This window comes from Netta rufina, assembly GCF_964035555.1.
Source record: "Netta rufina genome assembly, chromosome: 6".
In the NCBI taxonomy this organism is placed as follows: Eukaryota; Metazoa; Chordata; class Aves; order Anseriformes; family Anatidae; genus Netta; species Netta rufina.
This window is the reverse complement of record NC_140129.1, coordinates 2,561,620-2,794,740: the sequence shown is the minus strand read 5'-3', so window position 1 is coordinate 2,794,740 and position 233,121 is coordinate 2,561,620. Positions and strand designations below refer to the sequence as shown.

Genomic DNA, 233,121 nt, shown 5'->3' with positions numbered 1-233,121 from the left:
TGGGCCTCTCCAACATCTTGACTGTAGTCTGCTTCTTTGTTGAATTTATATGATAGCCTTTGTTTCAAATGTTCTTGTTCAAATTCTGTTGCATATGGTTGGAGAATCCTTACTGTTTCTGCTATAAATGATGAGTCGTAACACACCAGACTCCTTGGGCCACCAGAAGTCCCTTAGAAAAGGTGATGTAAGAAAGACTATCCTGTGGTTTCTCCACAAGTCTTAAACTGATGCAAAGGACACAAAATGACACAGAAGTGAAAGGCACTCATTTAAACACTGTTAAGACGTAGTCAGAGGCACAATAAAATAATTGATTTCTAAAGTGGATTTTGTAAGAAGATTTATTTTAATTAAGTGATTTCATGATGAAACATGGTCTTAAACAAAATAGAGATCAGTACGAAAATAAAATTATACACAGAAAAATCTTTTCCCCAATTGTTTTTGAATAACAGGAAATACAACACAGCAGTCCTGTATTCAACTGAGTAGATAATTATGTGAATGTGTGAGCAGTCAAACATTACAGTACAATCCTTGAAGCCAGGCACAACAAAATGCCTGTCAAACACTCAACACATTTCATATCTGCTCCCTCTGCCTCAAAGAAAAAAAGTGAAATGTGATGCAATGTAAACGGAGAAAAGGACATACACCATCTTAATGCTTGAAGCACATTTTCCCCATTTAGTGTTTTGTGAAAGACATATACCAAATTCAGATGAAACAAATCAGCTTGTAGAAAGATAGAAAAACTTGGTATTGTATTTGATATATAGTCTTGTGAACACTTAACTGAAACATATGGAAAGGATTAAAAAATACACCACGTGTTCTACTTAAAGCTTAGAAATAAATATGCACTCTATATTCTCAGTGCCTGAAATTCTTTAAAAACAAATAACTTGGTATAAAATTATATCAAGTAATTGTCAAAAATGAGGGAGATGCACCTATATACCTGTTAGATTCTGGATGCCTGCATCCCCACTACAAAAACTTGTAAAACTATATGCGCTTTCAAACATGCTCAATAACCCAAACCATAGCCTAGCAAGGGCAAGAATACTGACTGACCTGGGGGAGCCAGTACTCTACACCACATCCCTCAAGACCTTCTTTTCTACAAAGTATTCCCCTTCCATACTGTACCAAGCCTTACGAGTGTAAATGTTCAATCACTTATACAAAAAGCAGCCTTGCTGATCAGGATTTGTGGATGCCCTCAAGGCTATTTCATTCCAAGGAAAAACAGAGTACAAAGAAAAAGCATCCTCCTAAGATGATATACGTACTTCATATTATTATAATTTGTCTTCCTCCCTGCAATGCTGATAATAAACAGCAGTCTCCTGAGTGTTGCAGACTCATTGCAGGAAAATGTCCTGCTCTATGGAACTATTGAACCATTGTGGTCCAACACACTAAATGTCTTCTAGTTTAGGACTTAAGTTTACATGAAACTCTTCCACCTCAGTTACCACGCTGAAGAAGAAAACTTGCAAGGAATTCTTCTTTTGACTTTTATACCAGACTCGGATATCCAGTTGTCTTGGCTTTTAGGTAAAGAACCAGGTCAGCTTTTAGGTAGAGGACCAGGTCTTGAAAGTCTTCCTGTCCTCTTACTTGATACTTTTTCTGACAATGTCACTAGAGTGTGAATGAACTCAAGACTTGCATCGGCTTGGCCAAAGCTAACAAGATAATTGAGAATAGTTTTATTATCTTAAATAACCTTTAGAAACTTCACATCAATCCCAGAATGACAAAAAACTCTTTGTGGAAATTCATAGTTCATACACAACCTTAACACAAAACTCAAACATAAAAAACAAACAAACAAACAAACAAACAAACAAACAAACAAAAACCACTACGTTTTCACACAGCTAAATGTTGGGGGTTTGGCCCATCACATTTAAAATGAAAGTCCTCTTAAGTAGTGATGATTTAACTTTTTAACAGATACTATTTCTCTTGCCAAATGCAGCTGGTAGTAAACACAATAATTATTTGTAAAACCAGTTAAAAAGGACTTCCAGACACAACCCTTATTTAGAAGCTTTCATTTTCCTGCGAGCAGTCAAATTAAAAAAAAAATAATAAAAAGTAAAACAAGAAATAAACAAAAACAGAAAATGGTTTTCAGATTGTGTGCTTTAGATTTTCAAAACCTGAAATAATCAGCCAAAACATGCCTTCCAGTGGTAGTAACAGTAATCTATTTCAGGATAAATAGTCATTTTTCCTTGGTACATTATCATAGCCTAATTTTCAAGCTAAAAGTATCTCCTTTTGTACATCCAGTGGTCAGCACAGCTCACTGCCCCACTAGCTATTTCCAAGCCCAGTCCTTTTCCTGTCCCTACTCTTTCAGTCTTGTCGCCACTCTAGCACTGTTCCACGGCTCCATTTCACATGTTGTAGAAGTGCTGTATCTTATCATTACAGCACCTACAATTACATTCCTTCCTTAGCACTATTTATGAGGCGTCAGAGATTTATTTGCTTATTCATACAGTAATTTCAGCTCCAATGTGACTACAGTCAGCATTACCATCAAATATGATGTCTCAGCAAAGTATTTTTTCATTGGCCAGATTTCCATTGTTAGATGAATATTTTTAACTATGAAAAAATTGTAATTCTCCTGATTTAACACAAGAGCTTTTGAATAGTCAACAGAATATGTGAGGAGCTGCTTGGACTGCAACTAACAGGCAATGGAGGTGTGAAAATACCCTTTGGAAGAAACCAGTTGAAGGGCTGTATGACAAACCCTCCATCCGTGAAAGGCACGGACTTCACTACAAAAACAATTCCCCCTCTGCCATGACCTCTGGATCCACGCTCACCTGCGTCCCTGTGAGGGCTTGTGCTGCCAGCCAACAGCCTGAAGCAGCTTACGAGAACTGGACGATTCTGTCAACAGAAGATATCACAGGAAAAATCCCCTGCCTTGCTATGAACTTGGCAAAACTGAAGTCAAAGCACATTTGACCCTTGGATACCTAATCACATGCCCGGTTTCCAGAAAACATCTAGCACTATTGGGTTAAGACATATTTTTTCTTCAGCTGTTCACAGTGTGAGAGGAACTACAATCCCATCGACTCTTTGTACTGAAGGCTCTTATTGCAAAGGAGACCAGTTTAATTCTTGATGGAAAAAATAAATACCACCACAATCTCACTCCGATACTATAGTTACAGTCAATATAGGCCATCAGCATTTGTCTCCAGGTGATTGCAGGATTATGTGCAATTAAAAAGGAGAGGACAGCCAGCCTTTGGAAGGCAGCCCAGCATAAGGGAGACCAGAGTCCTATGGAGTTTTGTAGGTCTCTATGTTTAAAAACTGATTATATGGATGTCAGCACAAAACTATGTTAAACTAGTGGAACAATATACTCCTGAGTGCTTAGTAAAAACCCTCTAAGGCAGACAGAGCCTTTTCTAGTAGGGGCCAAAGGAGAACTTCCTGGAAGTTAGAAACAAACAAACACAAACTGGAAAAACAACAAAAAATACCAAAATTTTCATTACTCGGAAGTGTTTTAAAGGAATCTAGGATTGGAAGAAACAGCTTGGCTTCCTTTCACATTCACCATGAGTTTAGGAGAATCATCAGAAGGCATCTACAATTATATTTGTTTTGTACAGGTTACATTTGCAATGTAATCTGACTGCACTTGGTACATAAAGGAATCAAGTTCAAAATTCCAATTATCAATTTAGAAGGGGGTGATTAATGAGCGCAGTAATTCTTTCACAATAGCCCTCAGGAAATACTGTAATTGCATTCTGAATACATACAGATACTACCATGGGTTGTAGCCATTCAGAGGAGTCCCTGACTGTCATCCTTTTACCTACAGTCAGTAGTCTTTCTAAGCAGTGACAAAAATGTCAGTATGTCACTGATTTTAATCAGAACTCTAAAATTAATCATGAGTTTATCTTACAATACCTATGGCATAAGGTCACTGAGCAAAATCTGTAAAGTAGAGCCCTAAATGAAGTTTCAGCCTGAACAATACTTTTCTTTCCAGTAAAACTATTTTAGAAAATACTAGAAATGCTTTAATAAAAACCTTTTCATAGCACTGAATGTTTAAAATATTAGATGTCTGCTGCATTTGCACCAGTCTGAAGCCAAACAGGAGCACTGTGAAGCTAATGGCCTACATGCAACGAGTAAACCAACACACACACACCGTGAAAACTGTGTGTTTATATGGCCAGCTTTATAATTTTGCATATTAGTAGCAAAAATGGGTCATAAAAAGGCTTTTAACCTTAATGGATTTACGATAAAGTTCTCTCCCCCTACTACTTACTTAAGATATATTTATTTTCCCTGAAAGCAAGGAATTTCAAATTCAATGCTTTATGCTTTTTTCATTGTAAAATATTTAAGTAAAACATTAGACTAGCCCAACAGCAGCCACTGTGACTATGCTAATAAAGTTGTAAAGTTTTTTTTTTTACTTGCAATTGGTGAGCTAATCAGCCCCTAATACTTCAGCAGTTCTGTTTCAGACTGCATAGTAAAGCCAAAATGCTACTGTTTGAGAAGCTATGTCTGAGTAATTATTCTGAAATTTTGCTTAGAGTTCAATTTGCTTGCCCAGGGAGGAAGGGATGAGAAGGGAAAATAGCAGTGATGGTCGAGCATTAATACTGCAAGGTTAACATTAACACTCTTACAGTTAAGTTTGTAACTATGACTGGAGACCATCCTTATTGCCCAGTTCCCATTAGTGCTAACAGGAATAGATTCATCCTCCGCTTAAAATCAGTGGCAAGAAAATGTAACTGCTAGTATAATTTAATACAAGTAAGTTTCAATCACTAAAAAGAATTAACTTGCTTTATGCCATGGGAAATGAACTTACACAGGCGATTCAAACACAGCTGCCAGAGATTCCCCTTCTGTGCACAGGAATTCCTTCACTCCAGAGACAGGGTGCTTGCACACATCTCCAGAAACCTCTGCAGATAGCACTGGAGTAACTTTACATCTGCAATTAATACTGCTGAGATTAGAGTCAGCAACCAGATGATACCAGTGCTTCAGAAGGAAGCCTTTTTTTTTTTTTTTTTTTTTGACTTTTAAAAAAGATTAAAAATACATAGGAAACCACAAAACTGCTTTCTTTCCTATAATTTGAAACTGAGCAAACTGCCAGTCCACTGCCAGTTTATCTCATGCCAGAAACTTCATCTGATGTCCTGCCAGAATGCTGCTGCCTCGATTTTCAGTTTCCCTAAAGATTACATATATTCAGTAAGGTTAACAGCTTTAATGCGGAGTTCATGGTGTGCCCAGCACACCTGCATACGCAGACAGATTTCATCCTAGATGCTCTCTAAGCATTATTAACACCTTTTTATGGTAGGTTCACAACATGGACAACAAAAACTATTTTTAAAAGCAAGGAAAGGGGCAAATGTTTGATGAATACCAAGGAAAACAGCAGGTAGAGAGTGGGGGAAAAGGTTTGCTCTTGATTAGAATTGTGTTAAATAGGATTTTATTTTGGATTGAAAGACTACTTTCACAAGATAACCTGCGATGTGCTGCTGAAGGTGTTACAAAGGTAACAGGCAGCCATCTCTCACCTGCTGTGGGTGAAAACACTGCTAACAGTAAGCATGCTGGCTTGCAGCTTTTGGATGGGTAACTGCTTGCTACAGTAGGCACCACATTGGATAAAGTCAATGTTGACAAGCTTTCCCGGTGTATTTAGGAGTGTTGTGGCTGCTTTTTGGCTAGCAGTGCATGGCTCAGCCTCCTGGCAGAGCAGGAAACATGGGCACCTCACTTCAACGCTGCGGGTGCTTTGTCTGGTGGAGATGCTGTAGGTAAAGTTAGTACAAGTTGTCATCACATGGTAGCCGAAGGAAATCTTTTGTCTACTTCACTTGAAGACTAGCTTTTTTCCTTCCTAAGTGGAAAGCTGCTTAGCACTGTCTGGAAAATCTCTGAGGAAGTACAGAGATTTTGGAAATGCTTCTTCATCTTTCTCTACTCTGGCCCCTTGTGCCTGCCACAGCGTGACATAAGCTAAAGCACTCTGGTTGCTGATTGCAACTGCAGGACACAAAAGTTGTCTATCACCTGGGACATGTTCAATGGGAAAGGCTTCCCACACTGAGGAGAGAATATTCCACCCCATAGCCAGGAGACATACTGGTCTGACAAAGGTCAGGCTTCCTTTTCTACCTTTTCTATACACCCTCCCTGCTTATATCTTCAGAGCAACTGCACTGAGATCCAGCCACGTGCTCGGGGCAGAACAGGTAGCTGGATCTGGGCAGCTAACTCTTCATCACTTTCAAACAGGATTTCTTGAGAGTCTTCCAGGTGATGTTGGCTGCAAAGGAGCAAGAAGCAGCTTCTCAGTCTCTCTGGATCTTAATGCTACATGGATTCCCCATTTCTTTTGACAGCTGATCCGCTGTTGATCCTATCACATCTTTACAGAATACTGGATCATCGTGACTGATTTCAATTATTTATGTATGCATAAACACAGAACAAATAGGTGCGGTAAATATATTTAAATAAAAACTGACAAATTCATTTATTCTTCTTGATTTGTACAAAAGCATAACTTAAAGGCAGACTAGTATAAACTTACTTTGTGCCAAATATTTAAACTTTTCATTCCAAAGAGTTTCTGGTTCAAAAATTGTAGATACAGTTTCCACCTGGGAAATCTCCTTTTTAGACCACAGATAACACAGGAGTGTAAAATCAAAATTCTGCAGTCCTTCAACCGAGCAAAAGTTGCACTCTGATTTGAGTGCCTGAGTTTTAGCTACTCAGTGAATGGATCATAGGAAACATGAGCCATGCTGGAGTGACCTGATGAAAAGTCAGTTTGCCTACTGCTCGCTCATCCTTGTTCTGAAAAAAGGTGTGCATTAGCATCTGTTACGTGCAATTTTAGCAAAGACTGATAAATATATCTGTAAAAATAGGGAGATGTTTGGATTTTTCTTTGCTACTTCATGCCAGCCAGAAGTAGAGCAGGAAAACCTACATTACTTAGGTAACAAAGTCCCAGATGTCATGCAGAAGCTCAATTATTCCTGAAATCAAAGGATGCTTTCACTCTGATTTTGCAAGTGGGGTTTCCTTTGCACAGGTAACACTTTCCCAGGAAGCCTGGAGGGTTTCCTCAGTTTTGCAGCCACCACCACAGCTGCACCTGCCTTCCAACTTGGAGGGTGGAACGGCAGTCTCTGCTGACAACACCTCCGCTGACGTTCACCACCACAGGAAAAACACTCCCGCAGGAACGAGCAGGATACCTCCCTGAGATGCCCTTTCAAGAGTCCCCAAAGTGAGAACGCTAAGTTTACTTCAGAGGCTACTGTTCCCACGAAACAGGGCATGCTGTGCTTCAGTGCTACCAAGAAGACTAGCGCAAAGCTAGATTGATGTTCTTGTCATCCAATATCCACGTGCAACTTCCTGGAATTTAAAACATGTGGACGCACTGCGTTGCAGCAGCTGCACAAGAACGAGTGCTCAGCCGCATTCGCGTTCCACAAGACCATCTAGAGGAAAGTACCAAAAATAGATGCAAGCAAGCCTTGTATATTTCAGCAAAATTAAGCATGAGGAAATCTGTCCATGCAATGTTTGATATGCCATAAAAATTCTTTCAAATAACATTTTATAAGAAAACTATTTATCAGTGAAAAGGCAAGACACAATGAACACTTTACATATTGCAGTTCATTGATATGAACAGCGGCATTATGGCCAGTGACTCACCTTAGAGTAGGTTACTCATAGATTTCCAAATGAGCTAGTGTTTCATGGTGCTGTACAAATAAAAAGTTGTGGGGAGCATATGAAATATCTGTATTAAACTCCACTGCATTAAGTTATCCAATGCATGAAAAATGATCCAGATGCATTTAAAATAAATGCATATTATGATACCACATATAGTATTATAAAATTATTACTTATGTGCACAGTCCTGATATCTATAGACATGGCACTGTGAAGAAAGCCTGGTTCCTAAGCGTTTTTATAGATACTTGATAGTGATACAGTTTGCTGTCAGTCAGATCGTAATGTCCCATCAACTTTGGTACATTCAGTGCAAAATATTTTTGGGAGTTTTTTACTCTTATAAAAATAAAAAGGCTTTATTTTTTCCTTTGATAGTGCTCAAAGAATAAACACTAGCAGAATGTCTGTTCAAGCATGGAAAGTGACAAAAACAGAAAGAGCATTTTAGTTTGTTTCCTGTGTACACTCTAAGAAATGTAATACAATGAGCCTATAAAAATAAACAGAAGTCACTGTGTTAGGATTTTTTTTTCCTGATATGCTGCGATAAATTGCTAGTTTCTTCTTAAAATAGTTTCCATGCAGTACAAACCATAAAATCAGTCTGATTTTATGAAGTTATTAAGTTCATTTAACAGCTCATCTTTTGTCATATACAGCACTGGCAAACACATTTCCACAAACCTCCTTAATGCAAGCCATTATTGTTGCATCCTTTCTTACTGACTTTCCTTCCAATTCACTTCTGTCACAGGAACTTGAATTCTGTGGTGCACACCATGCAGGCATTTGTAGTCTTAGGTATAGCAAGTACTGAATATGCTGTTATAACATATGGCATAAAGTAATGTACCTTCATGAATAGTCTTAAAGAAAAAAAAAAAAAAAGTATATTGTGTGATTTTTTGCTAATTTACTGAGTAGGTGGGGGCCTGAATGATTTCACATTTTGACTTGAATTTTCTATTCATCAACTCTGGTGAAATCCAGTTTTCAGGTACATGTCAGTTTTGCAGTAGTCAGGTTGATCACAACACGGGATCACACATTTCTTGTTTGCTCAGAAAATAAAATGTAACAAGTTTGGCCGACCTGAAAAAGTGTGGATTGCAAGACTTGTTTTTCCCTGCACTTCAGGCACACTCTAGATTCACTGCAGAGAATTCTGCCACTACCATAACGCTTTATAATTGCTTCATAAATTCTTTCATGGAACCTCATTATTTGAATTGCACCATAAAACAATTTTCCTCTAGGAAATCCAATACAAACGTTCATTCGTTCTTTGAGAAGGCAGATCCACAAAAGTCCAAAGAGCTGGGCACTGTGGTTTGCGCATCACTCAAGTCCAAAAGTACTTGTCTCTTCAACTGCTGTCAACAGTTTTTCATATAGCATAGAGAATGATGGATAAGGGGGAAGGTCCAGACGATTGAAACAAGTGTGAGCCCTGAGGGGAAATAGAGAGGAGGTAGAAAAGTACATTATTTAAAAAGTTCAAAAGAAAATATGCAGAGTGATACGTGCATGCATATAGATGGCCAGGTAGTATTCGTTCGGAAGACTGTCCTGTCAAATGATGCTTTCCAGCAGAACAAGTAGTAAGGTTTAATGTACTTTTTTCTAATTAAAATAACCAGTAAGGAGCATTTATGAAGGCCTTTGACACAATGACAGCGCAGGAGGCATGGGATAAATTTTATCCATTAAATGTGCAGGAGAAGAGAATGATATAACATGGTACAAATCAAGCATTCTGTTCTGAAACCTTGGCTTTAAATGGATCTTAGGAAATGTAATTTATTTTTCTGTATTGATGATATTTGAATACTGTATTTGTAATCACAAACGGCCCATTTCAGTATGATGAATATGCATAAGTTATTAGATTTGATGAAAGATTAAGAAATATGCAAGATATACAAGTAGTAATAAAGAACAGACAAATTGGATGCTCTTCCTCATACATTTCCTCAGCACACAGACCATGTTGCTCGGAAGTTACTGCTTGTGCTGATTTACACTATCTGTGTATCTGGCCCTGCAAGTCAATGACCTTTAGAATACTGCTTTTTGTAATTACACAAAACTATGTAAGTAGCTATAACATACCATCCTGTTTTCTGAAAAGTAAAACCACGTGGTTTATTTCTCAGTTTCCAAAGTCCATCTGCCTCAGTTTTCTGAGGCTTTGAACTGACTCTTGAAACCTCTTCCAGGGAGTAAAAAGGGAGATGACAAAAGTTTCGTCTTTTAGTAGAATGAGTGTCCCTGCCTGGCTTCAGTGTAGGCTAAGGAAAATACTTTCTAAAGCACCACGGTGGATGAGCCCGCTCTACTGAAATAGACAGAGCTTTTAATGTGGTATGTTTCTGAGGAAGAAATGATGGCAAGGAAAGCTGGAGGAAGTATCTTTCCCACTTTAAAGATTTATACTAAAAACTGAATTTTGCACCCCTAAATACAGTATGCTTGAAAGTACACTTGTAGCGGATGCTGTATAGTGGAGAGAGCATTTCCCCAGCCTGTACTCCAGGAGCCTGATAAAAATTCTTCCACTCTGCCACCCCACTAAGGCTCTTGAAGGAAAGCTTTCTCTGTACTTTTGTTTTGCCTTTCCAAAATTCTTACAAAGTAACAGAGTAAACTATTATTGCCTTCATTATTATGATGATGATTTAAATAGAAATTTCCACTTAGGAGAAAGAGGCTGATTTAGACCCAGCAGCAAATGGGTAACAGGAGCACAGTGTCTGGAAGGGCTCAGTGACTGCTTAGGTTCAGCGAAGATTGTGGAAGAGTCTTAGGCAATTCACAGCCTAACCACATGCTTCTGCTGCTTGGGGCTGACAACCACTCATTAGAAGTATGGATCATGCTGTGTGGGCTGTAAAACCACAACTTATAAAAGACACTGTATATAATTAGTGAGGGATTCATTACAAGCTGGTTTAATAGTAATTTGGCATATTATTTACATTTATTAAGAGAATTGAGTTTTATCTTAATTTTGAGGGCGATTTTAAAAACATAATCACCTGCTTTGGAAAACCAAGTCATTAAAAAAGACAAAAACTTAAGATCTTGGCCTACTGAGGGAATGTATGCCTTTCTCACCCTCACAAAAAAATTTTAAGCCTCCAGGAAGAAAGGTTTTTCTTCTCTGGACAGCATTTTTCCATTCCAACATACCAAATCATGTGGACATTAATTGTTCATTTTCTTGGACTCACATTTGATAACATAAGGAAAAGTACCTTGGTTCCTGAAGTCTAAATTTCCAGTCAATCTCCACTTCATTACATTTTGAACAGTATTACAGCAGTAAAATAAAGTGACTTAGAGTAAAGTCCAGCAGCAAGATGCATGCTACTTGCATGTGAATCATTGCATGTGTTACCATTAGCTCCTATCTGTACAGCAATGAAAACTACCTGGAGCACAACCAACTTCTCAGCAAGGAAGTGAACTGAAAGAATAACAGTCCCCCTGTTGATTTAGTCTGATATACAACACAATGTGAAAGAAAGGAACAGAAGTGGCATCAGGGATAGCAATAGTTAAGCCAAACTCATAAAAATCAACCTTTTCAGGGCCTTTCACGTGCTACTGACTTACTACTGTAAAAGACAGTGATATCAGCTAAGCAACCTGATGTGTCTCACAGAAATCTCAGTAATTTGATTCCGCACAATTGATTACACAGCAATCAGAACACTGTGAACTCCATACATATCAAATTAACATGTTTGTGTTTATATTCAGAGACATTTAAACCACAATCACAAACCTACGTAACTGCATTAGTTGCATTCTGTGCCTCAAAATTAGGAAGAAGAAATAGGGACAGGTGTTTTTGTGTGTTTTTAAGCTGTGCAGTAGTTATTTTAGAAACAGGGGAAAAAAAAAAGTAAAATCCACTGACTTGTTGAATCCTAGCTTTTGCCACACTCATGCCAAGCATAACCAGACTTTACAAGCACTCCCACTGAAACTAAAAGAGCAATTTACAAACAGTAACACTGCCACAAGTGAGTGATGGTGCCTGAACACAAATGCTTTAGTTATCTGAGAATCAGCAAGAGTCCCAGGGCAGCATTCTCATCAGATCCAGCAGTGTGTTTACACACAAGACTTGTTCGGAAAACTGAAAGTTTGCTATTCAGGATCACTATTAACAACATCTTACTTGCCAGCCAGTACTACTTGGTGTTAGCACAGTAAGTCTTTGAAGCTGGTAAGACTTGGGCTGAAGCTAGACTGTACGCAGGAACTAGATATTTAAAAATGCAAATACAGCTTTCTGCTTAGGACTTAGTCCATTTAAGTGCAAACGTGGAAGATCAGTTATTTTTTATGAGGTCAAAGTTCCACATATGAATGCCAGGAATTGCCAGCTCACAACAACTGTAGATGTTTGTCATACACAGTTGTTTATTTTAACAAGCACTGTAGCATTGGGTTACTTGAGCTTTCACATTTGTGAAAGTATGTTAAAAGCTCTCTACAGAGACAGAAATCAAATGTTTCCTAAAAAAGGGAATCATAAATTAAAACTGAAGTGCATGATTCTCCTAAATGCGAAGAGCTGGCATTTCCCCCTTACTTGCTGAACTGTATGGTAGTTTATATTCTCTACACATTTCTCCACGTTGCTCTACAAGAAGTAGTTTTATTCTGCAGTTTATGACAATCAGGGCTCTGCACAATCTTTTAAGAGGAAATCGTGAGCATCCTGTTCAGACATGTCCTGACCTTTTCCACACTGCAAGCTGTGCTTGTTAGCACCAGGAATTTCAGTATTAGAGAACATTCAGATAGTCTCCCACAATCCACTTTCTCACTTCAACTTAAAACAAATGATTAGATTTTGGTCAGAAATAATTGAAAAAGAAAATCAAAGCTTTTTCTTTTTGAAACAGAATCAAAACTAGCCCACAGGTCATCCATAACAAAGTAGGCTTATCTTACTACAAGGTATCATTAAGCCTCTGAAAGGTATTAGAGTATTTAGTTTGAAATACCCATTTCCAGAATTTGCTTGTCTTGTACCATAAGGTGGCAAATTGGCTTTGTGTAAAGGCTACCTGCCATGTCTGTGGACTTCACACTGTTGTTTCTGTTTCTTTGACTGTCTCACTGTGGTTCAAATGGCAGCCTGCAGGCCAGAGAGAACCTAAGAGATATCCCTGCCTCTGACATTAAGCTGGAGAAAGCAGCTAAGGGTTGCTGGTCAGAGAAGCTCTCCATGTGTTGGACAACCATTTTGTGCCTAAAACTAGACTCTGAATGCAAGCTATTCCTAAGGAATCTGTTTAGGAGGAATGGGCTTAGAGTTAGGTTGAATTTCCTCCATGGATCAGTCCAGTCCAAAGCCACTACCACAAGTTACAAGAAGCAGACTAAACGCTGAGATGTGGCTAATCAGTTAGTTCACCTACATTTTACATGTTAACTGTACTTCTAACAGCTGTTAACTCATTCTAGAGACTGCAGAATTCCAGAACTGGATGAAAGGGAAACTTCCAGAAATATATCAGCTTCTTCACAATATGGAAAAGGGTAGAAACTGCAATTTTATTTATTTATTTATTGTCAATGTGTTCATGCTCGAAGCGGTTTCTTACATCACTCAAATGTCATTATTCTAGTCCTGGTATAGTTACCATTAAGCTTTGAAAACAACTCTCTTTTTCTGTTTTTACAAAATCAAATGATTAAAAAAGCAACTTTTTTTTTCTCATCCTACTCCTCCAAACATGTCACCACCCAATTTAAATGCTGCTTCTTGTCTTCAAGACCTTGCACAACTCAAATCCTGCTTGCATCTTGGACTCTCATACTCTTAAGTCAAACAACCCTTTACTCAAAATGCACCTTTTCTGTAATCCGCAGTTTGTTTCTTCCAGACTTGCACACAGTTTTGGTATCAAATTATAAAAATTACACAACTAAACTCTACTTTAATGGCTATGTGCATCCCATTCTAGAAGTTTGGCATTGGCTTTCACTCAGACATTGTCACAGGTGCTATTTTATTTTAATTTGTATTAACCTTGCTCCTAAATGATGAACAGCACCTTCAGGAAGTAAATACTTGCAGATGTAATCAAAATGTAACAAAACCAAGTTTAGATGTCATTAATCATTCTAATAACATTTTCCATTAAAGTAAGCATTGAAATATAGATGTCAGCCTCAGCTACACTGCCGTGTCCATCTTATGAGAAAAAAAAAAAAAAAGAGTTCAAAGAAAAATGCATGCATCAGACAGTAGAACAGTGAGGATGTAAATTTCCAAGCAAGGCAAAATATATTTGCATATTCACTTAAAACTTGATAATGTTTCTCAAATGGCTTATCTGTTCTAGTAACTAATGAATATTAGTTGTACCTCTAGTATTAACATCACTAATGCAAGTTTAACACACAGTTGTACCTTGGAAGAGCAGTGATCTTCCCCCACTTCTCCACGCAAAACCTTCTTGGACCATTGCTCCCTCTTAGAGAGGCAAATCCTTCGTAAGGTATGCTGGATGTGCCTGTAACAAACTGCCAGCACAAACAAAGCATCAAGGGTACTGGATGCAGATGGTGTAGGTTAGGAATTTATTTATATCAGCATACTCACTGCAGTTCAAATGCATACGTGAAAATATTTGCAAAATAAGGAAATTTGTGAGACACAAGTAATAGATGCTACTTTAAACGTACGATAAAGGCAAACACGCCATTTCCTGATAGGGCTCTAGAACAGACAGGTTCCCAGAATAATTTCCTTCAAAGCATTCTCTTTGAAAGCCATAATAAGAGTAATTATGCTACCCAAGTACTGTAGAATAAAACACCATTAATATCAAGTTATTTCAGCTTAGGCCTAAGTCATTTTTTTCCTACTGTGTTTTTTTTCTGTATGAAGAGTAACTAAGAAAATGGTAATCATGTAGGATAATGGCTTTGTGTAAGGCCTTTTTGGTCACGTGAATTTCAATACTGTTATAAACAGCAATGAATACTGTAAGAAAAGGACTTAATTCTGAAGCAAAGTACTTAAATAGATAAAGAAAATCCTTCATCCTACTCATGGGTAATTCAACGATCAGATGTAAATTCTGATTCAATAAGAGCTCAAACACATGTTATGGTTTGGGGTGTGGGGTTGTTTCTTTACAGTTACAATGGAGATAACCTGTATTTCATAAAAATTAACTCCCTAGTAAGCCCACATGTATTCCTCTGTTGAAAGGAGTTTGTCCTTCATTAGCAAAATTAATTCTGCAGGCTGACTTAGTGAAAATGGAATTGGACTGATTTTCGGGTTTTCATCATCATCTTCTAATTTAAAGTACTTTATCTTCCATCTAAGCGTTCTCTTTCATAAGCTATACAAATATTATAATTTCTACCTAATAGCAAAACCAATTACAGTTTTTTAGCTTTACCAGTCTCTATGCTTTACTATCTTCACTAGTCTAAAACACCAGTAAGGGATTATTGACATCACATGCTTTATCTTAAACTTATTTTTTACATTAGAAAACTATAAAAATATAGAGTGTGTGCTTTAGTCACTTAACATTTTTATGAGTCTCTTGAGGTTATTCAGGTTACTCCCATTAGCCATCATCATTGTTTTTGGCTATCATACACCTAGGCAGAACTATTTTAGCATCTAATTTTAGTGATGCAAACTATTTCTACACACAACAGTTGATTTCCTACCTGCAAAAGTCTTAGTCGTTGTTCATTGTTGAACCTTTCCACAGCAGCCCAAAACCACCGAATTACAATGTGATTGTCGTGATAACCTGTTAAAACAAGAAGAGCCTTTATACCTTTAGTATTATAAAAGTGATTGGGAGAACAGTTAATAAATCTTTCCTAATTTGGCACTAGCCACTGTAATGCCACATTCCTTATCAAATTGCAGCAAAAGGCAGGAGCCAAGAGAGAACTTCTGAAATAATTACAAATCTTAGAGAATTAATTTATTATGACAAAAAAAATCTCTTTTGCAAGCATGTCTTGCACTATTCCATCACTAATAGGAAAGCCAATTCTTGAAATATTCCAGTGCTGTGCTCTTTATGTATTTAAAACTCTGTTTTCTCTTGAGGGAATTCCCAAATCTCCCATCGTTTTTAACAGTTCTTAACCAGCAGCCTGCAGCCACTGGGATTACTTCTGATTTCCTATCTTCTTTGAGAGTGGAAATGAGGTAATGAATGGTTACCATTTCCATTTATCCCCAGTGTCTTAGTGGTACTCTACTAGTGTGCTAGTGAGTACAGTACCTTCTGCAGAGAGGAGTGCTTTTTGATGCTGTCCAGACAAAAAGAGGTAGGGGAGAATTGCAATGTAGCAAACTAAGATGGACAAAATACTTTCTCCTAAAGCAAACTTAACCAGAGAAGTGCAGAATATACTAAATATCTCACAGGATGATACATTAGAAACTTAGAAACTGGGTAATTTCAAGTCCCCCAACACTGTCAATGAACAAATAAAAACAGAACTTACCCCCTCTATATTCTGTATTATTTCTCCAGTCACTCAAGTCAATTTCTGCTGTTCCAGCTATAACCAGTTCCAGTTCTCTTGCATCAAATACAGACACAAGCCTTGCATCAACCACCTGTGAAAGGAAAGAAAAAAGGGTCGTCTCTTACTAAGATACTTATCTTTATAAGACATCTGTCTCACAAATAGAAAGAATTAAAAGCTTTCTTTTTAAAGGCAAATACATGGACCTAATTTCTTAAGCTGCAGTTCCATTCAGTTGCATTGGAGGACCACAGAGTTTGGGACAGAAATTTATTGGCAAATATTGAAGTATTTCAGGACAAATTAAATTCAATACATCCAATTTCATTGTTCATGATAAGACAGGTAAGCGAGAAACACCTTGAAATACACTCACATGTGCAATGCTGAGTATGGCATGCACACAGAACCTCAAAGGCCCAAAGCAGAGACAAACTGGTCACTTTAGCAAGCATTTACTGCTAATTATATGAATAATGATCAAAAGTACTATAACCACAGCATTTAAGCCAATGACTAACTGATTTTTGCGAACACGTATCTGTAAGGACACTTCTATTTGTATACGATGCTTTTTGTGATCGTGTATTTGGGAAATAGGAGAGAAATATTTTGGGGAGATAATGGAAGAAATGAAATTTCTGCTGGGATTTTTTGTTTTTACCTCATAAAACCCACGAACTAGGCTTTCCGTTTGTTGTACAACTCCTCTCTCAATTCTCCATTTTACCATTCTTTCTATATATTCTTTCTTGTTCTTTTCAGTGACTGGGATGTTGGCACCTCCTGGCTTTAATTCCCGTTCTGTGATCTTAGAAGAAAATGACCAAGTGACAATATAGTATTATAAAGACAAAAGAAATAATTGCAATGATTTAAACTTCTAACTTGAAGTAATTCCTCAAAAGCACTAGCCAAGATTGACTTTAGCAAATTGGAATATGTGAAACAAGAAAACATAAAACACATCTTTTTGGATTAAGCTATATTTAGTCCAAAGTAAGAGGAATAAACTGAAAAGAAAAAAATACCTTAAAAAGATTAAATTTTTTTTTACTACTTTACTACTATTGAAGTTTTTTATTACTAGTAACAACAAAGGCGTTGTGATACCTCTGAATGCTAACTCTACTGCAAATAAATTTAGGGAAACCACCTCCAACAAAACAATCCGAAATTTTTATGTTTCAGATGGTTTCCAGAAAATCTCCTTAACCAGAAATTCATGTTTGACAGGTTACAAATGATAATTACTCCTGAGAGTTCAACGTTGTTTTCATCAGGTAGAATTTTACAAAACCAAGTTCAAATCAGCATGGAATGACAACCATTTTTCTGTCCAAGTGAATGTTTATCTAGCAGTAGAATACACAGAGGAAAGGAAAGGAAATTAAGAAAATTGCACACCTGCCCAAAGACTTCTTCATTTACAGTAAATGTGAGGTCTAGGATATCATGTATATCATTGTCTTTCATCCACTGCAAACTCTGGTGAAACTCCTCATCAAGATATTCCAGGTCACTCAGGTCACAGAGTCTAACATAAACACGAAAAAGATACATAAATACAGATGACAGCAGCAGTGTGTGTTCAGTAACCAAACTCAGAACGGTACTGCAAAATAGACTAAGATTAATGAGAGCTAAGAGAAAAATCAACAGAATAAAGAAGATACCATTTCAAATCTCTCTTTATTTGCTCAACAATAGCAATTAATGTATAAGTAAAACAGGTTTTGTTAATGTGCAAAAATCCAAAATTTATTAACTTGCTTTTCAGGCTTACGGCGAGTGTGTCCCATGTTTTCTGAAAATACATAGATTGAAGAGAGAAAAAATTCATATCGTAAAAGAAATGGTAAGTTTTTAACAACAGAAAACTACTGTCCCTTTTGCTTATGGACCTACACTGCCCCCTCTCTTACCTCTCCACTGTGCAAAGAAGTCTTTTCACATAGCCTGCTTATCATAGGAATATCTTTTTTTTCCTTTAAAAAAAAAAATAAATCCATATTTCTCCATACCTGGTCCTTCTTTTGCAAATTTGGTCTGTAAGCCAATTGCCCATTGTCAATTTTTAAGTTTCTTCTCCAAGATTCGATCACATGAGCTGCTAAAAATGTTTAATACTGGGTTGGTAGTTTCTGCCATTCTCCATAACTCTGGCTAATGTCATGTTATGTGAAACAGGACACTGGGACTAATCACTAATCAAGCTGCTTTTCAGCCGCAGGGTTCCCTGCCTGCTCCCATTCTCGGGCATGTATAAAGTCAGCAAGTAGCCCTGTACTTCTGTTGGATACTCTAAGTGTAGTTGAAGTGGCATCCTGCAGTAACAGTCCATACATCAAGGATTTGGCACAATGCCCCATCTGCAGAGATAGTCCGGATGGCTCAAAAGCAAAGATCACAAGCTGAGATGGAGAAACTGCATGTATTACACTACATAGAAAGGCAGCCACACCATCCTCCATTGTCATCTTTAACTTAACTGTTCAGAGAAACACCAACTTAAACCATTGATTTAACATGGCAGCCACCCAATATTAGTATTAAAGTCAATCTAGGGCAAGTCCTCACCCTTACTAGGTCTTAGCACTTAGGTACTTGAAAAACATACATGCAACAGGAATGGATGAATGACTCCTTACTATTAGAATGCATGTTTTAAAGAAAAAAAAAATCCTTCCAGACTTCTCAATAACAGCTTTCAAATTGAGGACAAAAATGAAGCACCTTAAATTCATTAGGTCTTAACTTCCAGACATGCTGAGCAAGTGCAGCTCTCACTGTTTCAGCCAGAACAGCAGCAGTAGTTCTGAAAATCAAGTCTGCAGTATATCAAAGTAAAACTCCTCAAAATGGAGATTGCCAGCAATCAGAGAATGCGGGTCTTGCAGTCTAGGTTATGAAGTGATTCATATCCTACCCTATGAGTCATTACAAGACAAATTAATAACATCTCCACTAGTATCTGAAATAAAACCACAGCTCTTCATTCAACTAGCTCAAATGTAAGAGTTTGTAGAAGAAAGCTGATAACATTGCTAAAAAAATCATGAGGTTTCCATACAGATCTGCACGAAATCAGTAAGAAGAACATCCCAAGTTTTTAGGTAACTGGCTAACACCATAAGCAGCAACAAGTAAGGTTTTAAAAAATGATGGATTGAAACGATATGACTGCATTATAAGTAACGTCCCGTCTTTGAGGATAAGAACATCATAATTTATTGGTACACAAAATGGCATCATCTGTGGGGAAGGAACCAAACAGAAAAGGAGACAGAACAATTCCACTCACATTCGGAGGAGGGCTTTATAAAAGGGTCGTGTAAAGAAGGCATCCAGCAAATATTGATGTATCAGAGCAAGACCAAGGATTCGACCACTAAACCTGAACCTAGAAGAGAAAGAGTTACAATCACTGTACTGAGACTGTGTTTTGTACACTGCTCTGTCATCAAAACCTACTTATACTTCCAAACAGCATTTTAAAATCAGACTGCTATATCTAAATTGTGGTGTGTTTTTGTTTTGTTTTGGTTTTGGTTTTGTTTTTGTTTTAGTTGTTTTTTAATTCTTTTATTTTCATCTTTCTTTTACATTCTCACTAGGGCACAGAAAAAATGCAAGTCTGCTGAGTATGGAAAATCCCTAGATACCTAAGTTGCAACTTCTCAGAAATGTCAAATCTGTATTTAACCCATTCAACCTTTGCAATGCTATGCTCTTTTTAAAAGCACATATTCCAAAACGATAGCCACTATTTATTTTCTTCAGACATTCCATACAGAATTAACTTGGTTTTTTGTCACTGCAAAGCTGAAGGGCTTCCCCTCCTACCATTTCTCCCAGCCTGGCACTTGTTGCTGTGTTCTTTTTCGGTTAACTTACAGTGGCTCATTGCTCTTTTTAAAAACAAAACAAAACAACAACAAAACAAAACAAACAAACAAAAAAAACAACACATGTATATTAGTGCTCTCCAGCTCCACGTCAAAGCAATCTAAATGATCTTCAATCCCCTGGTGGCATAGTGGAGAGGAGTTTGATAGATTTCAGATCAGATGGCAGCAACTTTGTAACATTTAGGGTCTTTGCAAATATGCCCTTGAGAATAAAGATCCATTGTGAAAAACCCTGTACATTTCTGGAACTAGATTTTAATGCTCCTAATGTTTAAGAAATCATTTTTCTTAATCTTTCTGTTTATGCATCCTCAGCCACATTTCACCTGGAAAGATTAGGGCTTTACTGTACCTGCCTGTACACAGGCTTCACAAGATGAGGATGCAACACACAGAGCCTCCTCCTTCCATGCATAACTGCTTGTCACAGATACTTTTTCTGAATTCCCCTTGAGGCTTTACAAGAGCAATGATGTCACTGGCACCAGCACTGCCCAAAAGAGAGGGCTAATGCATCCCTCACCCCAGACAAGGTCTCTGGTCCCACACTGTGGAAGCCAGGGATGAATACAAAGTGCTGGCAGAAGCTTCACAGCACCAAAGGTTCTTTCTCCCCTTTTTGCCATATTGTTCTGCTTTTCTGGGACAGCACAAACCATTTTTTGCTGCAGTGTTGGAATTCAACATGTAGGTTGCTTCAACTAACTGAACATTTAATTTTCAACATTTATTTTTCTATTCATTTTTAAAACTAGTAATGAGATATCCCTCAGATATTCACTCTTCACAACTGGTTTCCAGTAAATAAGAGACGAGTTCATATCTGTTGTACACAGATGAGCAGATGCCATCCTACTGTTACTGTAAGCTAACTACTTACACGGCACAATTCTCCATTAATATTCACAGAAAACCTTTACCAGCTTTTGGAGATGCCATGAGAAAATGATGATGAGAAAACTATTTAAATTGGCTAATCATTGTGAAAATGGCATTAAAACAATCCTTGCCAACTATTTTAGAACTATGTGTGTATGTACAGACTTTTGCTTAAGAGCTATGCAACCACCAGTCTTTTTTCTCCCCTGTAATTAAGATAACCTCCATAGATCTGCTTCCAGTAGATACGTGTTGGTGTTGGTGTGTGTGTATGTGTCTCTCCACCCACTAAGGAGACCTCATGCTTTTTAGGAAGTCCCAAACAAATTATATACAGTAACACCTATTTGAAAACTCCCTTAATCTACTTAGTTGACAAAAAGCCAATGTTTCATGCACTTTTTTCAATGCACAAGGAGTTAATATTGCTTTCATGAAATGACTGTCTGCTAACGTACAAGAAATATAGAGTTGCACTGTGAGATAATCCCATGACACACGTTCCAAATCACACTTTTGCTGACCTTGTGAGAAATAAGATCATTTAAAACCACCACAAGAGAAAACAAAATGAGGAAATGCTGAAGAAATGCAATTATTTTGCTGCTGGATAAAAAGATAAAATTATGTTTTATATGTCTGAGCAAACATGAAATGTTCCCTGCAAGTGAGAACAGCAGAAAACAATCTGAAAACAAAGAAAGAGAAATAATTCTTACCACTCATGGTGATTGTCTACAAAAGCAGACATGGGACTTATTTGTACTGTATAGGTATCGTTAGCTGAATATTCAAACAAACCATAATATGGATTGAAGAGCTCTCTAGATACCAGGAAAAAAAACTCTCTTGAAGGTCCACTGTAGTCCAACCTTTAAAGAGAAATTTGACATTACTACATATTGTTTATTGTGTGCAAAGGAACACTTTCTCAAGTTTACATTCCTTACACTACATTTTCCATTAAAATTTCCTAAGATTTTAACCAGAACCCTTATCCTGCAGATTGCTTAATGCCAAGGGATGTGAAGTCCTTGTGGGGATCTTCTGAAATGGAATGGCTTGGAGGACTGGAATGAAATGCTCTATGCAGACTGCCTTCATCAAAATTTTTGGCTCCAGCTGTAATGGTCTTTTGCCATGGGAATATAACCAAATAAATGGAGGAGGGGAGGGGAGGCGAGGAAAGTGTCTGAGAGGAGAGGGAAGAAACATGAAAAGATCCAGCAGTAGACCAGTCTGCATTGGACAAGTTAAGAATGAAAATGAAAAATAGTCATATTTTGTCCATGCAGACGTACAACAATAGGACAGTTTGAAGGGCAATATTTCTGTTTTTCCTAGCAATATAACCTGAGATTACTTAAGTGATTTATCTTTCTTGGTCTAAATTTTCTTGTCTGTCTTCCAAAGTTGAGTGCATTTAAATGTCTTTTGGAGAGTGTATTTCCTTTGGTTTTTTGCTATTTCAAGATTCCAGTACTAATGAACAAGGAATCTAAATAACCCCTTCTTCCTGAATCATAAACAAACTCATTGCTGACAAAGCACTAACACCGAGTTTTGACATTATGCTGCAGGTCACCAGTGAAATGAGTTGAGTACAAAGTTAATGCTTTGGTAGAGGTAGAAAACTAGAGATTATCCTGTGTGGAGCAGAGTTTACTATAATCTTAACAAATATATATTGAAATGCTTCTTCTATAGCTTGAAGATTTCATGCTTAACTTTTACAAAGGTCTTGCTTTAGTACTACAATGGACAGCCAAAAGTATCACAGAGAAGGTCAGCTTTTACATAGGACTCCTGCAACTAAGGTTTTGGCTCATGAACTTTTCAAGAAGACAGACACGGATGAGAGTGGTTTGTAAGGATGAAGTTGTCAGGCAAGTAGAAGTTAGGTACAATTATCAAGTTGAGGACAAAGCCTCTTTCTTCTGTTGAAGGAAAAATATTTTCCCTTCAGTCATTTGGAAGCACTTAGCTTCTGCTAAGTTTCAGAAGTGAAGTACTGAAACAGATTCTTACCCTGGCAAGAAGGACAGATTCCATCCTCAAACTGCAGGAAAAAATAACAGTTTGATATCATGGACAACTGTTAGATCTTAATCTTGGCACAAATACCAGATCAAGAAAAGGGTCATCTGGAAGACTCTTGCAAACTTCTGGGATAATTAGATTCACTATGAAATCTGAAGATGGAATAGAAACTGTGTGCTTGACTATCAGCCATTGCACACAGCTCCTTTTGTACACAGTGTTATTGTGAGTCATGTTAAATAAATCAATCATGAGAGTCCTGCACTGTCAGTCAGATTTATCCCACAATTAAAGGCTTGGCACAAGGGTGAGAAAACTTCATACAAGAGGTATGCAACCACACAACAGCTGCAACTGTGGGGCATTTGGGTATTCAGGAGCAGAGCAATATGTTGTTGGCAACATGACTCACGTCTCCCGGGAAGCACCATTAATACTTCAGCTTTACCACTCTAAAATGCAAAACAGCTTCTGCTAATATTTAATGGAATTTAGGGAAAGTAACTTTAAAGAATCATATTCTTTGCATCAAAATTTTCTTCACTTTCACCACGTGAAACATGAATGCAAAAACCACTAAACTAGCATCACCGTCACGACTGTAGAAATTGAAGAGACTGACATTGTGAGACTTACAATAAAAGCTGTATGAATGGCAATAAACATGTCTGAATTACCCCACATACTAATATACAAACATACAATGTATACATATTAGTAAGTACATATAAAAAAAAAAAAAGTTACTCAGAGTTTCACTCTGTGAGGATTCAATTTCCCTTACTTTAAGTCTTACATCAAGACTTTACGAAGAGGCAAAGCAATGCGACAGTGAAATTCCAATGAACTGTCTTAAAAAAGAAGCAAGTAGGAAACAATTCGCCTCCAGTATTCCTCCTCTCCTCCACCCTGACCTGTCTTTCTACACCTAGCCAAATGAATAGTTTGATGTGATACGTATCCTTGCACCATCTCTGATGAAACAATACTGTTTGCACATATCCTTTCTTCATTCAAAACAGATTTGTAAACAGAGAATTGACGTCATTTTAATTTGACTTTGCTCTTAATTAACTCATTCTTTCCCATTAGGAGAGAGTCTTGTGTAAAGCTGGATATAATGACAACAGTATGTGTCACCTCCATTTCCAGGTCACTCTTCATCTTTCTGTACTGAGTGATGAAATGCAAAAGTCTGATGTCTGATGAAAGGAGACAGTCTATCTGGATCAATCTCTATCTCATGTATGATTTTCAAATTTTCCCTTTCATTTTTAAATCTGAGTCGAGGTTGTAGCTGTGAAAGTAAAGTCTGGTAGGGCTGTGTAAGACAGGCCTTGTTCCTGCATCCCCACCCTGCTCCGTCAATATAGTGTAATCTCATCCTGCACCAGCCTTGTCATTCCAGTTCTGAGCTTTTCCTCAGACAGCATAGTGATATTATTTATATGAACATGTCCATACTTGGCTCTCAGCTGTCAACCTTTTTTATTTTAAGACTTCAGTAGATCCGTATTAAGACTAAGCACTTCAGGGTAAACTTTAAACAAACAACAGTATTTAGGGTTTTCAAAGACAGATTAACTTTATCTCATCTCGTATGAGATGTTTCTATTACAATATAGGTGTTTTAAAAACTCACACATCACACGGCAGTAACACACGCTACAGGATTCCAAGAGCTGTGTGCTGCAGTTTCCTAAATATCAAGGAATAAAGTTTTGAATGTATTTACAAATACATTCATGAAATGTATCCATAACAATATCTGTACCTAATGAAAAAGGCTTTAAGATCTGACAAAGGGGACACAAAACAAGAGAGACAAAATAGGCCGATAGTGCGTTGTTCCAGTTTCACTTGCAAAGAAAATCTAACCACATCTTGCCTTGTATGGCACATCTGACAATCTATAAGACGTCAGACTTTCCTGAGACACAGACTGAGCATTCTCTGAAATGACTTTGAAATATCAGCAGTATCTGTGTCTATCTGACAACTGGCAACAGCCTAATTGCTTTTATTTGTGATGCAGGCCCTGGCCTAGAGAGACAGTGGGTACCTCCTGCAGCTCTGAGGGCCTTCCGCTCCCATTGCCTTATACACGAGCTAGGGATTAAACATCTAGTTTATTCTGGAAGCATCCCCCATCCAACAAATGGCAGATGTCTTTTAACAAGCACTAGAGATATAATGTCAGCACTGACAGAAAAGAAATATGAATAACATGAGAAAGCCGTTTGTTTTTCTCTTTGCTTTCCCAGCAACACTCTGAAACACACACTGACTATTGTGAAAATTCACATAAACACATGTACTACTTCTGCAAAGGCAGGATGCATTACATTTCACAAGGCCTAAAAAAAATAATCTTGAACAGCTGTATGTTCTAGGCTTATATATGTGGCATTTCCTGACCACAATCCTTCCTCTTTTCACTCTAGACCACAAAAAGTTTGGTGAAACAGCACAGCTGCAAGACAGAGTTTTGAGATCACATTTACTTCCCTGTTCTACTCACCCTTCTTCCCCAACAAATGTGACATAGAGCTTATTTCTCTGCAGGTCTTTTCTTGAGTAACCCATAATCTGGTTGAAGGCATCTTCTAGCAAGTGATCTCGCCTGATGATTAATCTGAAGAGCAAAATAATTTCGAAACAGCAATTCATGAACATGAACCACGCTTGGACACATTTATTTACACTACAAAGTAAGAGGGTGACTTACTAGAGCACTGATACCTATTTTTGCTGGATAATTTGATCCAGATCAGGCAGCTTCTGTCTGTTAGATCCCTGAAGCATCTGACTTTACATTTCAGTAAAATGTCTCTTGTACAGAGATGTATCATTTTAATTTTTTCTACTCAATTTCCTCCTTATATTACAGCCACAATGGGAAAGATCCTGAAGTAAGCATTTTCAAGTCTAAAATCCTTCTGTAAGGCTGGGCCTTTAAATCTGTCTTGTTGTAAGCAAGAATATAACCTTTTATGTAGAAATCAATCTCTTAACAAGGCAAAAGATGGAGTTGTGTGAAAGTCACTGAATGATAACTCCAGAAACGAACATCCCTACATTATCCCCAGCATAGGTGTGATGGGACAAGTTTAGAAGCAATTTCAATTATTCCTCCAAAATCAGACTGAGGCATCACCTGTAAAAACATACCATACCTTTTAACAGAAAAATGGTGGGAGTAAGGAAACATCATAAAGATCTGAAATAAGAGGTGGAAGAATCCTACTTACTTAAACATTTCATCTTTTGTCAAAAAAAAAAAAAAAAAAAAGTGTTTAATTAGTTTCCTGAAACTTGGCTTGCCTTATATTCAAATAGTGCCTTACGCATGTGTTTGATCACTCATCAGACTGAAGGTGGGAGCTGTGCCCCACACAGAGGCAGCTTGCCCCTCCACACATCATCTTGCAAAGCCCTTACTGGCCTTACTGCCTGTGCAGTGATCAGTCCGTGGTTGCAGGGTTCTACCCTGCAGAGGAGGTAGAAGTGGAGAGGAAGAAGCCAGGAACTTGCATGGTACCTGTGCAATAAGAAGACCCAGACAGCAGGCAAAATGTGCTGGGGTCCTTGTTTGAAAAAAAGGAGCAGGTCAGTGTATGCCTGGGAAAGGAACTCAGGGAAAACTTCTGTTTGAAGCCAGGCTGTCTTTTGACTTAAAAATCCACAGTGTGAAGGCAAATAGGTCAGATAAAAAAGGGTGCAAGAAATGTAATACATGTAGATCTTACAGGTAGCATCTTTACCAGCTATTTGCCCATGTATTCATGACAAAATCTTTATAGATTAAGCTTTAACTGCTTATGATTTACTTACATTACGGGATAATAAAGTTCAGTCCCTGGCCTCTTAGGATTGTCTGAACAACATGATTTGAACCCTGTTTCAGTTGTGGAAAATTTTTAAACAAGGTCTTACAAACCAAGTCTGAGCTCTGCACAAATTCCTGCAAAACATGAGGAGCGACTGGCTGGGGAAAAATCATCCCTTATTCTAACAGAAAAAAATGTTTAAAAGGGTTCTAGTGCCTCATGGTTAAGGGAGACAAGTAGAGCAATGATTTGCATGGGAGGAATTGTACTTTTTCATTACAGTTGATTTTGATTTGCCTAAACTATGCAAGTTTTTACCTGGCACAAGACTTACAGAATTATGAAGGTATCTTTGATGAAGATCCTTAACATAACAGTATGTAATCACATGATTGCCAAATAAATGAAGCAGGAAAGACTTCATTCTAAGCACTCCAGCAGTCAGAGTGCTGAACTTAAAAATATTAACAGTTTTGCAAGGTGATCCTTCAAATTTAACATTTAATTTTATGAGCCCTCTTTAATAAGAGCTCATAAAAGAGAACCTCTTTATTAAAGAGGACCACAATATCAACACAGGCAAGGATATGCAAAAGATAAGAACTGCTTTTTTTCAACAGAAGAAGGCAGAAGAAAATATAATTATTTATAACATAGCAACTGCTAAAATAGAAGAGTTCAGATGCCTCCTGTTCTGCATGCCTTTTCAAAAAGCACTTTTTGCCGCTGTTTTAGTAGTATTGTTCATATGAAAATACAATTGTTGGAAATATGGAAAAGAAGAGCTTAGAACTCACTGTATCCTCTGCTGTTAATCACATGCTGGCACTAAGTTTTTTATGACAGGCTTTATATTTCCAGAAGTGCAAAGGTAACCATAACATCTACATTCCTTCTAAAGGGAAGAAGCTTGTAGACATGCAAGACAAGGCAAACTGCCTGAGAAATTAATCCATTTTCATGAGATTCTTCAACATACTTCAATTTCCCTGGGCCTTGTCCATATCCTTTAGTCTCCAACTTCCTGTAAAAGTTCCTCAGCTTGGCTTCAAAATCTCTTTTGTAAGGAGCAGGAGCTCGGGCATTGGCACGCTGAGTACCTGCAGGAATAAACAAAGAATGAGCTGTAGTGACATGGATTGATTAATATCCCATGCTCTACCAAAAAGACTAACAGCATGGGATGTGTTTGGTTTAGTCACCTTTATAAATGAGTAAATGCAGTGTATCCTCAAATACGCTCTGCATCCAAGAATTTCCAGTTGCTCATTTCCAGTAGTATCATGTTCCTAAAGCATGCCATAAAAGTGCAAATCCAGGTGAATGCAAAAGATTGATTTTAAAAAACGGCACGATCAACTGGAAAGACTTAATTTTGTTTGTCACAGACACTTTACACCTAACCTTTAAAACAGTTCATAATCATGAACTTGCTCATAAATGTTCTGCTCTGTTCTGTTTTTAATATTCTCGGGAAAAACAAGATCTCAGAAATAAAGTATAAATACTGTCCTCTGCTGTTCCCCAGTTGAATATATCACGCTGAAAAAGGAAGATTTCTGGAAATTCCCCAGTGGAAGTTTTCTCTTGGGAAAGTACAAGGAAGAATGGAAAAGGTACCAGTTTTAAGCTTGTGGAACTTTTAGTTTGTATCTGCAAGAACACATGTGAAGATCTAAGTGAATTTCTCTTTGAGAATGTGTTTTTGAGGGTCAGTTTCTTAAAACTTTTTTGAGGGTCAGTTTCTTAAAACTAGAAAGATCTGTATGCCCAAAAATTACATACCCACCACATCTGTGCATGCAAGTCCAGTATATGCAAATCAAGCGTTCAGTCTGATCTGTTCTGAATATTACAACTATTAGAACTAAAATTCCACTGGATAAAAACTTCCTGGATAAATTACTTCAATTGATTCAATTGCAAGAAAGTGTGCCAAAGAGGCAGTTAACCCTAGCCCTGTGACTTTCATCTTCTCAACCCTACTTTTACATTAAGAAATTATTTCCCTTTGTGAGTGTGAAGGCATCTCCCCCTCAAAAACTCAGAGGATATTAAAAAATTTCTTATGTCTTACATTAAACATAGGTTTCTAACTACTTATCTGTAACTGGGGATCATCTAACAGGTCCATAATACACAGGAAATACAGTTTAGAAGAACGCATTTTAAATGTGTTTTAAATTGTATGAGTTCTTACATGAGTTTTCTTTTGTCTCCCGGTATGAAACTAAGCCAATACAGAAACATTTCTTGCTCTTAAGGGTGATGGCATGATAAGGTAAAATTTCAGGTTAGAAGAGAGAGAGAACATGCACCCTCACATGGGCACAAGAACAGGGGAAAATCCAGCAGCTTGCTGAGCCACAGCCTACGTGGGTCTGAGAAAAAGGCAACGAGCACATCCTGCGGAAGTGGCTGCTGGAAGAAGCTGCAGTTAGTCTCGTTGCAGAGACCAGAGAGGGAGGAGTGAGATCAGTATTAACACTGAGTGCCATTCACTGGTGTTTAAAAGACCTATCTGACAAGAAAGACACTTGGCACTTGTTCGAAGCTCATGGTGACGTGTAGGAGGACTAGCAAGTGTCAGGGAATCCTCAGAGCTCCAATGGGAACATGCAGAACCCCTCTGGAGAAACAAATCACGGTCTTTGATTAATCTACAGTGGTTATCCTATTTTACTGAGAGCAATGAAGGTTTTGAATCGTATGCTTTCTCAGCTGAATTCTCTAGAAAACTTACATAAATTTGAAACTGTAAACAGCCTTTTAATTATTGGCTTTTTCCCCCTACTTTGTTTATTCCGCGTTGGGTCAAAGTAGGTACAAAATGTAGTCACCAAAAAATGCAGCCGAAGCTTACTTTCATCTTAACCCTTGAGGGAAGTTTTTGCTAAGAAATACCACAGAATGTAAATCTGGTAACGCATTACTTCATGGCTCAGAAATCAGCAGTATATTATTCTGTCAGCACATGACAAGTTCTCATTGCAAATCAGATGCATATGCCAAGAAATTCCTGGGCAATTATAGTGATTACTTCCGCCTTGGGAACAAAAGATGTTGGTGGAAGAGCTAAAAAAATGCAGGTGATGTGATGATAATCACATTTGATTTTCAAAGAGATTATATTCTAAAAAGAGCAGCTTCATGACTATTCATCTTTCCCAAAAGAGAAAGTACAACTGATTGTGCCTGATCTAAACAATGGATCCTTAACATGAAACCTCTTGCAGTGCAGCAAAGCCAGTTTAGCTGATGAAAAAACAGAGCCTCCATAGAAGTCATGGGCCATTTATAATTTCTGATCAAAAAAAAAAAAAAAAAAAGATATAGAACTTTGTTTGAAAACCAACACAAACATGCGGACTCCCAGGCAAACAGGGAGATTCAATGGTCACTGTATCTTTTTCTCTGCAATAGCATAGAGACTAGAATTTTGAGAAGAATGGGACTAAAGCCATCACTGTTCATTCTTTACAGTGTGCTACTTCTTTGAGGAATAGACAAGAGTATCACATGTTATAGATTAAACACATTTTGAAATACTCTGTTGGACTGAAGCCCTGCCCAGCATGCTTTGGTGTATGTACTAATAACAAAGAAATTACAACTCTGAAAGCCAAAAATGTTTTTACTCATAAGAGACTGCCAGGTTTGTAGTTAGAAGTAAGATGCATACATGCAGATTCTTCCTTTCTTTGCAATGAAGAAACAGAACTGGGAAACAGTTCTAGCTAAACCTTTTATGTACCTAAAGCATCAGTTTTGCACTGCAGAATGCCATAAGATCATTAGTATCTTAGGATACTTTCTCTGAATAGGTCCTACGGAAGTCCTATGCCCAGTAGAAGGACGAACTGCCACTCAGGACATACTTACGAATGTTTTTAGTCTGGCCGCCTGAAAAGGCATAGCTTTTTGTCCTGATGATTGTAGACCAGGAAATGCCCATGAAAATCACAATACCTCTTCTGATAAAACGTTCTAACTGTCTGGAACTACCCAGCATTGGTTGCAACCCAAAGGTTCTCATTTATCTACGTTTTTGTTCTCTAATTTGTAGAAATCACCCTAGGACACATCTGACATACCTTCTTGAGAACACGAAGAATAGTGACATTCGTGAACTTCATTATTGTACTTAGCCTTCAAATGTCAGATGAAACTTGCCACATTTGATATAATTTAGTTCTGATCAGAAACATAATTAGTTAATACATGAAAAATCAACTTCCTTCCACTCTGATGTATTTTCAACCTCAAGATGTTCTCATTCGAACTCACATTGAGACACAACAATCTGGCTTTACGTAAATTCATTATCACTTACTGCCCCACAAACAGCAACATTCTAAAGTAAACTTAATAGATCTTGTATTTTTAATTCATCAAGATTGTCAAGATTTGAAGGCATCAAGATCCTGGCATTAGCAGTCACTTGGTTGTTTCACATCAGGGAAAAACAAGTTTGCATGTTTTTACAAGTCAGAACAAAATAATACACTCTGGAGTTGGAATACACCAGTCTTTTCTACTCACAAAACACCTTGTGAGCCCAAGGCAAAGGTTCACGTTTGATAGTCAAATTCAATCACACTGGCTGGCTTTGCTCAAAAATAGGACTACATCTTTTTTGTTCCTGGAGCAACAAGAGCTTGGATCTTCTTAAAGGTTGGAAGTCATTTCATGCAGCATAACGTAAATGAAATTACAGGACTGGCTGTACTGCAATATTTTATAGATACCATCATAATGAAAGTACTGCAATGGAGAAAGACATCAATTGCAAGCTCACTGACCACTCAGAAGGTGCTTCAGCTCTTCTAACATTGCCCATGTAAAAGCTGGGAACTGCAGATAGCAAAAGGTTAGGTTATAGTTTCCAAATGATGGGCTCAGATTCAGGCTGCCATGAAATTCAATTTGGAAAGCAAACAAAAAAAAAATTATCGTCAGACAAGTTTTCTATTGTCTTTGTTCTCTGACTTCTGGGAAGGCAGCAGGATTGTACCACTTGCTTTACTGACTTGGAACTTGTCTTTATTGTGTATGAGAGGTGGCTTCTTACAGCCCCTGCAGAAACTTGTACCTGAGCAACTTACCTGGAGAGTTCTGAGGCGAGGACACTGGTGAGCCTCTTGGGGACTGGCAATAACTAGGATGAAGTAAGGCATGTGGCGGCACATATGACATGATCTCCTCTTCGAACAAGCTGGTAAAAAGATGCAAATAAAAAATAACACATTAATTTGAAAGAATGAATGACATTTTTTGCTTTCTAAGAAAAATCTCTAGTAACTAACCTGCTTTCTTTCATAGTCACTTGCCTATTTCCACTATGCACACTTAGTGTCTTACAGTATAATTGCCATTCCCTTAATAGGATCTTGAAAGTTACAGGAAAGCAGTAGTTACTGCTTTTGGGGGACATTAATATACAAAATGTGATGTTTGTTTTCAAGACTAAAATATACTTAATTAACCTTTTAATATTTTTTCTCTCACTTGGATTGTTATAAACAAAGGGGTAAAAAAACCCTTAGTTACTCATTCCTGGAAAAAGGTCTGTCATACTGCACAAAGACCATGAACAAAGGCAAATATTCTAAGCCTCCAGGGTTAAGATTCACATCTGAACTTGTTGAGTGTATTGAATTGTAACCTTGTTGGCAGAACAAGTCATTTCCTTATTTTATCTTTAGGGATAACACTGTTGCTGAAACTGGTATGGCATCTAGTCTGTTCAGGTTGAGTTATTTCATGCCTCATCTAGTATTGCTACACAATATTTAATGGAAAAAAACAATAAACATTTTGCAGCCTAATCATTGCATCTGTGTACAGCCTGTATATATTAACATATCAGGTTTTTTTTTTGCACTGCTGATACAAGCAAAGCCAAAAACGCCAGAATAACTAGAATCAGAACCAATCTGATACCAAAGCCTATGTCGGATGTTAAACACAACACCGGTAAGATTAAACTGCTGAGACCATATGTTAAATCTATTTTCAAAAATTGAGCTCAAGAAAAAAAAATCACAAGCCAATCTTTTACTATACAGCTTAAAAGCAATATTCAAATAAATGATGTTTCTTACTGCATCTGTTCAAGGAACAAATACCTAGAAAAATTTTTGCATGAGATTTTTTTCTAATTGATATTTTCTGGCACTTCTTTTTACATTCACTACCATGTGTTGTTCTCCTTAAAACCTGTGTGAATAATGAGCACAGTGCTCTTGCCCTCACCATTCCTCAGACAGAGTATCGTGTTCTGTCTCTGCTAGGAAAAAAATGTGAATTCCAAGCTAACAACTACCATCTAAAAGCTGAACCCCACAAAAATCAAAAACCTGGCCCTTAGGCTTTAGCTACCCCAGCTGCAAGTCCAGGTTCTGAGGGGGAAACAATTAGTCACTAAATCAGTACACTCTGCTCACTGAAAGACTCCTCAGGAGCTGCCACAGCATATTCCACACATGCATCAAAAGCAGCAGTGCCTACCTGAGCAACATGACAAGGTCTGCATCACTGGATAAACGCACCAACCCAGGTGTTCCTTCTGTCCGGATGAACTGGATCTTCTCCCTGAGTAAGCCAAAAAAGAGTTCTAAAATATCTTTTGCAAATAAGGCACCAACGTACACCCCAGCTAAAAGAAAAAGTACAGGGTATATCATAAAAATCTCTGGGTTATGCCTCTGTATTTCAGAAACCATTTTTTTCCCCTTCTCACACCACATCCATGTGAGCAGTAACATATTACAACCAAAAAGCTAGTTTGTTCTCAGGAATGAGTCTCCCGTTGTCTTCATCGATTTGATGCTCAGGCTGCTTCAGGTAGTACAGCCATGCACCCAATAAAAATCAATCCTTCAAGTTCACGCTGGCTGTGGACCTGAATTCAAAGCAGCAAGCGGAGCCCTGCAGGAGGAAATTAGTATTCGGAAAGTGAACTGCTTAAAGAGGCACTGTCATTTTTGAACCTTTGTACAAATGTAAGGCATATATAACAATGCTTGCTTGTGATTTTAAAGTGGGGTTTTCAAAACACACTGTATTTAACACATCTTCTAGAAAACCTTTGCACTATTTCTTCCTCTCTGCCTCACCCAAGCACACACCCCTCCTCCCAAACCCAATCTGCTCACTACTGTGGAATCCACGCATCCTAAACACTGCACATGGTAACGTACTGTGGATTTTTAGAACCTCATTATGGATTTTTAGGATCTATATTGAATGTAATTCTTTGGATGATTTCTTTTCTTTCTCTCTGTAGAGTTTTTTCCTACATTCTAAAATGAAAGCACATCCTATTTATTTTCAGTATTATCAGTACAAGATAGAATTTCTCTCTATTGTCATCATCATATGATTTGGCCTTGCTCTTAATGAGGAAAAGAGAACCAAATACAAACCCCTGTAGTTAACAACTATCCCAGTTCCAAAGAGGTAAACAAAACAAAACAGAAAAAAGCTCCACATAAGAACAGTAATATCGGCTCAGATCAGAGGTCCATCCATCCCACTGTCTTACCAGCAACAGTGACAAAGATGACAAAAACAATCCCTGCAATCAGCATTGTAACAAGGGTGAAGACGAGTGCTGGCAGCACCATGCAATTTAAACTGCAGTATGCATTTCTGGAGCACATCATTTCATGCACAGCAGTTTCATCCAAAAGGTCAAACCAAATTTCTTGTCATCTGTCTCTAAAACACTGTGCACAAAGACTTTCTCAAACAATGGGCCTAGTGTAAATTCCCTGATAACTTTCAGTACGTTTACAGCATATTCGAGGGTTAAAAAGGGGCATGTTCAGGCTGTCCACAGCTCCTCAGTTCCTCCTTGCCAGAGTGGCAGTTGTGGCTGTAGCAGAAGTGTGTAATTCAGTGTTTCCCTGTGAAGACAGGTACTGAAGGTCAAGCAACCACTTTGTCAACCCTGCGGTCCCAACACACCAAGACCCAAGTTCAGTCTGGAAGCCCCATTGCTTCTCTAGCACAGTGCTGAGCCAAAACTAATAAACGCTGCCCACCCATGAGCATGGCCCCAAAGTGCCCATGTCAGAGACATCTGCACACTTTCAGAGTGTTAACTCTGCTGGGTTAATGTATGTAGCCCTCCAAATAAATGCAATCTATGACTTCTCAGGGATTACCACTGAGAGCTGTGATTTTTACAACAGTTTTTAAATATATGCCTTTTATCTTCTGTTAGGACAAAAATTATGTTTAAGGTATGATAGATGCCTTTGCCTGAAGCCCTTTCATATAATTTAACAGCCTCTCAGCCTCTCTTATCTGTGGTGGTTTGCAATGAGATTTGATCTTGACTACGTGCTTAATAATAGTGTAAGTACAATGTTCTCACTCAACCATAAAACCTCTGAACAACGGTCTGCTCCTACCTGTAGTACCCTTTTATTGTACATTTTTATTAGACCCTCAACTTCTTACTACATCTCTTCAACCATTTTACAAATGATAAATCAGGCAGAAAATGTAAGACTTTTTTCAAATGATCTCTATCCTCTTCCACTTGCCAAATACCGATTTTCCTCCTCACCTATGTAATAATAATAGCAATAGCAATATTTAATATCATTGTCAAACAATCTTGGTTATACTGAGGACATCAAAGAAATAGTTTACAGGAAGTTGTACTAACCGTTTTTCAAAAAAAAAAAAAAAGACAACTCACAATTCAGGATTTCACTTAGGTCCTATTTCATTAAGTATTTAAGCAACGACGTTGACATAACTTAGTCTCACAATGCATCAGATATGGATACCAAAATTCGCTAAATCAGGGTCTTAAAAGACTAACTGGTAGGATCTTTATAAAAATGTAAGTGATATTACTGAAGCATCAGCTCTGTAAGAATATAGGAGAGGTATAACAGGAGACGCTTTGATAAAATATACTAACTTCAAAGAGAAAGACCAGAATAACCATTTAGCTTATCAGAATGGTTTCTTAGACCGATAATATTTAATATAAAATGAAACCATGTGCATTAAAATCCTTGATCATTTTGCTAAAGCAGATACATTAGACATATTAAGCAATAGTCTTCAGTCTATTTACTAAGTAAATATACCAAAGAATATACAGTCTCCAGTAACTGAGGAGTTGCAGAAGCCAGCGTATTTTATCCTTTGATCTCCCTTTTTTAATCCACAAATCATCTTTTCTTGAGAAGGGCTCAGCTTGTGGCAATCAAGATTTTGCAATCAGGAAGCAAGGCTATACAAGAGGCAGAATCTGATAATACCAACAAGTCTTTTGAACAGTCTGAATTCTAAATCATCAAAACCAACACAAAACATGTGAAGAAAACAGTATTTTGATTGCTATCAGAGTAAAGAAAGCCAAGCACCATGGGGAAAGGAAAACAGAATAATAAAACTACCAATAATTGGATTTTTTTTTTCTTTTTTTATATTATTTCCCAGCAGATAAGTTTGCTCACATCGCAAATCAACCCTGGTTGGATAATTTGCCTGCAGTGATATGCAACATAGGAACTGTTTTGACAGGATGAGAATTGTAGGATTTTTATTATCTTCCTTTTCATTGATTTCTAGCGAACATGAATTCTACTAGTACTTCATTTCAGGGCTGTTAACCAGGATTTATTCAGAGGACAGATCAAATTTTTAACACAGAAACCTCATCACAAAGCTTGTTAGAATGCAATGCTTTGAGAAACTGCAAAACAGTGCAGCTTGTTGAATTTTGGGCACTTGTAGGATGTGGACAAAAAAGGATCAGTACGTAACACAACATAAATGTGAAAATCATTACTGGCTGCTGTGTCATCCAATATGAACAGGCATTTGGAACCCTGCACCACACTGCCAGCTCTGTACAGGACAGACCCAAACCAACATGATTATTACTACACAACCAGCAAACCAAGGATTTTTAATGTTAGTGTTCAAGTAAGAAAGATACAGTGGTTTGTGCACTCAACACTAATCTCCAGGTAGACAATTATTCCATCTTTTACACCCAAGAGAGTAAACTGAAGTGTCGTTGTGTAGGATACACTTTAAAAGGGATCTCATCACTTTTGGAATTTCACTTTTTCGCATTTCTATTCTAACCATACTGGGAAATCACACCCACAGTGTAACAATCCAAGATCATCCTTCATCAGATCTCATTGGGCTATACAAAAACTTTTATACATACATTTTTGAAATTTTGGAGCAACACTAAAAATTCTGATTGCTCTAAGAATAGTAAGGCCATTAGGTCAGGGCAGCCTTTCTGTAGGCGTGCACTGAGAAGATGAGAACAAAATGAAATGCCATCCTGCCTCACACTCCCAGCTGTACACATACTCAAATGAATGGGCACATTTGCCTTGCCATCCAGCTGTCCTGGCATGTTTTGAAGACATCAGCAAATCTGTTACATAAGTTGTTCTATACATTTTGTTTGTTTGTTTGTTTGTTTGTTTTACCTTCATTTTGTAATACCACATTTCAGTTGTTTCTCTAAACCTTATTTCAGGGAATTACAAAAAAGTACAACAAAGAAATACTGCCCACAGCTTTATGGATATGTTTCTCTCTCACAGGCCAAAATTCTACAACCTGTTATGTGCCACTACTAATTTTAAAGAAAAACTATTCTGAATTCCCATTTTGTATTAGATTGGAACAGCAGATTCCATGAATTTTATTACCTGAGTGAATGATTCCTGGTAAGATCTGGTTGACGCTCTTGTAGAATTTCAAAGATATTGGGCTGCCGCAAAAATGCAACAATCTTGTCATTGTAAGCTGAAAATACCAACAAAAATATTGTGTTGAAACAACGATATACTAAAAGACAGGATGACATTTCTTTTGGGTTTTGAACAACAATGACAGCAAACTTTATCTTCACAGTTCTACCACCACTTTAGTGGGACCGTGTCAATGTATTTATCACGTGAGGCTACTGATACTGCTATCGTAGGGAACATGCTTCCTCTGACAATGAACCAGACCTAATTACTCCATACACTTCCCACTGCTAGCAGTGCTAACCTTGTTAGAAATTTGTATTGCATTTTATCAGTCACACTGGTAGCTGAAGCCAAACTAGAGAATTCATTGCTAGAATAAAACTGTAAGGACCTTAGTTTTCACTGCACCGAACCATATTCAGTCCTACAAGGGCAATATGAAGTGACACAGAGCATGAAGGACATTGCTTACTGTGTTATAAATATACCAGTTAGGGTAATGAAGAATCCAATACCTTGTTTTCTAGTGGTGTATTTAATAGTGATGTCAACAAGGTTCTTTATTAACTACCTTTAGCTTCTCCTCCCTAGCTGTTCAGCATCACTGTAATCTCCAGAGGCTCTTGGAGAAGAGTGAGTAGTGTAGGAGGGATGAACTGCCCTCTGGAGGTGTCTGATTGCACTACTAAGAGACCAGATTAAGTACCTACATATAAATTGATAGACAATTTAAAATGTCATTATTCTCATCATTTGTGTGGTAACTTAGACCTACAATGCTATGTAAGAATACAAGACGACTACACCCTTACACATTACAAAGTTCTTACATGCTGCATGTAGGAAAATGCTGCATGTAGCTGAATATTTTTCACCTCTTCCTCTGAGAAGTAACATGTAATGCTATCCATATTAAGGGCCTGATTAAGTTTCAGAAATGCAATGTAATCAAACAGATGTCTGTACATCCAGGCTCCTCCCCAAACCTTAACCCATACTTCTTTGTGTGCTTACTGTAACTTTATCTGATACTGAGATGCAGCTTTTCAAGACTTTGACCAGACATATAATCAGGCCAGTTATGTCATTTTAGTAGTAACAGATTTTATTTATCAATTCAAATTATTCAAAGATTAATGTTACTCATTTTCTTCTTTGTAACTTTGCAAAAAGACAGAAATAAAATTATTAAATAACTTATACTTCAATAACACCTATACTTTCTTGCTATCATTCTTAGAATTGTAAGATCATATATCAAAATATGATAGTAAACTCATTTTCAGCACTTAACAAACATTATCTAAAGCTAAACATACTTCTGATGGTATAAGCATTTCCAGTGTTGACTTACAGCCAAGTCATATTTGGCCATGTTTCTCAACTACCAACAGACAGCATGTATAAGGAAGTAGGCTGCAGTCATTCAACCTTCCAAGATGAGCTGATAAATGCTATAGGCAGACTTAGAGAAAAGCTATTGAAATGTAATGGAATGGGGAAAAAAAGGCAAAAAGTAGGTACTCTATGTCTTTTCTTATATATGTATTCATTGTTCTAAAGAGATTCCAGGACTCACTCAGTGTTGGTGTCCAATCCATTCTCAAACATTAAACAACCATTGGAAACATCCACATTCAAATCCTCACTAATAGCTGAGCCCACATTGAATGCACACCATATCCGTGGCAAGGGGAGGGATTTAAATTAGCAGAGATTTCCAAGTAAACATACCACATTACAAAAAGCCAGTTATAGTCAATCGGATTAATTTATCTTGATTTAGCACAATATGACAGCTTTTAGATTCAGGAAGCTAAATTCTGTTCTTGGTGGCACAGAAATCAGTAATTTTGAGTGTATGTAACTGAGAACAGAAGTTAAGCTAATGACTAATTCCAAGCTGATTAACTCTTTCTGGACTCCTGCCAAAACAGATGCCCAGAAGTTCTGTAATATCACTTGGAAATACATGGTGTCCAATTAGGACCCAACTTAACTCACTGTCTTCAACTCGCTGACACCACTTCGAGTAGGGGGGATTAGGAAGCTCAGCACAGGTAGAATTTTTGCATCAGTTGTTCAATTCTGTGTAGACACTTTTTAGTGCTATTCCTGAAGGTTGCAACTGAATGATTGCTCGTAACATACAAATCATAACTTCTACCCACCCCAACCAAATAAAAAAACCTTCAGTGCAGACGGACGTGACACGTTCAGTCACAGAGTATTTCTCTGAAAAGAGACCATATGTTGACGTACCCACTGGAACCACATCCTGGTACTGAGCTCTGCTGACTGTATTAAATGTGCTAGATGGTCTCGGTAGAACTGGTGGTCCTGAATGACGGGAGTCCTCTCCAACCTGAAAATGTACACGTAAGCACGATCACTGCAATTCATGTACATCTTTATCCACATTAAAGATCAAATTCAGTTCTTTCATTAGCACCATAACCTCTATTACCTCTGTGCATGAGGGGAACTTCCCTAAACTTAAACTGGAAAGAATTTTGTGGCTGAAACAGCAGGATAAAGAAGTGAGTTCACATTCAGCATGGCAAATGAGTCCCAAACTGGTAAAAATATGCTTCTTATAATCATTCAGGAGAACTGTTATGAATTTTTTGTGTTCTGTTTCTGGAAGTGAACCATTGCATATGAACATTTTTTTTTTTTAATGTAAAATTGTTCCTGGTAGCATCTGTGATGTCAAAGCAACTTCCACAATTTTCTGTATGCTGAGGCTTCCGTTATTCCTACAGTGTATTTTCTATTTTATCTATATAAGGCATTTTGTTCAACCACTTTTTCATCCTCTTGGCCCTTTATGTTTAATTCTCAGTCCCTCAGCCTATACATAATTGTTATCATGTGAACTACACTTCCAAAGAACTCCAAAAAATCCAACTGCAAAAGATCAAGTAATTATAATGGTTTTGTTAAATCAAATCTCTGTCATCACAAAGCAGCAGAAGTACTGAAACATCTTCCAAGATCTCTGTGCACTCTGATAATACTCTTTCAGAAGAAAAAAAAAATTCCTGTAGGCACTGTGCTGGAAAATGAATAACATTATTATTAGCTCCAGCTTCATGCTGCAGTTCAGCTTTAGCTGAAAAGGCATTCCTTACATTAATTATTGTTTGCTTTAGAGCACCTCCCTATAAAAACTGGATCAATGGCTTGAAAACATTAAAGTTCATGACAAGGCAAATAAAGTATTTTGAGATTTTTTTTTCATTAAGTATTCATCTTTCTGCAATAACATACAGAAATCAATGGGTTGATTGATCAATGGGTTAAATAGCTACAAATATGCAATCCTTAAGTCATAAGGGCAGAAGAAAAAATGGTTTTCTGATTCAAACATATGCATATAAATGAACATCATAACATCATCAGTCCCAGAATGGGAATACCGTATTGTATTGCTCTGTTTCAGATTTCTATCTTGAACTATACTTATATTCAAAATAAAGCTACAACTGTAATTGTATCAAATAAATATTTCTATAATACCATGCAGAAACTAGGATTTAGGAATTTCACATATCTTGATGGAATAGGAAATTCATGCAGGAAATCAACACTGTATATGCAATATAATGTGATGACTTCCTGCAGGTTATGTTGCAGTATTGACAACTTCAAGCAGCACAGCTGACATTTATCTTTTTGATGCAGAGCTTCTGCACTCTGAAGTGCAAAAGAAAGACAATCGGTGTGTATATTTGGTAAAGTGAAGAAAAAAAAGGTCTGCTCTCTTATAAATCAAACAAATACTTGTTTTACCCTGTGGAAGACTGAAACAGCTATAGGAAGACACTTCCAGCTGTCTTGCTTGCTGCAAGACATGAGTGCCTATGAAACACAACCACATTGACAGAAAATACTATTTAAAACCATTTGTAAAATGTACCTGGGGAGGGAGTGGGTGAGTGGTGAGGAGGAAGGTAGGCTCTGGAAAGTACCCCTTGCAACTAAACCATATTCATACAGGATATGACAAGACATGCAACCAATGGTGAAACACTCGCTGCAGCTCAGCGGAAGCTCTGTTAGAGAAGTGGCAGAGAAGATTCATGCCTGCTCTGAAACAGCTATCTGGCAGAACTTCATGTGCCACAACTCCGAGCTAAAAATAGGATAAACCAGAGCATCTCACTAGCTATTCTAATGCATATTCCTCTTTGTGTCAGGGGATAGCCTTCCTCACAGCAAACAGTACGGATGTTAAATAACAACTACAACTGAAGTTTGAGTCACTGTAAATACACATTTGCTCACAAGTGAAAAGAATTTACAACAATATGGGGACTGCTGGTGAAAATGGTCCACAGTGACACCAGCAATAATAGACACCAGCAGAATAGTCTTTTCCATGTATTTCTGTTTAGAAAGCAGAGATAAAATACATACCTAAGTACATATAACAGTCTGACAAACCCATGTGGTAAGATTTTTTTTTTACACTTACTCAGGTAGTTGCACATCTGGATGTATATACATGTGCATTTCCTTTTTTTTCTCTTATTTGCAGAGCTGTTACAACATAACTGGCAGACAACAAGCTAGACGGCAATTAAGTATTGACTGTAAAAGACAGGATATCGATACTCGTAATCTGTAATCAGATGCTTTCCTGTTGTTAAATGGGGTTACTGAGAATTAAAAAATCATGCCTGATTTTTTTTTCCTGAAGCCATATATTTATATATTTCCAAAGAAACAATGAGGTTTCTGGTTGACAAATAAAATAATAAACGTTTATAGCTGAGTACCATCCAGCTACAGGACAATCATGCCCGTTGCGACAGAATGGAGTTGTGAATGTAATGATGTGAAAGAGTGAATGGGAATGACCCTAAACACTTGATGGCTCCTGACAAGGAGGAGCAAATCAAACTTACCTCACCGGCACTGTGGCTGCGTTGCCTGGTTAAGTGCTGCCGATGGACTAAAGCACTAGTGGGCCTGCTGCTCTGCAAGGGAAGCCGAGGGTCAATGAATGTGGTCGTGCGGGAATTGTGGTCAACAAAGAAAGCCTAGAGAAAGAAAAAGGAACGTTTAGTCAACTCTGTGATGCAAGACTACCCAACCACCAAAGAGTTAAATGGCTAAGGTTAATGTGTATTCAGGCTCTGATGTTAAGCTTTGGAAAATCTTTTTCATGTTGCTGTGGCTCATGAAAAAGATTCCCTTCAGCAGATGAAGCATAACAGTTTTTCAACTCACTGGAGGGATGAATTCTTTAATACCTTACTTCACTCATGTCTATAAAGCCCTTTGAAATCTTCAGCTGACAAGCATCAGAAATTTTATTATGATCATTAAGAAGAGACTCAAATGTTTAATAAAAGTCATCCTTGTGTGTGTTTTTTCTCTTTCATTTCTTTATAAACATCTAAAAAGATGTCATTAAGTGGCAAAACTATTCCCCTTTGTGATCTATTTACCATATAATTATGAATACAATTGGGCGTGTATTTATTAAGTGCATGATTGCATCTTATGCTGCACCGTGATTACAGGTCAAAAGGCATTTTTGCCATCCTCCTGTTGCAATGTTTGTTAACCTAAAAAAACATCAGTCAGGGACAGAAAGAAGGTGGCAACAAAAACATTGAAACCAGGTAACTGGTGAGAACAACCACATACTGACTGGACAGCCATTTGCCGAAAGCAAGGTCACAGGAGCACATATCCTGGATAATGAAAACCTCCTGCACTTCATTCCAATTTGAACCAAAAAAGAAGTTTCTAAGCCCTGAGATTTAAACTTTTTCCAGAGCTAGTGTTGCACTTGGAAACCAGCAGTCCTATTTCAACACACTTTAGGTTTTTTTGGTCACAATGCTGGAAACATGTGGAAATAGCGAAAAAAAATAAAATAAAAAAGCCAGGTTTTGAGTAGAAGAGTAACAGGAAAGTGACATCTGGTTTGAGGAATTGAAGAGTCTGGAGCAGCAGAGAGGTGGTTAGGGACTGCTGGAACCATTTCTATTTGTGATACCAGTGAGGTACTTTGACCACAGTTTCAAAACAATTCGGTCCTGCAGTGTCAGCAAAATAAACATTCCCATCTTCCCCTACCCTGACCACTTGTTTCATCCCTTGTGCACCCCTCCTGACTTGTGCTGGCACAAGTGTTTGTGTGGCCAAGCAGTGAACCCAGCTGGGGAACTGGTCCAGGCTAAAATTACTCTCCTTTGTCTGTTTCCCTGCTTCTTCCTCTAACCTCAGTCAGCCCACCAGGGACAAGAAGAGCTAAATCTTTCAGCAGCCTAGAGCATACACGAAATCATTATTTCAGGCTGCTTGGTATACACAGAAGAGAGAAAATGGAATTCTTCTGACTGCTGCGAAAGTAGGCAGACAAACCAGTGTGCCATGCTATATAGCAACTAAGTATTGTTATGGACAGTGGTGAGAGAAAATGTTATTATTTCCAATTCCCAAGGAAGGGTAGGTATATGGAGCTGCTAACTGAGGCTGACACCTGGCTGTGCAGGAGGCAGGAGGGACACCAAACCTGCAGAACCTCAGAAACACTCCAGAAGAGGGCAGCAAGCCTCCTACAGCTTTAACAGCAATGCCTGAACTTGCGACCTGAATCACATCACCTGAACACTAATCAAAGGAAGTTTAGAAGCTCTAAACTAAAGAAGAAGCTTTAAGAAGCTGTTCTCACCAGCTGAAATAGTTACAGATATTTAAGTGAAACAATGCTCCACAGTTCACAAACTATACGGTGTTATCAAACAATTGCAATTTTAATTGCAGTGTTTGAGCCTGATGCAGGACTTGTTCACCTTGACAAACGATGATGTCAGCAGCAGCACAAGCTTACCTACTAGAGAACATAAAAGCAGTGGGAAAGCACTGTGAAAGCATTTCTAAAATTTCAGTCTGGGGCCTGGGAAATGACCAAAAGGGACTGTTGGAATGTATCTAAGCTTTTTGAATTTTTTGCTCCTGATTGATAGGTCTACTTCACTTACTAACAGTTAATTTGTTTGTTTTGAAACACTTTATCTACTACTTTATCTAGTCTGGCCTATGCATATTTATAAGCTGTGAAGCACTTTCAATCAAACCAAAGGTCAGTTTCATTAAATCAACATTATTCTGTAAAATCACATAGGAAAAACAACAACAAAAAAAAGTACCAATTCAACAGTGGAAAAAGTACTACCTACAGCTGCACTACACAGTTCTTTGACTCAATGCAGCAGTCTAATACTGTATGTAGTGCTCTTTGGCATTAAATTTAAATAAACAACTAACCTTAAACAGTAAGTTTAAAACAATCGCGTCTTATTAAGTATGAATGCTTGCAGGCCAGCTAGTAGCAGCATACTTTCAAATATAGCATAAATTACTACTTTAAAGCTTCATTGAAGAAAATAATTTGAGCTTCAAACCTTTAGGCTAATCTGGACATTGGCACACAGCTCAAAATACAGTGCATCTCACAGTCTCTTTTCCAAAAATCCCTTTCATATCTCTTGTTAGCTGTGATTCATAAATCTATAAAGCTTGAAGAAAATGACGTAAGATTGGTGTGCCAAAACTGCATTTAATCCATTAAACATGGATAGATGCCTAAATTATTTCTTCCTATTCAGGACATTAATAACCAATCACAATTTGACCACAGAAAGAAAGAAAAAACCAACCCTACTATAAACTTACTATTTATTTTAACATCTAGTGGAGATCTATTTAAAAAGCACACACATTTACAGGTGTCTTTAAAATATTGCCAGGTGCCTACACATATTGCACAAATGCACTGGGGTGCTTACGTATACATGCACATGGCAGCACACAATTTCAGAATAGTTGCTCAGACTGGGTTCAGCCCAGGGTCTTCTCTGGCCTAGATGATGCTTCCTGTTGCTGCCTTCCCCAGCAGCCCTCTGCCTCCCTGTGTCCAGTGACTGATGACTGATCCATAATGCTGATCTGAGATACAGCAGACCCTTTCAGAAGAACTGTATGCCAAACAGGTTTTATCCTCTGAAGGGGATAGGCAGAGGAGTCAAAGAAGAGTGGGCAGTTGGGCTTAGCTGTGCAGCTTTGAAGGGAGTTCAGAGGTAGGAGGTCCCTGTCTGCGCATAGAAGAGAGCCTGCAAAGAGGACAAGCCACCAGAACTGCAGTGACATCGGGGTGTGTAAACTCTGCTGTATTAGGGTCAGAACAATCACTGTGCCTCGCGAGCAAGAGCACCAAGCCTCTTACTACAATATACTTGCAAAAATAAAGGAAAACCACATCTCAGCAAGAAAGAATAGGCAGGGAAAAGAGACATAATTATATATTGTGGCATGGCTAATTTCTATTTGCTTCTCTATAGCTTATACTTTAATAAAAGTAGATTGAGTTTCGGTTTTGTTTCATAAAGCACTGGTCTCCATGTACTGGCCATCATCTCTCTCAACTGCTGAATAAGCTTTCTTACTGGCCACAAGTGCTGCCTGTGACAAAGACAATCCAACATAATGAGAATGAACAATACTGAGCATAATTCAAAGTGAAGAAATCCCAGCGGGGATTTATTCAGTGCTTCCTCTTGCTGATTAATGTTTGTCATAGTATTATTGTTACCAAACACCACACCAGAAACCCAGAGGCCTAATTCTCTCTATGGAACACCTACTGCAGTAAATTGAAATGGCCGTATTCTTCAGAAGAAAACTGGCCTCTGAAGGACTGAACAGAAAAGGATGACATAGAACAGAAAAGACAGAGAGGTGCAAATGAGAAGGTTAATATAATTGCACATCCCTATCTAATGGGAAAACACAGTATTTTCTCAAGTCAATAAATCCAGGAAGAAAACAACCCTCAAGCACTTTTTCTAGCCTTCAATTTAGGAGCTGTCTGCAATCTTTTCAAGCATCAAGACTATTATTTGTATGGACAGTCACAGCTAAGCCTACGAAGACTGATAAAGTTATAAACTGATAAGCTTAGTGAGCCTGTAGTCCTAATTAGGACATCTCATACAAAATGCTAAGCCTTATCACTTTCTCACATGCTAATCAGTCTATTTTTAACCTTAATATCTTTTGCAAAGGAAATCATATTCTAGATAGCAAGAATGCACTAGTTTAAATTTACATTAAAATTACATTACTATTGTAAAAATTTGTCTGTTTTTCTTTGATTTTAAAATATTTTGTTAGAACTTCATAAGCAACATCTGTTTTGAAAAGCAGTAGAATTTGCAACCATTCAAGATCCCTGTTACTTAATGGAACTCATTAAACACGGTTTCTACCCAGTTAACACAGCCAACAGAATGAGCATCCCGAGGGCTTTTGAGAGTACATTGATATCTCAGAAGCTGATGAACACTGGAGCTACTTAGCATTTGGATGGAGGATTCACCAAAGAAAATTGTTAACTATTAAAGAAAATAAGACCAAATAATAAATGCTAATAAATTCCACTTGAGATGCTGAAGCTGACAGTTAGAGAAAAAAGCTCATATAAATACCTCAACAATAACTAAATCAAAATCAGTTGATAAAAATTAAGTAAGCTTACATTTAAATTTTCTTCTGAGTACACAGGCAAAACTCACTGTTCTTTTTTTTTCAACGTTCACAGAGCTGCACACTAGATAATTATTTTCAAAAGAAATTTTTAATATCCAACTTATTTCACAGTAAAAATACTATACCATTTTCTACCACTTTTCCTTGTAGCAGTTAATACACGCTTACCAGTCTCCTTCTTTCATATAATGTTTTGTCAGCACAGATAAGAAGTTACAATCTACTTTTTACAAAAGAAGAAAAAAAGGATGTGCACCTTTTACATTTGGAGAATTATGTATATTTATGGTCTTGTTAAGAGCAACCAAGTAAGTCTTAACACTAAAACCTCCAAAAATCAAACATTCAGCAGAGCCACATATACATTACAATTACCTTGCCCTGATGGTCATGTTTCATTTCCCAACCTCTTGGCAGCTCCAGCTGTTTGTTAGCAAACATGTTTAGGAAGCCAACCAAATCACGATTATGCTGGTAGCGCTCAAAATGGTGGGTGTCCCGCCGGACTTTGGTGATCATGTGCTTCAAACACGTGTTATTTGTAAACATGCGGTAGGCACTCTGAAAAACACATTAACAAAAGTACATAATTTTGAAAGATAAAATTTCTTTTTACTACAAAAAGACATTTCCACCATAAATAAATCATCTTAACCCTTAAAAATAATTTCCAACTAAGCCACAACAATAAAAAAATGATCATCTTTCTCCGGTTTTGGAATAAGTGTTCAATATTTCTTTTTTTACTTTATATGTATGAACTTCTGTTATTGACTGATTTCAGCAAAGTGTGAAATACTCTATTTCGGATTCCTTTTACCACACTCTTGTCCCTGGAATGGTGAAGAATCTTAATTGCTAAAAATTGGAGATTTCATAGATATTCTCTGATTTCTGGAGTAAGAGTCAAATGCAGCCACAGAACACTGTCATAAAGCTGGTAAGATTTTCTGCAAGATAGACACATATATCCTTGTAGAAATTTTCACAACTTTATATAAATATTGTTTCTACCTACACATTTTAAAAATATAAAAAGATGGGGGGAAGAACCCATTAATTGCATGCCCATGTGTAATGTATCTAATAAAATTAAAATAGAAGAGTAAAATGAGAGCACTAAGGTATAAAACTTCAAATAAAAAGGGAAAATAAACAGTTAATACCCTTTTCTCCAAAACAAGATCCCAGACAACCAGAAATCAAGTCTTTGTTTCAGGATTAGCAATAGACAGAAGCTAAAACATAGGTTCTCCAATTGCACTGTGCTGTTGCCTAAATCACTCTGTGCTCCTACCTCTACTCCCTGGTCAAATGTCTTATTCACTTCTGCCCTATTTCAAATATTGAAGGTAAAGCAGTGCAGAACAAGCAGAATTATTCAGCCACATTCAGGCATGCATACATGTCAAAATTAAATTAACATCAACCAGTAATTAAAAAAAAAAACACGACACTGGATTACTAACAAGTGTGCTGGCAGACAATAAGTTATTCATCCCATTACTTCTGTTTACACTATACACCCCATTATGCAAAGAAAGAAAAATACTGAAACAACTATATAGGAAGAATTACTGAAGAACAGTTAAAATAGAAAACATAAATTAAGATGTCTTTTTGTTCAGCATGATCTCTAATACATTTTGATGTAAACCTGGCAATCTGGGGAGTATACACAATCCCACGAGCAGCAAAAAAAAACTTAAAACAGAAGCTGCACTTTTCATTCTGAGAATTGTCTGTCACCCTCTGCAAAGCACAATAAGAAAGCTATTGTTTCAAATAAACAAGTGAGCTTGGTATCCTAAAAAAGATGAAGAGTTGAGTCAAAAATAAAAATTGTAGTAGGTCTAATACCAACTATAGCCATGTCTGATAGCTCACCATTTGCAAGGAATGATATGAGCATTTGAATGTATCCCACCTCCCTAAATACTGTCAGTACCTTAGTGTCAAACACTGAGTAGTCTCTTTGCATGCAAGACATCCATGTATATAAACGCGTATTTATGGAAGGTTTTTTTACCTGTACAAACTATACTCACAGGGTTAGAATGCAGCACTGTAAAGAACTCTGGGCTGATAAGAAATTTCACAGGGGGAGACTGGAGCAATAAAGTAAGTCTGGATCTGGAGGTAGAGTGAGGCAGCACATTCTCTCTTCGAAAATCTAAAAGCAAAGTGAATGACATCCACTAATAATCATTACCAAAACACTACTGCAAACAACTACATTAAATGGATTCACACAAGAAAGAAAAGCACTGGGTATACAATTATTTCAGACTTATTACATGTTACAATTGCACCTGAAATGTTTTTAATATAGCACTGATTATCTTGAAAATATCAGAACTTGAGTTTACAATCATTTAAAATAAATAAATTCCAATCACTCGGGTTCCCAAGCACGTCCTTAAATATAAATTGCAACGAGGTCCCCATGGCAAACCTATGAATGTTAAGAGGCCTTTAACACTATTTACTTGATACTCTCAGAATCATGAGAATCATGTTGGGGGAGAAAAATCAGGGGTATAGAGCAGTTTCAACAATGTACTGAAGAATAGTTACCATTTAAGTAAAAAAAAAAAAAAAAAAATTACACCAAATGAAGTTCCATTGAGATCTGTATGGATCTGGTCCGATTCATTACTTCTATTAATGACTCAATAAGGAGGACAGAACTTACTCCCACTAGGAGTATGCTGCAATAGCTGGACAGTGGGATGGAGAAGATTGAGAAACCATAGTGATACATTAGAAAAGTGAAAAGATCTATATGCAGATATGGATAATCAACTGCACAAACACAGGATAAATAATCAGTCTTCCATGCTGAAGATCTGCACACAAAGGTCCAGGTGTGATTTTTGCAGATCAAAGACTGAACATTGGTGGTTAGTGTCATTCAGGAATAAAAAAAAAAAAAAGGAATAATTATGTGTAAGAAGTTTTGTCTGTAAGACATGGGAAGTTTCCAGTCTTTTCAGTACAACAGCCACAGACACATTTAGTTTTCTGAAATATCCCTAAGGAGCTGCAGACTAACTGAAGACAGTCCTGAGTGCACCAACAAAATAATTAAGAGATATAACAAGGATAGGAATAGTCTATTTCACAATGTTACAGAATATCCACTGATTGCATACAGTAAGGACACATTAGTTGGAATTTGCCAAGGATGGGTTAGGTGTAGCCCATCCTATCTACCTTCACCAAGGAAATGAAACAGGTGACTGCTCAAAGTCCTTTCTAGTCCTATATTTTATGCTCTTTCTCTGCAAATGTCTTGCCTATATTTTAACCCAGTCAGGCACTGACAGAAAAAGGCTCTGAATCTCACATTCATCTCTTCAGCACATCAAACAGGGTGAGCCATAATCTTCAAAAGTAGACAACAATGAAAACAAATGGCAACCCAGATTTTCAGGGGCAAAAATTATGTTCTGCCTTATGTCACTAAATAAATCATCTACAGGATGAATGCTCCATTTAGCAAGAAATAAATCCTTTTTTTTTTTTTTTTTTTTTTTTTACCTGCATTAGAATGGTGAAAGTCAGTTTCCTCTCCAGCTCCATCCACTGCATTTGTATGCTCTTCAGGCCTGTCATTAGTCATTGTTCTGCGGATGCTCTGGTACCTACAGTTAGAAAACTATACTTTATATATAGAATATGATAACTGTGATCCACCTCTGGTTCCGAGGGACTCTAATAATGAAGTCGGGCTTGCCCTTCTTTTCTGCCTTGTAGGTTGACATGCACTAATCTCTCTAATTTCAGCATCAGGAACCTTTTGAATTTCTGAAAACCATTAGCAGGTAATTTTTTTTTATCCACATAGCTGTTGAACACAGGTGGGATACAAAAGCCTTAGAAGTCCACATGCAACATAAAAAGAACAGTCACATACAAATAAATACATACGGCCAGCTGCAATAGCAACTGTTCATTGTTCAGTCTTACCATAGTGAATGCAGTTTTGTAAGCACACAATTCACAAGCAACGATGGTAATTCTTACCGGCGATTCAGCTGTTCCATTTGCTGTATGGAATTTGACCGCTGCAGAATCTGTGGGGCCGGGGGGGCTGTGGGTCGCTGCCACGTTGTTGTCCTGTTCACATGGTCCACATAAAAAATTCGTCCATGGCTGTCAATTCGAGCTTCCCAGTCTAAGTAGCAATAAAATACTGTGAACTATGGAGGTGTTCAGTTTTATTTCTGTATTTATTTTAGCTCTTTGTAACTGAATCTAATGTTCCAAGTTTCCATTCCTCTATTACAGGATGACTTCAGCACAGAACTTTCTCACTGAAAGGCTAAGAGATACGGCTTTTCCCTGACTGTATTGCATAAGTCAAACTCCCTGTAGTAGTTTAGGTTCTATGGAATCCATATGTAACTAAAAGCACAAAAAGATGAGATGAAAACTACTTCAGTAATCCAAGGCCTAAATAACAAAAACCTTGCAAACCTGCCATTGCTTTTACCCATGTGGTAGTAACAGTAATACTGTCAACTTCTTGTGCAAGCAGTAACTATAATGCTGTCCCAGTTTTGGTTTTGCTACAGAAACTATGGAAAACATTAGAAGTCCAGCACTAATCATTATGGTCTGTTGAATCTCTGCAACCAGTGTTACAAAAGACCAGAATATGACATCCCTAACTATTAAAAAATAGGAATCATTTCATTTATTAATAGTACCTAACATCCAGTCAGGTTGAAAGAAAGAAGATAGCAGCATGAGATCACCTGAATATAGTATTTCTTCTCTGTCCATATTATACACGTGATTTTGCATAAAATGTGCAAATCATTTAGCATGTCATCAGCTGAAAAACAATCTTTAAGAGCTCAGAAGGTTTCTAGGAGAGACTTTCTATATTTCAAGTCGAGGTGGAAACATCAGTCCCTGCAGTAACATTCAAAAAAGCATTGGCAGGCAACCAATTCTAAATGACCGTTGCTCCACGAGGAAAGAGGGGATAGAAAAATCGTGACAGCAGAGAAGGAAAACTAAATTCTACTGTAAACTGTTTAGTACTGACAGCCTTAAAACCTCAGGCTTTGTTACTACATGTGTATTATGACTTCTGTCAACAACTGAAGGCAGCTAAGCAGCTCACTGCGCTACACTGTAGGGTGTGAGTTGACTCACAAAGAGGTTAAAAAAAAGTTCTGAGATAAACTGAATGTATCATCTCTGCAAGACTGAGTATTTTAGCTGGCCACAATGCAAATTGTTCTTCTGTCTTTACAGTTCGTAATCAGAACAGCCTACTAGTGATTAGAGTATTATTACTGTAAGTAAGAGCTATGTAGGAAAGTAAACTTGGAGTCAGAAAATAATAAGAAACACCATAGTATAAGAATAAAGAGAACTGTTTAACCTTTTTTTCTTTTTTTTTTTTTTTCTTTTTTTTTTTTTTACAATTCCAGGAGAAAATAAGTATGTTGATGTCATCTTTCTCCAAATCCATAAGCAAAATCCAGAATTTTGTATTATATTGCAAATTAAAAGTTCAAAATAAACAAAATTGCAACAATGCAAAGGTTGTGGATTCATCACTGTACTTGCTATACAAAATATAATGCATTTCAAAGTTACTCCACAAAAAGAAAAAATAATTTCTATGTCAAAAAAGAAAACAAACATTTCAGCATGCTCTGAAAAAGATTCTCTCCCCTAAAGAAAAAAAAAAGAAGAAAGAGATGAAAGAGATGATTCTGTGAAAAGTTCAAATTAATAAGCAGTATCTTTCTGATGAAATAAAAATACACGTTTCACCATTCCACCTAGATTTCAAACCCTTAAATGCTGTATAACAGCTGAGATTTTTCTTGTAGTGATGTCTAATTCCAACACAGTCACCGTTTCTGTAATGTGGTCTTGAGACAGAAAGAGCAGCTTTGCCTGCGTTCGTCATAAATAAGCAAGTCTGAATGCTTGTGCAATGTGTTCTAAAGTAAAGGACTTCTATCAGTGCTGTGATGGACAAAAAAATCTTCCTTTAGTCAAACTGTTGTTGGTTAAACATGTTACAAAGGACTTAGCTTGCTAAATTGTGAAATTTTAATTGATCAAGGTTGTGCCTTCAAGCTGATATTTGTTGATTTTTCCCCAGGAATTTGGAGTTCTAAATGTTACATGTTCTAGGCAGACATACTAGGCATATTCTGTTCTAGAGACCTGTTCTGGGCAGAGCTTTGGCGAAGAAAATTAATCTAGGCAACAATTAGTATTTAGGATTTCATTCATATTAGCAGACAAATGATTAACATAAACGTGGCATTGAGCCTTGATTTTAAAGGACTGGTGTGTATATATATGCCCATGTACAACAATGTAAAATCCCGGCAAATGTCAGAAATCTTAGAATTCCACACAACCAAGCCTTTTCCATGAACATTCTAATAGTTTTTTCCAAGTACTTATTGTATCGTTTGCTTCTGAAACACAAAAAGCAATGTATGTATAAACCACGGTGCTATAAAAGCTGTATCTATGCATTTCTAAGTTATTACACCTATCTCCCATAATGTTCTCTGTCTTCTTCAGCATGAAAAATGATAAAAATGCAAATGAAGTATATGTCTCCCAGGCACAATTTTGTGAAAAATAATTCTGTTTTATTGAGGTGGCAGTTAATTAACTTTGGGATCTGTGCATAGGACTAATTTGTTATATGCACTGCTTATAACAAAATCCTCAGGGAGCAAAATCTTCTCATCACCTGGCATTCCAATACATGAGTCTATCCATGTTCTGCTATCTGGCTCTTTACAGCCACCCTATCCAATTACAGAGCAAGTGCAATCCCATTTCACACAGCGGAATGGAATCTATTAATTGCACATTAAATACCTGAATTCCTGGCTTCTTCAAAGTCATAGAGCTTTGCCACTGAGTTCACTGTGTCTGATTATTTTCTTTTCTAAAGCAATGTTTCCCCATTAGCCATGTAGCTTTTTCCATCCCTCCTTTCTCCTTTCTTTAAGCATCTAAGACTAAATAGATCACCACTGCCCACGTTTAAAAAAAGAGCATCAGTCCAAAAACTGTGAGCAATGTGTTTTCTGTATGTATTAAAGAAACGACAATTTCTCATTCAATTTAGCTCATCCAACAATTGCTCAATATCCAGATTTATTTTAATTCAGATGCCTTGACACAGCCTCAGAAAATGCAAGGAAAACACAGACACCTTTCATGTAATCTATGAGCAGAGAAAGATGTTAGACATTTCTTTGCAAATCATCACCATATATGACATATTCATAGATTTCACTGTGCTTTCTATCTTTCCCTCAGAGCGTGTCACATAGCATATCACCTTACCTCCCTACTCACGTGCGCTGCCTGCTGAAAAGGCAGCATCATGCCTTCCTAATTTCTCTGCAAATTTCACTTAGCAAGTCTGTATACATCAGGTATAATTATCATAACACATCCTCATAGTTTGCAGACTGAGCACAATGCCTTTCTCGAAACAGCACTAGACTTAATCATCATCCTTCCTCATTAAGAACTTCTCAGTTGTTCGTTCTCAGTTCTCACATTTAAAAATGAAACATAATGAGATCTCAGTAATGAGATCTTGGCAGCCTAACCCCCAATTAAAGTATGAAGAACCTCACTTGGCGGCAGAGCTTCATCCACTCTCTGGTACCGGCTAACATCCTGACGTACCGAAGGCAGCGACCTCAAGGGCTGATGGCCATTGGCTTGAGCACCTAGAAACAAAATGCCCACAAATTACTTTTCAGTCAATGTGGGGAAACCCTAAAGTTGCCTCTCAAGAGAACAAGACACACTAAAACTTCTGCAGGACTACGACATTTTAGGATATATCTATTAATCACCTGGCCTTTCTGGCAAAATAAGTCATGTCTACAGATCAGGGTGATTTCTCTAGCACACTCTGCAGTCCTGGTCCTGAAAATGTTACCTCTTGTGACACGATGCATCCACTTGTGACCAATGAAAGCCAGGGCTCTAACAGTTGCATGTGCCTGAGTTATATCCCACCAAGGGACACGGGCAAAGCTACACCCACCTGGCCACCACAGAAACCTGCTCTAACTGTCCACCGACTTTCCTTGCTGCAGCAATATTGATTAGCAAAGTATGGTGCGATCTGACACCTAGCAGAGAGTCTTAAATGTCTAGAAAATTATGTAAAATAATGTATTGACAGTATTTGAAAAAATACCAAGACTATATTTTACCAGGGCTATACCAAGGCTATACCAGGGCTATACCAAGACTGTATTTTACCCTATTTATAAATAGGGTAGATATGATTAACCACAAACATATGCAGAACATCATGGACTTCAAAGATAGGGAAATGAGCTCTGAACTTTTGAAATGTTACAAAAAAAAAGATGCATCCAGAAATCCAATTTGATTGCACCCACTTAATTAGATCCACTTCAATCTCTGTAGAAAGAGAATGAATGATCCATTGTGAAATGTGCTTGAAAAAAATCTGCAATGTACACATTTCTATTTTCCATGATTTTAGTGAGATATGAAATCCTGAACTGCTAAAATAACTTTATATATGGGAAAAGTTTTACAGTCTTGAGTAATGCATTCCTCTTTTCCCATGCTTCCAACTGTGCTAGGATGTGTCCATGCACATAAGTAACTGCAAAAGGTAAGATATCAGCCTAAAATGTGACTAAAAAATTATCTAGCAAGCAGGGTAATATTGTGAAATTCTTTTCTTCACACTCCTTCTCAATACTCTCTCAAGAATTAGAATATATCCTATTTCAAAATAAACATGTTTTGTATATTTCTTTCTTTCTTTTTTTTTTTTTTTTGTTGAATCAAAAACCCCAAGTGTCTCTTAAACAAAGAATTAAGTCTCACAAGAAGAAAACCTTTGAAAGATAATGACATTGATAATTGAAGATCTTTACTTTCAGATGTTCATTTTTAATTAATTTCTACTGGCTGCAGAAAGGTCACTTATCAGAGTGCCTCCTGCAGTTGTTACCTCCAGTAGCTCCTTCAACCTGTGCTGTGGCACCCTCACAGGCTGCTTGGGCTCCTTCTGTTTCTTCATCCTGAGACTGGCTATTGGCAGCTGCCGCCTGCAGGCTTCTTCTTTGCCAGATTTCTTCTGCTTCCTCTTGGTCTTGTAATTCACCTGCTTCAGCCTCCTGCACTTCCTCCTGAGGTAACTGTACTGCAGGCAAAGAGCCCGAAGTACTTGCAGCGTCTTGTGTTTCAGCAGCTGGCTGAGTTCTAGCCACATCAGTGGCACAAGCTCCCTCTTCCTCTTCCTGAGGAGAAAAGGTGGGAGTCTCAGGAAACCTAGCACTTTCAAAAGAACACCGCATTTCAACTGAGGAACGGCGCACAGTTGCATTTTCGTTGCAAGAGCTGTCTGCCCCTTCCACATCGCTCTCCCCTTCCTGTCGGGTACTAGCCTCACTGACACTTTCCGTGCGAGCAGGGTCACTCTGCTCGGTTTCTGATGACAGCTGGGAAGGTTCAGACCCTTGATCAATGGATTCTGTTTCACTAACACCCCTTCTGCTCCCAGCAGCGGCATCTGCAGCTCCTGCATCTGTACTGCTAGGAGGCTGCTCTGCCTCCTGAGCGGCATACAACTCACTGCCAGCCTGCTCTGCTGGTGTTTCACTTTGAGAACCTTGGGGACTTTCCCCTTCTGCTAACTGTGATGGTGGAAGCTCTGGGAGACTCTCTGGCTGGTCATCATTTGAAGGCAAAGGAGCTTCAGAGGCTGAAACATTTTCATTCTCTGCAGGTCCCTGTGTTACCTGATCTGATGAGCAACTTAAACCATCTCTTTCAACACTTCTTGCAGCACCATTAAGCATTACCAAACCACCATCATCTTCCAAGGAAGATGGAAAACCCAGGTCTTGATGTAGCTCATGTTCCTCTTCATCCGAGTCAATGTGAAGCATCGCATTAAGTCTTGTGTCAGTAGGGAAGCTACTCCTCAGTTTTGGGGAGGCTCCACGTGGACGTTCACCAGAGGCAGACGTCCCAGGTCTGGGATGAGCGTTGTGTTCTATTGCATCCAGATAGTCATTTAGTGAGTCCTGGCGACCTCTTGTAGGCGATGATCTTGAAGCACCAGAGGTTATCTCATCCTGGTCTGTTTCCAGAGTTGTACTAGTCCTTAAAATATGTCTCTGGATTGTTTCTCCAGAAGATTCCTCAAGGACTGGACCATTGGAACACACTGTGGATGTATCGTGATGTCCTGTTGGCATGTCCTCATCATCAGAGGGGCTCCCCAGGTCTCCATTTACAGAGTTCACTCCTAGCAAAGTGCCGACTGTTTCTGGTGATGCATCTGCAGAGACACAACAACTGAATGTGAAACGTGTAATGCACAGACAGTTCATTATATTTTCCCATCATCACAGAAGTGATACATCACATCTTTCAAGATGTTGGCTTATTTCAATCAGGCAAGTAAGTGAAGAAAATGCAATTAAAAAAATACAGGCATCTACATCATTATAACAGCAATCATAGAATTTTCTCTATATAAGTCTATCCTATTTTATAGGTCATAGAAAATTTCACAAGCATGGAATATTACTTTAAAGGACTCCTATTTTGCTTTCAAAAGACAAAGCATTGCCAAGCATCTTGACAAACTGTCTGCAAAACCAGCCTCACAAATAAGGAACTGGTTTTCTACAGCATCTCTCTTATATCCAGAAGCAGGATTTATACAAAACCAGTCACTGATGCCAGCTGTCCTAAACAGCATGTAAACCCACACCTGAGATCACATGAGCAATCACAAACTGTGCACTGATACACAATTCTATACACAACAGTTAGTTTGAATAGATTTAACAAACTTTTCCACTGTAAAGAATGGGAATCTACCTAAGCAAAGTTCACAAAATATTAAATACGTTTTGGTATGAAAAAAATGCCTAATGGACACATGTATCTGTATAACCGTAACAGGTAATTCTCAGTCCTGTAAAAGGGGGATAGGACATAGTGATCAACATGGACACAGAGGCAGAACCTTACTTGCAACTGCTCATCTCAGCCAAAGGTAGCCAAGGCACACGTCAAAGTGCGAAGAAAGAATTAGATTCCCTTATCAATCCCATAAAATGAAAATCATAAGCACATTCATTTAAAATGTATCTAATAAAATGGGAAAACGATAGGATGAAAAGAAACATAATAGGATAAACGTAGGTGTTTTGGAATTACTATCTCCAAAGCCTTATCTGAAATACCTAAAATATGAATCCCACTAGGAAAACCTACAGTAGAGGGGAGCTAATGGGGGAGTTAATTTTCACAGAAAATGTTAGAAACATAAGTACATAGAAATTCTCTCTATACAACTATCTGGAGATTCAGATCAGTGACAAAGTCTCACCTTCATGAACTGAAGATGTGATTTCCACTTTGAACTGGAGATAGCCACTTACATGATCAGCTGGGAGCCTTCTGCCAAGATTATAACTGAGAATCTGGTCTCTGCAAAAACAAAAATAGACTGTTGGCTTTAGTGTTTTTGTGTGTATGTGTGTTTTTTGTTGGTTTGTTTTGTTTTGTGCATGCACGCTTTTTTTTCCCCAAAAATTTTGACTGGTTTTATTTTTCCAATATTTTGTATCATAAGTTCTTATCAGGTAGAGTCAGTGTGAGAGATGGTAACTTCTATTACACTTTTAAGATTAGCCACATAGAATGGCTTGTATGAGAAAGCACTAATACCAACGATAGTGTAAGATACTGATTACTGATGCACAAAACAGCCTAACAAACTACTATTTATCATTTTCAAATTCAGATTGTGCCCTATGAACTCTCACATACCCCTAAATCTGTTTTTAATTCCAAAAGAAACCAAACTGAAAGCTTTCCCTTAGCTTCTCATTTCTCCATCAGAAAATATGTTTTATTATTAACAAAAACCTTTCATTTCTGAAGACCTTCTGCCCCCTTGTGGTTTTTACTGTAAAAAAAAAAAATCCTAATAGTTTCTTCACATTTTATTTCTCATTCAGTAAAGCACTTCTGCATCTGCCTAAACACATTATTACTTAGAAAAGCTTTTAATGCTAAGATTAAACCTGAAATACTTCCTTAAGTGTTTCTGACTTCAATAGGACTCAGACTTGATTAAGTACTTGTGTCAGCTTGAGACAGGATAAGATCATAGGCTACCCGTTATTACAAACAGCCGGAATTCACAGCCCCAGTCACTTTCAGCACATCTGACGCAGCTGAAGGGAGAGGAGGGGCTGCTGAAGACCTTAATGGGAAATTGCTGCTACTTATGCAATTAGATTTGTACTGGTATAATAAACATTTCTCCCTCTACAGGGAGCATTCTTACTACACTAAGTGACAGACTAAACAGAATATAAGGCAATTATTGAGATAAACTGCAGCAGTTCGCATCCAAGCATCAGCTTTGAGCAAAAAAAAGCCCCGAGTGGACAACTTAAGGCAAAGCAACCTCTCCACAGTGTATAAGGGCCACAGAACATCAAGTCATCACAATATTGCGTCCTGAATCTGTGTCACAGATTCACTGCTCAGTACTCCAATTGCAATTCTTCAGTTAGACCTGGGGGCATCCTCAGAAGATTGCCAGCTGTGAATTCCACACTTTTTACATACGGTTTACAATGCTCTAGGCACTACAAGATTAGAGAAAGCAACAACATTAACAACGTCTGCTTTGGATTCAGATGAATCAATAGCGTCAAATACTAGCACAAAAAGCACAAACGAGCAACAAAGTACAGATAAATTGGTAAAAAGAACTGCAAGATTGATTTAATTCAGTTCTAACTGAAACATGGCAAAACAAAACTGAATACTTACCTATGTTTTTGCTACATATTTATTATACAGCCTTCCATATCCCAAAAAGCTTTGGTATATCAAATACACAGAACTGAAGTACAGAGAAGAAAACAGAAAATGTCTTCGAGAGAAGTCAGGTTTCACTTTTCACACCAATAGAAATCCCAGAGCAGTTTTGGAATATAGCATGGAAATGAACATCGTAATCTAGGTTTTGAAGCCAGTCTGTATCACTGTGCTATTTCTGAGTATCTCTAGCTGTGTGCAAATTTATTAGAAAAAGCTGCTTGCTCCAAGATATCACAATTTGTTGAGATGAAGCAATTCTTAGTAAAGTTAGGTTGTATGCTCTTGGGCAGGCTTTTTTTTTCCTACTTTTTTATTTATTTTTTTTTAATACAATTCTTTATCAGAAGAAATTTTAAGCTACTCTTACAACTTTGTTCTTACATTACTTACCAGTGTAACCACCACTTTGGAAACTTAAAGCTGAAAACTCCTTTCAATTTGAGTTTGCTTTTCTCCATTTATGCAACATGTTACTTTGATGAGAGTATCTGTGAAAAAGGAGGCCAGCTGTTTATGTCCTGCTTTTTGTGTGAAAGATTGATGATACTGCCATGCCCTTAAACTTTCAGGCAAGAATATACAGATTTTCTTTCACCATCATTCTTCATAGGCCTCATCCAATGCCTCTTAAGTTAATGGAAAGTCATTATCTTTGAGTTAGATTCTATACAAAACACATTTGAATAATTCAGTTCCTCCCGTTGTCTTTTGAGGAATTACTTTTTCTAATTTGTCAAATAAAATATACAAATGTCAAAATATTTAGACATAATAGCATACCCTACAACGACTGCTTCCTCTTACAGGTAAAATTACAATTTTTCATTCACAGTTACATCTCTTGCAGACCTCCAGACATTTGTTTTATACTTGCACTGTATCACAGTGCCTAAGTACCAAGTATCAGGCTTTTCTGAGTGCATATGGCTGTCTGATGGCCTAATTTGATCATCCATTTGACTATACTACAATATGCAATCCAGTAATCATCTTGAAGTACAAAACATCTTAAAAATTTATGTTACTTGCTTCTTTAAACCATAACAGGTTGCCACAAAAAATGAACAGAACATCTAAAAATAACACAATAGATTAATTTTGAGTTCCATTAGTTCTCTATTCATAGCATAAGGCCATTTTAATCTGGTAGTACACCAGCACTCTGAAAAAATAAGGAGTCATAGCCTTGCAGTTAAGGTCAATTACCTGAACAGATATTAAATCTCTCTTTGAAACTGACAAATAAAAATAAAAGAGATGTAAAAGTGATAAAATAGAATTTGCTTGTTCTAAAAAATTTGCACACGATCATACAGCATTGTGATAACAGTTTGCTTCTTGATTAGCTAGCCATAGGGTAACATTTTTTAGGAGGGTGATGATTTTTTGCATAAAGACACTAAGTTGGAAACAAATTACAAACATATATAAGAAGATGTATGTGTATTCAGAATGGGGTTAGAAACACCACCATATTCCAATTGGGCAATAAGGCTATTCAAATTCAACTTTAATTTCTTGCTACAGTTACAGTACAAATTGTGCCTGTGCCACTAAGCCAGAAAAGCTGCTCTGTGCTGGTATCCTAGATGTTGGATCTCCCTGATAAATGAAAGTTAGCATTAAGAATGTATTAATTACCCAATTGCATGTCTCTCCAACAGTCTCTGGACTGGTATGGTTAGCTTCCCAAGAAAGCGCTTGATGATTGGACGACTCTTGGCAAATTTGTCTTTAACCTCAATTTCCAAGACATCTGTTAGAAGCGCAACAAAAGAATATTTCTGGAAGGAAAGAACATATTTGACACTATATCAATATATCTTCATTCAGAAGGCATGTGCATAATTACTACTAGCTGGCAGTGAACTCTAAAAGCAATGATTGATGACTACAGCAGTTTTCGTATTGCAAAACAATGTCAGTATCATTATTAAGTACTGAGTTTGGCCTCTCAGAAAACCCCTATCTTTTTACCATTCCTTGAAAATACTTGTTTGGTAAGAAGCTGCACTAGATGAAAGCACTTTCATGGTCCACATCAGAAAGGAGAAAGCAATGTATACTTCTGCTTGCTTCAATTTGGATACTAGAAAGCACAAAGAGAAGGAATCCTCACTTTACTCAGTCATGCTACAGGAGAGTAGCAGAATCAATGTAGAAGAAAGGAAGAGTGCCTCTGTCTAGACTGTGCTTAGTGAACTTCCCTTCCAACACCACGTTTTGTTGTAATTTTTTGTATGCATGACATACAGGCAGTATTTTCATGAGCACTGAAACTAAAGGAGGAGAATTTTCCATAGATTTTTGCACCAAAGTTCATAAATCTTCCCAGTAAGTTCCAACAGAAGCCTTTCCTGCATTTGAGGCCTTCATACAAAATGACGCTAATTTATAAAAGGTTTTGTGATGCCTTGTAAGATCATCCTTCCACCTTCCCGGGTGGAAACAGCGTCACAGTCCCTCTCTTCAGCCTAGCATCAATTTTCATGAATTTATGAATACTTCATATTTGGCATCTGTGCTGCTCTGCTAAGTCTGGCTGAAGATGGCCAAAAGATTCAACAGAGGTACAGGGCACATATTTGAGCAGGCATGTCGGCAGGGAAGCACACTTACACACAATGTGATGACAAATTCCCTTAGGAAAACAGACTTAGAAACCAAAGATATTTTTTCCTCTAGATTCTAAGATATCAAACAAACAAAAAAGTATGGGTAAAATCTACAGAAAAGCCAAAGTCATCTGGTTACACTTTTACTGTCTGCCATCTTTAAGACCTCTGAGAAAACTGGCTAATGTGCATCTAGCTAAAAAGATGACAAGGTACTGAACAAGGAACAAAAGAAGGAACAACTCAGCTCAGCTATAGATATTGGCTAAAAGTATTCAAAACCAGCAATTAAATTGAGCCAGGAATTAAAAAAAACTCCCTCATGCTGGGTAGAGCTGGGTTCCTGGGATAAAAATAACTTAAAATTTGTTTCTCAGTATAATAGAAAATCGCAAATTATTTTTCAGATGCAAAACAGGATCCATTCTGCACCACTAGGACAGCATAGATAATGGGATCATAAGCTGGTATCATCAGAGCATTGCTAGAGGGCAGATGCAGCAGTTAAAGCAAGCCAATACAATGTGTGCACCAGTGAACATTATCACTTTTCTAATAAGCTTCAGAAAACAAGGAGAACTGGAGGTGAAAAAAAAAAGGAAAAATCATAATAGGTTTTCTTCCCATCTACTGAATAAAGAAATGGACAGATAGAAAGATGAAGAATCAGTTTAGAGATTAAAACTCATATACTTCTAAGATTTTAAGTCTTCCACAAATCTACAGTATTTCCCACAACCAAGCACCCCTGGGCAGTGCTAATGTTCACACCGCTCTCTTCTGCGTTACTGCTTGTTTGACTGTAACTTGTGGAAACATTTTCCAAAGCCCACTCAATCTTCTGATCTTCCTAAAGAACATATTAACATTCAAAAAGAGCGTAGGCATTTGCTCAATAGAAAACAGGCACAGATTAAGAATGCTGCTACGTGGTCCCAAAGGGTTATGAATAATGTTCACAGTTTCCCATGTAAATATTAATCTTCAAAGACACTGCCTTGCTCTTCTGTGCTCAAAGACAGTCGTGGGACTGAGCAGTTCAAGTTCCTTCTTTAAGACCTGCATAACTTACCTGGTATAAACCAATCTAGAAAACCGGCTTCTAACAAACTGCACTTGTTTTCCTTTGCTACGTGGTGCTGTAATGCCTCCCTCCACGGGGTTTCCCTTCCACAGCAGCACATAGAAAGGATATACTGAAGAGCATCCACTCTGCCTGGCAAAAATGAACGCTTGCCACCTGCTGTGCACAATGGGGATATCATTTCCAAATGAGCAGGCATCGCCATCACTAAGCATAAACGCTCTCTTATTGTACCTTTTCTTAAAGGGTTTTCCCACAACATATAATCCATTTTAATTAATTTATTTTTTGCAATTTCAAGGGATCTACAGGGCTGTTGAGTGATTCCAACTCTTTCAGCAGAGAAGCAAATGAAAACCTCCCAGCACTGCAGCTTAAACACATGGCACAAATATGCAGATGATAGCTGTTTCTTTCCAACAACAGGGTTCCTAAAATTACTACAATTTTGGTGTCAGTTTAAATAGCTAGCTACTGAATAAGCTCCCAGTCTTCACAGAGTAAGGACTAATGCATAAAGAGAAAATACAAGCCTAGTATACTGCATCAGCTTGCAAAGAGCTCTCAAAAGGCATACGTTACCTCTCTGTGCCAAACAGGGTTAGTTGTGTTACTGATGATGGTCGACCTTCTTTCCTGACCATGATGAGCAAATGTAGGAAATGTACTTTTCTTGCCTGGCTGAATGGACATCTTTAGGTAAGGATCAGGGTTGAAGAACATGCCTTTTTTAAGCCCAACTGCTCTAATATCTTTAAAACAAAACAAGAAAGGAACAAGGAACAGAGTAAATTAAAGTTAGTTCACAAAGTAGTGCATTCCTAAAATATTACCCAGGAAATCAAGTCACCATAAACCACTAAAGCAACTTAAAGTTGCTACTAGAGTAACTGGGTCCAATGTACAGAAGATAGCTGAAGCAGCAAGTCAAGTGTTTTCCTAAGAGAACACAGGGAGGAAAAGTAGTGATGTGTAATACAAAATTACCGCATGAACATTAAAAAGAGCAACAAATGTTTTTCTCAGCAAGGTATTTTCCACCCTGAAACAAACAAACAAAAAACCCCACCATACAGTACTTGCGCTTTTGCTGCTTGAGGAGAAATAGCTAAGATTATGAGAGGTAATGTAGTGAACTCAAGCTCTCCCAAAGCTGAGACTTTGAGAAATATGACTTTAAATATTCATCACCGAGGTTGCTCTGGCCTATGATGCACACTTTATCCCAACTTAGGAGAAGATAAGCCATCCCATTTAAAAGGATGCAAGGTTTTCTGGAAATGCTTTTTTGCTAGGGAAGTCTCAGTATCGCAGCCCGTGCCAACTTTCAACAATAAACAAGAATTTCTTCAGATGCACATCTTATACCTATGCACTTCAACAACAGTATAAGCTTCATCGAGAACATAAAGAGGGCATTTGTGATACAATATTAGATTTTAAACTTAACTGTAAAATATTTGTCTGTTTAGGTTTGCTGAAGCATAAGATTTTAGTGCCTCTGTCCATTAGGTTCTGCAATATGCTGCACACAGTCTTCATGACCCTAATGCAATTGGCACATACATACTTAGATGAGCAATTTATACATGCTGGCAAAATTCACTGCACTGAAACTAAATACTACATCTTCAGAGTCAGTTAAAAAAAAAAAAAAAAAAAAAAAAAAAAAAAAAAAAAAGGCCTGCCTAGAGTTCAAAATTAAGCTGTATAGTAAAATACTATGAAATATAGGGTAACAGCCTTTAAAAGCAACAACTTTGTATATGCAACTACAGCAAGCATATATATTGCTCTCACAATCTTTGCACTAAAGCTGTTTGGAAACTCCCTCTACAGGAGAGACCACAACCAAATTTCTAAGAAAGATCCTCTGCGTGCAATGGCATATGGTATTCCACCAGCTACAAAAGGGAGGAAAAGCCTAAGACACGTTAACAATGCAAATGCAAAGCAATCCCTCTACAGCCTTAAAAAAAAAATAAAAAAATAGAAGCATATCCACATAATTTTTATCTGTATCAGTCTGCACAAGCACAGACTACAAACCTGTAAGAACTTCAGGCATGTGGCAGAAGATTCTTCTACTCCATTAATAATATTTTTTCACATTGATTTACTAGTATAATATGGTAATAAATCGTACAATGCCACTAATGATGCATAGGAGATAGAATCACGATTTATTAACGATACCCAGTGAGGAGGATATAGCCAAGTGGTTCTCTTAAGTATTCTTTATTCATTTTAGAGATCACTAGAAAACATCTCTTCCCATCGTGAGATATTCGACAATCTGAAATGCATTTATCTGAATGCAAAGAATCAACTGACTGTTTTCAGACAGGGAGCCCATAATCCAGACAATTTATTAGTGATGGCAAGAGTTTATGCAACAGATTTGGTATTATGGTTGTGAGAGTCGATCGTTTCATGTCATTTCTTTTTTCAGGAAGTAAAAAAAAAAACAAAACATTATTTTTTCCCACTGCTCGAAACTTATTGCTAGGTAGTATCTAGAAACCTGTCAACAAAAAAGAAGGTTATCGCCCGCAAACATTTTGAGAACTCCTTGAAAAAGTGAATTTCTAAGTCTAAAATAACACAGAGAAATTCTCAAAAATAGAATTATTTTTCTGCACAAGGAGTAATTCACAAACATATTTCAAAGAAAACAACGCTGTCCTCCAAAGGAGTACAGCATGAAACGTAGGAAATAATGCCATCACTGGATCATGGCTCAGCTTTGATTTGCCACAATTTCAGTTTAAGGTTTAACATAATCTTACATTTAGAGTACATAACAGACATATTTGTCTGTTAACACAGTCACATGAGAAGCCAGGACCAGGTAGTTCATCTTGGCTTCAAACATACAGTTCTCTAGCATCTTAATGGAAAGATGCCAGTCAATTATCTGTCACTACACCGTGCAAAACCCAGGATATTTGAACATTCTCTGATAAGCACACTAAAAATCCATTAAAGATACAATAAAGTTAAAGAGGCACATTCAAATGACAACAAAATGCAGGATCACCACATTCTACATGAGCAACCAAAAATGTTCTGGAAAGTACATGACAGACCTGTCAGTCAGTATACCTTTCAAACAAATTTAGGAAACTCCTCAAGCCAAGTTGTAACATTCCATTAAACACAACAGGTTTTTCAGATTTCACAAAACACAATTATCTTTCTAGTTCTCTATGTGACTCTACGATGTATTAGTGCAATACTGATAAACTACTGCAAGACCAGATCAAAGCATATTGCCTTCTGCTCTACTCCTACAGCCTTTAAATGTTTTCATTGTCAGCTCCTCAGTATTCAGAAACACTTTTTTCTGTCTTCACTGAAGTTGAATATGCTCTAGTCTCACACGACTTCCTGTGGAATAAAGTGCTAATCAAAACAAGTGAAGCTGGTAGACTGTATCCCTCAGCTATTTCACTGTAGTGACAGCTTAGTCTGTTACAAAAAAAAGATTTTTTTTTTCTTTTTAAACCACTACTTGCAGCCAGTGCTTTGTTACTACTTTCTTAAAAGTGACAGAACCAGCTTGCATTTTATTTAGAGGCTAATTTTTTTTTTTGTTGTTCATTGCACAAACTAGAAATTTTTGCAAATTTCTCATGCTGAGATTCATCAAACCCATTTCTTTCATTCCTGGAGATTTGTCAATCTGGCTTGTTTTCAAACAGAAGTTCTAAAGAAATTATATCTTTCAAGCCACTAGAGTGTGCTCCTAGGGAAGGTAAGGAAGAAACGTGCTCTATTTTTAAAGATTTTTAGAACATCTATTTTTTTTTATAAAAATAATTTGTAAAAATCACATTTGTGTTGTCTTTTTTACCTGATAGGGTAAAGCTGACTAACTTCCGAGAGTGCTGGGCTCCAGAAGCACCTTCATCCGTGCCTTCTACTCCCATCTGAAGAGGAGAAAGAAATAACATGCCATAGAAGTTTTCATCTGCTTTATACATAATTGAAGATGATTATGCAACTGCATAGAGGCATGCATGGGAAGAATCAGAACAATTACTGCCTGTTACCAGGGACAAAGCTACAGCATCCGTTTCTAGGAAAACATTATATATGCCACACGGTGTTAATACACTAGTCCTTGGAATCTTCCAAAGAGAAAATAAATCACTGAAAGGGAAACACTATTTTCTTGTGGGTTTCATTTTTATAAAATAAAATCAACAGTATGGACTGGTAATATATATAGGAAAGCATGAGCTAGCTGGTGACATAACTTTTGTCACTTTTCACAAGTGGGCCACGCAATAAAAAAGGCAATGGGATCAATGAGACCAAAAACCTTCAGATTTATGAATGAATTTTTGTAAATGGAAAAATACATCAATGATATAAATACAAGTGTCCTCTAAAAGCTATGCTTATACTACACATGTATTCAGGTTTGGTTTCTACAGAAATCTCTGACTAGGTAAAAAAATTACCTCAAAATAAAAGGCTTCTCATGTATTAACGTCTAAATTGCTATATCCACAGAATAGTTCCTTCAGCTGACAGACAAATTTCTCTCCAGACAGAGATGTGCATCCAGCTGAATAATCTAACATAAAAACATCAATGGAGCTATACTGAAAGTCAAACGGTTCTCCACGTAGGCAATGCACTCACTCCCAGAGATTACACACGGTGTGCTAAAAAAGCCTCATCCAAAAAACTTTATATTAGTGATAAAATAGGAAGTCATCAGATCTGTTAAACAAAATAAGCTGATAACAAACTTGTACACCTGTGGGCAGATGAAATATGTAAAGCAGCTTTTAGCACCGGAACAGTTGTCTGCAAGCAGAACTAGAAGCTATGGGACTGAAAATATTTCTGAGGCTGCAGTGGCCAGACTAGAATGTGCAGTCCATGAGGAAACCACTAAACAAGTCAAAAGTCCTTCTGCTATTGCTTTAAGCATTATCACGAGCTTTCAAATACTTCCCATGATGATCAGCAAACAAAAGCACAATCAGAACAAACGCTGGGTGCAATTGATACTGAAGGACTTACTCTGTTGCAAAATTCCCATGCCTAGCATATAAAAGCAGTCAAGCCAATAAAGCCATACAGAAACCATGGTGACGTTGACATTTGGCATCCCCATGGGCCTCAGCAGCCTCGTGAGGGAACAGACTGTGTCAGGAAGTTGCACTGCTCCCCGCCCGGCCCGTTTCCCGTCCTCATCGCCGCAGTCGTGATTCACCATCGATTTCAGGGACAAGCTTTTCTCACCAGAAAGCTCTCAGCTCTCTCACCTCCCCACCAAGCACGGTATCATTACTCCCACAGCTTCGTAAGGATACACAAGCAGTGACAGCTGGTAGTAAAATTATGAGGGCATTGAAGACACACTGGGTTAACTCCAGCCCAACCTGCATCCTCCTGCTTTAGGAGGGTTGCTCTGGAAGCAAGAAGGGGCCAGTCCTGGTGGGAAGGAGAAGCCAAGCAGGCACGGTTGCAGGAACTCTGCACGTATCACTGTGCTCTACTTGACTCCTAACAGGCATTGGTTTCTTGTTAAGAACACTACTTACCAACAAAAAGGTCTTCCTCTTCCTGTATGTATCTTTCCACTACATCATGGACTACAGATAACATTGTTTATATTGCTAATCACTGTTTTAGTATGTTTTACAGAAAATATGATTTGCCCACAATTCAGCTATCATAAAACTAATTGTAACAGTGTTCTGTAGCACTTCCACAGTTTCATTTGTTTTATGCCATTTTCCAGCTCCATTATGATCTGAACAGCAGGTTCAGTTTTTCTGCACCAATTGCAAGACTTGACCCCACCAGACACACATTCTTGCACTACACAGGCTATCTCACCTGGTGTAAGGAAGTGTTTCTGAGTACTAAATCAGACCTTGCTTTTTTACCTCTAGCTGAAATGAACACAATATTAACTGCTTAACCAAAAATAAGATGAGCTGAAATTCCCGGTGTAATATTCCATTACCATGAGGAAAACCAGAAATGGATCTCCCACCAAACCATGCAATGCAGAAGTTCAGCATGATCCAAGTAAGCAGGTAACTTATCACAGCTTTAAAAAAAAAAAAAAAAAAAAAAAAAAAAGAAGGAATGGGCATGCCTCGACTTTTACCACTCTCAGGACCAACGTATCTGTCACAAAGGACATGACACACACAGTGCTTAAGTTTAACACCAAAAACAGGAAAATGGTATGAGGTACTAATGCTTAATAATAGGTATACTTATGTATAACTAACCCACTATGATATTTTATAGGAGGCATCATCTGAGCTATCATGACATTCTCATCAATGAAACTGTCAGCTCACTATTACTGGAAGTCTGTGTTGTTAGAGCAAACAAAAGGTTTACATAAAATTACACCTTCCATCAGGAGTACAAATTCTGTAGCATACCCAGGATCCTGTGCTACCTTTCAAAGGAAAAAAAACAAACAAACAACTTCCATAGTGACAGCAGGTTAACCCCACAACATGGACCAATGACTCTGACAGATGGGTTTTCAGGTAACTCCCAAGTAAATAAATGCATATTCAGAGAGAGGAGTTCAGATGTCTTTTTGCATAACTAGTCTTGAAAAAATACCACTAAGTGGCTTGTATGACAAGACCAAGAAAATATACAGGCTTAAATGGTTTCTTCATTACTTTGAGATGCCTATTTTTTATTTAAAAACAAAACACAAAACAATCAGGCTAGCTTTCATTCTGTAGTTTATAAATTTATATTAAACACAGTTGTTGTCAAGCTCACTAACTGTAGCACATTTTCTTCTATAAAGTATCAAAAGCTCCTATGCCTGCTGTGAACATGTATTGTTCATAGGTCTAACTATTAAACGATGCTGTCATTTAGGTCAGGAATTCTAAGAGAAAGAAAAAACATTTGGTATAACAAGACCTAGTCCATGACAGCACATACAGTATCTGATTGCCATAACATTCACTTGTATATAAATTGACAATGCTGAAGAACTGCAAGATCAGATTAAAAGCAAGCAGCTTAAATAAATTGTGCTCTACAGTATCCTCAACGCTGTAGTTGTCAAGACATCATCCTGACAGATATAATCTTAAATACTTGGCAGGTAATATCAATGAATCAAATGTACTGTGAGACTTTACGTCAACTGAAGATCTAGCCTATTTGATGAATTATGTCCATCAAATGTACTTGGATATAAGTGTGAAAGATTCTTCTTATTCTTAATGGTATTTATTTAAACAACTAAAAAATTCCTTTAAAACTTCAAGGTTTCAAAAGTGCAAGTAATGAAATTGTAATAAGGCAAAAATAAATCATGAAAGTCGGAGAATTATCTAAATTTCAATGGTATATGAACACTCCTAAAAAATCAATAATTTCCGCAACAGCAGAGTTCTGTATGGTCTTTTTTTATATATACTAGTAACTGCTATCTCAGCAACAGTTTCATTTTTAATAATAACAAATAAGTGGAGACTTCCGATAAGAATTCTGTTTGAATTAGATAACCAGTGTGAAAAATTTCTAACATGGTGTTAAATTACATCAAACTGGAAGCATTAATATCGAAAGCAAGTAAAATGAAATTGTTATCATAAAAGATTTCATTTCAACTTGGTGAATTTTACCGTCATTTTATCATGAAAAAATACTGAGCCATGAAAAGCATTTCCTAATTTAGGTGACTGTTGTCATACAATCTCTCTCTCTCTTTTTTTCCAGAAGTTGCAGTTAATAGTAAAACTAGGAGACTTATACTGATAGGTTTGTCTGGCAGTTAATATCGTATACAAATACAATGAACAAATAGGTTAAACTTACCATCACAGCAGGGTTTTTCACAGTGATACATGGAGTAGTAGCTCGGAGGGCTCCACTAACACCATGGTAGTATTTAAAACAGATCTTTATTTCAGCTAGAAAACAAAACGAAAATCACATTAAATCCTTTGTGATAGACAGTAGGCAAAAGACAGTCAACTAAAGGAACGTGTGTATGGGAAGTTGCAGCTCAATTCTGTTCATTGCGCATTGTTTAGGCTGATTAACCAGTACAGTTCACTGGTACATCTTTGCTGTAGAAGCACACAATAACTGTAAGTGAAATACATTTTATTTTGACCTGTAGAACAGGACTGCGGACGATCAGGACACAGATTCAGGATACATTTCCCTGGATTGTAATACAACCCTATTTGCTGTAAGTAAACTGTGCTTTTTAGTCTGAGTTGACTCTTAGGAGCTGTAGGAGAAATCATTAGATCATCTACTGTGATCATTATTGTGCTCTCTGCTGCTCTTTCTCCACTTCTCAACATTAATATTGACACATGGACTCCAAAACTATATATACACAGCACCTAGCATCAGCCTCACCAAAACTGAATGAGAGGGATCCTTCCCAGGTCCTACCAGATGCTCCTCTCTCTATATATATCCAAGAAATGCAGTAGAGCTCTTAGTCACAGGTTACACAGCAAGTTGATGTAAAGGTGTGGCTGGCATACACTCACTGACTCTGCAGGCATGGCCGGAATGTCTTTCATTCTGAAGCCAGCAGTATCAAAAAGCACTGCATTTCTTTCAGTAACTCCTGCAGAGCCCCACTAGTAAGATTTCCCTTTTGGTGTTTTCTGTCAAACCTTTTACTATCATTTAGCATGCCTATCCAAAAATACCCCTGATCCTTGTAAAATAAGAGGGTAGTAATAAGAGATAAAACTTGAGCATGAGATAAAATATTAAAAATTCAGGCTCTTATCACTTGGATTCTGCATTAGCCCTACAGATATCCTGACATTGTGGTGGGAATGGAGATCCAAGTACAGTTGTTCATGGTGGAAAGCTATTAACATGCAGAGTGCTCTTTAAAGCTCATTCTGTATGAGTACAATCCATCACTCAGCGATCTGCCTGTAGAAATACTTTAGCAGGAAATTAAGAACAGAGCAGCTGGTTATCTACTCTTTGTGTATTCTGCAGGTTGTATTTCTGCTACTATTTCAATATAATCATTATGAAAAGGACTCACTGAACTATTTGCTACTAGCCTGATCCCTGTCAGACTCTGGAAGAAGTTGCATGATACGTATCTGAAGGAAGCTTGAAGCACTTTATACTGGAACACAGGAAGGGTGAACGTTTCACCACACTTCTGGTCCCACTGAATAAAGTTTTGTTTGCTAAACTGCATTTGCTGCAGACAAAAGAGTATTATGTTTCAGTGAAGCCCGACCTCTACTGTTGTTCCTCTGCATTCTTCTAACATAGCAGTGCAGCTATAATTATAGCTGTCCTTGATACTGTGGGATTTTCCCTGTCTGGAACAATCTCCCTGTTTTCCTTCCCCACTGGAACATCTCTTCTGTAGGAGGTTGATGAGGGTTTACCTCTGGGTACAGAAGTGACCACAGCCAGACAAAAATGGCCACAGGCAGGCACAAATTACAGCAACCGGTTTGGACAGAACCAGAGGGTGTGCATAAAAGTATTGGCAATTCAACTCCTTCCACTTGGTTTAACAGTACGTTGGAAGCCCAAAAATACAAAACCGCATGTACTGAATATGGTTGTGGGACACAGCCTTGGGGGCTGAGGTACTTCATCACTGCGAGATAAAATGCCCACTTATCCCTACTCAGAAGGATGAAGAATCCATTCTGCAAGTCTGCTCAGCCAAGAAGGATTTTTTTTTATTTTTTTTTTAATTGCTACAGTAAGTCAACATTCATTTAAGAGAGAGGATGCACCTCAGAACTGACCTTCAAAGCTGGGCTCACAGGGAGGGAGGAGGTGGAAGAACTTCTGATCCCTCTTCCTCCTACTCTCATCTTGTCACTTCAGAAAAAGAAGCTAGCACTGGAAGAGCTATCAGCTGCTGCTCTTATTTGCAGACAGCCCGTAATGCAGACAGAAGTTTGTTGTACATTCTCACTACACTGGCACTTAAATTCTCCTGCAGGCAGAAATGCAATACCACAAGCTTTGGATCCTTGGATTTCTCCCTCTCAGTGACTTCTACAAGCATGCAGTACTCTCCAACACCTGTATGTGGCTGGTGGTAGAAGACAACATCTGATTCAAGAAATAGATCCGACAATCCATTTCATACAAACTGAATTTAGAAAGAAAAAAAAAAAAAGCTTAGAAAAACTATTAGAAAAAGAGAAGTTAAGACATGGCATCTGGAGACAACTACTCTCACCAAGAGAAGTAGCATTGATTCGGTTTGGGCTTTATACAGCTCTACACACAGGAACCTTGGAGGTGCCATTAGCATTGTGGCACTGGGATTAACAGGGGAGAAGCTGCACTTGAAATTCAGCGTGAAATTGAAAATTGGGCTATCTGGCATGCTTATGCCAGATATTGCTGATGTGAATATAGGTTTGCAAAATCTGATCTTGTGCACAGCAAGAATACAGTGCCCTCACAGAACCAGAGACAGCTAATTTTTTATATACATACATATATTTATTTAGATATATGTAACAGTGCTAAAAGCTACAATTAGTACTTAACAGTGAAAGAAATCTCAGAGGAATCCTGTCAATTCAAAAACGCTGAGGATGTAGCTCTTTGACATTGCTTCTTCTGTGTTATCAGAAAAACTGTGATTTGAATGTTTGTTCTTCATGTCTGATGGATTTCTGTGCCCCAGATATGTTGACAATAGGTGTCTGTGCCTGCTCCTGATAGAACACCTCTCTACTTACATATAAACAAGGCCCTCAAAATACAAACAAATCTTCAGAAACAGTAAGCTCCTGCAAACAGGACTTGAATATTTAGAAAGCTGAGGTCAATACCATATTAATATACAGGCCTCCTCTCAGCTGTTCCATAGTATAGACTGCTAAATAGCATGCATCACCTAAAGTTTTCCTAGCTTCTTTTATTCCTCCTGCCACCTCATTTTCAGGTGTTTCCTTTCAGCGTAAACTTGCCCTTCTCTTGTTTCTCTTTCCTACTACTGCTTCCCCCAACGAGTTAATCAAATTGTTTTGTATGTGATCTGCACTGAAAAATTTAACAGCAATAAATCCAACAAGGGGAAGACACTTGTACCTGACCACAGGACTATATGCTGTCTGCTTGATTAAAGAAAAAATGTGACCTTGCACAACAAAAACTATTTTCATTCATGGGAAAAAGTGACTGTACCTAGCTCTCTGTTCTTGCTGCCACACGTCCCATTGTCCCTGACGTTCCTCCAGACATCACACAGACCGCGAGGAATTCCTACAGCGACCAGACATTTCCTCTTCGTTTAAAAATAGGACAAAATGAAATCGGGGTATCTACGATTCTTTGAAAGATACCACAGAGCCATATAAAAAGGGATACATGTTAATTAATCTGGATAAGACCATAATCCCCTTCTTTAAAAGCTAATAGCTGTTAACATTTTATAACCATAGTTTTATAGCTCAAGTCCATTACATAAAAATGTTGGAATTAAGAAAGGTGTCACTTAAGAAAGGTTTCTGGGACTCAAGCAGTGGTATCTGAATTTCAAGAACTCCTGCCTGAAAAGCAGCATAATGCTGTACTTCCCTCTATGGACCATGCACTCTTGCCTCTTCAATAACAGAGAGAGATCTGCTTATAATAATAGTCACCTCCAGAAAATAAGTCAAACCCTTGCTGGGTTGCAGCGGCCTGTGGAGATGACCGGTGCTCCCTGCTAGCTGCACAGAAAATGCACAGCAGCTCAGAGCTCCTGGACTCTGCAGCAAGATGCCGGGAGTCACTTAAGCTGAATCCATGGCTCTCTGCAGATAGAAACGTATGTCCCCACACTGAGAAAAAGCTGACACCACAGAAGCTCATAAAAAAAGTATGAGAGCATGTTTTGCAAATCATTTAAGAAAACTCTGGTACAAATTAACAAATTAAACACAAATTAGATCACTCACATTCAGATTTTACAAATGTATAAAGGGAGAAGTAATACAGGGAAAAAACACCAGGTTAAACCCTATTTTTTCCCAGCTGAACACAAACAGCCAATAGACAACTGCAAGAATTTAAAAGTGCTCTGCACATCCTGTCAGGTGAATTTATTTTCTTAGCGTGACTGTTCATTAAACACAACCTTTTTGTTCAAGTATTTAGCGCTCTTTCCCCTGCATCATTCTAACCAACCATCTCTTGGATTACTTCCTACTCATAACAGCGCAGCGCAGCAAACAGCAGAGCAAGTGCCAAAGCAGGCTGCCTTCTGGCACTCTCCCCCTCCCTCAGCAGGTATATCACAAAGTTTATTTTACAGAAGGAAGGATTAAAAAAAGGAAAGTGATTTAAGCAGAATTTCAGAGAGCTTTTTAGCTAAATTAGTATCAGTAACAGATGAATTCTGTCCCCTCCCGTGGTCTCTCTGCACCTAACCTGCCTCAAAGGAAGCCGCTAAGCAACAGTTGCTCAAACAACAGCTTACCTGGCCCTGCCGCCCGCCCGCACTTTGCTGCAACTCTGAGGCATTTCTACTTACGGTCATGAGCCCTGCCTGTTCCATTCCAGTTTGGCAAAAAGGTTAACCTAACCTTTAAAACAAAACACTGGGCTATTACATGCTTAAGGAAGTCAACAAGGCTTGCCACAAATCGTAAAAAAACAAAACCAAAAAAAAACACAAGACAAAACCCTATTTCAGTTATTTGTGATACACAAAAATAGCTAGTAAGAGACAACAGATATAAATAGCAGAAGTATAATAAAAGTATTTCTTACTCAGTGAACAAGTTTATAAATAGGGTTGGGACAATAACCACGAGAAGCACAGAGCCCTGGTAGAGTGCTGGAAGGGCACTGGTTACACAGGACCACGCAGGCAAGCATCCCAGGCTCAGAACAATTCAGTGTGAGGAAAATATGATTTTCACAATTTCATTTAAATGGTCAAAATATAAACACTGGGTACAAGTAACAAGTTACGTTGATAAAGCATTTATTAGCACTGACCATTGACCAATGCTTTGGGCAGAGCACTAAACTGTGCTCCTATCCCTACTAGACAATAGCAACAACTCTGCAGGAGAGCAGCCTTTTAAAGCTAAAAGCACATCAAGTTCAATTATGAAACCAATTTGTTTTTCTTCAATCTATATTAGGTTGTTGGTGTTGTTTTGTGTTTTTTTTTTTTAAAGAAAAAATGGGGCTAGGAGTGCACTCTTCTAACTGCAATGTGCAGCAAATTTCAGTCTTGGTATGCTATTTTTACAAACTTTGTAATTTCGTTGTAATGGGCACTGAATAGAGAGAACGCTATATAAAACCTCATTTGTAACATGATATTGTATAATGCAAACACATGGATCATCACCACGCTTTCTGAATTTATCTCAGAGTCATGCCACAAAAGTGAGAGTTTAAGGATAAAATAGCAACAGTCTGTGCAGTCACCCATCCGAGCACTGCAGTGAGGCACCAGCAGTGATTTAACCACAAACATCCCAAGAGTGATTTGGAAGTGATTCGTGTGACAAGACTGGCAGCATCTGGATGAATCCCAACAGTTGGCACTATGGATTAGTTTTAACTCAGTCTCAAAGGAAGCTCTTGGCCTGCACCTGTATCAATAAACCAAGCACGTACAGACTCGAGTACAAACACACGACCATCAGGACCGCTGATCAGTCACTGAGCAACCCCGACACTTCTGTCCCATGTGCTGGGGAAGGGAGGACGGGCTGGCTATACGGACACAAGCGCCATGCTGTGCCACTTGCTCCAGGCAGCAGGAAACACACCACGGTCTGTTTTAACTACTAGGAAGTTTGCAGGTTTAAAGACTTTGTGCCCACGGAAGTACATAAGCACTGCAGTTATGTGTTGCCTGACAGTGACCACACTATACCGCTTCTCCCCCGTGGCACATCCAACATAACCTGTCCCTGCCCACACTGCAGACATCAAAGCTGCAGTTTGTCTGTGAGAGGCAGCTCTCATCAACTGGTCGTCAGAACACCTCAAGCTGTCTATGGTACGCTTTTGCCATCACACCAAGATTTCTGTGGATCATTTCAACTCTGTCTTTCTGCTACCTCTGTTCTCCACAAGGAATGCCATCACCTCTGCTCCAACACCCCCGAAAGGGAGCCCTTGCCATCCTGAGCTCCCAGACTGTGGTGCCCCAAGAAGCTCTCTGCCACATTGACTCTGCTCCTGGAGCAGACGCTAAAAGTCCTGACATACTTAAAGAACTTAACAGCCTGATGTCGTGATAAACACCGCAACATGAGCATAAACATAACCATAAACACAAAGGCACTGAGCTGTGTTGCACTTTCACACCATTGCCATCAATTCAGAGTGACACACCTTGAACTCGTCCTTTCATTTCACAGCAGAAGGAAGAAAACTGTTTGTAGAGCTGCGGTCATGTCTAGCAATCCTTCTGTAGTCCGTAGAGCAAACAACCTGAGGGAGCCGGCTAGTGAGTCATTGTTTGCCTTTCCCCACATTTTAGCAAACTTCAAAGCAGAAAGTTTTAGTCACATCTGTTATGGAAGGAAACACCATCTTGGGCACACTGATGCTCACATTCACCTTGTTGAATCTCTGAAGTGACAAAGATCCCTGCCGTGCTCACAGCGCATTTCTGCTCCTTTCCCAGGTAAAACAAAGGAGCTCCTGCCTCTGCCGGCTTTGGCTCTGCAGTTCAGAGCCAGTCACTTCATCTGGAGGTGACAGCTTCAGGATACCAGCTGCTTGTGGTGGTGAGCTGGGCTTTGAACTTATTTTCCTTCCAAACTCCTTTCCTCCCCCTCCTCCTCAGCCACTCCCCCCAGAGGCTGCTTGCACTTCTGGAATGTATTAAGTTCACCTCTCATTATTTCACCACTGACTCCTTTGATTCTCTCCTCTCTGCATACAGTTTACGGATTTTTTGTGTCGATTTTTTTTTTAAAGCATATGAGAATTATCTTTCATCATCCTAATTTAGCTAATTTGGGTGCTTGGGGGAATTAATGCCTGTTTTTAGTATGAAGATAGTGAGATTCTCCCCACCCTGTTTTCTGAGGGTTGCCTGATCTGAAGAGAGGAGACGGCCTTCAGCTCTGCCTTTGCTTGGGAAATAGGAGGTGGTGGATCTATAGGGAGGGATTTTAAAAGGAATAAACTGAATGACCAGAAAACTGAGTTAGAAGATTGCAGATACAGAGTAATGTAAAATTCAGACAAAAAGTTTAACCAAGGCTTAACTTTAAACACAAGTATAAATTCCACAGACTTCAGTGAAACTATTAATGAGTTTATAATTATCCTCATGGAAAAATTGGTTCCCAAACTAAGGCATAAGATGCTTTTTTTTTTTTTTTTTTTTTTTTTTTACAAGGTACAAATCTGAGGATTTCAGAAGGAGCTTGAGGCCCAAACCAGCTGACTCCCACTGATTAACATTAATGCAATTAAAATGGAAATCCTCCTTCTGCATAAGATTAATTTGCATATGGCTTGTTAGCGATGCTATCATCCTCTGCACTCTGCCCTGGAGAGATCTTACATTACGGGTGAAAAGATGTGCCATGTCCCTGAGCTCTGACACTGCTGGGAAAAAATGCAACCAAACCCTTTGGGATCATATGCACGCTGACTGATCTCAACTCATCATTCAACATTAGGAACTTCAGTGTAATCACTTTTCTTGCCAAAAAGACAAACAGCTTCAGGCCAGATTCATTTATCCTGGGCTGAGGATGGACATCATGTTGAGTATGAGCCAGCAACTGACCTCACCACGGGCACAGCAAACCACCTCACAGGTTACGTTGGGAGGTGCATGGCCAGCAGAGAGGTAGAATTTGTTATCCCCCTGACTCAGTGCTGGTATGGACACACCTGGAATACCTCACCTAGTTTTGGGTCCCTCGAGTTCAAGAACATGGAGCAGGGACAGCAGAAGGCTACGAAGATGGTTGGATTGAGAACACATGACCTGTGAGAAGAGGCTGAAGGAGCTGGCCTTCTTTAGTCTGCTGAAGAGGAGGTTAAGGCAACATCTAACTGCAGCAGGGGTAGTTTGAAAGATGTAGTTACAAAGATTACGAATTAAAACTATTTTCAGTTCTATCAGAAGATTTTAAACCTTGCGACAGCCCCAAATTTAAGCTTCTGAGGTTCAGACAAGATGCCAAGAAAAATCTTCCTTAACTGTAGAAAAGCTGCAGTACTGGAAACATCCTAAAGCATGTGCAAAATCTGTCCCTAAAGGTTTTCAGACTGAGCTTTAAAAGCCACATCTGACCAGGTAAAGTGTTGGTAATAGTCCCACCCTGAGCAGGAGGTTGGATCAAAGACCTTCAGAGGTCCTTTCCAACCAGCATTTCAACACTGTGATTAATCTCCAGCTGAGTTTAGATCGATCCATTTACACAGTTTGTCCATCCTTTTCCCACAGACGTTGTCGTCTTCTATTGGATCTGCTGCTTCAAAAAATCAAAGATACTGCTGCTGATTGTACTCCCAGCTCTTCCTTTCACTCCTAGCAAAGCACTGCTGAGTTGGTAACGGTCTGCTGCACGTCATACCGAGAGGAGTAAATATGACAAACCCCCAACACCGTGACATGTATCTGACACATTCTGCCTCTTGGCAAAGAGGCTCCTAAGCACAAGAAATCTAAAACTGTAGAATTCTTTCCAAAATTTGGAAACTAATGGCAGATCAATGCATCAGAGATACCTTAACTTCAATAATTGGGCACATATTGAGACATGAGCCCTTCCATTTGCCTCTCCCTCTTGCTCTGACAGTGCTACACGGAGTACAAATTATATCAGCACCAGGGCAGGAGAAAGAGCCTAAAGGTGAGCTAAGTTCATCTCCATGGCTGGCCCAGGCTGGGCAGCGTCACTGCCTGCAGACCACAGCGAGAACCCAGGCTGCGTTCTCTTCCCCCAGCCCCCTGGTGCTGCGCAGCAAGAGGCAACCCCACTGAGGTCATACCTGAACCGTGTGGCCACCTGTGCATTCACCAGGGCTGTGATGTAGTGATACATCGCAGGGAAATAACCTAACATCACGTAACATAAAGGAGAAGCCGCCTATAACTGCATCAGAAATGCTCCCCCACTAAAAGCAAAAATGAAAAGCCTTGCTGAGCAAACTTTGTCATGTATTTGGGAAGTCTCCCAGTTTAAAAAGTGCAATTAGAAATGCAGTTAAGCACGTCAGTGCAATTTTTGGCCTCTCACTAGAAGCACAAGTGTCACTGGTGACATATTTATCTGTCACACTATGTGCTATAGCAGCATATGCCCATAAACATTCCTTTTTACAGTTCTCAGCTGCTGTGTAATTGCTTCTCTTTTGTTCATAGTATGGCAGTAAAACTGTTAATTAGTAAAGCTAGCCACAAGCAAGGAACACGTATCCTTCTGTCTTTATATATATCAGTTGCTTGCAAAGTCCCAAGTCTGTTGAAACTGATTTTAAGTCAAAACTGCTAATTCTTGAAGCATTAACCTAGGTTATTCATTCACGTGAACTAAAAGCCTCATCTCCACACATGACACAGCAATGCTAAAGGATACAAACAAATATCCTTGAAGGCAAACTGCCAGTACAGGCAACAATATTGATATAAGTATATGTATGAGAAATTAAAGGCAAGGAACCTTTCTAACATAGACTTTAATCTGCTTCAGTGACACTGTCTTTGGCACCAGGAAAGTTATTTTTTTTTTTAAATCCTTATTATTTTCTTGACCTTCATCTTCAGTTCAACCATTTTTCTCTGTAGTAAGTTTCTGAAATTGATTGTGATTTTATCCCATTAAACCTTTGTTTTTTTCCTTGTCAAAAAAATGTGGTGTGTAATGCATAGATTCACTTGGCAATGTTCAACGACAACTTCTAGAAAGAAGAATTTTTAATAATAATCTACAGGATAGGGGTTCCAACACCTCTTAAAATGCATATACTGATGTTATATCTGTTAATTGGAAGAAAAATTTCTGCCAAAACCTACAGTTAGCAGCACTGCAGTATACAATGAGGAAATGGAGTGGGAGTGTATATATATATATATTTTATTTTTTTTTTAATTTATGGAGATTCATTACTGTGAGGCTAAACAGGTGGTAGAGCAGCTCACAGCTCTTTTGGGACTGATTGCCACTTTGATGATACTCATATCAGAGTTTCCAACAAGCTCATATACAATGTTCTAGAATTAAAACACCCAATTTCTGCAGGGGATCACATACTTCAGACAGTAAAAATACTCCTTTTCATTAAAAAGCAAACAACAAAGCAAAAATATCTCACAGCAGAGTGGCTTGCTTCCTACAAATCCTGGTCACCTAACAAAGTGGTGAATGGCTATGATGTGAAGGTTGGCTACCAATACACTTCCTGCAGAGTTCAGCTGAGGAGTGTTGCTTCCAGTCACACCAAGATTCAATCTTTCAAAACCATCCAGTGGTTGGTTTCCCAGTGTAATGAAATGTCAGTTGAGAAATCTTGACGCAACGGGACAAGAGGCTGGCACTTCCCAGAGGCAAATCTACCCTTAATACTAACACATACCAGCAAGAACTATGGCTTTTTTTATCTTTTCCTTCATGTGTATTTACCATTAATGCTTTCTCCAGCTGAAATTTTAAACTTCTAGGAAGGTACTTCATCTTTCAATGCATATACACTACACAACATTTAACAAGGCAATTTTTTGTTCCCTTAAACTGAAGTACATTGTCCAAGAACATCCCTAGAACACAAATGCAGTTCTAAGCTCAACTTTTTCCTTTTTCTTTTTTGTAAACTCTATAATTATTTTTTTTTTGGTCACTGTATTTTTTGTAATGTCTGGCAAACACATTGAAAAATATGCTGCTGCTTAGAAATATATAATCAATTTATTTGTTATATCAGTGTTTGACAAAGTGTGTACCAAGCACTATCTGGATGGTTTCCCTTGACACAATGGCATGCTTGCCTTACACTGGGTAAATATGTACTCACATTCCATAAAATAAGGGCCAGGTTCAATTCGCCACACAATTTGTCCTTTCTGTGTGCCAGTCACTCCACGATTTTTGGAATCCCAGAAATTGGCTGGAGAGTTCTCATCTGTAAGAGGAAAGAAAAAAAATTGTCACATAGTATTTAACATTTATAATAGCAGGGTTGCTTTTTTTGTTTGTTTGTTTGTTCAAGAGGCCCAGACACAAAACACAAATTCTGTTAAAATAAATAACTAAATATAAAAGCAAACTGGCAAAAGGTAAACGGCTTCTCTTTTACAGTTGATAGATCAATTTATGCAGAGTGAGCAGACATACATACAACCAAAGTAAATATATGGTTTCCTGTAAGAGGTGGCCTGCCAAGGTAAAGCATTAAATCCAAAACTTCCCTGCCTCAATAGACAGGCTATTGGGAATGTATAGCTGCCTGCAACGTCATCACAGAGTTGCCACAACATATTATACAGTGGTCTCGCTCTGTGCTGTGGAAATCTAGCATTCACTCCTTAGCTATGATGTATGGAATTGGTGTTAGAGGTATTAGGACTTGATTTATTTTTTAGAGGATTCCTGCAGTTTAGAAACTGGTGAGAATATACATACACCAAAAAATCTGACACATTCGATTTCCTGGCATGTACCGTATATTACCACCTATCAGTAAACTAGAGTTAGAGGTCCAAAGAATTGTCACTTAGTAAGCCAGAAATACAAATGAGCAATTCAGTGAAATACATTCAGAAGAGGAGAACTGAGAAGTAAACATGAAGTCTCTGAAGATCAGCTTAGTACTATCAGTATTTTTCCCTCCCTAAGAAACCTTTTAGTCCGAACAGGAACAAAACCAGGTCTTGGGGTTTGTTTCCTACTTACCAGCCTGGGTTCAGACACCCAGCATCCTATTTGACTGAAACAAAAACAGAGGGAGAAGCTGTTTGAAGGGGCACGAAGACAGTTACCATGACCCAGAGGAAGCTGACATAAATCCAGCTTCTTTTGTACAGAAAGTTCTTTGGAAGTATGCATCGTGAAATGTTACAAGTGTATTTACGCAGCTGTTAGACAAACATACCTGCTGCCTCCAATATAAAGCCCTAATTCCTTCCGGTAGTACTTGAAAACTTCACTCTCTAAATAAATAAATAAATAAAATTCCTTTTTTATTACCCAACTCTGAGTGCATTCTGCAACACTAGATAAAGAGGAACTCAAAAAGCACAGCCTGTAAAAGGCAGTCCATGCGCCTCAAAAATCTCTGTAGCTTGCAATGACACTAACTGAAACAATACTGTGGATTTTTGTTTATTTATTTGCTTATTCAGTGTACTTTCCCTATCCAGGGTCCCACTTCTTTCAGGGAGATATCTCATGGATTCCCAGAGCACTAATTTAACTTCTAGCGTATCTACAGGACTGCCTACTCCATGACACAATCTTGGTTATCCAAACCACTGCTACCAAAAGCATGCAGATTTTTGAGAAATTCAATGGATATTTGAAACACAAATACTTTTACACTATTCACTGTTCTAATTATGTCTAGGTAAATAAAGAGATAAATGGAGGAAAAAAGTTCCTTTCACATGCTCTGGTTCTTCTCAATAGCTGTATTTAACCAACTGGACAAAAATCTGTTCATAATTCTAAGCAGAAGGAGAGATAATCAGTATACTATGACCATAAACATGAATTGTTTGAGTATTTTCTTTTTCAGCAAATCAAGGAAGTTTGAAGGAGTGAAATTAGCCCTTAACAGTGAGATTTCCAATGCTTCAGATACAAGCAATTGTTCTTTGTTTTTTAAATCTGTAACTAAATAAAGCCAACAGAAATCTTTACCAGGACATCAGTGAGGTTAGGAAAGGTCCCGCATGAACAACATGCAAGGTAAGCATGAAATCCTGAGCTGATAGTTACAAAAAAAAAAAAAAAAAAAGCAGCACATTTTCTAACACCTTAATTAATAAAATTCAACAACAAATAAGATTTTCAGCCATTTCACCCTGGAATAGCCCATTTTGAAGTAACAAAGACCGAAGAAGAATCCCTGATACTCTGCCCATAGGCACATTGCCATTGCAACAGAAGGTGGTGGAGACGGATGGATGGAAAATGCTGACAGGCCACTGCCTGACAGCAATCCACTCAAATTACAGAATTTATTTTGGGCAGATATCATTTTCTCCTGAAACAGCTGATTTCTTCTACTTGTGTGAAGTTTTTTACATAGGGGATAAAACAACATTACTGATTTATATGGAAAATACAAACCCTAGTTCACGGATTTAGAAAAAGAAAGGAACCAAAAAGCAAAAGAAATCAAATAGCATGAAAATACTGAAGTATACATAATACTGCAGAAATTTAACTATCAAAATTGTAACCAAAAGTTTAACTGTGATAGTCTCAGCGATATTCAGCTGGGTAAAACAAAGAAGCGCTTGACAGCATGAAAAGCATCACGTCAGAAGTCAAAATTACCACTACCTCATCTCTCCTCTTCTCCAAAACCTTTACATAGTACCCCTAGGGAAATTCAACTGTAAGAAGCTCTGCTCCCCTTTTAGCTGGTAATTGTTGCTGTTTGTGAAACTGGCTGCTGTTCTAGAATCTGGGCCAAAGAAAAGATATAAATATCCATTCCCAGAACATAAAATATGCAACTAAATATCATCCTTCTGCACTGGTATCTCGTCAAGTCAGTCTACACTGCTGAAACAAACAGAACAGTGGAAGATCCACAGTATAATCTTATCTTCTAAAAGCATGAAATATTACAGAAAGTAACTTGATTCTCGCTGTGCTGCAAGCCCCACACATCTCAGGGCATGTGAGAATGTATGTCGCTCTGCAATAAAAGGCAGGTTGTAATAAATATCCCTGTACGGACTCTACACTGCCTAGTGCTCTTTGAAATCGCTGCGAAGCAAACCTGTTCAGAGTAGTGTTTTCTCTTTCAGGCTTTGCCATCATTACAAAACCCTTCAAGGTGAATCAGGCACATGCAACGTCTCCAGCTTGTGCCCTCCATGTCAGCAGTTCGTCTGTCCCCGTGTCCCCAGCCCTACCATGGCTGTGCAGGGGAGGCAGCTCCCCCTGCCAGCTGTCAGCCCGGCACAGCTATCTCACGTGCAAGGCAATACGCAAGTACTGAGTAAATGTATGGGCAGCTGCATGAAAGATGGCAGCAGCATTTTTACCAAGTTTGCACAATAAAACAGCACTTGTACAAGAGTAAGAGCCACCAGAAGCTCCAGTGCATCCATGCACCCTCTGTACTGCAGCCCAGTGCACTGGGATGCGGTCTTACCAGTGCAGAGCGGAGGGGAAGGACCAGCTCACAACTGATCACAATACATCAAAGGCAGCAGTTCAGCCAGGTTTCAACCCACCAAAAAAAAAAAACAAAAAAAAAAAAAAAAACAGATACAGTCTTAGACAACAAAACAAGTTAAAAGCAAGAACTGCTACTGGTTGTTACCAAAGGCAGCCTGATATTCCCAGTGCACAGACTGCTCACGTGCAAACCAATGCTCATCTTCTGGTCCCACCTTCTGTGGTCTCTAGTGTTAGGCTGTGTGAGAACAGGCTCGTCTCCAGGAACACAACGGATTTTTACTCTTAAAAACCAAAAGCATTAAAGAAGTTACAAACTCCTCGTAACGAAATATCGTGGATTTATTGCACAGGAAAAAAATGCTGAAGTTCCCTACTGCAATCAAATAACTTATTTATAGATGCTTGAACACAGAGCTCAGAGAGAAGGTGCTGCTAAAGAGATTCAGAATGTCACTGAATGGATTTAATTACATACGATTTTATAATTTTCATCTTTCACTACCGTATATGGATTTTTCTAATTCACAGCTCTTGAAAATCCATGCAGCTGAGCTCAGAAAAGATCAATCATGTTGGTAACAGCATTGTATCCCCACGTAATTCTGTCATCCTCATTTGGGATTTACCTCCTAATCTCTGTTTTTTCATCCCTTCCTGGAAGAAGTTCTATGCAAAATCTTTTTAAGAGCGTGTATTGTTTATTCTTAATTTTAAAACTTAAATTAAGTTCAGATTGTCAGAACGCTGACCCCGTAGCACTTTGGGTTAACTTTAATAAATTCCTGGGCACTGAAGATGATGTGTTACCAAGGGGTGTGTGTATTCCCAGCCCAGGGACACTCATAAAGCATTGTTCTAAACATTATTTCTTTCATCAGGTGTTCTCTTACAGTGCGCATCAGAGGAGCTGGAAGGCTGGTAGATGGCAAGGCTAAGTATAGGTTTGCCTCAAACTGAGATTCTCTGATTTGATACCAGTTTTTCTCATAAGCATACTGTTTAGTATCATCCTCTGTCCATTTTGTTATCGTTTATCTTAGTCTTTAAGACTTACAGAGTTGTAAATTAACAGCTGCATTGGAAGATAATCCTGAACTTAATTTTGAGTCAAGCATCAGGACGTTTTTAGGATGGCATTTGCAGTGTAGAACACAAGTCTGCTGTACAGGCATTCTACTGCATGGCTTCCAAAATCCCAGCCCTGCTGCCAGTAAGTGCCCCCCGCTTGATGTTGTGAGGAAAGGGTTCCAAGCAATAAAAGAGACCGTCACCAAAAATGTAAAATTAGCAAGAACATGACTGAGAGTACCAACTGTGCATTTTGAGCAACTGATGACACAAGTTTCTAACACTAGATTTTGTGCAGTATTTTGTCTTTGTACCCTCATTTTAATCCTACAAATACAAAAAATTAGCGATAATAACCTGTGGGTAATCATTGCAGAAGTAGCACAGTGTTCAATGAAAAAAAATGAAATAGTTTAATTTCCTCCTTTTCTCCAAAATATGCTTAAAAGCAATACAAAACTGCGTCAGGACACATTTAATGGAGAAGACAACTTTAATTCCCTGAGGCCTCATTCCTCTTCTGGAAAGCCGGTAAGCAAATTAGCACTTGCAGGCAGAGTGTTCATTGAAAACAAGTATTAGAATAAATCGCATTATAGCAACCCATTTAAAATACACCATGTATCACCTACTGCTCTGCAACCAACTGTTAACTCACTGCATGCAGCATACAGCCTGGGATATTCACATAATTCCCAATATCAGTCTAGAAACAGTTTGGGGGCTTTCTAGTAGAACCGGAGTATTTTTCCCAGAAGGTAGCACCAGTGTGGGCAGCACAACGCTGAAATGAGAGCAATACTTTGTGGCACCATCGAGCCTTACCTGGCCGTTCCAAAGGGTATCTGTGGATCCTAAACTGCATGCCTCCATTTGAGTCCAATTAACAAACTGGAGAATTAAGAAAAAAAATCAGTGTTTACAGGATGGATCCTGAAAGTAGCATCCCTGCTCCCAGCCACAAACAATATTTTCTGCAGAAGTTGCCTTCCAGAGCCAGGCTGTGTAGCTCAACTTTGGAAGCTTTAGCTCTGCATTAACACTGCTGCAGAGTCACTGCTTCTCGAGCTGCTTCTCCGTTCTCTCTTCCTCCTGTCATTTTAAGGAAAGGATTTCAGAAGGATGTCCTCGAACTCCCAGACAGTTTCTAGCAGCAACACACAACTGTCTGCCTCTTCTCCTTCACCCAAGGTTTTTATCTGTGTCCAAACAGCCCATGTTAAAACATATGAAGTATTATGTCCTTCAAACTAATCTGTTTGTGGCCACTCCCCTCTGAAGGGTACAGGATGCAAAAGCCCCATCCTCCCTGCACTTCCTTCCTTGCCTGTTCCATGGGAGGATACCAAAACACAGCCCACGGCCCACGCAACGGGGAGCAGGCTGGTGTACACAGGAGGATTTTAAACCCTAGAAACAACCGCAAGGCCGACACAGTGACAAGTGCAGCGAGAGCCCATGGGAAGTGCTGGCCTTTGTTCACCCCATATTTCACCCGCCCACAGCACTCCCCTACAAATCCAGGTGTTTCAGAGTAGAGCAGACTGCTCTGTGACGTTTAGCTGGCATGAAGCTGCCGTTAGCCCAGGGTAAGTGCCCACAGTGCACGCCTCAGCAGGAGGAGAAGCACGGGGCCGAGTGCTGCCATCCCTGCCCCTCCTCGTGTAGGTCAGTAGATGCTCTGAGCTTCCTGGCGGACACCAGAAACGGACTTAAAAACCCTTCAAATCATGGCAAGGACCCAAACCATGCTAAAGCAGTCCCAGTACCACGCAGACAAGCGGGGTGCTTGGAGGCTGGTTTGCAAGTAGGGTTCAAGTATTGCAGCAGATGCCCAGACCTGGTCCGCAGCCTGCAGCCCATGTCCTTCCCAGCACACAATGAGGAACTGCGTGCTTGTGGAGTATGGTGTGAAACCTCTCAAGGCAAATTTTACTTTTTCCTAGTGAAAACCGGAGGGAAAAAATAAAAAAAAGAAAAAAAAAGGAAGAAAAACAACACTTACAGGACTACTTATTCCTCCTCAGCTTGACAAATTTCCAACAAATACTTCCAGTCACAGAAAGTATGATGGACTTTTTGCTAACAAGGAACTGAAAGCTGCTGTAACATTTTGTTTCCATAAGCACCTCTAGGAATTGTACTTTCCAGGGGCACGAGGGGAAAGAACATCAGAATTTGACTGCTGCAAGAGAAATTCAAACCGTTGCTGGAAACATAAGATGAGGCCCTAAAAATGTGAGAGGAACAAAGTTCCCAGACTGTCGTGTATCTTCTAGCCTCGCACATGAAAAAAAAGCAGCCCTCTGGGCTCTTCTTTCCAGGCAAGGGCATGACCTCAGAACAGACTGGAGTTTGGGGCCGGCTCTGGCCTCAGTCCAGGAAGGGAATGCTGGGTGGCATTTCTGAACTCCAGCCTATGTACAGGTACCATCACTACACTTGTAGACAGGTATTTAATATCGGGACTCCGAGTCAAACAAGCTGGGAGGTGGCTGTTCCTCAGGGTGCCATAGCAATTTGTTCCCTTGCACACCGGGAGGAAGATTCATATCCATCCCCTTGCTGCTCTGCTCTGTGGGCAAAAAGGGGAAAGCCTCTACTTGCACCCTCTTGAGTGGCACGCTCCGTGACTGCCTGCAAAGCAAACGCATTGCATTATTGACATTTATTGCACTGTACTACTTTACACAGCACAAGCAATTATTCACTTTCTGACCCATGGCTGGCAGGATGGTGAGGAATATGCTGTATTTCTCTAACACTTGCCTTCTTCGGCTGCAGAAGCTGAGCAAAGGGAGAAGCCATAACATACACCCCCACCCAAATAGGAAACAAGCAATACTTCTTGCCTTTGAAGTTTAAATTAGCAGAGCAGTAAGCAAGGATCCTTGCTCTCATTTTTCACAGACAGCCTTTATTCTGACACAGGCCATAAAATAGACCGTTTCCTACTTTTTCAAGAATTGTATGTCTTGTTTCCTTGTATACACCCACTAGCACTTCATGTTGGGGATCAGAGCATCTCCACGGACCCCCACACAACATGGTATTTGGAGGCATAGTAGCAGCTCGAAGGATTAATTAACCAGAATACCTGACATAAAGATAACGAAAAACACCACAATTTCTCAGACAAATCACAGAGCATAATGGCAGGAATGAAGTGCAATTCCACTTCTCTGTATTCAAAGTAAAGACATCATTTACATTCAAAGCATTCCAAGACAAAAATAAATCCTTTCACTCATCTCCTTGGCGAAAATTCAAAAGCGTAACAATAGGAAGGAAATGACCTCAAGTTTAACCTCTTTCCTGAAAATCTTATTAATCCCCTTCCACGAAGTGATGCGCGTTTCATTCTCACCGCACTCCGGTTGTTGCTTCACACATGTGCAAACCCCACGGTGCAGATGCTGCTCCCACGGGGTCCCTGAGCAGCCCACCAGCCACACCTGGAAGCAGATCCCACACAAGGCTCGTACGCAGTGCTCGTCTCTCCTGCAACGTGTAGCCACAACGACACGGAGCTTCAGGGAAGTCGGAGTGTCCCAACACCTTCTAAAACGCCTCTACATTCCCTGCAAAGTGCAACACCTAATTCCCACTGGTGAAGCTGTGTATTTGGGCTCATTCAGCTGGACAACAGAGCTCCTGCCTTCCCTTGCCTGTCTGTGGCAATAGTCAGGAGAGGGAGGAGGGACAGACGACAACGCTGATTTGAGAAACCCATCTCCAGCATTCAACATCAAAGTAAATGCTAAAGAACTTAAGACTTCTAATTAAAATTAAAAAGACATGCTCAAAAGACATATGGAGCATTCTCAGGATGTAGGAAAAATGCACATTTGTTGGCAGAAACAACTCAAGAACCTACAACTATCCACACAGGACTATTATCCAATTTTCAGAAAGCCCCTTCGAAAAAAAAAAACACAAACATACATAATCTTTTACACATAGTTTCTTTTGTGTGGATTTTGTTGTTGGTGGTAGTCGGCTGGTGGTTTTTTTGCCAGTTTGTTTGTTCTTGGGGGGCGGGGCATTTTGTTTAATTTCTCTACAGCTTTATGTCCGTATTTAACTGGTGTGCTTTTTTTTCCCTAGAAATATGGGTATATAATTTTCTGAAGTTATTTTTCTCTGGCTGCAAAATTTAAATCACAAAATATAAACGTAGTTTTTCTGATTTCTGTTAAGGTTGGTACATTTCCTGCAGCAAGTCTCCAGTAGTACTGGTACACTGCTGCCCTATCCACCATTAAGAAGAGGAGTGCTCCTTGTGTAGAAGAGTCACTGCAATTGTTTTGATCTACTCAGCTATGTGGCCTTCTATTTTCACTGCTTACTTTCTGATGATTTCCAATGCATGACCTCAGCAACTTCAGCTTCCACATAGATAACATGTTGATATCAAACTTTTATCATTTTTTCCCCGTTTTTTTCTCCTTCCTCCTTGCCCCTGTGCTCTTCCATAGGCACCCTGGCAGAGGCTCTGCCCTGCACCATCCCAAGGCTCCTTGGATGCCATCTCCTAACTTTCCTCTTTCCCATCTCCATGCTGCATCTCACTGCAGATACAACATATCTCCTCTCCTTGCCTTCCTTCCTGCATCTGCCTACAGCACCCAAAGACTCCTTTTCCTCCATGCAGATGAAGGAATTCCCTGTTCTTCCCTAATTCTTCTCCCTCCAACTGTTCACAGCCTTTAGTGTATGTGAGCTTTCCTGAGAAGTTGTTCTGTGCAGGTAGCTATATCTTGAGAAGATGAAATGCAGGATAAAAGGGCTAGTTGGCCAACAAAAAATAACATAAAAATAAATCTTTTTTTTTCTTTTTTTTTTTCTTTTTTTTTTTTTTTGTGTGTGTGTGTGAGGGAAACCATAAATACAAGCTAGCTGAAGCCTGAAGGAACATGCAATAGTGAGAAAATGGAAAGTACAAGTTAACACTTAAAGGATGAATTTCAGGAATGCTGAGGGTGTCAGCATTGCGAGGATCAGGTAAGGAAACACACTGTTCTGCCAACCAAAAAAAAAAAATCAACAGTTTTCTCTGGCCTCCTGAAGACTTACGTCTTATATCCCCAGTAAACCCACCCTCGCAACCACCTTAACTCCTTCTCAATATGCTCGTCTCTGTGATACCCATATCACCACCGCCATATCCCAAACACATCCCTTTGGTCCCACAACCTTGCAGCCCGACAAGAAGCAATGTTTAGTGTTATATGTACAAGTATATATATACACACATACTTTGTATATATATACAAATACATATATATACAAAGTTTCTTGCTTAAGGGTGTTCTACTGCAACCTTTTCTTTCTAATCTTAGATGAAAAAATTTAGGTCCTTAGTTTGTCCTGGTTTGCTAATCAACTCCTCTTGTGCTGAAGCAATGTGAATTACATCAAATGTGCAAAGTAAAGGTGATTATCACCTGCTTTCAGTGGTAGCAAATCCAACAGAAAAGAAAACTCAGTCTATGCAAGTATCCTAAGAGCCTGTTAGCCTGGGATGTATGTAGCAAACCTAGAAACAAACCAATTTTTCTAAATAACTGTAAAAGGTCACTATTGGGCTAGATACTGTAAAAGCATCTAAGCTTTTCTGTGTCATGTTTAATTTGCAAATCTAGTTTTATTGTGGGATGTTTTTCATCGTTCTCCCTCTCAACTGCAACTGTACATGGCCTGAGATAAGCACTCGTTTACTGACAGTGCACGAACTGCTGAGCCTGCAGAAGAGGACTGCAGCTTCCCAGGAATACAGGGCATGCACTTTCATGTGCAACCATGTTCACATCACAAGTCTTTACCAGAAAAACTAGAAATTATAACAAAGTATTCCTAGTGCTGAAGACATGATAGCAGCAAAGCTTTGCTTTTGTCAGCATTACCTATCCTGCCCCCGGATAAATTCTGTTGGTAAATAAACATTATCAACAAAAGCACAATTTTGCTGGCACAGCTGCACTTACAGAGAGGGCCTTTTCTGGTGTGACCGTGTGGGTACAGATTGTATGTTATCTCACAGCCAGAAGAAGAAGTGAGAGCTCATTTATCTCATAGCCTTCATGCTGGCTTTTTTTATGGACCAGCAGCATTTACTCATGAATGCAAATACCCAATGCAGAAAAGTACCAGAGAAAAGTTTGGTTTTTTGGTTTGTTTGTTTTTCTTTCCTGGTTAAATGCTTCTGAGGTGGAAACAGCAAAAATCCCTTCAGGAAAGGCCAGATATTTGTGGCAGCTCTGTCGGGACTGCCACTCAGGTCAGCAGCCCTGATATTCTCCCTCCTTCACACACCCTAAACGTGCTCAGAAAAATTCCTACTCTGCAATAGGAACATTGTTAACATTCAGCCTCACGCTTCCATTCCTCAGTCAATTACTTGCAGAGATGCTGAATGCCATTTCACTCCTCATCCCCCTCGCTCCTTCCGCAGCGCACTCGAATACCATGGCTGTCCCCTCAGAAGCAGCAGACATCGGGTACAGGTGGCAATGTGGACCTCAACAGGACGACCACTTCTGAGGGAGCACATGTAGCCCGGGAGACCACAACAGTATGTCCTGCTCCTGTGACCACCAGATCTCACACAGGGAAGGGATCTTCCCTCTAATAAGACTAGGAGCACCCTCCAGGCCACCCCACGGCCTACAAAATGGAGAAGCATCACCGCCGGGCGCAGTCCTGGCCCTGTGAGGAGAACCCAGCCATCTGTGTCTCCATACCGCCACCAGCCAGCCTGCTGCTGGTCTCTCAGCGTGGTCTCTCAGCAGTTTTCTGAGAATTGTAATACTCAGGCTAGTTAAAACTTTGGGCTGGTCTCTCAGTGTGGTCCAGTTTTCTGAGAATTGCGATACTCAGGCTAGTTAAAAGTTTGGGCACCACTGAGGGGCCTGTAATACAGGGGAAATCAGACTGAGTCTGACTGCATGATGTATTTGTCTCTTCTGTGTTTAATTCTGGTAAAATCTAGGCTCACTTGGGAAGCTGGTAAGCTAACCTTAAATGTACTTCATTCCACACGTAGTTCTCCTATAACTAACTCACCCTTCAAAAACAGGTTTTTCTTGTGGGACCATCAAGCAGCCACAATTGCTGTAACTGAGAGGCCTGAAATAGAGCCAAAATGACCATGTGCCCTTTTTACTTTTATTTTGTTTGCAAATCTAAAAATAAAACACAATTTTGAAGCATTGTGAAATATACATCTGCCCATCAGGAGTCATACACATCACTGAAATGCACATGTGGAAAAAGCACAAGAGACTGGTGGCGATCTTTAACACATGTTAGTTTAAATCTGTATTGTCAAACTGTTCCAAGTTTCCTTTGTTCTGGTTATATTTACGAAATTTTCAAATCAGATAACCAGTCATCGATTATTTGGCAACTGTCCACCAAAACACACCAGAACATTCAGCTTTAGTACAAACCTTTTTTCTCCATCATATTTTGCAATATGCCTCATGCTACATAGATAGCCATGAAGTGGAGTTAAATTTATTACCAGCATGGTTGTTACTACCAATCTGCAGGGTCACACAGAATATTTTCTAGTTTCCTTCTTTCCTATTTGTCCATCCTTCTGCTTCCATTTCCCTTCTCCTCCAGCCCCTCATACAGTAGAAGCAACTACCCCACCTTGTAAGGGATTTACAATAGCACTGGTGCATTAGTAACAGAAACCGTCTCACTGCTAATATGGGTACCTTAAGATATATCTAAGGAAAATATCAAGACTGTTACTGCCTGCGTAACAAACTATAAAACTTCCTACCCTAATTAGCAGGAGCCATCCCAGCCCTGATTAACAGGAGCCATCTCAATTCCCATGCCCTACAGCTCAATAATGTTATGTGATTATTTTAAAAATTCACCTCAGTTTTGCAAACATTTTTGACAAGCATTGTGCTTGTTTCTATTTCATCCTCTGATTATAAAACTGATGTTATGAGTTATTGTAAGAAACTATATTTTACTAACGAAGTGTTCAGGTTAATAAATGTACCCAAGTCAAAAAAAAATAAATCACCTGACAAAAAAAATCACCTCAACATTGCTAGAAAGCAAGAACTGGTTATTGATCACCATAATCAACAATAATTTTAAATGTCTCATTGCACCTTACTCAAGTGTTACTAATTCTGCAATTATCTTCTACAAAAACTGACTCGAATTCAATGGTGCATTATCTACAGATGCACTCTTTTTTCCCATACATATTCCAAGACACATTTCTCACAGAAATATTTACATTTTAGCAAGTGAGAGAGAATAATCATACAGCTCAAAGGATAAGCTCAACCACGGCACGTCAGGAACCATTACACACACTGTGTGCAACACCTTGACCAGCAGACCCTACATGCACTGTTGAGATACAAACTGCTAAGCTTGCAGGCCCAAATAATTCATTAGATACATATAGTAACAACTCTGAATAAATTCTAGTGAAAAATCTTTAATTGTGTGCATACAAACAAACTAAAAGGCTAGGTTTAGTAAACATATTTATTTTCTAGAACAACACACAACTCAGAAAAAAAGTACAAGAGGATGAAAGGTTGTATTTCTTAAATCCCCCTGAGGGCAAAAAGCATCCTAATGAGCTGAAATCTTGCTCATGGGGAGCTCTCAGGCATGCAATGGGAAGGAGGCCTTGCCAGATGGCAGATTCTGCTGATGGCCACCAAGGAAAACGAAGGTAACCACAAAAAAGACTCAGCTGATTGAACTGCCCACGTATGCACACCCTCCACTAGTTATGCTTTTTGTGCATGTAAAATTTTCAACCAGAATCATCAAAAGATTTCAATAAGATTTTTATTTAGAAAGAATAAAGATGAATTCTTCATGAGCAAGGGTGTAAAATTCAGGGCACAAAACATTCTGAGCTACAGAGCCAGCATCACCCAAAGAGCTGACACAGGCTCTGCACATGATGATCCATCAGCAGATCTTATGGCCAGCTAGTTGGGTGGTTTTATTTTGCTTTTGATAACGTCTCCTCTTCAGGTTTCCCAAAGCTAAATTTTCTTTCCTGGAACGAATCAGCAAGGAGGAAAGTCAGTGCCAGACAGTCCTTAAGGGTCTTGAAGAAGTTAATTGAACCTCTCCATCGTGTGTGTAAGTTTTATTTATTGTTACAGGGAAAGGACTAAAACAAGCCCTAGATGTGGTATACCCACAGATAAAATGCACAGAAAAAAAGAAAGGAGTTGTGCCACATACAGTAACTGACAACTATGGATCCAGGAAATTTGGTTTTTGCCTTTTCAGATTGTTGATGGTTTGAACCCTGGAACTATTATAATGGTACAAGTAACTTTGGAATTCCAGCATTGTGGCATCCTTCAGCACTGTGTGGAGACAATTGATTCATCACTGAAAGGAAAGTAAAAAGACTGCCTCCTGCATCCTCGGGTTCACTTTTGATCGCACTGGATTACTGCTTGCCATTTCAGATGTTATCTGATCAATAGTCTTCTTGATCTTTTCCAGCCTCCTGACGCGGTATCCGCTAGCATTTCTCTCTCAGCGTTCAAGTCTATTCCCATGTCTAATACAGAAATATTTCTTAAAATGTTTTTTTCCTTGCCAGCTCCAAGTAATTTCTCACTGCCTTTTACAAATCCTCCTAGTTTCTAAAGTTGTCAATAACATGCCTCTGCAGCACACAACCCCAAAGGATCTTGTGGGATTTAATATTCTCTTAGCAGCTGGGTTTTGTGGTTTTTATCTTCAAAATTATGAGCTGCTTAAGCAGGAATGCAAACTATTCTATTGTTGTCTTTGACAGTAATAGGTTTCTCAGGGAATTTATTAGAAAGTCAAGAGAGCTTGTTGCTTTGAAATAGAGAAAAATATTTATGCTTAAACAACATACTTTAATCATACATCAACTTTCCAGTAATTGAAAACAAAGTAAAACCTTCTAAAAATCGGGAAAAGACCAAGAGCATGGATTCAAACCCAAGGTAGAAACAGGCATCAATGCTTCCCCCTTTTCCCTCTAATAAAGGGTGAATCCCCTAGCTATGATACTGGGGACACCTCTTCGTAAGCAACTTCTCCTTTCGTTTTTTACAAACCACAAAATCTCTAGCTTAAGTAAACAGTAACGTCCTGCTGTATTATTTATATGTGTGTGCTCTCTCAGGCATCCAAATGGCTGATAAGCAATGCTGTGGAAAACCCACAGACAGAGAGGAATAATAGGTCAGCATAAAGAGAACACATCCATGCAAACAGAGCGCTAAGGAAGGCTACTAAAGGAATATGCCAAATCACTCTTCTTCACTACTTTGTCACCATTACCAGCTGTTCTCCTGCTCTGCTACACTTTCTACCTCCTCCTCATTGCCTTGCAATGGCAAGATTTAATCAAAATATCTCCATCTTGTAGGTTCTCCATCAAGTTTATTCTAAAAAAAACTTTGTTGTGAAATGGCATAAAAGCAGACCTAAACATTATATTTTCAAACTTACCGAGGTCATAGCTATTATTTGCCTTCAGATGTGCTGAAATGCTTTACAGTTTTCAGTATTTCATCTTTCCAGTTCTGACCACATTCCTCCTTTCAACTGCCTCCTGCTTTTAATGTAAAGATTTAGTTTAGATTTGATATAGATACTAATATTTAGCAGAATTAATACATTATATGGGATGATATAAATTCATTATGAAGCCCAGCAAAGCTATCAAAAGTGAAATGTCATCTTCAAGCATTTACTACTGATGTTGCACCTGAAATACAGTATTTCAAATGTTCTCACAGCCATTCAAGTACACGTTATTGCATTACTGACAGATGACAACAGCCAGTACTATTCAATATGGTAGAAAATATCCAAGCAACATACAAGGAAACAATGCACAATTCCACACAGTGAGCCCCAACTCTGAAAACTTTGCTAACACTATTTGTGAAATGAGGCCCTGTGAGAAATGTCAGCTGACCTGTGGTTTCTGGGTGTCCGTATATATTGTGTGTACCTGACTACTTACAAATACAGACTAGCTCATTTGATTTGCCCCATTTTTGGGTCTGGCGTTAGCATACTGGCACAGCAGAATTTAACAGCACAACTAAGGAAACTCTGCAGGCACCAGAAGAAGGTTTTTTTGGGTGAGCATATGACTGAAGCCTGACCTAGTTCACTTTACAAAAGTACGTGTTTTTTTCACTCATTTCTACCAAACAATATAGTGTGGTTATACATTGTTTTAAGATTCAAACAGACATGGGATAACCCAAAAACAGTTCAGGGGAGCAGCACATTCTAAATTTGCCAATACACTTTCAAAGATGTTATTTTTGCAAGGTATACAAGCACAGAAAATCCAATCTGTTCGCTTCTGTCTCAGTGCCTACAGATCTGTACTGTCTCTGACCTGGTTCAGGTCCTTTGGACTGGAGCCTATGGCTTGTTTACTCAGCAGAAATCCACATGTTTTTGTTGTTTCTTTGCTGATGAGACCAACCATATTTTGTCACAATGCGCCTGACAGTTTTCCAGAAAGGTCAGTACTCACACTTGCTGGTATTTCACTCATAGGGTCGCACTAAAAAGCTTATAAACCTAAAGTTTCACTTTCCAGCAGCTGACACTCATGCTCCAATGACAGCACTGCAGCGCATCTATTCAGAGACTGCAAGTCTCTGAACAAACGTTGATGACAACTGGGAAACCAGAGGAAGAAGCCTGCATCGTCTTCCAGCTCACTCCCTTTTTAGTCTGGGATCAGGGGTAGACCTTCTCCACAGAGCATCGCAGCTCAATTTTGATTTTGGACCTGCATTTATCCAGCTCTCGTTATTTTGAGATGCTTTACACACTATTTTGAACTGATTAACATGTCATTACTGTACTACCTCCTCCTTTCTTTTGTGCTTGAGAAAAATAAATACTTCACATATAGTTTCTACTTTTCTCATTACACTTGTGTACATGGGCCAACCATTTATGCATATACATGACTGCAGCAAAGGTTGTGCGAACAGCCTTTTTTCATCACATTGTTCCAAATCCCCTGTAACGAAAAACATCGTCTGTTCAGCAAATCCCTTGTACTGTCCCACCACTCCACAATGAAAAAGATAAAGCTCTCATTGCGCTGAAAACAACATCTGAAGCCAAATATGACCTCTGGAGAGGATCAACCCCTATGCAGGTGCTCTATGCTTTCTTCCTTCTATTGTGATCTGGATGAATTTGGGTTTTTCCAGATTGCCTAAAAAGCTGACAGTATGTGTCATCTGTTCAGAGATGCAGTATTTATTGCTTGCATCAGAGACCTTCTGTGTAACACACTGAAGCGGGGCAAGCTGGCTAATTGGTGTGGGATCCAAATTTGCAGTTCAGATTGGATGCAGATGTCTAACTTCTTAGAAGTTCAGGGTCATTTGGTTTTACTTTTAGTTTGGCTCCTTAGAGAGAAAATCCCAGATAAAGAGGTTTGATACTTACTTCCTCATTTCTGTCCTTAAATTGCTACTTAATTCTTGGGAAGCAAAGAAAATACCAAAGGCTTGTCTACCTATAGTATAAGGCATATATGTTACTAAAACAGCGTCCTCTTGATTTTTTTAAAACCATTTAGGATTCCCATGAGCTGCAGAGAAGTGACTCAGCAGCCCCCACGCAGAGAAACTCCCTCCCAGGACTCTGGCACCCCGCACGGATGCTGGGCTGCACACTTTGTCTCACAGAGCAGCCCCCTGCTTTGGGCTGCTGCCGGACACCATCAACATCATCACAAAGGGCTCCCAAAAGTCAGGATGCAATTTTCTGGGGAGTGATGACTAGCGAGAGAAGCACATTGCCTATGCAGCACTCAGCACTTAGGATGCTGCTTTACAGGAGCTCAGTAGTACTCATCTCCACCTCTTACACTACCCTCAAACTGAGTGACATCCTTGGTTTTCCATTAGAAATTCTGACCGGCGGTTCCTGATCTGCCCCTCTCACACTCTGGTACCAGGGAGTCTGGAAATACCACTACTACATTTCTAACAGGCAAGCTCAGATGCTCTTTCGGGATATTTTTTTCCCAAATCCTTTTGGAACACAGAGAATATCAAATATATTTTAGAGAATATCTATAAATTAATATCCATAAAACTATCAAGGGTGCATATGATTTCAAACACAGCATCCTCTATTCAGCCAGCAATTTATTTCAGGAGGTTGACTCATTTCCTTAAAGCTTTTTCAGCTATCTGTTGTGACTGGAAAAAAAAATCAGAAAATTTAGAAGTCCTCAAGGAAATGAGCCAACACATCCTGGAAGAAACGCATCCAATACACACACAATAAGATAAGGCAGTCTCAGATTTGTAAAGAAACGAGCAGGAGGAAGCTCCAAGAGAACCATAAATATTTTCTGCGAAACACAATGTTTATTTCCCATCATGGCAACTCTCTTCATGCACACTTTAAAAGCCACTATGGCTAATCAGGAAGTTGTTTGCTGTTTTGTTTCTTTTTTATTTTTTATTTTTTCGGTTGGTAGGGTTTTGTCTTTTTTTAATTTCCCTAGAGAAAAACATATCAGATGAAAGAAAGCTGATATACCTTAGTCAATCCACTCAATATTTAAATTAAAAAAATAAAATTTAATTTAAAAAAAATGTGATTATGCTTCATGAGAACTTGATTTCAGATCACTAGTGCTTACCCTCAGGGGTATAGGGTACACGGTCAAAGTATACATCCCAGGATGAGGTTTTTCAGTGCCACACAACACACCACAGAACCACCTCACCACGGAGCTCTGGGGACGCCGGCTACCTGGTGGTCATCAGCCAGAGACAAGGACTCGAGCAGGCCCTACCTCGAAGGGTCTCCAGCAACATAACCAAGTGCATTCTCTTGGAAACGTTCACCTCACTGAAACCAAAAATGAACCAGAAACTTTTTAACAATCTTTCCAAGAACCACTCATATGCCCACGGCTTCATGTCTTTGGATGTCTGAAATCATGACAGGAACAAATGAAAAATCCATTTGCCACGCAATAAAGCTTTCATGAAATAGTAGCTATGACAAAAATAGCCTTTGCCTCTCTCTGGATGTTTACATACTTGTGAAGCATGAAGTCTGTGATTCAAGCGTTTTGAGTATTCTCAGTCTTTATGTGGGGAAAAAAAAGAAGTTTTCATTAACGTTTTTCTATGCTATTGTCTGTGAGACATCAATTTAGCAGTGGGACAATCCTGCATAAATGCTTTTGGCTGGACACGTACCAAGTGACAAAGCACACCCAGGTGCTCAGCTGGAAGAGGTGCTAAGCCTTTTTTCACTCGCAAGGCCTACTCTTTTCACTTGGGAGGCTCAGCCGGTCCTCACGAACACCTCTTGGGGCAAGGCAGCCTGGTCGCGGCGTGGCACCGACTGCCCCCAATATCCAGCAATATTTCATTGTTTCAAAGCTCTTATCTCATAGAGGCAAATCTAGATACAATCGCCGTTCTCGTGAGGTAATTTCCCATTAGGGCTGATAGTTACAGTCGTGGATCTGCAGCCTCACACTGCCTCCTGCCACACTCTGTCAAAGCTGCCGCTTAGTTGCACAGTCAGTCAGGTCGGCAACTTTCCAAAGGCAATCTATAGCCAAATTAGATACAACACAACTACTCCAAAACTGGTGTTTTTGTTTGCTTGCCCCTCCCCCCCCCTTTTTTTATTTATTTATTATTTTTTTAAAAAAAAAAGGAGAACATGTTAGTTTTTTTCTAGGGCAAGGCAGATTCAGCTTGGTGATCGCCTTCATGTATTCTCCTGTTCAGCCTTCCCCTAACCTTACCACAGTATGATACAAAAAAAAAAAAAGAAAAAGAAGAAATACAAAGGCAGAAGGAGAGACAGAGGAATAAGGTGTATGTAGACTCTATAATCCAACAGGAGCAGAAATAAAACATGTATGGAGCTGGAAGAAACAAAATCATTTCCCACTCCAAATTAACTCATTGGTTTGTTCGCTTACAGAATCCACAATGTCATAAACCTAAAATCTGACAGAATTCCACAGATTCTTCCAAGAAAAGAAAGTGTGTGGAAAGAGCAGGACTTGGATCTGGAGAAACAAAACAAACTAAATAAAAGCCAGCGTATCCTTAAATAAATATATAAATAGGAATTTTCTCTGCCCACCTCCCCCAAAACTCTACGCATTCAAAAATTTGACACAGAAGGTTCCAGCCTTCTTTTATGCACTAACAAAAGTCAAAAATCCAGCACTTTTTTCCAGGTTATGTAGCATATTACTAGGAAGATAATTTTCAAAATGAAATTTCTCAACCTTTGTCTGAGCAAAACATTAACCGGCCTAGTGTTAAACAGTGATTCAGATTTCCGAAAAGTGAAATCTGTCCTTCTCCACTATTTTGAAACAAAATACTTCAGAGTCTTCTCATCTTTAAAACAAATCACAAAACTCAAGTTTTAGTCAAATGTCATTTTTAGATGAGTGCCCTTCATATCCAAATACCCCAAAAAAATCTTTCAATTGTTCACAGTGTTTGGAGTTTTCAACAAATAATCTACCTCAAAGTAACCAGTGATTCACTCCAGCTAAACAGAAGACTGTTTTCTATTTGAAATTAAAATGGTATTTTATGATGAGGTTTGGATTAACTATGTCTAACTGCACAGCAGTCCTAAGTAAAAAGGCATTACCCAGGCAATAGCATCTTGATAATCTATTCTTCATTATCTCTCACGCAGCAGATGCAGAAGATTGAAAAAGGAGCTTGGAAGATTGCCCAGGATCTTTTCAATCCACTTTACCAAGAGAGAATTTAGAATTTCCAGGATAAATTAACTCCAGAGTAACGCATGGACAGTATAAACAGTAACATACTTGATAACAATGAGAAAAACTACTACTCTGTCTTCAGCACTGTCATGTCATTTTATAAGTAATAGGAATGACTTTTTCCCCCCATATATTCCCCAGATCTTTCTCTTGACATGTATGCTTTAGCAGGTTTGTAACATGATGGATTACTTCTGTAGGGTAAGGTTTACCTCCTAAACAGAAAGGATGCCAACATAGTTCTTTCTAGTCTCAAATCCTTAATCTCATCTCACAGATGAGCAGAAGAAGCCAAACTCTACTCGTAGCAAGTTACTAAATGGCTGTGCCGATTAATTTGGATAAGCTCAAAGCTAAAAGAAACACAAAGGTCTTGTTGCAATTCTTTAGAAGCGGTATCATTTTACCAGTGTGCCAGAAATCAGTCAATTATATTACAATTATCACTGGCTAAAAATAAAGGAGATAAATATCTCCAAAGTAAAAAGCTTCCTCTCTCCCAGTGTTAACATGCAATAGCCAGAAGGTCCGCAAAATTGTGTAGGTCAATGATGGTAGAGATTCATTAGTTTAAGCATCTTGAAAGCACCTACAGATAAAAATATTTCCACTATTATTTTAAAATTCTTATCAGAGTATTTTTAAGAACAGCAATTTCCCAGGGACTCCACAAGCAAACCACAGAACCTCAAATTTAAATGCAACTGGAAACAAAGGCTCACCAGCTCAGCTACTCTCAGAAATATAAGTAAACCCAGAGCATAAATAAGTAATTACAAAAAGCACAGTCAGACTTGTACTCCTATTATAGCAGCCTACAGACCGCATCCCATCACACCCTCTCTGCTGGAGTCGCTGCTGAATGTCGCAGCCAAGCAGGTCTAGCAGTGACTTACAGCCCACAGGGACAGCTGCTCTCCTGGTTATAAGCCACTTGAACTACCTCTGCTGCTCTCCCTCATCCAACTGAAAAAGCTAAATCAGCAGAGAGAGGCCGTGCTCTTTGGAGAGTAAATTCCCTGACGGTTTACCTCCCAGCTCTACTGACTGGAAGAGCCGTACCAGTCCAAGGAAGGGAGCAGAAGAACAAGACTGTGAGAGAAGGAAAAGGAGAAAGCAAGACCAAGGAGAAATCACATCTTCAGTCACTACTGCTGATGATGTGAGTTGTACTTCTCGATTATTTCATGAACAGTAAAAGGGGTTCCTGTAAATCACATTTATGTTGCTCTTATGTAAATCTCTACATTTTCCCGTCATAACCTGTACTTCCACTCAGTCTAAGGGGCAGTAAAGAGTAGCACTGAAGACAGTAATCCACACTAATCTCAAAAGTGGTAATTTCTATTGAACTGCTTGAGCAGAAGAGCAGTACATGCAATTAAGTGTGCTGTAATTAAGACTGGTTTCTAAAATCAAAATCTTATGTGATAATGATTCAAAATGTCTAGCCAAACGAACAACAAAAGCCATAGCTTGGTAAAATCCAACTAATGTCCAGAGGGTTGTGTTTGATTTTACTTGCAGGAAACAGATTGTTTTGTTTTGTTTAAAAAAAAAAAAAAAAAAAAAAAGAAAGAAAGAAAAAGAAAAATGGAAAATACACTTTACATCCAATCACTCAAATATTTTAGAAGAACACATGAAAGAAATAGTGTTGTTGGCTTTATGATTAAGTACTACCCCCATCAAAGATTAACAACACTGAAAATCTTACCCATTACTGACTTTGATGGCTTGTCGCATACCTATTCAGTACCTTGCAAACAACTGCCTGACTGCAAGTCTGATAAAATTCAGAGATGCATCTATGTTGAAAAAATGGTCAACTGAATTTTCTCTCTCCCTGCAGGCTGCCATCTGCTGAACTATGTCATGCATGAAACTCTATACACAAATTAGACTACAATGAACATAGAAAGATGTTCCTTTTTTTAAGAGGCCATTATTGAATATTTATCTTAGTGACACTGGTACGTGCCTGGTATTGTGCTACAGCTTTCCACTACGTGTATTTCATCTTATAAAGTCAAACCCATTTAGACTTAATTGGCTTCATATGCAAGAAAGCTTCCATGCTTGACAGTAAAGACGAAACATGGATTAAGGTCCTGATCCTGCAAGGCAAGGAATGCCTTCAATTCTTAGTTCTCTTCATGAGCAACATCTGATAGGTCCAAGCTTTCAGTTAGAATCTAAAGTTATCCTGGTGTACAACTCCTCTCATGTAAAGCATATTTATAACCACCAGAATGCTTAAATCCTCCATGCAGAAAGAATTCATGGACCACTAGTGTTGATACAGTATTTGCTGATGAATATTTCTAGTGGCAACTGAATAACAATGATCAGAGAATTATTGCCAGTGAAAAGCAGGAACTCAATTTCTAATCATACTTTCTGTAAGGAAATTAGGAACTGGTAACCTATATTCATCAAGCCTCCTTCTGCACAGCGTTAAAGAGGGCTTGATGTTAACAGTGATGTGCAACAACAGATCAAGCTCAAACTGAATTCCTAGATACGTACTTTATGAATAAATAACACTTGTCCATTCCCTTTAAGACCTGATTATATGCAAGTTATTTTGAATATATTCTATAAAATTTCAGAATAACCTCCTTTACCTTCTCTGAATCCTTTATATTACAAATCTTGCTTCTTCCATGCAAAGTAATGAATTTCTGCAGCATTTTTTCCTCTTCTCCTTAGCACAATACATGGGAAACTACAATTACTTTTGTGGAAATTGTATGCTTTTTTGTTTTGCATTACTGCAGAATATAAAGGAATATAAAGGATTCATAAAGTCCAAGGCCAGCCCAGGAATGACAAAGGCAATGAACCTACCTTTTTTTTTATATTAAAAAAAAAAAAAAACTGTCAAGGACTGCCGACATATTAGCGATGCAATGAATGATTAGTGGTTTGAAATACCCCAGAAGACTGAACAGTTGGACATTAACTTCAAATGACTGCTAGACAAAGGAGGCAGATCTTGTGAAGAGAGTCCGAGCAGATCTTGGAACAAAGCTCTAAGCATGGGATTTGCTAGCCAGAGAATTGGCTGCCCACCAGAGCGAGAGCGCTGGAGGCCAGGATGCTGCCAGGCGGAGAGACAGGAAACACTGCCAATGCAGGCATTTGGAAGCTTTGCTTGTCCCAAGGAGTAGACGCCAGCTAAGCACAGCCAGCCTGTGTTCTTACAGCACCTTCACCCCACACCAATGCTTCTCTGATGCCAGACACGTCTTGATGGGCTTTGCTAGGAAAGGAGGCCTACCAGGATCAATACTTGAGTAACTTTCTCCAGTTATAATTTAAAATTTTGCTTATCAGCATATATTAAGTGGTTTTATTAAACACATCTACATATAAGCTGCTAGTTTCAGTGTCCTACTATGCATGTGTTTCACCTTTTCAAGGGATACCAGTTTTAATTACAGTGCTCACGTCCTTAACATACGTATAAAACACTCAGCTTGTAACACTTCCCCATTAATTTAGATTCTTGGAGTCATTGATAAATCTGTGCAGATAAAGGAGCCAAGAACTTCATCAAAAATTTAAAGCAGGAATTCTAACACTGTGCATAATGCAAAACTAATCCATAATCTATTACTTACATGAAACAGATCCATAAATGAATTAATGCAACTACTTTCTCAGCACAGTTGTCAGTGACTTTGAATACATTTTCAAAATTGTTTTGAAAATACTCTGTGGCATGTTGATTTGATGATAGAAAACAGCTCAGGAAGTGTCTTTAAACAGCAAAAACAAAACCTAGAATATTGTAGTGTGATATTTATGTCTGGAAGAAGTTCAAGCTGTGACAAAGTGTTGCCAGAACATCTAAACCTTACAGTTAATTGTGTTTTTAATTTTGAGATACCCCTGACCTCAAAACTAGACAAAAGTAGCTTCAGGGATGACTCTTTCAGCTGTGTTGTCAGCTTTCCACTGCAAAAGGTTTTGGCATGACAGCATTTATAATCCTTTGGATAGAAAGCAGTGTGCTTCCCACCCTGCCTTTTTGATGGCAAGTGGCTGTTCCAGCAGATGGGAAGACAGCAAATATAAACGTTGGATAATGTAAAACGATATACATTTCTGAATTCATAATATTCCATTTTACCATAATGTTGCCTTGTGTTAGGGTGTCTTTTTATTTGTTTGGAAAAGGTGGGCTTTCATTTTGTTTTATTTTTTTTTAAATCAGGGAATTATTTTCCTTTCTCCTTAAAATAAATATTGTGTATTTTAATGCATATATGTGTATTTTTGTTTTATGAGTGTGTCTTAAAAAGGTATCTGCTGCATGCAAGAAAAACACAGAGAAAGCACCTTTTATGCATTTCTTCTAACTTTTGCAGTAAAGAGCGTAACGCACTGTTCACACAAAGAGCACAAAGCCAGGCTCCTGGAAGTCTAAGCCAAAGCCTCTACCAAGGACCAAGCTGGGTAGGGACTGACTTCTACACAGAAAGTCATGCCCACGTTTTACAGATTTCAGCAACAGCCAACACTAGGAGTAATTGCAAAATATTACTGCTATGCAGAGTAAATAGCCACAAGAAATTAATAGTACTGCTCAGATTTTCAGATAAAGTAATCATATTGCTAAAAACAGGAAGGAAAAAAAAAAGCAAGTAAGTAATCAGGTTTTTGCAGAAGATAATGAAGTTATTATTTTGTATGTATTCTATGATGGAAACCAGAGAAATCTTTTGAGGATAAAGTATCTTAAAATTTTATAATCGCTCTGTCTAATTTAAGCCACTACTGTAGATGTACTAAAGGCAGTTTACGTGAAAGCTTTTTTCTTTTTAATCTTGTCTGACATGTAATGGAAAGGCTCCAAACTTCACTACCCTAGGAGGCTTAGTATAAACCTAGATTTCATCTAAATTGCCCTATATAGCTCTGCATCAGGTTGTTTTTGTTTTGTTTTGTTTTGTTTTGTTTGTTTGTGTGTGTGTGTGTGTGTGTGGTGTTTTTTTTGGTGTGGATCCATGCTGTAGGTAAAACAAAAAGTCAAGCAGCCTGTGAGAAGAAGATGAGGGGAATAAATATAATGACCTTTGGTAGCTAGCATTTTAAATGTGCTAAGGCTCTCTAGAATAAGGGCATGCATCTCATAATTAGAACTCCATAAATTAGGACAAAAATAGGCCAACCCAGGCAATTTGGCCATGGGAGTTAATCTATTTAAACCAAATGTAGGGTTTGTTTCTCTCTCCTGAGTTTTTATTCTTTATTCTGTACTTTCAGAATTCTTTATGGGACTTGTAGGCAACCCATAAAACTCATCAAGATTTGGCTTCACTCAGCATCCTGTGAGCCATGGCCGCTCCACCCTGGTACCTGCTTGGGCTGCAAACCCAGGTAGCTCTTGTTCTGCTCACCTTCTTTAAGAGGACTCACTTCCCAAGGAAGTCCTGGTACACTGCTGCTACAATAACACGCAATGACAAGAAAACCTGGACAGGTTGCATTGGCTTATTGGAACTGAGCTACCATTTCTCCTTTTTGATTCTATCTAGGTCCAAGATTTTGCACAATCTTTCTCACTGAAAGGCCAATATTGGAAAAAAAAAATAAATCACTGAAATTAATGTAAAAATTTAGACAGAGTCCTAGCATATCTACAATGAACATTTACACTGGCTGATCACTGTAGGGCACCTGTAAAACTCCAATAGCTTATATATTGTGTGGAACAAGTATTTGTAACGAACAAGCACAGAGCGAAAGCTGGGCCAGTACTGCACAAGGGAAACTTCACAGGGCTAGGAGGATGCAAGAGGTGTTTGCTAACTAGTGTAGTCTTCTACTGTTTCAAAAGGTGAAGTAAGTTTTCAGTCTAAATCCAACTGTGTTTAAAAAAAAAAATAAAAATAGAATTGGCCTCTTCTCATTAAGACAAACACTAGAAATTTACCTTTACTCTTCAGATTATTCACAGGTACAGTACCTCCGCTGAAAAGCTCCCCTCTGAATCTCATCCTGCCCTGTCACCTTCAATTGATAATCTTCACAACCAGTCCTCAGGAAGAAAGAAACCCATTCCAAGCAAACTTAAAACTGAATTCAAAATGATAAACCTGTATTTTACATTCAACAATTTCAAGTTTCATGCAACCCTGCTTGATTTACCCCAAGAGAAGCCAATACTCAGAAATAACACTTCTCCGCTTTCACGTAGTCTCAGTGGGACGCCTTTTTGTGCTCCTACAGCTGCACTATCTACATTCTCCACAGATCACGCCTGTGGAGCTAAAAAGCTGCTTTAACAAAACTTCAAGGACAAGACTGTTCAAGAAGTGTTACTGACACTTTAAAGAGTTGAGGCAGTACAAAACCAGAAATAGTCAAGGAAAAAAAAAAGAGACCTTCCTCCACAGAATACACTGTGTCCCTTGCATACACTTTTCTTCTGGTAATCCTTAGGAACATGCTTGGAAAAGAGACCCTCTGTACACAACAGTCCCTCAACAAGATAACAGATCACATTTCTGCTATGCAAGGTGATAAAATGGGGGAAAATACACATACGGTACTAAAGCAGAAACCATCAAATTCACACTTGGATCTAAAAGCATTCCTTAAAATATAGAATTGTAGAGAAACTGAGCATGAGTTTGGCTATATAAAATTTTTCATGGTTAAGTTCAACTTCTTGTATTTAACTAAAGATCAAAAGTTACCGTGGAGGAGTATCCTGATGATACTATAGTGAACGAATTCCTAATAAAACTTGCATTATTTTCTACAAAATAGAATCTTTTAGGTTGGAAAAGACCTTTATGATCCCGTCCAATGATCCACCTAATGCTGCAAGTCCACCACTAAACCACATCCCTAAGCGCCATGTCCACATGTCTCTCAAACACCTCCAGGAATGGGGACTCCACCACGCACCTCCTTGGACAGCCCATTCCAAGGCCCAACCACCCTTTCTGGGAAGAAATTCTTCCTCACAACCAATCTAAACCTCCCCCGGTGCAACCCAAGACCATTTCCTCATGTGCTATCACCCGAGAAAAGAGGCCAGCACACCCCTCGATGCAGCCTCCTCTCAGGCAGTTGTAGAAGACAATGAGGCCTCCCCTCAGCCTCCTCTTCTCCAGACGACACAACCCTATTTCCCTCAGATTCTCCTCAGGTGTCTTGTTTTCTAGTCCCTTCCCCAGTGTCATTGCTCTTCACTGTGCATGCTCAAGCACCTCGATGTCCTTCTTCTAGTGAGGGGCCTAAAACTGAACACAGTACTCGAGGTGCAGCCTCACCAGAGCCGAATAATGGGAGACAACCACTTCCCGTCTCTATTTCCCTACTATTTCTGATACATGCCAGGATGAAATTGGCCTTCCTAGCCACCTGGGCATACAAGCAATCATATTTTTATTTCTCTCATACCTCCCCACCTTTTTCTTCACTTCCAATATGTATGGAAAAAAAGGCACTGAAAAAGAATGTCAGTTCTTGAGGATAAAATGAGTCTGCCTTAGCCACCTTAGGCTTTCCTGTTTCTAAAAATAAAATAATAATAAAAGAAAACTATTTTCATAAACATTTAATGGACCAACATTTTGCCGGAGCTGTATCACACTTTTTCTAAGCTCCATCTACTATTCCCCAGTGTAAGCTAATTAGCCATAAACCTCTACATATCACGTAGTAGGAAAAACAGTGAGTGGTTACTGACTTTCTTATGATCAACTGTACCAACTGATGTACCTGAAAGAGTGATTTGTACAGTCTCTTAAAAAGAAAGGGATATAATAAGTTTGGTGAAATTCCTCATAAACCACTGCAATTTTAACCATGCGGTAAAACTTAGAACAGAAATAACTGCTTTCTTATGATAGAAAATGAAAGTTAATTGAAGAGCAAATAATGAGAGAATTAATTGAATACATTCATGAATGAAAAGTGAAGACAGCTTCCCAGTGTGTCATTTTCAATTCTGTTTGTAATAGATGTACTCCACAAAATTAATTTGAAGTGAAAATTTACCTGGATTGCTCCAGACCTTTGACAGATCTCTCTGTACTAAAACCTCAGCTCAGAAACGATGATTCATTTTTAGAATTTCTCCATCTGTTCATTTACAGAATTAACAACCACTCGCCCTTCCCAGTGATCCAGCTTTCATTATGAAAGCTAATTGTACAATCAACATAAAAGAAAAAGCCACTGGACTGGGCTTTTGGTTATGCAACGTGCTTTTTTTGTTTTGTTTTGTTTTGTTTTTGTTTTGCTTTTGTTTGTGTGTGTGTGTGTGTGTGTGTGTGTGTGCACGCACTTTAGCTGTTGTGGGTTTTGTTTTGTTTGTTTTTAGTGAGGGCAAAATATTTGCCTTTTTCTATTCCTAGCTCCCTGAAAAAACAGTGCTTTACTAGAAGATGTGCAGGGACACTGGAGGTACAGCTGGCACACACCTGGAGCTGTCTTGTGTTAGTGACCGCACAAAATCTGTGCTGCTTTCAGCAGGCAGTGCCACAGCAGAGGAACTGCGTAAAGGAAATTGTTTCCATTTTAAAGAAAGACCAGAATGGATAACCTCAACCAAATACTTCAAAATTTTATTAATGCGTTTGGGAACAGAGCTTTTATTTTTAAATATATTCACCCACAAACATCTTTCTCCTAGGAAAATAAGTAGTGTCCCCACTTTCCAAAGTGTTAAATGGGAACTGGGGGTACAGCAATCATTACAAGGGACTGCAAATCCTGGATTATACCCTGCAGTATTTCTGACCAATTGATTTCTCCCTAAACTCCATGTGAAAGCTTGCAAAGCTGGTAAACTCTCAGAACCAAAGTCCACAGGAACAACTTCTAAAATACATGCACACTGCCTTACAACAAATAGCCTGTATCTTAGCTCCATATTTAGCTCCACAGCTTAGCAAGGTATATAAAAATATGCAAATGAAAGGCTTCTCACTATTTACATGTTTATTTACTTTTAAAGATGTTAGATAGTTCAAAAAGTTTACTGAAAAAAAAAAAACAAAAACAAATCAAAGATAGATAAGAATGCCTATCAGACTGAACACGCCTTTATCTCTCCGTTGTGCAAAATGTGCAATTCCATCGCTCAGAATGAGGAAACCACAAGTCTTAAAGAAATCTGCTCAGATCTATTTTACACTGAGTAACGAAACTCTCACCTATGCTGATAGACTTCAAGTGGCAGAGGAGAAGAAAGCTACATGCTGAAGGAGTTCTGAGACCTTTCGTTACTTAAAAAGAAAACAGGAAACCAGACACACATATCATACTCTGATATTACACAGTAGCATGATGGGGTTTCTAGACATAAGGACATTATTTGGCTATTCCTTATAGGATTATAAGAAGCTGTAGTAACTTAACTTTGTTTTGTGCTTTAGGGGCTTGAAAAACAGAAGGTAGAAACATTTTTAATCATGATAAAGTAGGATAAAATCACCAAAAAAATATTAGAATTTTATAGAAGTACGCTCTACTCCAGTATCTTGAATACCAATCTTGAAGTGCTATGAAGCTGATTAACCTAAAAATACGTGAAAAATTTCAGCTTTTTCAGAGGAAACTCTCAGTGTAATTAAACTAGAATTTTTAAGCTTCATTTTAATGGTTTGTGTATTTTACAGCACAGACCACACTTCAAGCTGCTAATGCTACTGGAAAGATCTGTGCCTTTTGATTATGGAGATGATTGATTTAGGTGGCTTAAACATTAGGACATATCCATAGTTTATTCCAGAAGCTTATGAAGCTTTTCCAGTAGAGTTTTTACAACTAGTTATGCACTGAACAGCAGAAGTCCTACTGTCTATTTTGTGGATCTTCAGTAAAGTTGGGGGAAAAAAAAAAAAAGCAAGAAAAAGAATAAGACCGGGAAATAGCAGCTCCACACCATGCAACATTAAGTGATGCAGCAACAGGATGTCTTGGAAAAAGCTGGCACAACAATTCTCTGTCCAAAAGCCTATTGACTGATTTCACTGCAGTTAGCTCGGTCCCAGCACGGACACAATTCCAGTAGTCAGACCTGTTTCCACCAGTTTCTGCTCCACCTGCTTCTGGCAGGTTACACCAACAGTCTTTCTACATTAGCAATTAGATTCAGAAAAGCAGTGCTATTTTGAAACAGATCACCCAAACATCACAGTTACTGAGCAAAGGTTTAATTCAGAGAGCAATTTTAATGCACGTGAACTGGATTCCTTGAAAAGGAGACCAAACCCCATGTGCCTGTACAGCTACCTACTAAATACGCTCCAGTTCCTAGTGGCATCATAAAGATTGTCCTTTGGACAGCTCCAAGCCACATGCACAGCAGGAATGTTTGGATCGCGGGACCTGATTAAACATAATACGGTGTAAAAACCTGAACCAAATATATTGCTGATGTCAGGGTTTTGGCACAAACTGCTTTGACCTACTGATCCACTCCTTTTAAGCCACACTCCTTACTAATGCACAAACTGCCCACAGGCCCTTGCCTGCTAGCTTAGAGCTCTTTTCAGCTCCCTCCTATGAAATATATGCTTCTATGTTCCTCTTGAACAGCACAAAAAAAGTAGAAAAAAATTATTCAGAGGATTTCCATCTATAAGAATACTTCATAAACAGAAATTCTCACTCATTCAGAACGGATACAATTTCATTTCCACAAAATCAAAGAATTACACAAAATACCCTTTCACGGACATTAAGAATTTACTTGTCCAAAAAGCTGTATAAATATTGGACAGTAAGTATGCCAAGTTACATGATGAATATGGTACTCTACATTTTCCACTCTAAACCAATCACCCACAAAAGTGAACACAGAAATCATATGCACATTAGTTGTTTAAGGGGAATGTCCTCTAGTAAGTCACTATGGAACCAGACCTACATTAATAATGTCTTCTCATAGCTCACTGCATTAAGAAAAGCGAAGTGCAATCCAAGGTAATTCTCTGCAATCTTTCCCCGATTTTATCTTTAGATTAATGATGTAGTATGCCAGAATGCATATCTGAAAAGGAAAGACGAAGTAACAAAAAAAGCAAGAAACACACCGAATTATTACAACATGGTTCTGGCTTACCTATGTGATAAAGTCCAATCCAGTCAGTCGGATCAACTTCTTCTTTAATATCCCAGAAAATAATGAGGTTCTGAGACTGCCCCAAGGTGTATTCATACATGCTGGCTGTCAAACTAGATCTGCTATCTGAGGTCACTAAATCAGTGTCACTGTTGGCACGCTGCAAGTTCATGTTCTCAGCCATGGTGCCCTGAGATGCCAAACTCTGCAGATTCTCTGGGCTCAGAGTATACCGGAGCTGTGGGTTGCGACGTCGCACAAAAAGCAGATGTTCTCGCGCTGAACTGGCCATCTCTTCTGCACTTTTGTCAATTTATGTGAAAAAGTTGTTGTTCAGAGATCTACCATGAAGAACAAAAAAAGAAACTGTTGAAGTGCAACAGCAGGTTATTCAGTCAAACGTTAAACACAGAGGTCTTAGTGCAAAAATATTTTAATTTAGGACAGTTCCTACAGAAACCTAGAATGGATTAGATCTTTTACTTCATTACTTTACCGCTACAGCCACTTAAACTTCTATAAATAAAAAAGCATGAATCATTAGCAACAACATCCAGAGTTAACTACATACCGTGAAATAACATTTATAGGCCAGAATGCAACAGAAAGCGAAGCATCCAAGATAGAATCTATACATTGAATATTTAGAGTCAGAGAAGTGTTAAAGATATTAATAATGTTGGGCATATCACTTCAGTAGCAATACGGTATCACAGACCTATGCTACTATAAAATTATTTTGTAAGGATTTTATTATTGTTATTTTTAAGATACAAACATAGGTTCTGGGATTCTCTACATCAAACAAAAAACATCACGTCACTGTCTGAGGTGCGTTAGAATACAGGTACATGTTTAATTAGTCCAAGTCAGTTTATCTGTGAAGTTAGATTTTGTTATTTTGTTCTTTTTTTTTCCCCACACATGATAAAGCACAGGCCTTATAAATTCAACATCTTTCTTCTAACCCTGAGTAGATACTACGTGGTCTTCGCTGGAACATCAAGCTAATATCATACCATGCCTTCACGTGCAAAACCTGCAGCTTATTATCTGTAATGAGCGAATAAACGTACTACTATTTGAAAATAAGCCCTCACATTACTCACAACTTGAAATAAATCATCAGAAAGGAAGATAGAAACAGGAAAATATTAAAACAGAGGGAACAGCTTGCAGCAGGATAGAACCAGAGACGGGGAACCTCTTGGCATAGAAGGGGATATGGAAATTTCTGTCACTAAGTTACGTGTCTATGACCAAAGCCGTTTGCCTTTTTCAAAATATGTCTAAATATATAAACAACCATATATAAGAAAGATGTGTGTGTGTACACATACTAAAAAAAAAAAAAGTAAATGTGATATCTGTGTATTATTCTCAGGCTTTCTTTTTGGTGTCACAGCCTTCAGCTATCACACGCAGATACCTTTGTTGTCTTAAAATAACCTGAGCATTGTCAGACAGCACTGAATGTCAGCTGCTATAACAATCCTGGTTTCCAGCAAGTAAGCTTCTAATTTAGAATTAGGTAGAGCCCATAAGAAATAAATGGATTGCCTGGCCACTTCCAGAGCCTTCGAATTGTAATTAGACCTAGAATAAACTACTGCTATCAATCACACATCTGACAACTGGTTTATTAAAGACACCATTGCCTGCAGAGGTCAAAAGACATTTAGTAAGTAAAAATAAAAAACCACCTAGAGCACTCAGAGATCCCAAGACTGTGATCAACAGAATTAAAAAAAAAAAAAAAAAAAAAAAAGTCAACAGTTTTCTTTTCCTATTCATTCTTCTTTCTGCACATGACCCTTCAAAAACTGTTTCTTCCCTTCAGTCCATTTCCCACCACTCATCTTGAATTTTCTTTTTAACATTTCAGTGTATGCACTCTTTCAATGTATCATAGAATCTTTTCCTTTTTTGCAAATTTTCTTTGATTTTTTTTGAAATATTAAAAAGAAATTCAAAAAATAAAGTTCAACTCAGCCAGTTGTATGCAATTCATCATGCATTGCACATAGTTCAGCATCAAACATTGCAGAAAAGGAAATAAACAAAAATTGAGGTAATAACTTTCTGCATCCAGAAGCGACATGGAGATTACCATACTTACATCTTAAAATACGCAGGACAGTCTTTCCTGACATGAGCATGCGTACACAAATGTTTTGGCTGCATACACAAAACATTTTATTTTTGGTGCTGGACGTCAGCAGGGTTCACTAATTCATTCTCTGTTGTGTTCCTGGGTACTTTGCCTTTGACACCAACGTCAATGATGAACTTTGCATAACAAGCTCTCTTAAATGAAAGTCTGGAAAATCAGCTTCTTGTTTCTCTGTGCAGCGTCCTATTCTAGATTTGAAAATACTGGGAGACTTTGAGACCAGAAGTATAAATAAGGAATGTTCCCCAGTTGCCTTATGGCAATAACCCATGGAAGCCTACTGAGATCAGATCAGCCCTTGCTTTCCAAACTCTGCAGGGAGGTGAGTCCCAGAGGACACCAACTTCCAAACAACATTATGTGATTCTCCTTTTATTTCTTCCTTTTTAGTTTCTTTCTTTCAGCATGTGCTGTTGCCCAGATCCTGTTAACAGCCACACACAGTGAAAAAGAGAGACCATTTGAGGTTAATTAACAGACTGACTGATAACACACTAACAAGTTCATTTTCTTCTGTCCCCTATCACGAGTTTTACATTGTTTTGAACCCTTGCGTACAGTTGTTTTACAACAGTCAGGAAGAGTGCAAGTTAAAGACAAAGTTTTAAATAGGAGGGATGTAAAAACATCTTTGAGCTGCAGAGCAGTACATTGTACCCGTGGCAACGCTGACATTTGTTGGAACATATTGAAAATTTATATCCAGCAGATGGACAAACTCATCCATGTATAAGCACACATGGGAATTAACTTGTAGTAGCTATAACTATCCTGCACTTGGAGAGGCAAGAACAGCCTGAGAAAATTGTTAGCTCCTTTCCGAGAGTCGATTTTCTTAAGTCTTAATTGTTATCATTTTGGTGAATCATGGGCACAATTACAATTTCTAAAGGTAAAGCAAAGCAGAACTCTACATGCTGAATAGCTGCTCCAATTCTACTTACAAATCTGGGAGTCTAAACAAGTCATGCTTAAACAATGATTCCAATAAATACTCTGTCTTAAAGCCATCGATGTCAATTTGCAAAGAACCAACTAAACTCCCATGTAAATGAGTTCCTATTACAGAAAAAAAAAAAAAAAACATTCAAAAAATTCAGGACTCATAGGCTTTCAGATTATTTTTTATATTCAGTGAAACAGGTTGCAAAGGGAACCCAGTACCACATAAAACTGCTACTTAGCAGCTCACAGTAAGCTGAGAGGTTCATTAAGGTGATCTGTAAAGAAATAAATATGACATTTGTGTTGTAAGAGAGGAAAAGATGATAGCTATAAAATCCAAGTCATGAGGAGTGATGGAAGAGAGAAAGAGCACCATTCATTTAATTATTTGCAGTCTGCAACTGCGATGAATGCCTTACACAGCGCTTTGCTGTCTGCAAAAGGACTTGCTTATCTACCATTTGGTTAAGCCTGCTGTTAATAACAAAACTAATAGCACACTAACAGATACATCCTACCAGAGGCTGAAAGTAGGCATTATCCTCCCACCTTCACCTCCCGCTAAGCGCCAGTGAAACAGCATTTGCATGCGGAGCACGCCGTGCTGACAGCATGCCTAATGGGCTCCCTGCACCTTCCCAGACACGGCAGTGCGGGCACTCAGGCTGAGTGGGATCGGAGCAGGAGTTTCACTCCATGCTGGATCAAGTGTGCAAAGAATATTGCTCAACGCAAGCCAAAAAATTGAAATGGAATCTAAAGCCTAGGAAAAATATAGGCACGTGAGAATTACTGGATAGCAACTTCAGCAAAGTATTTCAGTTGTAAAGTAAAACCGGTACCAAAGCAGCTTATCCATATCACAGGGTTTTTTTTCTTCAGCACTTCACAAGAAGCTTAGAGAAAAATAGGACTGATTTTATTTTCATTTCTGACTGGCGCAAAATCAGGATTACTTTTTATCTAAATATACCTCTTAATTACTATTCACAGACAGACCAGAACTAGAGTTATAAAGGTTCCATATGATACACAAAATACAAGTAGAATAAATCCCTTTGACTTTAGTCTTCTTCACTAAAGGAGGTTCCAAAGCAATGTCAAACCATTTTTGACACAAACACTCTACAGTTTAAAAAAAAAATACATGAATGAAAGTCTGGGAAATCCAGCACAGGAATAGCCGAAAAAAGCATCCCGCCATACAAAGCAACACGGAGCTCACATGCTGCCCTGTTTATCTTACTCATAACCGTGATTCACTTCGTGTTTATGCAGCGATCTCTCATGTGCCTTACGGGTCTCGCTTGCTGCCTCTTCCCGCAGCATCTGCTGCAAACAGACTGCAGGGGCTGGCCCTGAGTGCCACAGCCGCCTGCTGCACCGCGGGACAAGGCTGGAGCTGCGAGCAGTGACCCAGGGTGCTGCTGAGGAAGCACCGATAAATGCATTTCGTCTGGGGCCTGGCTGCATGCCTCAGCCCTGCAACACCACCCATCAGCAAGGATGGCTGATGGGGAAGAGGAGCGAGTGCTCCATGCACCAGCACCCCATGGGCAGGACACGTCCAGCCTAACCTGCCCCAAACAGTGCTTGGTGGCCCTCCCTGATGCCACTCACTTGCAGGGATGAGCAACCCACATAATCATGCCGGCAAGCAGAATGCACTGAGAACACGGAGAGCAGCAAACACGCTCGTTTCCCAGTCACACGGTGTGTGGCATTGCCTTATGCCATACAAAGATTTCCAATTGCCACAACAGATGTTTGTAAAGTAAAGCAAAGGCCTCAAACTGACCAGCTTTGAGCTCATAGGGGCTGAAATATAACTTTTATCTTGAATAAATTCAGAACTTCAGAGGCCTTCCTCCCAACAGAATTCAAAGCCAGCCTGTTTCGTGGCTGTAGCTCTTTCCAGCTGATATTTCCATTTGAAATATGCAGTACGTCCCAAAACATCTATGCACAAATTTCCTTCTGATATTGGCTTTGACACCACCCTCCCACCCCCCAAATTCTGCACCGAGCACTTCAAACACCTGCCAGCAAGTTAAAATTCTTCATTTCAGATTTCTGAGAGTCTCATATCAGAGAAGGACACACACACACACTTCTTGCACAATAGCTTTTACAACATGTTTGGTGCTAATGTACTGAAGTATATTTAAAATGCTTATTTAAAATTTATGTTTAAATCAATTACTTCAAATTAATACACTTTAACTAAACATCTTTCGTTTAGCAATTAGTGACGCGCATCCACCTCCAAAGCAAAGAGCAGGCGCCTTCTTTCTGCTGGCTTGTAGTGAGATGCAGCTGCTGAACTTCCTCTCACTAGTGCTAACTTGTCAGTTCTTTAGTACTTTTTGTTTCCCTTTATATTGAAGCATTACTATTAGTACAAATTTTTGGTGATTTTTAACATGGCAGATGTGGACGGATGGACCCCTACTGGTGACATTTACCTGCTATTTATTCGGAAAAATCATGGGTAGCTGATCTTGCCTGAGATAAAGGGAGGAGCTTAGTAGCTCTTTAAGTTTCCTTCCAGACCTGTTTTCTGGTACTTCTATGACTATCTGGAGACACAGATTTGGTCTGGGGAAAAAAAAAAAAAAAACAAAAACGAACAAACAAACAAACAACAAAAAAAAAACAAACAAACAAGCAAAGATGACACGAAGCATCTTTTTCTATACTGACAGAAATAAGAGAAAAGCTTCAGCTTTCTGCCCAGAGGCCCATCTTCTTTCAGGATTTGTCATTCCTCCTGGAATATTTCCAAGAATTTCTGCTCGTCACATTTCCTGTGATCCACACCATGGAATTTCTCTCCGAAGGTATTTTTTCACTGTCTGATCATTAGGACTTTTCCTTGCTAGCTACTGTTTTATCAGATTCAAGGAAAGCTAACCCATTTGGATGCTCCCTATTCAGCCATTCCAAATAACAGCAAATGTAAAAATTGTCACAACATTCAAGTGCCAAGAAAGATCAGCCAGTCATGATCTCTGTTTTTTTCCACTGTTTAGCAAGCAGAGGATAATACAGCCTTTTTACTTCCATGACCATGGCTATATTCTAAGTCTTCAAGATGATTTAGCATGTAAATTAATCAACCCGCATCCTGTAATAGAATTTTAGTATTTTTCCAGCAGATCACGAAGTTTGATATTTCAAAAATATAGCCACCATAATATTACACAATTACAGTCCTAGCATATGAAGCAGAAAACTTATGAGAGCCTGCAGCTAAAATGTAATTAAACCTGTTCAATATTGCTGCATGGAATGCTGAATACACATTAGATCTGCATATTTTAAATAATAATAAATTATCCAGGTAAGCAATGTGAACAAGTCCAGTGACTGGTACATTAGAGGAATAAAAGAGCACTGTAAACCTACAGAATTTGTGATTGAAGAAAAAGAAAAAGAGATACGCTATAAACTTGAAAAATCACATTGTTATAACTCTGACATCACTGTTTCGTTTTAATTACAAGGCCGTTAAATATACCTCGGAGAGATGAGAAGGGAAAGATGCTTCTCTCTTTTCCCCAAGTTCTTCTAAACTTGGGCACACTGATAGTAAATTTGTATTCAATGATTTTCTTGAGTAGCCAGTTTGGGATATTTCTTTAATTTCTGGTGTTCTTTTTACAAAACAGAATATGTTCAAAATGATAGGAAACTATCATCATAACCCTTAAAAACTGACACATAACTTAAATCCAATTTAAATGACCTTTAATTGCCTTTTTAAATGGAGTTAACTTCAAATTTAATTCAATTTTATGTTAATTGGACAGTAACCATCCAGAAATTGTTGTATCCAGAAGATCAAACAGATTAAGTTAAATTCAGAAACATGTTATTTTTCTGCTGATCTGCTTATTTTTTCCTCTAACAAAGCCCCTAGCCTTCCATAATATGACAATTACTGGATACTTTTAAAAGCAGCTTATAGCCCAAAGCAATGATGATGAAAGAACTGACTTCTGGAAACTGTATTCAGGTATTTTAAGGTAATAGTAAAAATTAATGTGCTGAAATTTGACAGCGATTGATATTTCCATACAGGAGAAAGGGGTAAGGGAGGTGGGGTGGAAGAGAGGGAAGGGGGAAGAAAAGGGGAAGCAAAGTGCACATGCACACTCTTGTCTCCTTTGGACTCAGATCTGGTGACTCAGCTCAGATGTTAAACATCAGCTCTGATTACAAAACCACCACATAATATAGACTGGCTGAAAATCTTCCCTAAGGTAAAAAGCATATAGTTCAGCATAAATATGCATTTTTAAAAACAGTCTATGCAGAGCGTTATACAGCCAGAGAATAGCTCAGTTAATTCAGAATGTAACAGAGTATCTGAGACCTTTTCAATGCATTTCCACACAGTTTGTTTGGAAAGCTGCTCCTATATACTTGTGTATCTAGCAGGAAACAACTATTTGGCACTCTCATTACCTTAGCTGCTTGAGTAAGGCTTACACCTTCCACCCACCCGCTGTGAGCTCCTTCCATCAGTGAGTTCTTCCTCGAGCACATTACGGAGATCCAGCTGTTGGAAGGCTTCGGTGCATGGTGTCTGACGGGTGGACACAGCGTGCCCAGGAGCCCAGGAGGCACTGCTGTGCTCTCGGTCTGACTGGGGGTATCGGCTCTCACACAAACGTCAGCATGGAGCTGGCTGGTACACAGATCTGGCCACTGCTCAGATCAGTAAAAGGTCATGAATCGGCATCCAGAGACTAGCATTCAGATGTGATATAGCTTGCTGGAGGCTTTTCTAATTTTCTGGGTTTAAAGGCTAAATTCGTTGTGGCCACTACTTGAGCCTTGCCCTTATTCAAGCAAACCCAATACATTACAGCATGAGATCCAAGACAAGACTTGAATCTTAGTACCAGAGAAGTACTCCCAAACAGCAATGACGGTGATACCTGTAAAATGGTCATTGTTCAAAAAAGAACACAACAGTTTTCAACAATTTCTTAAATTAAGTCCTTCTCCAAGTAAAAAGCCGCAATCTTAGCTCTTGGCAGCATACGTGCAGTTACACTGGTTTTGGGGTGTGCTCACTGACACACTCGCTGTGCTGCTGTCCCCACAGCTAAAGGGACCCTAAAGCATTTCAAGTTAACTCAGCCTGGCCAAGCACAGTGTTCAGTAAAGAAGGCTCAGAAAACCTGTCTGAATTTACACTGAGGAGATTATGGAGAATTCATACAATCCTTTCTGCTGTGGCTGCCAGGCTATGACCTCCAGCTGGTCTGCAGATGTATCTTTGTCTTGCTCTGCGGATACACAAGAGGATATCCAGGGCCTAAAAGTCATCCCTGCCTTTCACCTGAGGTAGCAATACAAAAGCTGCACACAGATTTAAGTAAAAAGTACCTGATATACTCCTTTCCTCTAGACTATTTACATAAAAAACAACAAAATGTGACTGGAAATGTCAGTAAGTCACACAGCCAAGAGGCTATGTTCAGAAGGCATTACGCAGCCCCTCAGCCTCCTCCTGCAGTGGAAGCCATTCTAACCAACTTTATTTCTTTCACTAATCTTGTCTGGAGCACAACCCCTTAAAGAGTTGCCAGTCAAAAATTAGGCGAGATTGGAGGCACAGATGTGTAGCTATCAAACCCAGCATATTACCAAGCTATGTCCTTGGGTAATTCGCCCTACAATATTACTCTAGGGAAATTTAAACTCAGAATCCCCACTGCCACAGATTTGATCTTCAGTGTTCATGACACTGATCTATCCATTGCTAGCTGCTGTTGATCGGTTGTCCTGAACAATTTCCTTTCAAGTACTGATGCAGTTGCTCTCAGTTTAGCTGTCTGACATCAGGTCACACAATCCACCCCAAATACAGTCCCCTTTAAAAGTCTACAGCAGAAAGACTTCATAGTCTCTGTGAGAAGGTACTTTGCCACAGGATGAGGAAATGTGAACAAAATTATCCTCTGAATAAAATACTTATTCTTACATATGTGAAAGCTTGTGAGAACATAACTTCATGAAAAACTGGGCACCTATTTAACTTCCTGCTGTCCTGAGGACTTCTGGAGCACTATCAGTACCAGCCCAGAGTTCCCAATCCATACTCGTTCTCCCCAGGCTATTTTTTCCACCACAAGGCATAGTAAAGCCCAAAACACTAAACTTTTACAGAAAAGAACAAGTCAGCATGTGTCTGCCCAGAAGAAAGTATAAAATGCCAAAAGGCCTGACAAGCAGCAAAGAAAAACTGTGTTGCTTTGAAAAGGAAAGGAAAATTGCCAGACAATTCAAAAAGCCATTTATAAAGCAATGTGCTTGACAGAAAGAGAAGTAGCACAATTATTTACTACTGAGTATGGGAGTAGTTCTGCAGCTTCATTCCAAGTGTCACACCCATAAAGGGCAGCCGTATTTTATCTATGCTTCCAAGAGCCTGATTCAAGTACTTGCTTGGCAGTTATTAAAATATAGGATACATACTATGCAAAATGTGTTTTTAGATAAATGTCTTAATTCACTTTTAAGCTTGAAAACCATTCTAAACTGATGGGAATCCCTGAAATGTAAAACAAATTTGAATTAATATTGTTGGTTCCACCCATGCAAATCCAAAACAATCCTTCCCCTTGTCATGCCCATATAAGCTCAGCTGTCTGCCACATAAAGTAGATTTCATTCACTGAAATGGTACCAAGCAAAACAGGTTGACTTTTCACACTCAGAGATTCCCATGTTATCAGGAAACACAGGAATGCTTTGTCCTTTTTGAAGTGGCACACCCCTTCAGTTCATCATGTCATTTATTCATTTTTGCTACAATGGGGATATTGTCAGCTTGAAAAATGGCATTTCTGTGTGTAAAACATGTTCACTGACTTCAAATTGAAGAATTCCATTACTGAAACATGCTAGCAGACTGAAAATAGAATACAGAAAGACTGTCTGTGGAAAAATTATATCCCTGGTTCGCCGTGTCCGAGAAGTTCCAGCCTGGCACCCTGATCAGCGGGTGGAGCGGGAGACATCTGAAAGAGACTCAGTTGGTCCCCTTAAAGAGGAAAGAAAAATTAAAACCAAACAAACGCTTCATGTACCTGAGTCCTGCAGATGAACTATCAACACAATCAGCAGAGCAAGAAAAGAGGAAACAATTGTTTCAAGGAAACTGACAAATGTTGCTGCAATGAATTTAAACTGCCCATCAACATACATCTAAATTTCTCTTCTCCTGCCCCTTCTACCCTTCTGGTATTTCAATGAAAAGCATTTTCCCACTTTCACTCTCCCCAAGAAGGGCTACATTTCATAAAGATTTTAGGACACTCTTTGGCTGAAACACAGTTCAAACACTTCTGTTTGCCTACAGTTTCATGGAACTTTCTGCCTGACAACACAGGCATCAACTACTGAAGATCTCCTGAGACTCGCAGTAGGAGAACTGTTAGCCAAGCCACACAAAGGCAGCGTCCTTTGCTTGCTGACTGTGCAGCCGTGTGTCCTTAAGGAGCAGGTGCCAATAGCAAAACCTTTTCGATCTTATTGTCTTTTGCGTAACAGTACTCCTAGACTCAATGGAATTTCTTTTAATCAGCTTTTTTGATTACCTGTTTTCATAGCACTTCAAGACGCATAGAAACTTGTAGCTCAAAGCGAACAATCCCACCACATACGTGTTCTTTTTACAGATTACAGAGCACTACCACAGTAACCAATGCTGCTGAAGTGCAATACTGACTATGCTCAGTGTATCAAGTTACAAATCCTGCAGAGAACTGAACAGCTGTGAACGTAATCTTTGCGGATGGAAAGCCCTAAAGATTTTCTCCTCCAGTCAACTTACCAGTCCTACACTCCTTTAAACTGTTTCCTTGTGACCTGTGGAAAAGAGCCTCCAGTAACGAAGGTGTCTGTCTGCAGCCTGTTTGTCCGTGTTATGCACTGATGCTCATCTGCTGCTGCAACAAGAAAGTCCGTGGGGAGGTTCACCAAGGTGCTGATGATCTTGCCCTCTTATCCTTACAGGATGCATCGCTTTTAATATTCAAAAGATGCTGAGTTTATAAAACAAACCAGTCCTATAAATAAGAAAACAACCTAACAGCAATTTTCAGGTTGTCTTTTACAAAGCAGAAAATAGTGGCATGCAAACATTTCCCGATCTAACAAATCGTCTTATAGAAAGACAAATTGCAGTTTCATACCCTACTCGAAAAATATATTCTCCCCAGGAACATATTAGCTCAGAATTTCATGCTTGAACGCTACAACAGAATTATTATGCACCAACTGCTTTACTATCTTACTGAAAGCACTACTTAACCAGCTGAAATGTTTGCTTAAAACTGTTTAATTCAATACGTATAATACTTCAGTTTTACTAAAAAATAAGTCAGATTGGTCTAGTTACTCTGAATTGGACTAACACTATTCCACAACTGTGCAAGTCAGATAGATTAATTTCCAGTGAAATGTTATTAACTGAAGGTGCCTGCATTTATTACGCTGTAGCATGGACAACAGTAGGACATTCAGTCATTCTCTGTGCCATACTGAGCCTCTGTCTGCTTAATGCTGAACAACTGCAGAGCAATTGCTGATGCTGATTGCTGATGTTGGCAGAGGTGGGGACCACAGTTCCACAGAGCAGCTGAAAGCACAGTCTTCAAAGAGAGGACTGGAAGGGAAAAGTGATGTGGATAGGAAAAAAGTTTTCACTATTTAACAGTTTACTGACTTACAGTTCGCAGTTCATAATCACACACCAGAGAAGCAAAAAATAGTTCAGAGTCCTAAGGCATTCCACAATGCCAAAATGATACTCCTGTAGTAACCCCATAGACCACCATCACCTGCAGGTGTAACCCAGTACACATTTGTCCAGGTCTGGTCTGTGCTCAGCTCAAAAAAATTACTTGAGCTAGAACACGGACCATTAGGAAGATGGAAATACAAATACTATCACGCTTTCTCCCCCTGTGAATACACATTACAATACATTATTTAGTTCAGTAGTTTCTGTTCTTGGAGGATTAGTGATGCTTTGCTCACTTTCTGCACTAAATGAAACAGAAAACCTTCCAAATCTAAATGAACAAGTAATGAAAAGACAATAATACAAAGCGTGCTATATAAAGATGAGGCCTATTATGAATTAATACTTTTATTATTAAATATGCACAAGGTTTTAATAAGTAGAGCTAAAAATAGTGACATGCATCAGAGGATTTCTACAGGCTCTACAATTTTCATTCATCTCCATTCTGCAAAGAATTGGGCCACTGCTAAGAGCACTCTCGCTGCACGTTTTTACACTGTTGTCATCGGCTCTAACGCATCGTTGCGGAAAAAAGCCTCTGGGACCCAGGCATAAAGGAAGCTCACAGAGTGTGGGTCTTCAGCTAAGTTTTGAAGCAATCAGCAGCAAACTGGGTGGGATTTCAGTCTGCTCAGCCCTCCTACTGACAGGCACACCTCTCTCAGCAGCCCAGTCCCCATCCCCAGTTTGTGTGGTTATTAGAGAGAACCCATCTGAGAGAAGCCTCCTGCACCAGACAGCACACAGCAGCCGATTTAACCACTAGAGATGAAACGAAAAAAAGAAATATTCAAATCTTTAGGTTTTATTTTATTTTTTTAATACACACATGCTCCTCATCCTTTCTTCATACTACCATGGAAAAAACTCTAAAATGAAACCAAATGCAACAAATTGGAAAATACTGTTTGTATTTCAACACTAATGTCTAACGCCAAGTCGCATTACAGGCCTAAGTGAACAAAAGATTTTACTAAAGGCTGCGCTAATTCTGGCTCGGTAGAGGCCCGTTGTGGAATGCAGCGCGATTCTATATAAATCCACCCCAGGGCGTAGGTGCTACAGCACCAGGAAACGGAAGAAGATTGAAATCAGTGTTTATAAATACAGGCAAGAAATCCCAGTGCACATGGCACCAAAACTATAAACAGAAGTTAAGACAATCTCATCGGGAGGCCTAAATTTGCTACACTTCATGGCGGGGAACTTTTAAGGCATTTTAAGGCATTTTGTTCTGTGCGCTGTTTTCAAAATGACCTTGGAGGATTTAAATCAGAAGATGCATCTTCAGTCAGCAATTGATTATGCTAAGAGACAAAAGGCAACAGAACCAAAGAAATCATAGTGCACTGCATCCAAGTATCACTGTAAATTACTGTGAGAAAATAATTTAAACTTAAAAATAATTCTGGTCGGGTTTTGAATTTTCTCTGTTTCTCAACGTATAACAAAAATGTAATTTAATCCATACTAGATATATATGTTTGAACAAAAACAAACCGTACAGCAGAGCTATGTTTCAACTTCTCATGTCTCAGCTTCTACATATATGTAGCTTTAAATCACAGTCCATCCCAACAAAGGTACGTATATTGTCTATTACCATTTTCATCTTTTTTCTAGGGTACAATACAAGAAGTGTGATAACTGACTCCTTGGCTTACTCTTTGTGAAGACAATTTAGAAGTTGAGCACTTTATAGACATATCATTACTTACAATTAATGCAGAGTAAAATTCATATGACTTACTGTATGCTGAAAATATTACGGGCAGAAAACACGCACACACCCCCGAGCATCATCCTAGTAAACACTCAAGCTGTAGGTGGCACATGATTTTTGAACTGATCAGATGCACACTTTTCCTATCTTTCAGAAAAGTAAGCCTTTTCTGGTTCTATTTCTACTAATGTAATAAAAAATTAAAAAAAAAAAAAAGAAAAAAAAAGACACTTTTCATTATTTTGTACTATCTGTGGATGCATTTTGGGCTTCAGAAAAACCTCTCTCCCTTGAGCATCCAGGATCCAGTTTTACTTGGTTGTTTTTGTTTATTTTTTCCCCGATTACATATTTATGATTTTTCATCTGCTACAATATAAGGCCCATCTGTTGTTTTTTCTGTCCTTCTCCAGAATATACCATCTCTCAGCATCTGATTTTTCTACAATGACAAGAAGAGGTTGTTTCATAGCCTCCTACCACCCAAAGCCCTTCCGAGTGCCTTGAAGGCAGTGACCCACCACCAACCTGTTTCCTCCAGACATCCCAAGTAAAGTCTGTAGTCTGACATACATTTCCTAAAGGTGAAAGGTAGCAAAATCTCTACCTTGACTCCTCAATTTGTTACAGCACTTTTCTGCATTATTTCTTGAATCCGGTACAATCTCCTTTTTCTTGCCCCAAGCAAGTATCCAACACTTTGGGATGTATTCAGAGAAAACACAGAAATGCACATGAGCAAGTAATGTAGTCAGATCAGAAGTGTGCTAGCTATTCAAAACTTGCATGTAGGTACACTTGAAAATGCTATTAACTTGAATGAATGTTATTTTTCATTAGAGGATGAACAATTACACAACGAGAAGAGTATCTATTTCTTTTAATGCTACAGAGTATTTGTTTGTGCTCCGTAAAGCTTCCATTTCCAAGGAAGGGGCAGAGTCAAGCGCTCACCCTGAAGTACGAGGCTGGAAAAGGCACGCTACAGAACAGGACGTGGAGTGCCATATATCCCCATTAAAACATTTAGCTTTAGACTTCAGCTGACCATTAGGTAATTATAAAAACTACAGCACAGAGTCAAAAGAAGCATTTTGCAGAAGCATCTCACAGAACTTGGCCCCAGAGAAAGGTAAAATCAGATTCACCTATGAGGTGCTGCATTACACTTTTAATTTATGTTTTTATTTTTTGTATGAAGAGGAATTTGAAGAAAGAGGGTCTGTCGTGTCTGTCCATGTGCCACCCCTCTACCCCACTCCACAAAACAAAACTCTGACAGCCAGGTGCTCAACTCAGAGAGCAGCTTAATCTTGTTCATCATTGCCTGTACACACCTCCTGCTTCTTAATGTCCCAAGAACAGTACAAAAAACTTAGGTTTAACCTAGTAAATAATCTGATGGGAAATAGGTACATACAGCCTGAGTGAAAAGCAGTGACATAAAAGAAAACTAAACACAAAACACCCATACTGGTTGGTGGTTGTGGGGTTTGTTTTCTGTTAATGGAAACACCCCTCCAATGTGGAGGTACCTTCACAGGGTGACCTTCCCCAGAAGCAGGATGCAATGCAGCTTTCTGGTTAGAAAATTCCACTGCCTCCGTGTCAGGCCTCCACTCGTGCCAAATTCCCTGTCAGTCAGCCTCTGCTGCAGGTTATTGCTAAGCACAGTTACGAGGGAAATCACTAGAAGCAAATACCTGCATACCAATTGGACTTCACAGCCTGCCAAAACTGCAATGTCCTTATTTTAGAACCCAGGAACGAAGTCTCCTACTGACGTTACAGGTAGGCTGTTTCCTACGAAGTTTCAGGCCACTTTGATTTTTTTTTTTAATCTTTTATCTAATAAGTGACATGACCACATGATTACAGTCAGACTAATGACTACTACCACTCATTTGCTTTGTCCCTATGATGTCATTACAGTAGCTCAACATTTTTAAAAAAATAAAAATAAAAAAAAGTCAGACGTATGTAAGCAACTGCCCTTCCATCAGGTTCTCGAGCAATGAGCTTTAGCTGTGTTTCCTAAATAGCAGCAGCAGCCCGAGCAAGCAGAGGATGTTGTCATACCTCCTCTAACACTCCTACCCGCAGTGTAATGTATACACAAACCTCTGATTAAAATACAAACAAGTCTCACAGCTGCCAACATCAAAAACTCAGGAAGGATGCTGGAACTGCTAAAGAATACCCAGGCATTAGACAATGCGGCAATATTATTGAAAAACATTTTATAAAATAATGCTTCTAGAACCCTGAAGCTGAACTTTTATCATGAAAGCCAAGTTCCACCCAGCCCAACATTTTTAAGTGGCTTAATGTAGTCCTATTATTACAAATTAACCCAAGTGATTTATTTTTTTCCACTTTTCTGTACTATATTTAACAAACACCTGCACAAACCAGGAAGCATTTCCAGAAGTCCCAAACACCACCAGAAGTACCAGTAGCTGTTGTAGCCACCACAACCAGCCCAGTGACACCACCACCCTGCTGCTGAGGTGCACCGTCAGACTGGCTGAGGAACTGGTTTGCTCCTTCAAGGAAAACAGCCTGCAAGATGCCAATATGCATCAACAATGCCAACTGCCGTTGAGAAAGCAAAAATCATTTGAAACAAACCTCCTGTGCTACTACAATGCAGACTGCACCAGTTAACTGCAAATTAGCATCCCTATCGGACATGGCCAAGGTTTTGAACTCAGCTGTCACAACAGTGAGTCACTGGTTTGTGATCAGCAGTACAAACTCACTAGAAACTCAAAGGTTTCCACTTGTACTCACTGTAGGAAACAGAAAGTGGGCTATTTTTGAAGATACCAACACAAATATAATTATTTTAAAACTGCTTCTCCTTGGTCACAAACCAACATAGATAACCAGGTAGCTGACATCTCATCAGATATTGTATCTTGTCTAGAACAAAAATAAACCTTCAATTATAAAATATGCTACTCTCAAACACACTTATGTATCTTCTAATATTTCTTCCTATCAGCAAAGAAAACAATTGCTTTACCGCAGGAAGCATTAGCTTTGTAATTGTGCATCCAGCCTAACACTGAGCTGGAAGTGGCTATGTGCTGGAGTTGACCAGGTGTCACCATCAACTCCGGACACAGGGACACATGGCATTCACTCGAGCCAACAGCTTTCCATCAAAATGACTTTATGAAACATATTACTTACCTTCCTAGCATTTTCTATAAAATGAGCACCCAAAGTGCTGGCTTAGCAAAGCCAATCCATACTGCAGTGGATCGGCACTGTAAATTTGGATCATCACTGCAACTATCCACCTTCCGTAATAACTTATCTTTGAGATACAGTTCCTGAAGGAAATGCTAATAAAAGACCTTGCAGAGGGCACTAAGAGTGCAGGAGCATACATGTGGTATTTGAGTGTTAGGACATGCAAGTGGATCCTTCTGATGCAAGGGGGAAAAAAAATAAATAAATAACACACCAGCCTTCAAAGCAAACCATCAAATACATACTCTGCAATAAATACGGAGGAAGGTTTTGCACATGTAAGGGCAAGCAGTTTCAAACCTGAAGTGATGTATGACCACAGAAGATGAAGTTTTAATATTTGCTTTATTTGCTGTGAATTTCAGAGCTGCTTTTAGGACGTAGCTTATCTCAGGTCCTGAAGAAAATCCAAGGGCAGCCAGAGGCTGCGTACGTGCACGTATCTATGTCAAGAGACGTGCTCAGCCTGGCATTGTCCTTGTGATTCGCAGAGTGCTGGACATTAACACCAGGGAAGCTGGTGCTGATCTACCCGCATTCAGCTCTGACCAGCAGATGTGCAGGGAGCACAAGTTGCACAAAAGCAAATCAATAGGCTGTTAAAAATATGTTAATAGCACATTTAGTAGATGGATAGATCATTCTGCAGAGGGAAAGGCATAGGAATTAAAAGATCATAGCCATAGATCCATCAAGGAACTTTGAGGAACAAGGGTCAGAAAATTAAATCCTTACCATCCAATCTCATGTCATCAGCCTTTCAAAGTTCACCAGAACCTGAGATTCTATTTCTCTTGAAAGAGTCCCTCCCACTTGTCCTCTTGGGCATGCCAGACAGCACAGAAGGTCTCCTGCTCCCAGCAGGTGCCAGACACTGGGTTTCACACTCAAACAGCACCCTCAGAAAAGCTTACAAAGACTTACAGAGCACATTGGCCAAGTCATATATGATGCATGTGCCTGCTGACCCCACATTTTAAGCAAGATCCAGCTATGAACATGCTAAGAAATGTGTGTGTGTGTGTTTTATTATTATTTTGTTTTTGTATAGTTGTTTGTGTTTTGTTTTCTTTCAGACCAGACAAGACTACTGGAAATTCTTGTCAGTCCCCAGGGCAGTACGTGCTGCTACCTACAGGCAACTGGCACGATTTAATTTGGAAGGCATGACACAATAGGCAACTAAATTCCTGGGGATCAGATTGCTGCAGATGGTGTTAAAAGCTGTCATAAGGTGTCATAAGACCAGGCAACAGAAATAATGTGATCTAGGCATATGAGACCAGAAAAACAATTCCTGAAAAATAAACAACTCCTCAATGCTAAAAAGCGTAACACTGCACAGTATCTACATTTAGTGGGCAGTAACTAAGCACAGAATCACAGAGTCGTCTAGGTTGGAAGAGACCTCAAGATCATCGAGTCCAACCTCTGACCTAATACTAACAAGTCCTCCACTAAACCATATCACTGAGCTCTACATCTAAACATCTTTTAAAGACCTCCAGGGATGGTGACTCCACCACTTATCTGGGCAGCCCATCCCAATCCCTAACAACCCTCTTGGTAAAGAAGTTCTTTCTAATATCCAAACTAAAACTCCTCTGGTGCAACTTTAGCCCATTCCCCCTCGTCCTGTCACCAGGCACGTGGGAGAACAGGCCAACCCCCACCTCTCTACAGACTCCTTTAAGGTACCTGTAGAGTGTGATAAGGTCACCCCTGAGCCTCCTTTTCTCCAGGCTGAACAAGCCCAGCTCTCTCAGCCGCTCCTCGTAGGACTTGTTCTCCAGGCCCCTCACCAGCTTCGTTGCCCTTCTCTGGACTCTCTCAAGCACCTCAATGTCCTTCTTGCAGCGAGGGGCCCAAAACTGAACACAGTACTCAAGGTGCAGCCTCACCAGAGCAGAGTATGGGGGGACAATCACTTCCCTAGCCCTGCTGGCCACACTGCTTCTGATACAAGCCAGGATGCTGTTGGCCTTCTTGGCCACCTGAGCACACTGCTGGCTCATATTCAGCCGACTATCCACCATCACTCCCAGGTCCTTCTCCACCAGGCAGCTCTCCAACCACTTCTCTCCCAGCCTGTAGCTCTGCTTGGGGTTGTTGCGCCCCAGGTGCAGGACCCGGCACTTGGCCTTGTTGAGCTTCATGCAGTTGACCTCAGCCCATCGGTGCAGCCTATCCAGATCCTCCTGCAGAGCTTTCCTACCCTCAAGCAGATCAACACACGCACCTAACTTGGTGTCATCTGCAAAATTGGGTGCACTCGATCCCCTCATCTAGATCATCGATAAAGATATTAAAGAGGACCAGCCCCAGTACTGAGCCCTGGGGGACGCCACTAGTGACTGGCCTCCAACTGGACTTGACTCCATTCACCACAACTCTTTGGGCCCGGCTATCCAGCCAGTTTCTAACCCAACGAAGCGTGCGCCAGTCCAAGCCATGAGCAGCCAGTTTCTTGAGGAGAATACTGTGGGGAATGGTGTCAAAAGCCTTACTGAAGTCAAGGTAGACCACATCCACAGCCTTCCCCTCATCCACCAAGCGCATCATTTTGTCATAGAAGGAGATCGGGCTCGTCAAGCCTTTCATAAACCCATGCTGACTGGGCCTGATCGCCTGCTTGCCCTGCAAGTGCCGCGTGATGACACTCAAGATAATCTGCTCCATGAGCTTCCCTGGCACTGAGGTCAAACTGACAGGCCTATAAGTTAGGTCCACCCTTACAGCTTGTAAGGGTGGAGCTGAAGCACACACACAAACACGTGCTGCCTGTGTAAAGACTCACTCAATTCCTGCTGACACTAATGGGATCCTCCCTGTTGCATTGGAGTGCTTTGGATCAGGACCTTATCGAATGGCTCATTTCAGCACAAGGCTAAAGCAGAAAATGCCATGTGCCTTAGGTTTTTCAAATAAGAAAACATTCTTGTGACAAAAAGATGTAAAAAATAAATAAAATGATATCTCATTTTTCCTAATCACAGATCAAAACAAGCTCAGAAATACATCTAATGCACTAGATGTTATTTTACTCGCTTCAAATTTCCGATTTGAAGATACAATTTCCTATAAGCATCACTAAGCCTACCCTTAGGCTTAAAAAGCCACAGCTCAGACAGCCATTTCGCCTTACCTATAATTCATAAGGAGCTCATTGTTAGTCCACAAGCATGGTTCAGATACGACCGAACTCTTGTATTATTAATAGATCTACAGGAGAACGTTCAGCTTCACATCATCAGCTACCTCCGGGGCATTCAATAGTTTCTCTGTATTTGTGGGTGGGTAGGGTTTTGGTGGTGTTGCTAGTGGCAGCGGGGTTTTTGTTTGTTTTGATTAATAAAGGAAGCATTACTATTTCCAATCAGTCAACACAATGGATTAGACGCCCTATATTTCATAACAGGCAATTATTTTTGTTCAAGATGAAAACAGAATTAGGTAATATACTGGAAATACAACATCCATTTTATATCAAATGCCAAGCCACAAAAGAGTAATAGATACAAAAAAGGCAGGAACCAGTCAAAAGCAATCTGTCTGTGCATTACAACATTTCTGAAGTAATCAGAGTAAGAGTTGAGATTTATTCTTGGAAATGCTATTGTGCTAAATAAATACAAAAACCATAGAATAACTGTTTACTTTTAAAACAGATTTTTGTGACTTTCTGGGAGTAAGTACACATTCTTCCTCTGCTATTTACTTCAAATTTCCTTTCAGAAGGCGTCAACATTACCTTAACTCCCTGCAACACCTTTCAAAGTACCATATAATAAGAAAAGGATTTAAATCCTCCCAATACATTCACTTGAGAACTGCTATATAAACTTCTCCTTGCTTCTCCTTCACAGCATCCATAATGACAGCTTCTCTAATATGTACCTGATAGGTGTTAGCATTGGATTGCCCTTAAGCATGTGCATTTTTAAAACAACTTTCAAAATATACGTATGAAAAAACTGAGGAGTATTGTCAGAGTTCCCAACACATCATTATGACAGCAGATTTGTAAAACTCTATGACAGAGCAATGGACAAGCCACCCTGCCAGGAATACTCTTATCCAAAGCCATGCTTTATTTAAAAGAATTGTCACCCTCTAATAAACAGAGGGTCTTATTAGCAAGTTGTTTGCTAATTTGTACAATTGAAATGCAGTCAAGGAAATAAAGTAATAAAATTTCCTTGAAATGCATGATTAGGTATTTGGAGAAGCAGAGTACACCTAAACACAGTACATTTACAAAAGCAGACATTAAAGTTAAAAATTAAAATAAGCTATTAATAGGATGAGACAGCTTGTGACTCATTGTCTAACAAAGGAAGCACGTCAGGGAACAAAAAAAAAAATCAGAAGACTGCAAGTATGACATTTTAAAGCTATATGCACAAGCCATTTAGTTATTAAACACAACTGGGTGATGCATTTTCCAAGGGGACACAGTCAATGAAGAGAAGAGAATATGCCAACCAGGAAAACATGGTCAATGTTCAGACAGAAGAATCCATGCCCAAAGATACATCACATCCAAAAAAAAAAGAAAAAGGAGCTCTCTTGCACCTGATAAGTAGAGAGATCTCTGATAGAACTTTTTCATTAGGCTTTTTGTCACCATTCTTTGTGTTTTCCCAAAATATTTTTCCTTGTAAATATTTGCAGATTTCACTCAGACTGGTCCCATGACTACAAATCAGGAAGTGAAAAAGAAGAACATGTCCAATGATGTACTTTTGAAAAAAAAGAAAAAAAAACACAAACAAACAAACAACAAACCACCACAGTCTCGCAGTCTGCCCTTAATTACAACATTCTCTTTTACCTAGCAAAAAACTAATCTGCGCAGGATGTGGCAGTACAACAGCTTGACAATAAGCATTTGAATAGACAGAGTAAAGTTAATTTCACCAAAGACTCTCTAAGATACCAATGAAATTTTTTTCTTTAAATTAAATACTTAAACTTTAAACTTCACTGCTTTCAAATATTTTGGCATCTTGATAAAGCTCAATTTACTTATTAGGAGAACCACTCCCCCCCCCCCTTTTTTTTTTTTTTTTTTTTTTTTTTACAACAGTTTCTTATCTATCAACAGCAATTCTTCCCCAGCCCTTTTCAGAAGAAAAGCTAAAAGTGCACACAGTAAGGGGCTGATGCTCCAGCCTCTGCAGGCCAAGGCTATGGGCGGACCACACCAGTACTTCACCCAAAGTCTCATTCTCATATTGTCTGTTGAAGTTGAGATTATACAGCTACAGTTACTAAACACATACAGAGTTTGATACAATTTGGGCAATCCCTTTATTGCTACTTTTCCTAAAGACAACAATCAACTTTTTTCACCAAATTTATAGGAACTGTATTTTTCCATGCCTCTAGTAACAGAGGTTATTGCAGTGCTCCTTAGGGCCTTTTATGCCACAGAACAAGATCTTGCAAGTTTAAAGCTCATCAGCCCTTCCCACAGTACTTAAAGGTGTATCTCACAGCAGTGAGGCAAGTAACAGGAAGATTTGTTCGCATCTTAGGTCGCTCACTTACGTGTACAATCTTTCCACATACAAAGAATAGCAGTAAAGTATGCTGCCTTATTTCTCCCAAAGATTTCACTTCGATAAAATTATCTGCAATGTTCTCATGGACCAGCAAAGCTAGCCAAAAATAATGTAAAACTAATCCAAAATGCCTAATTTGGAAAGACTGCCAAACCCTCTGTAGTAAGTGGCTGACACACTCTATTTTTGTCTCAAAACATTCAACATCTTTCCCCAACAATAACTACATTTATTTTTAAAGTTATAGTAAACATTTGTAAATGCATTGATTCCTATACAATGCATCTTTCATTCTAAGTAGATGCTTACTTTTTGAAGAACAGAAACAATGAAGGGTAGTAAAAGGCAGATATATATGAACAAAAACCGAGTCCTGAACAGAATCCCAAAGTTCTCTGCCCCCTGCCCTCCCACCCAACCCATCTCCAAGTTCCTTTCCTCTGCTCCACCTTTGGGCAGACTGTTTTCCATCAGCTTGGACTGGATGGAGAACCTCTTCTCATTGCCGCTTTCTCAGCGCTGTGGCTCCAGCTTTCTCGTACTACGTATGTCAAATGGCAGAGTAAAATTACATCTGTCTGTCAAGAGGAAGCAGTTTTAAACAGCAAGCATTTTTATATGAAGTTTCAACTTCATATATACTTGATTACTTACAATTTAATTTTTTGTGCTTGTAACTTTTCTTCATCTCACAGCCCATCTCTGTCCCACTCATCTACCACTCTTACTCAGAATAACTGAAGGACATTTCCATGGCTCTCTCAATAAAGCCTGCTAACACAACCCAGCTTGGCGTACTAACATTAAAAATAAGCCAAACACAACTGGCACCTCAAAATGCAATTGTTAAAAAATAAAAATAAAAAAAAAACTATATAAGCCAGGGCACAAAATAAATGCAATAAATGAAATGGTCATGTACTAAATGTCTAATGACTTAGGGCTATGAATTTTTGAGATTTCATATTTATGGGAAGGCTCAGCAAAGCCCATTGATATTCTTTCAGTGTAATTTTGGAGTAATATGAAGAAACAGAATCTAAACTATGAATTTTAACTACACAGTAATGCACATCACCACGCCTCTTCAACATCACTGGGAAAATAAAAGCTTTGCTTCTTCCAGGCTGATGCTGAGATTGCAAAGATGGACTGTGGTTAAATGTATACAGCCAGATCCAATGATTTTTACTGCTGTTTTTTATTAGTGGTGAAACAATTTCCCAGCAATCTTCTTCCTTTCAGAATTAAAACCACAACACATGAGGGTTTTCCCCTCCCAAAATCTCCAGCGATAATTCATAATTAGTGTTCCCTCAGTAAAATGGGAAAGTGGTTAAAAACAAATCTGCAGACGGAGAGCGTCAGAGCTTCCTGTCTAGAGGAACACAGGTAATTCTACACCTCTTAAAGGCATTACCACTCTGGCAATTACATGTCAGCACTCCTGAGTGAAGCAGAATATATACCTTAGTTACTTGAATTTCTCTGTTTAAAAGACTAGAGTGCCTAAATGCCTTCAATTCTGTCTACTCCTATATTTTCTCACTTCATGATAACTGTTCTGTTTTGGCTTTCTACAAATGGGGGAAAAAATAAACTTTCACATGGCTTCAGGACTCTAAGTCGCAAATCTGTAACTATGGAAAAAATCCGAGAAATCAAATTCCCAATTAATGCAAAAGAAAAACGGATTATAATGTTGTTCTCCTAATTTCTCAGGAACAGATCTTTTCAATGTAGTTAAAACCCTGCTATATTGTAGCTGCGATTTAAGAGGACTCCTTTCTACTTTGGGGTAAGTACATAATGCAGTGCGCTCAGTCTCTCTAATTTAATGGAAGAATTGAACATAATCGTCAAGAAGAAATCAACAGTAATTTAATTTTATACTGCACCAGTGTATCTACAGGTAGTAGGAGAGAGAAGCATTACATGCTGCAGTCACTTCCCTCTTATCTCAAGTCTCTTTGTCCTCTTTCAGGAATGAATGGGACTTTATAGAAACACTAGTTTCCTAAAAGTATTTAAGAAGGCAGGAGAGAGAGGAAAGCATTAGAAAACTTATTAATTCATTAATTCATCACTGCTTAGAACTGGAAATCAGTATTTCCATCAAGCGTATCGGAAGAGTTCACTCTTTCCTTTCTTGGTGTCCCTTACAGCATCATCTGTTACTGGGTTAGAACATAAACCCGAGTTTCGGCAAGGAACACACCAAGTTTCAGGAAGAAATTAAACGTCGATATATCATGCCATATTAAGATCCCAAGATAATAGTTACATTATGAAATTTGTTTTCACGATATGTTAGTAGAACAAATGATGAAATAAGGCTACAGACTGCATTTCTGAAAAAAACTCATACAGATTTCCAGCACAAGCTTATCAACGAATCTCTAAGTAAAGTAGCAAGCCAACCAAAGAATGAAAGATTTAAGCTGCTTTCATAAAGCTGCTGATTCCAAAGGGGTTCATATCGGATGCAGTATGGATAATAAAAGCCAGTTGTGCTTAAATTCTCTAAGAATTATATATTCCCATTTTCTATCCAGAGACTTTCCTCATATTTCGCTCATCTCTTTCAGGGCCTGAAAGACTTGACTGTGTGAGCTCCCACTTCTCCTCTTCCCTGCAGCTTCTTGTGCTCTGTAACTGCTGCAGGCTGCCAGCACAGACCAGCACCAGCCCCAGCCATTGAGCGATGCAGCACCTGGCGTGCTCAGGAGACAGTGCTCAACTCGACATCCTTCACTCTCTGCTATTTATATTCCATCTTCTAAGAGGTATTTCCTGACCACAGAATAAAGAATCAGAGTGACCTTAAAGCTGTTTTGTGTATAGATGTCTGCTGCAACCAGCAGAAAGCCATCCTTACTCAATGCTGTTCCGAAATTATGCAGCTTTTCCTGCTGTGGGTAGTAAATCATTCATAAGTTTAGCATCACTGACTTGGAAATGAATTATTAGCTGCAGTGAGCTTGGAGACACCATAACAATGCGTGAACAAAACCGTTCTGAAGATATTCATACATTTTTCTCTTTAAATAAAATGCATCTAGTGAACAGTCCCCCAGTAACCAAGGCAACCCGAGCTGGTACGCACCTGACTCCTGCTACGTTTCAGTTCTGGATTTCCAGGTTTTCTGGCATAAAATGGAAAGGACGCCTGTGTGGTGCACACGCACCCTTACACATTGTATAGATTTATAAAAATGGCATGTATACATATACATGTATTTATATGCACAAACCCACTAAGTATATGAAAGAAAATTACCAGAGTTGAAGTTCTTTATATCGCAAATTCAAAGGTGTAACTAATTCAAACATTAAAATGTACTGGAACTGTACGCAGCCAATGCATCTCACCGTTAGTTTTCCATATTTCACATCTTCCCTCTAAGGGTTCCACGTCACCACAAAAACACTGTACTGCCTCAGCATAACCCTGGTGCTTCAAAGAGATGTGCAAGTACAAAGCCTTGCTCCAGTTAAGCTTCAAACCAAGAAGACACGGATCCATGGTTACTAACCTATTTGTGATGTTAAATTACACAATTTTTACACAGCACTTAGACAAAATTCAGTGGTACACAGGTACAGACTCCTGGATATTTTATATAAATAGCAATCACTAATGCAGAGTGTGAAGAAAGGAGCTCATAACAGCAATTTGTTAGAGTTGAACCTCCAAAAATATTGGATAGCGTTTAGGCAAATCTTTTTTAAACAGTATGTCATTTTTCCCACATGAGTATTATTTTTTGAGGTGCATAAAAATATTTGTGGAGAGCAAAACATTTGTTTCTTTTTAAGAGGGATACATCTTTACCCTAAGTTACTCACACATTTATCATAATCGATATATCATACCTACTTGTTTGAGAATTAAGTGGAAAACCATTCAGAGCAAGTGACTAATAGATAAATACCTTTGATGCGTGCTTCATCACCTTCCCAATTTTACTTTTTCTAAAAAAAGCATTACTTGCCCTCTGGGAATTACATGAAAAAAACTCCTTATCATTCTTCATTTCTGTGGAGCAGGCACTTCAACTTATACCACATGCTAGTAATTATTTTATGGAAGACATCCACAAGATGATGTTGCAATATCTATCTATATAAATACAAAGCTTGCAGTGCTAAAATATTTTGGTGACACTTACAGATTAGACATTTACCACTGGCAAATCATTGGAATATCTGCATTCAGTGGTATTTATAACAAACATCGACAACACACAAGAAACAGAAATGAAAACAGATGTGTAAAATGGATAAACCATCATTATGGAAGAAAAATAAGATCCTCAAAATAAAGACATCCCTTGAACATGCAGTACTGGAGCAAACTATCACAGTACAAAAATAATCTGTTTCCACACAAGTCACAAAAATATGTGGGAATAAAACGTCCAAATAAAATGAATTTGATTCAAAATGTTCAAAAATAAAAAAGTGAAACGGAGAAACTCTGCTGACAAGCAAGAAAAAACACAAACAATAGTTACAGGCTAATACTTCTGCAATATAGTAACAATCCTCCACCTCTGCATTATGTTATTTTGCTTAATACATTATGTACTATTATTCCTCTTTCCCCTCTCTATTTTTTTTTCTTTGTATTTCTTTGCTCGTCCCCTAACAACATGAAACACCATGGAACTATGAAGTTATTAGTATGTTTATACAGTGTTAGGTTTTTGTTTTCCTTCATACATTAAAAATCCAAGTATTACACTCATTGACATCATCAGAGCAGGTTGCTCAGAGAAGCTGTGGAATTAGGAGATTCTCCCTCCTTAGACGTCTTAGCTGTCTGGACATGGTCCTGGGATGTTTCTCCAGGTGGCCCTTCTAGAGAACTAGAAGCTTTAAGGATTAATCTAGGTAGATTAAATACATACAATAAACTTCCCATTCACCTTGAAAATGTTTTATGTATATGATCTGTAAGAACAGGTTTTAGCCATATTCTAAGAATATGTAGACTGGCATAAACCAAGGTTAGCTTAGCTGATTCGCCATGGAGCTATGCCACATACAATTTCAAAGTGGCACGCTCATCAGAGAGCTGTGGGATCACACATGAGCATGGAGCCAGATACACCGGGAAAAACATTCCCTTTCCAGACTCTTAGGGTGGAAGAAGTATGACGGCAGTGGTCTGAACAGTGGGAGTCAACTTGGAAAAAATAAAAATAATAATAATTGGGGGAAAAAAACACACACACATTTTAACAGGTGAAAGTCAAAATCTGGGTGCCTGGGATGCCTTGGACACTTTGGAAGAGACAGTCTGCACTACAAAAAAATCTAACAAGGAAAATTGTTATTAACTAGAACATGAATAAGCATCTACTTTGTGAGCCCTCCTATTTAGATTTTCTCATGGAAGGCTACAACCAGTTCAGACTGGCTTATCCAACTCTAATGAACTTGGAAAAAAAAATCATTCTGACATTTCAGGAACAAACGAAGCTCCTGGTACCATACCCTCCAAGCAACTTCTTAGGGTTGCTTTATTCGTGTGTTAAGGTGATGAGCAAGGTGCTGTGCCTAGACAGAATAAGAAATAATTCCTGCCCTGAAGAATGTAAACAAAAGAGAATTTTAAAAAAATGAAAAAAAAAAAAAAAAGAAGCAGCTCGCAGGTCAACAGCACAGCAAAAATCTCACAACAATGACAGATTTGCTAGAGCCTGCATTTTGGAAAGCACTGGGCTCTAAAGAAGTCAGTGAGAACTTATGTGTATTGATCCAAGGATGGAATTTGTATGTTTTGTTTTCTCTGCAAGACTGCCAGGACTCTGTATGCCAGATGAACAGCCCTGACCATCCTATCAACCAACAGTGTTCAGTCAACATGGAGATGAAAGGCCAACCTTTTCCTCTTACCACTGCAGAAACCCTACCACTTTACTAGCACTTTTTCCAGTCTTCAGCAGCTTCCTAATGTTCAGTAAGCTCATGAAAGGCCAAGAGCACCTTATAATCTGACAATGTTTCTGGTTTTGTTGTGTGGTGTTTTTTGTTGTTGTTGTTTTGTTTGTTTGTTTGTTTTACTTTACAATTACCTTACAGGAGGTTGTAGCAAGGTGGGGTTCAGGCTCTTCTCCCAAGCACCAAGTGATAAGGTGAGGGAAAATGGTCTCAAGTTGCACCAGGGGAGGTTTAGATTGGACATTAGGAGAAATTTCTTTTCTGCAAGGGCTGGGGGGCATTGGAATGGGCTGCCCAAGGAAGTGGTTGAGTCACCATCCCTGGAGGTCTTCCAGAAACGTGTAGACATAGAATGTAGTAGCACGGTTTAGTGGTTGACTTGTCAGCACTAGATTAAAGGCTGGACTAGATGGTCTTAAAGGTCTTTTCCAACCTGAAGGATTCTGACAACCTACACTCCCTAAATTAAATGCTTTCTTTTATCCTAGAAAACAATTAAGCTAGTTTTTTGCTGATTGCAAGGGGGTCCCACCAATCTCAGTGGTGCAGGATCTGTGCAGCACAGCGAAGTGTTTACACCAGCAGTGAGAGATGGTGTGGACTTCCAGAAGGTAAGTCTTGAGACTTAAAATTTGACTGCTTGGAATGGGGAACAAAACTGTAATAGGAAATAATCCAGGAAGCACCTAAGTATAGAAACAAAAGCAGATCGATGAATGAACAGTGGGTACCCAAATTAAGATGTACACCATTGAAACTTGAATTGGAATTGATAAACGGTAGGCAAGAGTCAGACAGAAAATCTGGGTGCAGAATAGAGTATTCTCACCTCTCCAAACCAACATGCAAGTCCTCTCCTTGGGATGAAGGGCACTGTTTCAGGTCAAGCTCTTACTCAGTGTATGCTGTATAGGCTCTGCAAGACTATACTTGCCTATACTTGCAAGACTGCCACTAGCCGTTAGCCTCACCAGGTGCTGAAATAGAAAGCTGAGAAACTAGAGCAATGCTGCAGAATGGCAAACATTTACAAAATAAAATAAAAATCAAGTAAATATTAGCATAACATGAAGTGAGAGTTAATATTTTTGTTCACTGAAAGGAATCAGAGAGAAAATGAAGACAGATCCTGACAGAAACAATTTTGCACTGAATGCATTTCTGAAGGATTAGGAGCCACATCATTGACAGCAGGAAAAGCTGAACCCAGTGCAAGAATGACTTTGATTGTTTCACTGTCTGTTCTTGTTAGTCAGAAACTCTTGTGAATTTACTACAGACTATGATCAGGAGCACATAGTTACATATGATTCCTACCTGAGGAAAAAAAAAGGAACAAACACAGGTCCGCAGGTCTCAAGCACTTTCCCCATCCCCAAATAAATCCAAGACCCCAACACTGAGAAGAGCCACGTCAGTGACTCTTAATCCCAGATTCAGTGTCTTTAATCCTCCTGTAGAGCCAGGTATGGAGCATAAAACAGTCTTAGTGGGAGTTTTCAAAGAGAAGATTGGCCACCTCCTCTCCTTTCATGCAAGTTCAGTTCAGTATACTTTCATACACGAAAGTTCAAAGCTAATTATTGTTTTAGTTTATCTTTACACTGATACTGAATATATTCATTACTCTGATATCTTCCAACACAGTCATTTCAAAAAGAATCAAAATGAATTGCCAGTTCCTGCAGCAAGCCCTTTTTTATCAGACTAATGAATTATCCAAAGCTTTTGTTAATCCTTAGACAGCAGTCCTGAATTTCTTCATACAAGAAAAGACACTTGACCAACCATGAGGAATGATGCCAGAAGAAGAAAGCAAAGGAAACTTTGATACCTTGATTATATAGCTCATTAATTTAAAGCTATACACGTTTTCATTTAACCTTTAGAATTACTGCATTTTTAAGCCCAGTTAAATATTTCTACAGCTTAACCCTGCATTAAATCTCACATTTATCTGCATTTCATCGTCATGTTTTTCTAAAGTATAATTCAAAATTCCTTCTTGACCAAAGTTTTATTTAATAATACACACCCGTATTCTTAATTACATATATCCTATTCGCAAAATATTTACGGTATTCTATTCAACCTCAAAGCCAGTTTGTGTTTCACTGAAAATAAAGCAGTAAGGGACAAAGATGACTACCTCTGCACTGAATTAGCTGGTACAGTACCTTGTTTCTGAAGGGTGCCCATTTTCCCTACTGATACTCAGTGTGTAAAAAAAAAAAAAAAAAAATACAAAATTCACAAGACTTAAAAACCTACCATTGAGGCTACTAGTTGCTTAAATGTAACCCTTCAGATGCAGACTACAGGCAACTACACAAATTCTGAGGGTCCACTGCTTGTGAACCCCTGATGGTGAGGGGTCCTCCCATTCAAAAAAAATAAAATAAAAAATCCATTGCTTTCAGCAGTTTCCTTCAGCTACACACACATCAGATTTCTGGATTATCTCTGGAGTTTCCTAAACTCATGGAGCATCTTATTTTGCATAGTAGATACAAATGCAATACCAGAATAAAATACAGAGCTAATATTATTAACAGTATCTGCTTGTCATGCTCCATTACTGACTCCAAGGCAAACATCTCCAAGGAACAGCCTGCCCCCACCTCGGGACGCAGTGCATCTTGGAGCAAGGAAAAGCTTGCCAGTAACCAGGGCCTGTCTTCCCAGTGCCCTCACTTTCCGCTCATTAACCAGCTCTACACCAAACATATTCATCTTTGGTGGCATGAACTACAAGGAGCCTAGGGTCTATTTAAGTAATCAGCAAAGAACTCTGATTTCAGCAGTGCTGCGTTGCCGTGCTCTTTATACAACAAAGCCACGCAGAAAAAAAAAAAAAAAAAAAAAAAAGGAAAGCTTTTTTCTTTCCTTCAGTGTTGTGTGACTTATCTCCTTAGGGTGATGCAGTGTTTGTGAAGACTGTGTGAGCGCATTTAAACGCTGAGGCTCTAGCCACAGGGTAGCAGCATCAACCTACTGTGCCAGTAATCAGCTATGCCAAGGAAGAGGAGGTAACCAAGAGGCTTGTGGTTGTGTGGACACCATCACCAAGATCACCTTGCAGTCAAAATCCAGATACCACCACACAAAACTGATGATATCAAAGTCAGGCAGTTTCATCTAAAATGGGAAAACTTGGGTAGACTTAGTTTCCATTTGTTTTTTTGGCTGCTACTGTCTTGCTCCCAGATAACATCAGCCAAGTTGCATTTTCTCTCAAATAAAAAAAATTTAAAAATTTAAAAAATTAAACCAACAGGATGAGAGCTAATCACTGGCAAAAGCAAGCAAAAGGACACAGAAAGAAAGCTTGTACAATGAACGACAAAGAAAAGAGAGGAAAGCAGTCGAGAAATTTGGAAAACTGTGGGGAAAAAACAAATGACAACACTTGTACAAAGGCCACATACAGGTCTTGATCATAAACAACGCAGCAATTGCTACAGAGTTCAATTCTGAAGACAGAATTAAGTCCACCTAATGTGCCTTCCTGCACGGCACAGACCAGGGAACTTATCTGTCAAATCCTGCATCTCAGCTCACCAGAAGCTGTGTATGAATTCACCCCAAAAGACTCCGAGAAGTTTTGTCCTGTACTCTGCAGGAGAACACAGTGTATGCCGTCGCTCCTGGCCAGGAAGACATTTGAGATTCTTTTGGTGTCAACTGAAGACCAAATACTGCACCTCCTCTCTGTCCCTTGAACTTCCGTGTGCGCACTAATCTGTTCACACGTGGTGCTGCGGTGTATGCCCTCTTCCAACACTTGGAAAGGGTATTTTGCCAGACATCCTGAGGTGTTTTGAAGTTAAGCCCAGAAACTGGGAACAGACCACAACTGCCCAGATTATTCATGCAGAGCATTTTTTGGCACAGCTGCAGAACACACAGAGCATGCTGCAGGCTCGATGAATGGTTCTGGGAGCAGCAACCTCCAATTACCATGCTCCTAGAAATATTCTTAGCCCTTTCCCTGTTACCTTACAAGTCCTTAAACTTAGCAGATTACAACACTGCAGCTCTTTTTGTGTAAGCAGACCCTGCACATCCCTAATGAATGTAATGGAAATTTGCACAAAAGTAGTCCCAAAATTAGAGCTTAAATCAATACTTGATACAGATGTAAATGGAAAGTTGGTAATTTGGTGGGGAAAGGTGTTTAAACATTTTCATATGAACTTTCATTTTTTCTGTTGTTGGTGGTGTTGTTTTTGTTTTTATGAAACAAATTTTCTCCAAGTTTTCCCATCCCAGAAGTGGAAGATACAGGCAGAAGATCCCAGAAGCTCCTTATAGTATTAGGTAGAGCACCTTGATGGTTCTGTGGGGTCTATCCAGGTAGCAGGCATACAATTCTGCCTTCCTGTGATGTTTATAATTACACCATCCAGCAAAGATATAGTTGACTTAATTTTTTTGAGTTTTGGTTTGTGTTTTTTTTTTGTTGGTTTTTTTTTTTGTTTGTTTGTTTGTTTTTAAGTGTATTTGTTCCTAGTATGTTTCATAAATGCCATCCTATTTGCTCTGCCTCCTATACTCTCACCATCATTCACCATTTACTTTCCTGTATCTTTTTTTTTTTTTTTTTTTTTCCATTTCTGAAGTCTTAGGGATCCCTGTCTACATTAGCTAACTGAAGAGAAGACTGAGAGGTCATCCGATTACCAGACATAAGCACTTTCTCACTGAAAAGGAGATTTGGTAGCAAGACCTTTTCAACCTTGCTGATTACAATGCAATAGGATCCAGTGGCTAACAGTTCAAGCTAGATCGATGCAACCTTGAAACATTCTGCAATTTCCTAGCAGTGATTGTAGCTGAACCTTGAAACAGTTTACTGAGAAAGACTGAAGGCAAAAATGCAAGGCTTACCATCAGGCAGAATCTTTTTTACACGATTCTGCAACACGCTCATAAAGTGAAGGCTCTCATTTACCTCTGGAAGAATTTATATAAAGGTTGTGAAAGGAGTGAAATGAAGAGCATTTCTTTCTGGGGTCTGCATCATCAGTACTACAAGTACTGCCTTTGACTGGTTCTTTGTGAGCCACAGGAAAAAGAACGTACCAGTGTTACCCCAGTCATGTTCCTTAGACAAATGTTACAAGGTGACACACGGCGTGTTTTAAACAAACATATAGCTAAGCACAGATCACTTGACCAAAGTAAAGCAGATCACCACCTGGTGTAGGAATAGACTATTTCCCCCAATCAGACCATCAGATCTTTGTTTTGTTTTTTTGTGTGTGCTTTGGCTAGGGTGCAGGGAGCTGAATAGACGATTATTTTGCTTTTCTTTGGTACACCATCATCTGAAGATAGCACACTCGGAGAGGCCTTCAGATAGAGGCCCTGAGCTTTACTGAACACTGTCTCCTGGTTTCTGTGAGTCACACAAAATTCAGTCTAATGCCACTGAAGTCGCTACAGTGCCTTCCTGAAACTGAACAGACACAGGCTCACTGATTTGCAGCAGAGGAGGCAAGAAAGGCCCACCGATCTCAGCAGATTCAGCTGTGTTTCATTTATCTTCACAGATTTGTGTCTAAGCCAAGAGTCTAACAAAAAATGCACATGTAATATGAATAAAATTTAACCTGAACAAAATATTAGTGTTTAAACACACAAATAACCAACTATGAAAGTAACAGGCAGAAGAATGATATTCTGAGCAATAACATACTCAACTTATCTGAGTTTGTCTTCAAAAGCAATTACAAAGATGGGAAGCTCTGGTGTTCAATCTGTCTATAAACCCAGATTTTGCCATTCCCACAGGAACTCCTCCATCTTTTTTGGACCTGAAAGCCTCCTCTCTAAAGGAAAAAAGATCCCTATAGGCACCTGCATTTAAAAGACAACCTAGGGATTTATTTCATAAAAATAAGGCTGATTTTCTAAAGAGGAAGGAGTTTGACTTCCATTTTTCAACATCTGCAATTACGGTTTTCCTCCAGTCACCCAATTAAGCATCTGTGCTAACTGAGCAGGCACTTCAGTATTCTGCCAACCTGGACTGAACAATGTGCTTCACCACTTGGATGATTTGGGATTTCAGCTTCAAAACAGTTCAATTCTTAAACATACTCCACTACAAAACTGTCAGGTTTCTTGCTTAGTGTTCAAATTTGGCTCTCGATTCTTTGGCAGCTTTTTTCAGGACAAGGACAGTACCTTCCTTCATCATGGCCAGTTTGCAGTAATGCCACTGCTTTTCAGATCCACATTTCTACTACAGAAGTAACTGCCTCTTGAAGTACAACACAATTCTGACTAAAAAAAAATTTGCAAAACTCCACTCCTGTACTAAGCCTCTGGCTGCAAGGTACATAAGAAAATAAGGGAAAAAATCTAACAGGATAAGGTTCAAAATTAAGTGTGCAATACCTTTTTTTTTAAATAAGAATCACACGTAAAATTTTACTTTTGCTTTGCACTTCCCCTCTCATCCCTAGTGATCAATTTTATTGGACTGCATATATATTTTTTTTTACAATTAAGACTGCTTTCTTTTTATGAAACAAAGTTCAACTAAGTAGCCCTAAAAATCCAAATACATGAATTAATATTTTTTTTTTCCAGCAAAGTGCATCAAAGCTAGCGTCTAAATGGCAAAGGTGTTTATTAAACCATTTCTTTGCCCTTTCTTAAAGGAAAATTACTTTAGGTAAATTCCTTCTTACAATTTATTGTTGAAGTTCGGAGAACTGTTATTAACATAAATGTTTGATAAAGAGATTAAATGCAAACACGTTTCTGATAGTTAATTAAACATACATGTTTTCCTAAATAGCTACTCGTGTGTAAATTCAAACACAAGTCTAGTACGTGCATGATGTCAGCACAAATTCTTACTGTTACCAAGTGTATCCTACCTACTTAACGAGTGCCCTGAAGAAAAGAAGACCACAGTCCTGCTGCATCTGAGCCAACATTACGTTAGCTTAGGTTCTGTTGCAGGTGATGCTGTGAAGATAAGAAATTAAATTCTCAAAAATGAACACGAATTATATCGTGCACACTGGGCAAGCAAAACAAAAACCTGACTATTAAGGTCACATTCTGGATGAACTCCAGTGTTTCTTTTCCATATCCCTCTTAAAACTAAATGCCTTTGAGGTCAACCAGGAAATTTAGTAAGGTCCAAACTCGCCTCTTTTAATCACAGCCAGTGATGTGAACTTTGCTACACTCGGAACATGTCTGGATTAGAGTCAAGAAAGTGTAACAATGTACTTACAGAACCAGAAGAAAATATATACATATAAGAATATAATATAAAAAGCTTTTGCCCAAGGCTACCAACCAAAGTTGAAAAACGTGGTTTTAAATACTGCATACTGAATTCAATATATGGAAAAGCTAAATGTATACATCAGTGTACTTAAAATGTATTTTAAACATAAAAACACAGAAAACAAAGTAACATGGAAACTGAATTCCTGAATTGCAGGAAGGCTTAAGAAATCAAGTGGTATACGATGGCTTTGATAGGACTGATTCTTGACAATACGCAGTAGTGTGTTCTCCAGCAGCGATAGCAGTAGAATCACAGTATGGGCAAATCAGTCTCTTCCATGCAGCCTGCTTCCACATGAACATTCAAACACACTAGCTCATATCAACAATATATTGTGCCTATTTAATGGGGACCCATTCTCTTTGTTTTTGAAAGAGAAAACAATTGTGCAATGCTGTTCACCCCCCAAATCATCAGCTGAAATGAAGAAATATAAAACTAGAACAAGCAGTAATAAAATTGCACTGTTTAATTCTTTTTAGCCCGTTAAATAAAGCTACCATGCCAATAACAGATGACAAGCCTTGGAACCCTTCAACAGCCTAAATGGCAATTTAGCATGGCAAATGACTTTTAACAGTCATTTACCTCCTTTTAGGCCTCCTCCTTATTTCCTCAGAGCCCTGAGTTGACCAGACCCGACTCCCCACTGCCCATGCATTTCTTCTTAAGGATGCTGGTCCACACTGCCTAACCTGTAACTCACCTTCACAACCCTATGGGCTAAGGAACGAGGTGTGCACTGTAAGTGCATCCACAGATATTAAAATCCACTGAAAAACAAACAAATAAAACCACCTAAATCATTAGAACCACCCCATGACTGTTTTGTTTTCTCATAAACTAAACAAAAAGTGGAATTTTTCAGTGAAGACAATTTGCAATATAAGAAAAATTTGCCCCCCACAACTGACAGCAAGCTTTTGCTGTCAACGATACTGTATGCCAACAGTCCTCATGAATACAAGTGCAAGACTGCTAAATTATCCCTACCTACCTTTCCTTCCAAGCAGAGAAGCTACTTATTTTTTACTCTGTGCCCCACAGTTTTTCTCAGGAAACATTTTCCTTCTCTAAAACACTTAACAAAGCAATCACAGTGAACTATATAAAGCATTTTAAAACTTCTCTTAATGAATATGGAGGTATTTTAACAAGCCTAGCATTTCTTCCAGAAAATAAGAACGTTTATTGAAACAAAACAGGCTGTTTTTAATCATCCATTAAACACTGCAGGGGGAGGCCACAAATGTATGATTTAGTTGAGCTACAACTTACCACAGCGTGGTTCTACCTACATCTTAACCCTGCTGCAGGTTGTGATGAGGAACTATTCTCTGGAAGAGCAGCCAAAGCACCACCAACACCTGCAAATTGTCAGGGGGCTGAAAAGTGATTAAGCTATGCAAATCTTTTCTCTTGCAGGAACATTTTCCCTTATGCAGAACTACTGAATGTATACATTGATATAAAACAGCATTTCCAGAGCAAATATCATCCAGTCTCCACACTGAAAGCAAAGCATAACAGGTTCTCACCACAACAGCAGTCAATTTGGTTTTGTATTTTTAACAGTGGCTTTGGGGAACCAACAGTCACACAGATTTCCAGTTAAACTCGGAGCTGTTATTTTCAAAGTGCACTTAGTTTCTGAGATTGGTGCTGCCACCTCAAATCTGAAAAGGGTCTCTCATGTTCAAAAGTCTGATTTTGCCGCCCCTCACCCCCTCCAGTCACACCAGTGCACCCAGTCTAAGCTATGTGAGCCACCATCGCCCCTAAATCTTGCCACGCTGGCACGCTGTTCTGAACCATTTTCAAGTACTACTATATCATAATTTAGGTATTTTTGGTTCCCACAATACTTTATAACAAGCAGAATTTAACTATGTTGTGTTTTTTATTTCATGTTTCTTCCATGATGGCTTTGTTAACTACTGCCTAGATTTTACACTATCTCAAACAACGAAAGAAAAAAAAAAATCTATTCAGTTTCTCTGTATTAATCATGATTCTATAGGTATCTGTCATCCTTCCCACTGTTTTTCCACACAAAAAAAGATAAATAAATAAAAATTCAACACAACTTCGTTTCATTAAAGCTATTTCATACTTTTGAAATAATATGAAATAGAACTAGACTTCTTGTCTAGTCCTACTGTATTTTCAGTCATTCTTTAAAATTCCTATAGAGTTAGACAGTGCCTTGTGCTTTTAGCCCTCTATATAAAGAGTAAAATCTACTGCACTCAGTACTCGAGCAGCTACATGAGTCTCTGTTCTCCTGAGGCTGATGTTCTTCAGCTGCTAAAGGAAGAACAAAACCTCTCCTGCCTAATCAAAGAGGAAGAGCAAGGCAAGGTATTTAGGGGGCGGTATTTCTGTTACAAGTTTCACGATAATGTTATCTAAAAGGCTCTTTCTGAACTAAAGAAGCAGTCCAGATTTCCCACCCAATTGCTGGTTTATGTGAGTGATGGATGAACATCCAACACACAGCTTACGTAATTCCCAGAGTCCTTTCCAGACAAAGTTACGGCTAAATACTTAATTGCTTTTTGACAAGTTTATTTTTTCTCCTCCTCTTTCCATAGAAGTAAGCTTCCTTCTGAATGTGTTAATAACAGTGAAAATAAGCTGTTAATTGGCTATTGAGTAGAGCAATGCAGTGTTAAATACCAAGCTGTATCAAATATTTACAATTAAGCTGTGACTTGTGCCTTTGATTTTGCAAAAGCTGTTCATCTCCCACAAAACTCCACAGACTTCCCAAAGAAAGGGTATTCTAGTTTTCCTGACTGATCTTATGAATTCCATACCTGGCATGTTATTTTGCAGGATAAAACACCAGTTACAGATTGGCATGCGTTACCTAATGCTAACATTTTACCAAGTTCAGCAGAAATTTCTCAAGAACATTGCTCACAAGTTTGTGCTTCAGATGAGACAATCACAGTAAAAGAGCAACATGTGAATCCAGGCAGACGGAAAGAACAGAGGACATGATAGAAGCTCATGACCTGAAACCCTCATACAGCTGCTTTTTAATTTTTTCTCTATAAGCAGCTGCCCCAAACAAGACCATGAGGTTTGAAAGCCAAAAGCATTCGATTTAGATCAAAATTCACAGTTTTAGACACAAATACACTTCAGTAGGGTCTGTTATGATAGATTTTAGCCCATGTAGACTTTCTAAGTGTTGATGCTAATCAGAAATGTTCAAAGCTAACAAAGAACAGGGAAGTACAAAAGGCTTCTGGACATCATAACTGGCAGAGGAATGATTTTTTTTTTCCAACATCTCAAACTCAAAATATAATTGCCTGCATCGAGTTGTTCAAAGAGTATGCTCCAAAGCACCACTGTCCTAAGAGAAAAAGAAAAGTCTCCTCATTACTTTGTAGTCTTAGAAGGACTGCTAACACGCAGCACCTATTTCTGCAACAATTATGACTACATAAGCACATGTATGTATAACTGATGTTTACTTATTGCTCACAGTCCTTGCATCTGATAATAATACTTTTCAAGAACTAAAAGCATCATAGACCACTTCTAGACTGATACTTTGAAATTACTGTATGTAAAAAACTTAAAAAACAAATCTGTTCTCAGCTCAGAAATGGCTCTAACAATTGCATGATTTTGCTAAAAAAATCTTAACCTAAAATAGTATTGTGTGTGTGGGCATACCACTGTATTTTTAATTTTTTGAAGAGACTAAAAAAATCCAAGTACTAACCTTATTCTTTTATGGCTGGGTTCTATGAAAAAAGCTGTGCCATTCCAACTGATAAAAACCACACACCTGCAGCAAGTGATTTTGTAAACTGACCCAAATTACTCCTTGCTTCATCTGCCTTCTTGCATAACTTTGAAAGAGAGCATCCTTCTCTTCATTATTGTGGGAGAGAAAGAAATAAGCTCCATTGAATGTTCCTCCTCATTGCTAGTGTACTGGAGTTGCTGGAGGTGAAAGCAAAAGCCAGTATGTGCCATCCTTCCCTGATGCATGGGAGATACCTAACAACAACACGTTTTCAGTCTCATGTGTGACATCTTTCAGAAAAGTCAGAGCACTGGCACAGTTCTGCAGCTGATAGAAAAGGTGAGCCCAGTCCCCTGCAACACACCAGGCAGAGGGGAGAGGCACCTGAATCCTCATCACAGCTCTTGTTTTCTGGCCACAACACTGCCCCCACTCACATTTTGCTCATCCCATAGCTGGACAGCATGGCTGTCTCCACAGCTGTCTCCATGATCGAGAGCACGTCTTCAGAAAAATATTTTCTTCTATTACTCTACTCAGGCACATTCAGACTTGAGCTAACTCTCCAGGCTCCATCCTCACTAGAAAAGAGAAAGAAAAGGACAACGAGGGCTGCAAGAAGTAATGTGTATGCAGAGAACTGCAGAAGTCCAAAATTACTGAAGGCCTGGGGAGGTGTTAGAATGATGAGAATTGCAGAGATCCCTGAAGACACACACACAAAAATAACAGTGAGAGAAAATCAGCGAAGGAAGGAAATCAAAAGAAAAAGTGCTTTGGGACATATAGGATGATAAGATAGGAAAACTTCAAAGAAAGGAATCAAAAGAATAATTTAAAGATAACGGATATGTGACATTTCCGAATATATATTGTCTTAAAATTCACATTGTTCTTGTTCTGTGGTTAAATCGATTAAAATTCTGAGGTTTTGTAATTAAACAGACGCATTAAATGCACACTAATGTTAATTAAGGGGAAAAAATCTCATAATCTGTTATCACATATCATCACTTGGACTCTTAGAAGAACCAAGTTTAATTTAAAATAATCAACTCCATAATGGTAGAACTATCACTCAGGAATAGGAGGATATGCCAGCTATAGTTCTTTATAGGACATTATTTCTTGGAAGGAAAGATACTTGAGAAGCTTAATAGTGTTTGGGGGATGCGTTGCTTTGCCATCCTAAGTTTCAACGGGAAACAGGAGAATGTCTGTACTAGTCTTTGAGTTTTATACAGCTGCTACGACTAATGGCAGTATCTGTAAAGCAAAAGCAATAGTGAGGTCATTAGCAGACTGAACAGAGGTTGTCCCTTTGAACAAAAGCACAGTTTAAACAAGCGGTTTTTATGACATGCTTTCTGAAAGAGAGGTAAGAGCAGCAAGAGGATATTTTTCACGCTGGGACACGACTTCTCATGGAAATGCTTTGTCAGAAATGGACATTTGTAAACTTCTGTAAGACTTCAGATTTCACTGATCCAGTCTGGAAGACTGCTCAGTAGCTGAACCCTTACAAACAAGAGCATTTAAGCCCCAGTTCTTTCATCCTTGATCCTTTACTACCTGCAGCACACCAGCCAGGCGCACATGGAACAGTTCCCAGCACTACTCAGTCTTTCCACAACGAATGCCTGTACAAAACTTTTCCTGCACTGATCGGAACAAAGCTACAAGCACTTGGAATTCTTTATTGCTTGGGTCCTCCCCATGTATAAGTAATGGATAAAGACTTACAGCTACTCCGTATTTCTGCGCATGCACACACATGAAAAAAAAAAAAAAAGCTGGCAGTATTACACGTTCTGTTTTGGCCAGAAGGTAAAATAGGTGAAATCAACCCCAGTTAAACTAAGCTATCTAATGTCTTGCAAAGCTGACGTACATGCAGCCATACCCATACCCACTGAAGAGCCTATTTCATAGGAAAGCTGGAAAGTAAAATATTCACACTAGAAAGCTTTTTTCCTTATATACATCAAATGTGAACATGTCACCCAATATTTTTGCTATTTTTATGTAGTAAACTGCATCCCACAGTATTTTTAAACAGGTTTCTCAGTATATTGCACAGGTTGAAGGAAAAACTGATCAGATCCATTCATCAAAGTGGACTATATTCTTTTAATCCACTTAATTTAAATTGTAATTGACCTGTTTTAAGGAGTATAAATCAGAGTAGCCCAACTAAGAATTAGGCCCATTTACATGAGCTGTAATCAGGCTTACAACTGTTTCCCTTTTCGGTAAAAAGGAAACATTCATTAAGTTGGGAAACTTTCAGAAAAATAACAGTAGTGTTACAAGACCAGCTATCCAAATCGTTCAGTGCAGCACTCAGTGGAGAAGATTCATTTCTTTTCCACACGATGCAAGGCTTCCATTTTTTCTCCTTCCTTAGAGGACACCATTCCGAGGCTTCAACAACTTGTATTGGACTTAGGGAGTCAGTCTGAAAGATGTCATTAGCAGCTTCCATAATGAATCACTTACAACGTACAGAGGAGGAACAAAGAGATAAGTCATCTACAACAGCAGGAAGGTGCACAACCAGAACCTGTGGGGATAGGTTTGGGATGCCATCTCCCTGTCCCCACTGTTAAGACTGCAGGGGCAGGGAGTGATTTCAAACCTGTTTCCGTACTAACAAGGAGAGATTATGACATTGATTTTTCATAGGGCTACTTACATGAGTGAGCATTCATCAATTTCTGTTAGAGTTGTGGACTCAGAGCAAAATAATTACTTGACAAGCTGGGCTACAGCCTGTGTCACCAGTCACAAAGCATATTCAGTAGAACGCTAAACCCTTTACTCTTTCACTATGCTTTTTGTTAGCCAAATGCTATACAAATACAAGACAGTAAGTCAACACATTTTACATTCAGAAATGAAGCTTGGAAATATTTCTTCTTCCAGGATTCTCCTGTATCTGAAGTATTTAAAGGGTTGAACTCTTTGTCATCTGTACTTAGGAAGCTTATTTCCATTATGTTGTTTCACACATTGTTAATCAATGCATATTTTAGTAAAGAAAGTCTTTGTCAAATATACAGATAGCCAACATTGTCTTAGGCATTACAAAAGGGATGTCATGAATTTAAAAAATGACATTAATCCGTCAGAAATGTGTGAGTGTATGAGAGCCTCAGATAAAACTGAAGATTACAGAGCAGAAAGATTTGAGGAAAAGTCCTTCTATATTTCCAGGCTGAGTACTTGAGAGTTTAAGTGTTTATTCTTGTGGTTTTTTGTGTGTTTTTTTTTTCCTTCACAGCAGTCTCCTCTTCTGTTTGGGTGGATTTTTATCAAAACATTGGAAAGAAAAAGACTTATTTGGTAACAGTAACATCACAAACCTTGGAAAGGAGACACAGTGAAAGGCATGAGACCTGCGGCTTATCTTTTCTTTTAAGAGCAGAGCCAAAATGGACTTCAGTACTGAATAAAAAAAAATAAACACTAATCACACATTTACAGTAAGATAAAAAGCTGTGAAACAGGAGATTCATTCTTGCCAACATGAGGTACTTCTCCCATTAAAGTAATAAAATTACATACATATATTAGTCCTCCTTACATTGATTTTATTTACCCCATACATTTATAATCAGCAAACGTAACAGAAATACATTTATCCTCAGAAACAAGAAACAAAACTTGTCAGCCTTTTTTTTTCCTTAAAAAAGCAAGGACTGTCTCTTTATGGCTAACTGAAGACTGATAAAGCTTATATCAAGAGGCATTGAACGTACTTGTGTCTACAATACCTCAAACTCTTTGTAAACTGAGAAAAGCGTACAGCAAGCCATAGAAGAGCTACAAATCTCCTGACTTCATGGTCTTAAAGCATTGGCAGCTGATGGTTTCAGTTGGTGATTTCTCCCATCACGATGAGGCAAACATAACAAGTGTAATACAGACAATTAAAAAAAAAAAAAAAAAAAAGCTTTCTGGAGTACATCTAAACCAAAACCTTATTAATTTGCCTTTGCTAGAAATCCAGTACTTAAGTCTATGTCCCTGCCTGCAGTTTCTATTAATATCAGTAATAAAACAAAAACAAACAAACAAAAAAAAGAAAATAACATAAAACCAAAAAAATCTTCCAAAACAAACGGTGAAACCGTTTTAGAAAAACAGAAGGATGCCATCACTTCACATAGAGATTACCAGGCAAGCATCTGTGTCAAAAACATAGTTGAAAACAACAATGAACTCTGGCATTTATTCTAGTTCTGATACTTTTCTACACATACTTAGATCCTCACAGCATTTTTGCAATGATCTGGACATTACTCAACATGACATTACTTGCAACGTGAAGCCAGAAGTTTTATGAAACAAGGTGTATATGTACATATTTATGGACACATACACTTGAAACAACAATAGGCAATAAATCTTCTTAAGTTTTGTTTTCTCATCAAGAGGAGAGTGGTTTGGGGGTTTTTTGTTTGTTTGTTTTTTCCTCTCTTGGAAACAAGAATGGAATTGGTGCCTTTTCTAACCCCAAAACATAGAGCCTTGCCTTTAGGGCTGTACCTCTACTTGTACACAAAACAAGCCAGGGAACAGATGCTGAAGCCACGTGGCATACATGATAAATGCTCTTCTCACAAAACACTGATCTGTCTGATCCACGCTACTTTCAAGTGGCTGGACAGCAGGTACCTCGACAGCCCTGCTCACCCCAACCAAAGTTTCAACAGTCTCAGAGAGCCCACCACAGTCAGGTTTGTAATTTTCCTACGCAATACAAATATTTGAGGAATTACGTCGTTGATAACAATATTTACGTTCATTTAGTCAATGTAGGTATCTTTATTAGAGCAGTAAGCGAAGAAACATAAGTGATGTTTTTATGTAGCTGTGGTTGCATTTTAAAGAGATGAGTTCACAGTCTCTACTCCTGTTTCGTATGAGAGAATCACTATTTTCTCAAAGTACCAGCTTCAAAGATTCAAACCAGTAATGCTGCAGCAAATTAACACAACCAACTGAGCAGAATAGCTGGCTTTAAAATACATCTTAACTAAAGAGAGCACACAGCTTCACAAGCACAGCTTTTGAAGCCAGAATGCTGTAGCCTAGAACTACAAATTTCACACTCTTTGAAAGAACAAAGAATCACCCAAAGATGGGAGGACGTTTTTGTGACAAACCAGATCCAAAATGAGTTGCTGGTTCTGTAATTTTTTGTGGCTATTTTTGCGAATACTCAGCACCTGTAACATGCATCCCCACTTAGGCACCTCATGAATGATCACTTGTCAGTACTCTTTCAGCAGGACTCTTGCAGATCTTGCTGCTTCCCACCATCCTGCGGCTGGGCCACCCCGCTGACTGTAAGGAGCTGTGGCTTCAGCTGTCACATTTATTCCTGGCAAACTCTTCTTTCCTACCGTGGTTACTCGCTCTGACAAGGATCAGTCAATGTATTTTATTTTTTCTTTTTAAAAAAGATGCTGTTTGTCATTCCTGAAGGAAAATGAATTTTACTGCTGTAAGCTTCAGGCTCATCTAATTACAATACCAGCCTTCAGGGAATTTTTAAACTAATGACATTGTATTTGTCAAGCACAGAAACTTTTAATCTGATTTTCAAGAGGATCCTAGCCAATGGATCCTGGCCATCGTAGCACTTAAGAGAACACATTTGACTGTCCTCCATGCAATATTTAGGTGGGCTTATTATGTAAATGTTAATTGTTGTTACCTCGTATCTTTCTGCTGTGGTCAATACAAGGCATATAGACATATTGACAATGTTATTAAAGTTTTTATGACTAGAAGTCCGCAAATCAGACTGTGTGTGTCCCTGTGCAGCTTCTCAGAGGAACAGAGGCATGCCCCTAAGAAATCGGAACCAAATCACCTAAACTAGCTGAACAATTCTGCGGTTTTCCTCCTCATTTTGTGATTTGTTGTACACCAGCATCAAGAACCACCAGCTCAACGATTCTGCTATATATTTCACTGTTCAATTTTAACATTCTTTTGTTTATTACCAAGGGCTAATAATTCCCAGACAATTCCCAGATAATTTCCACTGCTGATACAAAGAACAAAACCCAAAATATTAATTATGTCACGACAACTCCCTCCACTCCTTACCCGCTCCCAAAGCAAATAGCTCAGACCACCAAGCATCCACTTTTGGGTACTTCCCTAATATTTCTAAAGGGCAAACAGTGCACTACTTTGACCACTGACTTCGGCTTGACCATACCGATCAGGTCTTTTGGACAAATAATGCCAAATTCACATTTCCATTTCAAATTCATTTCAGTTATAATCACTTCTCCAGAAACCATACATGCTACAATTGTGCCACATAGAAAAGTGTAAGAAAAGAACCTTTTTCATATGTTTATTTATTTTTATTTCTCAAAAATTATTTTTAAATAAAGAGAGATAAATTCATTTTTATCTTTCAAAACTACTATTTAAGAAAATGCCATTTTCTGTTTTTTCAAAATCACATACTTCAGGACAAAGGTACAAAACAAATCAGTAACTACAAGTGCTGTTGTCCATTCAACAACGTTTGTATCAACATACCAGTCCTCCTCAATCATAAAAATACACATACAGTTGTGACACAAAACTGCGTAAATGTAACATGACGCAAGCAATCCAGAGTCGTAACCATCCACACCCCAACAAGGCTCAGCCACAGTCACTGAAATGTTCTCCCCAGTATCATGGGGAAAATCAACAGCCCTGCGCAAGTAAGACAGAAAGATATGAAGGCTATAACTAGCCATTTGCCTTGACATCTGAGCTCGTACATCCCGTCAGCAGAGCTTTGGAAGCCTAACATCAACTTGATCAAAACAAATAACAGGATTCCTAGGTGCTGGAGGGGACAACGGAAACACTTGTTGCGCACTTGTAACACGAGCGACTGCATCTCAAATTAAGAGTCCAGGGCTTGTACCTCCCATGAGAATTCACGACCCGGCTGCAGTCTTTTAATATGAAAACTTGGACGTTTCACCAAGATGCTCAGAAGAGAGCACTCTTCTTTGCTACTTAACTTAGCAGCTATATTTCTCTAAAGCAAATAACACTTAGAAAGTTTTCCTTAAGCTCTTCTACAAGTACCACAGTATTTCAGCAGAAAATTTCTCCTCGCCTTACCTCAATCCCAGGAGGTAGGCCCAATTCCATTACAAGCTGGATTTCCACAAAATGGAACCTGTCAGTCCTGGTACCTTTCAGCCTCCATGCCCAGATCACTTGCAAACACACAGCGTGCTCTAGACCTCAAAAAGCTATCAGCACCTGGCAGCGGCAGGCAAGCTTTGAGGACAAAGGTTCCTGATCCCACCCCATGAAGACGTGCCCTTGCAGCACATGCCCACACTACACAAAGCTTTATCAGCACTTTTGCTCTGGCCAGAGAAAAAGGTGTTTTCTACCTCTTCTTTAACATCACTGGTACTCCAACCGGCCATGAACAAGCTGCCACAGAGGCCTGATATCATTATCCATATAAATAGTGCACAGTTTTCTTCAATTTCAGTGGAAATGAGGTGGAACTTTTCCTAGACACTAACCTCAAATACCAATTTATAATAATGATAGTTAATCACGTACTTCTCACCCTGCAAGGGCCCTGGTATGGTTAGACAAACACCTCATATAGGGTCATTAGCTTCAGAGTACTAACACAAAGGCTTCCACGCACACAGGAGTTTGTCTCCTTTCCTTTTATGCTGGAGGAAGACTTCTATAGGAAACATTTAAGTCACTTGTCCATTGCCTTTCCCTTATTTTTAAGCCCTGAAACACCACATGACAATTCACTGTGTTTTATTCACCAGTGGTTCCACCTGACGGGCACTGAAGTTGATGCTCTGCCTGCTGGTGAGCACCTTCACTCCAGCCTTTCCCCTGCACAACATAACCAAAAGGTCAGCAATGGGCAGAGTGAGCAGGCCAGGCACGATGACACCACGACACCATCAACATCACCAGGCTCAGCCACGCTGAGCATCCCATACTGTGAAAGGCAGCACCATTGGCTATGCTCTTGAACATAAGCTTTGGGCATGGTAATTAACTTTAAACACACATTTACATCTCGTTTTCAACAATTAAGTACCGATACCCAAATAGGTATTTTGTCACTATCTCCCTTATGTTGGTACCTGGTAGTCAATGGAATAAATGCAATACCCTAAGCATCCTGTTTCTGTCTGACAAAGGGAGAGTTTTTAGAAAAAAAAATAAAAAATGCTGAGTCGGACTAAAAAAAGATAAAATGGAAAACAAATTATATTTAATTATTCAAGAATGCAATAAGCAGATTCAGTCCCAGACTCAGAAAGTCCCCAGTTTTACAGCATACTGGAGCCTTATCTGCAGTTTGAGTAACAGTGGCCCACAAAGAAAACAAAAAAGCCTATTAATTTTTTCAATTAGGCATTACTATTTAATCTTGTAAAGTGGGAAAAAGAAAATTTATTCCATTTCTTCTCGGGAAATCTGACAAACCAGTATATTGTTCTGGCTGGCAGCCACTGTAACATCACAAGGTTTCTTAAAGGCGTAACACTGTGAATTTAACAGGTTTGAAAAAACACAGCAAGTGTAAAGCAAATAGAAGTGCCCATTAGCTAAATTGCCTTTAAAAATAAATAGCAAGATAGCAAAGACAGTCTTTAAGGGAGGCTGAGGGTCCTCGTGGGGAGATGTGAGCACTCCAGCCAAGCCAGCAGGACCGAGCTGTGCCACAAGTTTGCCTTTACAGGCAGCCTTCTCCTGGTGCCAAAGCAAGGTGAACCAAGCGCTTTCCAGCCACAATTCTCTAGAGTTAAACTGCTACTAAGCATGACATCAAAATGGTGCCTCTGAACTTTGTGCAATCTCAGAGTCCATTTTACAGTGCTAAGTTTAAATTCCAGCATCAGACATGAACAGGGATGGATATCTAAATCGATACACACGTGCAGGACAGCACCTGACATGCTCTGAGATATCTCCAGCTGACATGAGAGGATTTTTGGGGAGTGGTGGTGACAGAAAGGAAGCGTTGGGTTTGCTCCTTTTGGATGCTGATACTGACATCATAGCTCGGGTCTGATGCTGCAACCACGCCAGCAGAGGACTTTTCCAAAGGAGTCTAACAGCTGGGGAAACTGGGCATCTGCATATAGTTAGAAGGTGTGTGTTGTGTGGTTTGTTCGTTTTTAATCCATCCCCAACACAGATTTCCTAGTGCTGTGAATAATTTCTACTGAAGTAGACTGGTGTGACTTTATTTTTCTGATGCAATATAATGGCTGGGGAGGAAAGGAGCTAGAAGAGAAGTTTCAGAGCATGCAGGAGGCCGCCCTGGCTGGCTGTGAGGGAAGCAAGCAAAAGCTGCTGCCGGGGCTCGGGCATGGGAGGCGTTGGGGGCTGCATCTCCCGCAAACGCAGTGCGGGGACTTGTGCACAGAGCATCCCAGAAAGGAAAGGAGGATGGTATAAATACACTCTATGCGCTCCTGCCATCTATTCGGTAGCAAACCAAGAAAGATTAAATTATGTAACTATTACTGTCTACATGCAACACACACACACACACACACACCAGATCTTGGTACCACACGGCCTAGAAACGATTTTTATTTTCCATCCAGATAACCCTCCCGGTTTGCACCGACACGAGCACGGAGAGGTTAGCAGACAAAACAGGCGTGCTAAGGGAGCATCTCCCCGGTACAGCAGCAGCAAGCCGCAGGAGGGGCGCAGGAGCCCACCTCCCCGCCGCCACCGCGCCTCGCACACGGCTCTGAGACCCCCGGGGCCGAGCGCGGAGCCGCCGCAGAGCCCCCCCAGACCCTCCCCGGGCCCGGCCCCCTCCTCTTCTCTCCTCTCCTCTCCTCTCCTCTCACCTCGCCTCCCCTCAGCGCACTGCGGCGGGCTCCGGCGGAGGGCGGCGGCCGGACCCCCCCGTCCTTGCGGCAGCGGCGGCGGCGGCCCCCGGGCGCCCGCGGCGGGGCGAGCGCCTCCCCTCAGCGCCGGGGCCGCGGCCCGGCCCCCGCCCCCGACAGCGCCACCGGGCCCGGGCCGCAGCCCCGCGGGGCCTGGGCGGCGCCGGGGCCGGGGGGAGGCCGCGGAGGAAGGCGGCCGCCCCCGCCGCCACACGGCCCCGGCCCCCGGTACGCGCCTGGGGGCAGCTCCCCCTGAGCTGCAGCCGCTCTAAAATGCCTATTTCCGCGTTATTCTCTTTTTTTTTTTTTTCTTTTTTTTTCTTTTTTTCCGAATTCACTCACGGTTCTCAGCGCTGTTATCCGTGTCATCCGGGCGCAGAAGAGCCGTCCTTTCCCATTTCCTCAGTGTTCAATGATCCTGGCTGCTTGCGAGCGGGCTGGTGCAGTCGGCTCCGCGTTCCCGACTTACTCGCCCGTTTGCCTCGGTCTTTGTCCCCGAGTGTCTGCGTGGGGAAGCGTGGCCACAGGCGCGTGAATGCAATGAAAACTCAAACCACGCGCTGCAGCAGCAGAGGAGCGGCGATGTGACACACGCCGCAGCAGCGCAGCCCAACAAAAGCAGGAGCAATGGGCGCACACACACCCGGTCCTGGGTGACCCAGGTCCTGGTTGCTGTTACTGAGCCAACACCTCACGCTCTGCTGTCTGGTCTGAGTTTTATAAAGTCAAAGTCTTCCCACAAGCAAGGAGCACGGCAGTCCTAACTATATTCCGTATTCTACATCTGTTTTCTGTATCAACCAATACATGGCCAACTAAATAGGTCGCTTTAGAAACTATTTCATGAGAATAACCAGCTGGAAACTGTATGAATGTATATCCAAATACAAAGTCGGTTTTGTACAGCTTGTAGCGTATTCCCAAATCCCTGGCCTTGAAATCCTTTCTCTATGGAAGCCCACGGCACATCTGCCTTGGGCTTCAACAGCGCAAGGGAATTTGTTCTTCAGCTCTTCTGCACGACGCGAGACGAACTGCTCCAGATCTGGGCGTACGCAGCTCTGTTCCAAAGTAGGTCAAGCCATGACAGTCATCAACATCCTTCCATCTATCTAAAACCTTTACACTTTCTTTCAGTTGCTTCCTGTGCACATGTATTGGTGCTTACAGCATAGCTTATATACGCTAAGGGTGCAAATGGTCAGTGTGACTGATTAGTCTGGCCCTTTATACTGAAGAATACTGTACTACTGCATTATATCTGTTTAGATTTACATTAAAGGCTCAAATTCAGATGATTATGTACAGGTTAGTAGCGATTTGGGTGTTGTCAAATACATCTCTCTCTTTGGTGGTAGCTTCACTTGGTACGGATAATATAGTGCCTATTTTACTTCCTGAAACAAGATCAAAGGGGGAAAAAAGAATGTGTGATGCCAAGAATTTCATAACATTTATAGTTATTTGTGCTTTGTTTTTGGTTATCGTGACATTTTTATAATGAGGAGATGAGAAACTGAGAAGATGAAAACCGTTAGCTAATGAATTATTCTCAGTGGATTTGCAGGCTGTAAAAGCCCTTTGACGGTGTGACACAAGTGCGGGCTGTCTTTAAGTTAAGACTTCTCATCTGTCAAATGAAAAAAAAATGCATAAATCAGACACTGGATTTTCATGTTTCTCTCCCTCAAAAAGGATTTTGAGAATGTCCTTGCGCCTGTGCTTGAAAAAAAAAAAAAATAAATCTTATTTCCACTGAGCAAAAGTGTTAATTTATATGAACCTATCAAATCCCCTCAGCTTCCCCAAACATAAAAGGCAGCAATCACAACAGTAGTAAAACACAAGGTATTTGTAGAAATTCAGCACTACTACTTTTCAGAAACTACAAAGCTGTCAATTTCTCTGCTTATATTTCTGCTAAATGTGTATTTCATGCTACACATACAGTTCTTTATGAACAGTTCCCATGTCTTTGGTATGGTTTGGGATTATTTTCAATTTTCCTAGACATGGCTGTTACTGAATGGAGTTGAGTGCACAGTAGAATACAAAGCCACTTCATAAAGAAATTGCTATTTCTCTTGTCTCCATGGATGCTTATACATCTACAGGCGCTGTGCTGCTAAGGAAGAGGCTAACTTTTCAGAGCCATGTGCTGAGGAAATGAGTAGTTAACCTTCAATAGACTCAAAGATGGAGACAAACAGCCTGCTTTTCTGTAGCAAACATTTTTTCCCCTCTTTCTGACTCTAGGGCTCTTTTTTCCCTTGCCTGGACCCACATCCTCTCCTTTGCTGAGCATACAATACAAAATAAACCAGTGAGAGAAATATGAAATCAACTTTGCCGAAGTGGGGGTTCCTACTGTGTCCCCTAGGGCTCTAAAAATGTTCTGTATCAGAGACCTGAAGTGTGCAATGCGTGGGAGGACATTTCTGGGCTGAGGAATACCTGTTTAAAGTTACAAAGTGTCTTAGACAGAGCTTTTACTGGGTGAAAGTTACAAACATTCTTCTACTCTCCTGTCAAAATAGCAGAAACTGTACTAGAAGATTAAAACTTTCAAAGAATGTTTGTGCTACTTGTTCTTGGAAATGATTTCACTGGAGAAAAAACAAGTTTCAGTCATCCCACAAAATGGTTTAGTAAGAAAACTGCAAAACTATGAATTCTAAAAATCTTTTACCATGAAAAATAAATTGGACATCCAAAACTTCCAGTTACTGCCCTTGCAGTTATGCCTACGACAAGAACCTACAACACACTGGCATAAGAATGCACCCTCTACAAAAGGGATTTTCAGCTGCTCTAACTTTGGACACTGGTGACTTAGTGTTAAAACGGCAAGAAATGCAGTCCTATATTATATCAAATTTCTCACTTTCCCAGCAATTCAGTTATCTGAAAGACAACAGGCCAAGCTGAATACCCAATATAAGAGTTTCTTTGTCATGACGATTTAAAAGCCAAACAAAAATGCTAAGAAGACCTACTGGAAGACCATTCACATGGGATGGAAATGCGATGTTTCACAGGACTTCTGGACAGATTACTGTGCAGCAGGTGGAAATATTAATTGAAAGAATCACCCTAGGTGCCAAAATCTGCAGGACACGTTCTCTGGGCTGTCCTGCCTCCTTTGTGCTGCACAAAAGGCTTAATGAGAGTGAAAACCATCTGCAGCCCCCAGCTGGGGATTTTTGTGCCGTAAAGGAGTCCCTAAGTGATTCCCTGCAACCTGCACAGCGAGGCAAGGCACGCCTGGGCTTTGCTGCCCCTTGGGCCCTCGGGAGCTGCCACCATCTGGTATTGCCTAATGCCAGGGCAGGCATGCATCCAGCCAGGGAGCCAAGGGGCTTCACAGAAGCTCCGCACCCTTTTAGTGTGCAGAGAAGAAACTCAGCACGCTGGGCCACCTGGTTAGAGAGCTGATCTGCAGACCCTCATCTGGTAAAACTCCCAGAGACATACCTCTTAGCACCTATCTGCACTGGCCTGCTGCCACTGGTCATATAGGAACGTTAGTTAGCACATGAAGCAAATGAAAACATGGCCAAGTTTGGCTTTAGAAAAAATTAAACCGCCAGTGGGAAGTTGTATATTAATTACAAATACTAAAGCACTCATCTCCTACCAATAACATTTTATGAAATTATGGAAATAGTTCTTAGGTACAGAAATTAAATCTGCTGCAGTTCCTAATGCTTCCAGATAGTTGCTGAAATGTGCATAAAGATCACCGAATTGTGGTTAAAATTACGATGATAAAAGCAATTGTCAGCTTCTGTTGGTACTTGCAGAGATTTAATTTTAGAACTGTACCCTTAGGCAAGTAATATGGAATTAGATCCATACACACTGCATCCAAAGTCATACTGAAATGTCACTTGTAAAACACACCTTCACGATCTTGCTATCTGATGATCTGATGTATAAATGTGCCTGTCAAATCTGCAGAGAAAGCCATCAGTACTTGTAGGCTGTGGTGAGGTGGTATGGATACACTATCAATAGATCGTGCTTTTGTAAAAATCAGGAAGCTTCTACAACTGAAGAAAATGAACACGTTGTTCTTTTGGAATATTCCTGCTGAAGCAAGTGGAAGGAGTCTGTGGGGAAACAGTCTGACATCATGCTGAGAGGACGAATGGTGTGAAGATTGTGATGATACGGAGACATTAGCAAGGCTGAAAAGTGGATCACAGATCTGTATCAGAGCCCTAGAGAATTTGAAGATTCATGCTGACAGTAGTGGGACAATTCCTGATTTTCCACAGTGAAGGGAGAGGAAAAAGGCTGGAGCAGGTGGCACAGAACTGCCACATCACTGATACCACTAGGAATCACACCCCAGAAAATTAACCTGGTGCCCCTCTTCACATTAGTTTATACCTCTCTGGACAGTAACAATGGTTATTTGAATTACACATTTGGCCAATAATTTGACTAAAATCCTCAAACGATCTCTTTTAGGAGTTTTACTCCTCCCCACAACAGCAACAAGTACCATGCAGATGGATTTAGTAAGCAAATAAATCAGGTATTAAGTGGGCAAGCTATACTAGCAATGAATTTTCTTTAAATGATTTAGAGAAAGCAGGCTTTTCTTTGGCAACTAGGCAGCAGGTTACCCTAGTGACATTAATTCCTTTTGCATCCTACGCAGTCTCGAATGTGAAATTAGCAGAGCTGGAAAATGCCCCTGCAGCCGGGGCAGAAATAACGCACTTCTTACTGGAAGTGGAAGCTTCTCATCAGGAGACACTTGTGCTTCACTGCTCTTTGTCAAGCAGGGTAATGTGAATATACATTTCACTAACAGGCACGATCAGCAACAGAAACTCAGCAGATCACAGAGTGAGACAGAGCTGTCAAACACTTAAGCCACATCTATTCTGCACAGAATGTACAAACATTAATGCCAGAAAAATAAAGCCACTCTGAAAGCCCGAAGAATCAACAAAGAAGCTTTTTGCCCATGCCTAATCCAGCTAAGCCTTCTTAAAGTGCCATTGAAAACAGATACTTGAAATGACTTCCATCTAAAATAGCATTTTTTCCCCCATTGTAGCCTCTTCCATTTAAGAAAGACTATAAGTTTACATTTAAGAATCCAGTTGTCCAAAACACAAATAGTGAGACTATTTCCACCAAGAATTTAATTCAGAATTGTGAAAATTACCAGAGCTTCCCTTTCCCCAATTCTTATGCCAGTTTGAGAGAGAGAGATTTCTTCAATGACTGCATAATGTATGAATAGTGGTAAACTTAAAGAAACCAGTGTTTAATCAGTATTCTGTCTAGAATTGTCATCATAACCACATCCAGCACCACTACAAAGATAACTGCAAAACCCTAACAAGCCCTAACACTCTAACAGCACAATCTCACTCCCTCTTGAGGCTCATGGCCAAAGGAAGGGCTTGTATTTTTTTTTTTTTTAACCTTGTTGTTACTGCCAGATACTATACAACTTCCAGTTTAATATTTGGCATTTTTTCCTTGGCATCACTGGGAAAGACAGCAGTGACAAGGCATTAGAGCACAGCAATGGCAACATATGTTCCAGGAGAATATAAATCTAGCGTATTCTATTTTCTCAGTATACTGGAAGCTATCTGACCACCTCGAAATGTTGCAACCCATCGATTCCTAACATAAATTCGTTTAACAATAGTTCACTGTGCAGCTCTACTGTGTAAACTAACACTTTTGTTCAGAAATCAGAAGTCTGCAAAACAACCACAGGAATAGAGACATGTAGGTGTACCACTTTCTCACTATCTCTACATAAAATATTATACAAATAACTTCTTATAACACATTCCTCTGCTTTATAATAGAAAGTTTTACAAAACAAAAGAAATTCTTACTCTGATTTCCAACAGTTGTCATATATATTATTAAAAAAAAAAATAGGTAAACAAAAAATGAGACTTTTAAGACGTGTAGATTCTGAACTCCTCCATCTGGTGATGTTGTGGGGCAGTGACCAACAGGGACCTCAGCTATGCAACACATAAAAAGAAGTGCTCCAAACTGAAGCCACAATGAGGCGTACAACATAGCACAAAGTGCCTATGCATTAAGAACACACTTAACTCTGAAATCAAACATAACTGCTTAGCTGAAGGGAGACAAATTTAAACATGCACTGTGACTTACGGCAATTACCGACATTGCAGCATACCTGGGAAAAACAATCCCACTGCAGTAAAAACCTCTTGGGGGAACAGAGTGATGACATGGATAGGAAATAATAGCATAATAAATAATAAATAATAGCAGCAAGGAGCACTGACAGGAAGCAACAATATTAGAAATCCTCACACTAACGAAGAACAGCAAACAAATATTTGCAGAGTAAATAAAAATACAGTAGAGTGTAGGAAATAAGACCCAAATAAGAACTGCAGAGTGATCAACAGAACACCTAACTGCTGAGCCTTACCCCCGAATCCCCATCTGCCTGTGGTACCTGTAGAAAAGAAGAGGGGTGGTGTGTACTTCTCGATATGCAGCGCAGCAGTTTTTGCTTCTGTCATCTGCGCAACGATTTACGCTGGCAACTTGTGCTGGGGCCCTGCAGGTACTTTGGAAGAGAAGAGCCAAGAAGGAGTTCTCTTGAGACAAACGTTTAAATATCAAAGTTAAGGAAAAAAATACTTAGAACATAAAACCACTCCAGAGTGTCTGCACAAACTGTGCAAAAATTGCAGCATGTGAATAATGGAGAAAATAAATCTCTGCAATTATTTATATATAAATATTCTGAAACACAAATGACAGCACTGCAAGGATATCTGGAGCACAGTTTGAACAGATCAAAGTCACTTTTATACTGGCATATTTGGATCACGAATACTTGTCAAGCTTCAGCCGAGCTCGCATCACTGTATTAGGCACCCATTTAAATCCCACGTAAAATTTGGGCTGGTGTGGAATCTCAGAGCAGGAATCCAAACTACCGCCTGGCAAATATTCCAGGAGCACTGAAACCTCACAAAAGTTATTCTCTCACTGACAAATGTGATTTGTTTTTATAAGCAACACTATTAAGCTGAGGTAGGCAACATACTGTTCTGCATTTCTGGTTGGCCTTGCTACTTTGCTTCCCAGGAAAACTAAAATGCCTTAAATCTCTCTTGTTCTGCTGTAAAATTCATGGGACATGTCATTCTTGCCACATTAACACCCCTCTGTTGTCGTTTTTTGGTGTTTTTTTTTTGGTTGAACACAAGACTTAGCTTTGTGTTTTATTACAGCAGTTGTTTTAAAGGCAACTTTTGAGAAATCAAATGCTACCTCTCATTTTCTGGAAACTCTGAATGCGTTGGAGAGCTCCTAACTAGAGATTTTTAAAGCAAGATTGCATACAGCCCTATCATGAAGAATAATCCTGCCGTGGAAGAATCCAGCCTACATGTGCAAAACTGTGTGTCTTATTTCATGGGCTCCATTCCTGCACACCAAGATGCTGTTACTTGGCCATAGTTATTGCAGACTTCTGAGCACATGAGTCTGGCCATACGAGTGATCTGGTTACTGCACAACCAACTGCTGCAAGGGGAGTGTTTGTGGCTGGGCTTTATCAGTAAGTAGGAAAAAGACTCTAAATCATATCCTGATCAGATGTGAATAGCAAACTTAATTCTAAGTCAGTGCATCTTAATTAAGGTTGAGCAAAATTCATTTCCTACTGGAAAAGGTGATCGCATCAGGAAAGAAGAGGATAAATGTTACTAGTTGAGCCTTGATAGCTAACTCACGGTACTTTACCACACCATTATCAAATGTGTCTGCATAATGTGCAATAACAACATTACTGCAGAAAACATCATCTCCACATAATAATCCTATGAATAATAAATGCTATTTAGGCATCAAATTACTGCTTTCACATCACGTAATAATATTACTTCCACAAAGGCAGGTAGGCCCTCATATGACATTAAATAGAGAACAAAGTGGAAATTCTGAAAAGTGTATGTAAAAGTATATATTCCAGGTAATATAACCACTTAAAAATCTTTGTGATTCCAGCTTGGCATATTTTGGAGAATATCATTAGCAAATATTTGTGAAACCTCTTAATTTGCCTAAAATTACACAGGATTTGGAGAAGCTTGCTAAAGCTAGTACTTATTTTAAGTATTAGGTCCATTTGTTTCTGAGAAGTGCTAGGTTGAGACACAAACAAAAAGTGGCAGGAAAAAAAATATTGTTTCTCCCACGGTAAGCACACTAATGTAAGGCTTAAAAATGAAGCAGAAGCACATTTTTGCTTATACCTTTGAACTGTACCATCTGGTTGAGGCTCAATTAAGATTCATCAGTCCCTGATTGGAATGCATTCAGGACTCGCTATTTTGAACCAGAAAACTAGACAGCCAGAACATGTGATTTTGTGGATTACTAAAATATAGAATACAATTTCAAATCCCTGAATCAAATGAGGATATTTTCATATTTTCTTGGGTACGCATTTCTAAGTTTTAGAATGAAAATACACCAGTGCTATAAAAGCCACAGAAGGCCGTTTCACGTTACAGCCTTAGCCCAGTTAACCTCTCACCAGCATCAGAAAGATGAGGCCTTAATCCCTCCCAAATCTCCTCAAGCAGTCCCATCACTTACTCTGCATCTGCTTTGGCAATTGCCTAATTGCACAGCAAAGGCTGTTTGAATCACCAGAGAACTAGACCAGGAAAAGCGCACGTTTTCTTGCTGAGTTTGCACATTATATGGGATCCCTGTGCAATTCCATAGGCACAGGAGCTGATGTGACTGCCCATCTGATCATCCCACTGGGGAGAGACAGCAAGGGAGAAGGGAAGGAGACACCTTCTGTTTGGAAGCACAGTGCTGTTACTCTGACTTGCAATCTAAAAATAACTGTTTTCTGCTCCCTTTGTGTCTGCTTTTAGCTCTATGCTTTGTAGGTTTATGTACATCACACCCAAGTGCTGCCGTAAATTCAAAAACAACAGGCAAGTGCATGAATTCAGTGCTCGGAGTGCAATAAGAAGTAATACCTTCAGGACAAATCGAGCAGGAGTTTTATCCAAAAAATCGAGCGGGAGTTTTATCCAAAAAAAATACTGGAGAAGAAATCCACATCTGGAATACAAAAAGTTGTGACTGCATAGGAGAAGAGGGAACTTTCATTCAAGATTTTGTATTTCCATTGTTTGACACTGGCCCCAAACTCAGATACAGTATTAGACTGAAGTAGGTCATGACTTTTTTTCTTCAGATAGAAATGTCACAAGAAAGTTGTTTACAATGAAAATCCTGAAACAGGATTTGGCAATAGTGAAGCCAGAGTTTCCCAATAATGTGAAATTGTAAAAGCTTCTTTTAAATTTGATTTAATACTCCGTGGTCAAATTCTGCTTTTATAGACAGATGGTAGGTTTTTTTTTTTTCTTTGTTTGTTTATTATAAATGCACTTGAGCACATCTATTCAGTTCGCTGAAAAAAAAATGAAAACATAATTTGCAATATTTTAATCCATAAAGCTTAATTCCTTTGCAGTCGTCATCTCAATGTAGCAACAGATTTCACTGTTGCTATTGCTACAAAGGGATTAGACTTTCTCCATTGATTTTGAATACTGGAAAAAATACTGTAACTGCAAGGTTTGATCAGGAGGTTGTTGGAAGGGTTTTGTTTATTCCTTTTTCCATTTCACAGGTTTCACCTTGTCATTGCAATTCATATTTTCATGTTAGACTACAGCTTCTTCTACTCCAATAAATCTATCAGACATTTCTGTTGTGCTGCTTCTCCATACTTTGAGTTTGGTGAACCTCACGGAACAGTAAATAATTTCTAACATAGCAAGTGTAACATGGGAATGAGGAGCAATACTTTAAGCCAACTTGAACTGTAAATTTGTAGCAGCACTATACCAAAAAGTACATTTATAGCATTTAGGTGTTCACACAGTTTACAGAGCAATACTGGGGCATTGCAAACAATGGCCATTCCTCTTCCATCACCTTTCTCAATGTGCATTACACTCGGATAAGGGAAGATGCTATTTAAGGTTATTTAAGGTTATCATTTGACACACATCGTATAGCTCAGTAAAGAAGCTCCAATTCCTTCAACAAAAATACAGCTGTTCTACACCTGGTAAGATGCTGTCACAGGCTGCTAGACACCTTCTTCGCTAGCTGTATATCAAGGGACATGATTCAGTGATTTATTCACTGGAGTTATTCACAAAACAGCACCTTAGCTAGCATCCACGAATTCTGGTGTCAAACTCTAAAGCAGCACACACTGATATGAAATATTTGACGTTACACAAGCATCTGGCCACCAAGCCCTACTTTTCTGTTCTGCAGCACAACGATACATTCTTGCTATGGAATATTTCCCCTTCCAATGTTCAGAGCTTTTCTACTTTTTTCAAATTTACTGGGAGGGATGGGAAGGAATATAGTGAGGTCATTTAGTCTACTGCTTCCAAACCTTTTTTTAAAATCCAGAGTCCAGATACTACTTCAGGAGAAATAAAAATAAAAATAAAAATCTACGGAAAATGTATTATTTTTTGGTGGGAATATAAGTGAAAAATAATTAGCATTCAGGCAAAACAAGGTCTTATATATTGAGATGTTACTATACATACTATTTCATTTTAAATATTCGTTAGAAATATAATAATTCCTGACATTGCCCATCAAAAGTCAACAACACATAGCTGCCTACTCACAAAAATATACTTGCATGAGGTTTTATTTTGCTTTTTGTAACTGCAATTCTTTACAGATGATGAGGCCAGAATCACCTCCTGTTTAGGATACGAGCAGGGTCCGGTACCCTAATATTTAATTATCATTTACTAATAGATGCCTAGTCCATTCTTCTGCCCTAAAGTAGAATGAATTACAACTAAGCCATTTCTAGGAGATTTTATGTACTACATCAGAGCAAGTGACTACAATACTGTCTCTGACCACAAGTTCTACAAGGAATAGTGATTACCTTCAAATTGCACTGTGAGATTACAGCATTGTAGACAGTTTTAGTGTACATAGCTATGAATTCCGATTGCAAAATATAATGGACGAAAAATCTGTCCTATCAAACAGCAAATGCTGCTGACTTCAGTAAAAACCAAGATGTCATTCAGCTTATATTTGGCATGAATCAGTAACTTTGCCCATACAGGTATGAATCTGTGCTCATTGCATCCTGCAGCCTATTGCTTACTGAAAGATATTCCAGCTCTGTGCTACTTCTTGAATGTCCGACACTGCCCTGTTGACTACAATTGTGCATTCTTCCCATAATCACACAAATCTAATTCCAAAGTGTCCCATGCACATAAAAAGAGGGTACAACTCCCAGATTGCCAGCATACCTACCTTTTATTATTATAAATACAATTTGACAACTTTTTTTTTTTTTTTTTTTTTTTTTTTTTACAGTGAACAGTAACTAAGTGAAATGGGAGTATCAATTTGCAAAGACTAGAATTTCTATGCCACTTCATGAATTACTAGAAACTGATTTAAGGCAGGGAATCCCAAACTTGAGCATAAAATTAACTGCAAGGAAGGCTTGCTTTCTGCTTTTCAGTTTGGCAAAATATTATTTAAATCTTCCTGCTATAAATCAACTCATTTAACAGCAGTGTTCTGCTTTCACCTGTACAAAAAGAAAGTCAGCACAGGGGTTTGTAGTACCACAGATTTTTCCATAAATATTCAGTGGGTTCAATTATAAGTCAGTATCTGAAAAAATTGTACAAGAGCTTTGGCTGGGACAAGCACAATGCTGTACCCTCAACAACCACCTGCAGAAAGCAACTCCTACATATACAAAAATGGTAATTTCTCATTCCTTCATAAGACATTTTCTTATCCTTTCCAAGCACTAAAAATCTACTCGTTCTAGTAATAAGAATGGAAGATGGATACAATTGCTGGGACCACATTCACAAAGAGCTCCCCTCTTCTTACCTCATGAATTCCACTCAAAACAAAACAAAAACCAAAGCAGTAGTACTTGAAGTACAGCATTGCAGAAAGGAAACACAAACGAAAGCAAAAGGCCTGTGTGAGAGCTGCCTACAGTAAAGATGGAGTTTTGCACAAATAACAGTGCATGCATTTTCCCAGCTGAGTGGTACCAAATGCAGTAATAGCCACTTAAAAAATCTCCAGTGCTAGACTATTTCTTTGTGTTCAGAATATCAGGAGAAGCACATCAATTCGATGGTGTGAGCAGGCTGTCCAAGGTCAATTTTAGAAGAAAAAAATCAGTGTTCTCTTTAAATAGTGTATATTCATCTATACCTTTTCTGAGCACTTACAAGGATGCTGGTTGCAGTTTGACAGAGCATTACAAATATAAAATCCATCAGCCATTAAGGAAACAAGGTTTAAAGGAAGAAATAGTATTTTATAAGCCAGTATACAGGGCAATTGCATTTTAACTTAATTAAATACTGCACCATCAGAAGTACAAAAAACCCTGCATTGTTTGTAAATGCATTTGAGCCTTTTAAATGAGACCAGCACTTTTTCATAAGTACATCAACAAAAATGACAGCCACTAGGGAAAAATCAATCAATTAATACTAGAATAAAGCTTAAATAAATTAATTAACATTGGGAGATTCATGATATTAAACAGTGATATATTTTGCTGAACATGTTAACTTTTTAGTATCAATTAAACTATGCTACTCTAGATAACTAAAAGCATTAACTGCATTAATAACTGCTACTGGTGCAAATTGTTTTAAGAGATAATAACCAGTCTCTGGTGTGTACAGGACTACAATAATTTTTAAGCAGATAAATGACACTTTTTCCTCCCGTTGATGAATAAATTCTGTTCACAGTGGACACAAGAATTTTGAAGTAAAAGAAGGCAAACTGTGTTCTCCATTTGTGCGTGCATTTGGTTTACAGTACGTGTCAGTCTACAGCTCCCAGGATCTGGGCCACACTCTGTAAAGCTATGCAGCAGTCCCTGGCTATTTGCAGAAAAATAGCACAGCACTTCAAAGAGAGCATGGCACAAAGCCCCTTCCCAAAACATATGCTGACTTTTGATTATTTCAGAAAGAAAACATTCCCTGTAAGGACTGCACAAACAATTCCCAAACTCGAAAATCAAATGTTAAAATACAAAGTGTCCCTCCTAGAAAACACAACGTTTCCTTCGTTTTCTATGCATCCCTGTTATCTTATCGTCCAATGGATTTCTCCTGTGTTGTTGTTTACATGTTCTCCAGGGGAAGTCATTTTTCCAGTAAGAAACTGAAAACAACATGCAGGTGATACCAGTCGTGTACCTCTGTCACATCAGCGCGTTATCCTTAGAGTCTCTTGCACTTCTCAAGTAAGCCAGCAGATCACCCAAACTGATGTGTCACTGGTATTAAGACAAGAGGCAGAGGCAAACCCTCACACAGAGTTTTACTGTATTTCATAAAAACACATAAGTAGGATTTAAAGCTTTCAACTTCTGAATTTAAAAATAAGAAAAAAATATATTACTAAGAGCACTGTTATTGAGTTAACAACTGAAACTGATGATAATACAGATCATGCTTTGAGGTTTTCATCCACATAGCCAGAGGCCCCTTCCTTTCCCAAACATATGGAAAGTCATAACATGGAAAACAAACATTAAAAAACATTATAAATATTTTTGTTTTCATATGATGTTTTCCTTACATTTAGAAAAATCAACATTTACAGTGCCAAAAGCATGAGAAGAGACAGAATTATATCAAGAACAGATTTTTCTTTCATTTTCATAAATTTATTTAATTGTTTCACGTTTTTTGAGTTACACAGATGTAAACAAGGAATGTTACTGTTCATAGGAGTGCTACTGACAATCTGTTTAAAATGGTTTCAAACACCTTGCTGCATTCACTGTACTGTGCTTACATGCAATATTGTTTCTCAGCAGGAGTGTAAGTCCCTGTTCTGTAAGCGTACCAAGTGTTCTGGTATGATTTCATTTGATTTCAGTGGAAGACATGCAAAGACTGGCAATTCAAATAATGAAAAACATTTCTGTCATTGCAGGACTATCATGTTTGAGTGTTTTAGGTGTCATTTGGATTTATCATATGCCTTTAAACCTATTGAAATTTATGCATTAATTTGTCATGTACAAGGCCACTGATTTCACTTGATTTCAGTATTTTAGTTTAGTGTCTGAAAAGGGGGCATTTGTCTCAGAAAGGTGAAAATGCAAGAATATCTAATGCCACATTAGGATTTTACATGCTAAATCCATGAAGATATTGGGCTGGACTGATAAGCTGATATAAAGTAATTAAAACAGAAGCTGATTCTGTGCTCCCTTAGCTCAGTGGAACAGGAATGAGATCAAAATGTTATCACTGTTTCTCGTCCTCCTAATTTCTTAATACTGTACACAGAAGTTAAAAAAAAAAAATTACATCACTGTACTTTGGCTAATAACTACTTGCTGAAGTAAATCTGAGTGCCATAAAAACATTACTTATTTAAAGTGATGGGATTTTTCACTTACTCCTAGAGGAGGAGATGTCAGCCCAAATTTTGCAGACTTCTCATAGAGCAGTTGGGCAGCAAACTGACACATTTTCCAGATATTGATTGTCCCTTGGTCGAGTGCACTGTAGCCTGTTTCCCGATTTCCAAAAGTGAGAGTTCAGATTTGAAATCAATATACCACTTAAATTGTCATCTTACTGAATCCTCATTCAAGTGAATGAATAGAATTCAGATAAAATACCAATTATTTTAGAAGTGTTCCACACTTCTCACATACACATTTGCAGACAAGAAATACTAATATTCAGTATTGCAATACTCACTAAGACAAAGTTTGAGAACAATACTATTTGCTCCATCTGTAAAAGCAGTGGGGAAAAGGCTGACAAATAGTGTTGCTTTTTATCCTTTTTAGAAAATATTACAAACTTTCATAAGCAGATCATTGTACATGGTGTATCTAGCGTGTTTGTTTTTCAAATACTGATTGCATAAGCCATTGAAAGGAAAACCAAAAGAGAAGAAATATTGAAGTAATGTAATATATACTGATAACCTCAATTCTCACTAAGTTTTGCAGACTTAACAGCACAGAAGACTTTTAAGGATGGATCAGGAAACACTGCTTTCAACGTATTTATGTTGAGAGCCTTCTTAGTGTGCAAGGGATGATAATTTAAAAATAAATGTTTGCTTAAGATTTAAATTAAAATGTGATGGACTGCACTAGGACGGGCCAGGCAAACTCTGGATTTACTATCTCATTAATGATAAAACATGCTAGACAAGATGAAGAGACATGAATGGTTCTGAAGAGTTTCCTTCATTCAACTAACACTTTATACAGCTTGCAGCTTACAATGAAAAGGGTAGACTAAAAGAAGAGGACAAATTAATCAAAACAACACTAGTAGAAAGCAAACTCACAGCAATGATAGGAATAGACCACAGAGCTGAGGTTCTTACTCCTACAAAGCATCCTCCTTCACAGTATGCTAACCTGGATGCACAAACAGATCTGATTTAGCAGATTCGATTTATCCCACCTTCCAATTCAAGCTTGCAAGTTCCACCTACTGCTGCAGCATTTTTGCACACAACCCAAGGAATCCAAAAGAGAGGTCTTTGTGATTACAAGTATTACAGAAGTGCTGGCAGCTCAGGACTCCACCTTGAACAAAGACTTCAGTTCTACTGCAAAGCAGAATTCAGGAAAAAATGAAGAAAATATGGTGGGGGAAGTATGTAACATGCTGGAATAAAACTCTGTTGATTAATGACAGTTGTAGCATGCAATTATCTTTAACTATATGGTAAATCAAAGTCAGAATTAAAATAAGTTATCAATTATCAGAATAGTAAAAAGGCTAAAACTGAAAGAAATGACATTTCAGGAAAGTAAAACATAACAGCACCTTTAAGCAGTGAACTCTGTTAGAATATGGAAAAACTCCCTATGGAAAACCCTATTCCCTGAAAAATTGGAAATAAGACTGAAAAGCCGATTGGAGCCATCAACAAGCTACAGCCATAAAAACTGCTAAAATAATGAAAATGTTCTATACATTATCAGATACTAATTATTTTTTTTTGGTATAATTTGCAAAAAAAATATCATAATTATGTGTATAAATTAAAGTTTTATTGAGATATGTGATCTGTTGTATGTCACACAAAGCACTGGTGTTTTGGTAAGAAACAAAGTACACCTGTGTTATTAACCACACATTAAAAACACATGCTTACATCCCACTTCAGCTTGCAACTTTGTGCAGCACTGATAATTCCACCAGGCATATACGTAGGTGGCAAACTATGGAGGAGATGATACTGATTTGGAGAAAAAAGTAGGAGGTCTGTCATCATCATGGTGCCTGCCCCAAATCTTATTGCCATACAAACACTATTAAAAATAAAAGAAAACGGCATTTTGGGTTTATTTTTGAAGGCTACCATGAAACTGTCAGGGAGGATATTTGCAGCTGAAAAGGACACAAAATTGTTTAATTTCAGCACTCAACATTCACTTCTTTGATCACAGTGTTCTTTTTAAAAGTTTTCTGTGGAAAACACGATACAAACGGTTTGATGTATACTTCTTACTCCTACTTTTTTATGTGAAGTTACTCTTATTGAACTATACAGCCACTTCTGAAAGTAAAATAACGAATGTGAAGAAGCTCAGATCAATCAGTTCTTTTAGTACAAACAAATTAAGAATACCTTTTGATCTGTTTGTTGCAAAATTTATACAGTACCTTCAGAATTAACTACCTTTCTGTCAAATATTGTTACCTTACCTCAGCTCAGAAAGCATCTCTGAAATATAGTTTCAATCTGACCTACATAACAGTTGCTCTTTTATGTTCTCACTTCATATACACAGTATTCTACCGCATAAAGCCAGGCATTGCCATTGTATCAATGTGCTCCAATTAATGAACAGCTCAAGGACAACATCAATAGTTGCCTGAATACTATACAATAAAAACAACATTATTTTTAATATTCAATGCTATTTATGCATCTCTACTTTGGGTGAGAAACTTAGGAGTGACTTAATTAATCATTTTTAATCCCCCTTTTCCCTGGTGATCTTTAAATTCCCTCACATCCCACACTTCTTCACAATTCTCCTGGCAACATCCCCCAGGAAAAGTCTTCCCAGTGTGGATTCTCAAGCGGAGCAATGACAGCTTTACATCAGCTGAGAATCTCTTTTTTACACACACATTACTGATCAAATGTAGTGCAGACCCATCTTCAGTGTCATCCTTTTTGCTCAGAAAAGCTGCAACTCTTCCTCCAAAAGAAAACAGCGATGCCAAAAGATCTTAACATCAAAACAATTATATCCATCAACAGAATGCAAAATTTTCATAGAATCATTGAATGGTTTGGGTTGGAAGGGACTTCAAAGATAGTCTAATTACACACACACGCACACACACCATGGGCAGGGACACCTTCCAGTAGACAAGGTGCTGTCAGTATTAATGGATATGCACCAGCTGCAGTAGCACAAATCATAAAATGTGTAGCCACAGTTTAAGATGTTCTAACACTGCTGCTCTTTGCTGCCATCTACAGATAGACTTGAATTTTAAAAAATAAAATTGAATCTACTTTTAATTTCCAATAAAATCTCAACATACTCTACAAGCCAGTTCACACGGGTGTGCTTTACCTCAACATATTTAAAGCTTCAGACAAAGACGAGCCCCAGTGAGAGGTCCTTGACAGGTATTTGGATGCTGCCCCTCGGCGTCCTGCAGCCGGTACATCTGCGCTGGCAGGCGGGTGCGCTTCGGCCCTGTTCAGCACACGGGCTTCAAGCCCCTCGGAAGCCAGCTGGGCTGCCAAAACTGAAAGGAAAGTTTGACATCTCTAGTATGGAAATCTTAAATACTTTGACTCAAGTCCTCAGAGTATCTAATGCTTAATGTTTACAGCATTGTTTTAGTGTGTTTCAGGCAGCATGTTTCCCGTTTCACTGCTGTATGTTCTAACCACAAGGCTATGAAGCCAGGCCTGCTCCCGGCCTTAAAACGCAACTCGGCGGCGTGAGGGGCCAGGGGCAGCGTGAGGGGCCGCTGCGTGGGGAGCGGGAACACGGGAACTAAAACTCCTGGTGGGCCCCGCGCCTCTCAACAACGGGCATCGCAGCTGAAGTAACAGAGACTTAATTCTTCCGTCTTCACAACTAAGGTAAAGGTTGATTCCAATTCCACCAAAAACACTTCAACTTTTAGATCTGTGTTTTAATCAGGGACCTGTTGTTATCTGTCAGTGCAGGGAAGCTTGTAAAGTCACATACTGAAGTTAAAGAAAAGTATCAAAGAACAATGCGTATTTTAGAAATCTTATATATTAGCAGCATATTCAAGAACTAAACTAAAACATTAAATCAAAATGTCACCATTTTAAATTACCAAACAGATAGCAAAATCTGTCCTGATATTCTTTTCAATCTTTAGATTCCAAAAACTGTATCACTCCCAGCTTGATGAAGAAGCAAAGGTAAGTTGTAAAAAAGCACTGCCGAGGAAAATAGCTAAATAGAAATGAGAATGGGAAGAACTTGAGGCCTTCCCAATGTACCACGCTTTAGAGGCATAATTATTCTGTGGACAAATGCAGCTGAGGCTACTAACAGCAGAATGTCTGATTTTATTAATTATTTTATCAGTTAAGGGTACATATTTATTGAAAGATCTATACTTACATGAATATTTACAAGAATACTTACAAGAATACTTACATGTATTCTATTGAAATAGAAAAAAAAATGACGAGTGCTTTCCCTGGACAACTAGAACTGACCACAAAACACAGTTGTGACAGCACAAGTATTGCATAGAAAAGAGAGAAATACTACTATTGGTACTACAGAAAGATCAGGACCTTGGTCAGCTGGGTACTAAATGGGGGAAGAGGTATGCTTACTGCCTCTGCATGGACCACGTGTGCTGCCAGTTGTCTCTGAAAGAGTAAGTTTCAGTGAAGATAAAGTAAAAGGTCAGCTCAGATGTGAAGTGTTGCAGGGCTGGGAATGGATTCCTTGTGTTGGGAATTATACCGCTTCTAGTAGGAAGACCTTTTTTAAGTTCAGAAGCATCGAGATTAATTATAGCAGAGGCAAAAAAAATGAGCTCAGAAGGATATGAAGTTACCCCCAACATTAAAAGCAAAGTTAGAGCAGGTACTGTTCTGATTATTATTTTAAGATACACGTTGGCAAGAGACTTGCACTACAGGAGCCATGTCAGGTCCTTAGAAGTGTGCATAGTCATGTGTCAGTAACTTAAAGGAAATAGGGATGAGACAAAAACTTGATATGTTTGAAGTGCCTTGACATGATGTTATTTTTTATTTTTTATTATTATTTTATTTTATTTTTATTTTTTAATGTATGTTCTGTTTTAATTGCCCTTCAGAATGCACAGCTGCCTTCTAGCAAACAACACAAAGAGAACCAGCAACACTTAGTGCCCTCCGGTAACACGAGTTAATGAACAACTTCTAGTGAAGGAAATTGAGTCAGTAGATGACTGTTCATGGTTTCCCAAGCTGAAGGCTGGAAAGTCCAATACTTAATTGACTTGGCTTTTTTTGAAAGTGTCCTCTTCAAGAGACAGGATGTGAACAACTGCTTCTCTGTCAAGTAGGACATTGATATTCCTTTGCACCTTTAGAATCTGCATGATTATGTTTCTGTTTGTGTCTGTCAGAAAATGAAGATCTTCAAAAGCAGGTACAAAAAAATATTTTGAAGTTATTTTCTTGAAGGCTGCTTTAGGACCCTCCTAACTAAAATTCTTATTTACATACCAGCTTTGCTTTCAGAAAGATGATTTGTTGCTATTGTAGTGGCAAATGTGACATATTCTCCTACTTCCTACTAATTCCGTATTTTGACTTACAACGCCTCCTCTCTGGAGCATGAAGAGGGAATGAGGACAGGACAGCTCGGCAGATATTTTTGAACTTCAGAGTTGATTTGTGACCTTCTGATCAACGGTACGGAAGATGTGCAGTATTTACTTGAATCTAGGCTTTAGATAACAATGATGTAATATTTCTTTTGACAGATAAGGACAATAGGAAATGAAATAACACAGGGAAAGAACAAATTGGAAGTAGAAAAAAAAAAAAAAAGAAGAACAAGCGGCTAATGGAATATTTGGCTGCATGGGCATATGAGCAGGTAAGATGTATAAGGGGTGGAAAATATCTACCTGAAGCAACAGGGAAAAGTTAAAATATTCAGGGAGAGACAAGACATTGAACACCCTTTTTTGTTGTTTTTTTACATTATTTTTCCTACAGAATGGTAATTTCTGCTCTTTTTTCCTCAGTATGCCCAGCAACAGGTACAACAGGACTTGGCAGAGCTGACTGACAGCAGGAATAAACTGTCCTGTGACAAAGGAGATCTTCAGGTACCTGTCAGTGTCCTAATTGTCAGTTCACAATAAAACTCCATTTTATTTTATGTTTATATATGACTGCTTAACCTGAGCTCTTCACTACTTAATTTGGAGGGAAGCTTTTATTTGTCTTTCTATGTTCTTGACACTACACTATTTATTTTGAGAATTGTGTAGAAAAAAGCATCTTTGATCTGGCTCATACCACTTACTGCCTTTGGGTGATAGATAAAGGCAAGATGATGTTGATGTAGCATCTCTAGGATTTGTGATATATAAGTTGCTTAATGTACAAAAACAGTTGAATAGCTAAGAACCACAGGGAGGCATTAAAAAAAATACAAGTAGAAAATTGGTTGAAAGATTAGAAACGTAGAACATTTTACGAAATATAGGAATTAATACGGAGGGAGGCAAACTGTGGTGATAAGCAAAAATAAGCAGTGTACATAAGCTTTCTTAAATATTATTTAGCTGGACAGTAAATGAGGTGCTGGAGGTAAAGCTTTTACTTCAGTGTGACCTATGTCAGAATTTGGGGCAGCAGTGCAGAAATTCCTGAGGTTCTTTTAAAAACAGCACAGAATATGTAGTGGTTATTAGAGAAAGCTACATTTATGCAATAGCCCTAGGTCTCATGGTAGTGATAGAAGAAAGTGATCCAAAACATACTTAAATTAGAACAAGGTGATTAATTCTAATCTGGAAGTAATTCTATGGAAAGATAAGTTAAAAGTGTTTCACTTGCTGCTCTTGCTACTATGGGACTTCAGAAAAATAAAACATTTGCTCTGGGCAAAGAAGAATTGCTATATCACTCCGCTTTTGTGTTGCGGTCAAGCTAATGCTTTTCCTTTTCTTCACTAAAAAGAAGCTGAGATATTTTGTCACACTTCTTTTCTTAAAACTGGAGTGCAGAAGCTGGAGGAATAACTGTAGTGTCTCTCAAGATGCACGTTTAAACAATAGCGAGCTTTGCAAGTGCATTGTGGCCACAGAGACCAAATACACTAAGGAAAAACAACTTTGAGAACTTCTTACTCCTCAGAATTAGGGTCAGACTAACTAATACTAACATAGCCGTTAGAAATCAGATTCAACACACCTTTTCCTGAAGAACAGAGAACACATTTAATGTTAACCCTAGCATCCTAGTCTCCATGTGAAAACAGAACTTTTTCATTAAAATATGAGAACTGTGGAAGCTCAGCTAAACTTCATGCATGAAAATCACAAAATTTGCAAGTTTATAACGTGTTTTCAGGCTAGAAAACACACAGGTTACAAGACCGTAACGATAGTCTTCTCGATTTATCATTTGTTCCAGTTAGAGAGCAAATAGTGGCAGATAATACTTGTCTAGCGATGTTGCTGTAAGGCAGGTAGTTCCTCTGCTTCAGTCTGTTCACTCAGTCATAATAGACAGAAGCACAAAGAGTTGTGTTATCTTGGACAGTGAAACCAAGCTTGTACATATAAGATGGTGAAATGGAGTCTGCTGTCGGGAGCTTGCTTGGTAAATGAGAAGCAATAGGAGTCTGTAAAGAACAGTTACTGTTATAAGTTCATTCTTCCTTGTGAACAGACATCTTGAGACAGTTATCTGAATTTATAGGTTAGAATAGTGATCAAAATATCATTTGTTGTCAGGAGAAAAATGTTGTTGGAAAAACAAGGAAGGTGAAAGTGACAAACTGTTGATCATATCCATAATCTACATGCCATACTCTAGAAATTACACAGAAGATATAACCACGTTTAGGACGTTTGCCTGGAAAACAGGAGGTCTGATTTTTGCTGTTTCCAGAAAGCAAAATGAATCAAATATTTATCTTCTACTTCAATTCTCCATCATCAGAAAAGCAAAGGGAATTGGATATTATGTTAATAGTTGCAATCTATAACCCGAACACTTTCAGATTTTGGAAGAGTTCTGCTGCTTTTCAGTTACAGAGAACTAGCTGTAGAAAGCTCCCATAGCAGGTACAGCCCAGGCGGGTGCTTAGAGCCAGGAGGCTGCCATGGCACTGCAGAGCTACAACGGCCGGTGACACCACAGTCAGGGAAGCACAGCCTTCTGGTGCAGTTCTATCAGCACTGTGTCTCGCTACTGGCAAGAGGGAAATTGTGCAGGTTTGGATAATAAGCTATGGAAAGTATCACAGACGAGAGCTTCAACTGTTTAGTGTGCCTTAAGACATCCTACATGAGACAAAGTCTTCTGGAATTAACGTAAACTTGGGAATAAAATCATAGTATCTATTTGTTAAAGTAATTAGGTGGTTTAGAGAGTATTTCGTTAATTTCTCACTTTTTCTTGTGCTCTCATCTACATAGCCAATGAGAGCTGATGGATTTTGTGGTGGAAATGGCACCAAAAAGAAAAAGATCCCCAGCAAGTTCTTGGCAGTAGAAATCTTCCGACCATAATGCTAGGTCAGCTGCAGGCTCAAAAGAAGAAGTTATGGAATCCAATTTACGTGCTTGTACTCTCCCCTCTACTTCACACCAAGTTCATTTTGAATGATACAAACATTCAAGACATTCTGCTTCTGAATGTGGGGATAGTCCTATGGTCAGCCTGAAAATTCTGTTAAATGCTGTAAAGAACATGGGAGAAAAACTGGAGGATAAAATAAATGTTCTCTCACCAAGATTCTTGAAAACTTTATCGTCTACTGGGCTTAACAAAGGAAACTTTAATGTGGTGAGTGATAACCATGACATCCAATTTATAAAGACAGTTAATTTCAATTAACTAGTTGATGGCAATGAAGAAATGGCTGAAAATTAACATGTGTTTTTTGTTTGAAAACAATGTAGGTGAAAACTTAGGCTAAACGAATTAGGAATTAACAACTGATTTTGTTGAGAAACCTAGCTTTGTGCCTTTGTGGCGTTTCCTAGGTGCCCAGAGTTCAGAAGTATTGGAACTGTCAATAAAAAAAATAATAATAATACAAAATCAACCCACTCATCTCCTACAAAAAAAAAAAACAGTACCACAAAGTTTGGACTTAAGGGTAGAAACAAGTTTGTGTACTTGGAGAGAACGCTTTCCATGATCAGGACCATTGCATACTCTTAGCACTAGTTAGTTATTAAAGAATCAAACTAATAAATGGTGATTTTCCTGTTAATTTGCCTGATGATTTCTTGTACTGCAGATGGCAAACTTGCAGCGTCAGCTGGAGGCAGCAAAGGACAATAACAGTAAGGTGATAATGATGCTGGAGCACGTGTTAGCTTCTCATAGCAAGATGCAGGCAGTTCTGGATGCAGTACAAACAGAGTTGGGACGCAAGAACACTGAAATCAGCAACTGCAGAAAAGACAGGTAAATGAAGCTGATTCTGTTTCTCTGGTCTATCAGCAGTGTGGTGAAGACAGATTCAGTGGAAGATTGGCACCTTTCCCATGCTCTGGCTAATAAGGAGAAGTTAGCCTGAACAATTCCTATAGCTTTCCTGCCAAACTGAAGCATACTTACTATAATGAGCAAAATACACTGAATGTTTGTGGCTATAGCTGCAAGAACTGCACTTGTAAAGATTTGGCTTGTCAGGTATCACACATCTTGTGAAAAGAATGTTAAAAAAATTAACTTCAGTGACAGGCAAAACTTACTACAGGTAAGCTAGAGCTCCAAACTTGAAGATAGTTACCACATCAGAGGAGATGTGCACAAGTTGACTTATACGTTATTTATCTGATTTCCATTTTCAGGAGCCAGAGTCAGCAGAAAATACAGATGTCAGAAACAGAATTGGAACACCACAAAGCCAAACTGGTTGCCATGGAAAGGCAGCACGGCAGCCAGGTAGAGAACATGTTTTTCAATGGTAACAACCAACATTGCATTTCTGGGGTCAAGACAGTTCTCTCTTCTTTTTTGGTGAGGACAGCATGGTGTGACACATTCACATGAACAGAGGCAAAAAAAATCCATCAGCCTTTGGCTGTGGAACAGGAAAATCATTATCCAAGTGCTGAAGGTGGCAAGCAACTCCTTGAAAAGAAGAATTCCTTAGCACAGGTGAAGGTTTTATAGTTCGCAGCTGCATACAGAAAATGGACAGAGATTTCTGAAATATACATGAAGCCTTTTATTTTTTCTTCTTTGAAAGAAGAGGGAGCAGGAGGAATGGAAGTCCAGGAAGTTGCTTTCTTCCCCTCTCTCCTCCATAATACTTAGCTTAAAAATAATTACCTCACAACCCAAACACAAACCAAAGAACATTTTTTCCAGGGCAGTCATGGTTACATGACAAGTTCTGATTTTCTGACTAAGCTAGTAAGTGATTGGCTTCATAAGTATTCCCATCTAGGTGTCTGACATTTGTAATGAGACAGCTGGTAAACAGACTTACTTCCTGTAACCTGATACTGACTGGGAATGGAAGCAAATATTTCTGTGTAAACTTTTTAGTTTGGGTAAATATAAGTCTGATCTGTTGTTACTGCACAGTTGGAACCACTTTCTAAGGCACTAGAAGTTGCTAGAATGGACAAAAAGACACTTGCTCTTTGTTTGGAAGAAGTTCAGCAGGCCAATAACGTCCTGCAGAGCAAACTGATCCACACTCAGTATGACCTGAAAAGTAAAGAAGCTGAGCATCAACAGCTGATGGGCTGCAGGTAAGACCAGATCCAAGATACTATACCTGAGGAAAAACATTACTTTTTACTAACAGAGCTTTTTACGGTGCTTATCTGTCAGCATTGAGTGTACGCTGAGCCAGCAGTATGATAGCCTCACACAGAGCTACAGAAATGGGCGCTTCCACCCATTCCTGTAATGACTCTAGAACCTGTTCTGCTGTACTGCTTGCTCAGGGTCATTATGGTATTTCTAAAAGCACCTCTTCCATTAAGATAGCAGATATTACTTCTACTTTAAAGCGGCCTGTAGTAGGTAGAGCAAAGAGACCAAAGGATAGCTGTTAAAATCCTCTAATCCAAACTTAACACCAGTAAGTACAACCTCAAAACAAGTGTTGGTGCAGTCTGAATATCCTTGTTATCCTTGTCTAAACAGGCTTAGCCATCTAATTTCCTGGAGTCGAAGTTGGTGTTTTTTTGTTTTGTTTTGTTTTGTTTTTAAAAAAGTCTTGTACAGCTATTTTAAACCTCCTTGGAAACAAATGGAATATTTAAATATGTAAATCCACTCCAATCCTTAAACAAGCGTTGCAAAGCATATAGCTAAAAAACGTTTAGTGGAATTCTCTATCCTATTCACATATTTAAAAAGTAAAACATTACTAAATGTACATGTGAGTAACTGAATTTACCTCTTCTCTTTAAAGGGAGCAGTTAATTGAAAAAATCAAGATTGAGGAAAAGATGCACATAGAAAACAGAGATTTTGGAGAAGCAGTTCCATGCTGAACAAGAGGTTTCTAGGAAGGCTGCCCATCAAGAGTCTACTGAGGTGAAAAGGGATATAGTTAAAAGATTTCAGTGAGTGGCTTCCATAGAAAGAGGCCTTACAATGTCCAATTTTCACCAGAACAAAAGCAGCTCATAACAAATATCTCCTTTTCCATTCATGATGGAGTTATCCATCACCTGTTCACAATAAATTTTGGCATGTAGTAGACAGACATCTTGGTGGCCACACACAGCAATGTCCATACTGTCTAATTTCTTCCATGTCCCACTGAATATGCTGCAACACCATATACCTTATTGAACATGATGTCAACATTTATATCAGTCATTCCAATGGCTTCAAAAGGATATTCTGAGGTTGTATAGAAATCACCAAGGATATGCTATAGGATGGATGCTTCCTTGTTTTTTGTGGACTGGCTCATAATACTCAGCATAACCTGAGTATTAACTCAGACCCCAGCATGCATTTTTGTTCCTTTGTTACAATGGTATTAAAAAAAAAAAATCAAACCACTGTGTGCTGTTGCTTTTTTCAGATATAGCCAATCAATTCGATGCTCTGCTTGTTGTTGTAGAGAATTAACTAATTTTTACTGTTAACGTGAACTCACTTTTTCCTGTCCCCTAGCTAAAGAAGGCTTTTCAAGGATCATCCTCCAAATTTGTTGCAGTTTCCCATGCTAACAGGGACCTGCGGCAGAAAGTGATTGAGCTGGAAAAGACTTCATCCAGTTACAGGGAAAAGCTAAAAAGCCAAAGAGCTCAAGTCAAATGTTGCCTGGTCACTAAAGCTAACGCAGGGAGAATAAAGGTATGTACATGTTTTTCAATGGACACAGGTAATCTAGTTGAGAACTCCTTTTTCTCCTACTGAATAGGACTGCTGTTGTCCCTTTTTAGTGGGGTGAGACAGAAAATAAGACTAACTCTGCCCCAAAATTCTGACCAGATCAATAGCATAAAATTGCTATTATGCATAGAAATTGCATAACCTTTCCAGTCATATCCCTCCCTGCTCCCTGTATCCAGTATGCTGCCATGGAGCCCTTTTGTGTCCCCCCACCATAGTTTTTTTTATAGTAGCATTTACATACTTTATCATTTTGTAGATGGTCTATTTAATGATTGACCAAACCAAAGATTGCTTTGTCTAGTGATTGGTCCCTTCCCATTCTTTGTAGGGAGTAAAACTTACTGTTTGACTAGTACCTGTTCCCAGCAACTAAGAATCTAAGCTCCTCAGCAGAATCTAAGCTTCTCAGCAATTTTGTCACCTGCTTGTTCCCATCTCCACAAGGGGCATGAGTCATCTTTACTTCAGTAATAGTTCCAATGTAACATCCTGAGAAATTCTTCCTGATGTTTTATTTCTCTTTCGACAACTTCCAGGAGATTGAAACTGAACTGAGAGAAATAGAAGCAATAAAGGAGGAATATCAGAAGAAGAATTATGAACAGGTGAGCTTTCCTGACCAGTTCCCAGTCTGAGAGAGAGACCGATCTGACAAAATTATTGGAATGTAATTCTTGTGTTGTTGTCTTCAGTCACAGCACATATAACAATTTGTTTCAGAGTTGAAGAGTTTGCGTAGTGAGATGCAAATATTGTTGGAAAACCAACAAAAAGTGCAAGTGCAGAACAGGCAGCTGGAGACCCAGCTAGAAGTGGAGAGAAGGCGAGTGCATCAGTTGGAAAACGAGCATCAGGTAAAGTGGTAGCAGCACGCATATATGGTGAGACAGCTGTGGAAATATTTTTATGTAAAGCCTCTGGGGACATAGAAGAAGTGGTAGAAAGACTCTGAATCCCAGTTCAGAGATGTTCCTGTAAATCTCAGTGCATTTGCTCCAGTCTAGGAAGACCAAGTAACAACATAAATTCACTACATAGCTGACTTTAGAGAGATCCTTTTTAAAAAACAAATCTCTTAAGTTATTTACACTAAAAATTGGAGAATCCTTCTACTATAGTGCAGATTTTTATTTGCACCATGAAAAAATTCCTAGAAAAACTTTACTTTTTCTACCTAGATACTAGAAAAAACAACCCAACATCTGAAGAGAAAAGTAAAGAGGAAACAGAAAAACTGAAACAAGCCAGTATGGTGTCAGAACAGGCAAGACTAGTTAGCATTAGAATTATAATTCACTGGAAGTAATAAGTTGGTGTTTCAGTATTTGCATCAAGTAAAACTTCAAATCTCAAATATAGGTCTCTGGTGAAGAAGGAGGTACGTTCCTGACCTTGTCAACTCCAAAGGAACTAAGTGGCATTTATCTTATTTTTATTTTTTACTTTTAAGATTACAGTTTCATCTCTTATGTGAATAATTTAGTTTAGCAGAGCTTGGAAGAAGAGCTTCCCTCAGCCTTTTTTTTTTTTTTTTTTTTTAAATTGGGCTCGGGGTATATCTGTCCTAATCAAATAAAGAAAAGTGGTGTGGCCAAGTAAATTGTGCCCTGAGCTGCTCTTGCATCACTTTGTACGTGACATCATTCCAAACCACATTCACCACCATCCCCTGAGAAGTCATTTGTCCATGCATTACCTTATCCTTGTACTACTTCACAGCAGCAGCCAAATTATTGTAACTTGTGTTAATAACTATAGTAGTTTGAGGTGGAAAATCTAGGGTTTTAGATGCTTTATAGGGTACTAACCAGTATAAATTAAAATTAAAAAGGAATAGAGGTGCCCCAGCTTGAGGTCTTACCAATTCAAATACTGTTCTGAGACTAGAAAGACAACTTGATAGCAGGATAATATTTCCACAGCACTTGTTAGTTTTCTTCACAGATATTTCTCAGGAGTTTGTGGTACTCAGCCTCCATTTTTTCCTCCCTCTTTCCCCAATGTCTCTGTATTTTACACTGTGTTGAAGAGAACTGTACTGACTTCATTACTCTCCTAAAAGCGGAGCAGTTTTGTAGCAAGGACGTCTCTATCGCACCCACTTCACCTCAATGAAAGAAAGCATTACGGTCAGCTCCCACCCCTAGGTACAGGAGAGAGATTTGAGCAAACATTTGTATGCCATGCTGCCCTTCCTCACACAGCTCAAGAACTGGTACACAGCCTGCATTAACTGTTCTCTCTGCAGTTCTAATTACCACTGCCTTCCCTAGATGACAAATAACCTGAAAGAAGCTCAGCACTGGTTCAAATCAGAGTTTGACAGCCTGCAGCTAGATTGTCTGAAAAACGACCAGCTGGTGAACTTTGAAGACAGCAGCTCCAAGGAGATAGTAAAGAATGCAAGCATGTTCTTTTCAGAGAGCAAAGAAAATAGGCTCGGGGAAGTATCTGATAGCTCATATTGGTCAGAACTTCAGTTCCCTAAACTTTTTATTGGCCCTTACACATGGATGGAAGGCAGACCCTTCCTCCTATTCTAGAATAGTTTGTTTCCTCCTCTTTTGCCAAAGTCAGCATCAAATATGCAAAACCATTACATATGCAATTACATAAGCTTCAAGGTACTACTTCCATACTTTGAGAAGTTATATTGTACATGCTTCATGTTTTGTTGCTGCTCATAAACTAAATACTTGTCTGAAAGTTAACAGCTAGCATATTTTTTTTCCAGCATTCACTTGTTTCAGTGGTTCTCCTTCCCCTCCCCCAAATCCTTGCAGAAACCCTTTTGAAAGCTATGCTTACCTTGGTTGTGTAGATTCATCAGCCTTCTCCATAACTGGCAGTTCTTAGATACTTTTACTAGCTTTGCCGAGGCTTACGTATTAATCTTTAACCTCTTCATTAATAATCATAAGGACTCCCCAAACAGTCATCAGCATCATAAAATATTGCATTTTCCCCAGCAGAAAAAGCAACCAGAGCTTCCCCCTTACACCTTCCCAGAGAGCAGGATGAGCACCCAACACCTCCAGCTCAGCAGCAGGAAGGCCTACGTGAGCTGGGCAGGAAATGAGCTCATTTCACTGGGTGATTCCCAGCCCAGGGAGAGCATCACCTGCCACCAGGAGACTCCTTGACAGCACCCAGGTACTAGAAGAATCAGCAACCTTACTTATCCAAGATAGTTTTGTATCACTGAGAAGGTACTGCAAATAAAACATGCTTCTAGGACACCTGTGTATAGGTGACCTAGGAATTCTTGTTTAAATTGTAAATTCTGGTTTGTTACCTCCTACCTTTCACCTACATTACAGGGATTATTCTGTGTGTGTGTGTCTGTGTGTGTGCATGAGAGACGAGTTACCATGATTGTCCTTTTGACTCAGGTGCTTTGCATCATGAGGCTGACCATAACAAAACCACTATTTATAGCAAAGCAATTATTCTGTATGTGTCATTACTGTAAACTGTGTGCTGCTGATCTGCTACATCTTTGCTTTCATCGCTTTTATCAGCTTTACAATAAGGCCTGGCAGGTGCTTGCAAAACATCTCGCACTGGCTTGCAGAGCAATCTGGTGAATTGCTGAAAACAGTGTCATGCAGCTGTGGCTAGGTGATGACGTGGCCAGGACAGGGAAGAACTGGCAGGACTGGCTTCTGCTAATGACAGATGATGTCTGGGTCATGAGAGAACATAAGCCTTGGGCTATTTTAGGTGCATATAAGGAATTCATTAGGTGTGTGATGTTATACCTTCATAAGAATTCATGGAATTTGTTTAGCCTATCTTAATATGGAATAACAAACTTGGGAAAGAGTACCTGAAGCAGATAGATGACTTACATTGTAGTAAGTTGAAGATGATTATAACATATTCAGTTTTTGTGCTTGGTTGACCAAGGATCAGTTCAGCTCTGCCTTGGCTTATTCTTCTGTGTGGACCTGCCAATACAATGTAGCTTCAGTACAGGTGTTGTTGCACTCTGATCTGCTGCAACAGAACTGATTGCCAGCTTTTCTGCAATCAGTGGTATTATTTATCTCTAGGGAACCTATACATGTTATTTGCAATACTTGTTTAGTGTAGAGGGAAGACTTGAATGCAGATGGAGCCTGAGAGTAGCCCACGGACACGGCAGGATTAGGTCATCCTGCTTCTACAAAGATTTGGTCCTAAACTTTGACTTTACATGATAGTAGTCTAAGTCTGAGAGACTAAGTCTGAGAGACCTGACCTCAGAGACCTCCTTGAAGCAAACAGATGTTCCAAGGAACAAGGGGTGGCTGAGAACACTGTTAAAACCAGTCTACATCTTTCATTCACCTGATCTTCATTAAATTGTGCTGCTGACAAGAAGGCCTATCCAGCACGGGTTTAGCTTCGTCCTAGTCAAATAGTTCCTTCAGAGATCAACCAGCATGTATGCTGCACCTGCTCCTTAGATCTGCTTAGATGGTTTAGCAAAATCTGTGCGTCTCCACCTCCACAGTGCCCTCGGGCAAACGGCAATCAAAACTGTAATCTAGTTTTGCCTGGTGTTAACTCAAACTGTAATGACAGTTGAAAAAGTCTTCTGGAAGAGCACTTACACTTTAACACTCTTGTGTTTTAATGAATGAATTGTATTTGAATGCATTTTTATTGACTGATTAAGAAGGTTGCCTGATGAGGGACAAACGATTGTGACTCTGATGATTGTGACTTTGCCCTGTGCAAGAGGATGAAGCATGCTGCAACTGGCATGATGGCAGGACAATAAAGCTGACCACTCCCAGGTTTCCTCTGCAGGAGTTTTTACCAAGGTACCATATACCTCAAGGGTATGGTTCTTCTCACCTTCCTTGTTCCAGAATCCCCTGCATCCTTTAGGGCAATGCATATACAGTTACTTTGTATATCGAAATGCCAAGTCTGATTATATGCCTGTGGACATTAAACATGGTATTTATGTTTGTGTAGTAATGTTTTATTCAAGATTCAACACATCCTCCTGCTTCTTTTAAATTTGTTCAGCATTTATGGTGGAAAGCATTAAGATACAGTGTAATTGTAATGTATTACTGTATCACAGTCCCTCTTGCCTTTAGCACTAGCTTAAGGCTAGATTATATCTGCTTTAGCAAGTAACACAGCTCTGTGCCTTGAATGAAGAACGAAACATCTGGTCCAGATGTCCAGGACTAGTTTTGGGTTGAGTTTTACTTCAGATTTAGCACCACATTACAGAACTACAGGAGCAACAATTAAGAGAGAACTCCAGGGTGTTCATCCCTGACCTTACAGTAAGAAAACTTGGAGTTATCTTTGTGCTAAGGCAACCATAACCATGACACAAACAGTAATCATACTGATTAAAATCAGGACTTTTTCTTGGAACAATATAAATTAGAAGCCTGTATCCCTTTGACAGGCACAAAACAAGATATCTCTTTCCAAAAGCTTTGGGGACAACTACTGTATAAAACCCATTCAAACACCAAAAGTACATGATACATGAGATCTTGTAATTCTTTTCTTTAAACACAGTAATTGCTAAACAGTCGGATAGTGATCTAGATAAACATTCGTATTTTCTGTACACATCTCATGTTCTGTATTTTGGTGTTTCCCTCGGCAAGACAATTAACATGGGCTATGCCTGTTTAAACTTATTTTCGTTGGGGAGTTCACATTTATATGGTGTCTGTTTTGTCTCCCTTTGTGTGAAGTCCAGTCTTCTCTAATGTCTGTCACTGTTGCACAACAGCAATGTAACATATTTCTTAAATGGTGTAAAATCTAATTGTGTGAAATCTAATTAAAGACTGCCTATCTTATAGCCATTAATGCAAGTTGGACATAGCAAAACAATATTTAAGTCCTTTCTTCATTTATAGTTTTTCTCCACAAACATTCCAGAAAGCTTTAGATAACTTACTTGTGACTTCCTCAAGACAAGCAGCATCTCTTCCTTCCAGACGCTCAGAATTGTTTAGTGCAGCCGCTCTGAACACTGTTTGCTAGCAATGTGAATTTTCCGGTCCATATTGACTGGGTTTATTTAAATGCAATTTTCTGTTATTTAGTGCTTAAAGACAATTTAGAAAAAAGTTTAAAAGCATCCTGAGTGTATTTTTCCTTTTTTTTTTCCCCACAAATGTTAAAAAACATACTTCCTAGATTTACATAACTAATTCAGAGTTCTAGCAGCAGTTATGGTCAAAAATAAAGTAATTTGTAGTAATACCCTAACACTGGTCAATTTCTAGGGCAATTCTTAAAAAATAAATTACAACACAAACAACCTGTCAAGTCTATTTTATAAAATACTCAAACAAGAGGATTCTGAGTATTTTATACAGTTTTGTAAACAGACTAATGCAAAGGGAACCTGAATGCTGGACCTCTCTGGCTTCTGTTTTCTAAGCATTAGTTCAATGCTGAGGACTGTACTTGCTAGAACATGAGAAGCCTTTTTCATGTGAAGGGACAGAAGTCATTCACTGCAAGAAGAAAAAAAATCCAAGGGGTAAGATGTGCAGAGCCCAATAAACAATAGGGAAAACTTCAATGGAGAATTTTTGCCCCAAGGTGATGCAGCAATACTATGCTTGTACATACGTCACAAGTCAGCTCTAGTTCACGCAGCAAACGATTTGCTATCGTGCCACAAAAAGTGATGAGGTATCACAAAGAATAAGAAATGAAACAGAGGTAACAGAGTCACTCTCCTCCTGCCCTTTATGGTACTCCATACTGACGTATAAATTAAATAATTATTTTAGTTATTTCTGCAAATTTAGCATGAGTATTTATTATTATATTATTTAGTATTAGGGCAGTGTTGCCTAGTACTATTTCCTAATAAACATGCTGTGCTTTTCTGAATCAGTGGGACTTTGTTGGTGTTTGTCTCTTGCCTTTGTATCCTCAGTAGGGCCCAGCACTTACCTACTGAAGAGGACATGCACTATGTTATTATTTAATGTTTGAGCTGAGACAAAATTGTCTTGACTTTACTGCTATTCTAGATAATTCCACAACAGTCATTTCTTAAGCACTGATTGCAATTGTGCAAAATGATTACAATACACAAATACACATAAAAGTGGGCTGAAAGCAAACAGCAGTAGTTAGCTGTGATACTATAAGTAACAAGTGCTCAGAAGGCAACACCATGGCTTGTTTTCTATTCACCATACTTTTTCAGCCCTATTTTGCTGCAGTACAGGAACCTTCCTATGTATACATATAGCTATATTATTTTTATTATTCTCCTGCTGGGCTGGAAGCAGCCTGCTTCAACTACTGTATGCTACTGTTCAACTTTCAGAACTACTTAAAAATCTAGAACATTTGTAATATGTTTTCAACAAGCTGTATGATTTTTTTTTTTTTGCTATAAGCTATTCAGTAGCATACCTTTTTTTACTGAGAATGAGTAAACAAACATCATTAACTTCAGAATTTTTATTAACAAATTCAAAAGAAGGACAACCGTCACATGGATTTTAATGAAACAGAAATCAATCTCCTTGAAATAGAACAGCTGCTAGGAATATGAACTCCTAGAAAATACTGAACATTTAAAAGAGCTTGAAATACTGAGTTCTCTAAGGATTTGTATGAACCTATTTCCTTCTTTTGTATTAGAGTACAACCTCAGTTGTAACTAGCTGTAATATTGCACATTGTTTTTCCTAAAGATAACACTGGGCTTCAGTTCTCTCTGTTTGATTCTGTACACGAAACTGAATATCAGATTACATAGTAGTTCAGAGAAGACACACTCAAGTATGTCAGCATCGTACCTGGAACAGACTGTTCCCATCTATACATAATACAGTTCAAAAGTCAGCAGTAGAAAAAGTCTCCAACTTATATACAGCACAAGCCACATCTTTGCCCACCTACAGCAAAAGCTGTATATAAAACCAGTTTCCCCAGCACTGTATAATGCAAGAATTAATACAAAGACTACCACTTCTACCTGCCACAAACTTCATCATACAACTGCGTAAGTATACAACATCTTCTGAGCCATTCTGATATTTCCACTGCTCTGATAAATAAGTGACAAGTTAAAGGCAGTATCTCTTCTCAAGTCTGTCTGGTCAGTTTCTATTCCCTGTAAAAATAATAACAATAATAAATATAATATAATTAATAATTAAGTTACCTATATGCAAAGATAAGATAAAATTGAAACTTGAGTAGCAGAGTGTAATCAAATCACATACTCGTAGTTTGCATAGGCTTTCAGTTGTACAGAAGCAATAGTATTTCTTGTGCCCTCCCTCTTTGAGTTTCTGCCTGTTAATCGCCAAAGAGTTACGTAATTACATATTCAAAACATTAGCTGTAAATTTGATAGACAATTCATAAACCAGAAAAGTTCTACTGAACTTGTCTTTGTATGTAAAGTATTTGTTTCTATAATCAGAATACAAATACTGCCTATGTCTTTTACATGGTTGAAATATTGCTGCTTTGAACACCTGGTGTTCACTAACACTAATGTTTCTTACTTTACCAACCCTTCCCCTTTTCTAAACAAACTTGTTATTCTTCTACCCACGCATGTCAAAGCTAGGCATAAATGTTCTCTTATACCAAACTTGTAAATGAATTAGGATGATCTAATTCAGATCAGTTGCAGAGCAAACCCATGGCATTCTTAATCTGCTGGTTCATATCACTCCATCATGCTGGTTTATAAAACAAAAAACTTCCAGTTATAAAATACTGCATGCAATATATATTAAGTTCAGCTATTTATTCAGATCAAGTTTGGCAACCTTTTTTGCTGCAACTTCAAGCCTATTAGGAAATCCCTCAGAACACTTAAGTCTTTGAAATTCACACATGCAGAAGTGTGTATCAGGTTACAATCAGACCTGGGTTTCCAGTGACAGGGAATTACAATATAAATTGTTCTCAACTACAGAGATCTTACCTACTTAAACTAAATGTAAACTAAACTAAACTAAACTTAGGTACTTAAACGTAAACTATGGCTGAGAAATTAACATTGACCTGACTCTACCCGCTACATAGAACTTACAAAGATACACTACCTCCAAGGTGGGAGGAGGAAGTTCAAGTACTTTTTGGTAATAGTGGATTGCCAGGTGCAGTAATCCCAGCTGGTGAAGACTACGGCCAAGGTTGTAGAAAGATTCTTGACATGGTCCACGTAGATCCAAATATCGGAAAAGGAAGGAAAACCCCTGTACACATACCATGCACGTTGTGAATGTTCCCATTAAGAAGACAGACAAAATATACTAGAGAAAAGACATTTAAATGTGGGTATTTGAACTTCTGATCCATGCTTTCCCAACATTCCCCCAGAAATCACATTTGATTTTTGAGACTGTGTAAAATGTACTGTCAGTCTCAGTACCACTGCTGGCAACAGGTGTGTATATATATGCATAGATTTATATATTACGAATTGATCTCACAGTTATTTAGTATAGTGATCTATAGCACTAACTTGCTAAATATATATGCAATATATACATACATACACAAACATAAAAGACCAGTTAATGTTCAGAAGAGCTAGCTGTCTTAAAAAACATGCAGCTAAAGGACAGGCTAGAGCAAGATCTTAAAAAATATATATACATTAAAAGGTCACCCTCCTCCATCAGTTATTTTTTTGTTGTTCTTTGTGATTATTTTTTTTAACACAATAAACCTTCACTCCCTGTCCTCTCTTTGCCTTGGATAACAGAAAGAAATGGTTACACTCTACTTTTTGCTGAACTCCGTGAAGTTCTGGAATGTGAGTGTATTCTTGGTCTTGAGCTCTATGTATTTACTTCAATACCAATTACCAGGGCAATTACCAGCAGGTCATTTTATAAAGTGGCTAAGAATAAACATCACTGAATAAAGGCATGAAAAAATTCATATATCCTAAGCAGAAGGCAAGAGTTCATGTCACTTGAAGCCAGCAGATGTTTTACTGCTATGTCCCCAGCAGAATTTGAAAGGGTGCTCATACCCAGCAATGCCACTGCTATGCCTTAACAAAACAAAGTGCTCTGTAAGTGTTAAACTTTCTTGCTTTTAGTTTAGAATTAAAATATATAATGATGTAGGTAAACTATGTGACCAGCAGAATCCGAAGTATAATCTCCTTGCCAACCCTAGCCTGAATACCTGCTCCTCCTGTGGATCAGACACACAAGCAGGATCCCACAGGGACTTCGTGCCTACTGGGGTGCTGGTGGTCCAGAAGACACAAAAGAGGGTGATGCATAAAGTGACAGACTGGTGGAACAAACTGGTCTTGCTAATATGCTGACATGCTGTAACGCCAGAGAAGTCATTTGTTTCTCGTCTGAAGGATGTCACTGCCTACCAGCTTCAAGTATTGTTCATTGCTCAAAGTTTGTACGATGCTATACAAACAAATGGCTGCCTCCCATATGGAACAAAAGGGAAAAATAAAGGCAAATACAGTATTATTTTATATTAAAATGCAGTGTTTTACTTTGCACTGAATAAGTCCTGAGGGAAACTTAGGGAGGATAGGTAGAAGAGAGGAATTCAAAAGGCAAAAAAAATGGAGCACACAACTATTTCATCCTCTCCTGTGCAGCAATTTACATTTCATTTTACTATCACTTTGGAATATGATGATTCCATTGCAAAGAGGCCTTTCTTTCCAGGGACCACGTTGGTAATGAAAGAAGATAGCTTCTTCAGCTAATTCCTCATTTCTAATGAGGAATTAGTTCAGACATTAGCAGCTAGCAATTGTAATTTAGGTCACCAGCAGGTCATCATGGCTGAACTATTAACTACAACAGGAGCAAGAGAGAATGCAAAAAAACAGTGTCATGAAAGTAAATAGAGTAAAGAGAGAAAAGCAGGGAACTGTATCACTGGAGGGTAACATAAATAGGACGTTGTTCAATTACATTAGAAAAGGAGAATGTAGCAGCCCAGGTAAGAAAGGCAAGTCATTTACAGATAGAAGTGTGTAAATATATTAAAATTAGGCCCAAATCCGCAAGCCTAAAATGCCTTAAGTTGGATATTAACGTAACTGGTCTCCTTTTAGAGTGGCAAAGGACCTACGGCTTTTGTCAAAATCCAATTAAAAGCTACAGTGTTGCAGCAATTTTACAAGTCATGAGTGCTCAAGATCCTCATCATACACTGCTGACTCTGAGCTCAGTAGCCACAGTAATTAAAAGGAATTCAAGTTAATGAAAAATACTGGTGGAGAGCACAGGAAATTGATTTCAAGATTCTGTTTGGGAATAATCAGCCTATGTTTTGTAACAATCTGACAGATGAAAGAAAAACCAAGAAAGCTGAAAAACTGAGGGTAGCCTAGACTGGAGCTCATGAGATCTTTATGTTAAGAGCTATACAGAATTGTCCAAAAGGGGAAAGAGAAAAAGACAACAGGAAAAAATAAACAAACAAACAAACAACACCTAAGTCTGGAAAGTTTTTTTAAACTATGCACTTTATGAAAGTATGAGAAGATGAGATTCAGATGGGTGTAACTTTAGCTCAAAAGCATACTCACCTGTATTTACGTTTCACTACTTCCCTCTTTTGAGATGAGTTACTAGTTATGAGAAGTTATTTAAACACAATATGTTGTTGCCATCATTGTCTGTAAGATACAAAGCCAGGAAACACTATAGGTAAAAATTACTAACGTACCTGTACTAGAAGAGCATGCCTTTTCAACACGTATTTCTGAGAAGCCATGTGGATGAAAGTTAATCCAATACAGAGGCTGTACAAAGGTTCATTGGGCTTTGCACGAAAGGCTTGCACATACTGTCCTAAAAGCAAATAGCTAAATCAGGATGTCTGTTGCAAAAAACATTCCTTGAGAGTTTAAGGATGAATAAGTAAATCTTCAAATTAGAAGAGCAAACTAAGAAAAGAAACAGTTTAATATACCTACTTAAAAACACACAGAAACCAAATACAGGAATTTATATACCGGATGTGTGGAGAATTACTGCTGTGTTCAACAGTTAGGTTTTTAAAGTTCAGTTTTGTTATTTTGATTAAACCATCACTGTTTATACCAGCTAGTTCTAGCTATACCCTGGCTAGAATAATTATGCCCAAGTACATCAAATATTAGCACCTTACCGACTAAAAAACAAACAAACAAAAAATTATTTAAAAGCATGCAAAGATAAATGAAGTAGTAAAAGATTACTGTCCCTCGCACAGTGTGGCCCTTGGTTCATGACTAAGGCTTTCATGAATTACAGTGAAAACAAGTAATTATTACTACTGGACAGCTATGGAACATGCATATGTAGATTTTATTTTAACGAAACCAATCATTAATTCATGAGGGAGACTGCATATTAACTACTTCTCATTTCTTCACAGTATAACTTCTTTTTGAGACAAAATAGGCGCATGCTCTATCTCCAACACATCTCAAGTGTGACATTTGGAGGGCTCATCTTAAAACAGTAGGTTTACTTCCATGGCCTACTTAATATGTCCAAACAACTTTATTTGCTGTTTAAGTTGGTCTGATTCTGTCTTTTTTGTTATTACCAGAAGCCTTCAGTTATCTTTGCAAGTGGATTACTATTGCAACGTGTGCTAGACTTACCAGCTTAAGTTTTATTAGCCAAACTATTTAGTAATGCTTTGATTTGTGTACAAAATAATCAAACCATCAGGTTAACGCTATGAAGCCATGCATAATTTTCTGATGTATGAAGAAAGTCTGTAAAAGAAACACTGAACTGTATTTGTTAAAATTAGAACAGTGATGACATTACCAAGAGCATGCTTGAAACTGCCAGAGACAAATGCATTATGCCCGTTTAGGACGCACAATGCATGATTATCAGGATTTTTCAGCATTAAGCGGAGACAAAAGCGATGGTGACGGACGTCCTGAGATTGCATAGTAACTTGATTGAAGATGTTCCACAGCTGAGGTTTATTGACATTTTCCATTACCATTATTCTATAGAATGAAACCCATACAAGAAATTAGTAAATGTTATAAAGTAAATACTATATCTGCAATAAAAACAGCCTAAGGGAATCAACACCAGATCAATGACTGAGGGAAAGTTGACGATGAAAGACAGAACGAAGGGTTTTGGCCAAATCAAACTACCTACTGGATTATTTTGGAATCTAAGGCTATCAGAAAGCTCCTTTTGTTTCAACAGGCTTATAGGTTTTAAGGAAGGCTGGAAAGCATTAGTCTGCCTCCTTCAGAAATCCAGCAGTATGACTACATCCTCAGTGGAAAGAATTAGAGACCAGACTGTTCAGCTTTGTCAATTCCCCACCTGATATAGTTGTATGCTTTTCTGAAGTTCTTGTCCAGAATTGCAGCAGAGAGCCCAAAGTATTCCAGCTCCTTGCGCTTTTGTCTATCATCATAAAATGAGTAATACTCCAAAGAAGAATCTACTAGGAGCTCTGCCTCCTTGTACCGGGAGAGGTCACACAAGGAATATATAGCCTTCAGGAGGAGGTTCCACCAGTCATCCTTTGTCAGAACACTCGTGAGAACAGCAAAAATTGCTAAAAATATTAAAGTCAGTAAGTCCAGAAAATTGAGATACTCTTTTTTTACGCAAACAAACAAACATGCATATAACAAACTCATCTTTTAGGCAAAATAAAGATATTTACTTTTTTTCCCCCATTTAAGTGCAATTCCTTTAAAAAAAAAGGGGGGGGGAGGGGAAACAATCAAAACTTGTGAACAAATGACAAAAAATACATGCAGTTAAAGCTGTAAACATACCACAGGAATGCATTAAAGTTACCCCTCTTCATCTACCAAACAGTGCTTAAGAATGTGTAGTCTGGCTCAACCAAGTTCAAAAATCACACCAATTTTAAAACATGTATTTCTAATATTTTCTAGAGTTACAAGTATTATAGTTGGGCTGAAGGGAATGTTGGACCATACAAACTCTAGAGGTCCTTCTCAACCTAAATTGTTAAGTAATTTTATTATTTTTTTTTGAATGGGGATTGGTCCCTGATGTTACATTGTCTTCTTTTTTGCTGCTTTCCTTGGCCTACAAATAAAACAACGTTAACGTTAACTGCATGGATTTAACATGCAAAATAGTAACTTTCATTTCATTTCTCAGAACAAAGGGGTTCATCTTCTTGATTTATTTTTAATAAAACGTTACCTTTCGCATCGCAATTTGCTGCCTCCTGGTCATCATTGTCAGAAATTTTATCCCTTGACACCTTAATAAGATAGAGGTGTCTCTCTCCAGATTTGGAACTAGATATCAAACACACCTGAGCTCTGCTCATTGCTACCTAGAAACAAATTTAAGGGCAGCATTTCAGATTACATTAACACAACCTACGTCAAAACCAGTTTCATTGCCAATTCATCTTGCTCACACTGTGTGCCAAAACAATCTACAGCTTAGAAGCACCACAACACAGTAAGCTAATGAGAGAGAACATGTCAGCTATTCAGACAGTGCAATAAAATAGTAATTACTCTAATGAAATGGATGAAATCAAGGCCTAAATATTCCCTTCCCTCACTTCCAAGTTAAAGAAAAATAAATAAATAAATAACACAAAACTACCACCACCGCTGTATTTGCTAGCTAAATAAATTCTTCTTTGCTCACTAAGTAACAAGAAAAGACAGATTAAGTAATTCAAAAGGAAGTTATTGAAATACAAACTAGTATCCGCGTGAAAGTAAATCTAAAGAAAGCATTATGTTGACTGCTAAATAGGTGAAAAGCAGCTTTAGCTTTTAGTATGTTCCACATATATTCAGAAACAGAGAGCTATTACGAGCTATACTCACAAACGATACTCTGTTCTGCACACAACAGGTAGCAAACAACAGTATTATGGGTCCCTAGAATTAACAGGCTCCCTGCAAGACTTTTATCTAACAAAACTATGAAAACATTTGCATAGTTTTCTTCCTGGGTTTGTTTGTCCCTTGTCTTAACCCAACTCATGGCTGACAAGTTTGTTAAAGCGAAACTGCATAAACTGGCTTACCTTCAACAGCATCGCCAGCATCGTAAGTAAAGTGTCTATGTAACCGTACATTTTGCCTTGGGAATACAACAACGTTGAACGATGGAGGAGCAGCTTTAATTCCTAGATGTTATTGAACATTATTATTCAACCACCCACAGAGAGAAGGAGTTTATAAAAACAATTTTGACTCAAAAAAGAACTAATAGGTTGTAAAAGCTTCTACCAGAGCTGTAATCCTAGCCACCACACATAAAAACTCTTTCAACTGCCCTGCAGTGATTACTGTTTCAAATTCCTAAATTTCAGAGAGACTGAGCATCTCTCTTACTCATGGTGATAATGCTGCTGGAGAATGGATATACATGTAGACCTTTGCTAAGACAGCACTTACAATCAGTAGAGGCCAAACCACCTATCTAGTCTGTATGTAGCATCTGCTAATCAACTTGATAGAAAGTCATTGGTGTCACGACTGGTTCTCGGTGGCCAAAAGGTTGTATGCAACATAAATTAATCAGGTGGGGCATTATAGTGACAAAATGGTCAAGGAGAAAGAGCCATGAGGACTCATCCCTGATATCCTATAATGAATCATTCACTCTGCTGCAAAAGCTCACCATCCTACAGATAAGTATCAATCCCTGGCCCTATCTAGTTGGTATCTTTGACCACTACCATAGTTCAGCAAATAACACATCGTAAACTGGAAGTACAGAGCACCTTACTCACCTGCTGAGCAGCATTAGCATCCTGAGCCAGTGTATCTGGATCATACATGGGTTCCAGAGCCTCCAGAGCTTTTTCAGGCCGACCCAGTTGCTGCTGAAGTGTTGAAAGTGAGATTCGTGCATCCAGATGCAATGGCGCAAGATCAACAACTTTGGCATAGCTCTCTGCAGCACGCTCCATGTGTCCCAAAGCCTTCAAGCATTCTAGATAGAGCATAAACACCACCACACACTTAAATGGCAGAAAAAGAAGATTTGTTGCAAGCAAAATAGTTAACATACTTTTCAGATGCTTTTCCAGTTAAAACCACTCAAAATATGAATTATTAAAGTGAAAATATTCAGAAATACACACTGATGCATCTATAGTTTAACTTACAGCATCATCAGTTGATACAGGATTGAATGGAGAACAGATGCTGTTCACTTAGATGAAAATAAAGTATTTTTAGGTGAAGGAAATTTCAGTCTGTAAGAAGAACAAGAAAACCCTCCATGATAGGGCTCTCATAGTAAACTTCAATTATAGTTTTGCAAATACTAATTATTGTTCAACACGTGCATCTAAATTCCAGTGAGCTTAGATAAAGTTCTCTGGAAATGCTCAGCACTGTCCTATCACCTCTCAGAACCACATGTTCAGCAGCCCTGCTTCTTCTCACCTGCATGCCGAAGCCAGACAACAGCCAAGTTGTATCGTTCAGAACAGACAAGGGCACTCAGGAGAGGCAGCGCTGAGTTGTATTCGCCAACATCCAGAAATGCCTCTGCAACGTCCAAATACAAGTCACCCATTTCTTCTGGATTTTGTTCTACCAGAGTGGTCAAGAGTGGCTTTAAAAACAACAACAAATAGTAAAAACACAAATAAACAGCAACACCACCACTTTAAGATCTGTTTTTTGGAAGCTCACCTTTTTATGCTGTGATTTTTATTCTACTTACATTCTGAACTACACTGCCTTTTTCTAATGTTAGTTTAAAAGTGAAAAATAAAGATAAGAATTTCACAATTGCTGAATAAGCCCTATTTGTCTGTTCTAGACATTTCATATCTTACCCATCCGTACCTTTCATAAGAACGGTCTTAGAATTTGGTAGGGCTTTAAAACAAAGTAAAGATATGTTCCTTAGTGTTCAAGAACTTTGCAATGTCTGTCACAGCACATAGGCAGTAATTTACCGTGCCTTAGTAACACTTCCAACTGAATGCAAAACGACAAAAAGAGCATTTCTGTTATTAGATGTTTGCTAGGTGTCTGTCTTGAGGTAGGAGGAAAGCAAAAAATCTCCACAGCCCTCTCGATTACCTCAGTCATATGAAGACAGCAAAAATCACCTACTTTGTTAATTTGACTTTGGATTTCTGAGTTGATTTCTACTTACATTGAGTGGCTCTAGGATGTTCAGGTGCACCAAACACACCATCAGCTTGACTGTGATATCTATGGGAACCCCCTCTGGTATGCAGCAGCTAACCTTCTCCACAGCTGTGAGAAAACAACAAATTTCTTTCTGAACCTGTATGTTTTAACAAGTATCTCCCATAGCCCCACATCCCCTCCAGGCTATGTTGAGCTATGATCAAGAAAGTATATTCTCAATGACTAGCAAATGTTGGTGTACGCCTGCCCTCTTCCCTTCTTTTGTATCTTCCCTGATGGTTGGAACAACTGCTTTCTACTGACTGTGATCCTTATTATTTCATCTGAAATATCACGTGCTATCAGTTTGCATCAACTTCAACAGCAAGATCCTGTAGGATGTGTTTGGAGCCTTCCCCCTCTGTCTTAAGATGTATTTGTTATGTAAAGCTTTCCTTTAACAATGTAGGCACCTCTACTCTCTTCTTCTTGCTTTCTCAAGGAAATATCCTGTATTAAGTGGTAAGCCCTGTATGACCATTACAACCTAAGAAAACAGTGATTCCCAACTTAAGGCTTCCCTATGACTTTCTACATCCACATCCAATTACTGCATATTACTGCATGCAGTTTAATTCATCATTCTCTGAACATCTTAATGCCCAGCATGAGAGCAGCTATTCACCTGCTGCTATATTCATATAAAATAGAAAAAATCATTTTCAAAATGGGTAAGCCCTGGGAGAATGCTTTGACTTTGGTGGCTGGTTGGGTTAAAAGTAAATATTGAGTAAAGACAACAATACACAAGGAACCTTTTCTAGACAGCCCTATTTTCCTACTGTTCGAAATCTTTCATGATTTTACTATGACTGCAACCTGATTCCTGAGAATATGATCAGTTCATAGAATTGTACTAGATTCAACAACTGAATTACTTACCTGCAGTGCTCGATTCAGCAACTGGATGACTTTGGCTGTCAGTCACTGCCTCCTCCTGGCTTTCTTGAGTTTCTACCACTGATGCTGTATCTTCTTAAACAGAAACAGTTTACCTTGAGTAGCACTGGCTAAGCCAAAAGTTACTTAATTTTGAATCCACATTTGACTGGTAGCTTACTCTTTTTTAAAACTGAAAAGCGTACATTGTTTTGAAGGACAGCAGAGCAAGAAGCAATCAAAAAAAAAAGTTTTAAAGCAACAGGTGGTGGGGAACCAAGACCTTCTGTAGTTTAGCAGCTTTGTCTTAAGAAATTATATACTTAGATAACTTGCCAATACTGTGTTTTAATTCCCAGACTCATTACAGTTGTGCTCCTTGTAAGTTATCTGTTCCTATCAGGACAGCTGTTCTGAACACCATGTTCTCTGATCATCTATATTTTCATCTACTCCATTGAAGTAAAAAGCCAACAGAAGTATCTTAAACCTGCATTAGGTTTGGCCTGTACTGCTGAAACAACTGACCAGCTGAATAGAACAGACTGCCTGCGTAAGAGTTGGCATGCTGTGATCATTCTAAAGCCCAAACAAAAATATGTTCAGACTTGAGCAATGGCTTTCATAAAGCTGATTTCTCAAAGACCATCTATTTTATTCAAGTCACAATTACAGGCTAATATCCCTAGGTATTGGTACAAACCACAACATTTAAATGTTTAACAACAGAAGTAGGATTTAAGAAGAATAGTTTCAGGTCAAAGGTTGATATTCTTAAGTATAGATGCCACTAGGTTTATCTGATTTTTTTCCGGAAGCTATTTAGCTAGCAGGAATAACTGGCCTGATGTGAACACTCAAAAGAATGTTTAGAACTTTAAGAGGCCTCCAATTGCCTGGAGAGCAGTCCTTGTCTCTAATGAGTCACTGGGGCTAATTGGACATCAGAGTAACTCCTTATAGAACTCCGAGGTCATGGTATGTAACTCATTAAAAACATGGAAGAGTTTGAAAAGAGAAAAGCCTGTCATCATGCATCAAAAACACTCTCAGGAACTGAAAAGGTAACGGAAAGAAAAATGTCACATTAGATGAACGGAAGGGTCATACTAACCGCTAGTTAACTACTTACCTTTTTTCTCCTCAGTAGGACACTTTTCAGACACTTTTTTTTCCAATACAATTCCTGCAAAATCAGTAATAACCTAAAACATAAAAGTAACTCATATCATTCTAAAGATTTAAAAGATATACGGAGTAACCAGTCTACATGACAGTTGCTTTAGACATCACAAAAGTTTTCTGAAGAAAAGTGGTATTCATTTCACTTGGGGTTAGGTCACTAGTACCGAGTTTCATCATTTGATGTCTTTTTTTCCACTCTTTTTGGACTACTTAGATGATCTAATCAGCATCTCTTTAGCAAATAAAAGTTACTTTCATCCTAGTTTGCTTTTTTAATAATAATAATAACAATAACAATAATAATAATAATAATAAACAATAATAATAATAAAACTTTTAACTTCTTTTATACCTTTCAAAAGATAGAAAAAGAAAGCAAAGCACCAGGTAAGTAACTAAGCTCTCCACAGATCTTTCCAAAGTGCTCCAACGCTTGCTCAGCCTAACACACTGCAAGGAAACTGCAAAGGCTGTCTCATTTAAAAAAAAAAAAATAAAATAACACTCATATCTACATACAGAGTTGCTTTATAGCAACCCTGGTCATACATCATGACCTCAATAAAACTAGCACAACAGAACAACTAATTAAAAAAATTAAAATCAAAAACAGACTGGCCAAGACGTTCGCTTGCCCATAAGGAGGTATGAGAGGGGAAATGCACAAGTGTTAAGGATTGTTGCTCTAAGACCCAATGTGATTTGGTATTTTTGTTCACGAATTGTAAAATAAAATATTTAAGTCACTACTGTTGCCAAAACCAGAGTGATAAATAAACACAGAGTACATAGCCCTCAGGAGAACAAACATGAATGTATTAAGGTAATTACTTTTAAAAGGCCCAGTTAACCAGCTAAAATACATACTCAGCTACCTGTGAGCAAGAAACATCACAGGAACAGACCTGGGAGAATAATCAAGAAGAAACATGGCACAGTTCTACAACTGAGCACTATATTAATAAATCTGGTACCCAAATACTGTGTACACAGAATTGACTGATTTTTAAACTAGAAAGAGGTATAGAGAGAAGAGTCAGTGGAACTGCTTGCAGGCTAGTAATACTTTATACTGTCAGAGAGAGATCTAAATAAAATCTTAGGTAGGAAAGAAAAAAAAAGAGGCAATTAAATACGAAACTTTACAAGGAGAAAGTCCCAATTATTAGTGGTTCTTCACTCTATTTGGTTAAGTATAATAATGGCCAGATACTTAAGATGTTCCTCTGAAAGCCAGGTCAAATCAAGTAGGAAACATGCCTCAGAAGCGAGAGTGAATAACCACTAGAACAAATATGCGACCTTTGCCAATTCTTGATATCTTAGAGTGAAGTTCTAGAGTCCTTCTGGAATTCGTGCTTAATGTTTAAAGCAAAAATTATTAGTACACAGGTACGCCAGATAGAGCACAAGGGTCTGAATTTGAAGCATCAGACCATTCAGTGCCACTATTTTAACCTTCACCTTCAAGAATTCCTTTTGCTGGTAGTACAACAGATACCCAAATCAGGTTGTAGGTCTCTTTTGGCTACTAAGGTTATGGTAATTGTAGAGAAGGAGAGAAGGGACCCCAAAATGCTAAACCTAGAACATCCCCCTTCTGTTGCTTGCCCCCTTCTGTTAACTTCAATGCTGATTACTACAGAACTAATGGGAAGCAATCAGTATCTGATCATCTCTACCACTATAGAAATATGACCATATTTAAGCACTACAGGAATACAAACTACGCATTCTGACTGGCATAGGGTTGATGAATACAATACACAAATGCATTTAATTTTCCATACCGCCAGTGCTTTGTCATACTGTTTGGAGGAAATATATAATTCAGCTGCTATATTAACATCTTCCATAGAGACAAGACTCTGGTGTTTAGTAAAGGCTTCTTCTATTATCTCGATAGCAGAGGTGACATCATTGGCTTCATAATAACTCCTATAAAATGCAGATATGAGACATTAAGCATTTCAGATACCTGATAATATATACTTTGATCACTAGCAAGAGGCATTTCGTATTTCTTTGCCTTTATATTTTCTTTGTCTTTTTGAAAATAATTAGGGAGAGTAAATTACAAAAGATGCTGAGAAAGAAGGTAGTTTTTCTTTCCTTATAACTTTTGGCAATTTTAATGCATTTCAAATAATTACCAATAATCCCCTATATATTCAAACAATCCCATATATGTTGGGATGTTACAGGAATTTTCATTCAGTATTCCTTGCCTAAAACCAGGTTATCAATGATGTGTTGCATTAACCTAGTTTTACAAAGAACTCCAATAATCATATTGTTACAACACACTTCTTGCATTTTTGGTGCATTTCACAACCAAAAAAATCAAAAGACTTAACTGTCTTTGAAACAGTCCAATGACAGGTTTCTACAGGTTATGCATGAGAAAGCAGAGGTATAAAGCAATTAAACAACTTACTGAAAACTAAGATTAGAGAGCTACACACTTGAACCCAAAGCCTCCTCTGTCTCAGGAAAACTTCTGTGACTTGATCTGCTCTCATTAGCAGAACAGCAGAAGGGGCAGAGATGATGACCAGATGATGGTAGAGGGGATGAAATTTACTGCAGAAACAACTCAAACTATATATAAACTACACTGCGTTGAAGACTGCATTTCAGATTTAATACCTTTTTTCACTCAGACTTGCTGGCAAGGAGATTCCAGGTCTCTAGCGATATTGTACAGATACAATTGTATACAAGTGCAGTATATTTTTGTGTGCTGTAGGCATGTTTCCAGTAACTAGTATTTGCATTTTATTCTCATACTCTAAGAGAGCCTTTCTGTGATGATGCAATGATCATGCACAGGATAATTCCCACATTTCAGTATTTGGAATCATCACAGCACATGTGATGCATGGGTGCATGCTTGTATGTGGTCATTCCCAGAAAAATCACCTGCATGATTTCAGCTACACAACCAGCTTGAATCACCCAAAGAATTTTTAATAACAGCTTTTGAGAAACTCTGGGAAACGAAATCACACTATTTTTAAGTCCAACTTACTTTGCCATGTCTCTAGCCAACTGCATAAAACGCTCTCCATCAGAGGGAGACAGGAGATTCAAAATACGCCTATAGCCATCCATAGCATTCTTATGTTCCCCCAGCTGTTCATACAGGCTTGATCTCTCCCATAGGTAACGCACATTGGTTGGGTCATACTTCAGAGCTGCAACAAGAAAAAGCATATTAGTACCCAAGTTTAGAAACGGGCAGTAACAAATTTCATGTTCATCTACTTGATTACTCTACTGCCAAAGCCCTGGGAAACACCAGCAATTTTTAAGTTGACAACAGATAACAGAAAAAGCTGTATCAATAAACATCCTGAGAAAAGCAAAGCACGCAGGTACGTGCTACCAGAAATAAATTCAGCTAGGACTCTCTTTTTCTTCTCCAAAACCATTAGGGTAACATCCCTCGCCTACTGACAGAATATTAAGGGACACATCATTAATGCACGAGCTTTTTGTAAGAAAGGACATCCTATGATAAAGATTCGTGAATCTTTTACCAAAGTCTGGACAGAAGTACCAGAATCTTAGCAAACTGAAGAAACTAAATTGGAAAGCAGGAGAAAACAACACAACGATTGCCATTAGCACCTAACATTTACTTTAAAATATTAAAATCGCTGCTACATTACCTTTTGTGTAGCAAAAAACAGCCTGTTTAATATTATCCTGTTCTAGTGACATTTCTGCCAGTCTAACCCATTCCTCAGTGTCACTAGGATTTAAGTGAGCTGCAATCAGTTCAAACTGTAATGATTTCTCCATATCACCCTGGTCTTCATAGATCATGGCAAGAGTGGAAAAGGGCTCATGAGCAAGAGGAGCTACAAAAAGAAAGAGAACAATTAAGAACTATTGTTTTAAAACCTACTTGAAATCAAGAAACTTGTCTTTCTTCAAACAGATACCAGAATTAAATGAAACATCAACATTATTGTTTCAATTCAGAAAAAAAAAATGCAGATAAGCTTCCAATTCCTTTTTTATAAATCATTAAACAGCCTGACTAAACCTAACAGCAACCATTTACAGCATTTTTTCCACTCTAGAAGTTACGCCAATAGCTGTTTACACTTTGGTTGTCGTTTTACAAAGACAGAAGTAATCTGTGGAAAGCTGCAAAATTAGGGTAACAGTTTCTTCTCTAAAGCAAAATAATAACATAAATGCACTGCAGATTCTTAATTTCATGCTAATTACACAATGACATTCCTTTTACTGAGTATTTTCATCATCAGTGAAGCCACACTGAATTTCCTAATGCACAAGACCATTTCACCCCACTCTTAAAGCCAGAATTTTTTAGCATTCTAAAATACCTTGTCGAATAATTTCCATGCACATCAGAATAGCCTCCTCACGTTCTCCTCGTGCGAACCTGATATTGGCCTCTCCCATCAGACCTCTCAAGGCACGAGGAAGTTTGCTGCGAGGTCTTCTCTCCTAAATAGAAAAAGGGATATTGATATTTTTATCAATGATGCAGCTGTGCCCAAATACAGAAGACACCAATCACACTTGCACTTTACACAACCTAATAACGAATCATTTAAGTGCTAGCAATATCAAAATGACCGACCAAAATACTTGCTAATTTTCATAACTGACAGAATAATTCTGATATCTAAAATAAATAAAATCCAGACACTGGAAAAATTTACTTCATTATTTTTGAAAGTTTCCAAACAGTACTCTTCTAAAAAACAAAGACAGGATGCCAACGCAAGCAGAAGTCTCCTACACAGAATTATTATTACAGGCAAGTCTCTCAGCACGTAGCTAAAATCATGCAAACTGGCCTTTACTACATTTTGCAAGATACAAAGAAGTTACACAAAAGTTTAAATACTTGCCTTCATCATTTTCTTGGTCTCTCGATTTAGGACCATCTCCAACACAAAAACATCTCCAGCTGTGGGCTGCTCAGGAGTTTCTTCTTCCTCTTCTTCTTCCTCTTCCTCTTCATCATCGTCCTCCTCTTCATTTTCTCCAATCATGGATGCAAAGACTCGATGAACAGATTTACTGACGCCATCTGCAGTTTCTCCTGGTTGAGAAAGCAGCAGAAAAGGCTTATAACAATCAAAAGCACACACTGCTTTATTAGGACAAGTACAGAGAAAACAGAATTCTTCATAATTAGTAGCCCACTTTAAAGAGCTATTCTGTCAGAAAAAGACCTACAGAAATGCAGAAGAGCTTCTAACAACCTCCTTGGTTTTCAAACACTGGGTTATTCATCACCAATGCCTGGTATTCCCAGTCTCTAACATTTTTTGGATATTTGATACGAACAAACATAGGGATGAACACACAGAACGAAGCAATAGTTTATTCAACATTTTTCTCGATCCATACAAGAGGAGCATATTAAGTAATTTTCAAGCACTGAACTGGTCAGATGGAATAACGCTTCTCAGTTGAAGAGGCTGAGTAGACAATTACACTAAACAATAATGCAGCAGACAATTTTTAGAAATAATTTAAAATAAGATCTTCTATCCACTCTATCCATGACAATGAGTACCTTTTCACTTGTATAAATGCAAAATCCACATTATTAACTTATCTCCAGAAAAAGAAATAACAAAATTCTTTAACATAAATAAACATATGATGCTATATGTCCAAAATAAATATGCTTAAAGCATATAATTTTAGACACATTCACTTTTTTTTAAATTAAAACCTTCAATTACAATCTTAACCCAGGGTTATAACTGCCCACAAGTTTATTTCAGTGCAAAAAGAGACTAAAAGCACTCATTTTTGCTTCATTTCTCTTCATCTGCTAGCCATCAAAATACATAGTGTTGGAAGATTTGAGTTGGAGGATTGGACATCTAAAGATTTGATAGAGACACACAGAATAAAGTTGTGACTGAAAAATAAACTTACTACACCTTGCCTATGGACAAGAGTAACTTTGGCTACTACAGCTGGGTTTATACATTTGAAAATCTTCAGAACATATTTGGTTATTTTTATTCTGACTAAAAAATATTAATGTCATTTCTCTTTTATTTCACTTTCTTTGGTTGTAGATAACAGAACACCAGCTCTGAACATCAGTGTATCAAAAATGATTTTAACAATGAACTTTTCTATCATTTTACTTCTGAAATCTACTAACAACTCTTTAAATAGTGATAAATATTATCAATGCATCCTTGATTCTACAGACTTCTTGAGACTTCTGTGTTCTCCATAATAAGAGAAAAATTAGTGCTATATTATTGGGATGTATTTTCTCTTTGATAAAGACTATGTATATGAAAAAATCATGGACAGAATACAGAGCAGAATACCACAGCTTGGAAATACTTCAGAGGCACCAGTAAAAGGCATCACCAAGGCATATGTAAGGTGAGACAATTTAATCCTATTTTGATATTTAAAAGAAAAGGAAAAAGAAAAAAAAAAAAAAAAAAAGAGGAAGAATTGAGAATTTGCAGTGAAAGTAACAAAAGGAGTCCAAGAACCAACACAAAGAGATCAGAAGTCACACTTTGCTGTCTCACAGTATTGGCAATGCCACAAGGTACACCCTGGCCAGTGCGGGGAGTACATATTCACCTCCTAAAGTCCTGGTGTCTGAAACAGACTGCAGTGCTGTAAGGCCCAGGCTCAAATCCAGAACCTGAAGCACGGGATCACCAAGCAGTCATACAAACTAAACAAAGTGCTACTCCTGCTACTTCCTGCAAGTCCTTTCATTATGGAGGAATACCAAAGAAATTAAGGTTATTTCATTAAGGGATCTAAGGAGACATTACCATCACAGTAACCTCACACAGAAAGCCATCCAAGGAATCCATCGCCAGGAATATCTGGCAGAAAAATAAGGGAAGAAATAGACCCAGGCCCTCTAATCAGTACAGGAGATAACTGAGCAAGAAGGGAAAAAAATAAAAAATAAAACGTAAAAGCAAACAAACCCTCTTTTTAGCTACTTTATTTTACTTTTTGGATGACAGTGCAAGTAGGCAACACTCTCATACAGTAAAATCAAATATTCTGAAACACTCAAGTCTCAGCCAAGAAGGCTAGCAAAGAGATAACCACAGAAAACCAAAACAAAACACAGCGAGAAGACTTTCTGAGGTGCATTAAAAACTTAAAATGTATTTGTAAGTTTAGATAAAGAAAATAATAGGGACCAGATGGTTAGCAAACCAGGAGGGGAACAAACGGAGGTATTCCCAGAAAAAAATGACCGCTTGGTCATATCCAGTCCTTTAAAAACACTTAACAAAGTTAAAGCCTAGAAACGAATGGGAACATCCTACAGAGACATACACTGTAACAGTGTGCTTCAGTACCCACAGGTCTGAAAGAGCTGACAGATATTCATAGAAAGCCAGCTATTAAAGAGCAAATGGATTCAACCACCTTTAAAATATATTTTTCACGGAAATGATCATGTTGACATTTACCCTCTGTTTCATCCTGACTGTGGGATTTCCCGGATGCCTTTCTGGATGAAGATGGAGCATCGATGTCTTCACTGTTTTCCTCAGCAGACGCATTTTCACCGTCCTATGCGCACCAACAATATTATTTATCAGCTCGGCAGTGCGACTCATCCCCGATTCCCCCTAACCTTTACAATTAGCATTTAGACTACGGGATTCCAGCTTTTGCCCTGCAAGGGGACACAGGTGTGGTACGCGCTGCATTTTTAAACGAATAAACCCGGCACCGTTTGCTTGAAGATATTTCTATTCTCATCTGGGCGGTGACCATTGACTACTGCCAGGAGAGCCTCCCTTACTAGCTGAGCGTTACGCTGAGGGAACACGAGGCGGGTAACTGTACAAGGAAGCCATAAACGCGTGCGGACACAGGAGGAAAGCTCCAAACCCAGGCGAGGAGAGGAGAGGAGGAGAGCAGAGCAGAGCAGAGCCGCCTCCCTCACGGCTCGGCTCCCCCCCCCCCCCACCTTCTCGCGGCTCTTGCGCTCCTCCCGGCGCCGCTCGAACTCCTCGAAGGAGATCTTCCCCTCCAGGTAATCGATCAGCTCCGGGCTGAAGCCCGACATGGCGGCGGGGCCGGCCGGGGGAGCGAGTTGCAGGAGGGACGCGGGTGCCGCCGCCGCGGCGCCCGGCCCGCCCCGCGCCCTCGCGTACGGGTTCCGCGCAGCGTCCCCCCCGCGGCAGGTCCCAAATCCCCGCTTCTGCACCCCAAAAAGCGGACAGGGGGCGCCCTGCGCCCTTCTCACTCCAGGAGGGGGCTTCGGCTGCGGAGCCCGGCCCCCTCCCAGCACCGCGGCGGGGCGGCAGCACCCCAGGTGTACCCCGGCCAGGGGCTCCCCACATCTCCAAAGGGGCAGAACCGGGTTACCCGCCGCGAACACAGACACGGGGCAGCAGGGAGAAGCCCCCCTTTGCACTCCCCATTTATTCACGTTTTAACACAAGGCTGTGAGCCCAGCAGCACGCATAGGTCAACAGACACCGAAGAGCCAGCTAGAGGGAGAAGGCAGCTTGCACGGGGAGAACCGTGGCACAGAGAGGTTCCTGGCGTGTCGTGTAACAGGTAAAGCAGGAGTGGCTTGCTGTGAGTTACCACTTGGCGTGAAGTTGAGAAGTTAACACCTGAAAGAGAGGGGAAAAAAGGGCATTAGACAAAGCCCTTCTGACCCATTTCCAAATTGACATGCGTAGTACTCCTTGTGGGGAGCTTTTTTTTTTTTTTTTTTTTTTTTTGCTTATTTCTTTACTGACAAACACTTGGCAAAAAAATAATTTAGTATTAAAATCTAAGTGCAGCCTTCACTGTTATTCACGCTAAGGATAGTGGAGCTGTGCTTATGATTACAAAAATACATGTTATGCAACCCTAAAAATCCTTAGCTGAACACTGATCACAAGTGAATCTCTTTAAAGTATTGGGCACATCACCTAAATGCTTAGATTCAAATCGTATTGAAATTTTCACCTATTTTTAAAATGCGAGTAAAGAGTTGTTCACCCTTCCTCAGAATTGGCACTATTCAATGACTTTCAAAATGAGCTATAAAATGATTTATGTGTTACAGTGTGTACTAATACATAGATAAGATAGCTGAGAAATACCTGCTATAATGTGAGGCTGTATTTATTCATAATGCAACCTTGGCCCCTGTCAATTTTATTTCACATTTACAGAAAGGTATGAATGAGTTCACAATCATTTTATTCAACCTTCAATTGTAGTGGTAGAAATACGGAAAACAACAGAAGTGGACAAAGATGTAAACAATGTATGCTTTGATAGTGCAGTATCGTACATGTAAATTCATTTTCTTAATATCCATGCATCACATGAAATAAATAGTCTACAATTTTATTAATAGTTTAAGTTACTTAAATAAAATCTGCCTTCTCTATTACTTGTACATTTGTAGCATTCCTCTCCCCATGAAAAAAAAAAAAAAAAAGCATGGTCTATATAGATCTGCACAAGTACCACGTGTTATTTTACAGAAGTAGTAAACACCTCATAAATCTCTACCTCAAACAATTTCCAAAGAACTTCAGGCATGAGTTAAGGTGTCACATTTTTCATTTCTTCTGAAGAACAAGTTGTTTTTATACTTTAGACAAAAGTGAGAATCACTTGAATTCAAGTCTTTCACTGGCTTACATGTAACAACATTAGAGGAAAAGGCATCCTCTTTTACCTTGGTTCAGCACCATCTTTTAGCCTTTGAAATGATTTGGAAAAGAATTTTTCCTTTCTTCATAATCTGCAAATGCAGAAGCAATAGGATCTGAGTAGAACATGACAGGCCTCGGTCCTTCATTGTTCATAGTGAAAGTAGCTGGGAATTTTCTGAGATCAAGACCCCTGCCCGAAAAATAAGCCTGGAGTGTTCTGAAAAACTGAACATATTTCATATGTGAAAACAAAGCACGCCCAACAGACATTAATTATTCATACTGAAACACAGTAGATTAAACATTTCCTCCTATAATGGATGAAATGCTCTATTTTGATCATAAACTGATGCAATAGAGTTCAGACTCATCCAATCTGCCCATGGCTGATAGCATTTAAGGACCACCAGCATTTTACTGGTGATCCACGCTCCCAGTTGAACCACAGAAGATGCAAATGTTAATCCTTTTAAAACAGACACAGCAAAACCCTTGCTGAGGGCAAATAGTGCAGTTCTGTTAAACATTTCTTTAAAGACATGTTCTCCAAGAGTTAGCAGCAGTGGACAATAGATTTGAATTGGCCCCTTAGATTGCTTACAAGTAGAAATATTTAAACAGTGGGGAAAACTGTAGGAAACTCTCCTCCCCCCCCCCCCCCCCAAATTACTTATAAGATCTTGCAAGTGGTTAACTTTCAGATCTTTTGCTACAAACAACATGCCAGATGGAAACTTACCTGTACATCTAGAAGATTAAACACGTAATCAACAGAGTACAAATTTGAAAGAAACATAATAATCATTCCTGTTCTGGACCATAAAATGAGCATCCGTATGATCAAAACATTTTTAAAAGTAAACCTGCTGGATGAAGATCACACTAAGAACGTCTCTTCAGTTAAGGGGTACATCTAGACTGAAGAATGCTTATCCAGTTGTTGTTATTGGCTATACGAAGTGCATAGTTACTAAACCATCTCACCTGTATATTAGTAGACAAAAAATCTTGTGATAGAAAACACAAACACACAAAACTTAGACTATCCTTCCTGCAGTATTTCCTTACCAGATCTCTGTTTCTAGGGTTATCTAGAGGTTTCCATTTTTCTTCTGGTTGGAAAGGAGCACCCTTTGTCAATCCTCTTACAGCCAATACTGTATATAGACCCAGGAGCACCACTTTCCACATGTTGAAAAGATGAACAGACTACCTGTTAGAAGGACAAAGAACCAGGCTCCTTAAGTCCTACAGAACTGTCACTGCTAACAAGTTAAGCTAACAATCCAAAGGAGCGCTGCAAATTATCCATGACAAGGAAAATCTGCCTACTACAGATCACATCTGTGTGCTATCAGCTTTTTTGGTTCTACACTGAAGTACTAAGAAGAACAAATTATTCTAAAGAAGTGTTTCCCTTAACAAAGCTTTTCTAGACACCAAGTTCCTTCCTTATGAAAGAGACCAGTTTGGCGCTTAACACAAGAAACTGACATTTGTAAATTTACATTTTTTATTACATTACAGCCATTTTCATTGGCTGATTAGTTAAAGTATCCAGTTTTTGTATGCTTCCAAGGATAATGCAAAACTATGGCTTAAGATCACATTGCTCTTTTTTTTTTTTTTTTTTTAATTTCATGAAATGAAAGTGCACTACATATATTAATAAGTGCAATGACAACACAGTCTGGTATAATACACTAGAGACTTGTTTCAAAACTTGATTCAAGAAAAAAAAAAAATCAGATTCTACCTTTCACTCTCTTTAAAATAAAGCTTACCAGTGAATTTGGCTCTGGCTTGCCCCTTCTTGGTTCTTCTGCTTGTAATCTGTGAACGAACTGATCTCTGTACTTATATTTCTAGTGGACTGTAGGTGGGTGTCAATGACGTTAGCAGTTCAAAAATACAGTAATGATTCCATTTCCATCCATGACATAAAGACCCTTGAGAATTTCATCCTTAATACTCTTAAGACCTGTTGCTATTGAACAGCGCAGTGCAAATTCCTCCTTCCTAAGCTGCATTACAGAAAATTGGTGGTAAGCATATAATAAGTTTAATACAACTCCCAGCAGAGATAGCAGAGCTCTATCAAAATATTACTTTTAATTAAAAATTATTAACCACATCTACCAAACAGTGACTAACAGATTATTACAGCTGGTAGAATGGTTTTCAGGCAAGATGAGATATGGATCTTTTTCTTTATGCTGGAGAAAGAGAGAAAAGTAATGTCTGTTTCCAAAACCATAACATTTTAATGAAAGTGTTGCTTTCCTTCTCTGATCTTATTGACAGTCGATATGCTCCTGTCATACTACAAACTAAGACAAAGAGTGCAAGAAGGACTATGCTAATTTACCTTGGCTTTTTATTTTATAGTGTCCTTCATCTCAAAACTGCTCAATATTTTTTGCTTGCACATTCACTACACTCTTGTCTCTACTATTTAGGTGATTTTTGATTAGCATCACATAAAACGCATCTCTAAAGAGACATTTTAAAACTAATTTTTGATAAATCTTTATCTTAACCCTAATGATGACTGTGTTTTTCTGGAGTAGAAGGCTTTACATCTTTCTTGGGTTTCAATACTGAAAACTAAAACAAAAGCCTAACAATGCTCTTCCATGCAGACAAAATTGTGGACATCTTAACATCATTACTGATAGAGTAACCAAAATTCTATCAGTATTGATGTCATCACTGCAGTAAGTGTTGGCTTATTGACAGCTTGACAAGCTGACAGCTTACTGGCAGCTTGACACCCAGAAGTTGACTTATCCAACTTGTATATTATTCTATATGGTTGAAATAAAAAAACATTATTGAAAAAAATTGCTTAAGAACAGAAAGATCAGCAGCTTGCTTAATTTTCCAATACCAAAGCACCCTTAATTCTGAAATTCCTGTAAAATTAGGGCAAAGTATAATATATTACTTTGTTTGAAAAAGCAAACATAAAAAAACACCTTTGGTTGTCATATCTGTTTTAGGAATAATTTCTAGCATAGCAGAGTCTATGTATGTAGCCATGGTCACATCACGATTGTCTGCATCTCGATTACCAGTCTATAAAATGAGGATTTCGCTGTTTTGGAATAATGCCTATAGGTAGGCTTCATCCTTCTTACTAGAGATCTGCATCATATGTAGCTCAGAATTTACACTTACAACCCACAGCAATTTCATGATTTCCTCATCACTTTGTGTAGGAGACACAATAAGCTGCTTCTACAGCTGTTTAAACCAAGCTGCTGTTATTGTTGGTGGATTTTGTTAGTTTTTTGAATGATATGGTATTTTACTGTATATTTAGGGGTGCCAAATCAAATACCTGTAGTCTTCTGCAGAGCCAAGGTAAAACATCTAATGGAAATTACAGAAGGTTTAAAAAACAAAGTAGCCTCATTTCCCAATGCACCTGCCTCTAAAATCAATTCTAAAGAAACTTACAAACAAGGTACCTCTCCATTTCTGAAGGAAGGAACTATATTTATGTCATTAAAAAGAAAAATAGAAAAAAAAGATAAACAGAAAAAATTCATCATCAGACACAAGGAGAATTAGCCCTTTCATTTAATTATGAAGGGAAACTGTAGTCCTGGATTTCCTTAGGGTGATAGACTTGTCACTTTAAGATGGTTTAAGGAACAGTTTAAACTATGCATGGAAGTACCCTTATTTATTTCCAAAACATTGTCCTATGTTACTAAGCAGCCAGTTTACAGCTACCACCTTAAGATATTTAAATTTACCTTAAAATATTTAAGGCAAATACCTCTAATGGCTTATATTCAACAAAACTTAAAATATTTTGGGTGGGTTTTGTTTTCTTTCTCTCCCCTAGATGGGAACATGGACAGAGAATCATTCACTCAACTTGCTTCTGTTGAGGAAGATTTCTTAATCTTCAACATGACTTCTGAGATTTCCTATCAGACTTTGGTTTCTTTTGCCAGAGACACCAGGCTCTGTAGCCAGAAACATGGTTTGGAATTTTATTTCTGGCACTGACTAAATAAATGTAAACAGAAGAGATATTGAAACAGCAGTTGGTAAAAGTTTACCTTAGTGATGTTAACTTGCATATGAGAATCTTTGGTCTTGATTCCTCCTCCAGTCAATATATAATCAATTAGTTAATGCACATTTGTGCTGTGTACATACACAATCAGTATCTTTAAAGCCAAGAGCTGGTTTATTTCCTTTTAAGACAGGAGACACATAGCTATCTGAAAATTCACCTATATTTAATCACAAGCAGGACGTTTTCTGCTTGCACTCTGATGGTACTCACTGTTGAGGTCAACAGGTCTCTGATCAGCTTGGTTTTCATTTACTTACCTTCACATAAGCACAGGTGTATACACGGCTTTGCTTTCCTCCACTCCCCCTTTGTAAATGCATGTCCAGTGCCACGTCTTCATTAGTCAGAGCACAAGAGCACTTCTGGTGGCAGGCCGTCAGCACACAGCAGTGATAAAGAAAGCAGGAATGATTCAGTTCTGTTGCCTAAATAACAGGTTTTCTAACCTGAATCCCATCCCATCCCACCAAATTGATCTTACACCTATTTAGCTTAGACCTGTTTCTTCTCTACAACACTTAATACTACTTGGTTATCCACATTATTTTATTCACTAATCATTTATCAAGTCTGAATATCTTGTGCAGCTAACGTATTGTTTTAGCAAAACAGTGTTTTGATCCCAGTTATTCACCTTGTAGGTATTTCTCCATTGCCTTCATTGTAAATATTATCATCTTCCCCCTGGGACTTCCTGTCCCAGTTCTGTCTGACATCTTTACTTTATACCATGATCACTGCAGTAGCAAACACATTTCCCACCAGTGCTGGAGTGAAGTCTGAGCAGGCTTCTACAACTTGGTGTCTGAGTCAGAGCAGGCATAAAACAGATTGGTCAGAGCCATTGGTTCAAACCTTTCCAAACCTCTGTGATGGCAAGGTGACCACATTTCCTCACAGTTCTTCTTTTCCTTCCTAGAGGTGTCCAAAAGTCATTTGTTAGCTTCTGTATAAGTTACCTTCTAAATTAACCAGAAGTTCCTCTAAAGGTAATGACCAGAAGGAAAAAAAAATCTTGATTTACAGTTTGGGCTTACACTTCAGATTTAACTTTAAAAAATTATAATAATAATGAGAAAAAAAAAGAGCAGGCAGGTTTATTTCAGCCACCCTTTCATTTTTCCCCTCTATTCTATCATTTGATTTATTCAGAAAAAAATATGGGGGGGGATATGCAGTATATTTAGATAATAAAACATAGCAAGGTCTTTTGTAAATTTGAAACAAGCATTGTTGCTGTTGGACTATTACAGGTATCCCCTAAGAGAATTCAGACATTTTGGTTGACTGATGAATCATGTGGGCAAGCAAGAGATCCAATTAGTATATGTTTTCCTGTAAGTGGTCTTTTAAAAAAAAAAAAAAATCTCTACAAAGTTGTGTTTTTCTTTTTAAGGTAAAAGAATTTAAGCTAATTGTCAGAGAGAAAAGTCTGTTTAGACTTACTGTTCGTTTTAATGTATTTTATGCCAAAACTTTTTTTTTTTTTTTTTTAAAAAAAAGATAATTTAATTACAGTTCTTTCCTTCAAAGTCAAATATAAGTAGTATACATTGATACTAAAGTACTATTAGTATAGTTAGACTGATTGAACAAAATTGCATCCTCCTTTGAGGACAGTAGCTAGTTTAACAAATGCTTTCAAGCCAGATGTCCAAATTCTGCATTTTAAATGTGGCCAAATTTAAGCACTAGGTTTTTCTCAACAGACTGCCTACATAGAAGATTTGAATTACTAAAGCTGTGTCTCTGAAAGAAGCTATACCAATGACATAGGCAATATGACACAGTAATATTCATATACTTTTAAAATTCCACGGAAGCTGAAGATGTTCATTGCATTGCTTCTTCAGTTTCATGCAAGTTACTTCAAAATAAAAATTCTTTAAAATCCTGTTCTGGAATTAGAAGCAACATCAAAACTATTAGGTTATTTACAGAACAAATTTTATGCATCTGATGCTATATATAAAAAGCATTATTCAATAAACCTTTTTCCACTGTTTTACATTTCCCATTCATGATAGCAAGACACATATAAAGGCCTAAGATGCATGATATTGAGGCATGATATTGAGACAGGCTTCGTTAAGCATCTTTACTGTATGCTACGGAATATGTGAAAAAAGTGTCTGTTATGTAAAGTAATGCTCCAACCACAATGCTTTTGTTCATTGTTTTTATTCTCTGCTTAGAATCCCAAGTATTACAAGTTGGAAGGAAAAGCACCAAACTGCTCCACATCAGTACCTGAGCAAAGACTAAAGGCAAATATTCACCACAACACTCATTAGCGTGTCTGTGCAATGAAAGTACAGGTAACATTCACAAACCTCTACAGAGTATGATTCTTAAGTGGCACTTTCTGTGAATTACAACTGTTTATACTAATGCAACCATGTTAGAACACCGTACAAAAATATACAGAAGTGTTTATCTAACAGAACATATGCTATACAGTGTACTTTAAGTCATGTACACTTTAGTAAAAAAAAAAAAAAAAAAAAAAAAAAGGACAAAAAAGACATGTTTTGTACACACTACAGACAGGGAAACCATCAAACAAAACATTAAAGTACCAGCACAGCTCCCATTCAAGTTGTCTTCAACTTCAACAACAACAAAAAAGGAATGGTATCTAAAAAGCAGTTTTGAACAACTGAGATTTCAACTTTCAGTAATTTAAACATTAGCCGAAGATACGTATTCTCCAACGTTTTCTCAGCATCTCAAGACAAATACTTGCTGAAGCTTATTACATTGTGAGAGCTGTAGAGAACCAAGAATTCAGTTATAACTGTTTTAAAAAGCACAATAATTTATTATAGCATTATTCAACCACTTATTGATAAGAATCTGCCAACATCTCCAGAAACCTTTAGCAGTTAGAGTTAGCTCCACCTAAAACACCAGGTTTACACTAGTTATATAAGAACTCTAAATAGAGGAAGAGTTAAAAGTGAGGTTGTTCGTTAACCAATAGATTTCTCCAAAAGCTACGTATGTGTCTTTCAGTGATATAAAGCCCTCCTAGCAAAAAGAAATAGACAACTGCAATACCCATCAGCTAAATAGGGTGTTTTACCCAATATTATGCTGTCTTTTGCTTTGGATTACTAGGCCTGCACAATTTTTCTAGATTCACCATCGTAAATAAAGTCTTAAAAGTAGTTCTGCCCTCTCCATGATTTTCACACTAGTATTCCTGTAGCCAGGATGTCAACAATGACTAGGATTATTGAAATATCATCAGCACAGAACAAAGAAAATCAAGTTAGGCAATTAGATCAAGAGTTTTAAAAGTCCTAAACTCACATACGGAAGGAAGTAGCAAAGAAGACACAAAATTTGCGTGGTTTCTGTTGTTCCACACTAAAATCAGGATTACAACAGCCAGATTCAGATGTCCACAAAAGAAAGTTAGTAACTTCTACTTGTATTGCTGCAAACAGTGATTGTGATCACCTGACGTGAAGTCATTGTGTGTGCATTTTGAAATATCCACAGTCCAATGACAGTCTTTGAGATACAGCATCTCTAATCAAGAATCAGTCTTACTTAGTACTACTGAAAAACAATAGACTCAGAATTTGGGGGGCTTTGTTCAAAACAATTCTATAGAGAGAACAAAGAAAAAAACAGAGGTTGAGAAGTGGCTTTCCTAAGGTCTTCATATTAAAAATATATACTATATATTTATATTTATACATCTGTATCTACTACATCAAAGCAGGATTTTAGGATCTTGAATATTTCTGTTTCTGAGAAGAACAGAATGCAGACACCTATTTTTTTTTTTCAATCTTTTCAGGCTTTTATATATGAATATTTTCCCTAAAACTTGAAATCATGTACTCAAACTGCTGGAGCTTAAAAGCAAACAACCCTCACACTACACCCAAACAACTTTTTCCTCTCACACTGGTGTAGATACTGATATTCAATGTCTTAAATACTTTGCTTGAGCTACAGTTTTGAAGAAACTAAACAAAAAATTAGAATACTTAGACATACAGAAGACAAGCCACATCTGAGACTATTTTTTCTTCCCTATTTTCCTTTTTGTCATAATAGGCATATTTGAGAAGTAAGTCACTAAAGCTTTCTGACTTCAAGTGATGATTCCAAACCACGAGTACTTCACATAAATCTTAATCTCTGCAAATGCAGTAAAAAGGGAGGAGGGGTCAAAAAATATTCTCCCCAAATCAAGTTTCAGTATGATCCACACAAATATTTTTGGTTGGTTTCAAAAATGAAAAATAAGGCTACAGAAATCTACAGGCTAACGTGTATTAATTTGCTGCTTTAAGGCACAGGGTTTGTTTGTTTGTTTTGCTTTAGAAAGCTACAAGTTTCGAGTCACAGTGAGAAATTTCACATTTCAATTTTGATCTGGCACTCTAATTATACATGTCATGTCTACTTTTGTAGACTTCTGTAAAATATTTCAGTTGTTATGTACTGAAGTCTCTAATACTGTGTTCACACTCAGAGCGACACAAATGGAAAATACGGAAGCCTGAGTTGATCCCAGAATAGTGCATTTAGCATTTAAAAAAGCTAAACATCAAAACACTTGCATGCTTGACATATGCCTCGAAAGCATTTATGCAGTTGGAGGAAAAATAAGTCTTTGCTGGTATTTCAACAAACACACACAACTTAATAAAACAACAGGACAGACGCTCTGTATCTTAACTATGTCATTTGCAGTGCCTTCTGTTACTGTGAAGCCTAAATTTTGTGCTACAGCAGAAGGATACTGCACACCAAGCATAGCCGTGTGTGGAAGCAAGAACTGGAATGATGTGCTGCAAAATAACAGGTCTGTGTGCCATTCCTGGATTTTATAGACACAGGATTAGCTCTGATACTATACGCTTCCTACAGAATTCAGACCAAAACCCATCATTAACTGCAGAGAGTATATGTTTACAAGATTTATTCATGAATATATGAGTTGCAAAAACTGCAACTTGCATGTAAGAATATAGAATGAGACCCTAAATATTAAACCAAATTAAGGTCAAAATATCACAAGTGTGACTGGTTTCCGTACTCAACACAGTAAGCACATATTTGAGACAGTTATATGCTGAGATACCTGAAGAATTAAAGTGGTGGGCAGATTTACTTCAGTAAAAGCTATAGAATTTTCTCCCTAAATTCTTATATTTATTTTAAAAAGCAGTAATGTTTAGTAACAAGATGAAATGTATACATTTTAGTCTTTTAGATAAAGATAACTGACCTGATTAGAAGTTTTGAATACATTCTTCCGTAAATATGAAAATGCATCAAAATACAGGTTTTTCATATAAGCTTTTTAAACACTTAAGGGATTGTACTATGAATACTAGCTGGAAGTTCTAGATCTAAGAAAAGGTAGAAAAAGTATTTTACTTTAACATAAATACTTTCTTTTTTCTTCAATTGTCATTCCCTGGCAAACATTTCCAGAGGTATATAAGAGCAGCACACAGCTTTAGGGACAGAAGTATGTTTCTGCTAAAGGAATGGCGATGAAAGTTTTAAAACAATTCACAAGACAGTGCTAAGTGCTTATAAAAGCCAGTTTGATTATCTTCCAAAAAAAGAGATGTAAAAAGTCAAACCTGAAAACTAAGTGACTAACATTCACAATGAAATATAAAAGAAACAGTAAGAATTCAGTCTGTTCTACAGCTAACAATTTTGTAGTGGCTTAGTGACTTAAAACAGCAGCACAGTTAATGAACAGACACCATAACCACCTCCAAAAATATTTTCAGTAGCTCTGAGTATTGACAGCCTTTAAATAGCTGCTCTATTTCTGCAGTATAAACAAGACTTTTGTCTTGTCTTCTGTACCATTACTGACATTCAGTACTCTAGGTTCTTGTCCTTTGTTTGTTGCTTTTTTTTTTTTTTTTTAATTCCCCTTCTGATAGCTCATAAAAACACACGAGACACGTAAATCTTACTTTGAATGCATCCTGAGATACAAACCAGAAAATGTTTGTTTTACATTTTTGTATGTTTAATGTTTTTGTATGTTTATCACAGTGCTCATTACTGGATTGAACTAAACTTAAGAAGCCTTTTTGATCAAGCTGATAAAGTGTTTAAATTTATGCACGGGCACATAATTAACTTTATTTTTTAACTTTAATTTTCTGTTCTGTCAAGCACAGAAATAGATATATCAGATTTCAGGAAAAAAAGCCAGGTGACAAGTTTATAAACTTGTTACTGGAAAACAGATGGAGAATTCGACTTCATATCAAATACCAACCAACACAATCCTTTTTGCTTGTTTTAAGTATCAATGCATTGTTTTGTTTACTTGCTAAAGCATGACTCTTTAAAGGTAGCCCATTAGGGTGACTTTCAACATAGTTGAAAAACTCACTCACAGGCAGTCTCCATTCCTTCTGCAATATGTTACAATTACACTGTTCAGGTTTGTTTGTTTTGGTGTACGTGTGTGTGTTGTTTTTTTTTTTTAAATCTTTGCAAATGAATACTTAGCAATAAATTGTTATATGTATCGTCACACTCAAAAGAAATCAGAGCAGAACTCCAAGTTTTACAAATAAAATTAAATGGAATTCCAGTTACTAAACAAAAAAGAACTATCAGACATTTCATATGATGCAAAAATATGACATACTGCAACTACCGTTTAAATGAATCTGAAAATATCACCTTTGGTAATTCCAGTTAAGTGGTAACACTTTTTCTATACCATACAAATATAGACCTTTTATGATCTAATAGCTACAGGTGTAGCTACTATTATTGCAGTCACAAGACAGCGAAGAAAATCCACGTTTGATTACATCAACCAAAAAAGATTAGACTTCATGAGGAATTCAAGTTATGGGGATCTCACTAAAAGATTCTCATTAAGTCTCTCCCCTACCCCCATCCCAAAAAAAAAAAAAAAAAAAAAGACTTTGCTATACAATTAGTGACATTTGGTAGCCTAGGTTCATCTCCTGTGGTGGTGGTGATGTTTTTTTTTGTTTTTCTGTGTGTTTGTAGCTGTTGTGTTGGTTTTTTTTTGTTTTGTTTTGTTTTAACTCCTGCTCTGATAGCTTATAAAAACATACAAGCCACAAAAATTTTTCTTTTGAATGCATCCTGAGGTACAAGCCAAAAATTGCTTGTTTTACACACCATAATCTCCATCTTAACATGCTGAACATCCACATGGATAAAGTGCAGTGGTTTTGTGAAATTAATACCTCAATTTCTGAAAAGGAACAGAACAGCAAATTTGGAGTCTGCATGTCAGCAGGAATCTTCCCTTACAGAGCAGAGTTCTAATCTATCACAGACCAGTTTGTGCCTTCTCCCATAGTCTAGATAAAGTTTGAAGAATAAACAGAAATTTTGATTTAAATGTATTAAGAGACATTCCAATACATTTTCCAAAAATTGTTTTATAACCACAGCCTCCTCAGATAAAGGGTATTTCGGTAATACCTACACTTCCTCGTGCAGTCAATTAAAAATCCTTTCAGTGGGTTAGTCTACATTTCTGCTCAGATTGTAAAGGTGGATGTGGCAGAACTAGAAATTTGCAGAACAGAAGCCTTCTCTCCGAAAGGAAGATCATAGTATTTACCTTAAAAACAATTTTAGATGTTTATAAAATCTTTTCATTCATCCTCTCTTAGAATGGGATGAGTTGTCCTCTGAACTTGTCCTAGTACCTTCAATGATTATACATGGAATCTAACTGTGATTAGAAACCTAATCTCTTGAACAGCTAGTTAGACAGTCCACAATCACTGCAAAATCCAGATGCACATCTCTGAGAGCACAGTTTTTATCAAGCAAGTGACAGACAAAGAACACAAAATCCAAACTAGCAGTAAGACTTCCCCTACTTCCCCCTCTGAAGATAAGTAGCCTCTGGAAAAAGGAGCATTAACAGAGAAGTGATAAAGTCTGGAATCTCAGACTAAGGATTACATTTTTCTTTTCCTGCCTCCACCTTGAAAATCACTACCCAAAATTCTGTAACTCATTTCATGAGGAGTCTTAAAAACATCAACAAAATTCACAGCTTAAAAAATACCATTAAATGAAAAATTTGGTGCTATTCTATGCTGCTGTAATTCAGTATGTTTCTCTGTTGGATTTTGTAAGCTATCAAAGTTGCTACATGCTGAGACTGTTTCCTCTCCTTATTCTATTATTTTATTCCACCAACAGCTCCAAAAAAGGAGCTTGTGCATGAAGATCTGATTAAGATGGAAAACTAAAATCAGAAGTCAAATACAGTAAATACAGTAGTAAGCCAAACTGATCATGAAGATCAAGGAAATGATCTTCCACTGAAATCCATCTTGCACATTTCACAGACAGCCTTTTACCAGCCCCAGTGCGGTCCTGTCATTGTCTTTCACCCACAGCCACTTGAAAGTACAAAAACTACTCTATTCTTCTATGTCTGAAGAGTAATTTTTAGGTTAAATCAAGCTACAAGTATATACCAACAAATTATCCTTTATACATATACTGTAGCATATATTTGGTTAGATAGTATCAGGATATAATATATTGAGTTAACTTTTCTGATTTACAAACACTATGCATAATCTAACCTTTTGATTAAAATGTTAAGACTGGAAGACCAGCACAGCAATTACTGACACCAGTGACAGTGGTTTGATTAGCTACTAATAACCTTTTCAGTTAAAGCAGTTTTAATGACTTTATAAGGTGACAAAACAAGTTCATTGTGGAAAGTCTGTGTGAATTAATAAGTCTTTCCAGCCGGCTCAAATGAACTGACCCTAAGAACAAGCTAGAAGTAACTGAGGCACTTTAGGCAAGAATAACAAGATACAATAAAATCAATGTGTCAGGATCTACGGCTATATTAAGAATACACTCAATTGACAGTAGGTAGCAGATTTCCTGGTGTTATCCATATAAAGTAATTAAGCTGGTATAATATTTCCATATGAAGATGACAGATATCTCAGATAGTGGAGACAGCTGACACAGAAGCAAGTGCTCATCTCTACACAGAATCAATACCTCATTTTAACCTAATGGTTAGTGTGATTTCTTCTGTAGGCAAAACACGTACCCAGGAGATGGAATTTCTTACACACAGCTATTTTAGGCGTTGTTATAAATGGCAGTCACTGTAGCATCTAGGCACAAAGATAATACTTTACGCAGAGCTAATAATTATGGTCAGTATTCGCCACTATTACCAGGAGTCCACATGAGGAAGTTAGCACAGCATGGCAAGGCACGAATTTACGTCGTTGTAACTTAACTATTCCATATTAATTTACTGTATGGACATTTACTAGAACATGACTGATTCTCCATTTATGATAGGATAAAAAAAATGCCTTGCCCACCTGTAAACAGTGCAATATAGCAACTGTGTTGTAAACTCACACCATACCTCACTGTTTGCTAGCTTCTACGTATGGACAAAAAATTGGCAATGTTTTAAAACAACATTAGAGCAAATTGTTTATGAATCTGCTGACATCCTTCCTGAATAGAAAGCTACACAGAGTATTGTTGTTTTTTCACTCTCACAAAAAGTAAAATGTGTAAGACTTTCAATAATCTCACAAATGTTCAACAGCGACTGAACAAATACTTTGATAGAAACAGCAGTTCT

General features: G+C 38.5%; 4 protein-coding genes across 11 annotated transcripts; 1 reads left to right on the top strand and 3 right to left on the bottom strand.

Moving 5' to 3' along the window:
- Positions 1–326: 326 nt before the first annotated feature.
- Positions 327–163,791, bottom strand: HECW2 (HECT, C2 and WW domain containing E3 ubiquitin protein ligase 2). 5 transcript variants are annotated; one of them, XM_084289277.1, is made up of 29 exons: positions 163,733–163,791; positions 114,305–114,645; positions 82,960–83,067; positions 71,812–71,906; positions 67,832–67,907; positions 64,558–64,727; positions 61,918–62,060; positions 58,766–58,866; positions 56,369–57,703; positions 54,999–55,094; positions 51,379–51,529; positions 50,893–50,996; positions 49,398–49,522; positions 47,725–47,910; positions 42,693–42,827; positions 40,042–40,144; positions 37,735–37,831; positions 33,536–33,619; positions 32,131–32,240; positions 28,005–28,125; positions 25,717–25,830; positions 21,875–22,027; positions 19,670–19,768; positions 17,773–17,902; positions 17,030–17,176; positions 16,342–16,456; positions 15,544–15,629; positions 14,261–14,373; positions 327–9,271 (listed from the first exon to the last, which is right to left on the bottom strand). In XM_084289277.1, exons 2-29 carry the CDS (start codon positions 114,594–114,596, stop codon positions 9,160–9,162), a joined length of 4,701 nt encoding a protein of 1,566 aa, XP_084145403.1. In that variant the 5' UTR covers positions 114,597–114,645; positions 163,733–163,791; the 3' UTR covers positions 327–9,159. The 5 variants fall into 5 exon arrangements, with proteins under 5 accessions (XP_084145403.1, XP_084145404.1, XP_084145407.1 ...); XM_084289278.1 differs by lacking the exon at positions 163,733–163,791 and adding an exon at positions 121,893–122,002; XM_084289281.1 differs by lacking the exon at positions 163,733–163,791 and having other exon boundaries at positions 56,369–56,657; positions 57,222–57,703; positions 114,305–114,432.
- Positions 163,237–193,020, top strand: CCDC150 (coiled-coil domain containing 150; the record flags this gene model as incomplete). Its single annotated transcript, XM_084289394.1, is given in 15 exon segments — positions 163,237–163,319; positions 163,748–163,999; positions 182,275–182,317; positions 184,156–184,239; positions 187,395–187,564; positions 187,954–188,047; positions 188,696–188,865; positions 189,537–189,606; positions 190,253–190,435; positions 191,014–191,082; positions 191,170–191,181; positions 191,185–191,331; positions 191,656–191,685; positions 191,688–191,741; positions 192,751–193,020. Coding segments are annotated over 15 exon segments (1,731 nt in total).
- A 4,960-nt stretch (positions 193,021–197,980) lies between these two features.
- GTF3C3 (general transcription factor IIIC subunit 3) lies at positions 197,981–217,793 on the bottom strand. 4 transcript variants are annotated; one of them, XM_084288760.1, is made up of 19 exons: positions 217,681–217,793; positions 217,175–217,277; positions 214,592–214,785; positions 214,058–214,181; positions 213,371–213,562; positions 212,728–212,893; positions 211,487–211,634; positions 209,644–209,716; positions 208,515–208,607; positions 207,595–207,698; positions 206,871–207,042; positions 206,210–206,412; positions 205,499–205,600; positions 204,649–204,784; positions 203,785–204,022; positions 203,260–203,450; positions 202,163–202,287; positions 199,543–199,695; positions 197,981–198,593 (listed from the first exon to the last, which is right to left on the bottom strand). In XM_084288760.1, exons 1-19 carry the CDS (start codon positions 217,777–217,779, stop codon positions 198,471–198,473), a joined length of 2,739 nt encoding a protein of 912 aa, XP_084144886.1. In that variant the 5' UTR covers positions 217,780–217,793; the 3' UTR covers positions 197,981–198,470. The 4 variants fall into 4 exon arrangements, 2 of the variants coding, with proteins under 2 accessions (XP_084144886.1, XP_084144887.1); XM_084288761.1 differs by having other exon boundaries at positions 198,456–198,593; positions 199,543–199,646; XR_014618546.1 differs by lacking the exon at positions 197,981–198,593 and having other exon boundaries at positions 199,559–199,695; positions 202,163–202,282.
- A 1,628-nt stretch (positions 217,794–219,421) lies between these two features.
- Positions 219,422–220,570, bottom strand: LOC311210973 (uncharacterized protein C2orf66; the record flags this gene model as incomplete). Its single annotated transcript, XM_084289393.1, has 2 exons — positions 219,422–219,604; positions 220,448–220,570. 2 exons carry the CDS (start codon positions 220,568–220,570, stop codon positions 219,422–219,424), a joined length of 306 nt encoding a protein of 101 aa, XP_084145519.1.
- Positions 220,571–233,121: the final 12,551 nt, after the last annotated feature.

Bases quoted from the DNA above. Each gene is read 5' to 3' on its own strand.
- HECW2 (XM_084289277.1), bottom strand. From the start codon at position 114,596: ATGGCCAGTTCAGCGCGAGAACATCTGCTTTTTGTGCGACGTCGCAAC. The intron at 22,028-25,716 runs GTGAGTAGAACA...TTCTCTTTAAAG, and splicing joins ACATTTGTTGGGGAAGAAGG to GTTGGACTACAGTGGACCTT. The intron at 19,769-21,874 runs GTAAGAATTATT...TTTCTCTTCTAG, and splicing joins GTAGACAATCACCATGAGTG to GTTCAGGTTTAGTGGTCGAA.
- GTF3C3 (XM_084288760.1), bottom strand. From the start codon at position 217,779: ATGTCGGGCTTCAGCCCGGAGCTGATCGATTACCTGGAGGGGAAGATC. The intron at 206,413-206,870 runs GTGAGAAGAAGC...TGCTCTATCTAG, and splicing joins TGTCTGGCTTCGGCATGCAG to AATGCTTGAAGGCTTTGGGA. The intron at 204,023-204,648 runs GTAACGTTTTAT...TAATATTTTTAG, and splicing joins AGCAAATTGCGATGCGAAAG to CAATTTTTGCTGTTCTCACG.